This window comes from Schistocerca cancellata, chromosome 1 (assembly GCF_023864275.1).
Source record: "Schistocerca cancellata isolate TAMUIC-IGC-003103 chromosome 1, iqSchCanc2.1, whole genome shotgun sequence".
Taxonomy (NCBI): Eukaryota; Metazoa; Arthropoda; class Insecta; order Orthoptera; family Acrididae; genus Schistocerca; species Schistocerca cancellata.
The window spans coordinates 78,638,316-78,926,673 of NC_064626.1; the positions used below are offsets into that span (position 1 = coordinate 78,638,316).

The 288,358-nt window shown below is 39.7% G+C and overlaps 1 protein-coding gene across 16 annotated transcripts; it reads left to right on the top strand.

The window, feature by feature from the left end:
* The first annotated feature begins 11,076 nt into the window (after positions 1-11,076).
* LOC126165466 (uncharacterized) lies at positions 11,077-240,346 on the top strand. Of its 16 annotated transcripts, XM_049920319.1 has the most exons (19): positions 11,077-11,350; positions 40,664-40,898; positions 90,415-90,537; positions 102,382-102,510; positions 122,096-122,143; positions 127,578-127,727; positions 136,012-136,161; positions 147,637-147,786; positions 152,051-152,200; positions 154,495-154,644; positions 168,675-168,824; positions 173,217-173,366; positions 180,296-180,445; positions 187,375-187,524; positions 194,457-194,606; positions 200,445-200,594; positions 206,508-206,657; positions 212,096-212,256; positions 239,782-240,346. In XM_049920319.1, the coding sequence occupies exons 1-18, from the start codon at positions 11,213-11,215 to the stop codon at positions 212,176-212,178; spliced, it is 2,556 nt and encodes an 851-aa protein (XP_049776276.1). In that variant the 5' UTR covers positions 11,077-11,212; the 3' UTR covers positions 212,179-212,256; positions 239,782-240,346. The 16 variants fall into 16 exon arrangements, with proteins under 16 accessions (XP_049776276.1, XP_049776278.1, XP_049776283.1 ...); XM_049920321.1 differs by lacking the exon at positions 187,375-187,524; XM_049920326.1 differs by lacking the exon at positions 187,375-187,524 and having other exon boundaries at positions 194,457-194,501; positions 200,490-200,594.
* The last annotated feature ends 48,012 nt before the right edge of the window (positions 240,347-288,358 follow it).

Consider the following 288,358-nt stretch of genomic DNA (forward strand, 5'->3'; position numbering starts at 1 on the left):
GGAGACCTGCTACACTAACTGAGGATTTTTTATGGTATCGAGTAAGCAGAAAGAGAACATGGAAGAAGATGTAAGTAAAACTGTCCATCTTAAATACCAATGTGACAATAGTGAGAGGAATATAAACATAGGACAAAGTTATGACCCAGGTTTAATGACACAAACTGAAAAAATCACTTCATAGTACCAGAAGCAAAGGGAGCAAGCGATGTGGTTAGTATATTACAGGAAGGGGAACTATTAAATTTAAAGCCAACTGTTAGAATACTTCACCAAAATGTTCAATACATAAACAATAAAACAGAGGAACTAGAAGTAATATTACAGGAATATAGGCCAAACATCAAAGTAGTTACAGAACAGGGGCTACAAGAAAATCACATACGAATGTACAACTTGAAGAATTATGTGAAAGTAGCCAGTTTTTGCAGAACTTCCTATAAAGGGTGGTGGGGTTGCCATTTTTTCTAACTATAAATCAACTGAAGCCATAAATTAACAACATATACTATATAATTGAGCTTTGAAGCTACAGCACTGTAAACTAAAATTGATGGGAAATTTATATTGTGTATTAGGTTTGTATCGATCACCAAACGGTGTAATTAAATCCTTCTTTGAACAGCTGGGAGATATAATTCAACACCTCTCAAAAACATATGCTTATTTGATCATTAGAGGAGATCTGAACATAGACACAAGTAAAAATACAGACAGTACTAAGACCCTACTGGACTTATTGAGCATATACAATCTAGAAATTAAAAAAGATAAACCAACCAGAGTAACAAAGCATAGTGAAACTACAATTGATCATGTAATAACAAATATTCCTACATGCTATTGTGACACACAGGTAATGAACTCCACATTAGCAGACCATTTTGCAGTCATGATACACATAAATATAAAGACTAGTGATTCAGTGCAGAAGATATGGGAGATGAGAAGACAGAACTACCCACATAACACAAATCTGCTAAAAAAGATGTTAGAGACAGAAAACTGGGAAACAATATATGCAGCTAAGGCTGCAAACACCAAATGGAACAGTTTTTTTCTTTATTCAATTATTATTATTATGTTACATGTCCTGTTAGTAAAAGGCTTGTCAAAAAGCAACAAAAAAAAGAAAAACTGGGTGAATGGAGAAGTAATCCATGCCAGAAATAATCTGAGAGTGTATTATGATCTCTCCAAACAAAAAAATACCCTGGCCTACAACACACTGTATAAAATAAGAAAGAAAGAGTACTGTAGTTTTATCAGAGAAACTAAAGCATCATTCATCAGGATGTCTATAGATAAGGGAAAGAACTACTCAAAAGGTTTATGGTCTTTCATTAGTGAAGAGAGAAGAAAAGTAACAAATTGGGCAGAGGAAATCTGCCCACTGGTGAGTGGGAAAAGCAACGCAAGCCTTCTAGAAATGACCAGTACTTTTAACAGATATTATATTACTGTATCAGACGAATTAATAAGGCAAAATAAAACAAATGCAGTAAGTAAATCGTTAAACCCCCCAACTTACAAATCATACTATGGTTTTCATACCTACAACAGATACAAAACAACTTAAATTAAACATTCATCTGGTTTGGATGGTGTCACATCACATCTCATAAAGGAATGCAGAGTATGTATATTAAAACCGTCGACACACATGCTGAATGCTGCGATAGAAGAAGGTATATTTCCAGATTCACTGAAAGTAAGTAAAGTATTTAAGAAAGGGAACAGGGATAAATTAGGAAATTACAGGCCAATATCATTGATCTCAACATTTCCAAAAATATATAAAATGATAATAGAGAATAGAATTGTAAGTGTTATAACAAAGTACAGTATACTGCATCCATCACAACATGGCTTCAGAGAAGGGAAGTCAACAAAAGCAGCACCAACAGATATAATTGAGCACATTATTAATTTACTTGACAGGCAACAAAAGACTTGTGGAATTTTTATGGACCTATCTAAGGCATTTGATTGTGTGAACCACTCAAAATTAATGATGAAATTATATCAGTATGGAATTAGAGGAAAATGCTATGACATACTTAAATCATACATTACAAATAGGAAACAATGCACAGAAATCAGACATACCAGTGAGGGAAACATAACAAACTACAGAATAGAATTGCAAACAGTTAAACACGGTGTGCCGCAAGGGTTAGTGCTTGGGCCAATACTACTTATACTCTACGTAAATGACTTCCCTAATTATATAAATCAGAAACTTAAAATGTATGTTGATGACACAACAGTCATTTGCACAGCTGACACAAAGGAGGAGCTTGAGAAGGAAGCACTCCTGAATATCGAAAATGCAAATAAATATTTAACACAAAACAACCTGTTCATGAATCAGGCTAAAACAATGAATGTAGTATTTCAGACCTAGCATAGTGAAAATTATAATATAAATGTTAATATAAATGGAAAGAACATTAAAGAAGTAACCAGCACAAACTTTCTAGGAACTATAATAGACACACATTTGGCATGGGGGGAGCACATAGATGCACTGTGTAAAAAGATAAACTAACAGATCTTCAACATGCATAAAACAGCTAAGACTGTGGATGATAAAGTCTTCAGATCAATGTATTATGGACTTGTCTTCCCACATTTGTCTTATTCAGTTCATATATGGGGAAGTGCACAAACTGGCTACTTACAAAGAATATTCACAATCTAGAAAATGGCAGTGAGATGCATTGCAAAAATACCACCGAGACAGACCTGTAGGTAAGATTTGTACACTATAATATTATAATGTAACATACACTCCTGGAAATGGAAAAAAGAACACATTGACACCGGTGTGTCAGACCCACCATACTTGCTCCGGACACTGCGAGAGGGCTGTACAAGCAATGATCACACGCACGGCACAGCGGACACACCAGGAACCGCGGTGTTGGCCGTCGAATGGCGCTAGCTGTGAAGCATTTGTGCACCGCCGCCGTCAGTGTCAGCCAGTTTGCCGTGGCATACGGAGCTCCATCGCAGTCTTTATCACTGGTAGCATGCCGCGACAGCGTGGACGTGAACCGTATGTGCAGTTGACAGACTTTGAGCGAGGGCGTATAGTGGGCATGCGGGAGGCCGGGTGGACGTACCGCCGAATTGCTCAACACGTGGGGCGTGAGGTCTCCACAGTACATCGATGTTGTCGCCAGTGATCGGCGGAAGGTGCACGTGCCCGTCGACCTGGGACCGGACCGCAGCGACGCACGGTTGCACGCCAAGACCGTAGGATCCTACGCAGTGCCGTAGGGGACCGCACCGCCACTTCCCAGCAAATTAGGGACACTGTTGCTCCTGGGGTATCAGCGAGGACCATTCGCAACCGTCTCCATGAAGCTGGGCTACGGTCCCACACACCGTTAGGCCGTCTTCCGCTCACGCCCCAACATCGTGCAGCCCGCCTCCAGTGGTGTCGTGACAGGCGTGAATGGAGGGACGAATGGAGACGTGTCATCTTCAGCGATGAGAGTCGCTTCTGCCTTGGTGCCAATGATGGTCGTATGCGTGTTTGGCGCCGTGCAGGTGAGCGCCACAATCAGGACTGCATACGACCGAGGCACACAGGGCCAACACCCGGCATCATGGTGTGGGGAGCGATCTCCTACACTGGCCGTACACCACTGGTGATCGTCGAGGGGACACTGAATAGTGCACGGTACATCCAAACCATCATCGAACCCATCGTTCTACCATTCCTAGATATGCAAGGGAACTTGCTGTTCCAACAGGACAATGCACGCCCGCATGTATCCCGTGCCACCCAACGTGCTCTAGAAGGTGTAAGTCAACTACCCTGGCCAGCAAGATCTCCGGATCTGTCCCCCATTGAGCATGTTTGGGACTGGATGAAGCGTCGTCTCACGCGGTCTGCACGTCCAGCACGAACGCTGGTCAACTGAGGCGCCAGGTGGAAATGGCATGGCAAGCCGTTCCACAGGACTACATCCAGCATCTCTACGATCGTCTCCATGGGAGAATAGCAGCCTGCATTGCTGCGAAAGGTGGATATACACTGTACTAGTACCGACATTGTGCATGCTCTGTTGCCTGTGTCTATGTGCCTGTGATTCTGTCAGTGTGATCATGTGATGTATCTGACCCCAGGAATGTGTCAATAAAGTTTCCCCTTCCTGGGACAATGAATTCACGGTGTTCTTATTTCAATTTCCAGGAGTGTATACCAAAGCATAATGGCGGTAAGGTCAAGCGATAAACACCTACTGAATAAAGACTGAAGTGGGGATATGTGGTATCACTGCTTATGGTCATCAACATGCGGTGAACCGACCTTATTGCCGTGCCCACACACTATGTTCAAGGGAGAGCCTTGGTGACGGAATGAGTAGAGCAGTTTTAACGTGACACATTTATTCTTTGGAAGACTTACACTACATTACAAAAGCAATGCATCATTATCGTTCGTCCGTACAGGCTTGTTGCCCTAGTGGTACGGCTCAATCACATGGAGGGTATACACTCCAGCGATGAGCCATGGCGCGACCGCGTGGACCGAGCGAGATAAAGGCCGTGTCGCCGAATGTCCAGCTCCTGGCGCTGCGAAAGAGCCGCAATGTCTGCGGAAGGGAGGAAAGCACTGTCAAATGGAAGGGTGCACTCTGCGAAACGAGCGACTGCGTTTCAGACTGCGCGGTTGCCAAAATTCGGCGTTGCGGTATAGCTGCACTCGTGAATGCCGGGCATCGCAGAAGCACAAGCTGGTATGTTTTTGGTTTAAAAAAGGTAGGAATATAATCATAATGAGATTCTATTGGTAGGTACAATGAACTGCACTTTTCACTTAGACTTTCCTCACAACTCTAATGCCCACATTGTTATTTCACAATAACAGCACAAAGCTCAAAGTATATAGCTTGATGTGAACTGTAATAGATAATTGTAAATTGTTGCAATTTAAAAATTATCATATGGCCATTGTGCAGCACATTGCAGGAAAGTAAAATGAGATGGAAAGTAATTGTGTATGTTCGTTGCTGATTTCTTGAAATACTTTTTAGTGAATATTTAGAAGCGGTATCAGCAAATCCAATGCCATCTTTAGAAAGTAAAAAATTGTGTTTTTACAAACATCTCTTCTCCCAAACATGGATACTCGAGAGTCCACAGGAAACTGCCTCTGTGTGGGAAGGTGATTGTGAAGAAGATAATGGAGATACTAATGTATCACTTTGAAGCAACATGCCTGAAGGAAAATGCAAATAAACAATCCCATGAGGAAAATGAGCTGACAAAAAATAAATAGACTGAGCTTTTCTGAAAATAAAAAAAAAGTGAAGACTATTACAAGGAAAAATTTTGCTCTGTCACTGATGTCATGGTTAAAAGCAGTTCCAGGAGATAATATATTCGAAGTATAAATCAGGCCTTTTTTAAAAAAATCACAACATTAAAAAACGAAACTATGAAAGAATAAAACATTCCTTATACCTCTCTCAACAAACAAGTCCATCCGAAGAAGGTCAGTTTGATCACAGGTCAAGTGCACAACGAAATTATTCTCCCAGCTATAAACCAATATTCTCAGATCAAACCCAAGTATTTTGTCTCCCTTCAGGATGAGTCCCCAAAATCGAGCACTGTTTTATTATTCTCATTTGGCATCTCCTAATGACTCCTCAGCAACATCGAATAATATTCACTCCTATGTCTTACAATTTTCTGTTGACTCAAATCAAGATTGCCAGGCCTACAATACCAGTACAGAAAATACTTGAAAGTATTTACGATTTCGTTTCATAAAAAACAGTAGATAGGTATACTTATGGTTATTTTATTAAATTTTCTTTATTATTTGATCTTAAATATAATTTTATTATAATTAACTCATCTGGCTACTGGAAACAGTGAGTAGTAATTTAATATGTGATATGTGTTATGTAATTAATTCATATCATTATATACAATTTTCAAATCATTTATTTGATGTACAGGAGACATGTCAAGGTTTACAAAAATAAACTTTTTTCTATTTTGAGTGGGAAATACAAAAGTTTACATTATATTTTACATTTATAAGCTAGAGCTACACATTTACATAAAATAATACATGTAATACAATTCCTGTGTTCAGACTGTGAAGTTGTCCTGGGTGAATTCTTCGACAGAATAATAATAGCACTTTTCCACCAGAAGAGTAAAGAACAATCTTTTCAGTGAACCAAGCTCCATCTCAAATATATTACTGCCTTTTATTTTATAGAAAATGTTTAACCTCATATACTCTCGTGTTTGGGCATAAAGTTTTAAACAATGTGTTGGAAGTTTGAAATTATCTCTGTGGCGAGTGCTGTAGTTGTGGTCAAAACGGAAAAGTCTATTGTATGTTGATTTTTATATAAGAACACAACCACCTCATATATGTAAAGTGAGGGGATATACACTACTTTTAAACTTTTTAACAGTGATCGACAGGATTCCCGTTTTTTTGCAACACACATGTTTCTAATTACTTTCTTTTGTAATACTTGGAGCCTAGTGACATTTGCTGAATTTCCCCAGAAGATTATGCCATAATGAATACCTGACTCAAAGTAGCAGTGATAAACTATCTTTCTGGTATCTATGTTAGTGGCACCTGACAAAATACACATTGCAAATGCCAAGCGGTTCAGTTTAATCATTGCAAGTAATCTTTATTTCAGTCCTTTCTACTGATTTAGCTTCAAATTGCATCATTTTGGTTTTAGTTACATTTAGTTTTAGTCCGTTTTGATGGAACCAAGAATCGAGTTTTTCTAAAGTATTTTTTGGCTTTTTCTGGAATACTTTCAGATACCTCATTTTCAATTAAAATTGATGTATCATCAGCAAATAAGACTGAATAAACATCAATAGCAAGTGGTAGGTCATTTATGTAAGAAAGAAACAGATAGGAGCCCAATATCCAACCTTGTGCTACTCCTTGGGGAACTGTTTCCCAGTCTGTGGAATAATTGGTTCCATTTGAAGTTAAAATTACTCTTTGTTTCCTATCTGACAAGCAAGAGTTAAACCATTTTAAGGCAGCGACCCTAGTTCCATACGTCTACAATTTGTGGGGGAGTAATGCATGGTTCACTGAATCGAAAGCTTTAGATAGATCACAGAATATTCCTGTGACCTTTCTACTCTTATCTAACATGGACCATTTTTTGGATAAACTCATTTATAGCATTCACAGAGCTTTTACCCTGTTGGAATCCAAACAGTTTTTGTTAAATTATATAATTTACAGTAAGATGTTTATTAATTTGTTTTGTTGCAAACTTTTCAAACACTTTAGAGAAGACCAGCAAAAGAGAGGTAGGGAGGTAATTCCCTATATCTTCTTTCGATCCTTTTTTGACCCAGCATATTTCAATACATTTGGAAAGCATCCCTGTTCAAAAGATTGATTTATAATAATTGACAGTGGTTGAGAGATAATATCGTACACACACTTGATTACAGATGTGGTTAATTCATCCCACCCATGTGAGGTTTTGGTTTTTAGAGACAATATTTCCGTTTCCACATCCCTTTGGGTGATTTTTTCAAATTTTTTAAAGGATGTGTTCTGGCCATTTTCCAAATTTGTGATGCCTTGATAAAATGTTATATCCACATCTGATCTTACTACATTTAGGAAGAATTCATTGAAACAGCTTGATATCTGAACAGGGTTTACTATAATTTCATTTTCATGTCTAATTTTCAAAACCTCATGAATTTTTATTTTGGCTCCTAATTTAGACTGAACAACTGACCACACAGCTTTTGTCTTATTTCTGTGTTCTTGTATGAATTTATTATCTGCCATTTTTATTAGCTGCCACTACAACTTCCCTAAAGACAGCTTTATATGCTTTGACATAAACAACAAAATCTGGATTCCTGTTTGATTTTAACTCACTGTGGAGTTCTCTCTTTCTGGGAGAAATTTTTATTCCTGTTGTAAACCATTTGAGTTTACCATTTACTTTCTTTTTCTTAAATCTACAAGGAAATGATTCATTAACTACCCCTAAGAAACAATTTAAGAATTTGTCATAGTTTATCAAGCTTGAACTGTTGTGGCCTACAGGCCAGCTTATTATACTTAATTTACTGCAGAATAAATCGATTTTACTTTTACTGAGATACCTTTCCATATACACTTCTGGGGGCTTTAGGTTATTTGCTTTTGGGAGCTCAATAAACAGAGCTGAGTGATCTGAAATACCCAAGTCTAAGCAATATTTGTACTTATTTCCATAACCAAATTTGTAGTTGGTAATAATATTATCAGGAAAGTTTAGCTTGAAACCAGATTTCTGAATTAAGTCACGAAATTTTGTGGAATCATTGCTTTCAGTTAAGACATTTAAGTTGATGTCTGCTGTTATAACAACTTTTTTCTTACTTTCTTTTTGGAAGATTTTTAGGAGGCATTCGAATTTGGCTAAGAACACTTTTGTTACCACGCATCCAGGAAATCTTTATATTACTATACCCAGTGTGTATAGGTCACTTAGTTCTACAGAGCAAAAACTCTCTCTTCATTTAAATAATTAAAACTGCCTCTTGCTTTATAACTTACAGAAGAATTGGTGCTAGTGTGCATCACCACTGCTACCATCACTTACGCGCTGTGCTGATTTGTAAATCTGCAACTGATTTGTTATTAAAAGAAATTAAAACAATTGAAATATTTTCATTTATATACATAGAGTAAATATCTCTGGAGTGAGCATTCACATGCGCAGAACAGATTTTGTGTTGTCAACATACATTGCCGGCCTGGTCACCTGTTCTCGGGACGTCGTGTTTTTGTCCGTATAGCGCCCTGTATATTTCGAATGTCACTTCATCCCTAATACAGACGGATTCTTTTCGTACGTGTCGTGGGTTATTTATATATGTTGCGCAGACATTTTAACAGTATCCATTTGATACCGGGTATAAACTAGATACGTAACTTTTAAGGGCAAGTGATATTGCATTCTGCTTCTTTGTGATAGGTGTCACAGTTAAGATGCACTCGAGTTTTGGTAGTTTTCGGTTTGATACGGCGCTTTATAGTATTACATAGCCTGGTGTACATTTTTGCAGTGATAGTCTTGCAAAACGACTTGGCAGTACGCTAGTACTTTTGCAAGTGTCAGAAAAACACGGAATTTGCCACACATTAGCGATTATATCCCGGCTAATTCGTCCTTTTTTTCTGCTATTTCTGCGTATTTATTTTATCGTTTTTGCGACCTAAAGCACAATTTTTCTTACTGGTGACACATTGAAGTGTTTGTTTAACGCATTTTACGTACTTGCTCCCAGTTTATTAAATAAATAGTAGACTGAGTAAGAATGGGGAAAAAAGGCGATCGGAGAATAAATGTACTGTGAAGCAAATACAGTTGGTCATGTAACAGTCAACCCATATAACACCATTACGGGAAGTGGAAAGTGACACAAATGAAAGAGTTTGAGGACATGTGTACTAATATTTAACGCTTCTTAATCAAATGGTGAAGAAAATAAATTGAAGGCAAAAAACACCAAAGAAGATGAATGTGTACTTTGATTAGCTACACTATTGTGTTTTTTATTTGATTTTTGCAGCAAATGTACTTAAACTGAATGCAGAAATTGTTGGTAGATGCTTTGGAAAATTAAAAATAGTATAGCATCTACCTTCAGCCACACACGTCCAAATTTTTCTCTTTCTAAACATTCCTCTTCAAAGTGTTTTGAACATACTTTGGAATATTTTGTGGGGACAAAATTACTCCTCCTTATTTTCTGGAGCCACATCTTTGCTCGTTCGGAAAACTAAAATATAAATCACACATAATCATTCTCCATATCCTAGACACACTTAATATGGTCTCCTACTGTTACTTTATATTAAACAAAAACGTTTGGACACACATATTATATGAAGACAATTACAGACTCCCACTCTATTGAATTTATTTGTCTCCCGTCTTTCAAATCTATATACATAATCGACAAGTCACTGATAAATGCATGGAGGATAGTATTTGCTGAAACAACTAACCATTCCCTTTCCTGTTCCACTGGCAAATTACAAGAGGAAGCGATTATTTGTAAGCTTTTGTACGAGCCGTAATATCTATTATATAGTCATAAAATTGTAGAAAAATAGGTCCATAGAATCAAGCCTTAATTATAATGCGTCTCGAAATTTTTAAAGTAGTACCCATGAAAAGTTACTATCCCTCTTTTCACATATTTTTCTTTGCATCCGTAGCAACAACAGGAATTCACCATCGCTGTTACACTATCAACAAACGGTGAAAACTCAACAAAAACTCTTGATATTACAAACTTCAAACTCTGCGGCAAGCACAGACGCACAGTGAAGTCCCGAAAACACGTGACAATCCTGGTTTAATGTTGACAACATGCGCAGAACGCAATGCTTACTCCAGAGATATTTACTCTATGTTTATATACCTTGAAATTGCAGCGAGTCATTCATCAGCTGGGACAGAGAATCTCATGTTCGTATTTGTGTATGTTGCGTAGTAATTCATGAAACGTTTCATCACTCGTTCAAAAATATTGAGAAAAATATTTGTATATTATCGATGTTTGTGAAACATTGTGTAAAACTTTCCATTTATTAGCCGGTTACTCCAAAGTGGGTGTCCACAGTATTCTTTTTTACGATATTTTATTTTACGTCTGGTGAGTTTGGAATGACCGCGTTTTCAGAAACCATACAAGCGAACAACTTGTGGATTAAAAAAAAAAAGTTTAGTGACTGTCATCCTTCGATAGCGCACTCCACTTTGATGACGTATCCTGACAGTGACGGGAACTTTGTCGTGGTGACAAAAGTAACCCGAGGGTTTTTTGGAATTCTTGAGAAGCAATGCACTGTAGCTATGCCACCAGTAGAGAAAAACGTCGGCTGCACTGCAAATAATATAGTTAGACAATCGTTTTTATTGAACTAAAAAACATACCTGTTATCTATAGTGGGATTGAAACAGCAATTAAAAAATAGGTAACAATCGATACTGCAGCATTCGATAATCCAATTATCGAAGGTAACGATCTGTTTATATTTATGTTTTAAAGTTTTGACGGCGGGAATACTAGTAAATGTATTTGTTATGTACGTAAATTTATCCTATACCCAGTTATTTTTCTATTATTGGTATACGTTGTTACATAACTTGGTTTTGCAAGTCAAATGGCACACCGGCAGAAAGACTCAGACAGAGAATCGTCGTGGGACAAATTTTTCAGTAAATGGAGTAAACGACGCCGGAAGAAAAACTCGGACAGAGAATTGGCGTGGTCCAAATTTTTCAATAGATGGACTAAACGGGTAAGAGAGAGAAATACTGCCCAAAGGTTGGATGTACGTTGTTTCACAATGTTCACTTTAGTAGGAAGACTACAGAGCGCAGAATATAGGCACTGCTACAAATAAAATACGAGTAAATACTTTTCGTGGAGCAGACAGTAAATTTAAATCTGTGCAACATATTCGAGCACAAAGAAAACAAATCAACATCATATTAATAACATTTCTGCAGTTTGCTTTTGTTGCAAGACCAAAAGTTACGACGTAAAAAAAATGTTGTTATTAAATCCAGGTGTTATTAAATGCAGTATTGATTAGCGTGATAGGAACGGATCAGTTAATTGTTTTTGGCACTAGTTATAATAGTGACAGCTACCATCTACTAAAGGGTTAGGTCGGAAGAATGGCTGTTTCTGTCGAAATTAGTCATAATTATAGCAAATACATATACTATTTTCTCTTGATAGGTTTGCAGGCCAGGGTCACTGTTTTTTCTTCCCAGTGCAGCGCTTCCTTTTCTTGTTAACTTTGTTCCATAGCAGTTTGTAAGTTCATTATGCTGGGATAATGTGTATGGGAATGGTGTACCTCTCGGCCATCCCTACATATTTTGCCTCGCATGAAAGAGAACCATCACTGCTCTGTAAGTAGTGTATCTTGCTTTTGTAATGGGAGGAATACCTGGTAGATCTGTTAGTTACTTGTGTTAATTTCCGTCTGGAAAGAATTCCAAATTTACGAATGGTTATTTGTGGGGAATAATTATTCCTCTGCTGCTGAAATGAAGCTTACTTCACTAGGGCTACAACTATTACTGCCACTACTACTTATATTTTTGATGACAGTTTTGAATTCCACTGCTGGGTAAAGACCTCTTTCAGACTTCTCTATGCTTTTTAGTTTTCAGCTATGTGCAACATGTTGCTTCTGCATGTTTTTTTTTTTCTCATATGTGCGTCATCCATTAGGTTTTTATTTATTTTACTTAATGGTATGGCTAGGGCCTCCCCCCTCCCCGTTGGGCAGACCATTCGCCGGGTGCCGATCTTTCAATTTGACGCAGCTTCGGCGGCCTGCAGTTGATGAGGCTGATGATGAGGACATCGCAACACCTAGACACTGGGCAGAGAAAATTCCTCGACGCAGCCGGGAATCGAACCCGGGCCCAGAGGACTGACAATCTGTCACACTGACCATTCAGCTACCGGGGCGGACATCCATTAGGTCATAGCTTCAGTCTTTTCTTGGAGTCCAGTATTTTACTTAGTCCATCAACCATCTATTTAGGCTCTCTGGATAAACTTGTTATTTAATTGAATCTGGTACATCCTTATGGTAAATAAATTTTGCATGCACAGTTTTCTGGCAAATGAATTTGTGTGTTTGTGGCTTTTTGTCTGTTTTCACTCTGATTCTTAGTTGTGGTAACAGACTGACAAGTAACATAATTTGAGGTCATGTACTTTTTCACCTATGCTGGCTCCAAACTTAATGCATATGATTATGAGAGTATGCAAATCCTACTTTCTGATTTTTTGAACAAGTACTAATTTCAGATAGAACGTGTCTTTGCCAAAATTCACTGTTACGTATTTAATACATTTTGCCTCTTACAGTTTCTTCAGTCTTCAGAATGGTTCAATATCACCTACCATGACCTCCTTTCTTGTGTTAACTTCTTCGTTTCAGAGTAGCACATACACCCAATATACTGGATTATTTGTTAGTGTAATCTCCATCTCCTAGAGTTTTTGCCCTCTTCAGCTCTCTCTAGTGCCATGAAAGTTAATCTCTGGTGCTCTAAACTCATGTCCTATCATCCTGACTGCTGTTATAGCCTCTGTCTGCAGTATATTCCTGTACCAGTACTCCTTGGTTAGTCTTGAAGTCATAGCTGCTTTAAATTCAACGAAGTACAGTTTTTATTATGTAAACCAGCATTTTACAAGTTTTCAGGTGAACACCTAACTTTAACAGTTATTTATACTGGCAGATGTAACCGTGAGCATACTGTCGGCTGCTCTGTAGTTTCTTCTGACTATGTCTTTAGGATTAGACTTCCAGAAAAATATTAAGTTTTTGACACATAACTGTAAACAATCCTAAAAGCAGTAGGGTAGATGAAATGCAATCAACAGTGGACTGATTCCATACAGATCAATCAGCAGATCTACACAGCCACGTAAGTGGTTCAGAATGTACAAAACATGCTCCACGTACTGCAACGTCACAGGGGGGAATTATCCATTTGCTGGGTGACAGACCATATAGAAATCCTTGGAAATAAACAAGCAAGTTATGCATATGAGGAAAGTAATGTACTACCCTACACTGTTCCATTGAATGCTGTTATCTTTCTGTTGAGGATAAATTATGTGTCAGTAACTGAATGTGAAGCTGGAGGCACAAAATAACAAGTTAAGGTCAGTGAAACCAACAGTTCTACTGTGGTGAATGTTGTATGTCACACGGAAGAAGGAAGGAAGTATCCATCTGCTGGGTGCTAGACCATGTGGGAATGGCTCGGAAGCATGAGATGCATGCAAAGAAAGTCATGTAGTGTGCCGTACTGTTCCACTGAATGCTATTATCCCTTTGTTGAGGGGAAGAGTTCTGTGTCAGTGGGAGAATATTTGGCTGGAGATACAAAATAATGAATTAAGGTTGGTAAAGCCAACAATTTTGCCATTGTGAACGTTGTTTCAGTTATACAGATGGGAAAAAAGTGGCATTACCATCATGGAATTAGGCTCTGCTCTCTAACGCATGGGAACCACTAGCGGGAGGACCTGCCTGAGAGTGTTATTTGTGGCATCATACAAGTGTCAGCAGGTCCCATTTTACTTGATTGCCATTATTGTTCTAACAGAAGGGCAGGAATTTCTCTTGATAATTTTTCCTCTATCTTGTGTATAATAATCAGATGAGCATGGAAAAGGCTTCAAGGTATAGTGTGTTATCTGGATTCCTTTCCAGATTATTGGGTCATCAAGCCAACCATGATTATCTGAATCATAATATTCAAGTTTTAATAGAATGTCTTCAAGAAAATTATTAAGTGGTTTTCTGCAAATGGGAATCTGTTGCTAAGGCAGAATATTCAAAATTTCTGGGTTTGTGCATTGATGAGAAATTGAATGGAAAGAAACACATTGATGATCTGCTGAAATGGTTAGTTCAGCTACTTATGCTATTAGGGTATTGCAAATTTTTGTGATAAACATATCACTAAATTAGGCTACTACGCTTATTTTCATTCACTGCTTTCATATGGCATCATATTTTGGGGTAATTCATCATTGAGAGAAAAAGTTTCATTGCACAAAAACGTGTAATCAGAATAATAGCTGGAACCCACCCAAGATCACTTTGCGGACATTTGTTTAAGGAACTCGGAATATTCAGAGTACCTTCACAATAGATATAAAATTTGTTATTAACAAACCCATCCCATTTCAAAAATAATAGCAATGTTCATAGCTACAACACTAGAAGAAAGGAGGGTCTTCACTGTTCGGCACAGAAAGGGGTGAATTATGATGTCACAAAAATCTTTGGTCATTTGCCAAATAGCATTAAAAGTCTGAAAGATAGCCAACCATAATTTAAAAATGAATTAAAAGAATGTCTGAATAACAACTCCTACTACTCAATAGATGAATTTTTAAATATGAGGTAGTAACTGTGTGTGTGTGTGTGTGTGTGTGTGTGTGTGTGTGTGTGTGTGTGTGTGTGTGTGTGTGTGTGTGTGTTATATGTAGTGTTTTCTTTTAACATATATTTTTAAACTAGACTCCGGTGTTTGTTTAAGCACTTTTAACATCTATTTATAGGCCTACTGTATAGCTATTAACTAACATTTACTTGTTCTCGCAGTAGCTGACTCTTTCCCTTTTTTTATTAGTGGTTAGTGTATCAGTGAATAACTATCTACTTTCTTCACATAATTCTCATTTTATGTAGTATGTGTCTCACCATTGTATTATACTTTCACTTAAGCATGTGATAAGGGTGCGAATGTGTGCTCATACACACACACACATTCTCATGTGTGATTTGATCATCAGTTTTAAATTACTGATAAACAACCAATGTCCGTGTTGTCATTGCCAGACAGTCTTTGAAGTCACCAAAATTTTCCATTGTTCCAAGAAAATTGCTTACAAAGAAAGACTTTATTCCCACTAAGTATTTAGTTAATATCCTGCATGGACACTGATAACCATGCCCTTGTGTGCCCTCAAACCAACATCATTGTCATAATTTTTTATCTTCTTAGGCAACTAAATTTTCAGGACACTTCTGTAATATTATGTCTCAGATTCTGAGTTTCCTTTAGCAACTTTCCCATTGTTCATGATTCACTTTCATAAAATACTGGGCTCCAACATCTACAGTTTCATAAATTACTTACTGAGATAAAAACTTATGTTGATACTATTAGACATATTTTAGTGATGAATGTCATCTCTGTGCTGATTTTTTTGTATCCTCTTTGCTTCACCTCTCGTGCATTGTTTTGCTTATAACGTAACAGAATTCCGTCGCTTTGTGTAATATGTGGTCTCCAATTTTGATGTTAAATTTATCACCAATGTAATTTCTAATAGTCGTCATTACTGTTGTCTTTCTTTGTTTACTCTCCATCTATATTGTATGCTCATTAAACTGTTCATTCTGCTCAACAAGATCTGTAATTCTTGATTTGATTTTTTATTGGTCCAGTTTTATCATAGAGTACAAATTGTACAATTGATATTGGACAAGTCAAAGATAAGTTACAATAACACACAATAATGCATAGTATTAGTATTCCACACACTCAGGATAGCAGAATCATCAGCAAATCCTACCATTGGTATCCTATCACCCTGAATCACAATGTCACTGCTAAACTTTTCTTTTTATTTATATAACTGATTCTTCTGTGTACAATTTCAACAGTAGAGGTTAAAGACTGCATTACCATCTTTTTAATCTGAGCACTTTTCTCTTGGTCTTCTATTCTTATTGTTTCCTCCTGGTTCTTGAACACAGTGTATATTACCTGTTGTTCCTTTCCTAGTGCCTAACTGATAGTCATCTGACAGTTCCTTAGCTTTCCCCACAGTCTTATGTATAATTCTCGCAGCAACCTGGATGTATGAACTGGTAAATTGATTTTATGATAGTTCTTGCATTTATCTGCCTGTGCTATCTTTGATATTGTGTGGATGATATTCTTCTAAAAGTCTCATGGCATGTCTCCATCTCAAGGATTCTACATACTAAATTGAATAATTGTTTAGATGCTGCTTCCAACAATCGTCATCATCATCAGCAGACCTTCAAGCAAACTGGGTAATTAATACACTCCTGGAAACTGAAATAAGAACACCGTGAATTCATTGTCCCAGGAAGGGGAAACTTTATTGACACATTCCTGGGGTCAGATACATCACATGATCACACTGACAGAACCACAGGCACATAGACACAGGCAACAGAGCATGCACAATGTCGGCACTAGTACAGTGTATATCCACCTTTCGCAGCAATGCAGGCTGCTATTCTCCCATGGAGACGATCGTAGAGATGCTGGATGTAGTCCTGTGGAACGGCTTGCCATGCCATTTCCACCTGGCGCCTCAGTTGGACCAGCGTTCGTGCTGGACGTGCAGACCGCGTGAGACGACGCTTCATCCAGTCCCAAACATGCTCAATGGGGGACAGATCCGGAGATCTTGCTGGCCAGGGTAGTTGACTTACACCTTCTAGAGCACGTTGGGTGGCACGGGATACATGCGGGCGTGCATTGTCCTGTTGGAACAGCAAGTTCCCTTGCCGGTCTAGGAATGGTAGAACGATGGGTTCGATGACGGTTTGGATGTACCGTGCACTATTCAGTGTCCCCTCGACGATCACCAGTGGTGTACGGCCAGTGTAGGAGATCGGTCCCCACACCATGATGCCGGGTGTTGGCCCTGTGTGCCTCGGTCGTATGCAGTCCTGATTGTGGCGCTCACCTGCACGGCGCCAAACACGCATACGACCATCATTGGCACCAAGGCAGAAGTGACTCTCATCGCTGAAGACGACACGTCTCCATTCGTCCCTCCATTCACGCCTGTCGCGACACCACTGGAGGCTGGCTGCACGATGTTGGGGCGTGAGCGGAAGACGGCCTAACGGTGTGCGGGACCGTAGCCCAGCTTCATGGAGACGGTTGCGAATGGTCCTCGCCGATACCCCAGGAGCAACAGTGTCCCTAATTTGCTGGGAAGTGGCGGTGCGGTCCCCTACGGCACTGCGTAGGATCCTATGGTCTTGGCGTGCATCCGTGCGTCGCTGCGGTCCGGTCCCAGGTCTACTTGCACGTGCACCTTCCGCCGACCACTGGCGACAACATCGATGTACTGTGGAGACCTCACGCCCCACGTGTTGAGCAATTCGGCGGTACGTCCACTCGGCCTCCCGCATGCCCACTATATGCCCTCGCTCAAAGTCTGTCAGCTGCACATACGGTTCACGTCCACACTGTCGCGGCATGCTACCAGTGTTAAAGACTGCGATGGAGCTCCGTATGCCACGGCAAACTGGCTGACACTGACGGCGGCGGTGCACAAATGCTTCACAGCTAGCGCCATTCGACGGCCAACACCGCGGTTCCTGGTGTATCCGCTGTGCCGTGCGTGTGATCATTGCTTGTACAGCCCTCTCGCAGTGTCCGGAGCAAGTATGGTGGGTCTGACACACCGGTGTCAATGTGTTCTTTTTTCCATTTCCAGGAGTGTATGTTCAAGTAGTTTGCATCCTTGTGTTTCTGTGTTGGTGGATTTCATCTTTCACCATGGTACCCCATGCCTCTTCTTTTCTTTCAAGGTCTTCTTTATTTGTTCTACCCACCTCTTCATTGGACTCCCAACTGACTTTGTCTCGAAATGTTGCTTTCCAAGTACTGATGGGGAATTCTGTTAGGTTGCAAATGTTTCACATGAACAAACCATTTCAGTATTGCTGTAAGCATTTCCTCCATGGCCACTTCCACTTGAAAGGCTTCTTTATGCTCTCATTTCTGATATTGTCTCTCCACATCTTTTGTAGGGTAGACTTAATCTTTCGGTTGTGACACAGCTCTACAATGGTTTTAGAAATTTTGAAGAAATGTTATACATTACTTTGTTATCAAGCCCTTCTACCTTGTTTGATTGCAGGTTTTCCAAAGATCTATTAAAATCTGACTCTAATGCTGGAGCCCCTATGTATTTCAAATTAACATCTATTTCATCTTCTGTTGCATCAGCAGACAGTTTCTGTATCTTTTGGAGTCACTCATTGTAATCTTCTCTGCTATCCATTCTTCTCTTTTTTCTTTGATGCATTTGCTTTCAATTTCACTGAAGGATAAGTAGGATTTTGATATGCTGAAACAGTTTTTCTGATGACCATTTCCATTTTGATTTTTCGTGTCAGCATTACACTTTTGGTTCTCTGCAATTCGTATTAATTTCATTCTTAAATGATTACAGTTGGTGCAGTCCTTTCGTTTCCCGAACATTTTTGTGTTTCCATCTTGTAACAATAAATTGAAGTATTTTTCTGCAACAATCTCATTAAGAAGACTGCCTAAATTATACTTGTCCATCCTATGCAAGAGTACTGTAAGCGATATGGGATGCTTTCCAGATAGGATTGACAGAGGACATCGAAAAAGTTCAAAGAAGAGTAGCTTGTTTTGTATTATCATGAAATACACGAGAGAGTGTCATGGATATGATACTCGAGTCAGAGTGGCAATCATTAAAACAAGGGTATTTTACGCTGCAGCGAGATCTTTCCACAAAATTTCAGTCACCAACTTTTTCCTCTGAATACAAAAATATTTTGTTGAAGCCCACCTACATAGGGAGAAGTGATCATCATAATAAAATAAGAGAAATCAGAGCTCACACGGAACAGTTTAAGTATTTATTTTTCCTGCACACTGTTTGAGAGCAGAATGATAGAGAAATAGTGAAAGGGGTTTGATGAACTCTGTTCTAGGCACTTAAGCGTGAATTGCAGAGTTTTCATGTAGCTGTAGGTTCTTTCAGCTAAATAATTTAGGAATAAAGGAAACACTCATTGTTTTGTGTCTGTGCATATCACTGACTCAACATTCTGCTTTTTGGTGAGAGGGCCATTTACTCCTAAAAGTATTTACACCCAAACAAAAGTACAAAATTCTTTTACCTTTGGTTTCTCTACAGTTGCCTTGTACTTACATTTGTTTATCCAACTTCTGTGACTACCCTTTTTAGAGATGTTCATCTCTCATCAATGGAGCTGTTTATGGTAACCTGAAAGAACTTCAAATGCACTGCATCATTCCATAGTAATTCAATATCCTACTGCTTAACACATTGATTCTTCCTGACAGTTTTGTTAAACTTCAACCAACTCTTCAACACTATTAATTTGTGACCTGAGTCTTATATCTGCACTTGACTACACCATAGAATCCAATATCTGATATCAGAATATTTGTCTCACCATGATGTAATCCAGCAGTTATTGACCGGTGTTTCCATGACTTCTCATATATACTTCCTGTCCTTGTAACTTTTGAAAAGTGTGTTTGCCGTTATTAGTTGAAATTTATTGCAGATGTCAAGAAGTCTCTCTCATTTCTTGTTCATGTACCCTAGCCAAACCTACATTCTTCGATATCTGTGCCTTCTATTTCTTCCCTTATTATAGTGTAACAATCCTCCCCATGTATAATTGATTTTCATGTCTATGTACGTAATGAGTTACCCATTTAACTCCTTCATATACTGTCTCTGTCTCACCATCCTCTGCTTGGGACATTGGCATATATTCCTGAACTATAGTTATTTGCATTGATTGAATTTTGATTCTTATATTCTTTCACTAAACTGTTCATAGTTATTCAGTCTTTGCCCTATCTTCCTATTCATAACAAATCAGACAGTGGAAACTCCAGTATGGAATGTAACAATATTATGGCTTCAGCTGCCAGGTGTGTGTGTGTGTGTGTGTGTGTGTGTGTGTGTGTGTGTGTGTGTGTGTGTGTGTGTGTGAGTTTTGCCTATTTCTGCCAAAGGCCTTGTTGGCTGAAAGCTTATTTTGTGACAGTCTTTTTGTTGGGGCTATCAGCGACTCAGCATCTCCGCTATGTGGTGACTAGCAACTATCCTTTTCATAATATTATTCATAATGAATCCTATTGCTGTTAGACTGTTTTGTGCTGCTGTTGATGTTACTCTGTAGTCATTTGACAAGAATTCTTCCTATTTCTATTGTAATTTCATGGACCCCCACTGTATCTAGATTGAGACTTTGCATTTCCTTTTACAGGTTTTGTAGCTTTCCTGTCACTTCTCAGACTTCTTTGCCCACAGTATTTGTTTTATTTGTGTAATGTATCAATTTGTTGGAGTGAAGAATCAAGAATTTAGGTAGTTGTAGAAAATCAAAGTATGTGCTGTCATGGCTTTACAATTTTTGTGAATTATTTAAATCTGCCTATTATATTTAATTTAAGTGCGGGCAGTTTTTGTCCCCCTTAGACATCGGTGAGACTACTTTTCTCATTAAAATATTTCTCAATATGGCAGAAAGAAATGCAGTTTCTGACTGTTGGTACTGCTGTATTGTGTTGCCAATGCTGTTTTGAAATAAATCTCCTTTGTTGTTCGAGCAGTTGTACATTACTCGCAGTTCTAATGAAATGTCTTGTCAGTATCAGAGGTTTCTCATAAATGAAGAGGTGTCAGCTATAACAAATGAAGCAAGTGAAGGTAATGAAAGTAATTCAGAAGAGGATGATACAGTTCTGACATATGATAGCGACAGAGCAGTTGAAACTGAGCAAGGTGACACAGTGGTTAGCACACTGGACTCGCATTCAGGAGGATGACGGTTCAATCCCGCGTCCAACCATCCTGATTTAGGTTTTCCATGATTTCCTTAAATCACTACAGGCAAATGCCCAGGATGGTTCCTTTGAAAGGGTGTGGCCGACATCCTTCCCTAATCCAATGAGACCGATGACCTCACTGTCTGGTCTCCTCACCCAAACACCCCCTCTCCCTCCCCCCCTCAATTGAAAATGAGTCAAGTTCATGGAGTTCATCCCCTGATGAGCAGTATGCAGTTGCTTCCAGCATCATTGTTACAGCAAAAAGTGATAGGGAATATATTACTGCGCCTCCAAGGCAAGTACGCAGGTCAGTAGAAAATATAGTGAATTTTTGTGAAGGCTTGACCTCTAGTGTGTCAGAATCGTTCAAAAAGTTTATAACTCCTGAAATAATGAAGATTATCATGGACTAAACAAACCAAAAAGCTCATAATGAGAACTTAAAACTTAAACCGTAGAAGAAATGTACACCTTCATTGGTATTTTGATACTCATGGGCACAAATAATGACACTAGACTGCCGCTTGAGGACTTATGGAGGAAAGTAACGGGAATGAATATCTTCATAGCTACAATGAGTTGCATTCAATGTGGAGAACTTCTGTCCCTGATTAGATTTGATGATAAAGAAACAAGAACCGAAAGACGAAAGCAGGATAAGTTTTGCCCCCTTTGTGAAGTTTTCGACAAAATTGATGAAATGTTTGTGAAATACTACATACCATATGCAGATGTAACGATCGATGAAATGCTCTCCCTATTTCGAGGAAGATGTCCCTGAAGGTCTTTATGAAAGACAAGCCCGGGAGGTATGGCATATTGATGAGGATGGTATCAGATACTCACACCCGGTATGTTCTAAAAATGGAGGTGTGCGCAGGGATGGATGAACGACCTGCCGAGGAACGGAGTGCAAAGGCAGTTGTTAGACACCTAGTGAATCTGCTGGCAGGAAGTGGAAGAAATATAACTACAGATAGTTATTATACATCCATAGACCTAGTCGAGGAGCTTTACAATGATGAGAAGTTAACTTTAGTGGGAACATTGAAGAGTAACAGAAAGCACATATCAGAACAGCTAAAGAAGACACAGGGTCGAGACCTACATATATTCCTCTAAGTTCTTATTCACAGATCCGAAAACAGGCAATGCACCAGTTACCTTGGTTTCATACATCTCAAAACTGAAGCAGGGTGCACCCATCTGCAGGAGGTCGCTCATGTCGGCACCAATGATGTGTGTTGCTATGGATCGGAGGAAATCCTCTCTGGCTTCCGGCGGCTATCTGATTTGGTGAAGACTGCCAGTCTCGCTAGAGGGATGAAAGCAGAGCTCACCATCTGCAGCATCGTCGACAGGACTGACTGCGGACCTTTGGTACAGAGCCGAGTGGAGGGTCTGAATCAGAGGCTGAGACGGTTCTGCGACCATGTGGGCTGCAGATTCTTCGACTTGCGCCATAGGGTGGTGGGGTTTCGGGTTCCGCTGGATAGGTCAGGAGTCCACTACACGCAACAAGCGGCTACACGGGTAGCAGGGGTTGTGTGGCGTGGGCTGGGCGGTTTTTTAGGTCAGATGGCCTTGGGCAAGTACAGAAAGGGCAACAGCCTCAACGGGTGCGGGGCAAAGTCAGGACATGCGGGGACCAAGCAGCAATTGGTATTGTAATAGTAAACTGTCGAAGCTGCGTTGGTAAAGTACCGGAACTTCAAGCGCTGATAGAAAGCACCGAAGCTGAAATCGTTATAGGTACAGAAAGCTGGCTGAAGCCAGAGATAAATTCTGCCGAAATTTTTACAAAGGTACAAACGGTGTTTAGAAAGGATAGATTGCATGCAACCGGTGGTGGAGTGTTCGTCGCTGTTAGTAGTAGTTTATCCTGTAGTGAAGTAGAAGTGGATAGTTCCTGTGAATTATTATGGGTGGAGGTTACACTCAACAACCGAGCTAGGTTAATAATTGGCTCCTTTTACCGACCTCCCGACTCAGCAGCATTAGTGGCAGAACAACTGAGAGAAAATTTGGAATACATTTCACATAAATTTTCTCAGCATGTTATAGTCTCAGGTGGAGATTTCCATGTACCAGATACAGACTGGGACACTCAGATGTTTAGGACGGGTGATAGGGACAGAGCATCGAGTGACATTATACTGAGCGCACTATCCGAAAATTACCTCAAGCAATTAAACAGAGAACCAACTCGTGGAGATAACATCTTGGACCTACTGATAACAAACAGACCCGAACTTTTCGACTCTGTATGTGCAGAACAGGGAATCAGTGATCATAAGGCCATTGCAGCATCCCTGAATATGGAAATTAATAGGAATATAAAAAAAGGGAGGAAGGTTTATCTGTTTAGCAAGAGTAATAGAAGGCAGATTTCCGACTACCTAACAGATCAAAACGAAAATTTCTGTTCCGACACTGACAATGTTGAGTGTTTATGGAAAAAGTGCAAGGCAATCGTAAAATGCGTTTTAGACAGGTACGTGCCGAGTAAAACTGTGAGGGACGGGAAAAACCCACCATGGTACAACAACAAAGTTAGGAAACTACTGCGAAAGCAAAGAGAGCTTCACTCAAAGTTTAAACGCAGCCAAAACCTCTCAGACAAACAGAAGCTAAACGATGTCAAAGTTAGCGTAAGGAGGGCTATGCGTGAAGCGTTTAGTGAATTCGAAAGTAAAATTCTATGTACTGACTTGACAGAAAATCCTAGGAAGTTCTGGTCTTATGTTAAATCAGTAAGTGGATCGAAACAGCATATCCAGACACTCCGGGATGATGAAGGCATTGAAACAGAGGATGACATGCGTAAAGCTGAAATACTAAACACCTTTTTCCAAAGCTGTTTCACAGAGGAAGACCGCACTGCAGTTCCTTCTCTAAATCCTCGCACAAACGGAAAAATGGCTGACATCGAAATAAGTGTCCAAGGAATAGAAAAGCAACTGGAATCACTCAACAGAGGAAAGTCCACTAGACCTGACGGGATACCAATTCGATTCTACACAGAGTACGCAAAAGAACTTGCCCCCCTTCTAACAGCCGTGTACCGCAAGTCTCTAGAGGAATGGAAGGTTCCAAATGATTGGAAAAGAGCACAGGTAGTCCCAGTCTTCAAGAAGGGTCGTCGAGCAGATGCGCAAAACTATAGACCTATATCTCTGACGTCGATCTGTTGTAGAGTTTTAGAACATGTTTTCTGCTCGAGTATCATGTCGTTTTTGGAAACCCAGAATCTACTATGTAGGAATCAACATGGATTCCGGAAACAGCGATCTTGTGAGACCCAACTCGCTTTATTTGTTCATGAGACCCAGAAAATATTAGATACAGGCTCCCAGGTAGATGCTATTTTCCTTGACTTCCGGAAGGCGTTCGATACAGTTCCGCACTGTCGCCTGATAAACAAAGTAAGAGCCTACGGAATATCAGACCAGCTGTGTGGCTGGATTGAAGAGTTTTTAGCAAACAGAACACAGCATATTGTCATCAATGGAGAGACGTCTACAGACGTTAAAGTAACCTCTGGCGTGCCACAGGGGAGTGTTATGGGACCATTGCTTTTCACAATATATATAAATGACCTAGTAGATAGTGTCGGAAGTTCCATGCGGCTTTTCGCGGATGATGCTGTAGTATACAGGGAAGTTGCAGCATTAGAAAATTGTAGCGAAATGCAGGAAGATCTGCAGCGGATAGGCACTTGGTGCAGGGAGTGGCAACTGACCCTTAACATGGACAAATGTAATGTATTGCGAACACATAGAAAGAAGAATCCTTTATTGTATGATTATATGATAGTGGAACAAACACTGGTAGCAGTTACTTCTGTAAAATATCTGGGAGTATGCGTGCGGAACGATTTGAAGTGGAATGATCATATAAAATTAATTGTTGGTAAGGCGGGTACCAGGTTGAGATTCATTGGGAGAGTCCTTAGAAAATGTAGTCCATCAACAAAGGAGGTGGCTTACAAAACACTCGTTCGACCTATACTTGAGTATTGCGCATCAGTGTGGGATCCATACTATATCGGGTTGACGGAGGAGATAGAGAAGATCCAAAGAAGAGCGGCGCGTTTCGTCACAGGGTTATTTGGTAACCGTGATAGCGTTACGGAGATGTTTAACAAACTCAAGTGGCAGACTCTGCAAGAGAGGCGCTCTGCATCGCGGTGTAGCTTGCTCGCCAGGTTTCGAGAGGGTACGTTTCTGGATGAGGTATCGAATATATTGCTTCCCCCTACTTATACCTCTCGAGGAGATCACGAATGTAAAATTAGAGAGATACGAGGGCGCATGGAGGCTTTCAGACAGTCGTTCTTCCCGCGAACCATACGCGACTGGAACAGGAAAGGGAGGTAATGACAGTGGCACGTAAAGTGCCCTCCGCCACACACCGTTGGGTGGCTTGCGGAGTATAAATGTAGATGTAGATGTAGAAGCCTACTAAGACTCTCCCACTTCTTTCCACACAACACAATGATAACAAGGTGGATAAGTCAACAGAGAAAAAAAAGACAAACATCAATGTCTACTATAATGAAACCATAGGGGGCATAAGCGACATTGATCAAATGATGCGACATCATACAGTAAAATGAGGGACGAGAAGGTGGCTGTTATCTCTATTTTTCACCTTGATAAATATTGCTTGTCTGAATGCTGGAACAATTTTTATGATAAACAACCCAAACCGGAATAAAAAGCAGCATAATAGAAGGCTGTATCTGCTAGAATTAGGTCAACAGCTTGTTTGGGGCAGCTGTGGAAGAGATAGCAAAGAATATCATGGGTTTACAAAAGCCTATCATCTCTGCAATGGAAAGTGTTCTACGGAAAACGCTGCCCAGCATTACTGCAGCTGTGCAATCTGTTGAATTTTATTCAAGAGGAGGATGTCACATCTGTTTGAAGAGTAAAAACTATAAAAAGGAAAAAGACAAGATGACAAAAGCGTCTATAGTTTGTTGCAGGTGTTCCAAGTATGTGTGTTCCATTCATTCTGCAAAAACAATCATATGCAAAGGTTGTGGAATTGAAAGTGAAAGTGAGTAGGAAGGAAAAACTCAGTTGTAATTTATGACTTTGATTTTCTGTTTTCTTATTTGTGGTTTGCTATTGTACATTCTTTTATGATTTCTTAATATAAGCCTGATGTATATGAAAGTGTTAGTTTCATGATAAAAATGGAATAATTTTTTTCATATTCATTACTTTATTTATTCTGTATGTGTTATAATATTCCTGATAACTGTGGAAAGTGTTTTGCAACCTAGTAAAGAAATTCCTAATTCATTAAATAATGAAAACAAAACAAACAAACAAACAAACCCGACATTCATGTGACAGAGCCGAATGTAGTGGTGCTAGGGTTAATGTGTTAATTTGGTTCACCTGTAGAAAATACAAAATTCAGCAAGTAATACTTTTCTCACCACTTAACATTTACGAAGACCTTCAACTTCTATGACTTCTTGCATCATGCAGAGAAGGTAGTGCAAATCTATGTCCAAAAGACCACAGAGCTCACTTCTACTTAATGCTTTATTTTGAATTTTATTATAGTACAGGTAGGGGATGTGGTTGCTGTGTGCAGACACAGGAGGATTTAGCCACAGTTCGTGAATAACTGAAAATGCTATTGGCTACAGTCTGCCACCTGCAAAACTGCTGCTTCGGGCTGTAGCTGCAATGGAGAAACTGGCACATTGCATGGGGCACCTTAAATGTCGCTTGTTTCTCCCATGAGCTTTGCTGCTGATGCTCCTTCCAGCATACCTGATATGTGCATGGAAGATTGTAACCTGTTTGTGTCATTCGAGTTAAGGGTCACTGTGGGGGATGGCCATCTGAATTTGCCATTCACCCTACGAGTGGTCAAATGGCTTCTCCTTCAGCAGAGTCCAAGCAGGCACAAGGGGCAGGGGTTATCAGTTATTGACAGCTCCAGTGTGAGGTGCTTTATGGAGCTGCTTGGGGAAACATGACTCAAGACTAGAAAAAACTCTTAATGTGCACTTGGTATGTTCATCTGAGATGTGGAAGAGGTCTTACCTGCGGCTATTGTGGGTGCAAGGTGCAGTCATTTGCAAATTGTGGGTCATGTTGGCACCATTGACTCCTGTCACTTGGGTTCTGAGACTATCCCCAGTTCCTGCAGGCATCTAGTGGAAATGGTAAAGACTGTCGCCCCTACTCGCAGGTTGCAGAGCATACAATATGCAGTATTGTACCTAGAGTTGATTGAGATCTGTAGGTTCAACAAGTGGCTCAATTGATGTTGCAATGTTCTTAGCTCCAGATATAGAACCTACATTACAAGATGAAGGGTTGCAGGATTCCCTTAGATGATCAGGATGCACTATACCAAAGAATCGGTTACTCAGGTAGCAGAGTAGAGAGTGGACATGGAGTACACTTGGTTCTTTATTCTATTTTTTAATTATTTATTTATTTTTTTAATGCTAAGCAATTATTTGGGATTTTTTGATGAATTCTTGCTGACCAAAAACCTCAGAGCGAAATTAAATTGTGTGCAAAGTAAAGACAACTCGAATATCAAGATTTACACACACACACACACACACACACACACACACACACACACACATATATATATATATATATATATATATATATATATATATAATAGAGGGAAACATTCCACGTGGGAAAAATATATTTAAAAAGAAAGATGATGAGACTTACCAAACAAAAGCGCTGGCAGGTCGATAGACACACAAACAAACACAAACATACACACAAAATCTAGCTTTCGCAACCAACGGTTGCCTCGTCAGGAAAGAGGGAAGGAGAAGGAAAGACAAAAGGATATGGGTTTTAAGGGAGAGGGTAAGGAGTCATTCCAATCCCGGGAGCGGAAAGACTTACCTTAGGGGGAAAAAAGGACAGGTATACACTCGCACACACACACATATCCATCCACACATACAAGACACAAGCAGACATTTGTAAAGGCAAAGAGTTTGAGCAGAGATGTCAGTCGGGACGGAAGTACAGAGGCAAAGATGATGTTGAAAGACAGGTGAGGTATGAGCGGCGGCAGATTGAAATTAGGAATTAGCGGAGATTGAGGCCTGGCGGATAGCGAGAAGAGAGGATATGCTGAAGGGCAAGTTCCCATCTCCGGAGTTCTGACAGGTTGGTGTTAGTGGGAAGTATCCAGATAACCCGGACGGTGTAACACTGTGCCAAGATGTGCTGGCCGTGCACCAAGGCATGTTTAGCCACAGGGTGTTCCTCATTACCAACAAACACTGTCTGCCTGTGTCCATTCATGCGAATGGACAGTTTGTTGCTGGTCATTCCCACATAGAACGCTTCACAGTGTAGGCAGGTCAGTTGGTAAATCACGTGGGTGCTTTCACACGTGGCTCTGCCTTTGATCGTGTACACCTTCTGGGTTACAGGACTGGAATAGGTGGTGGTGGGAGGGTGCATGGGACAGGTTTTACACCGGGGACGGTTACAGGGGTAGGAGCCAGAGGGTAGGGAAGGTGGTTTGGGGATTTCATAGGGATGAACTAAGAGGTTACGAAGGTTGGGTGGACGGCGGAAAGACACTCTTGGTGGAGTGGGGAGGATTTCATGAAGGATGGATCTCATTTCAGGGCAGGATTTGAGGAAGTCGTATCCCTGCTGGAGAGCCACATTCAGAATCTGATCCAGTCCCGGAAAGTATCCTGTCACAAGTGGGGCACTTTTGGGGTTCTTCTGTGGAGGGTTCCGGGTTTGAGGAGATGAGGAAGCAAATAACCATAACCAGAGCCGCTTCCTCATCTCCTCTCCTCATCTCCTCTCTTCTCGCTATCCGCCAGGCCTCAATCTCCGCTAATTCCTAATTTCAATCTGCCGCTGCTCATACCTCACCTGTCTTTCAACATCATCTTTGCCTCTGTACTTCCGTCCCGACTGACATCTCTGCTCAAACTCTTTGCCTTTACAAATGTCTGCTTGTGTCTTGTATGTGTGGATGGATATGTGTGTGTGTGCGAGTGTATACCTGTCCTTTTTTCCCCCTAAGGTAAGTCTTTCCGCTCCCGGGATTGGAATGACTCCTTACCCTCTCCCTTAAAACCCATATCCTTTTGTCTTTCCTTCTCCTTCCCTCTTTCCTGACGAGGCAACCGTTGGTTGCGAAAGCTAGATTTTGTGTGTATGTTTGTGTTTGTTTGTGTGTCTATCGACCTGCCAGCGCTTTTGTTTGGTAAGTCTCATCATCTTTCTTTTTAAATATATATATATATATATTCACATTCATATACACACATACTCACATTCACATGTGTACTACTCAAGCACCCATGCCAATGTCTTCTCAGGACGCTGGTGGTGCCACTGTGGTCAGTAGCAATCTTGGCTGGGGTGGAGTGTAGTGGTGCAGAATAGGCTTGAGCAGGTAGGGTAGCAGGGTGGAATTGGGAGAGGATGCTGCTGTGCTGCCTTTAGAAGTATACAATGATATGGCAGAGACAAGATGGTGAGTTGCTAGGTTCAGTTTTGGGAGTGCTGTGCTGGGAAGTGGTTGGGGGGGGGGGGGGGGGGGGGGCAGGGAGAAGCAGAGAGAGGGGAAGGAGGAAGTAGGTAAGCTGAGTGGGGGAACAGATGGTGGGAGTGTGATCAGCAAGGCAGGGAAGGGGCTACTATAGGCAGATGGGGAACAGGAAGTAGCAAAGGTTGAGGCCCGGGGGTTACAGGAATGAATTATGCTTAGCAGGGAGAGCCCCCAAGTTGTCAACAGGCAAATGTTAGCAGAAATTTGTGTGTTTATAAAGAGAACAATGTGCAAAGCACACAACAACTTGCTTCTTCATACATTAATGAAATGTCTAGACTACTGTGGTCCTATGTAAAAGCACTAAGCAAGCCGAAGGCTTTTTTTCAGACTCTGTAGTTTTAAATTTCGAGTTTAAAAAATCATTCATACGGGATGATCTTATGGACATACTATTGTTTGACCCTCACGCAAACTCTCATGTGGAGAACATTAGAAACCTGCATCCCTGTCATGTTGTTGTTGTTGTGATCTTCAGTCCTGAGACTGGTTTGATGCAGCTCTCCATGCTAATCTATCCTGTGCAAGCTCCTTCATCTCCCAGTACCTACTGCAACCTACATCCTCCTGAATCTGCTTAGTGTATTCATCTCTTGGTCTCCCTCTACGATTTTTACCCTCCATGCTGCCCTCCAATGCTAAATTTGTGATCCCTTGATGCCTCCCTGTCATTCAAAAGCATTGAATTGAGAACAAATAAGTTGCCAGGTCCAAATGGAATCCTGAATTGGTTTTTTAGAGAGCACTCTTTGACACTGTGTCATTATGTAGCTCACATTTATTGTGGATCTCTCGCCAAGCCCCAAGTGACAGGAGAGGGGAAACAGGTGACTCCCATGTAGAATGAGGGTAAAAAACAGATGGACAGAAGTTACAAATCAACATCCATAATGTCAGTTTATATTGTATTGTATAGAACTGGGGACTTAGAAACAACGGAGAGGCTTCTTTCCCGCTGTAGCCCTCAGTGATTCACAACCCCACAGCAGGCTACAGCAGCCCACTCAACCCACCGCCGCCCCACACCGAACTCAGGGTTATTGTGCAGTTCGGCCTCCAGTGGACATCCCCGGGAACATCTCACACCAAACAAGTGTAACACCAATGTTTGCATGGTAGAATAATTATGGTGTACGCATATGTGGAGAAAGTGTTTTCCCAGCAATCGCCGACATAGTGTAACTGAGGTGGAATAAGGGGAACCAGCCCGCATTTGCCGAGGCAGATGGAAAACTGCGTTAAATTCCGTCCACAGACTGGCTGGCACATCGGACATCGACACTAATCCGCCGGGTGGATTTGTGCCGGGGACCGGCATGACTTTCTGCCCTGAAAGCAGTGCATTAGACTGCACAGCTAACTGGGTGGGCTAATGTCAGTTTAGTGCAGAATTCTTGAGCATACACTGGGTTCACATATAATAAATTTCTTTGAGAGAGAAATGCTTCTATCCGCAAATCAGCATGGATTTAGGGAGTGTCACTGTGTGATCCTTGGCTTGCCCTTTTGTTGCATGGTACCTGAGAACCATGGTTGAAAGGCAGCAAGCAGATTCCATAATCATAGATTTTAGGAAAGTGTTCGACACAGTGCTGCACTACAGGTTGTTAACAAAGGTCCGAACATACAGAATAATTATTCAGATGTGTGAGTGGCTCAAAGACACTGTAAGTAATGGAACCTGTAGTACATTACCTAGATGGTGTTTGTTCGTGAGAGACAAAGGTATCATCAGGATGCACCAGGGAAATTTGGTTGGACTGCTCTTGTTTTATATGCATAAATGTTCTGAAGGGTAGGGTGAGCAGCAATCTGTCACTGTTTGTTGCGGATGCTGTAATGTACCGGAAAGTGTCATCGTTGAGTAATTGTAAGAGGACACAATATGACATGGATAGAATTACTATTTGTTGTGGTGAATGTTAGCTTGCTCGAAATGTGGAGAAATGTAAGTTAATAGTGATGAGTAAGAGAAACAATCCAATGTCCGAATACAGTGGTAGAGGTGCGCTACTTGACACAGTCATGTTAGTTAAATACCCAGGCATAATGTTGCGAAGTGACATATAGTAGAACAGGCATTTGAGTTTGGTTGTAGGGAAGGTGAGTTGTCACCGTAGGTTTGCTGGGAGAGCTTTAGGAAAGTGTGGCTCATCTTTAAAGGTCATAGCATATAGAAAACCTGTGTTGCCCATTCTTGAATACTGCTTAGATGTTCAGGATCTCCAGCAGGTTTATATTAAAGGAAGACACTGAAGCAGTTACAGAGAAATGCTGCTATATCTGTTACTGATAGGTTTGATCAACAAGCAAGCATTACAAAAATACTCTATGAGATCAAATGGAAATCCTTAAAGCGGAGATGACATTCTTTTTGCAAAGTACTGTTGAAAAGTTTAAAGAACTGGCATTTGTGACAGACTGCAGAATGCTCCTACTGCCACCAACACACATCTTGCTTAATGACCATGAAGACAAGATAAGAGAAATCCGGGCTCATACAGACGCATATCGACAATTGTTTTCTGTGAGTGGAACAGGAAAGAGAATGATCAGCAACGGTATGAGGTACCCTCTGCCCTGCATCATATTTTAGCTTGTGGACTATGTATGTCGACATGTGATGTGGGTAATACTGCACTCATTTTTGCTATCTCCTCCTGACTTGACATTTTGGAGGTCATTTGTGGTGTCAAATCAGGCTAGTTTTCACACATTGTCTGTTTCTTCTCCATGTATGTTTTCAATGAGACTGAGGGAAGAAACAGGTTAGTTAATAGAAGTAATCTCCGTCTCTTCTTCATACATGCTTACGCCACAACTGGTGTGTATATTGGAGAGTAGTCCTCCTAGAAACAGCTATAGAATCACATAAGCTTTCTCAGTATTTTAACTGATGATATTCTTGTCAGATGTGCAGCCCTGTCATAGTCATATCAACACAATATTTCAGCAGGTCAACAGGTCACCATCTTCAGATGAGAGCGCTGTTCACTAGATCTTCTGGGAACTGATTCCTATCATAACAATGCCTCTTTTATATGTCACAGAAAAAAGCAACAGTGTGTGCATCTAAACCATTGCTGCTGACCTGTAACACAAAGTGAACCTGCAGTGCCCCATTAGTGAAAGCTGGCAGGACTGTGAATATGCAGAACATGCAAGTCAACACATTCTGCTGAACAAAGATGCTTGTTTTTTTTTTTTAATTTTTTAATTGTTTATTTTTTTAAATCTGACACACACATGAAGCAGAGTGTATGTCTGGCATCTCCTCATAAACTCCTGGATCGATACTGACTAAATTTGGCACAGAAATAGCAGGCCTCTTGAGTATCTGCACTGTGGGGGTTATAACCTCCTAGCTCTAATATGGGCAGAAATGTGTGTTTTTTTTCAGCCCATGGCTTGTGTTGTGGGAGTAGTCTTGGCCTGCTTTATTGAACTGTATTGCAGGGGCTACACATGCTGATGAGCATGGCTGGTCCAGATTGAGATGTATAGAGGAGGAGATGGACAGAGTGACGGGAGGGGAAAATGGACAGAGTGAGGGGAGGAAGGGGAAATGTATAAGGCAGGTGGAAGGTGTAGAGGGGTGACAGGCAGGTGGAAAAGCAAGAGGGGCAGATGGAGATGGAAAGAGAGAGGGAGAGGAGGATACAGTCAGAAAGAGCAAGGAGGAAGATATGGTCAGAGAGAGAGAGAGAGAGAGAGAGAGGGGTGGGGGAAGGGGGTTAGGTGGAGGAAATGGACAAAGAGAGGGAGAAGAGGAGGTGAAGAAACAAAGAGAGTTGTGAGGAAGACATAGACAGTTCGAGGTAAGAGGATAAGGAGCACAGGTGTAGGGAGGAAGAGGTGAACACAGAGAAGGGGGGGAGGAGGAGGAGAAGATGTGTTATGTGTTCAATATATGTGTCAAACATATATGTAGGTGAGGCCGTGTCAGACAAAACGGGATTCCACATTTTGCTTAAAGGATAGCTCGTCTCTATTTATGTTATCATCTGCCAGTTTGATTTCGTTCGATTACTTCAGGGGACAGTTCCAGGAGTGGATGCAGGAGCAGCTGCCTGTGTTTCATCAGAATGACGGATGATCACTGAATAAAATAAATTGTATGAATTTTCTCATAATTTTGCAAACTGCATTTGTTACTGGAAAGTGTCAAATGCATGTATATCCACACAGGTACATTAATTAGAACATCCAATGCAAAATTAAAATATTATGCAAGGACAGTGCAGGATGTCATTATTCTTATGCTTCTTGTGGAAATATTTTCTGATCTGATGAAGTCTTGATTTACATATGCAAGGACATGTGTTGAATTGCATTCTGATTAACTGCATTCTCATACCATGCACAAGGTTTAATATTTTTGTTTGATGTACAGATTCTCATTTTGTGAATAATGTTTTACTGAAAACATTGAGAATTAAAACTACTTTCATGGTTTTCTTCAATAACTTCAGGTAAATGCTTGAATGATCCTTTTGAGAAGGACAATGGCTGACCCCTTCCTCAGTCCAATTGCAGTACGATCTTGTGTTCTGTCTCTGATATCCCTGTCAGTGGTACATTAATTCCAATTTTCCTTTCTTTTTTGAAAGATAACTTCCATTGGTATTCACAGTGTCTTTAGTTACATGATTGCTAGCCTTAGAAACTTTATGGAAATTATGTAATACATAGAGTGCGGACTAGATACCTGTGCAGACTTGAGATCTGGGCAAAGACGTAAGGTGGAGTCACAATTTGGGCAGCAAAGCTAAAATGTAAGGGCACATATCACATCTGTGCAGATAAATTGTATATAGTCCAGGAATTACTTCAAATCCGGCATATGACATGAATGTAAAGTACAATAATCAAGGTGAGAAAGTAGCAGCGTATAATACTTTAATAGAGAAAATAAGAGCAGTTGACTCTGCAACAAGCAAGGAAATTATTTTAAAAAATTGTGGACTGTCTACCACACGGTGGTAAGCAAATTAATGAAATTTATTTGATCGGCACTATGGCTGTGAAGTGCCCACCCGGTTGACCGTGCGGTCTAATGCACAGCTTTCCGGGCGGGAAGGAGTGCCTGGTCCCCGGCACGAATCTGCCCGGCGGACTTGCGTCGAGGTCCGATGAGCCGGCCAGTCTGTGGATGGTTTTTAGGCAGTTTTCCATCTGCCACGGCGGATGCGGGCTGGTTCCCCTTATTCTGCCTCAGCTACACTATGTCGGCGAATGCTGTGCAAACAAGGTCTCCACATTCGCGTACACCACCATTACTCTCCCACACAAACATAGGGGTTACACTCGTCTGGTGTGAGACATTCCTGGGAGGGGGGGGGGGGGGGGGGAGCACCGGAGCCCGAACCGCACAGTAACCGTGGGTTCGGTGTGGGGCGGCGGAGGGGTGAAGTGGACTGCGGTAGTCGTCGTGGGGTTGTGGACCACTGCGGCGGGGCGGAGCCTTTCCGTCGTTTCTAGGCCCCTGGTTAACATACAATACAATATGTACAATGGCTATGAAAGCTTGTCAGCCATTTGTGCTGCTGTGCTTTCTGGGTGATCATGAAATATGCAGACACATCAGGAATATCAGTTACTAGATGCTCATATGAGAAATGATATATTTCCACTTTTTGAAGGTGACTATTTCAGGAAAGCTACAGTTTTTAATTCTCTAGGCACAAAAAGTCTGCTTTCGTCCTCACAACAGGTTGATACGTCTCATCCTGAGGTCTGTGTCACTTGCCCTTCTTTTCTAATCTTTTCTAATGCTCCAGTATTTGTGCTGTCATGAACTAAAATTTCTTTCTTGAGTATTATGGTATAAAAAAGAACAACATGACCAGTTTGAGAACCAGATGATTATAGATTCAGACTGAACGTTATTGGAGGAGATAGCTCAAACCCGGATTGTAGCCTTCCACAGACACTGCTTTTACTGACATTTGTTTTTGGGAGGCAATTTACTCAAGGGTTCTCACCTGCCTATGTAGCAACTAAATAATTAGTCATTCACCATTTGAATTTCAAATATTAATGTTTTATGACATATGTTGGTTAGCACATGGCTGGTTTAAATCCTATTTAAGAAACAGAATGCGAAAAGTTACACTGTGATGTCATCTGCATGGGCAGTCTGCGTTGTCTGATCATGCACCCACTGCTAGCCTAGGTCTGTGTTAATGTCTACCATTTTATTTGAATTGGGAGGCAGAATTAATCCTTTTTACAAGTCGTACAATTATTGATGTCAAGTTGGGCAAAGAAGCATCAACTAAGAAAATAGTGAATGAGAATTATGTTAAAGTAATCATCTGGTTTTCTTCAAATGACTTACTTTTAAAATGCAGCTCATCCTGTTTCTCAGAAATGCCCTATATCCTTTCAGTGTAATGTAGCAGTAAAAAATAATAAACAGGGTAGACATTTCTAAGCTCGTAGGTGGACATACTGATGTAAAATGGAAAAACCATATAGTAGACCCGCTGATACATTTAAGCTCAGCTACGTTTGCCATAAGAATACAACTTTTAGACACAGAAATCAGTAAGTTAACATATTTTGCATATTTTACTCAGCAATATGCAATGGAATAATATTCTGAGGTAACTCGTCACTTTCCATAACATATTGCATGAGGGAAAATAATGAAAATTGCGTGTTGATTTCAGACTCTTACATCTTGCAAAGATCTATTTATGTAGTTGGGAATATTAACCATGGCCTCACAGATCATTTATTCCCTAATGAATTTTCTTGTCAATAATGCAATGCAGTTTGAGAGTAATATGTATATTCACAACTACCGTAATAATAAGAAAAAACAATCTGCACTTCCCTCAAGTAAATTTAAATTTGAAATTTGGCATGGAAAGGAGTGAAATACACAGCTGTATAACTCTTTTAAAAGTTTTCCTCAGAAATAGTATTTGACAGACTGCATAATTTATCCAAATTAAAGTTGTTTCTCCTTCTACACTATAAAGGAAACACTGAATAAAACTAGTCAGCTACAATACTGTAAATGGCTAATTACAGTCTTACACATCATAACATTTATTCTGAATATCATCTGTGAATCTGTCTATCTATCTATCTATCTATCTATCTATCTATCCATGTCCATGACCCAGCCCAAAACCCAATTTTCCAAACTCCACAGACTCTCTTATGTGTAGTGTGCTGAAATGAGATTGCCGTGCGACTCCTCAACTCCGTAACTACAATATGTCCCACAAAGGGATTTACACTGTTTGAACTTTAATAATTCAAACAAAAATAACAAAAACTATGAATTTTTAAGTTATGTAGGTAGTCACAACATTACTGATGATGACACTGTTTCACTGTTGTTCAAAATGTCCTCCATGGGCTGCAATACAGCATCTCCATCGCTGCAGAACAGATCAATACACATGTTACGATTACCTTTGGAATGGATTCACAATCAGTCACAACTGCCTCACTCATGTCATCCAGCATAGACAGTGTCCTTCAGACTTCCCCACAGAAAGAAGTAATGGCATTAAATTGTGAGATGTGAGTGGAAACTCAACACTTCCTCATTGGCCTGTCAAACTCTTTAACAAATGTTTCATCCAGGAATTGCCACATGTCATGATGGCAATGTGATGATGTTCTGTCTTCTTCTTCTTCTTCTTTTCCGTGATCAGAACCAGTGGACCACATGTTTCTACACGTTTCCTCCTCCATTGTATTCTGTCCGTTGCTGCTACCCACTATCCGTCCATATCTATTGATGCTTGGTTTAAATCTTCATGGAGGCCATCCAATGCTTCTTGGGTCTCCCTGGGCACTGGTTTCTGTCTTCCCTTCAAAAAAGAATGGCCTTACAAGTCCTCTGACAGGTATACCACACCACACTGATAACACAGGTAGATTAACAGCTCATTCTTCCATAACGTGTCGATTATTTCTTGCCCAGAACATGCCTATATGACAATTGATGGTTCCATTGTATTTAAAAGTAGCCTCTTCAGACCAAACAATAATATCGGTTAGCTGTTCATTATTTGAAATCCACTGACAAAATTTGAGGCACATATCCGGACTATCTTTATTCATCACGTAAAGCAACTTGGGAATGTAGGGTTTCCAATTTACTTGCTCTAAAATGCAGTGAACACTTGCTTTGCTTACACCTGCTTTACACACAGCTTGCTGTTTGTACTTCTTTAGCGACTTTGTGAAAGCGTATACTAGAGCATCCATCCCTCCTTCATTCGCTGCTGATTTTTTCCTGCGACACCACCCCTTATTCATATCACGCAGTTCCTTCTGCCTCACATTTGTTGCATAACTTCATTATTGTTACACTTGATGGCTGTGTATGTCATACTCTGCTCACCATTGTCTCTGCACTTCTTCCATGTTTTCATCGTTTCAGGAACACTTTAAAATCCACTTCCTTTGGTCCAAGGCCAAGTGTCCAGCTTTCCTGTTATTTACATTTAGTTACTGGCAACTGAATAGAAACAAAAGCAATGTCTGTACACCTTAGTTCTGAGAGTACCATATAATCGCAATTGGATCGTGTTATCAATATTACGCTGTCAGTTATTATAGTTGAAACACTGTAAACCCTTTGAGGGACACCCTGTATATAATGAGTGATTACCTTTACTCCTTCCACTAGTGTAATTAAAATGTCACTTATTGGAGTCATGATATACCGGGGACACAATTTTTCATGCTATTCACTGCCTTCCAGTGCCCAGTTTTACTCTGGTACTAAGAGCTATAGGTCTACACCATATTCTGCACGGTTTTGGTGTCTGTTTAAAGCAGTGGGTGACAGGTACTTTACTGCAATTCTCTGTGCTTTATTAACAGTCAGAATGCATGGTTACGTAGTTTGTAAAGGCATTTGTGTAGACATGCTATCTGGTAATACACAAGTCACTGTTGTAATTATAATAAGTTTAAGAAAAATGCCCATTGCTATAGCCACTGTTTATTTTGCATGTCTCATAATATTGCAGTCAAGAAATAGCTATCAGTGGCATGTGGTTTCTCGACAAATGGAACTGGTCTCTGTAAGGGTAAATGTAGTAACTATTTTTGCGAGCTGAATGATAACAAGTGTCTTCTGTGAGTAGTTTCATTACAGTGTTGAAAGGGTCTTTGATGGAAATGCAACTCAGCTCAGTACAGCCGACAGATACACAAAACAGAACAGGAAATTTACATTCCTAGCTTTCGGAACTTTGTTCCTTCATCAGGGAGGAGAGAGGGGGGGGGGGGGGGGGGGGGGGAAGGGAGGAAGGGAAACTAGATTCAGTTACTCACAACCCAGGTTATGAAGCAACAGGGAAAGGTAAACAGGGATGGTAGTAAGGATGGAGGCATGGTCGTCAGACCCCTATCTCCTCCCTGATGAAGGAACAAAGTTCCGAAAGCTAGGAATGTAAATTTCCTGTTCTGTTTTGTGTATCTGTCGGCTGTATTGAGCTGAGGTTAAGTACTGGCCAGTCCCTCTATCTCTTTGTTAGTATTTGTTTCACATCTTTATATGAGATTTTCCATTAATCATTTATTATCATGCTTTATCAGTCTAATTCGTAGTGACAGACATCGATAAACCAAACTAGATAGTCTGCAAACACAAGAAGCAATCAAACCAATTAGTTCATAGGCAGCCTCTGAAGTAAAGATGAAGAAATTGAGTGACATTTTGCTTGTTTGCAGGTAACCAAGTCTATAACAAAATAAAAAGTAAAACCATTAGTTGTCATTTATTCTATTTATTGGGTGGAAGAGGTGATATTGAAACTTGTGGATGATGCATATTTTTTATTACATAGACTTTGCGGTTACATGTCTACAACTTTCTCTAGATGCAGAGTTGCAAGAACACAGATTAATTAACATATGATTTTGTCTGTACAAATACTTACAGTTACTGTTTGATATGGGCTGTGTTCCAGCTATATTTCAGCAGTATATGCTGTAACTCCAACACAAAATTCTGGCATGCATCAAGGTCATAGACATCGTCAATGTAACATGCGTAACCCAACAGCAGCACATAGATAATTTGTGCATTTTGGTTTGAGCAATTCAAGAAATCAGTGTAAGAAGAGCAGATTTTTAAAAAAAGAATTAGAGTACTATGATTGTGTTCAACTGATGACCACATCAAGATTATGAAGCCTTCCAACGATACACATCTGCAATTGTTCTTGGAAAAAGTTATCTGTTACACTAAGTTTATTACAAGGTTACCAATTAATGCAAAATCATTCAACTAACTATGGAGGGAAGAGATTCCTTTTAAGTTGTTATCAGCTTGCAAACAAGTATATTTTGCACTTCAGAAGCAAAGCAGTTATCCTGCCCACCAACATGTGGTGGTATAATGTTTTAATGTTCTTAGAAACATGAATATGTGATGTTAGTATTGAAATTTTTTGTTAAAGTTTTTGAGGAATTTACTAAAATCGAGAGAAAAAGCAGTGAATAACATTACTGTGCTTGCTGCATGTAATGGTCGAACATGGCATGGAGGACCACATGGTACTGCTTACAATGCAAATCTCAGTTTTGTTATATTCATAGATACTTTAGCATTATATCAATGTAGTCATCTTTCCAAGAGTTTTCGAGTGTCATTAAAAACTAAATCATTCCATAAACGAAACCAGACATGTTTAAGTATCAAAGTTGTTACAAGAGAAAAAATAGCACTGACACAATTTTAGAGGATGTCTGAGTAGTAATTGTGGAGGTAATGGAAACCATCACTAATATTTTATATTCAGAATAAATGTTACAAATAATGTTTATCATAGGTGATTTTTTTCTTTTTTCCTCAGAGTGCAAAATCAGTGAATGAAGATATTCCTTATAAATATCTTACCGGGCAGACTGCATCTCTTGACAAGAGAAAATTGCGTCCAGTTAGAGGCAGTCAACTTTTTAAAAAATACAAATATGGAAAGATTAACAAATATACGGAAGTCCAGAGAAAAGTTCCGAGAAGGAAACGCCCAAATGTGGCCACTAATGACGTTAATACAGTGGGTGAGAAATCACTGCAGCAATTTCAAGGTATTTTTTTTTATTTATTGACAAAACTGTGCCCTAAACCACTTGGTAATTTCAAGCAGAATATATGTTTCACTTCTTCATTTATAGAAATAGTGGATCATCTTTGGTCATTCATTGAGTGATTGTAACTAGAGCATGCAGTTTTAATATCTTTGCAAGAAATCGTGTTGTACACAACCTCTCACATGAAAAATAAGTTGTACAGTTATAGTAGCTTGCAGAATTGAGCAGATTTTACATGATTTCAGCTGTGTATAAGTGCTGTCTTGCAAGTTTTTACAAAAACAATGAAAAAAATTTTTTTTGGTGCATACCATTTGATTTTTCTTATAATTTTCTGTTTTATAGTGTGTACACTTTTGCATATGTTCAAACCATTTCTGGAAACATTTTTTCCACACTGATGTTGTACTTGTAAAATTATGGTTTTGGATAGATTTAACAGCTTCTTGAGGTGACGAAAACTGCTGGCTGTGCATTTTATGTTTGACTTGAGGGAGTAAAAAGAGCTTGTTAAGCAATAAATCCAGTGAATAGAGGCAAGGAGACATTGTATTAATGTTTTTCTCTGTCAAATGATAAACTATTTGATTTGTTGTGTGACAGCTGATGTTAGAATGAAAAATGAGGTGACATTTATGGTAGTTTTCCTCGATATCGCCAATGACTTGTGGCAAATAAATTATTGTATACCACTCAGAATTAACTGTTCTTTGATCCTCCAACACTGGTTGTGTCATATTCAACATAACTGATTATTCAGTTATTAATTTACTAAAATCGAGAGACAAAGCAGTGAATAACATTACTGTGCTTGCTGCATGCAATGGCGGAACATGGCATGGAGGTCCACTTGGAAGTCTTCACTAATGAACTATTTTAAATACTTTCATATCCAAGATTCACCTCCTGTTACAACATTGTGTATGGGTTTTTGCATTTTTTTCAGTTGAATTTTTTGAGTGTTTCCATACACCAATCAAACTGAGCCTGTTTCTGAGCTCTGATTGAATTGTCTGGAACATATCTTTTTCACAGCTAAATTTTCAAATGTGTAGCAGTCTTTGAAAGACCTAAGGAAACCTCTGTATCACAGTAAGTCACATGCCAATCTCTTCAGTTGTGTTGCACACAGCATTGATGTTTTTTTGGAACAGTGAGCTACGTTGGCTGAATTTAACAAAACTTATCACTAACAGAAGTGCAACCTGTGGGAAATTCTGCAAATCTGCTGTAAACAGTCTCTTCTGAAGGTGGACATTGAGAAATAAGTCATTAGTCAACCTGTGTTAACACAGTGAGAACATATACCTAAATTATACAACATCCATTAGACTTCTTGGGTTCTATGGTACAAGGAGCCAGGATAGGAGATGCCATGTCATTAATCTCAACAATCCTAGAGAAAATTTAAAAGCTGTTTAAAGTGAAAAAATGAATATATATGAATAGAGCAAACGTGAACCACCTTTGTTTTGCTGAAGACATTCTACAGTTTGCATCAAGTGTGGATAAACTATAACAACAAATGAGAAAATAGGGAAATGTAATATTGCAAATTATAAAGTTGACTTGAAAATCAATTACAATAAGACTAAAATAGTAAATAAACAGCGGAATGGAAAAAAGTAAGAATTAACAATGAAGCAATAGAACACATTTTATATTTAGGCTAGACAAAGTCTAGGTGGACAAGGAAAAAGATAAACAGAAGAGCAAAAATGACCTGGAGTGCTTTTGGTAACCTAAGCAGGTTAATCTAGACTAATCTTCAGATGTATCTGAAACAGAAAATTTATGATCAGTGCAAGGGATGTTCACTGGTCAGCAGTGAGATGTGTATTGAGAATTACTAGGTGCGGCAGGAAAACAAACGAATTAAAGAACAGGCAGAAGTGGATGTCATAACCATGCACTTAATGGAAATGAAATGGGTGTGGTTGGGGCATGTAACCAGTTGAGTAGATGAAACAAAGCAGTCCTTTTCTACATTCCATGTGATAAGAAAAGTCCAAGATGAGAAGATAGCACTGGAAGACATGCTATGGTGAAATGGATGCATATAGCTAAATAAAATGGGTGGAAAAGTGTAGAGTGAGCCTTCATCCTGCAATAGATGTCAAAAGGCTGATGATTAGGACTGGAATCACTATCGAGTTCTCTAACTTGTTGCCACCTTGACTCCAGTTTAGTTGCAGATACTACCATTGTTGACGAGTGTAACCATAACACTCTCTACTAAGGAGAGGAAGGGTGTACCACTTCCAATAAGAGCATGCTAAGTAAGACACTAGCATTCAGACCAATCCTTGGGTTCTTGACTATTTTAATTTAAGTTATACACAGCATGACTCATTCACAGTATTACTTTTATCTTACCAGACTCTTCACATCCATTAATACAATCTTCTTTGTAGCTTGCTGATATAAACATTACTTTCATTAAGTGATTCAAACTGTACCCTGTATTTTATACCCAGATGCATGAATTTACAAGATGATAAATAAACTTTTCTTTCATATTGCAGAAAATCATTTCAGCATAGGTACTTCCCATACAGTGGCAACAGTCTATCTGCCAAGAGTGCAGTATTCCTGAAATAGCATAATTTGTCAACTGTACATATGCTTCCAAGCAAGTATATCATGGGTGAATAACTGTAGTGGAAACTTTATATCTCAGTGCTCCATTAATGTCCTCACACTGATGATTCCAAAAGGGTTTGGATGGCAAAGAGTATTCTTCTTGAAATCATTTGATCCTCTTTCATTCTCATCAAATGGCCTTTCTATTGAAGTCTTCTGGAATTTATTATGCATGTGATTGTTGCTTGTTGTGGTAGCAAGTGGATTTTTGTTTTGTGTCTTCTGTTCGACCTTTTTGGTTCATTATCATAGTATGGAGCAGAGACTTTCCTGTAAACTTTGATTTCCACTAGGTGTAACTGGTGTTATCCATTTTAGTTAAACTCCATGTTTTTGCTTCGTATTCTAGAACTGGTCTGATGATTGCATGTATGTAGCTTCATTTTAATTTTCCTTATCAGTAGTTTAGAGCCTAGAAGTTTTTTGTGGAGTAGTAGACTCTATTAGGAAGTTTCATCCTCATTTTCACTTCTACTTGCCTCTGATTTCATTTATCTAACTTTGCACCCAGAAATTTGAACTGTTCATTGTATTTGAATTTATGTTTCTCAATTATTAGATACAATTGGTCATCTTGTTCATCTCTGTATCTTTGAAGTATCATGTATTTTATTTCATCATATAATTTTAGGCTAAGTATGGATGCATCTTCTATGAGATCCAGAAATAACTGTCTAATTTCTGTTAAACTTTTTCCATTCAGCACTATATCATCTGCATACACTAAAACCTTAACTTTATTTCTTTGGAGTATCTCAACAGGTAATAGTTTGAGTTTTCATGCAACTCTCTCCAAGGCTGCATTAAAAAGGAGACAAGACAGAGTGTCTCCCTCTCTTAGTCCAGTTTTATTTGTAAAATGGACAGATTTTACTCAGTTTAGCAAAACCTTGCATATGTTATCATCCAAGCACATTTAATAAAGATTTGTAAATTTAATTGGAAATCTCAAGCCCATTGTTACATTCCACATGCTTTGCCTATGAAAAGAGTCAAAAACTTTCATAAAATCAATGAACAAGTATTATATTTTTTGTTTACAGTTCCATACTTTTTCATTTATTGTTCTGATTGCAAATATATTGTCAGATTTCTTCGTCATCATCATCTTACTGTCAGTAGTGGATCTGTTTGTGTGAAAACCAGTTTGATAACCCCAAATTATATTTTCTACATATAAACAAGGTAAAATCTTATTGGTGTTTTAACTAGTGATATTCCCTTGTAGTTTCTGAAGTCTTCCCTGTCTCCTTTTTATGTGTTAGGGATATTAATGATTCTTTCAGTTCTGTTGGTATGGTCTCAATTTTCCAGATTACCTGCATCAAGTGATACAAACAGCTATGCAGTTCTTTTCCATATTTTAGTATCTTAGAAATGTATTAAATGCTTCATAAGGGATTGTTCCTCCAATTGAAGTCAATTCTTAATATTCTAATGGTAATCCTTTTTAAAATGATTTTCAATGACTACGTGTTTACACCAATTAAAATTACTTTGCGAACTGAAGTAATTTTAATTGGACTGTGGCAATGGATATTTATTGTATGCTTGGATACAAATGTACATCGTGTACATACTAAGCTCTGACTGACTTCAGACTTTACAAGACTTTCAACATCAACATTGTTGACATTATTATCTTGAATATTTATTGATTACTCTTGTAGAAGAGTATTCCAGGGCCTTCCTAGGCAATCCGTGTACTGTTGGTAGCTCCATACAGCACCTGCTGTGACACAGGGACATCTGCTGATGAATTCCAACTGCCGTACATCAAACAAGAAGTACCTCAAACAAGTAATAAAATTAAACTTCCTGGCAGATTAAAACTGTGTGCCCGACTGAGACTCGAACTTGGGACCTTTGCCTTTCGCGGGCAAGTGCTCTACCATCTGAGCTACCGAAGCACGACTCACGTCCGTTACTCACAGCTTTACTTCTGCCAGTATCTCGTGTCCTACCTTCCAAACTTTACAGAAGCTCTCCTGCGAAACTTGCAGAACTAGCACTCCTGAAAGAAAGGATATTGCGGAGATATGGCTGAGCCACAGCCTGGGGGATGTTTCCAGAATGAAATTTTCACTCTGCAGCGGAGTGTGCGCTGATATGAAACTGGAAACATCCCCCAGGCTGTGGCTAAGCCATGTCTCCGCAATATCCTTTCTTTCAGGAGTGCTAGTTCTGCAAGTTTCACAGGAGAGCTTCTGTAAAGTTTGGAAGGTAGGAGACGAGATACTGGCAGAAGTAAAGCTATGAGTACGGGACGTGAGTCGTGCTTCGGTAGCTCAGATGGTAGAGCACTTGCCCGCGAAAGGCAAAGGTCCCGAGTTCGAGTCTCAGTCGGGCACACAGTTTTAATCTGCCAGGAAGTTTCATATCAGCGCACACTCCGCTGCAGAGTGAAAATTTCATTCTGAAATAATAAAATGTAAAACAAATATATGAATTAATACAGAATACCATATATACAGAAATGACAGTTTTCTGTGATATTTAAACATCATAATCTTTATAATAAAATTAGTTTTAGACCGGCTTGCTAATTTATAGATGATGAGGCTACAGAGATGTTTACACCTCCATTGCATATGAGAAAAATTCTGATTGTGATTCAGCTAAATTCTGTACACTTAAATTTTGCCTTTTTGTGAATGTACATTTCACATTTTATTGGGACAGTGATGAAGAGGCGGCTTTGTACTTCCTCAGTATTGATTGAGTGAAAATGACTGGTGAGTTAGTTGTTGAATGTATGCTATGTATTCAATAATTGTAACTGGTAGCCCATTTAGAACTTATTGATTGTGCCTATATGAGGGGATACCCAAAAGAAACTGAACTGATTTTTTGGTGGGCAGAGCTTTTGTGGTACCCTGTTTTGCCGCTAGGAGCACATAGAGTGAACGTTCGAGAGTCAGTAAGCTGAGTGCCATCGCTGAAGCAGGTCAGGACTAGTTTCAGCAGAGTGTACAGTGACAACTGTTTTGTGTGATTGTCATTTTTGCAATGGCTGATTTTCGTGAGCAATGTGTGGCAGTGAAATTCTGCTTTTTGTTCAGTAAAAGTGGAATAGAGACTCTTGAAATGTTAAAAACCGTGTACAAGGACAATGACGTGGGGAAAGCTCAATTGTTTGTGAATGGTTTTACTGCTTCAAAAATAGTGAAATGTCAGTTGATTACAATACTATTCTGGCCCTCTTCCACAACCTGGAGACATGAAAATGTTGAAAACAGTTGTGCAGTCATCAACGAACATCAATAACCGGCCGTGGGAGAAATTGTGGAACTGTCGGGAATGATTTGGAGTCGAGTGCAGCGACTTGTGAAAGAATATTTGGGAATGAAATGGACTGACTGCCAAATTCGTGCCATGACAGCTGACTGCTGAACAAACATTAGATCACATGGAAACATGCTGTGCTTAAGTGTCCCAAAATGATCCAAATTGTTTTTCAAAAATTATCACAGATGACAAAACTTGGTGTTATGCTTACAATCCTGTATCAAAGCAACAATCCAGCCGCTGGAGGACTTCAAGCTCGCCTCATCCCATGAAAGCTTGTCAGGTGAAACCAATTATTAAGACAATGCTGATAGGTTTTTTCAATGTGAGAGGAGTCATCCATTCTGACTTTGTTCTGCAGAGCCAGACAGTTCGCCAGGCTTTCTACTAGGAAGTTTGGAAAAGATTGTGCAACAGCATGTGGGGAAGTGGCCTGATTTGTGGCCGTCAGGTAATTGGTTATTCCATTGTGACAATGTCTCTGCTCATACAGCCCTGTCTGCACGACAATTCTTGACCAAAACTGGTATGGCCCCTGTTCCTCAGCCCTCATACCCACCCAAACTTGCCCTATGTGGTGCTTTTTGTTTTCTAGAATGAAAAGAGACATGAAAGGAAAGCACTTTGCTGATGTTGCTGTGCTGAAGAAAAAAGCCATGGAGGTGTGTGAAGCATCACAAAAGATGAATTTAAAATTTTTTAAAAATTGGAATAAAAGATTAGACAAGTGCATTAGTGCATGTGGAGAGTACTTCATGAATGTAACTGAACATTTGTGCCTAAAATGTGAATAGATAAATTAAAAAACAAAAAAGTTCAGTTCCTTTTGGGTACCCCCCCCCCCCTCCTTTATATATGTAACAGTGGCAGTTTTTAGAAATATGTATCTGTATCCACATACATACTCTGCAAATAACTGTGAAGTGCATGCTAGAGAGTACATCACATTGTACCAGCTATAGGGATTCAATTCACACGAGGAGCACAGGAAGAGTAATTGCTTAAATGCCTCTGTACATGCTGTGATTAGTCTAATCTTGTCAAGATTCTAAAGAGAGTGATACTTAAAGGGTTGTAGTATATTCATGGATTCATCACTTAAAGTTTGTTCTTAAAATTTTGTAAGCAAGCTTTCGTAGAATAATTTTTCTCTATCTTCAGGCTTTTGCCAATTTAGTTTTTTCATGATCTCTGTGAGGCTCTCCCATGGGTCATACAAACCTGTGACCATTCATGCTTGCCCTTCCGTTATACATTCAGTATCCCCTTTTAGTCCCGTTTGGTATGGGTTCCATACACCTGAATAGTACTTTTTTATGGGTTGTGAGAGTGCTTTGTAAGAAGTCTCCTTTATAGACTAATTGCATCTCTCTAGTATTCAGTAATTTTTGAGAACGTTTCTCCTGTAAAAACACCACTCTGACTAAAAGTACTTTAAAAATGGATTATAAACAGTCTCAACTGCAAAAACATTTATTTCAGTGGTAACCAGCTTCGGTCAGTATTTGGCCATCCAAAAGACCTTCATATTGAAATACTGAATACTGATTTGGAGGGACACTTGATAATAGTAGTAACATAAAAAATACGTCATATATGACAAATATTAAAAGAAGAAATTATACACATGACATTAGGCAGTGGTGATGAATGGAGTGGGTGATGTGACTCCACAAACATCAAGTGCTAAGGAGAGTAACACAGTTGTTGCTTAAACACATGATGCTCCACTCTCACTGCATGCCAAATTATGTCAACAATATCCAATCAGTCATACAGCTTACAAAACAGTTGTTACAATAATATTATGAAAAGGATAGGTGCTACACACCATATAGCGGAGGGTGGGGGGGGGGGGGGGGGGAGGGGAGATAGCGGAAAAGGAGAGAAGTACAAAGACTGGGTGTGTTGGTGGAACAGGGCTGTGTAGTGCTGGAATGGGAAGAGGCTAGATGGATAAGGACAATAACTAATGAAGTTGAGGCCAGGAGGATTATGGGAAAGTAGGCTATATTGGAGCGAGAATTCCCACCTGCGCAATTCAGGAAAGCTGGTGTTGGTGGGAAGGATCCAGATGGCACAGAATGTGAAGCAGTCATTGAAATGAAGAATGTCATGTTGGACAGTGTGCTCAGCAATAGGGTGGTCCAGTTATTTCTTGACCACAGTTTGTTGGTGTCCATTCATGTGAACAGACAGCTTGTTGGTTGTCATGCCCAGGTAGAGTGCAGGACAGTGGTTGCAGCTGAGTTAGTAGATGACATGATTGGTTTCACAGGAAGACATACCTTTAAGGGATAGGTGATGTTTGTGACCAGATTAGAGTAGTTGGTGATGGGAGGATTTATGGGACAGGTCTTGCATCTACATCTATTACAGGAATATGAACCCTGAGGCAAAGGGTTGGGAGCAGCAGTTGTGTAGGGATGGATGAGGATATTGTGTAGATTCCCTGGATGGCGGAATACCACTGTCGGATGGGCAGGAAGGATAGTAGGTAGGACATTTCTCATTCCAGGGTATGATGAAACTCTGGCAGAGAATGTAATTCAGTTGCTCCAGTCCTGAGTGGTACAGAATCATGAGGGGAGTGCTCCTCTCTGGCTGGACAGCGGGACTTTGGAAAGTGGTGGGTGACTGGAAAGATAAGGCACAGGAGATCTGATTTTGTATGAGGTAGGGAGGGTAATTATTTTACAATAAGGTGTGTGTGTGTGTGTGTGTGTGTGTGTGTGTGTGTGTGTGTGTGTGTGTGTGTAGAAATAATCCATTATAATTGGTTGTGAGAACACACAGCAACCTGTGGGATTTATCACAAACTCATAGATTGTATGCCAGCAAAGATAGTGGTTAAGTGATGCCAGTGGTTCCTACAGAGACAGTATTGTCATATTGATACGTGCCATCCATCAGAAGATGAATTCAGAGTTGCGACCGTGACTGGACGTTAAACATGTTCTGGCATACAGGCCAACACAAATAGGTGCAAAAAATTGCATATAGATTGCAAGTAATACGACTGTCATAATATGTATCTGATCCCCCAAATTACATTGACTTAGCAACAACAAGGTAACAATTAAAGTAGGTTACATAATACCTAAAGTATGGAAAAATAAGTTACATAGTATTCTGACAGTGAATAAAAATCTGCCACCCACGTGACCTTCATGTCCCTAAAAATTGTTACATTCAGGTATTTGTAGAGTTTACCAATTCCAATTGTGAGTCATTGATATTTTAGTTATAGGATAGTATTTTTTTGTCTGTAAGATAGTATGTTTTTGTCTTACACAACTATTATCTTTGTCTGCCAATTCAATAACATACAACGTGTTGGGGCTGGTGGTCTAGCGGTAAAGCACATACCTGTAAACTGAGAACTCACGGGATGGAATCCTGGATGAGCCACAAAAAACTTCAGCCTACCTTTAATCCAGCCGTCACATCTCATTGAAGTGAGGAAGTAACCATTAATGACACCTGGTTGGGATACCATGTCAAACTGTAAGTCCCCTTTCCCTGGTTGGATAACTACGATAGCTACGGACAAGCAAATTGCCAAAGTGGCATCCATTTGAAAGACTTGCACATGACCAGTAAGTCACAAAAAAATATAGATTTATAATGTACAACATGTACAGAAACACATTTCCCTGAGGAACACCTGAAGTTATTCTACATCTAGCTGTGATTCTCCATCCTGCTTAACACACTGTTTCCTCCCTATCAAGACATTCTCAGTCCAGTCTCAAATATTTTTTTGATTCCTTGCATGATCATAATCTCACTAAGCATTGATGTGGTACTGAGCCAGATGGGTCACTGCTGCTATTCTCCTTGTAGACAAGTATGACCTGTATTTTCTCTCAACTGTTGGGTACAGTTATTTATTTGAGGGATGTACAGTATATTATGGTTAAAAGAGGGGCTAATGCAGCTACAGATTCTGTGTAGAATTTGATAGGGGTTCCTTCAAGCCTGCTGTAGCTTTATTCAGTTTCAACATTATCAGTTGGTTTTCAATAATGGTGACACTAATATCTATATCAACAATATTATGAAAAAAATAGATTGCTACTCACCAAATAGCGGAGATGTTAAGTCCCAGATAGGCACAACAAAAATACTGTAAAATAGGTAAGCTTTCAGCCAAAAGGCCTTCTTCCGAATTAGAAAACACACACACACACACACACACATTTATGCAAACGTAACTCATACACATGTGATCACCGTCTCTGGCTGCTGAGCCAGACTTTGCAAATCAACATCTTCGCCTTATGGTGAGTAGCAATCGTATCCTTTTCATAATATTGTCATTATTCCATCCTGGATTTTCTGTTGTTTAATATTTAGATTACTCATCTTTGCAGTGATGTGAGAATTAAGCTTAGGCAGTACCCATAGATTTTCCTTTGTAATTGACATTGTAGTGCCTCGAGAATTTTGGGGTAAATTGTAGAGACACTCATATTTCCTCCGTCTTGAACATGCGTTATTTTAAAGATGAGTGTGTGAAAGTGGAACTATGTCTACTGCGCAACGATTATGTGTGTGCAGGACTGGCATGTATCAGATGGTTGATGGGCGCGGGCAGGTAGTCGCAGCACTTGCCTCAGAAGTTATACATCCTGCACAAGGAGCAAACGCGACGTACTCCGTGACGGTGCTACATCAGTCATTATTGAGAACAGCTGAATGTTGTTAAAGAAAAGAAAAGACACTTTTTTATTCACTTATTTTTGTGAGGTCCGGATGGTGGACTTGCTAGAGCCTTCTAGATTGTATTTGTTATAAAGTCTGTAAGAGTATCTGTTGGACCAGTAATTGTTGGGCTTACAAAAATGAATCATGGTGTATTGTTTGTGGAGGTGAAAATATAGTGAGATTGGTTTAAAAGTATCCTGAGTGTACGGAGTTCTTTTAAAAGTATAAATAGTCCCTCCAAAACAGCATCTTATTTTCAGAGAAGAAGTTGGGCAGACAATCACAGCCAGCTATCCTGAAAACAAGATTGGTGAAACAACTCCACGTAAGATCAATAATAAAGTGGGAGTGGGAGTCTGGCATACCAGCACCACATTGCTCTCTCTAGTCACCTAGTCACCAGAAACTGCCAGAACGTATACATCATTTCAATTTCCCATTAGCCTATCTTTTGATATACTCTTCGATTTACGTCCAAAATTTCCAAAGTTTCAGGTTTTAGTCGGGTAGTATTATGTGAGGTTCACCACTTTTTATGAGTGGCGTTTGAAAAGTCCGTGCAAAGTCCGGGAGATGGCACCACCGGCGCGTATCTAGGTCATGTTTAGTTAGTAGGATCTTTGGAAAGAATACACACCAAGTAAAGAATACACACCAAGTTTCAGCCATATTGGTCTATTTCTTTGTGTTTGTCATTCGTGTGGATCAAGGAAGTCGAGTGAGTGTCAAAAAACGGATGAAAAAGAATTTTGTGTAGTGATTAAACATTACTTTATGAAAGGCAAAATTACTCAGGAGACTAAGAGAAGTTTGATAAACATTGAGGTGACTGCTCCTTTGATTAGAACAGCTTATAAGTGGTTTCAAAATTTTCATAGTGGCCATATGGGCACAAGTGATGCTGAACGTTCTGAATGCCCTGTGGAGGTTACGGCTCCAGAAATCATTGATAAAATCCATGATATGGTAATGGTTGACAAAAGAGTTAAGGTTCGTGAAATTGATAGTGTTGTGGGCATCTCGAATGAATGGGTACATAATACTTTGCATAAACATTTGGACATGAGAAACCTATCCGCAAGATGGGTTCCGTGATTGCTCATGCTTGACCAAAAATGGAATCGTGTGAAATGTTGCAAGGATTGTTTGCAGCTGTTCAGGAAGAATCCGCAGTACTTTAAGCATCGTTTTGTCGCTGTGAATGAAACATGAATATATTCCTTCGGCTGGAAAGGTTATGGCGACTGTCTTTTGGGATTCGCAAGGGATAATCCTCATTGACTATCTGGAAAAGGGTAAAACTATTACAGGTGAATATTATTCATCTATATTGGACCATTTGATAACCATGCTGCAAGAAAAACGCCAACAATTGGACCGCAGAAAAGTACTTTTCCATCACGAAAATGCACCAGTACACACCTTAGCAGCTGTGGTCGCAAAATTAATGGAAATAGGATTCCAACTCGTTTCACATCACCCTCCCCCCCCCCCCCCGCCCCTCCCTCCCCCTATTCTCCAGATTTGGCTCCCTCAGACTACTATTTGTTCCCCAATTTGAAGAAATGACTGGCAGGACAAAGATTTTATTCAAATGAGGAGGTGATTGCAGCAACTAATAGCTATTTTGCAGACTTGGACAATTTCTATTATTCGGAAGGGATCAACGAGGACGAAGTGTTTAAGTCTAAAAGAAGACTATGTTGAAAAATAAAAAAAAGTTTACTCCAAACATGTAAGTGGTTTATATTTTTGCACAGACTTTTCAAACACCCCTCGTAGAAGTGCTTCAAATTGTGGGTCTCCATTGTAAATGCTTTAGTAGTTGATCATTGAAATTTTAATAGAGTCATCTGTACAGGATGGAGAGTCGCCTAATCTAAAGAACCCTTATGTGTACCCCACATGTGGTCAGCTATCTGGGTTGTAGCTTTTATGTGTTGCACCTGTGACTCATTTAGTGAGACCCTTCATTTGTCAACCGTATGGCACAAATCTAGGAAATTGCTGCCTAGCTTGTTACAGAAAATTTTTTGTCTCGGGTTCAAGCTTTCTGCTTGACCCAGAACTGGGGCTCCATGTTCAGTTCTGGGGACAACGCTGCAGATTTTGAAGTTCATTGAAATTCTTTGAACAAGGTTGGTCTTGTCAATCTTTTATTTCAGTGGGTGAACAGATCCATGTATTGAGTCAGAGGCCTGCTGACAAGCAGTGTGTTCCACAGTATATAGTTGGCTGCACCCTGTTCCTTCAGTGGTTTTAATACTGTGTTGAAACACCATTGCAGTCAGAAAAGAAGTACCATTTCCCAGGAATATAATTATTTTTGTAATCCATTTATTGATTGTATTTTTGAAACTCATGTCTGTGAGTGGTGTAAACATTATCAGCTGAAGTAAACTTAATACATATTATCTTCACTTGATACAGATTACAAAAAGAGTTTATTTTTATTAAATTTTCATAAAAACTATCTGTTTTGGTATCTTTTCTGTGCGGTCTATTCGTAAGTAAAGGTACGTTTACACTGGGATACATGTATCGCGACATGTATGAGCGACATGTCAATTTGACATGTTGCGATACATCACCTCATACAAAAATTCACGGAACTTGTATGCGGACCCTCGAGCTCATACATGTCGCGTATCCATTTTGTATATCGCTTTTTGGCTATATACGCGACATGTATGAGCGACATTTTAAGAACTCGTGCATGCGCAGTACTATCATTTCCTGTCGTCTTGTCGCCTGCCGCTTATTTTGACGATTAGCGCATGCGTAGTACCAGGCTCTTTGGCGGCTGTTTGAGTTTTGGAGGTGCCGACTGTCATTTGTTGTGTAGTTATTTGTGTATTGTGTCGTGTGTTGTGCCCGCGTGTAATACTTTAAAATTTGCCATGACTTCTTGGTCAAAACAAAATACACTGCATTTTATAGAGGCAGTGCGCAGGCATCCCTGTATATGGGATGTGAAACTAGGAGACAATAACACTCAGAAAATGTACGACGAGTGGGAGGAAATTGCCAAGGCATTTCACGTGTCAAGGAAGGAATGTGAGGACAAGTGGCATAATTTAAAAAGCCAATATAGTCACGAGTTAGCGAAAAGGAAGAGCAGCAAAGGAACTGGAAGTGCTACAAGCAATGTGTACCACTCTTCATGGTATGCTTTTGAAAGTATGCAGTTCATAAGAGACAATTACAAACCACTCTCTCATAGGAGCACACATGAAGTAGTACCAGTAAGTAAAATTGTTATATTATTTTATTAATCATATATTTGGCAACATTTTTTCATGCTAATGCTTTACATAATGTGAATATTTACAATTTCACTGAAAAACATGATTCTCCATACTGCTATGGTTTGAAGTCCTGAATACTGCAGAAGAATAGAGCATATTACTTTATGTCATCATTTAACAATGATGTGGAACTTATTTTCCATACTGCCACGGGATGCAGCCCTGAATACTGCAAAAGTATTCAGCATATTCTCTTCTGTTGTCATTCAGCAATGAAGTTCTTCGGCCAGTTCTGGGCAGTGGCTCCAGCACCGTAGGGGTGTCCCTCCAGGACCCAGGTATTACGTTGCCATCATCTCCCTCTCTGTCGTATGTTCCTGCTGGACAATAACTTTGAGATTTTCTGTTTTGAAGAAAATTATGTAAATAAACACAGGCTAGCGCCACCACTGTAGCCTTTTCCGGACTGAGAAGCATTTGCTTCCTCAGCACTCTGTAAACAGCACTTATAATCCCAAATACATTTTCTATTACTCTTCTTGCCCTGCATGCTCTATAGTTAAAAATACGTCGCCAACTATTTTTTTCATGCAGACCTAGAAATGGTTTCACAATATTTTCCTCTAGGCCAAAGGCTTCGTCAGCGACGAAAACATACGGAACAGGCTTGCTCCTACCAGGAAGAGGAGTTGATGGTGGTATATTTAGAGTTTTGGTTTCTAACATTTTGTAAAATGTCGTGTCTTTAAGGACACCACCATCTGAAATCCTCCCCTGGGTGCCAACATCAGCGTAAATTATTCTATAATTAGCATCAGCAATTGGTAGCAAAACAATGCTGAAGCGCTCTTTATAATTAAAATAAACTGTTCCACTGTTGGGTGGTGCCACAATGTCAATGTGCCTCCCATCTATAGCTCCCAAACATCTGGGGAAATTCCATTTTTCTTCATATTCTTTGGCAATTTTCAGCCATTCCTCTGCAGTAGCAGGAAGCTGGAAAGAAAGTTGTTACTCTTTTAATTTAATTTACGCATGGACACTCAAAAAAATTCTAAATACATTAAGATACTTTGATTATAATGTATGTATAACATATAGCTCACTTTGCCTTAGAAATGTGTTATGTATTTTAAAGGTCATGGAAGCCCCAGCCACAGAAGGAGATGGTGAAGGAGAAGGAGAAGGAAGCATTAGTTTCCCTTTCGATGTAACAGAAATGGAGGAGGTGACATTTGCCACGTCCCCACAAGACATTGTGGAAGTGGAAACCACTCCAGTCATCTCTGTGCCTCCGCATGAAAGTGGATGTGCAACCGTGTCACCCTGTACCACTCCAAGTCCGAGTGGAAGTGGTAGATCAAGTGCACTGAAGAGAGCCAGGAGAGACCTGGATGAAGACCGAGAAGGTCTTTTACAGACCTTAAGAAAAGTTGGCGACAATTTAGCAGGCAGAAAAAGAGACCAGTTTACCCACTTGGGTGACTTGGTCGCCAATAAGCTCAGATTTCTTTATGAAAATGGCCATACTAGAATTATGGCAAGACTTGAGAATGGAATATACAGATGTTTGCAGGAGGCAAACGATGAACTAATAGATGCAAATGCATCATAATTTATGGATTCTTTAAAAACATGTATAAATGTTGAAATATGCATGTAATGTGCTGTCAGGTACTACTTAATAAAACTAAATACAAATTAATGTTGTTGGATATCTTTACTGTGAAGAAAGTGTCCTCAGAAATTGTGATATTGTATTACTGAGTGGAGCATGTCAGTCGATCCAAAGAACTAAAAGCTAACCCATTTCAGCAAAATTTGAGAAATTTATGCTGCAAAATGTATGTGCCGTTAAAATTTTAGTTCGTATTCCAGCATCCTCACGTGGTTATGTTGGCAACATCAACGGCGCGGTAGAAAATTTGTGCTGCTGTTCCTGGTTGACAGTTACTTGTATGTACCCTCGTTCGCTCGTTAAAAGTAATTGCCCTCGTAAAACGAAGATTTCATGACAAAACATTTGCATTGTCGCGCGATTGCTAATGCCAACGTCTCACACACGATTGTCGGCATTAGCATCCGCTGTCAACATTATCACGCGAGGCCGCTGGAATAATAGCAAAAAACTGATATACGTGCCAGATGCATGAAAAAATTATATAATGTATTACATACTCTGATATATATATATATATATATATATATATATAAAACTTTTACCTTCACTTCTTGGGATAAAACTTGCACAATGGCCTCGCAAACACGAAGAATAATGTTGCATATGGCACTTTTTGATATTCTATGCAGATACATTAACGTCGAAAAGGAATCCCCAGTGGCCAAAAAACGGAGTGTTACTGCCAACTGATCCTCTGGTGGAATCGCTTCCCGAAAGTTTGTGTTGGTTTTGGACACAAGAGGAGCAACAAGAGATAGCAAACCGTGGAAATCCTCCATACTCATCCTAACATAATTTCTAAAATATGCGCCATCCTCTAGAGTTAATTCCTGAACGAGCATTGCGTAAGTTCCATGAGTAGCGCGTTTGCGAAGAAACTCCCTGCTGCCATCTACGCTTCCTCCGCCTTTTCTTCCTATCACCTTCCAAAAGAGCAAGTGTACCAGCACATAAAAATGTGAAATCTTCCAAATCGTCATCAGAAGCCATCGCACAGTGATACAAATCAGTGTAAACGCACGCTCATACATGTATGAAATTGATACTTGTCAACTCATACAAGTCGCGATACATGTCGCAAAGTCGCATATACATGTATCTCATACATGTGCCGATACAAATCGCAGTGTAAACGCACCTTAATATCTAAACTCTGTGAGTCATTTATTATGTTTCCTCTCGGTCCTAGAGGCTTTTTTGTGCGTAGATTCTCTGGCACAGCAGTACTAATAAAGTTGAACTGTATGCAGATAGTCAAGGGTAAAGTATAGCACTGAGTAAAAGCAGACTTTAACTTGCATAAAACACCAGGCATGAAATTTAAAGTTGGGAAAAGGTTTCCTTGTTGCTAAGCTAGATCAGATGAATGGAATTGGCTGCTACACTCCGGAATGTGAGTCCATTGTTTTAACCACCTGCAGTTATAATTTTTTGCCAATTGGTTATGTTTCAACGTGGGACAAGGTCCATGGATAGATGGATCATGTTAGTAGCATGAGTCAGTACCCAACTGAGATATCAGTATTAAATTCTTCCAGACAGCTGTGAAGGCTGCTTGTCTCTGGTGGGATCATGAGTATTGTTATGCTATTAGAAACAGATATGCGGCTCAGTAGATATTCAAGTATATCTGGTGAGAAACTCACAGCCTTTCAGGTGCTGAGATCAGAATTCTGCATATAATTAAGGAGAACAAAATGAATTTGTGAAACAGTTATCACTTGTTTCCATGACTTACAAAATATAGAATCAAAGCATCTTCAGCTGTCTAAATTTCCAGTTGTTATTTTAAGCAGCCAGTTTCGGTGCTACATTACACCATCTTCAGGTCCCCTGACTGACACATATGAAGAATCCCACCTCTGGCCCAGTTAAAATAGGGGCCTGCATTCAGTGACTGTTATTCAAACAAGTCGGCAAGTAATGATCAAAGGGATCACTGTGTCAAAAGTCTACAGATACCAGTCACTGATCCTCCTGCAGGTCTGGGGGTTAGAATAGGCCTGAGGTATCCCTGCTTGTTGCAAGAGGTGACTAAAAGGAGTCTTTCACTTTTCACAGGTCACATTTTATGGATTGACCTTCCACTTTCCAAATTCTACAGAAGTTTGGGCCATATGGGGAAGGACACCTTACATGGTGCATGAGTTATCCATAGTGCCCGTAGACTCAATCTCCTGAACCTCTTGTCATAGCTTTGCATTTCTACCTGCAGTTCAACTATTTGGGCAAGGACACTTTCCAGGGTATGTCTTCTTCTTCCGTTGTCTCCTGTCCTCTTTCGCCCCCATGACAGTATTGGATTTCTCTGTGCCCAATATCCAGCATGGTAGCCAGTCCGTTGTGGTGGGGCCGTCATGTACCCATTTGGTGGGAGCCCCCTGACAACACAGGAATTGCACTGCTGTAAACTCCCCACCTATGCCAAGGAGTAGATGCCTGTCTTCCTGGGGCATCAGGACTGGTGGCAGTGGCCATAATGCCAGGTGGCCTTTGCTGTGGCTGGGTGGCGCACATGGGGAGAGCCCCTGATCGGAGTGGGTAGCATCTGGGCAGATGGTCTCACCTTCTCTGTATGCAGATGACTTCTGCATTTCATACTGCTCCTCCAGTGCTGGTGTTGCCAAGCGGCACCTACAGGGAGCCAGGGAGCTATCCACAAGGTGCAGTCATGGGCTCTAGCCCACGGCTTCCAGTTTTCAGCTGCAAAGTCGTGTGTCATGCACTTCTGTCGGCGTCGTACCATTCATCCGGAACCAGAACTTTACCTTAATGATGATCCACTCACTGTAGTGGAGACATATCGATTCTTGGTACTGGTTTTCAAAGCCCGATTTGCATGGCTTGCTCATTTTCGTCAGCTGAAGCACAAATGCTGGCAGCACCTCTATGCCCTCCGCTGCCTGAGCAACACCAACTGGGGTGCAGATCGCTCTACGCTGCTGCATCTCTACAGAGCCCTTGTTCAATCCCGCCTTGACTGCGTGTGTCTGGTCTATGGTTCGGTGACAGCCTCAGCATTGCATTTACTCGACCCAGTGCACCACCGTGTCGTTCGACTGGTAACATGAGCTTTTAGGATGAGTCCAATGACCAGCATCCTGGTGGAGGCCAGAGTCCCTCCATTGAAGGTTAGACGTGCACAACTGCTCGTCAATTACGTTGCACACATTCATCCGAATTACCACCTCCTTTTCCCATCAACAGCGGTTCATCTCCCACATCGGAGGCCCAGGTCAGGGCTTAAGATTGCGGTTTGTGTCCAATCTCTTCTGTCTGAAGTGGAGTCCTTGCCTTTACCACCTATACTCGAGGTCCATTCGCGTACACCTCCATGGTGTACACCTAGGCCGAAGCTTCGCGTGGACCTTTCCCATGGTCCTAAGGACTCAGTTAACCCCGCAGCTCTCTGCTGTCACTTCCTCTCGATTCTTGACATGTACTGGGACCATGAAGTGGTTTACACTGATGGCTCGTTGACCTCATGTATGTACATGGAGGACATGTTGAACAGCACTCCTTGCCAAATGGCTGTAGTGTTTTCACTGCAGAGCTGGTGGCCATTTCTTGTGCTCTCGAGCACATCCACTCGTGCCCTGGCGAGTCGTTTCTTCTCTGTGCTGACTACTTGAGCAGCCAACAATCTATTGACCAGTGCTACCCCCGCCATTCTATGGTAGTGACCATACAGGAGTCCATCTGTGCCCTGGAACGGTCCAGTTGTTCCATGGTGTTTGTGTGGACCCCAGGCCACGTCGGAATCCCAGGAAATCGACTTGCCGACAGGCTACACAGAAACCACTTCTGGAGATCAGCACCCCTGTAACTGATGTGTAATCTTTATTACGCCACAAGGTTTTTCAACTTTGGGAGACGGAATGGCATAACCTCAGTACACACAACAAACTGCATGCCCTTAAGGAGACTACAAATGTGTGGAAGACGTCCATGTGGGCCTCTCGCAGGGACTCTGTGGTTCTCTGCTGGCATTGCATTGGCCATACGTGGCTAACACATGGCTACCTCCTCCGTTGCGAGGACCCACCTTGGTGTCACTGTGGCTCACATGACTGTTGTCCGCATCTTGCTGGACTGCCCACTTTTAGCCACTCTGCGGCAGACTTTTAACCTTCCCAGCACCCTACCTTCGGTGTTGGGCGGCAATGCCTCAACAGCAGATTTAGTTTTATGTTTTATTCAAGAGGGGGATTTTTATTGTTCTATCTAAGGGTGGAAATTTAGCCTTCTCTTTGAGGTCGCTAACCTCCCTCCATTTTATCTCTGTCGCACTTTCTTTGCATTTGTTTGTCTTGGTGGTCGTTTTTTACGCATTCGGAAGAGAAAGTTGGTGATTGAAATTTCGTAAATAGAGCTCCCCGCAAAGAAAACCGCCTTTGTTTCAGTGACTGCCATCCCAACTTGTGTGTCATATCAGTGACACTCTCATCCCTATTGCACGATAACACAAAACAAGCTGCCTTTCTTTGCACTTTTTCGATGTCCTCCGTCAACATTACATACATTTTGAAATGATGCTAATATATTGTTACACTTGTCTTCAATATAAAATTTTAATTTGTGGGTCAACTGCCGAAATTGATCATCCTGCTTTTGGTTAAAGTCCATAAACATTTGATTTATTTGTACAGTTAAAGAATTACTTAATTCATTCTTGAAATCTACTCGTAAATTTTCCACATTATCATTTAACACCTCGAATTTAGAATTTATAGCTTTACCCTGTGCCTCTAATTTTTCACTTAAAGTTGTACTTATTTCATTTCTCAAGGAGTCAATTTGAGCAGTTGCAGCTACATTTTGTCCCTCTATTTTTTCCCTTACTGAAGCATTTTGAGAATTTAGTTCTTGTCTTAAAGAAGCTGAATCTCCGTCTAGTTTTTCACTTAAAGAGGAAATTTGAGCAGTTATTAAATTTGCTAATTTAGTCCAATCTGGGATCTCTCTACTAATTCTTATGGCCATACCCAGTTCGGAAGTTTCTGTAGGTTGTTGTTCTTGCTCCATATTTTTATTGTTTTCTTGACCTTGTGATCATGAAAAAAAAATCACCTCTGTGAATAATGACCACACTACTTTACATTCTAATAGTTATTGTCTTTAGCTCATCCAGCATAGAGTTCTAAGCTGCGTTGGTGAGTTGTAGAATCAGCACTGGTGAATAGCATGGGTGCCAGCAGCGTCCAACATTGGTCACGGTGTCGCTGTCAGCGGGCACAAAGTCTGCAACTCAAACGGCAACCAGCAACGTTGGCTGGCTACTGCGTCGGCGGCGGCTGGTTGCTGCGTGTGTGAGGATTGCTTCCTTCCCACACCCAAATCTTCTTAATCAAATCCTACAAACCAATCTCTCCATCTTGTTATTAAGGGTTGCTATGGCAACTCTCAACTTCTTCTTGTCTCAATTTACTCCAAAAATTCCTCCTTTTCGAGTCCTGATCACTTTGGTCACCACATTCTGGCAATTTCCGGTGACTAGAGGGAGCAGTGTGGTGCTGGTGTGCCAGACTCCCACTCCCACTTTATTATTGAGCTTACATGGAGTTGTTTTACCGATCTTCTTTTCAGGATAGCCAGGTGCAATTGTCTGCCCAACTTCTTCTCTGAAGATAAGATACTGTCTTGGAGGAACTTTTTATACTCTTAAAATAACTCCATACACTCAGGATACTTTTAAACCAATCTCAGTATATTTTCACTTCCACAACCAATACACCATATAAATGATTCATTTTTGTAAGCCCAACAATTACCGCACCGACAGAGACTCTTGCATACTTTATAACAAATACAATCTAGAAGACTCTAGCAAGTCTTCCATCCGGACCTCATGAAAGTAAGTGGATAAGTAACTGTCTTTTCTTTTCTTTAACAACATTGAACTGTTCTCAATAATGACTGACGTAGCACCATCATGGAGTTTATCGCTTTTGCTCCTTGTGCTGGGCGTGTAACTTCTGAGGCGAGCGCTGCGTCTACCTTCCCATGCCGATCAACTGTCTGATGCACACCAGTCCTGCACACACATAATCGTGGTGCAGTAGACACAGTTTCACTTTCACACACTCATCCTTAAAATAATGTGTGTTTGAGATGGTAGAAATACAAGTGTGTCTTGAATTTACCCCGAAATTCTCGAGGCACTACAACCTTATCTGGATTCTATAAACCAGGCAGCTCCATAGTTATTTTCAGTGTGGGTTCAAGAGGTATCAGTCCACTGTTGATAACTTGACACTGCTGGAGGGGACTACATCACACATGCTTTCCTTCATAAGCAACATTTAAAAGATTTGTTTAATATATATTTAGATGGCCTTGATACTATTTGGAAGCATAATTTCCTATGGTATGTGTGTGGATATCTTCATGTTTTGTCTGTCCTACTTCTTCCCACACTATGTTGGATATTGACCTAGAGAAGTTCTATTAATTTTTTTACGTAAGCGAACAACATCCCTCAAGGCAGAGTCATTTGAAGTTGACCTTGTTTTTAATACCTATTGATAGTATTTCATCTGTAGTGAAGGTCTAAGACTAGTGCTTTGTGGATAACTAGTGAATTTTTAATAAATTTTCCAGTTTCACTGAAAGTGCATGTTAGTGACAGATAACTGTAAAGAGGCTAGAGGAATGAGCATTAAAAACTGGTTTTAAGTTCCCAGCTTCATTAGGTGTGCATGGTGTACGAGTCAGCCGGACTATCCTACCTCAAGGTACTGAATATAATCCACTGTTAGATTCACCACAGGGATGTTTTGAGCAATTCCATTCCTGGCCTGTGGAACTACCCTTTCACATTAGGCAGCAGCTATTCATGATATGGTATTTATTCCCTGTTGTCTCCAGGCACCTACATATCGTCGATGAAGAAACAATACCACGTAACTGACAAATTGCCGATTTTTCGTTTTTCAGTCAGATGATGTCGTTGACCATACGCACATCTGCTCTTAACGCCACAATGCCAAATTTTAAATTATTTACCATGAAAAAATTATCTAAAACAATACCGCGTATGTGACACAGCAAATAAATAGGTGGCAAAACCGCGGAACTGTAGAGAATTAAATACCGCATTATACAATCTATGGATAGTGTAAACAATACCGTGCAAATACAAAAGTGCGTGCAGCCACAGCACACTGTTACTGCCTTATTACGTATTTAACATTGCTCGAAAGTGGTTCCATGTTTGTAGCTTCATTCGTGATAGTGGACAGTGATATAGATGACAATCTTTTTACAAAGAAGAAATTGTTTCTCAACTGAAATCAGCTTATGAAAATGGAGAATCGTTCCTGAGAGTGACTGACAGTGGTAAGAAAATTGCTTTATTATTCACCTTTGAAAATTAGTAGCATTGCAAGTGTCTTATTGTGATATAAATCAGAACGCCCCCACTTCACTCGTTCTGCGCTTTATTCATTTTTGCCAAAGATTTCTAGACTGTCCACTTTCTTGTAGGATCTCCCATAAATACAGAGCAAACAACAGGTGAGAAAAGTCATAACGCTGAAGTTACATTTACTGAAGAAGAATTAATTTCTTATATGGGGGTTCTTGGTTACTGTTCCTGCAACATCTAATGATGCAGGTCAATTTTCTAGGATTATTGTTAATAGTATTACTGATGTCATCAGTCTCATAAATACATGAATTTGAGCCTTATCTTTGTCTGCTTAAATTACTTGATAAATATTTTTCCATCTAGAAACTTCAATGGCTGTATCCAACAATGCTCAAAATGAAACCACAGTCACAGTTCCCACTAGAGACGACAGTACTTAATACTCATTGCTATGCGATGGTGCTCATTGTTTGCCAAACACAATGGATAAATTATCGGAAGATCACGGGAGCAGTAATGATGCTGACAGTGAAGGCCAAGAATTTTATGGTAATGTAAGCAGTGACAGGGAAAGGAAGTCTAAACCACATCCTGAAGATTGGAAGAAAAATACCAATAAAATTCTGAGAATGCGTGAACAGGTGTATTTTGGATACAAAAGAAGTCGAATTGGTAAAATCACTCATGATACTCCAAGAGAGGCATGAAAATTAGGTCCAACATATACTTTGAAGATATACCAGAAATCTGTTCAAAGGAAGTGTCATCAGTTTTCTGCTGATGATAGTCAGGCAGTATTTAACACATTTTGGGGAACGGTGTCGTGGGATCAGGGGAAGGTTTATATTATCAACCTTGTGGATGTAACTCCAACCAAACGTCCAGGGAAGAACACTGGCGAATCCAGGAGAAAATGGACGCTCATGTATCATTTGAAAAATGAGCTGGGGAAACATAAAATATGCAAAATGATATTTCTCAATACTCTTGGGATTAAAGAATGGGCTGTCTGATATTGGCTGGATAATTCCACACATGGGATAAGTCTTGAGACAGAATCGTCATGACCTCGAATCAAACAGATGAAGAAGAAAGGTGAGAGAACCTTCATGAAAGAATTCTTGGACTCTCTTCCGAATCTTTCATCGCATTACTGCAGGAAATCCTCCTCAGAGTTGTACCTTGAGCCTGTTCTAAAATACAGACAACAGCTGTGTGGACTGTATGTGGTAAACTGTCATGCGGAGAAGGTTTCACCATTAAGTCGGACTACCTTTAACTTGAGTTTAGAAGATGGTAATATTAGCTTATTTTCCCCCAAGAAAGACCAGTGCAACTTGTTGTAATTACAGGCTTGGTAACTTGAGTGAAGACGTGTAGAAGCAACACGCAGAACAGGAAGAGCAGGCAAGGATGCAAAAAGATGCTGACAAGAGAGAAGCCCAGCAGAAGCTCTGCTCAGTGTACACCATGGACTTACAGGCTGTGAAAGTAGCTCCATTTTTAAGTGCAAGTGCAGTTTATTATTAAACAAAGTTGGCTGTTCATAACTTTAAAATGTATAATTTAGAAAGTCATGATGCAGTTTGTTACTGGTTCAATGAAACGCAAGGTGATTTGGCTGCATCATGTTTTGCCTCGTGCATCGTGGACACCCTATTCAGAACGATTAAGGAAAATCCCGTTCAAGTCATTCTGTATTCTGATGGCTGCACATATCAGAACAGAAATGTGATATTATCAAATCTCTTTTAAGATTAGCAATTGATACTGGAGTATTGATTACACAAAAGTTTTTGGGGAAAGGCCATATTCAGATGGAGTGCGACTCAGTTCACAGTTCCATTGAGTGCAAGCTTAAAGGATGTGAAGTTACGTTTCCTAGCCAATACACTATATCTAAAGAAGCCAGAAAAAAGCCACAGCCATATGAAGTCCATTACCTAGATTACTCCATTTTTCATCAATTCCGCAGAGAAAAGTTTCTGGCTGTACGACTCAATTAGGCCTGGAAGAGCTGTAAAAAATGAGCCTATAGTTACCAATCCGAGGCGCTACAGTACCGCCCAAATGGTATTATTTACTACAAGTGCTCCTTCAACGAGGTGTGGCAAGAAATACCGAGGTGTCCGAGGAAAATTCTTCGAGATGTTTGCTTCCCGAAACTATACAAGGAAAGACTGAAAATCAAGAAATCCAAATGGGATCATTTACAACAACTTAAATCTGTTCTTCCTAAAGATTTTCATAGTTATTATGACAACATACCTTATGAATGAAACAATTGTGGAGGTAACTGTGTGACAAGTATCAGTGTAGGGTACTTCTCTGTTGCTGCTTTGAGTGACGTTTAGGATTTTTCTTGAAGAAATGTGCAGGCATTATCGGAACAGTATATTTATTTAAAATGTTTCTATGACATCTTTCAGTAAAAAATGATTAATGCTACGGTACGTGTTCTTACTAGCTTTTTCAGCACCAAATACCAATGTAAATGTGTCAAGTCATGACGGGAGACTGACAAACAAATACCGCTTAAGTAACAGATCATGGCATAAATACTAAGAGAATTCCACGTATGTGCCATAATTAAGCTTCCTAAAGCAAATTTTTTTTGTTTCGCATTTTTATTTGATCCAATATTTCCTTGTAGTGCTACGATGCAAATTTAGCACCGCTGTGAAATGTATTAGGCATTTTAGACAGATTTTTGTCTCTTGTGTAAAATTCTTATTTTGCTACGTACACGGTATTGTTTCTTCACCAATGATATGACACCGTTGCTAGCTCACCTGTGTGTGACTTTTGAGTGACTTTGTGAATAATGATAGACTTTGGGACCTGTGCAAAGAGCCATCTTTCGGAATTGCATGTGGGAAATATCAATCTTTTATGGTTTCTCAGAAGGTGCGTAATGATTTTAAATTGGACTTATTTTAAAACAGAAAGCTCTGAAAATCTGATTGTGAAAGCATTCTGTGGTAACATTTTATAAATAAGTATCACAATTTTAACATTATTTATACAGATGGATAAAAACATTCAGCAACCACTAGCTTCTCAGCAGTTTTCCCTGGTCATGATACTTAACATTATGCAGGGTGTGACAACAGTTTATCACACGATTTCCCAGAGTTCCAGAATTTTCTTCAGAAAATTTCACAAAATCCTTTTCAGTGTTGTGACATAATTTTGTATCTTGCTAAATGTATCAAGAATACACTATGTGATCAAAAGTATCTGGACACCCCCAAAAACATATGTTTTTCATATTAGGTGCCTTGTGCTGCCACCTACTGCCAGGTACTCCATATCAGCGACCTCAGTAGTCAGTAGACATCATGAGAGAGCAGAATGGGGCACTCCGTGGAACTCACAGACTTTGAATGTGGTCAGGTGATTGGGTGTCACTTGTGTCGTATGTCTGTACGCGAGATTTCCACACTCCTAAACGTCCCTAGGTCCACTGTTTCCAATGTGATAGTGAAGTGCAAATGTGAAGGGACACATGCAGCACAAAAGTGTACTGGCCGACCTCGTCTGTTGACTGACAGAGACTGCCGACAGTTGAAGTAATATGTAATAGGCAGACATCTATCCAGACCATCACACAGGAATTCCAAACTGCATCAGCATTCGCTGCAAGTACTATAACAGTTAAGCAGGAGATGAGAAAACTTGGATTTCATGGTCGAGCGGCTGCTCAGAAGCAACACATCACGCCGGTAAATGCCAAACGACGCCTCGCCCGGTGTAAGGAGTGTAAACATTGGATGATTGAACAGTGGAAAAACGTTGTGTGGAGTGATGAATCACGGTACACAATCTGGTGATCCGATGGCAGGGTTTGGGTATGGCGAATGCCCGGTGAACATCTGCCAGCGTGTATAGTGGCAACAGTAAAATTCGGAGGTGGTGGTGTTATGCTGTGGTCGTGCTTTTCACTGAGGGGGGGCTTGCACCCCTTGTTGTTTTTCATGGCACTATCACAGCACAGTCCGCCACTCGTGGTCTCACGGTAGCGTTATCACTTCCTGAGCATCGGGTCCCGGGTCCAATTGCCGGCGGGGTCAGGTGCCCCGAGATGACTGGGTGTTGTTGTGTCATCTTCTTCTTCATCATTCATCCCCATTACGGTCAGAGGAAGGCAACAGCAAACCACCTCCATTAGGACTTTGCCTAGTACAGCAGTGTGGCTCTTCCGCATTGTTCGCCTATGCTCTGTCAAGAACCATGGGACTTCATTTCCATCACAGCGCAGGCTTACATTGATTTTTTAAGCATCTTCTTGCTTCCCACTGTTGAAGAGCAGTCCGGGGATTGCGATTGCATCTTTCAATACGATCGAGCACCTGTTCATAATGCACGGAATGGTTGCCTGACAATAACTGTAATGGACTGGCCTGCACAGAGTCCTGACCTGAATCCTATAGAACACCTTTAGGATGTTTTGGAACGCCGACTTCATGCCAGGTCTCACTGACTGACATCGATACCTCCCCTCAGCACAGCACTCATTGAAGAATGGGTTGCCATTCTCCAGGAAACCTTCTAGCACATGATTGAACATATACATGCAGGGGTGGAAGCTGCCGCCATCAAGGATAAGGGTGGGCCAACACCATATTGAATTCCAGCGTTACAGATAGAGGGCGCCAATAACTTGTAAGTCATTTTCAGCCAGGTGTCTGGATACTTTTGAACATATAGTATATGTCTGTCAGTATTGTATTGAAGTGTGGTGATTATTGGCCTCAGTGTTTCCAGTATATTCCATGCAGATTAAGGGATCCAACTTCAGCAGACAGAAACTCAATCCAGGGCCTGACAATGAAACCCTGTTACCAAACACAACAAAATTTAAAATGGGAACTGAATATGGGGAACCAATGACAGTAGTTGGTCATATAGTGCTCACTGATAAGAACAAATCTAAAGGTTGTGCCAAACACAACAAAATTTAAAATGGGAAATGAATATGGGGAACCAATGACAGTAGTTGGTCATATAGTGCTCACTGATAAGAACAAATCTAAAGGTTGTGCATGAACAGAAATACTCAGGTTGGAACACTGTGGTCACGTATATTTATGTTTTTCTGCTCAAATTTTATCATAACCATTGCACTGAGTGACAGGATGTTTGTCATACATGGGAACCATGTACCATATTCCCACTAGCCTGTATTTCACCAGCAGAAACAATTACATCTAATGCAATCTGGAAGCAGGCTTCATACACTAGATTGAGATAAAAATAGAATATATTCTTAGCTTTCGATACACACAGTTCTGTTGAGTATTGGCATTTTTTCTATTTTCCCGAAAGTAAATTCAGAATGAGAAAGTCCAATGAGTTGACAGGAAATGGGAAGAAAATGTGACTACATACATTTTGTTAAAAAGATTGAGGGTAGAACTAATTAAGAATAACTTATGTATGATGTTGTTGTTGTACGAATTCCAAATACAAGGTAACTGATTTGCACAGAATTTATCCAGCCCAAATGACATTTGCTGTTGATTGTATTCTTCCAACATTAGATGAGAAAGCTATTTTGTTTTTGGATATCATCTACCATATGTCTGTCTCATACTCTTTCATTTCTTGTCAAACAGATCTCTGAAACCTTAGATAACCTTATGATGGTCAATACATTTTGAAAGAGTAGTTACATTTTCTGCCACAGTTATCACAAAGTAGTGATTTTTGGTTATCCTATATGTTTATTTTAGATTTTTGATTCTTATAGAACTTGGGTCCAAAGATGGGGATTCATTACCAATTGCAGATGACCCTGTATCCAGCAAATGCCACAAAGAGTCTATAGTGGACATCAATGAGGAACTAAATACTACCGCAAGTGTTTTTTTTTGGGGGGGGGGGGGGGAGCAGGAGCTGAAGCCCTGTAGTAATTCAGCGTTCCTGTCACTACACAATTTTAGAAGAATGACAGATCTTGTGTAGAACGGAGAGGCTCTTGATAAATGGTGCATGGATTCCCATTAGTGATGTACATGTGCTGCACAAAACCACACTAATAACAGCTGAGGATATGCCTTCAGATAATCTGTGGTACTTGTCATGTCATGGGTGAAGTTTACACTTATTATAATTTATCTCCTCCAAGTTCTTTGGACACAACATAACAGTTCAACCAGCATAGAAAATGTATCACAGTTCTGTGTTTCGTACTTTGTACCCAAATTATTCATTGCCTTATTATATTAATTTCCATTTTTAGATTGCAAGTTCAGCTTTCTACAGCACGAGAAGGAAGAGATTTTAAGATATGTAGAGCAGGGATAAGACTGACTAACTTCCTATTTATCTGTCATCATACTTTAATTAAATTGCCACTTATAACTAGTGTTGTTGTTGTTGTCTTCAGTTCAAAGACTGGTTTGATGCAGCTCTCCATGCTGCTGTATCCTGTGCAAGCCTCTTCATCTCTGAGTAACTACTGTGACCTACACCCTTCTGAATCTGCTTGCTGTATTCATGTCTTAGTCACTCTCTATGATTTTTACTCTCCCAAACTTCCGTCCAATACGAAACTGGTGATCTCTTGATGTCTCAGAATCTCTCCTAATGTCTCAGAATGTTTCCTACCACATGATCCTTTCTTCTAGTCAGTTTGAGCCACAACTTTCTTTGCTTCCAAATTCTATTCAGTACATCCTCATTAGTTAGGTGATCTGCCTATCTAATCTTTAGCATTCTTCTGAAGCACCACATTTCAGAAGATTCTATTCTCTTCTTGTCTAAACTGCATATCATCCATGTTTCACTTCCGTATATTCTCACATTCCACACAAATACTTTAAGAAAAGACTTCCTGACACTTAAATCTATACTTGACGTTAACAAATTTCTGTTCTTCAGAATGCATTTCTTGCCGTTGCATCTACATTTTATATAATCTCTATTTCACCAGTTATTTTGCTGGCCAAATAATGGAGCTCATCTACTACTTTAAGTGTCTCGTTTCCTAATCCAATTCTCTCAGCATCATCTGATTTACCCTGAAACCTCCCTTTCAAGACATTGTCCATTCCATTCAACTGCTCTTCCACATCCTTTGCTGTCTCTGACAGAATTACATCATCAGCAAACCTCACAGTTTTTACTCTTCTCCCTGAACTTAAATTCCTACTCCAAATATTTTTTGTTTCCGTTATTGTTCACTGAATGTACAGATTGAATGACATAGGGGATAGGCTGCAACCCTTTCTCAGACCCTTCTCAACCACTGCTTCCCTTTCATGCCCCTTGAGTTGTACAACTGCCATCTGGTTTCTATACAAGTTGTTAATAGCCTTTCGCTCCCTGTATTTTACCGCTGCTACTCTCAGAATTTCAAGGACAATATTCCAGTCAACATTGTCAAAAGCTTTCTCTGAGTCTACAGATGTTATAAATGTAGGTTTGCCTTTCCTTAACCTAGCTTCTAAGAGACGTCATAAGGTCAGTATTAGCTCACATGTTCCTACATTTCTCCAGAATCCAAACTAGTCTTCCCCAAAGTCAATGTCTACCAGTTTTTCCATTCTTCTGTGAAGAATTTGTGCTAGTATTTTGCAACCATGACTTACTAAACTGATAGCTTGATAATATTTGCACCTGTTGGCAGCTGCTTTCTTTGGAATTGGAATTATTGTATTCTTCCTGAAGTCTGAGGGTATTTTGGGTGTCTCATACATATTGCATGTCAGATGGAGGAGTTTTGTCATGGCTGGCTCTCTCAAGGCTCTCAGTAGTTCTAACAAAATGTTGTCTACTCCTGGAGTCTTGTTTTGACTTAATCTTTCTGTGCTCTATCAAATTCTTCTTGCAGTATCATACCTCCCATCTCATCTTCATCTATGTCCTCTTCCATTTGTATAATATTGACCTCAAGTTCATCTTCCTTGTATAGCCACCATTCAGCTTTTCTTTCTTTGCTTAAGACTGGTTTTTAATCTGAGCTCTTGATATTTGTACAGGTTCTTCTCCTTTCTCAGAAGGCCTCTTTAATTTTCCGGTAGCCAGTATCTATCTTCCCCCAGCAATACATGCTTCTAAATGCCTACATTTATCCTCTAGCCATTCCTGCTTACCCATTTTGCACTTCCTGCCAGTCTAATTTTTTAGACATTTGTATTTCCTTTGCCTGCTTCATTTACTGCATTTTATATTTTTTCCTTTCATCAGTTACATTCAATATCTCTTGTGTTACCCAAGGATTTCTACTAGACCTCATCTTTTTACCTATTTGATCTTCCACTGCTTTCACTGTTTCATCTCTTGAAGCTACCCATTCTTCTTCTATGGTATTTCTTTCCCCTGTTCTTGTCAGTTGTTCCCTAATGCTTCTTCTGAAACTCGTTAATAACCTCTGGCTCTTTCAGTTTAATTTTCTACCTTTTTGCTATTTCAGTTTTAATCTACAATTCAAAACCAATAAATTAAGCTTGAAGTCAACATCTATCCCTGGAAATGTCTTACAATTTAAAATATGGTTCCGAAACCCATGTCTTACCATTATATAATCACTCTGAAATCTTCCGATGCCGCCAGGTGTCTTCCATGTATACAGCATTCTTTCAGAATACTTAAAACAAATATTAGCAAAGATTAAATTATGCTCTGTGCAAAGTTCTATCAGATGGTTTCCTCTTTCATTCATTTCCTCAAGTCCATATTCACCTACTGTTTTTCATTTTCTTGCTTTTCCTACTATCGAATTCCAATCTCCCATGACTATTACATGTTTGTCTTCCTTAACTATCTGAATAATATCTTTTATTTCATCATATATTTCTTCATTTTCTGCGGAGCTAATGGGCATATGAACTTTTACCACTGCGGTGGATGTGAGCTTCATGTCTATCTTGGCTACAGTAGTGCATTCATAGTAATTTCCTATTTTCTTATTCATTATTAAACCTACTCCTGTATCACCCCTATCTGATTTTGTGTTTGTAACCCTGTGTTCACCTGACAGTAAGTCCTGTTCCTCCTGCCACCGAAATTCACTAATTCGTACTGTACCTAACTTCAATCTACCTGTTTCCCTTTTTAAATTTTCTAACCTAGCTGCCATAATTAAGGGTTATGGCGTTCCATGCTCTGATCCATAGAATGCCAGTTTTGTTTCTCCTGATAAGACATCCTCCTGAGTATGACCCCTCCTGGACTGTTTTACCTCTGGAATGTTTACCCAAAAGTATGCCATCATCATTTAACATACAATAGAGCTGCATGCCCTCAGGAAAAGTTACTGCTGTAGTTTCCCCTTTCTTTCAGCTGTTTGCACTACCAGCAGAGCATGGTCATTCTGGTTGATACTACAATGCCAGATAACTCAATCATCCAAACTGTTTCCCCTGCAACTACTGAAAAAGCTGCTGCGTCTCTTCAAGAATCACATGTTTGTCTAGCCTCTCAACAGATACTCCTCCATTGTGGTTGTGCCTACAGTATGGCTACCTGTGCCACTGTGGCCCACAAGCCTCCCCATCAATGGCAAGGTCTGTGGTTCAGAACTAATATATAAGGTTAAAACAAGTTCTTCTCTCTTAAAATTGTCTTGCCTAAATAATTCACCAACCTTTCGTTGTACAGCTCAGGCATTCCCTCCAGGCTTCAGCATATAATATAATTTGAAATGTATTTTTCAGATAAATTTAATCTCCGTCTCTCCCACATAATTCAAAACATGCAAAACAAGAGCAACTACTTCATTATCGTCCAGTCTTCAATGAGAATTTGTTGTTGTTACAGTCTTTGCATATTTGAACAAACAAGCCAGTCTGGTAAAATAAGACTGCACACAAAACCAACTCCATTAACATAAAGTTACAAATTGTCAATAACAATCACGTGGAGAAAACAGGGACAATATGTAATCATTGCTCTGAAGGACAGTTCCCTTTGGCATGTTACAGCTTGTGACCTGATATATGACAGCATGTCCTCTCTTCAAAGGCATCACACATCCTTTTCATTATCAGCCATTATATGAAAAGAGAGAAATAAAATTTCTGTAGCCACACAATAAACAAATATTTTAACATGCAGCAATACAACTGTTAAAACATCTTGTACATACAATGAGTCAGCAATTGCAGGTAGCGATTTTTTTTCACATTTTCTGCTACCTTATCGTACAGTAATGATATTTGATCTCCTATATCTTCATTTTTAATTCTAATTCTTACAGAACTTGAGTCCAAATTCAGTATCAATTGCAGATGACCATGTATCCAGCAAGTGCCAGAAAGAGTCTCCAGTGGATGCCAGTGAGAAACCAAATACTACCATTTTTACTCGGTCTCGTCTGCATGCAACTCAATCACAACAGAACCATCAAGAAGGTAATTATGAAATAAACAAGTGTGTGTGTGTGTGTGTGTTTGTGTGTGTGTGTGTGTGTGTGTGTCTCCTGTTGCTACAAACTTGCACGAGAATGACGGACTTTGTATAGAAAGAAGAGATTCAAGACAGATGGTACATGTATTTTCACGTATTTCTGTTAATTATGTAGATCTGCTGCAAGATACAAGCAGGAAAACATACTAGTAACAGTCAAGGAAACATCTCCAGATAAATATGTTGTACTGGATGTAACCTCTAAGGTATCAATTACAGTTGCCACATGCAGTGGATGGATGAAGAGTTTAATAATATCTCATCATCACGGTGGTCTTTGGAGATGTGGCCAAGGATTCGTATTGAGAGAATCGTTCTGAATGGCAGTTAAAAGTTTTGTGTCCTGTTGACACACACCGTAGTTATTATATACTACCTATTTGATCAAGAGAAGGAAATAAATTCCTCTGTGATTTTCTTAAAGAAACTATATTGGCATTTGCCTGACCTAATGTGTGAAAATTATGAGAAATATTAATCGTGGTAGTCAGGTTTGTCAAACACTGTGTCCCAACAATTTATTTCATGATGGAATGGTCCTTGGGATATCAGAAGGTCTGCAAAAGATGTGGGCTCTGCATATGTTCACAGCAGACCAACAGCAGTGGTTAACTCATTTTTGTGAATTTTTTTCCTGTTGTTAAAGCAAATGAATAAAAATAAATGATGGACTGTAAGAGGGACAAACTTTGAAGTAAATATAATACAGAACAAAAATAAAAGAGTAGGCAAGGAGTGAAGACAAAAGAGCTGACAGAGGCTTCTTTGGAAATAAAGGCAGGGAGTTACTATATAGAATGCAAATAAAAAAGGCAAGTTAGGAGAGATTTTCTTACACTATAAGCCATGAAGTAATACCATTTATTTGTATTGAAGGAGCATCTTGCTTTGATTGAGCCACAATAGCCTGAAAGATTTGCTTTCATTCGAGATTATTTTACTGTGCACGGGCAATCACAGGATTGTTGGTATACTTATTGAGGTAGTCCTTCACAAGAGAGGTCCATTTACCACAATATTAAAGGCTGCAAGATAGAGAAAGCCTAAGCTGTTGGCACATGGACCATGCTTTAATACATTGAGCATTTTAGCACCATGGCATGGAATAGCATGTTGGGCAGTCTTTCTAAACACACAGAACAATATTATTCTGAACGTGTATATGAAGCTTGCCCACTGAGATGGCCACCCATGTCACATGCATGCCATATCCATGTAGTAGAGTGTCGCGAGGCGATTTATTGGCTTTCAATTGAAACCCATATGTATATATGCCATTTCTGAGCACCAGAAAATTGAGCATCTCTCCAAAACCCATAGTTAATTGTATGATTTGTTGTAATAAAATGACAAGAAATGTCATATGCTATTTGAAGGCAACATCACATTGAGGATCCATGAATAATCCATAGTTCTTGGTACATTTTGTCATAATTAAATTTCAGTTAGTAACGTAGCTATGATTAAAACTTTCAGGAGATCTAAGATGCTAAAGATTAGTCATCTAGGTCTTGTGGTCAGTTTAGCGCAGTGAGTAGTGTTACTGATTCATAAGGAAAAATATGATGTGTAGGTGGTTCGTGTCCCACTGCATCTAAAATAATTTTTTTTTTTACAACACTTCTCATTTTTAATAGATTCTGATACTCTCTTATTAGTTTAATATAGGTATATACTATAATATTCAATGTTATGTGAATATAAGTCACTCTTTGTGAGAAGTGGATTTGTTCGATTGGCTTAACCTACAGGACAGCTTGCAATATTTTCAGTAAGATATTTTGCCCTTTCTTCTTTTAAGTTTTGTGTTTCATATGTTGTAAAGATTCTGCTAGTGAATAGGAAAAGTTATCAAGTAAGAATGACCATAGGTTTTTACTAAAAAGTGAGAATGAAGAAATAATTTTAAGCCCATGTGGAGAACTATTGTAAAGTTGTATTAAACTGTCAGCAATGGAACTTTTATAAGGCAGTGTCCGTACTGACTGGACATGGTACTTTCTTTTTTGCCTTATAAAAAATTCATGGAATTGAAGTTTTTATTTATGTGTACTACAGAAAGAACAGCCTGACTAACATTTGGACAAGGGAGGAAATGTGTGTTGTAATTGAGCTGATGTAGTAATTTTATGCCCATCCATTTTTAAATAGTGTTATTTAAAAGCTAAATACAGCTGGCAACTGCAGCTGGAGAATGTTGTGATCACATATATAATGTTGGGACCCATGTACCATATGCACAAGTTGCATTGTTTCTGAGTGTTCAGCAGCACATTGAACTCGGCACACTCAGCGTTGACATTCAAAAGCACAGTCTGTTTGCCAAGGCTTTAATGTGGAATGGTGTCAAAACAACGAGACTGTTGCTTGTTGGCAAGGTTAATAGGAACACAATGTGCTGATCATCAGTTAAATCAGTTTAAAAAGTTGAGAGAAGTAGCTTGGGATTTGTGAAGTGATCACGTGGGTTTAATTTATACAGATGGAAAAGGTGTCCAGCATTCTGGAAAAACAGGAAAACTCATGGTTCCCCCCCCCCCTCCCCCCCCCCTGGAAAACGCGGGTAACTTCTGTAGTTTACAAAGCCTGTTTATATAGACTGCTGATGCACCACTGACAGTCTCAATACCATATTGTCAATGAAAATGTATCAGTCTGAAATATATTTGGCTTAAGGTATCATGGTCCAGGAAGGCTGAGATCTGCGTCAGTAAATACATATTTGTACCGACTTTCTTACAAATATTACCTACATAATCTTCCCAAGACAGGTGTTAATCTACAATAACACCCAAAAATTTATGTTTTTTTTGTATAGTGAAGTGCCAGTGGCGATCTAAATGGAATTAACATATTTGTATTTAGATTATAACTAAGCAAGAAATACACTGTCACTGTCTTCTCTTTATTTCCAAGTAGTTTATTTGCTGTACAGGTAGTTAATTTGAGTCAACTTTTTTCATGTAATCTGTAATCCTCCCCTGGCCTGGGGTTGTGGGCAACTTTTCCTAACTCTACCCATTTCCTAAATCTAGTCAGTCCTTTTTCTTCATTCCACTTTCTTCCCCTTCAACCATTCTGCTAGAAGAAGGAGCACTGGCTCCGAAAGCTTTCACATTTCTTTAATCTTTATACGTGTTTCTTGTGCCACCGCTCAGTGAGTAGGTTTCTGTCCATATTATATTTTCAAAAATTGATTATTTTTGTTTCTTTGCACTAAAGTGAGTTGGTAGTATATCATAATTGATTTCCGAACAAGTCTGTTAGCATTCCTTCCACAATTGTTTTGTTCAAATTGTATTTGTTTTTATGTTTTACTTCCTTTGCAAGCTTTCTCATTCTGGTTTTCCTGTAATTTTTGTTCATGTTACTTTTGGCACTCAACTCTAATGTCAGATCCTAGTATGTTTATTTCTTGTTTAAAACAAACCATGTTCGTTTCATGTTACTCAGAGAAAAGCCTCCATTATGTTCCAATATGCTGACCAAATTTATAGATTTTATCATAAAATGGACCAAAATTGGTTAGGGAGTAAGCACAATATGACACTGGAAAACTTTTAAAATTGACTTGGAGAACTCAGGGAAATTCTTTTGCTGGATACCCAGATATTGCAATTTCAGAAAACTGAATGCTTCCATTTTGTTATGAATCCCAACAGCAAATATGTCATCTTTAAATATGAATCATATTGGATCTGACTGTATTAACACATTGTGAAAGCCTACACTAATAACAAATTCACACATGAGGGACTCGTTCTGGCCCCAACAGCTGGACACGGAACTTTGACCTTCAGAATTGAAAAATTGTTTTTCAAAATGAAGTTGATCAAAAGGATATGTAGTATTACCTGTTCTCACTTCCAGTCACTGAAAACGAATGCATTCAGCAACAAATACCAGTCCAGAATTGAAAGTTTGTTCTGTAATGGTGCGAATGAAATGCAACACATCAGTTTTTACGTTTACACTGAGGATATGCGGGAGAGGGAACATTACTTAAAAAAATGATATTTTGTCTAATAATAGCATGGGAGAACCATGACTGTTATAAAAATTTGATCATGTAACACCTTAAGCAGCTGCTCAATTCTTTTTGTACAACTGGTTTTGGTCAGAGACCATTGTCCAGCACAGATTTTTGGTAACAGCAAGAGTGTCATGTGTGCATAAAAAACATAATGTAAAAATACATCTATCTCTGCTTCACTAAACATATAACTATTATATTTTTGACATTATATTTTTGTATGTAACTCTTGCTGTTAGGAAAAATCTGTGCTGGAAAATGAACTTTGATTGAAACAGATTGTATAATGAAAAATCAGTTGAATAGAGGTTAAGGTGTTGCGTGATATTATTTCTCCAATTTATAAAAAAATTTACAAACATGTCATGATGAAACAATGGAAACTCTGGGTTTGAATATCAACATAGTAGGAAAAGACACATTGCTACTTACCTTAAAGATGACACGTTAAATTGCAGACAGGCACAATTAAAAGACACTTACACATAGACTTTCAGCCACAGCCTTCATCAGAAAAAGAAAGAGAAACACACTCCATTCATTCACACAATCAAACACACCTCATACACACATGACCACCAATTCCGGCAGCTTGGGGTTGCCAGAGTTGGTGATCATGTGTGTATGAGGTGCACTTGTGTGTGTGAATGAGTGGTGTGTGTTTCTCTCTCTCTTTCTGATGAAGGCTATGGCCGAAAGAGTATGTGTAAGTGTCTTTTAATTGTGCCTGTCTGCATCTTAATATGTCAACCTGAAAATATCATGACTGTGATGTATACAGAATGTTTATTATGTACAGCAGGAAACAACCACAATTTGGTTTTGAATCACTTCACTGAGAAACTCCATTACGAGTTTTGAATTTTGCAAATTTATCATTATACAGCTTGGGTGTTAGGTCAACACATATGATATGTTCCCTAGGGCTACTAACCTGTAAATATAGGTCCCATGTGTTTTTGTAAAAGCATTAGGGGCATCTGATGAATTTGTAAATTAGAAACAAGCACCACTGATTCTTAAATAAAGTGAAGGTTGCTGGTGTGTGTTCTACGCATTCTGTTACATCAAATAACATATGAAACTGGTATTGTCAGCATTCTACTCCTGTCAAGGAATTTACAAATATTTGTATGCAATTGGAATATGCTGTTATCATCTCTAGTTATAGTGATGGTTAAATACAAAATGTTCCATTGGTGGTCTTCATAAATCAAGATCAGAGTCCAAACTTTCTGTGGGGAGGGTGCAAGATTGAACTCTATGTCAGGATATGCCATTTTTCCATACCCCTCCTGTAACAGACAAGTTCTTCCAGCATAACAACTGTATGGCTATGATGCCCTCCACTGTACTACATGAAATACATAACTCATTTGTGATCATGTGTGGTTAATTTCCCAAAGTAGATGCAACAAATGTAAATCAATGAGGATCACTTCTGGTGGCAACTTGTTTTATCACCCCACCCATATTGCTTGGCAAAATAGTAATGCTACTAATAATAATTCGAATAGAGAAATGACAGTATGATACAAAATGATTGAAGGAAATAGACACAAATGTCAGACAATAGAACCCTAGAGACTTCTACAAAGTTTTCAAATAAGAAATATCGAGGAAACAAGCTGGTGAATGTTCACTTTGAATAGTAATGTGGTAATGGAAATGGATTAATAATTGCTTGAATAATTGGAAAAATTGCTTGGAAAGAATAGTTGAAAGAAGTTTGAAGGTAATTTGTGATACCAGTATCAACAGACCTTTGATATCAATACATTCAAGGTCAATAAATGTAATTTGCATTACGCACTGCTTCTCATTAATTTCATTGTGTTTAGCCTTGATTGTGACAATGTCGATGCAGGAACACTTCTCTGGATACCGCATAAATTATTCTTGTCTGCGCCTTGATGCAGGATCACGACAGTGAGTGAAATGGTAAACAGATAGGAGTTGACCTCTTAACTGTGCAAGTAAATATTGCTTTTCTAATAACTTATTATAACACTTTTTAATGAAGGGTTGAAATACACATTTTTAATAATGCTGGTACAACAGATCCAAGCATATGTCCGTACGCTACCACTTATCAAAACAAAAGAGTGAAGATGCAGGAATTAATAAATTGAAGAGCATATTTCTTACTTTGTTTCATACAGATATTTAACAATGTATCAAAACTTATCCTTGCCACAAAATATCTCACTAATTTACCTTTGGTGGTGTCTATAACTCATTCAGTTTACATATAGCATATGTATAAGAAAAGAAAAGAACAAAAAAATAATGATTCAATACAACTTCAAAGATTCAACAGGCAAACTGATTACAGGTAACAAAGACAACTGTGAGTTAGTAGCAAAATGCTTTAAGAATTTTCTAAATGGTAAGGAACCAACAAATGACTAATTTTCTGTCTCAAAGGGAAAACTCACCTTCAGAACCACCGTCACTGCATCATATTAAATAATACTTTGGTCAGCTGAGAAACAACAGAGTGCCAGATGAAGATGGTATAGTACCTGAGGTGTGGAAACAGGGAGGGAAGCAGGCAGCTGAAACCATTTATGAGATTATTAAAGTTTGTTGGGAGAAAGAAAGAATACCGGACAACTATAGTCCTTCTGCTGCATAAGAAGGGAGATGACACAGAAATCAAAAATAACCAAGGCATATCTCTGCTTCTAGTCACCTACAAAATTATATCTAAAGCTCTACTGAATGAGGTAGAAGACTAAGCAAAACACACAGTAGGAAAGTACCGGGTGGGGTTCAGAAAAAGTATATCATATGTGGAGCAAATTTTTAATTTTAAAACAATCCTCAGGATCAAAGAGACCTCACATTCATTAGTTTAAAAAAAAAAGCCTATGATTCTATAGAGAGACAGACAGTATTTCTAATGATGAAAGAAGCAACTATCGACAAAACCACCAGACAGTTTGCCAAACAGATGCTTACAGACACAACTTCAGAAGTTAAATTCCTAGGAAAAATTTCTGAACCCTTCAGAATCAAACCAGAAGGTCGGCAGGGCGGTGGGCCCTCACCAATTTTCTTCAATCTGGTCTTAGACAAGATCATGAGAGAGTAGGATAAAGAACTACAAGAGAAATACATCGGAGGATTCCATATAGGATAAGGAAGAGTAAGACTCAGTGTGAAATTTTCCGCTTTTGCTGACGATATTGTAATAATTTCTAAGCACAAAACATGCAAACATAATAATAGAAACAGTTCACAAAATTGCAGCTGAAACTGGACTAAAAGTATCATATGAGAAAATGGAATACATTGAACATAAACACAACAGAAGAACAAAGACAGGAACTGGACAAAGGGCAGAAATGAAGGTAAGAAAAGAAAAGAGTGAAAAAACAATATGATTCAATACAACTTCAACTTCTTACTTTGTTTCATACAGATATTTAACGTTGTATCAAAACTTATCCTTGCCACAAAATAACTCACTAATTTCCCTTTGGCGGTGTCTATAACTCATTCAGTTTACATATTGCTTATGAAGGAAAGAAAAGAATGAAGAAATAGTATTATTCAATACAACTTCAAAGATTTGATCCCAAAATTTTTCCTTTCTTTCTTTCCCAGTTCTTCTTGTTCATCTGTTTTACTCAGTGTTAGGCATTCAGATCTGCATAGTGTTTCCAGTTTAATTACTGTCACATACTTCGTAATCGTTGCCTGGAATGATACTGAGCTTTTATTTTACCAGTTTTGGCTACGTTCGTATGCTAATTCGAATTTCTTTGCTCTTTGTTTACTTGTAATTTTATCTAATCCATTTGATTGCATACTCCCAAAACTCAAATATTGGAAAGTCCTGGTTGGGATGTCAACAATATTATGAAACTTAAAACATTCAACAGCCAAGGTTACATAAATATTTCTTTGTTTAAAACAAGTGGTTTTGACAGACTTTGCTGTCATCTTCAGGCCTTAAAGAATCTTTTTGTTATGAAATGTGTTCATTGTATGCTGGTCCTTATGTAATTTGATGATTTTTATTGGCATGACAACTTTGTGTGAGGTCCAATGTAAAATGAGCAATTTTCATAACAAAAAGGTTTTTTAAGACATGAAGATGACTACAGGGTCTGTTGAAACTGGTTGTTTTAAATAAAGAAATATTTTTGTGATCTTGACTGTTATTTGTTTTTAGCAAGTGAAACAGATTACTCCTCCAGTCTCCTCAAAATGAGGAAGTTCAGTCAAATAGTATGAAAAGAATAGATTTGCTACTCACTGTAAAGATGACACAAAGGACACACACACACACACACACACATATATTCGCACAAGCAAGCGCACCTCACACACACATGATTGCTGACTGTATGTATGTAGCCTTCTTTCTTATTCCGCAACTGGTTTTGGCTTTTTAAGCCATTTTCTATTGTTTAACTGTATATAAAAGGACACAATAGAACTGCCACAAAATGCAGCATTAATTTAATAAATTTATGACTGTAGTGTCCATTGTGGAGAAGAAAGGAAGGGTAGTGATTTTTCTGGAAAACCTGGGATTCTCAGGGGATTATATTTCACCTGGAGAAATCAGGAAAATCTCAGGGAATTTTAGGAATTTCGTAAAATCTCAGGAAATTCTGCGTTTTAACCTAGCATTGAAATTTAATTTTATTGAGTTTAATAAATCACAAATTTTAAAATACTTAATATTTCAAAGTGAATATTATTCTGTATAAATTATTGATGTTTAAAAAAGGTATAGTTAAACTGTTGCTTGTAGCTGGTATATAGCTCAGCTGAGAGGGGAAAAAGGAAAAAAGCCATTATTGTGGCATGCTGCCCCCCCCCCCCTCCCCCTCTTGCTGCTCACCATTAATTGATACCATCTTCCTCCTCACACTTGTAATTCTCAGCGAATTTCATTTCCAAGTTTGAGTAGCCACCCTGAAAGGATCACACTTGGTCACTGCAAATATTGAAATGGACATCATGGTTCATGTTCACTGTAACCCAGAGTCATTTCACACAGTTACCTCCAGCATGAAGTACAGCCCCCCCCTCCCCCCCCCCTCCCCCCCCCCCCCCACTCACACTGCACATTAAACACCTCAATGAGCAATTATCACACCTGATTCCTAGCCTAATTTGAAGAGAGGGAAAATCATATCTCGTCGAAATATGTCACGTGCCTCCTGTCAGCTCCTGTCCAGTTTCTGTGTTTTTTGACACATTGTAGATGTGCAACTTTTTGTGTGACAGTGTGAGCAGTGGCCTTTTTTTTTGAGATGCCTAACTCCAAATGTCCACTGTGCATTTTTCCCTTTGCAATATTCAGATGGAAACTGGTTGAGATGGAGCTGCATTCACTGGTAACAGCAAATCCTTTCAGGTTTGAAACCGAAAGTCACATTACTTCACTGCCATGACTTACATAAGCAGTTCAGAATAACATTACAACCTGGTACCATTTCAATGCCATATACAGCACTAGAAAGTGACTGGTGAGTGTGGCTGATATTTTGTCTAGTGAACTTATCTTCTCGTTAGATCTGATGAAGATTTTGACTCTGAGGGAGACTTTGTCACTTTGGACAAGCAATTTAAATATAAAATTTGATAAACAACTGAGTTGTGCAAAGGACAAATAATGTCAGATTCATCATGGACAGAAGTCTAAACTATGCGAAAATATCTGATAGAGCAATACATAGGAAATGACACTCGAAAAGAACAGAAGGAAGAAGAAGAATAAAAGGAGGAAAAGAAGTCACAAATACCAGGCACTGACAGACAGCCGTTCGTATGACACTGAAGGAGACAGGGAACAGTATGTGCCATGAATCATGTACCCAAATATAAATTTTAGTTTTTTTTTGTCTGATGATATAGCTGTAGTCTCTCCATTTAATCAACTACTTCTGTCATAACAACACAATAGCAAGTCAGTAAAGCCACAGACAGGGTGATTCTGGAGGAATGTCACATAACTTGTGATGTGAATCTACACATGAAAATTAATCAGAAAAGTCTAGGAACACGTATCCAGACCATCACACAGGAATTCCAAACTGCATCAGCATTCGCTGCAAGTACTATAACAGTTAAGCAGGAGATGAGAAAACTTGGATTTCATGGTCGAGCGGCTGCTCAGAAGCCACACATCACGCCGGTAAATGCCAAACGACGGCTCGCCCGGTGTAAGGAGTGTAAACATTGGATGATTGAACAGTGGAAAAACGTTGTGTGGAGTGATGAATCACGGTACACAATGTGGTGATCCGATGGCAGGGTTTGGGTATGGCGAATGCCCGGTGAACATCTGCCAGCGTGTATAGTGGCAACAGTAAAATTTGGAGGCGGTGGTGTTATGCTGTGGTCGTGCTTTTCACTGAGGGGGGGCTTGCACCCCTTGTTGTTTTTCATGGCACTATCACAGCACAGTCCGCCACTCGTGGTCTCACGGTAGCGTTATCACTTCCTGAGCATCGGGTCCCGGGTCCAATTGCCGGCGGCGTCAGGTGCCCCGAGATGACTGGGTGTTGTTGTGTCATCTTCTTCTTCATCATTCATCCCCATTACGGTCAGAGGAAGGCAACAGCAAACCACCTCCATTAGGACTTTGCCTAGTACAGCAGTGTGGCTCTTCCGCATTGTTCGCCTATGCTCTGTCAAGAACCATGGGACTTCATTTCCATCACAGTGCAGGCTTACATTGATTTTTTAAGCATTTTCTTGCTTCCCACTGTTGAAGAGCAGTTCGGGAATTGCGATTGCATCTTTCAATACGATCGAGCACCTGTTCATAATGCACGGAATGGTTGCCTGACAATGACTGTAATGGACTGGCCTGCACAGAGTCATGACCTGAATCCTATAGAACACCTTTAGGATGTTTTGGAACGCCGACTTCATGCCAGGTCTCACTGACTGACATCGATACCTCCCCTCAGCACAGCACTCATTGAAGAATGGGTTGCCATTCTCCAGGAAACCTTCTAGCACATGATTGAACATATACATGCAAGGGTGGAAGCTGCCGCCATCAAGGATAAGGGTGGGCCAACACCATATTGAATTCCAGCGTTACAGATGGAGGGCGCCAATAACTTGTAAGTCATTTTCAGCCAGGTGTCTGGATACTTTTGAACATATAGTATATGTCTGTCAGTATTGTATTGAAGTGTGGTGATTATTGGCCTCAGTGTTTCCAGTATATTCCATGCAGATTAAGGGATCCAACTTCAGCAGACAGAAACTCAATCCAGGGCCTGACAATGAAACCCTGTTACCAAACACAACAAAATTTAAAATGGGAAATGAATATGGGGAACCAATGACAGTAGTTGGTCATATAGTGCTCACTGATAAGAACAAATCTAAAGGTTGTGCATGAACAGAAATACTCAGGTTGGAACACTGTGGTCACGTATATTAATGTTTTTCTGCTCAAATTTTATCATAACCATTGCACTGAGTGACAGGATGTTTGTCATACATGGGAACCATGTACCATATTCCCACTAGCCTGTATTTCACCAGCAGAAACAATTACATCTAATGCAATCTGGAAGCAGGCTTCATACACTAGATTGAAATAAAAATAGAATATATTCTTAGCTTTCGATACACACAGTTCTGTTGAGTATTGGCATTTTTTCTATTTTCCCGAAAGTAAATTCAGAATGAGAAAGTCCAATGAGTTGACAGGAAATGGGAAGAAAATGTGACTACCTACATTTTGTTAAAAAGATTGAGGGTAGAACTAATTAAGAATAACTTATGTATGATGTTGTTGTTGTACGAATTCCAAATACAAGGTAACTGATTTGCACAGAATTTATCCAGCCCAAATGACATTTGCTGTTGATTGTATTCTTCCAACATTAGATGAGAAAGCTATTTTGTTTTTGGATATCATCTACCATATGTCTGTCTCATACTCTTTCCATTTCTTGTCAAACAGATCTCTGAAACCTTAGATAACCTTATGATGGTCAATACATTTTGAAAGAGTAGTTACATTTTCTGCCACAGTTATCACAAAGTAGTGATTTTTGGTTATCCTATATGTTTATTTTAGATTTTTGATTCTTATAGAACTTGGGTCCAAAGATGGGGATTCATTACCAATTGCAGATGACCCTGTATCCAGCAAATGCCACAAAGAGTCTATAGTGGACATCAATGAGGAACTAAATACTACCGCAAGTGTTTTTTTTTTTTTTTTGGGGGGGGGGGGGGGGGAGCAGGAGCTGAAGCCCTGTTGTAATTCAGAGTTCCTGTCACTACACAATTTTAGAAGAATGACAGATCTTGTGTAGAACGGAGAGGCTCTTGATAAATGGTGCATGGATTCCCATTAGTGATGTACATGTGCTGCACAAAACCACACTAATAACAGCTGAGGATATGCCTTCAGATAATCTGTGGTACTTGTCATGTCATGGGTGAAGTTTACACTTATTATAATTTATCCCCTCCAAGTTCTTTGAACACAACATAACAGTTCAACCAGCATAGAAAATGTATCACAGTTCTGTGTTTCGTACTTTGTACCCAAATTATTCATTGCCTTATTATATTAATTTCCATTTTTAGATTGCAAGTTCAGCTTTCTACAGCATGAGAAGGAAGAGATGTTAAGATATGTAGAGCAGGGATAAGACTGACTAACTTCCTATTTATCTGTCATCATACTTTAATTAAATTGCCACTTATAACTAGTGTTGTTGTTGTTGTCTTCAGTTCAAAGACTGGTTTGATGCAGCTCTCCATGCTGCTGTATCCTGTGCAAGCCTCTTCATCTCTGAGTAACTACTGTGACCTACACCCTTCTGAATCTGCTTGCTATATTCATGTCTTAGTCACTCTCTATGATTTTTACTCTCCCAAACTTCCGTCCAATATGAAACTGGTGATCTCTTGATGTCTCAGAATCTCTCCTAATGTCTCAGAATGTGTCCTACCACATGATCCTTTCTTCTAGTCAGTTTGAGCCACAAATTTCTTTGCTTCCAAATTCTATTCAGTACATCCTCATTAGTTAGGTGATCTGCCTATCTAATCTTTAGCATTCTTCTGAAGCACCACATTTCAGAAGATTCTATTCTCTTCTTGTCTAAACTGCATATCATCCATGTTTCACTTCCGTATATTCTCACACTCCACACAAATACTTTAAGAAAAGACTTCCTGACACTTAAATCTATACTTGACGTTAACAAATTTCTGTTCTTCAGAATGCATTTCTTGCCGTTGCATCTACATTTTATATAATCTCTATTTCACCAGTTATTTTGCTGGCCAAATAATGGAGCTCATCTACTACTTTAAGTGTCTCGTTTCCTAATCCAATTCTCTCAGCATCATCTGATTTACCCTGAGACCTCCCTTTCAGGACATTGTCCATTCCATTCAACTGCTCTTCCACATCCTTTGCTGTCTCTGACAGAATTACATCATCAGCAAACCTCACAGTTTTTACTCTTCTCCCTGAACTTAAATTCCTACTCCAAATATTTTTTGTTTCCGTTATTGTTCACTGAATGTACAGATTGAATGACATAGGGGATAGGCTGCAACCCTTTCTCAGACCCTTCTCAACCACTGCTTCCCTTTCATGCCCCTTGAGTTGTACAACTGCCATCTGGTTTCTATACAAGTTGTTAATAGCCTTTCGCTCCCTGTATTTTACCGCTGCTACTCTCAGAATTTCAAGGACAATATTCCAGTCAACATTGTCAAAAGCTTTCTCTGAGTCTACAGATGTTATAAATGTAGGTTTGCCTTTCCTTAACCTAGCTTCTAAGAGACATCATAAGGTCAGTATTAGCTCACGTGTTCCTACATTTCTCCAGAATCCAAACTAGTCTTCCCCAAAGTCAATGTCTACCAGTTTTTCCATTCTTCTGTGAAGAATTTGTGCTAGTATTTTGCAACCATGACTTACTAAACTGATAGCTTGATAATATTTGCACCTGTTGGCAGCTGCTTTCTTTGGAATTGGAATTATTGTATTCTTCCTGAAGTCTGAGGGTATTTTGGGTGTCTCATACATATTGCATGTCAGATGGAGGAGTTTTGTCATGGCTGGCTCTCTCAAGGCTCTCAGTAGTTCTAACAAAATGTTGTCTACTCCTGGAGTCTTGTTTTGACTTAATCTTTCTGTGCTCTATCAAATTCTTCTTGCAGTATCATACCTACCATCTCACCTTCATCTATGTCCTCTTCCATTTGTATAATATTGACCTCAAGTTCATCTTCCTTGTATAGCCACCTTTCAGCTTTTCTTTCTTTGCTTAAGACTGGTTTTTAATCTGAGCTCTTGATATTTGTACAGGTTCTTCTCCTTTCTCAGAAGGCCTCTTTAATTTTCCGGTAGCCAGTATCTATCTTCCCCCAGCAATACATGCTTCTAAATGCCTACATTTATCCTCTAGCCATTCCTGCTTACCCATTTTGCACTTCCTGCCAGTCTAATTTTTTAGACATTTGTATTTCCTTTGCCTGCTTCATTTACTGCATTTTATATTTTTTCCTTTCATCAGTTACATTCAATATCTCTTGTGTTACCCAAGGATTTCTACTAGACCTCATCTTTTTACCTATTTGATCTTCCACTGCTTTCACTGTTTCATCTCTTGAAGCTACCGATTCTTCTTCTATGGTATTTCTTTCCCCTGTTCTTGTCAGTTGTTCCCTAATGCTTCTTCTGAAACTCGTTAATAACCTCTGGCTCTTTCAGTTTAATTTTCTACCTTTTTGCTATTTCAGTTTTAATCTACAATTCAAAACCAATAAATTGAGCTTGAAGTCAACATCTATCCCTGGAAATGTCTTACAATTTAAAATATGGTTCCGAAACCCATGTCTTACCATTATATAATCACTCTGAAATCTTCCGATGCCGCCAGGTGTCTTCCATGTATACAGCATTCTTTCAGAATTCTTAAAACAAATATTAGCAAAGATTAAATTATGCTCTGTGCAAAGTTCTATCAGATGGTTTCCTCTTTCATTCATTTCCTCAAGTCCATATTCACCTACTGTTTTTCATTTTCTTGCTTTTCCTACTATCGAATTCCAATCTCCCATGACTATTACATGTTTGTCTTCCTTAACTATCTGAATAATATCTTTTATTTCATCATATATTTCTTCATTTTCTGCGGAGCTAATGGGCATATGAACTTTTACCACTGCGGTGGATGTGAGCTTCATGTCTATCTTGGCTACAGTAGTGCATTCATAGTAATTTCCTATTTTCTTATTCATTATTAAACCTACTCCTGTATCACCCCTATCTGATTTTGTGTTTGTAACCCTGTGTTCACCTGACAATAAGTCCTGTTCCTCCTGCCACCGAAATTCACTAATTCGTTCTGTACCTAACTTCAACCTACCTGTTTCCCTTTTTAAATTTTCTAACCTAGCTGCCATAATTAAGGGTTATGGCGTTCCATGCTCTGATCCATAGAATGCCAGTTTTGTTTCTCCTGATAAGACATCCTCCTGAGTATGACCCCTCCTGGACTGTTTTACCTCTGGAATGTTTACCCAAAAGTATGCCATCATCATTTAACATACAATAGAGCTGCATGCCCTCAGGAAAAGTTACTGCTGTAGTTTCCCCTTGCTTTCAGCTGTTTGCACTACCAGCAGAGCATGGTCATTTTGGTTGATACTACAATGCCAGATAACTCAATCATCCAAACTGTTTCCCCTGCAACTACTGAAAAAGCTGCTGCGTCTCTTCAAGAATCACATGTTTGTCTAGCCTCTCAACAGATACTCCTCCATTGTGGTTCTGCCTACAGTATGGCTACCTGTGCCACTGTGGCACACAAGCCTCCCCATCAATGGCAAGGTCTGTGGTTCAGAACTAATATATAAGGTTAAAACAAGTTCTTCTCTCTTAAAATTGTCTTGCCTAAATAATTCACCAACCTTTTGTTGTACATGCAGCAATACAACTGTTAAAACATCTTGTACATACAATGAGTCAGCAATTGCAGGTAGCGATTTTTTTTCACGTTTTCTGCTACCTTATCGTACAGTAATGATATTTGATCTCCTATATCTTCATTTTTAATTCTAACTCTTACAGAACTTGAGTCCAAATTCAGTATCAATTACAGATGACCATGTATCCAGCAAGTGCCAGAAAGAGTCTCCAGTGGATGCCAGTGAGAAACCAAATACTACCATTTTTACTCGGTCTCGTCTGCATGCAACTCAATCACAACAGAACCATCAAGAAGGTAATTATGAAATAAACAAGCGTGTGTGTGTGTGTGTGTGTGTGTGTGTGTGTGTGTGTGTGTGTGTGTGTGTGTGTGTGTGTGTGTGTGTGTGTCTCCTGTTGCTACAAACTTGCACGAGAATGACGGACTTTGTATAGAAAGAAGAGATTCAAGACAGATGGTACATGTATTTTCACATATTTCTGTTAATTATGTAGATCTGCTGCAAGATACAAGCAGGAAAACATACCAGTAACAGTCAAGGAAACATCTCCAGATAAATATGTTGTACTGGATGTAACCTCTAAGGTATCAATTACAGTTGCCACATGCAGTGGATGGATGAAGAGTTTAATAATATCTCATGATCACGGTGGTCTTTGGAGATGTGGCCAAGGATTCATATTGAGAGAATCGTTCTGAATGGCAGTTAAAAGTTTTGTGTCCTGTTGACACACACCGTAGTTATTATATACTACCTATTTGATCAAGAGAAGGAAATAAATTCCTCTGTGATTTTCTTAAAGAAACTATATTGGCATTTGCCTGACCTAATGTATGAAAATTATGAGAAATATTAATCGTGGTAGTCAGGTTTGTCAAATACTGTGTCCCAACAATTTATTTCATGATGGAATGGTCCTTGGGATATCAGAAGGTCTGCACAAGATATGGGCTCTGCATATGTTCACAGCAGACCAACAGCAGTGGTTAACTCATTTTTGTGAATTTTTTTCCTGTTGTTAAAGCAAATGAATAAAAATAAATGATGGACTGTAAGAGGGACAAACTTTGAAGTAAATATAATACAGAACAAAAATAAAAGAGTAGGCAAGGAGTGAAGACAAAAGAGCTGACAGAGGCTTCTTTGGAAATAAAGGCAGGGAGTTACTATATAGAATGCAAATAAAAAAGGCAAGTTAGGAGAGATTTTCTTACACTATAAACCATGAAGTAATACCATTTATTTGTATTGAAGGAGCATCTTGCTTTGATTGAGCCACAATAGCCTAAAAGATTTGCTTTCATTCGAGATTATTTTACTGTGCACGGGCAATCACAGGATTGTTGGTATACTTATTGAGGTAGTCCTTCACAAGAGAGGTCCATTTACCACAATATTAAAGGCTGCAAGATAGAGAAAGCCTAAGCTGTTGGCACATGGACCATGCTTTAATACATTGAGCATTTTAGCACCATGGCATGGAATAGCATGTTGGGCAGTCTTTCTAAACACACAAAACAATATTATTCTGAACGTGTATATGAAGCTTGCCCACTGAGATGGCCACCCATGTCACATGCATGCCATATCCATGTAGTAGAGTGTCGTGAGGCGATTTATTGGCTTTCAATTAAAACCCATATGTATATATGCCATTTCTGAGCACCAGAAAATTGAGCATCTCTCCAAAACCCATAGTTAATTGTATGATTTGTTGTAATAAAATGACAAGAAATGTCATATGCTATTTGAAGGCAACATCACATTGAGGATCCATGAATAATCCATAGTTCTTGGTACATTTTGTCATAATTAAATTTCAGTTAGTAACGTAGCTATGATTAAAACTTTCAGGAGATCTAAGATGCTAAAGATTAGTCATCTAGGTCTTGTGGTCAGTTTAGCGCAGTGAGTAGTGTTACTGATTCATAAGGAAAAATATGATGTGTAGGTGGTTCGTGTCCCAGTGCATCTAAAATAATTTTTTTTTTTACAACACTTCTCATTTTTAATAGATTCTGATACTCTCTTATTAGTTTAATATAGGTATATACTATAATATTCAATGTTATGTGAATATAAGTCACTCTTTGTGAGAAGTGGATTTGTTCGATTGGCTTAACCTACAGGACAGCTTGCAATATTTTCAGTAAGATATTTTGCCCTTTCTTCTTTTAAGTTTTGTGTTTCATATGTTGTAAAGATTCTGCTAGTGAATAGGAAAAGTTATCAAGTAAGAATGACCATAGGTTTTTACTAAAAAGTGAGAATGAAGAAATAATTTTAAGCCCATGTGGAGAACTATTGTAAAGTTGTATTAAACTGTCAGCAATGGAACTTTTATAAGGCAGTGTCCGTACTGACTGGACATGGTACTTTCTTTTTTGCCTTATAAAAAATTCATGGAATTGAAGTTTTTATTTATGTGTACTACAGAAAGAACAGCCTGACTAACATTTGGACAAGGGAGGAAATGTGTGTTGTAATTGAGCTGATGTAGTAATTTTATGCCCATCCATTTTTAAATAGTGTTATTTAAAAGCTAAATACAGCTGGCAACTGCAGCTGGAGAATGTTGTGATCACATATATAATGTTGGGACCCATGTACCATATGCACAAGTTGCATTGTTTCTGAGTGTTCAGCAGCACATTGAACTCGGCACACTCAGCGTTGACATTCAAAAGCACAGTCTGTTTGCCAAGGCTTTAATGTGGAATGGTGTCAAAACAACGAGACTGTTGCTTGTTGGCAAGGTTAATAGGAACACAATGTGCTGATCATCAGTTAAATCAGTTTAAAAAGTTGAGAGAAGTACCTTGGGATTTGTGAAGTGATCACGTGGGTTTAATTTATACAGATGGAAAAGGTGTCCAGCATTCTGGAAAAACAGGAAAACTCATGGTTCCCCCCCCCCCCCTCCCCCCCCCCTGGAAAACGCGGGTAACTTCTGTAGTTTACAAAGCCTGTTTATATAGACTGCTGATGCACCACTGACAGTCTCAATACCATATTGTCAATGAAAATGTATCAGTCTGAAATATATTTGGCTTAAGGTATCATGGTCCAGGAAAGCTGAGATCTGCGTCAGTAAATACATATTTGTACCGACTTTCTTACAAATATTACCTACATAATCTTCCCAAGACAGGTGTTAATCTACAATAACACCCAAAAATTTATGTTTTTTTTGTATAGTGAAGTGCCAGTGGCGATCTAAATGGAATTAACATATTTGTATTTAGATTATAACTAAGCAAGAAATACACTGTCACTGTCTTCTCTTTATTTCCAAGTAGTTTATTTGCTGTACAGGTAGTTAATTTGAGTCAACTCTTTTCATGTAATCTGTAATCCTCCCCTGGCCTGGGGTTGTGGGCAACTTTTCCTAACTCTACCCATTTCCTAAACCTAGTCAGTCCTTTTTCTTAATTCCACTTTCTTCCCCTTCAACCATTCTGCTAGAAGAAGGAGCACTGGCTCCGAAAGCTTTCACATTTCTTTAATCTTTACACATGTTTCTTGTGCCACCGCTCAGTGAGTAGGTTTCTGTCCATATTATATTTTCAAAAATTGATTATTTTTGTTTCTTTGCACTAAAGTGAGTTGGTAGTATATCATAATTGATTTCCGAACAAGTCTGTTAGCATTCCTTCCACAATTGTTTTGTTCAAATTGTATTTGTTTTTATGTTTTACTTCCTTTGCAAGCTTTCTCATTCTGGTTTTCCTGTAATTTTTGTTCATGTTACTTTTGGCACTCAACTCTAATGTCAGATCCTAGTATGTTTATTTCTTGTTTAAAACAAACCATGTTCGTTTCATGTTACTCAGAGAAAAGCCTCCATTATGTTCCAATATGCTGACCAAATTTATAGATTTTATCATAAAATGGACCAAAATTGGTTAGGGAGTAAGCACAATATGACACTGGAAAACTTTTAAAATTGACTTGGAGACCTCAGGGAAATTCTTTTGCTGGATACCCAGATATTGCAATTTCAGAAAACTGAATGCTTCCATTTTGTTATGAATCCCAACAGCAAATATGTCATCTTTAAATATGAATCATATTGGATCTGACTGTATTAACACATTGTGAAAGCCTACACTAATAACAAATTCACACATGAGGGACTCGTTCTGGCCCCAACAGCTGGACACGGAACTTTGACCTTCAGAATTGAAAAATTGTTTTTCAAAATGAAGTTGGTCAAAAGGATATGTAGTATTACCTGTTCTCACTTCCAGTCACTGAAAACAAATGCATTCAGCAACAAATACCAGTCCAGAATTGAAAGTTTGTTCTGTAATGGTGCGAATGAAATGCAACACATCAGTTTTTACGTTTACACTGAGGATATGCGGGAGAGGGAACATTACTTAAAAAAATGATATTTTGTCTAATAATAGCATGGGAGAACCATGACTGTTATAAAAATTTGATCATGTAACACCTTAAGCAGCTGCTCAATTCTTTTTGTACAACTGGTTTTGGTCAGAGACCATTGTCCAGCACAGATTTTTGGTAACAGCAAGAGTGTCATGTGTGCATAAAAAACATAATGTAAAAATACATCTATCTCTGCTTCACTAAACATATAACTATTATATTTTTGACATTATATTTTTGTATGTAACTCTTGCTGTTAGGAAAAATCTGTGCTGGAAAATGAACTTTGATTGAAACAGATTGTATAATGAAAAATCAGTTGAATAGAGGTTAAGGTGTTGCGTGATATTATTTCTCCAATTTATAAAAAAATTTACAAAAATGTCATGATGAAACAATGGAAACTCTGGGTTTGAATATCAACATAGTAGGAAAAGACAGATTGCTACTTACCTTAAAGATGACACGTTAAATTGCAGACAGGCACAATTAAAAGACACTTACACATAGACTTTCAGCCACAGCCTTCATCAGAAAAAGAAAGAGAAACACACTCCATTCATTCACACAATCAAACACACCTCATACACACATGACCACCAATTCCGGCAGCTTGGGGTTGCCAGAGTTGGTGATCATGTGTGTGTGAGGTGCACTTGTGTGTGTGAATGAGTGGTGTGTGTTTCTCTCTCTCTTTCTGATGAAGGCTATGGCCGAAAGAGTATGTGTAAGTGTCTTTTAATTGTGCCTGTCTGCATCTTAATATGTCAACCTGAAAATATCATGACTGTGATGTATACAGAATGTTTATTATGTACAGCAGGAAACAGCCACAATTTGGTTTTGAATCACTTCACTGAGAAACTCCATTACGAGTTTTGAATTTTGCAAATTTATCATTATACAGCTTGGGTGTTAGGTCAACACGTATGATATGTTCCCTAGGGCTACTAACCTGTAAATATAGGTCCCATGTGTTTTTGTAAAAGCATTAGGGGCATCTGATGAATTTGTAAATTAGAAACAAGCACCACTGATTCTTAAATAAAGTGAAGGTTGCTGGTGTGTGTTCTACGCATTCTGTTACATCAAATAACATATGAAACTGGTATTGTCAGCATTCTACTCCTGTCAAGGAATTTACAAATATTTGTATGCAATTGGAATATGCTGTTATCATCTCTAGTTATAGTGATGGTTAAATACAAAATGTTCCATTGGTGGTCTTCATAAATCAAGATCAGAGTCCAAACTTTCTGTGGGGAGGGTGCAAGATTGAACTCTATGTCAGGATATGCCATTTTTCCATACCCCTCCTGTAACAGACAAGTTCTTCCAGCATAACAACTGTATGGCTATGATGCCCTCCACTGTACTACATGAAATACATAACTCATTTGTGATCATGTGTGGTTAATTTCCCAAAGTAGATGCAACAAATGTAAATCAATGAGGATCACTTCTGGTGGCAACTTGTTTTATCACCCCACCCATATTGCTTGGCAAAATAGTAATGCTACTAATAATAATTCGAATAGAGAAATGACAGTATGATACAAAATGATTGAAGGAAATAGACACAAATGTCAGACAATAGAACCCTAGAGACTTCTACAAAGTTTTCAAATAAGAAATATCGAGGAAACAAGCTGGTGAATGTTCACTTTGAATAGTAATGTGGTAATGGAAATGGATTAATAATTGCTTGAATAATTGGAAAAATTGCTTGGAAAGAATAGTTGAAAGAAGTTTGAAGGTAATTTGTGATACCAGTATCAACAGACCTTTGATATCAATACATTCAAGGTCAATAAATGTAATTTGCATTACGCACTGCTTCTCATTAATTTCATTGTGTTTAGCCTTGATTGTGACAATGTCGATGCAGGAACACTTCTCTGGATACCGCATAAATTATTCTTGTCTGCGCCTTGATGCAGGATCACGACAGTGAGTGAAATGGTAAACAGATAGGAGTTGACCTCTTAACTGTGCAAGTAAATATTGCTTTTCTAATAACTTATTATAACACTTTTTAATGAAGGGTTGAAATACACATTTTTAATAATGCTGGTACAACAGATCCAAGCATATGTCCGTACGCTACCACTTATCAAAACAAAAGAGTGAAGATGCAGGAATTAATAAATTGAAGAGCATATTTCTTACTTTGTTTCATACAGATATTTAACAATGTATCAAAACTTATCCTTGCCACAAAATATCTCACTAATTTACCTTTGGTGGTGTCTATAACTCATTCAGTTTACATATAGCATATGTATAAGAAAAGAAAAGAACAAAAAAATAATGATTCAATACAACTTCAAAGATTCAACAGGCAAACTGATTACAGGTAACAAAGACAACTGTGAGTTAGTAGCAAAATGCTTTAAGAATTTTCTAAATGGTAAGGAACCAACAAATGACTAATTTTCTGTCTCAAAGGGAAAACTCACCTTCAGAACCACCGTCACTGCATCATATTAAATAATACTTTGGTCAGCTGAGAAACAACAGAGTGCCAGATGAAGATGGTATAGTACCTGAGGTGTGGAAACAGGGAGGGAAGCAGGCAGCTGAAACCATTTATGAGATTATTAAAGTTTGTTGGGAGAAAGAAAGAATACCGGACAACTATAGTCCTTCTGCTGCATAAGAAGGGAGATGACACAGAAATCAAAAATAACCAAGGCATATCTCTGCTTCTAGTCACCTACAAAATTATATCTAAAGCTCTACTGAATGAGGTAGAAGACTAAGCAAAACACACAGTAGGAAAGTACCGGGTGGGGTTCAGAAAAAGTAGATCATATGTGGAGCAAATTTTTAATTTTAAAACAATCCTCAGGATCAAAGAGTCCTCACATTCATTAGTTTTAAAAAAAAAAAAGCCTATGATTCTATAGAGAGACAGACAGTATTTCTAATGATGAAAGAAGCAACTATCGACAAAACCACCAGACAGTTTGCCAAACAGATGCTTACAGACACAACTTCAGAAGTTAAATTCCTAGGAAAAATTTCTGAACCCTTCAGAATCAAACCAGGAGGTCGGCAGGGCGGTGGGCCCTCACCAATTTTCTTCAATCTGGTCTTAGACAAGATCATGAGAGAGTAGGATAAAGAACTACAAGAGAAATACATCGGAGGATTCCATATAGGATAAGGAAGAGTAAGATTCAGTGTGAAATTTTCCGCTTTTGCTGATGATATTGTAATAATTTCTAAGCACAAAACATGCAAACATAATAATAGAAACAGTTCACAAAATTGCAGCTGAAACTGGACTAAAAGTATCATATGAGAAAATGGAATACATTGAACATAAACACAACAGAAGAACAAAGACAGGAACTGGACAAAGGGCAGAAATGAAGGTAAGAAAAGAAAAGAGTGAAAAAACAATATGATTCAATACAACTTCAACTTCTTACTTTGTTTCATACAGATATTTAACGTTGTATCAAAACTTATCCTTGCCACAAAATAACTCACTAATTTCCCTTTGGCGGTGTCTATAACTCATTCAGTTTACATATTGCTTATGAAGGAAAGAAAAGAATGAAGAAATAGTATTATTCAATACAACTTCAAAGATTTGATCCCAAAATTTTTCCTTTCTTTCTTTCCCAGTTCTTCTTGTTCATCTGTTTTACTCAGTGTTAGGCATTCAGATCTACATAGTGTTTCCAGTTTAATTACTGTCACATACTTCGTAATCGTTGCCTGGAATGATACTGAGCTTTTATTTTACCAGTTTTGGCTATGTTCGTATGCTAATTCCAATTTCTTTGCTCTTTGTTTACTTGTAATTTTATCTAATCCATTTGATTGCATACTCCCAAAACTCAAATATTGGAAAGTCCTGGTTGGGATGTCAACAATATTATGAAACTAAAAACATTCAACAGCCAAGGTTACATAAATATTTCTTTATTTAAAACAAGTGGTTTTGACAGACTTTGCTGTCATCTTCAGGCCTTAAAGAATCTTTTTGTTATGAAATGTGTTCATTGTATGCTGGTCCTTTTGTAATTTGATGATTTTTATTGGCATGACAACTTTGTGTGAGGTCCAATGTAAAATGAGCAATTTTCATAACAAAAAGGTTTTTTAAGACATGAAGATGACTACAGAGTCTGTTGAAACTGGTTGTTTTAAATAAAGAAATATTTTTGTGATCTTGACTGTTATTTGTTTTTAGCAAGTGAAACAGATTACTCCTCCAGTCTCCTCAAAATGAGGAAGTTCAGTCAAATAGTATGAAAAGAATAGATTTGCTACTCACTGTAAAGATGACACAAAGGACACACACACACACACACACACACACACACACACACACACACACACACATATTCGCCCAAGCAAGCGCACCTCACACACCCATGATTGCTGACTGTATGTATGTAGCCTTCTTTCTTATTCCGCAACTGGTTTTGGCTTTTTAAGCCATTTTCTATTGTTTAACTGTATATAAAAGGACACAATAGAACTGCCACAAAATGCTGCATTAATTTAATAAATTTATGACTGTAGTGTCCATTGTGGAGAAGAAAGGAAGGGTAGTGATTTTTCTGGAAAACCTGGGATTCTCAGGGGATTATATTTCACCTGGAGAAATCAGGAAAATCTCAGGGAATTTTAGGAATTTCGTAAAATCTCAGGAAATTCTGCGTTTTAACCTAGCATTGAAATTTAATTTTATTGAGTTTAATAAATCACAAATTTTAAAATACTTAATATTTCAAAGTGAATATTATTCTGTATAAATTATTGATGTTTAAAAAAGGTATAGGTAAACTGTTGCTTGTAGCTGGTATATAGCTCAGCTGAGAGGGGAAAAAGGAAAAAAGCCATTATTGTGGCATGCTGCCCCCCCCCCTCCCCCTCTTGCTGCTCACCATTAATTGATACCATCTTCCTCCTCACACTTGTAATTCTCAGCGAATTTCATTTCCAAGTTTGAGTAGCCACCCTGAAAGGATCACACTTGGTCACTGCAAATATTGAAATGGACATCATGGTTCATGTTCACTGTAACCCGGAGTCATTTCACACAGTTACCTCCAGCATGAAGTACAGCCCCCCCCCTCCCCCCCCCTCCCCCCCTCCCCTCCCCCCACTCACACTGCACATTAAACACCTCAATGAGCAATTATCACACCTGATTCCTAGCCTAATTTGAAGAGAGGGAAAATCATATCTCGTCGAAATATGTCACGTGCCTCCTGTCAGCTCCTGTCCAGTTTCTGTGTTTTTTGACACATTGTAGATGTGCAACTTTTTGTGTGACAGTGTGAGCAGTGGCCTTTTTTTTTGAGATGCCTAACTCCAAATGTCCACTGTGCATTTTTCCCTTTGCAATATTCAGATGGAAACTGGTTGAGATGGAGCTGCATTCACTGGTAACAGCAAATCCTTTCAGGTTTGAAACCGAAAGTCACATTACTTCACTGCCATGACTTACATAAGCAGTTCAGAATAACATTACAACCTGGTACCATTTCAATGCCATATACAGCACTAGAAAGTGACTGGTGAGTGTGGCTGATATTTTGTCTAGTGAACTTATCTTCTCGTTAGATCTGATGAAGATTTTGACTCTGAGGGAGACTTTGTCACTTTGGACAAGCAATTTAAATATAAAATTTGATAAACAACTGAGTTGTGCAAAGGACAAATAATGTCAGATTCATCATGGACAGAAGTCTAAACTATGCGAAAATATCTGATAGAGCAATACATAGGAAATGACACTCGAAAAGAACAGAAGGAAGAAGAAGAATAAAAGGAGGAAAAGAAGTCACAAATACCAGGCACTGACAGACAGCCGTTCGTATGACACTGAAGGAGACAGGGAACAGTATGTGCCATGAATCATGTACCCAAATATAAATTTTAGTTTTTTTTTGTCTGATGATATAGCTGTAGTCTCTCCATTTAATCAACTACTTCTGTCATAACAACACAATAGCAAGTCAGTAAAGCCACAGACAGGGTGATTCTGGAGGAATATCACATAACTTGTGATGTGATTCTACACATGAAAATTAATCAGAAAAGTCTAGGAACACGTGCCCAATTTTTGATCATTAATGAACTGGAGTGGGTTGAACCCTACCGACATCTGCATATGAATATGAAGACAAATATGAATATTACTTACCAACATGCTGTGTAGGCACTGTGTGGTGGACAGAATAATGGTGGGACATATGACTGATCCATTCTGCAAGAGGTATTTGGAAAGTTCCCCACCTGTCTTAATGCACTTGCCAACGCATTGGAGGGTGTGTTGTATTGTATGTTGAACATCATATGGTGGACTGTAATGTGGGCAACAGCATTGATGACATGAGTGACAAATACGTTTGTAGCATACAAATCCTACTTTAACCAGCCCCATAAACATAAGTGTAATAGGGTTAGGTCGGGTGATCTGGCAGGTCAGTTAATGGGTCCGTCAAAGCCCATTCCCCATTGAGGGAATGTATTATTCAGATACTAGGATACTTGTCAGGTACAGTGAATAGGTGAGCCATCAAGATACAAGTACCTTTTTCATTGCTGCTCTAATGTCATGTCTTCCAAAAATGCAGGTGGGTCTCCTGCCAGGAAATGTCTTATGCTGTGGCTGTCATGCAATTTGGCAGGAAAACGGTCCTGTCACCAGGTCATCAGTCATGCCACACAAAGTGTTCACTGAGAACCTAACTTGGTATCTTGTTTCCCTAATATCATGTGGGTTCCCCATTGTTCATGTATGAGAATTGTTGGTGTTCATGATACCATTGCATGTAAATGTAGCCTCATCTTTAAATGGAGTGTACTGCACAGCATCTCTGTGTACAGCCAACCATTCGCAGAATTGTTGTCTGCTTACTGAGTCACGTGGATGCAGATGTTGCATGGGTTGTACATGGAGTGGGTACAAGCCCTTGGAATGTAATGTACACCACACTTGTATTTGTAGAATATCAAACTGATAGCTAATGCGTTATGTACTGATGATGGACTCCAGTGTACCATTGCAATAATGTCTTCCCTTTCTTCAGTTGACTGGATGGCCTCATGTTCTGATGTTACATGTACACTGGGTAGTGTTCTAGATTCATGTAATGTTTGAAAAATCCTGGTAAATACCCTGACACAGGGGTTCGTCGATCAGGCAAACGTCTCTAGTAGTCTGTCACAGCCTCATGGGCACTACCATTAAAGTACCTGTACACAATGGACTTTGCTCAATTAAATGCCACCCAAGCAAAACATGCACACGGCCTCATGGCTGCTCACTGATCCAGCCCACAATTGCACACTGGGTAAGCTTGCAGCTGTAGCCTCAGTGTGACGTCACAGTGCTGCCATCTGTTGTAGGGCCTCCACACCTTTTGTAGGATGGATCAGTTATCTGTCTCACCATGATTCTGTCTGCCACAGCACCTACACAGCATTTTGGTAAGTAATATTCACGCTTTTCTTTATAATCATCCATGGATATTGTACTCTTCAATCCACTCCAGTTGAGTAATGATTGAAAACTGGACACATCTTCATAGGACTTTTGTGGTTTATTTTCACATATAGAATCACCTCACAAATTATGTGACATTCTTCCTGAACCACCCTGTATAGTACATACAAAATGTTGTGTGTGGCAGTGTTTATTCTAATTAGCTATAGAGTTATACATTTGGGCAGTTAAAAATGTTTCAAATTGCATTTAGAATCTTTCTTCTCAGGGTATAAATATGAAGAAGATGAGTTATCCCCTATTTTCAAAAAGCCCAGACTGCTTGCTCAATGTATAAGGAAATTCGAAACAGATACTGGTGATCAGGATGTTGACACGCCAGTGAAGAGGAAGAAAGGTAATAATATGAAATGATAGAAGGTAATGTATGTAGACTCTCTATTCAGTATCCAATTGTTATGTTACATACTATAATTGGTTATTTTATCTACGGGCACACATGCTAGTTATGAGGTAATGTAGGCACTGGGTCCACAAGGAACAGAAATGTGCAAATAACAAGTAAATAATTTTTACCAATGGATTCCCAACTACAGGTTTCAATAATACACATATTGTGCCAACCCACCATCACTCTGTTTGTCACCTTGTCCCACATAGTTACAGACTTATCAAGAGTCATCAGTGTGAATCAAGAAAGACTGACAGTTTACTGTGTGCAGGCAGCCAGCGACATAGGTGTTGAGACATTCTGCATTCAGTATTCCCAAGAAGGTGGCTGCTACGGGTTTCCACACAAGTTACTGCATGTATGTCTTTAACCCATACAGTACCATATTCATCAGCTGCTGTAAATGCTGCAGAACGACAGATACCCAAACATGTAGTAGCCTTACTTTCAAACTTGCTTTATTAAATTGTTCCATTTGTTGTTGAAGTTTATCTGTACCAGAGGCAAACAATACAATATCACCAGTGAAATGAAGATGTTTCACATATGTTCCATGAGGTATTCTTTCTTTGTTTTCTCAGTGTGAGGATCCAAAAATTTCCACGTGGTCTACTGAGAGCTGGTGTGCTAATAGGATATATTCCTGCCTGACTCTTCTTTCACTTCTGAATTTTTCACTGCCTCGATGAAGTCTAGAGGAAGCTGAAGCATTGACATGAATATTCTTTAGTACAGTTACATCTGTTGTATCAGTGCCTTTTTTCTCAAGAGCTCGTAGTACTGATTTTGTTGAAACTAAGTCAGAAGTTTTCTTAAAATCTATGAGTCCCAGATAGAATGGTAATTAATAATCATTGCTCAGTACCATAATTTTGTACAATTTTTGCAGGTTGCCCAGTATGCTGTATCTGCCTCTAAAGCCAGTTTGTTCCTTTGTCTGATCAACACCTAATATTTTTTCTATGTGGTTCCTTGTAATATTTTTTTACTTGATGGGTTTTTGTTGTAGATAGAGGATTCGCTGTTTGTATAAAACATACTAGGACATCTTGCCGTGCCATTTCAGGGTAAAACCTCGAGCCTTAGCTGATTGCCTCCATCATCTTTGTCAGGAGCAACTGACTGTTTAGGCTGTTGCTGTGGTGGCCTTGCATAGCCCATTGACAGCGTCTGATTGATCGGTAGCTATGTAATGCTGTCACAGATGGTGTCAGTTTCTGTTCTGGTGGTGCCACTGCTTCCATAGTAGAGTAAACATTGTGACAAACATCTCTGCTTCTTCTCTGCACCGAGATCTCACTTACATGCACTGCTGAAATTATACCCACTGTCACGATTAAAGTTTTCTTGCACAGTCTTACTTCTACAGCCTTCCTTGATTACACAATCCCAGTATGCATAAGTTTCCTCAAATGATATTTTGTTTGCAAGGCTGTGTTCAGCAACTGCAGATTTCTCCGGTTCTTGATTTTTAGTATGCCGCTGATGTTCTGCACAGCATTCGGAAACGGTACAGATGCACTGGCCAGTGTAATTGCTTCTGTACTCACAAAGGATGTTATAAATCCCAGGGCTCCTGAGGCCGCAACTGCCCTTAACAAGGCATAGCCTCACCTTTATCTTCTTAGAAGGTCAGAAAATAGGTCTTGTGCCTACTCTTCCCAGGTCTCTGCATGTTTTGCTGGATGCAATATCACAGAAAGAAAGCAATACAGTTGATGGATCATCCTGTGAATGTTCAACACTTTCAAGTTTCCTTTCCTTGGACAATGCTGACTTAAAATCACATGAACCACCGCCATTCTTTCATCACATGTATTTCAGATGATTAATTTCAAAATCCAAATGGTCCTTGTCAGAAACAGTGTTTGGTTTGTGAACTAGTTTAGTGAAAACTGCTCTCTGCTGGACTGTTTGACAAAAACTCAGTGTGCTATGATACAAATTGGTTTGTGTTAGATTGCAGTACACAGAGTGGCTGAGACGTCCACCCGACATTAATTGTCTTTCTCTTTCTTGCCAGCGAACTTGATGTTTGAGTACATGCTGTTCATGCCTTCAAGGAAGTTCTCGGGAGCTTCTGTGCCATGTGGCCAGACCATAATTCAGTCATCAACATAAAGACAAAATTAAGATGGATGAAGAGGAGCCAAATTTAATGCACATTGCTCAAAATGTTCCATAAAAAAAGTCGGCCACTGCTGGAGACATTTCATAAAATTTACTGCCACACAAAAAGTAGTTGGTCATCATAACATGTCAGAACAACTTTACTGTTTCAGGAAGAAAATGCTCTGTCAGCAGTTTCAGTGCATTCCTCACAAGAATTTTTACAATTAGTGAGATCGTGTCCAAGCTGACTAAAATGTCATTTGGTCCAACTCCAATATATCTAATTTTCTCAGTGAACATCTGCAAGTTTTTGATGTGATGTTCACAGCAGGCTACTATGAGAGTCATTAACTTATTTAGATATTTGGCTAGCCTGTAGGTAGGAGAACCAATAATGCTAGTAGCTGATCTGAATGGAATACCTTCGTTGTGGACTTTAGGTAATTCATAAAGCTTGGGAGGTCTATAAGTTCGAGCTCTTAAGATTTTTTATGAGATCTTCTAGTAGACTAGAATAATTCAGAAGCTCATCTACATCTATGTGATTACACTGCTATTCACAATAAAGTGCCTGGCAGAGGGTTCAGTGAACCACCTTCAAGTTTTCTCTCTACCATTCCACTCTCGAACGACGCAGGGGAAAAACGAGCACTTAAATTTTTCTGTGCGAGCCCAGATTTCTCTTATTTTATTGTGATGATCATTTCTCCCAATGTAAGTGGGTGCCAACAGAATGTTTTCGCAATTGGAGGAGAAAACTGGTGATTGAAATTGCATGAGAAGATCCCGTCGCAACGAAAAACGACTTTGTTCTAATGATTGCCACTCCAATTCATATATCATGTCTGTGGCAATATCTCCCCTACTTTGTGATAATATGAAACGAGCTGCCCTTCTTTGTACTTTTTCGATGTCATCCGTCAGCCCCATCTGATGCGGATCCCACACCACACTACAATACTCCGGAATAGGGCGGACAAGTATGGTGTAAGCAGTGTCTTAAGTAGATCTGTTGTACCTACTAAGTCTTCTGCCAATGAATCGTGGTCTTCGGTTGGCTCTACCCACAACATTATCTATGTGATCATTCCAATTTAGGATATTTGTAATTGTAATCCCTAAGTGTTTAGTTGAATTTACAGCCTTCAGATTTGTGTGAATTATCGCAAAATCGAACATTAGCGGATTTCTTTTCGTATTCATGTGAATAACTTCACAATTTTCTTTATTCATGGTCAATTGCCGCTTTTCACACCATACAGAGATATTATCTAAATCATCTTACAATTCGTTTTGGTCATCAGATGACTTTACAAGATGGTAAATACAAGACGGTAAATGACAGCATCATCTGCAAACAATCTAAGACGGCTACTGAGATTGTCTCGTAAGTCGTTAATATCGATCAGGAACAATAGAAGGCCTATAACACTTCCTTGGGGAACACCGGATATTATTTCTGTTTTACTCGATGACTTTCCATCTATTACTACGAACTGTGACCTTTCTGCCAGTAAATCACGAATCCAGTCACACAACTGAGGCGATATTCCATAGGCACGCTGTTTTTCAGCTGTATGACAGAGTTGAGTTCCATTTTAGGCAATTGTACATGCTATCCTTCAACAACAAAGCCATTTTGCTGACCATGGAAATGCCGCAGTTGTTCTTAAAGCTACTGAACATCACAGCAAAGTGGCATCATTGTTCGAAGATAGCACATACAAATGCCTAAAATGGGATGAAACTCTGTCACATGTCAGAAAAATGGTTGAGCTTCTGAAGAATTCTGTTCTACCAGAGGATATCTTGAAAAATCTTTAGAGTTCGAGTTCCTAGAGCTCCCAGGTTATATGGATTGGGATGGAATGGATTGCTTGATTGAGCTATGTGTCATTTACTTTAGTGTGAGCACTGCTTAGTCAGGAGGAACAGTGGTATTCTGTGACTGAGTATGAAAGAGCTAGAGCTGATGATCCGAGGACTGTTCTAGTGGTACCCTAGGCGGTTCCTGTTAACTTCTGGATTATGCTGTTCCATGTTTTGATTTTAGTTGTCCCATTCCAAATGTGCATTTTGTATATCAAAGACCTGTCTAGGGTCAGATCTAGATGTTTTGGAGTGTTGCACTGTTGGTGAGTCTGATCTCTAAATGTGATGGTGGATTTGTAGTTTGCTCATTTATTCTGTAGGAGGATTTTGTTGGAGAGAGTTCTGTTTGAAGTATTCATCCAGCATCTTCAGGTCTGATATTAGTGTTGCTTCAGCTTCCCTAAACCTTTGATCCTGAGTGATCAGAGCAATGTTATCAGAGTAAATGAATTCCCTGGACTTTGTTTCTGGAAGGTCGTATGTTTATAAATTAAAAGAAGTGGGGCAAAATAGAAGCTTATGGAATACCATCATTTATTATGTGATCTCTGCTGTTGAAGTTTGGTGAGAACACCTGGAAGTAGCTGTTGTTCACTATGTTTCCAGTTAGCGTGGTTAGTTTCTGGCACGGAGTGACACTGATGAATTTGAGCTAGTGTGTGTCACACTAGATGGTATCATAGGCTGCAGTTACTTACTTACTCACTTCCTTACTAAGAAGACCTCATATTTGCCTTCTGCTTCTCAAAACCATTTTTGATATGAGTTGCTTTTGCTGGCACCTGTTTTTCACATCCTCTTCCTGGTCAAAACCCAACTTACTCTATGGGGATGTGTTTGTTGATGGCTGACAAAATTCTGTTATGAATGAGCCTCTCCAGGAACTTAAATGTGACATTAAAGAGGTCAGTGGGTGATCGTTTTCAACTTTTGGTGGATCTTTATTTGGTTTTAGTACAGCAGTGATCTTAGTTTTCTTCTGAGTCTAAGATGTGTGACAGAAGGTGTTCATCCTCTTGACACTAGCAGGACCACAATATAATAGAAACTCAGGGCAAATACTATCAACATCTGCTGCCTTTGAGGTTTCATGTGCTTTATGGATTCTATTTTCATGTCCAGTTGAAATGGGATGGAAAATTCAGATGTTTGTGAACCAAAATGATCTTTACTTTTAAGAGATGTCTAACTTCTCTTTGGATATGTTTATCTCTTGTTGACTTAGAGGCGGAGATCATGTAATTGGGCACATCATCCAGATGTATGTTACACTTTTGTCGGGTGTTGTTGCCTGCTGTATCCAGCTTTTTGATTAAGGACAAGACTGTCCTGCTGGAATATAGTCCAAGGAAGCTAAGGTTTCTTTCCATCTGTTTTGTATGCTCTCATTTAGTGATTGTAGAAAGTTGGAGGCAGTAGCAGGATCACCACTGTCATTGAGGTCCTGGAGAAGCCCTTGCCTGTCTTCATTCCAGCCAGGAATGCATTCTTTGCAGTCATGCCTTGGTATGCTTTGTTTTGCTGCACCTTTCAGCACACCAGTGAATCTGTGTTGGTTGTTAAAGATGGGTTTTTCCGTCATATGTGTGGAGTCTGTTTGGAAAATTCAGACTAGTGAGCTTTCTTAAAGTTCCATCCTGATTTTGGGTAGGAGTGGATGATGGCTATGAGCAATCCTGTATGGAGCATTATTGGATTATTCTGAATGGGGGGACAGGACTCTGTGGCACACCTAGTTGGGCATGTTTGGAGACCGTATGATAAGCATATGTTAGGTGTGTGTGCCTTTGTTCCATCGGCCAGAGAAGAAGGTTGCCTAGCCTATGGGATTGTATATAAGTTTTAGGTTTTCTGCTTTCATCCAGTCGACAGGTTTTTGTTCAATTTTGTCACATTCTTGATGTCCCCAGAGCATATGATAGCTGTTGAGGTCATCAACGATGATGCTTGAATGTTGTGGTGAGGGCAGAGTTGGAGAAGGCCAGTTGCATTATGATACTTCATACATGTTGACTATCAAGTTCCCCACTTTAACTGTAGCTGTGAAGTTGATGATAGGACTTGTTAGTTATTAGTATTGTTTTGTGCATCAGTTGCCAATCGATATTTTAGTTACCAGATTAAAGCCTGAAAATGTCGTCCTGCTGTGAAGTTGTATATCATCTTCTAATTGGGTTTCTTGGAGTAAGTTGATATCAATTTGATGTTCTTTCAGGGTCCTGGATAAACATTCACTCTTTGCTTTGCTTATGTTTTCTATGTTTAGTTGCTAAATTGATATTGAAGTCCAATCTAACAAACTTGAGGGTCCTGAGAAGAGCCTGTTCGAATGTATTTCCTCAGAGACTCTGGGTGAGAGGACATTTAAGAGTGTTCAGTCTCGTCTTAATAGTTGTTTCTCGCTTAGCACCACCCTGGGAGCATGTGCAGGATAGTAGAGAGGTAATACCTGCAGATGTGAGCAACAGTGGTCAACTGAGATATGAAATGCAATGATCACATTGACTCAATAGTGGACAAAACAGGTGGCTGTGATTCATTGGTAGCATAATAGGAAAATGGAATCAGTCGACAGAGGAGATAACTTACAATTCACCTGTGTTACTCTTTCTATGATGTTGCTGAAGTATGGGGGCCTGTAGTATAGGATTAACAGGATTTTGAATGCATGTGAAGAGGAGCATTACATGCATTGAAAGCTTAGTTGACTCAAGGGAGAACATCACAGAGATACTGAAAAACCTGAAGTGGCAGACACTTGGAGATGGAGAGTATGTTGCATAAGCCTGCATACAAAGTTTCAATAACTAGCACTAAATAAGCAATCTTGGAATATACGACATCTTATATATTGATACCTTAGGATCTGTGAAGACAAGATTAGTACAATTACAGTGCACAGAGAAATGTTCAAGCATTTGTTTGTCTAACTGCTTATTGTCTGCATTTCACTTCCGTACAAGACTACAGTCCAGACAAATACCTTCAGGAAAGACTTCCTAAACCACAGATTCATATTAGATGTTAACAAATTCCCCTTTTCAGAAATGCTTTCGTTCTATTGCTTGTCTGCATTTTACACTCTCTTCACCTCATCCAGAATCTGTTACTTCACTGCCCAAACAGCAGAACTCATCTACTATTTTTAGTTTCACATTTTCTAATATAATTCCCTCATGACCACCTGATTGAATTTGAGTACACTCAACATCCATCGTTTTACTTTTGTTGATGTTCATCTAATATTCTGTTTTCAGGACACTATCTATTCCAAGCAACTTTTCTTCCAATTTCTTTGCTGTCTCTAACAGAATTGCACTGAAGCGCCAAAGAAACTGGTATAGGCACGCATATTCAAATATGGAGATACGCAAACAGGCAGAATATGGTGCTGCAGTTGGCAATGCCTATATAAGACGAAAAGTGTCTGGCACAGTTGTTAGATAAGTTACTGCTGCTACAATGGCAGCTTATCAGGATATAAGTGAGTTTGAATGAGGTCTTATTGTTGGTGCATGAGTGATGTGAGACACCATCTCTGAGACAGTGATGAAGCGGGAATTTTCCCATACGACCATTTCACGAGTGTGCCATGAATATCAGGAATCTGATAAAACACCAAATCTCCAACATTGCAGTGGCCAAAAAAAGATCCTGCAAGAACGGGACCAACAACAACAGAAGAGAATCGTTCAACGTGACAGAAGTACAACTCTTCCTCAAATTACTGCAGATTTCAATGCTGGGCTATCAGCAACTGTCAGTGTACAAATCATTCAATGAAAAATCATTGATATGGGCTTTCGGAGCCGAAGGCCCACTCATGTACCCTTGATGACTGCATGACACAAAGCTTCACTCCTCGTCTGGGCCCATCAACACCGACATTTGAGTGTTGATGACTGGAAACATGTTGCCTGGTCAGAAAAGTCTTGTTTCAGATTTTATCGAGCAGATGGACATGTATGGGTATGGAGACAACCTCGTGAATCCATGGACCCTGCATACCAGCAGGGGACTGTTCAAGCTGGTGGAGGTTCTGTAATTGTGTGGAGCATGTGCAGTTGGAGTGATGTGGGACCCCTGGTACATGTAGATATGACTATGACAGATGACATGTTCATAAACATAATTGAGCATATCTGGGATGCCTTACAACATTTTATTCAGAAGAGATCTCCACTCCTCATACTCTAATGGATTTATGGAAAATGAAGGATTCGTGCCCTGCAGAATTCATGGTGTCTATTCCCTCCAGTACTACTTCAGACATTAGTCGAGCCCATGCCACATTGTGTTGCGGCTCTTCTGCATTCTCCTGGGGGCCATACACGATATTAGGGAGGTGTACCAGTTTCTTTGGCTCCTCACTGTGTAATGTAATGGGCAAACCTTAAAGTTTTTATTTCTTCTCCTTTAACTATAATTCCTTTTCCAAATTTCTCCTAGATTTCCTTTACTGCTTGAGTAATGTAGAGATTCAATAACAGTGGGGATAGGCTACATTTCTCTGGAAGCAAAACTGTTCTTCCCCGAAGTTGTCTTCTACCAGAGTTTCCATTCTTATGTAAATTGTTGTTTAAATATTTGGCTCCATGACTTAAAATCACTAAGTGGGTTGATGACTTCTGTCTAGTCACTTGTTGACCAGTCTGGTGGGAGTAGAAGACAGCAAATGGAAAGCTGGAGTTTTAAATTTCACATTTAAGAAACAATTCACTCAGGATGATCATACAAACATACTGTCATTTGACTGACACACAGAATCCCACATGGAGGAAATAGGCATCTGTGGCATAGAGAAGCAGCTGAAAGAGTTCAGAGCAAATAAGTCTTCAGGTCCACATGGAATCCAAATCTGGTTTTGCAGAGAGTACACTGCAGCATTGGCCCCTTACTTGGCTCGCATTTATCGCAACTCTCTCACCCACCACATAATCCCAAGCGTCTGGAAAAAAGTGCAGATGATTCCTGGATAGACGTACGGATCCCCATAATTACAGACCAATATCCTCGACATCTGTTTGGTGCAGAATTCTTAAACACATTCTGAGTTGAAATGTAATAAATTTCCGTGAGACAGAAAAACTACTGTCCGCAAATGAGCAGTAACTTAGGAAACATCTCTTGTGCGAAACTCAGCTTGCTTCTATTCTCACATGATATCCTGCAAACCATGGATGAAGGGCAGCAGGCAGATTTCATATTTCCAGATTTTCGAAAAGCATTTGAAATGGTGCCCTGCAGACTGTCAACGAAGGTACAGGCATACATAGATTCCTAGATAGGTGAGTCGCTTGAAGGCTTCTTAAGGAACAGGACCCAGTACATTGTTGTTGACAGAGAGTGTTCAACGGAGACAAGGGTGTCATCAGGAGTGCCCCAGGTAAGTGTGATAGGACTACTCTAACATGTATGGGGAAGTTTCGTCATTGTGTGACTGTAGGAGTATACAGGATGGCTTAGACAGAATTTCTAGTTGGTATAATGAATGGCAGATTGCTCTAAATATACATAAATATAAGTTAAACAACAGAAATCCTAAGTTGGATATTGTGAAGGATAGATTGCTGTTCACCATGTTGCAGACAGGCACAACAAAAAGAATGTCTCACACATAGAAACCTTTTGCCAAACCCTTCTTCAGCAGAGCAGACACTCACACAAGCAAGCACACCTCACACAAACATGACCAGTACCACTAGCAGCTCCAACTGGATCCATATACGTGTGAACTTTTGAATACAACATTAGTAGGATGCTACTTGACACAGCCACATCAGTTAAATATCTTGGCATAACATTGCAAAGCAATATGGAATGGAATGAGCATGTCACATTGATAATAGGGAAGGTGAATGCTCAATTTCTATATAGTGGGAGAATTTTGGGAAAGTGTTGCTCATCTATAATGGAGACAGCATATGGAGTGCTAGTGTGACACATTGATGAGTACTGTTAGAGTGTTTGGGATTCTCATTAAATGGGTCTAAAGGAAGACAAAGCAGATTAGAGGTGGGCTGCTAGATTTGTTACCAGTAGGTTCGATAATCGCATAAGTATTATGGAGATACTTCTGGAACTCAAATGGGAATCCCTTGAGGAAAGACAATGCTTTTTTCATGAGGCACCATTGTGGAAATTTAGAGAACTGGCATTTGAGGACAACTGCAGAATGACTGTACTGGTGTCAACTTACATTTTACATAAGGCCCACAAAAATAAGTGAGAAACTGGGACTTGTACAGAGGCTTTTAGACAGTCATTCTTCCCTCGTTCTATTTGCAAGTGGGACATGAAAGAAAATACTTGTAGTAGCATATGGCACCCTCCACTGTGCACAATATGGTTTCTTGTGGAGTATGTATGTAGATGTATTAAACTGATGATTTGATAGTATTCACAACTGCGAGTACCTCTCTTCTCTGGAACTGGAATTACTGTATTCTTCCTGATGTTGAGGATATTTTGCCTGTCTCATATCTCTTGCACACCAGGTAGATGGAATAATTTTGTCATGGTTGGCTCTCCAAAGGCTCTCCCATTTCATCTTCATCTACTTCCTCTTCTCTTTCTTCAAAATTATCCTTAAGTTTGTTTCCATTAGGTAGATTCTCTGTATATTCCTGCCACCTTTCAGCTTTCCCTTCTTTGCTTAGTTCAGGCTTGCCAACTGCATTCTTGATATTCATGCAGTTACTTGTCTTTCTTGAAAGGTCTCTATAATTTTCCTATTGGCAGCATCTATCTTTCCTCTAGCTATGCATGCCTCAGCGTTCTTGCATTTGTCCTCGGACTGTTCCTGTTTAGCCACTCCGCACTTTCTCTCTCTCTCATATTTTAGTCATCTGTATTCACTTTTGGTTGCTACATTTGCTACATTTTTTTACTTTCTTCTTTTGCCAATTAAATTCAGTATCTCCCCTGTTATTCAGCATTTGTACTAAGTCGTGCCTTTTTACCGATGTGATCCTCTGCAGCCTTCACTATTTAATTTCTCAAAGCTACCCATTTATCTTCTGTTGTATTTGTTTCAACCTTTTCATTCCAACATTGCCTGATATTCCCTCTAAAACTTTCAATGTTCAGCTTTGAACAGTAAATTAATGCCCAAGTTCACATCTGTCCCTGGAAATGGCTTATAGTTTAAAATCTAGCTTCTGAATCTCTGTCTAACCATTTTATGATCAATCTGAAACTTTTCCCTTGAGGTCTCTTCTTTGTATACAGTCTTCTTTTGTGATTTTTGAACCAAGCGTTAGCAGTGGTTGAGTTATGCTCTGTGCAGAATTGTATCAGGTGGCTTTCTCATTCATGCTTTTCTCCTTTCCTTTCTCCTACTATTTTTATTTTCTTCCTTTTCCTACTATGAAATTCTCATCACTCATCACAAATTTTTGTCTCCCTTAACTATCTGAATAATTTCCTTTATCTCATCACACATTGTTTCTGTCTCATCACTGTCTGTGGTGCTAGTTGGCATATAAACTAGTACTACTGTGTTATATAATATTAATAGAATATTACATCATACTTCTTAACAATACAGGCAGTGCAATAGTATATTTATCCACCGATATCAGGCAGCAACTTTCGATGAAAATGTGTCGTCCACCTCCCCCAATACTAGAATTACATAATGTGTACGAGTACAGGTTTGACACATGAATGACGACATAAGGAATTTTGCGTCTGGCTATGGTTCGTGCACAGATAGCCAAAGGTTTTAGGATGACCACTTGTGTAAAGCGTGAAATCCGGGTTTGAGTCCAGCACAAATTTTCATTATTGTCAGTCCATTGTACAGCTGATGATTGTTCATATTCGCAGCTGTGAATACATTTCATGTATTCCCAATGGCTGTAGTTGCCTCAGTACCTGTTCCTTCAGACATACCTGCATGTCCGAAGGGACAGTGCATCATACTTCTTAACAACATAGACACTGAAATAATGTGTTGTCCCTATGCCCAACAGATTTAAAGAGATCTCTAGAAGAGGCTGTAGAGTAAATACCACATTTTATCCACATTACACTCTTCTGTGCAACAGACGCTTTATATTCAGTAATGAGTTACCCAGAAAATGATAACATGAGACATTAATGAATGAAAATAGGAAAAGTAAGTCAACTTTTAGATATTTTCATTGCCAAAATCTGATATTAACCACAAAGCAAAAGTTACAGATGTTAGATGTTTAAGAACATTTATAACATTTCACTTTCATTTCAGGTTCAAATCAATGCAAACACCTAAGAATTTATATTATTGTGTTTCATTTTTTGATTTATTCTCATGTATTATTTCTAATGACATGCTCAGGCCTCATGCAGTACAGAATTGAATGTATTGTGTTTCATCAAAGTTTAGTGACATTCCATACGCAGTTAACTAGTTATTAATTTTTGAGAAAATTTTATTTATATTTGCAGATGTTGAAGTTTCTCCATCAGGCTCTATCATAATACTTGCACTATCAGCAGAGAGAAGTATTTCTGTTTATTGAGTACATGATGACAGGTCATTTATATTTAATAAGAACAACGGCAGGCCCGATATTGCTCATTGCGGTCAACCTGTAGTGAATACTGCATTCACCATTATGAAGATACTGTTCTGTTGTTTAAACTTGCTGGGTTTCTTAATGTGACACTCTGCAGCCATTCAGTTGGATAGGATGAAAACCAGTTACAAGCGAGATCTCTGATACCATAATATTTGAGCTTTCAAACTGCACAGCCAAATACTGAAAATAGAGGAACAAAAAAAGAAAATGGTCTCCCAAAAGCAGATCCAATAAACTTCGTAGACTAGTTTTGCCAAGTCATATGTTAGAGGACAATGAAAATCATTAGGTCAGAACCAACTCAGCTAAAGTATATTAAAATCTTGTGTTGACTTGGTAGCGCAACCTTTGAGGTACCTTGATAATCAGTCAACGAGTCAAGTTTAATTTCCTTAAATACTGAAGTATACACTGTTATAAAGAAATGGCAACAAGAAACTGAGTTCCAATTATAGATTGATCTCCCTCCTTCCTGTGTCCTCAAACATTTTGAGAAGCAATGTTTAACAGAATACTGAGCCTTCTTTCTTATAATAGCCTGTTAACAGTTCAGTTTAGTTTCTGTAAAGGTTTATGTATGAAAAGGACATATGTTATCTCACAAACTCATTTCTAACAGAACTAAACAATAAAAATGACCTGGTTGGCAATTTCTGTGATCTTCCTAAGGCTCAGAAATGTGTAGCTCAATAAATTCTGCTGTTGTACCTAAAATGATAGGGCATAAAAAGTCTTCCCCTTGCATAAATGGAATTATATTGTAACAGTAGAAAACAAAGGATCACATTAGAAAATATGACAGGAATAAGGTTAGAATCTGAGTGGGGAAACATTATGATGTACTACAAGGTTTGATGTTTGGTCCACTTCTGTTCTTGGTCCTCATAAACAGTTTACCTGGGTCATTAGAGGACTCTTCAGGGAAGCCACACCATCAAGTCATATTAATGTGACCACTGCCTATATTTGATGCCAACATGCAATAACCAGTCACAGACGGCAGGTGACTGCACTAGCAGTGGAGGGTATATAATGCATGTTGAGAGATGCGAAAAACAATGCAGTCATTGTTGTGGAAAGAGAGCGATTTATCTGACATCCAAAAGGGCATGATCATTGGCTTTCAGGCCAAGGGTGGAAGCATTTCTGAAATTCCTATTTTTCTAAACTGTTCATGTGCTGCTGTGGTTAGAGTGTACCGTGCATATCGAAATTGCACAATCCGAAACTGGCAACAAGGCAACTGTAGGCCACCAGGGGTGAACACTGGCTTAAGAAATGTGTACAGGTGAATGGACATGAAACAGTTGAGCTACTGACTGTCCAGATGAACCAAGGGCTTACCAACAATGTCTCCTCAATGACTGTTCAGCAAATGGTGCTGCACAGCAGGCACCTGGTTCATGGATCCAGGATGACTGCTATTCATCTGCGATGAAAGCTCGAATTTACATGCCAATAGGGCAACTTAATGTCCACAGAGGGACGACAGGTGGCCTTTTTGGAGGAATCGTGTTTTATGCTGAGTTGGACAGATGGCTGTTGGCATGTATTGCCCAGCAACAATTGTTGGAAGGGTCAAGTCTGGAGGGGGAGTGCTGTGGCCTGGGAAACGTTTTCATGGCATTTCCTGGGTGATCTTGTCACTCTGAAAGGCACAGTGGATCAACACAAGTGTGCATCTATCCTTTGGGACAATGTCCACCCCTAGATGCAGTTTGTTTTTCCTCACCTTGATGGTGTCTACCAGCAGGACAAAAGCAACATGTTAGACAGATTGTGTGGCTCAAAGAGTACCAGTATGTGTTTAACATACTCCTCTGGCCATCAAACCCACTGGATGTAAACCCAGTTGAGAATCCGTTGGACCAGCGTGATTGGGTTGTTCGTGCTGTGGGTCCTCATCAGGGAATTCTAGCACAACTGGCCAGGCACTGGAGTTGGCACAGCTCTACATCCCTGCCGGTACCTTCCAGAATATCACAGATGCTCTTCCTGCACACCCTCATTGCAAAAGGTGGTTATTAAGGCTTTCGACAGGTGCTCACATTAATGTGACTGGACCAGTATAACATCTGCTTATAGTACATGTATATTGATAAAGGGCCAAATCACTGCCATACCAGACATAGCTAGGAGAATAATGGAACATGCTTCCAGCTGCTTCACAGCCAACTGCTTAATCTTTATTTGTTAAAGAAAACCTCATATTATACAATAAAATGACTTACAGGTATCAGAAGCAGAAAACAATCATCATAAATTTCATAAGGCTCCACATGTGATATTCCTCGGCGTTGGGTGGATAATAAACTGAGGTGACACCAGTATATAAATAAACTAGCGAAAAGCTCAGTTCTGCTTTCTTTGCACTAAGAATATCTCTCAGTGCGTTGACCTGCAAACAGGATTGCTATAGTGCTCAATTTTGTTCCATGACATGACCTTCTGGGGCTTTCTAGCTACAGAATTGAGCAATAAGGATATTGTGTAATGTTGATAACCAAAAAATCTTGTGGAATGCTCATCAGGAATTTGGAGATTCTTACACTTCAATACCAACAAATTCACTTCCTAATGTTATTGGTTGTTAATGAAAAGAGTAAAATTAGGATGAACTCAGCAATTCACAACAAGAATACTAGAAATAGAAATAATATACTGTTATGCTATGCATCTGCATCAACATCTGCATTTACATACATACATACATACATACATACTCAGCAAGCCACCGTACAGTGCATGGTGGAGGATACGTTTTACCACTGCTGGTCATTTCCCTTCCTGTTCCACTCGCAAGTAGAGTGAGGGAAAAACAACCATCTGTATGCTTCTGTACAAGCGCAAACATCTCTAATCTTATGTTCACAGTCCTAACGTGAAATATCATTAGCAGCTGTAGGATTGTTCTGCAGTCAGCTTCAAATGCCAGTTCTCTAAATTTTCTAAATAGCATTCCTTGAAAAGAATGTTGCTTTCCATCCGGGGATTCCCATTTTGGTTCCAGAATCATCTCCGTAACACTTGCTCATCTATCAGACTTACCGGTAACAAATCTAGCAACACACCTCTGAACTGCTCACTGTCTTCCTTTAATTCCATCTGGTGGGAATCCTAAATACTCGAGCAGTACTCAACAATGGGTCGCACTAGTGTTCTGTATGCTCTCTCCTTTACAGATGAACCACATTTTCCTAAAATTCTCCCTATAAATCTAAGTCAACAATTCACCTTTCCCACTAAATCCTTACACGCTCATTCCATTTCATATTGCTTTTCAAAATTATGCCTAGATATTCTGCAGTCATGATTGTGTCAAGCAGTGAGCTGCTAATGCTGAATTTGAACATTACAGGTTTGCTTTTCCTACTCAATTGTGTTAACTTACTTTTTTCTGCATTTAGACAGCATTTAGACTAGCACCTACTAGGAATTTTGTCATAAGTCATCCTGTATCCTCCTACAGTCACTCAATGACATCACCTTCGTGTACACCACAGCATCATCAGCAAACAGTTGCAAAATTCTGCTTATTCTGTCCAATAGATCACTTATGTATATTGAAAACAATATTGGCCCTATCACGCTTCCCTCGGGCACTCTTGACAACCCCATTGTCTCTAATGACATTGCCATTGACAACAACATACTGGATCCCATTACTTAAGAAGCCTTCATTAAGAGCCTGCAGGGGCACTGTGTCAAATGCTTTCTGAAAATCTAGGAATATAGAATCTGCCTGTTGCCCTTTATCTGTAGTTTGCAAGATATCGTCTGAGCTTTAGGGCAAGCTGAGTTTTGTATAAGTGATGCTTTCTAAAACTGTGTTGATTTGTGGACAGAAGCTTTTCTTTCTCTAGGAGCTTTATTATGTTTGAACAGAGAATATGTTCAAGAATTATTCAGCAAACCGAGGTTAAGTATATTGGTCTGTAATTTTCTGGGTATGATCCGTTACCCTTCTTATATACAGGAGTCACCTGTGCTTCTTTGCAATCGATTTCGAGTCTGCACTGGTCAAGAGATTCATGATAAATGGAAGCTAAGTAAGGGCCATTGCTGTGGAGTACTCTTTGTAAAGCTGAATTGGGATATCATATAGACCTGACAACTTATTTGTTTTCAACTCTTTTAGCTGCTTCTGTACACCAGGGTGGCCTATTACTACGTGTTCCATACAGGAGTCTGTGGACCATTCAAGTGATGGTATGCTTGTATGTTCCTCCCGCGTGAATGATTTCTTAAATGCAAAATTTAAAACTTAAGCTTTCGTTTTGCTATCTTCATTTGCCGCACCAGATTGGTCAGTGAGTGGCTAGATAGAGGCCTTCGACCCACTTAGTGGTTTTTTATGTAGGACCAGAATTTTCTCGGGTTGTTGGCTAGATCCTTTGCTAAGATGCAGGGAGGGACAAAATGATCTGACGGTTTTCGCCACCGTGCGGTTGAGCGAGTAGGTGGTGAGGGGTAATGGGAATAGGTGGATTTCAGAGCCTACACATGGACTTTTTTAGTAGCCATGGAGCAGTGGTCGGTTGAGCATCACACGTTTGTTGTTGAGGCATTTTTTAAAAGTGGCGATTCCTGTGTTGCTGTGCAGCAGTATTCCCATAGGCATTTTAATTTAGGTCCACGAGGAAAAGTTCTGACATGCAGCATGATTATGCTGTGGGTGAGTAACTTTAGAGCTACCAGTTCAGTGTTGAAAAGGCAGTCAACAGGCCATCCAAGGTCAGCTCGGACACCGGAGATATCGAAAGAGTACGAGAAGCTGTGGAAGCCAGTCCTCGGCGGCCAACCCATAAACAAGCTGCTGCTTTGCCAACGTCTGACCACTTAGTAATTTTGCGGTTCGATCTGCATTTCCATCCATACAGAATGGCTATTGTTTAGCAACTAAAGCCCAATGACTATGCAAAGTGAAAAGCATTTTCAGAGCAAATGTTTGATTTGATGACAAACGAAAAAATTTTCGTGATGAGCGAGGTGCATTTTCATCTGGATGGTTATGTAAATAAACAGAACTTTTGTTATTGATCAGCTACAAATCCTGAAGAACTGCGTGAATTTCCTCTGCATATTCCTAAGGTCACTGTGTGGTGTGGTGTAACAAAAACTTGTGTCACTGGAGCATACTTCTTTGAAGAGGGTGGTGAAATTGTTACGGCCAATTCGCAACATTATCTGTTGATGTTACAAAACTTCTTGATCCCTGAACTTCAGAGAAAATGCTTAGTGCACAATAGAATGTGGTTCCAGTAGAATGGGGCAACTGCCCATACAGCCGATGAGGTGATGGACTTTTTGAAAAGCAAGTTCCGTGGCCAAGTAATCATACATTTCGGGGATATTGCATGGCCAGCATGCTACCCTGATCTAAGCATTTGTGATTTTTTCTTGTGGGGCTTCTTGAAATCAATAGTCTGCACAAAAAGTTCCGCACATTGAGCGAACTTAAGGTGGCCATAACTCAAGAAATCTCTAACCTGTCTCCTGCAATGTTAGGGAAGGTGTTCGACAGTATTGGTGTGAGACTGGAAGAGTGCTTCATCACAGAAGTGCACGATTTGAAGGACGTCATCTTCAATCTTTTTTGTCACTCTTAATATTTGGGTTATTTGTACTTCGAAAACATCAGATCTTTTTGCCACTCCCTGTATGATGGTGCTGGTTACTGTACGCTTTACGCATTGATATTTTTACAGATACATGGATCTCATCTTTAGCCTGTTGTCATTTGCTTGTGATCTTTTGAACTGAGAGTGCAACAGCCTTTGCTTCCTCAGCATTTTCCAAATTTCATTTTAAACCTTGGTGTTTCTTTTCCATCCTTAATCCACTTAGTTAGCACATACTACCCCAGAGTGTGACTTGCACATTTTTAAGCTTTGTACATACTTCCTTTACTTCCACTATAGCTGAACTGAATTATGCCCATTCATTAGTGAGATGCTAGCAACTGCTTATCTGCTCTTTCTTGCAAAAATACTATCCTAGCCTTCTTGATTGATTTGTTAACTTTGGTGACCATCGTTGCTATGATATCATGATCACTTATCCCTGTCTCTTTACTTATGCCTCCGATAAGGTCAGGCCAGTTGTAGCTACCCGGTCTGAAGTATTTCCATTGCGTGTGGGATCCCAAACTAGCTGCTGAAGGCAGTTTTTGGAAAACTTATATAGATCCTAACTTTGTCAGTGTATGGGTAGCTGATAGTCTTTGTAAAGTTTTATAGGTCCTTTGTTTCAAGTGTTGGGTGAAAACAGCAGCTGAGTAATACTGGAGGAAGAGCAGCAGTTTTTTCAGAGCAGCTTTTTTCCTCCTGATATACGTATGTGGAATAGTCTAGAAGTAATTACCATTGCTGTGGGCCAGTCTGGCTTCAGCAGCCAGAGACTGGTCATGTGTGTGTGTGTGTGTGTGCATGGGGTTGCATTTATGTGAGTGTGTGTGTGTATGTTGCCTGTTTCTGATGAAGTCCTTGTTGGCCAAAAGCTTACTTTCTGACAGTCTTTTTGTTGTTCCTGTCTGCAACTCAGCATCTCCGCTATATGGTGAGTAGCAACTGTTGTTATTTGTTGTTGTAGCAACTATCCTTTTCGTAATGTTGTCACATTCCATCCTGGATTTTCCATTATTTAATTACCATAATTATTAGTTTGAGTAGATTAGTACTAATTATTATTTGTTGTTAGTATGTTTTACTGAAGTATCTGCTTATTAATGTACAGTTTGACTTGCTCCACATCCATTCATAATGGGATTTACTAAACTTCATATACAAATGAATGAACATGTCACAGAGAATACTAGTTTTCAATATTTTGTCATTTAAATTTTGTCTAATCTGATTCATGAATTGAACAACAGAATGTTCTTTGTAGGAACTGTTTTAAAATCCAAATTGAGGCTAACTAAGCATTGTATTTTGAGAGAGGTGTGTTATGTTTTGAGCATACATGATGTTTTTTTTCAGAACCTTCTAAGAGGAGGAGGAAGAGGAGGAGGGTAACGAGTGAGACAGGTTGGTAATCTTTAATACCAGTTTTCCTACCTTTCTTGTAAAGCATTCTGACAATTATATTGTTCAGTATGTCTGGAAGTATCCATTGTGAAAGTGATGTACTGTATTGTGACTGAATACATTGCATATATGTGGAGAATAAGATTTTAGAAAAGGCCAGGCTGGCTGCATTCCTTCCATACTGTGGGGCAAAGACTAGGAAAATGCACGTGCTGCAGAGACATGGACTGAGACCAGTGCTCCGGTCCATCTCCAAGATAAGAGATATGTTACGTGTCTTTAAAGACAACATACGTTTTCGAGTTCCTGGCACGTATGATGTCCCCTATGAACGCGATAGCATGTACATAGGTCAGACTATTCGCAATGTTGCTGAGCACTCACAGCATATTAAACAAAGGGAATTAGAGAAGTCAGCCATAGCTGAACATTGCCTGGAAAATGGACACTAGATACAATTTGAAAAGAAAGAGTCTTGGCTCATGCATCACCATATTGGGATAGCATTATAAAGGAACCAGCCAAGATTAGGATAAACCACAACAGTTAGGGCATGGGGCCAATCTTCTAATAGTGAAATCGGAAATGCTTGACACTTATAAAGTGGTGAAAGTTCAGATGGGGCGCCAGCCCTTCACACCACCTGACGTCACTGGTTCCACAGCTAGCTGGAGATGCTATGATGTGCCCAATTCACCATGCCACACAAGCATAACTTTGGCCTTCTCTTGGCATTTCCAGACATGGTTATCACATCTATGTAAGTGGAACCCTGGCAGTCAGTGGTTTTTTACTCCTGATGATGATGATGGAGATAGCTATCAAGAGCTTGAGTGATTTAGTCAAAGTCACACGAATTGTTATCATCTCCATGATAATTTTTGCTTTGTAAGGAATTAATTACATTCTTAATTTCTTTGGCAGAGCAAGGAAAAAATGTTATTTGCTTTCATCTGTGTGACTTTGTTTCTTGCTTGTATTTTATCTCTGTGTCCCTTGAATAGTCTATGCCAATCTCCTGATCTCCTTACTCTGAGTGATTATGTATTACATTGGCCACCTGAATACTATCATTTATTATTTGTCTGTTTTCTTTAACAATGAAGTCCTCACTTGCCCAGTTTCTCTTTTTACTGTTGATGTATAGCTTTAATTTTGTATCGTAGGTATTAATTTCATACATCACACAGAGATTTTCTGTTTTTGTTAATCACTTTCCATAAGCACAGTATTTCTTGTAAAGTTAAATCAGTCCTGCTTCTCTGTTTTTCTTAACCATTACAAACAATTCCCTTTTACTTGTGCATGGATATTTTGATTCCTTTTGAAATCCAGTACTTTTTGATGTCTTATTAGTGTCATATTTTATTGTTTTCTTGGAAAAACAGTTATTAACAAGTGGTAGAAACCCATCTTAAGTTGTTAACAAGTGGTAGAAACCCATCTTAAATACATGAAATTAGAATTGGCATCTATAATATTATACACATCCTCCCATTCAGCTTTCCACTGGCTTGAAACATTGTGCTGTCTGTTCATTAATTACTCTTAATTGTTTCCCATTACACCATTTTCTCATGACCAGGTAAGTTATTTAGTGTGACTACTTGTGCATCATGATCATAGAGACCATTCACTGTTGGATAAACATTCATAACATTGATGAAGTGTTGATATGTTTTCTGTTGGTGTATGGCTCTCCTCTAAATGTAATTCTGCTGGGTACATTAACAGCAGAACTTGGTATTTCATGAGGTTTCAGGATTGCAGCCAGATGATGTTGACAGCTTATAATGATATTTCATCTGACAACCAGGCACCCATCTACGGTGAATTTTACACTCGAGATTGCTGATGAATATTGACACAGTGGTGCATGTGGATGTATTACCACTGTAAGACTGCCCTCTGTCAAGTTTAAAGCCCTCTGTTGAATATTACTCCATATGATGCATGCGGTCACATGCTTAATGGTGATGTTGAAGTGTGGGCACACAGAGTTAAAAATTATTGCTTAAAATAATAAAATCAATTGTCCTGTAGCACATGATCTATGCATGCGTGAGCGACTTGTCCATCCTTGCTCCCACCAGAAGGTCACAACAGTGTGATTGTGTAAGCTGTGGCCCAGCTGACCGACTGCCTGTGTAACAGATGGTTGGCCAGCCCTGTGCAATGCTGCCTGCAGACATCCAGCTCCCTTGCAGGCAGACACTTGATCTGGAACAGCCTGTCCTGGGTCATGTAAAGACATAAGAGGTTCATTTACTTTATTTACATTCTGATGCATCACAATAATCTCATTCTTTTATCTGAAACACTTATTTATCTAAACCTCTTTTAAAGCAGCCTGTTTGAATGAGATATAGCTGTAATAAGGCTTACCTCTCACACATGTAGTCATAGGAGTTGTATCATCCCACCATTGTTTCAGCTGCCAGTTCTGCTGATATAACTTCCCCCTCCTATTAAAGTGTGGGCCATATCTTATGTATCCACGCTCACAATAGCAGCAAGTGGCATAGCTCACATGTGAGCCCCACTGAAGCCAGCAGCAACCCAATCAGTTCTTGGTCAATTTGCCCGATAACTTTGTTCATCCAGGGTTGATAGTACTGCCACAGTTCCTCACAAAGCCCTCATCTGTACGTGAGATTGCTATAAACAGGTAACAGGTTCTATCTGTTCTTGAGCTCAATGGGAACCAAGTTATTCAAACTACTCACTCTCTGCCAACTTCCTGTTTCCTTTCCCTCATCACAATTTCATTTTCCCCCTCTCAAATCCTCAAATTCAGTTTTCACTACTCCAGTCTTTCCCTGAAGATCATAAAACTTCACCTCTTGTTTTGTGTTTTCCTGCCTTTCACACACAACCTGCACATCCACAGGAGATGGAGTCACTTCTGTCCCACTGCAGTAGTGCTACTATAACCACAATACACAATAAACACACAAGAATCCAAAATCATCACCAATAAGGTATATGTTTGACAATTAGCTGTGGAACTGTGAGTGGTGAATACCATAGAGACTTATAGCTTAACACCTATTATTTCCTTTGCTAGATCAATATTCTGGAAAGGGGGATACACACCCACTACAGTCTCTTACTAATATTACACCATGTTTACAATGTTCATTAATTGGAGTTAGAGTGAAAATATTTTATTCATGGCACGTTCAGTTGGTGTCATTATCTACTAATAAAACACTCGGTGGAGTCTTTAAACCAAATGGAGGAGTATATTGAATATAGTTTGAATTACATGTGGAAATATACAACCTGTATAACAGAACCATCTAATATTCTGTTTGTCGAAGAATATCATTGTACTACAGCTCTAAAACCAACAAAGGATGTGAAGTATCACAGTGCTCATTGAAGTAAATTTCCCTCATGATTTCCCTGAAGTAAATTTCTCTCATGATTTCCCATACTTTGAGACTCAGTAGTGACTTGCAGATACCTAACTATACTTCATGATGATATAACTTTGGTTCACTACACTACATCACTCAATTTTAGTTATAAATTGATTGGAATAATAACAAATGTCTTCAAACTGAAGGTTAGTTTGAACATCAGAATTCTCTACCAGGAACAGACTAGCTGGATAGTATATCCATTTTCCTGCCAATGACCCTTAAATTAACTTCTCCAGCCAGTTATTGGGGAACGTACTATTCATTGTGGGCTGTGAACGATGCTAGAGCTTGGCATTTTTCACATACATAAATCATTGCCACAGGTTAATTGAGCAACAATCAACTGAAAAAATCAACTAGAATCAATCCCTGAACATTCCGATTTGTAGTCAGACACTTTATCCTAATGACACATAGGTACTGATTGTATATGTTTGTATTATATAACACAGTATTCCGAGAGCTTGAAGATTTCACTGCAATGTTGATCGTCCTTACTTCAGCTAATAGTTGTTTCTTTCCTGAAGTTCTCCCATCCTGTATCACAGGTAACTCGTAATGAACCACAACCTGTATGGAAATGTATAACTGTTAAAGAATGGCAGTAAGTGCGGATGGGGCACGTCATTGTAGCTGATGTAGTGAATTTTAGGTTGTTTGTTTCCTTGCCACATGATAACTGTATGAGTTTCTGTACAATATATACCATGTTAAAAACAATAGCATGAACATGTTTCATCACGTTAATCCTTCTGCTGCATAGTTACTAAAAGTGTGCTGGTTACCTATGGTTTACAAAATGAAATGGGTGCAAATTATCATGTTGCAATTGTTTTATCTGTGTGCTTGGGTATCCTTGCCAAACTATTATTTTTGGGTTCGTATTCTGTTCGATGCTAGCTCCATTTTCCAAAGTGCATCTTATGTTTAATGACTTCCTTTTTGCATATTTTCTATGTCCGTGACTTTGGGTTATTGAATAAATTGTATGTAATAATAGAAATAGTTTTGTGAACATTTCTATATTCGGATCAGTTATCAGTGGCTTCTCTAAATCAGTTGAAACTAATTTCAGCATGCCTCCTTTGAAAAGAACACAGTCTGCTGCTATCCTCATCATTGTCCTATGTGTTGTAGTTGCCCATTAAACACTGATTATATCTTTGTGTTACACATCTAATTTCTCAAGTATTTCATGTAAAACCAGAAGATATCTTGGCATGGTTTTCTTGTACGTCATTTTAAAAAAAAAATCACTCTCTTTATCATTTATCTGCAAATTTGCTCGATTTTATTACATTCAAATGGTTGTATGCATAACCTGTATTTTGAACGCTTTTTATAGAGTCAGAATTCACTCTCTTTTGTGTTTTAGAAAACTATTATGCCTTTCAATGGTGTTTCTGTTAATGGCACATTATCCCCTGTTTCTTACTTCCAGAGTTCTTCAACTTGAGATAAAGTGTCCAAACATAGTGAATACGATTTTGTTTCAGGTGATATGAGATGCACGTTATTTGTGTTTGTTTTACAACTCGTACGTAACAATTCTCTGTTACTTCACAATTGCCATGTAAAAAGCAATCAATTGAGCAGTAAGGGTAAAAATAACACAAAGCTGTGACTTTCTGTACATTTTTCAACTGCATTCTGTCAAGGTAATCAGCAAGCATTGAGGTTACACTGACATGAGTGTATATAGTGAGTGATTTTTACACGTTTCATATGACAAACGTTCCATGCCAAGCACTTGACTAAAGTGGGAATATATTCTCTTATGAAATAGCTATTTCAATTAGAATGAAATTCTAATCGATTCTATGCATTATGTAATTGCAATCAAGCACTTATGTATTTCTAGTGATATCCGAGTTCAGTTGTTCCTTTACTCACATTAGCCATGTGATTGTTCTTTATATTTTGTTTTTATTTTCTGTTATGTTAATTGCTATGCTATATTGCTTGTGATCAGCTCTACGTATTGTGTAGTTAACTTCTCTTTGCAGTTTGCAAACATGAAGATGGAGACACAGCATCTTTCTCCAAGCCACGAAAATGCATGGTTGATGAACTGGCCACTGTGAATTGCAGTTTGAAAAAAAAAGTGTCAGTAAGTGTTTCTGGCCCAGAAGCAACCAAATTATCGAAACCTCAAGGTAATGACTAACACATAAAATGTATGCATGAATTCATATATTTCGTTGAAGACAAATATAAGCTTTAGAGGTTGATACTTATGCACCAAGAATTACAGGTGCATATTGTGTGGTAAATTTCAGTTGAATTTATGTAGATAAGATGTGACAGCAAAACTCTGTTAATTTCTTTAATATACCTGGAATGAGGTCATTCCTTTCTAAGATTGTTTCTAATTTAGGATTTATGTACAGAACAAGTCAAATAAACTGAGAAGATTAACAGAAAAAGAAGGTATTCATGACAGTGGATGCAACACTTGGGATTCAAAAAGGAATACCAGAAAGCTCCCTTTACTTGTTTTGCTGAAATCATTATTTATAGCTGAGTCTAGAAAGAAATTTTGAAGCTAACACAATTATATGACCATCGAGAAGTCCATGAAATAGCCCCTAAGCAAATTATTCCCAAATATCGTATCAACTCTAGTGTTACTAAGTTGGTAATCTACCACTATTCTTTTCATTTCAGAAGACAGAAATTAATAACTTACTTTCACGAAGATATTTTCAGCTTCAAAAAGCTGTATTTGTAAATGCAGCAACTGCTCCTCTGTTAAAAGCAAGAAGGAAAGATGTAAGCTTTGTCCTCACTAAGCATGGACATCAGTCCTTAAAACATCTCCTTGCCAATGAGATATAAATTGATTTGAAACTTTGTGGGTTGTTGTAAGTATATGTACAAAGAAGAATGTTGTATTCACACTGGATGATGGAATGGAATCTAGGAATAAACATTTTGTACAATTGTTAATGATGAGATGTTGCAGTCAGTTTAGGAATTATGAAGAGAACTATTTTTCAAATAAAACCAACTGTTGCACTATGGTCATTAGTGCAAACAATTTGTTGTCAGTTTACTGGCCAAGAATAGTAAAGTAATTGGCAGTGGCAATTGTGGTAATAATGATGATGAAGTGACACAGAATTTACGGGCATGGGTAATCAATAGGAGGAACACATGCACAAATGGAATGCACTACTTCAGACCAGTAATTTGATGCTCTAATGTTTGTGAAATCAATAGTAACTGGAGCTAACAGCCTCCTTACTGCATGTCACTCATGTCGTGCAGCTGTTGTTCTGAAGTTCAACTGGAGTATCAACCTAAGCTTCGTTTGCGAATGAAGGTTAATTCTGTTTGTGGCAGAGACCAAATTTCTGTCCCAATAAAACGAATTTTACAGAAAATAGGGTAATCACATGTCCATCACAATTGAAATTAATACAGGGTAAATAATTTCAGGTCGAAGTTACTAATATTTGTGTTATCTGAAAATTTGAAATTAGGTGATTGAATTAGGCATTAAATTCAAACTCAATCCACTTCAGTGACCTTGAAAATGCCAGTAAATTAGGTGATTGAATTAGGCATTAAATTCAAACTCAATCCACTTCAGTGACCTTGAAAATGCCAGTACAGGATGTGAAGAAGAATCTGCTGGATGCCTGCATCGACACCATTGTGTGAATGTGAAGTACATTAAAGGCAGCTTCCTCACAGAAACAGCGCAATCGGAACAAACAAGATACAAAATGGATCCTCTCAAATAAATACTTTGTTTGCATTCCACCAGTGAATTTTAATTGCAATACTCTAAATTTAATTTGTCATATTCTTTTGCAATTAGTTTCCAGTGTAGTATATGTTAAGTTTTATTTTGTACAATTAGCTCTTAGCCCAAGGTTATGCTTTTGCTCCTTTGCAGATCATAGGGACCAATGTGAAGATAACTTATTGGCCTCCATGCCAGGAGTATGCATGCTTGATGGACTGGATAGACCAAAGTACAGTTTGAGATTTGGTCTAACTTCAGATAGTTCTCCCTCACTATCCTCTAAAACAGCAAATCTTCAACATAATAGCTAGCTGTTTGGAACTTACCAAACAACATTAACTACCATGCTAAATAACTACACTTCTTGGAGTTTTGAGAAAAGTGAAGTTAAAGTTAACAACATTTGAAAATTGTCTTTAGATTGCTAAATGAAATTTCAATTTTTTTTAGACTTAAAAATAGTTTTGTAACATTTTCTGCTTGCAAGTCAGAATAACTGGTTAATGTAAATGTTCAGTTTTTAGCACAGTTTGTAAAAGTCTGCATGCACTCGTATCCTTTTGCTTCCAGAATATTGTGAATTAAGAAGAATGTGGAATATGTTTTCTCCATAGTACTTTATTGGTGGTTGTTATCAATTGAGTTATCATAAGATTGCCAAACAAATAATTAGGGAATGCTACAGGAACATCATGCTTTTTGTGGTTCATAATAATGAAACAAAATCAGAAAGAATACTGTTTTATTCATTATCCCATTGTTGAAAATACACCCAGGCGACAGTCATGGGATACCTGCTAATATTGTGTCCAAACTCCTTTTCCCCACCATAGTGCAACAACTGAATGTGGCATGGACTCAACAAATCTGCAGAAATATTGAGAATGCTGCCTGGATAGCCCTCTACAAATGCAAAAAAACGTAGCTGGTGCAGAATGTGCGCAAACTGATCTCTCGATTATGTCTCATAAATGTTTGATGGGATTAGTGTCTGGCAATCTCGCTAGCCATGTGACACTTCCCAGTTATCCAGAATATTCTTCTAACTAATCGTGAACCATTGTGGCCTGGTGACATGATGTGGTTGTTTGTGAACATGAAATTCAGGAATGGCTTCAAATATTCCTAGCACAGTGCCTTGTGGACAGCTTGGGTCCATAGCTTTGTGGGGTCTGCACCACACTCAAACTCTACCATCCATGCTTACACACTGAAATTGAGACTCGTCTGAGCAGGCCAAGGTTTTCCAGTTGTCTTGGGTGCAACTGAGATGATCACGTAGCCAGGAGAGCCCAAGAGATGCTCTGCAGGTGATACTGTGCTGTTAGCAAAGGCACTCGTGTTGGTCATCTGCTCACACAGACCATTAACATCAAATATCACAACACCATCGTAAAGGGTACATTTGTCCTACACCCCACATTGGTTTCTCTGGTTATTTCATGCAGTGTTGCTTGTCTATTTCCAGTGACAATACTATGCAAACACTGCTGCACCTGGTTGTTAAGTGAAGGCTGTCAGCATCTGCATTGCCCATGGTAAAGAGCTAATGCCTGAAAGTTGGTCTTCTCGGGACACACTTTACAGTGTGGATCTTGGAATGTTGATTTCTCTAATAATAACCTAAATGCTATGTCCCATGTGTTTATCTTGTACTACTATTTCATGTTCAAAGTCTGTTTGTTCCTGTTGTGCAACCATAGTCATGTTGGAAACCTTTCCACATGAACCACCTGAGTACAAATGGCAGCTCCAGCAATGCAGTGTCCTCTTATACCTGGTGTACATATATACGTCCGTATGTGTGCATATTGCTATTCAGTGAGTTTTGTCACCCTAGTGTATTTGTACCAACTGGATCACTTCCCTCTTCTCACATACCATAGGAAGGTTATTTAAATAACATACAACATAAAACATCAGTACATTGCTGCATCAACATAATGCAAATTTTTGATTAATCATTTAAAATAGTGCTACAAAATGAGAAAGAGTTCATAACCTGGTTCGTGAAGGTGTTTCTGATCATCTGATCTGGTTCAAGTCCCTTAAGCAGATCATTGCCAGTTGTTGTTTCGGTTGTCTTTCTTTATGTGCAAGCGAGTAGAACAATTCATGATGGGTAGGCAACATAAATGGAATCAAGTCCAGAAGCTTTACTATGTTCTAGACACTATTATCTCATTTTTCTGGGAAATATCACTTGAATCCCTTTGCTTCTGACTCACTCAATTACAATTTGTGGGTGAATTACAAACAATGTATTTATTTGATAAGGCACGAGTTGTATCTTGTCTGTACGGACTGAACTGCCTTTATAAGGAAGATACTATTCGTGTACTTCACATATTACTCATGATGTAAGCATCTGGAGATTCTTCAATGTGTGCTGTAGTGATATTTCTGGTGCAGTAGCAGTTTTATAGTGCAGGTTTTCCTTCATTTGTGTACATTTTTATTTCCAAGCATAATGTTGCAGAGATGATCAGTTGTTTAGAAAACAGATATCAGACATGTGATGAATGTAATGTTAAAACATTGTTTTTCATGCATGTGTTTTAATTTTACTTCTGGCAGATAAACTTTATTAATCAAGTCATTACTGTAGCCCTGTCTGAGTGGTCATCTTAGACAGATTGCATGGAACAGCTCAGAGGTGTAATAACATGTGGCATAGGCAATAACAATTAGGATGCTGTAAGGTTCCTTTTGCTACTGCTCAGTGACTCAATAGCCTACAGTGCACATTGCCACGCTGTTGGGAAGTGCCATCTGTCGTCTATGTGTGTGATTACTGGTTGCTGGCATAGTCCTAGTTTGCAGATCATTTAGTTACCACATGACCATGAAAATTAATAGTCATTTACCCTACCCAATAGAGATGTAGTTTTATAGAACCTTTCAGAATAACAATCATTAGTTGTTGTATGAGTTTCAGTTCCAAACTCAAAAGAATTTTGGTGATATATAAAATTACCTAACACCTAGAATCTGGGTCTTCCCATTGAAAAGAGAATTCTGATATGTTAATATGTTTTTCTAAGTACATCAGATGATGGCTTAAAGTCAATACTTTGTCAATAAAATGAAGCTCAAGAGTTTTTTGTTTATAACAATGAAGGTTCATAGTTTTTTATTTTGCTCATGGTATTACTATTCTTAGCTGTCTGACTTCAATCATTACATATATTACCGAGCGAGGTGGCGCAGTGGTTAGCACACTGGACTCGCATTCGGGAGGACGACGGTTCAATCCCGTCTCCGGCCATCCTGATTTAGGTTTTCCGTGATTTCCCTAAATCGCTTCAGGCAAATGCCGGGATGGTTCCTTTGAAAGGGCACGGCCGATTTCCTTCCCCATCCTTCCCTCACCCGAGCTTGCGCTCCGTCTCTAATGACCTCGTTGTCGACGGGACGTTAAACACTAATCTCCTCCTCCTCCATTACATATATTGTACTCTGAAGAGTGAGTGAGGGGGTGAATTCTACACATAGTTGATTTATGTATCTGGAAATGTGTTAGTAATTAATGAGGTACTATAGTGTGAATCATATTGTGTAATTGAGTGGTGAATCACATACATGGTACAATGTGTTTAAAAAGAACACTGTAAAATATTGCTCGAACAGTATACACATGTGGAAGACAAGGTACAATGGAATTATCAATACACAGAGGACAGTGGAGTGAGTGAGAATCGAACGCTACACATACATGATGTATGAATCTTGAAATCAGTTAATAATTAATTATGAATGTGAGTCTGAATTACAGTATATGTGTAATTGAGCAATGAGTCATATACATGGTATGATGTGCTCGAAGTAAAGTAGACATGTGAAAATGAGATTTTTTCAGTGTATTTGCTTTCTGGAAATTACTAAATTTGGGAAATGTTTCATTTGTATCTTCACCCAGAAAACTATTGTCAGTATTGTACATTTTATCAACTGCATGCTAAATTATGTCATCATTAAGCAGTAGTCTAAAAAATTGAGCAATGATTCTTGTTTTGTTAGCGGATGAGACACCGTTCATGTAGATAATTAAACCAAGCCTCACTTTATTAACTTCTCCCAGCAGGAGTTCTTCATCATGATAGAGTTGCTTACCACAATGTCTGCGTCTTCACATTCTGCAGCTTTGTCACGTTTCCGCAGTCTCAAAATTCCACCTATCGTCCTTTGATTCATTGTCTTCATACTCAAAATTGCTGTGTTATTGTAATATGTGTATTAATTGATCATTAGGGTGTGTTTCGTTGTGCCGAGAAGATCCTGGCATTGTTAGGTTATTTGCCATTTCGATCAGTGAACAGCACAGACATTTAAGCACAAGAAAACAAAATGTTACATAGAAAAAACAGTTTATGCAGGCTTTGTTGTTCGTACAAACATCTTTTCACAGGTGCAAAACTAGAATCTATTATTCTACATTGGCTTTTCAGAAAGTAGGGAACATTTTGGCATTAAAAAAAAATTAAGTACAAGAAATACATTTTATTATATACATCTGAAAGAGCGGCTGATATACTACGATTCGACATAGTTACCAAACCCATTGAGGCACTTATCATAGCGGTGGACAAGCTTTCAAAGACCTTCGCCGTAAATTTCTGCCGCCTGAGTGTTCAGCCAGTGAGTAATGGCCGCCTGGAGTTCCACATCGTCATCAAAGCGCTTAGTTGCAAGCCAGTTCTCCATCGTGGGAGCCAAGTAGAAGTCTCTTGGTGCCAGATCAGGGCTGTAGGGCGGATGAGGGAAAATTTCCCATTTGAATGAGTTAAGGAGTTCTTTAGTGCGGTTTGCCGTGTGAGGTAGGGCATTGTCGTGCAAAAAAACAAAATTTTTGGATGCCAGCTTTCATCAGCGTTCGTTTTGAACTGCTCCTCTAAGGCTGTGCAAAGTTTCACAGTACCGGGCAGAATTTATGGTTGCTCCACTTTTGAGAAAATTGTTTCATCAACACTAGCGACAAGATCGTCAGTCACAATGCTCGGGCATCCTCTCTTCTCTTCATCATGAACGTTGGTTCAGACATTTTTAAACCGAATGTACCATTTCCAGATGAAACATTCACTCATTACATTGTTTCTGTACACTTTGCACAGTTCACGATAAATTTTTATAGGTTTTAGGTTTTTTTGCCAACAAAGACCATATCACAGACCGCATCTCACGACTGGCGGGATTTTCTATTGCAGAGCACATTTCAATTTAGAATATCGAAAATATCAGATGCGCAGAGATGTTCTCACTTTCATGGATGGATGCCGAATGAGCTGCTGAACATGCACATACCAAAATATACACAGAAACGTTCCCTACATTCTGATTGGCCCTTGTATGGCGTGTCACATTTGTTTGTTTGTCACAAGAAAGCTTATAAGTGTCAGCAACACTGCGCTACTGGCATGAATTGAAACATATAAGTAGCAACTAGTTGACTACCTATGGCTTACAAGGTGAAATGGGTGCAAATTATTATGGTGCAATTGTTTTCTCTGTGTGCTTGGGTATCCTTGCCAAACTATTATCTTTGGGTTCGTACTCTGTTCCATGCTAGCTCCATTTTACAAAGTGCATCCTGTGTGTAATGGAGTACCTTTTTGCATATTTTCTAGGTCCATGACTGTAGATTATTGAATACAATGTATGTAATAATAGAAATAGTTTTGTGAACATTTCTATATTCGGATCAGTTATCAGTGGCTTCCCTAAATCAGTTGCAACTAATTTCAGCATGTCTCCTTTGAAAAGAACACAGTCTGCTTCTATCCTCATCATTGTCCTATGTGTTGTAGTTGCCCATTAAACACTGATTATATTTTGACTTTATATCTTTGTGTTACACATCTAATTTCTCAAGTATTTCATGTAAAACCAGAAGATATATTGGCATGGTTTTCTTGTATGTCATTTTAAAAAAAAAATCACTCTCTTTATCATTTATCTGCAAATTTGCTCGATTTTATTACATTCAAATGGTTGTATGCATAACCTGTATTTTGAATGCTTTTTATAGAGTCAGAATTCACTCTCTTTTGTGTTTTAGAAAACTATTATGCCTTTCAATGGTGTTTCTGTTAATGGCACATTATCCCCTGTTTCTTACTTCCAGAGTTCTTCAACTTGAGATAAAGTGTCCAAACATAGTGAATACGATTTTGTTTCAGGTGATATGAGATGCACGTTATTTGTGTTTGTTTTACAACACATACATAACAGTTCTCTGTTACTTCACAATTGCCATGTAAAAAGCAATCAATTGAGCAGTAAGGGTAAAAATGACACAAAGCTGTGACTTTCTGTACATTTTTCAACTGCATTCTGTCAAGGTAATCAGCAAGCATTGAGGTTACACTGACATGAGTGTATATAGTGAGTGATTTTTACACGTTTCATATGACAAACATTCCATGCCAAGCACTTGACTAAAGTGGGAATATATTCTCTTATGAAATAGCTATTTCAATTAGAATGAAATTCTAATCGATTCTATGCATCATGTAATTGCAATCAAGCACTTATATATTTCTAGTGATATCCGAGTTCAGTTGTTCCTTTACTCACATTAGCCATGTGATTGTTCTTTATATTTTGTTTTTATTTTCTGTTATGTTAATTGCTATGCTATATTGCTTGTGATCAGCTCTATGTATTGTTTAGTTAACTTCTCTTTGCAGTTTGCAAACATGAAGATGAAGACACAGCATCTTTCTCCAAGCCACGAAAATGCATGGTTGATGAACTGGCCACTGTGAATTGCAGTTTGAAAAAGAATGTGTCAGTAAGTGTTTCTGGCCCAGAAGCAACCAAATTATCGAAACCTCAAGGTAATGACTAACACATAAAATGTATGCATGAATTCATATATTTCGTTGAAGACAAAAATAAACTTTAGAGGTTGATACTTATGCACCAAGAATTACAGGTGCATATTGTGTGGTAAATTTCAGTTGAATTTATGTAGATAAGATGTGACAGCAAAACTCTGTTAATTTCTTTAATATACCTGGAATGAGGTCATTCCTTTCTAAGATTGTTTCTAATTTAGGATTTATGTACAGAACAAGTCAAATAAACTGAGAAGATTAACAGAAAAAGAAGGTATTCATGACAGTGGATGCAACACTTGGGATTCAAAAAGGAATACCAGAAAGCTCCCTTTACTTGTTTTGCTGAAATCATTATTTATAGCTGAGTCTAGAAAGAAATTTTGTAGCTAACACAATTATATGACCATCGAGAAGTCCATGAAATAGCCCCTAAGCAAATTATTCCCAAATATCGTATCAACTCTAGTGTTACTAAATTGGTAATCTACCACTATTCTTTTCATTTCAGAAGACAGAAATTAATAACTTACTTTCACGAAGATATTTTCAGCTTCAAAAAGCTGTATTTGTAAATGCAGCAACTGCTCCTCTGTTAAAAGCAAGAAGGAAAGATGTAAGCTTTGTCCTCACTAAGCATGGACATCAGTCCTTAAAACATCTCCTTGCCAATGAGATATAAATTGATTTGAAACTTTGTGGGTTGTTGTAAGTATATGTACAAAGAAGAATGTTGTATTCACACTGGATGATGGAATGGAATCTAGGAATAAACATTTTGTACAATTGTTAATGATGAGATGTTGCAGTCAGTTTAGGAATTATGAAGAGAACTATTTTTCAAATAAAACCAACTGTTGCACTATGGTCATTAGTGCAAACAATTTGTTGTCAGTTTACTGGCCAAGAATAGTAAAGTAATTGGCAGTGGCAATTATGGTAATAATGATGATGAAGTGACACAAAACAGAATTTACGGGCATGGGTAATCAATAGGAGAAACACATGCACAAAAAATGAATGCACTACTTCAGACCAGTAATTTGATGCTCTAATGTTTGTGAAATCAATAGTAACTGGAGCTAACAGCCTCCTTACTGCATGTCACTAATGTCGTGCAGCTGTTTTTCTGAAGTTCAACTGGAGTATCATCCTAAGCTTCGTTTGCGAATGCAGGTTAATTCTGTTTGTGGCAGAGACCAAATTTCTGTCCCAATAAAACGAATTTTACAGAAAATAGGGTAATCACATGTCCATCACAATTGAAATTAATACAGGGTAAATAATTTCAGGTCGAAGTTACTAATATTTGTGTTATCTGAAAATTTGAAATTAGGTGATTGAATTAGGCATTAAATTCAAACTCAATCCACTTCAGTGACCTTGAAAATGCCAGTACAGGATGTGAAGAAGAATCTGCTGGATGCCTGCATCAACACCATTGTGTGAATGTGAAGTACATTAAAGGCAGCTTCCTCACAGAAACAGCACAATCGGAACGAACAAGATACAAAATGGATCCTCTCAAATAAATACTTTGTTTGCATTCCACCAGTGAATTTTAATTGCAATACTCTAAATTTAATTTGTCATATTCTTTTGCAATTAGTTTCCAGTGTAGTATATGTTAAGTTTTATTTTGTACAATTAGCTCTTAGCCCAAGGTTATGCTTTTGCTCCTTTGCAGATCATAGGGACCAATGTGAAGATAACTTATTGGCCTCCATGCCAGGAGTATGCATGCTTGATGGACTGGATAGACCAAAGTACAGTTTGAGATTTGGTCTAACTTCAGATAGTTCTCCCTCACTATCCTCTAAAACAGCAAATCTTCAACATAATAGCTAGCTGTTTGGTACTTACCAAACAACATGTATAATACAAGTTTTTTTTTATTCATATCATATGCTAAATGGTAAATTAACTACCATGGTAAATAACTGCACTTCTTGGAGTTTTGAGAAAAGTGAAGTTAAAGTTAACAACATTTGAAAATTGTCTTTAGATTGCTAAATGAAATTTCAATTTTTTTTAGACTTAAAAAAAGTTTTGTAACATTTTCTGCTTGCAAGTCAGAATAACTGGTTAATGTAAATGTTCAGTTTTTAGCACAGTTTGTAAAAGTCTGCATGCACTCGTATCCTTTTGCTTCCAGAATATTGTGAATTAAGAAGAATGTGGAATATGTTTTCTCCATAGTACTTTATTGGTGGTTGTTATCAATTGAGTTATCATAAGATTGCCAAACAAATAATTAGGGAATGCTACAGGAACATCATGCTTTTTGTGGTTTATAATAATGAAACAAAATCAGAAAGAATACTGTTTTATTCATTATCCCATTGTTGAAAATACACCCAGGCGACAGTCATGGGATACCTGCTAATATTGTGCCCAAACTCCTTTTCCCAACCATAGTGCAATAACTGAATGTGGCATGGACTCAACAAATCTGCAGAAATATTGAGAATGCTGCCTGGATAGCCCTCTACAAATGCAAAAAAGTAGCTGGTGCAGGATGTGCGCAAACTGACCTCTCGATTATGTCTCATAAATGTTTGATGGGATTAGTGTCTGGCAATCTCGCTAGCCGTGTGACACTTCCCAGTTATCCAGAATATTCTGCTAACTAATCGTGAACCATTGTGGCCTGGTGACATGATGTGGTTGTTTGTGAACATGAAATTCAGGAATGGTTTCAAATATTCCTAGCACAGTGCCTTGTGGACAGCTTGGGTCCATAGCTTTGTGGGGTCTGCACCACACTCAAACTCTACCATCCATGCTTACACACTGAAATTGAGACTCGTCTGAGCAGGCCAAGGTTTTCCAGTTGTCTTGGGTGCAACTGAGATGATCACGTAGCCAGGAGAGCCCAAGAGATGCTCTGCAGGTGATACTGTGCTGTTAGCAAAGGCACTCGTGTTGGTCGTCTGCTGACACAGACCATTAACATCAAATATCACAACACCATCATAAAGGGTACATTTGTCCTACACCCCACATTGGTTTCTCTGGTTATTTCATGCAGTGTTGCTTGTCTATTTCCAGTGACAATACTATGCAAACACTGCTGCACCTGGTTGTTAAGTGAAGGCTGTCAGCATCTGCATTGCCCATGGTAAAGAGCTAATGCCTGAAAGTTGGTATTCTCGGGACACACTTTACAGTGTGGATCTTGGAATGTTGATTTCTCTAATGATAAACTAAATGCTATGTTCCATGTGTTTATCTCGTACTACCATTTCATGTTCAAAGTCTGTTTGTTCCTGTTGTGCAACCATAGTCATGTTGGAAACCTTTCCACATGAACCACCTGAGTACAAATGGCAGCTCCAGCAATGCAGTGTCCTCTTATACCTGGTGTACATATGTTGTTGTTGTTGTGGTCTTCAGTCCTGAGACTGGCTTGATGCAGCTCTCCATGCTACTCTATCCTGTGCAAGCTTCTTCATCTCCCAGTACCTACTGCAACCCACATCTTTCTGAATCTGCTTAGTGTATTCATCTCTTGGTCTCCCCCTACGATTTTTACCCACCACGCTGCCCTCCAATACTAAATTGGTGATCCCTTGATGCCTCAGAACATGTCCTACCAACCGATCCCTTCTTCTGGTCAAGTTGTGCCACAAACTTCTCTTCTCCCCAATCCTATTCAATACTTCCTCATTAGTTATGTTATCTACCCATCTAATCTTAAGCATTCTTCTGTAGCACCACATTTCGAAATCTTCTATTCTCTTCTTGTCCAAACTATTTACCGTCCATGTTTCACTTCCATACATGGCTACACTCCATACAAATACTTTCAGAAATGACTTCCTGACACTTAAATCTATACTCGATGTTAACAAATTTCTCTTCTTGAGAAACGCTTTCCTTGCCATTGCCAGTCTGCATTTTATATCCTCTCTACTTCGACCATCATCAGTTATTTTGCTCCCCAAATAGCAAAACTCCTTTACTACTTTAAGTGTCTCATTTCCTAATCTAATACCCTCAACATCACCAGACTTAATTCGACTACATTCCATTATCCTCGTTTTGCTTTTATTGATGTTCATCTTATATCCTCCCTTCAAGACACTATCCATTCCGTTCAACTGCTCTTCCAAGTCCTTTGCTGTCTCTGACAGAATTACAATGTCATCGGCGAACCTCAACGTTTTTATTTCTTCTCCATGGATTTTAATACCTACTCTGAATTTTTCTTTTGTTTCCTTTACTGCTTGCTCAATACACAGATTGAATAGCATCGGGGAGGGGCTACATCCCTGTCTTACTCCCTTCCCAACCACTGCTTCTCTTTCATGCCCCTCGACTCTTATAACTGCCATCTGGTTTCCATACAAATTGTAAATAGCCTTTCTCTCCCTGTATTTTACCCCTGCCACCTTTAGAATTTGAAAGAGAATATTCCAGTTAACATTGTCAAACGCTTTCTCTAAGTCTACAAATGCTAGGAATGTAGGTTTGCTTTCCTTAATCTTTCTTCTAAGATAAGTCGTAAGGTCAGTATTGCCTCACGTGTTCCAGTATTTCTATGGAATCCAAACTGAACTTCCCCGAGGTCGGCTTCTACTAGTTTTTCCATCCGTCTGTAAAGAATTCGTGTTAGTATTTTGCAGATGTGGCTTATTAAACTGATTGTTCGGTAATTTTCACATCTGTCAACACCTGCTTTCTGTGGGATTGGAATTATTATATTCTTCTTGAAGTCTGAGGGTATTTCGCCTGTTTCATACATCTTGCTCACCAGATGGTAGAGTTTTGTCAGGACTGGCTCTCCCAAGGCCGTCAGTAGTTCCAATGGAATGTTGTCTACTCCGGGGGACTTGTTTCGACTCAGATCTTTCAGTGCTCTGTCAAACTCTTCACGCAGTATCGTATCTCCCATTTCATCTTCATCTACATCCTCTTCCATTTCCATAATACTGTCCTCAAGTGCATCGCCCTTGTATAGATCCTCTATATACTCCTTCCACCTTTCTGCTTTCCCTTCTTTGCTTAGAACTGGGTTTCCATCTGAGCTCTTGATGTTCATACAAGTGGTTCTCTTATCTCCAAAGGTCTCTTTAATTTTCCTGTAGGCAGTATCTATCTTACCCCTAGTGAGATAAGCCTCCACATCCTTACATTTGTCCTCTAGCCATGCCTGCTTAGCCATTTTGCACTTCCTGTCGATCTCATTTTTGAGACGTTTGTATTCCTTTTTGCCTGCTTCGTTTACTGCATTTTTATATTTTCTCCTTTCATCAATTAAATTCAATATTTCTTCTGTTACCCAAGGATTTCTACTAGCCCTCTTCTTTTTACCTACTTGATCCTCTGCTGCCTTCACTACTTCATCCCTCAAAGCTGCCCATTCTTCTTCTACTGTATTTCTTTCCCCCATTCCTGTCAATTGTTCCCTTATGCTCTCTCTGAAACTCTCTACAACCTCTGGTTCTTTCAGTTTATCCAGGTCCCATCTCCTTAAATTCCCACCTTTTTGCGGTTTCTTCAGTTTTAATCTACAGGTCATAACCAATAAATTGTGGTCAGAGTCCACATCTGCCCCTGGAAATGTCTTGCAATTTAAAACCTGGTTCCTAAATCTCTGTCTTACCATTATATAATCTATCTGATACCTTTTAGTATCTCCAGGGTTCTTCCATGTATACAATCTTCTATCATGATTCTTAAACCAAGTGTTAGCTATGATTAAGTTGTGGTCTGTGCAAAATTCTACCAGGCGGCTTCCTCTTTCATTTCTTAGCCCCAATCCATATTCACCTACTACGTTTCCTTCTCTCCCTTTTCCTACACTCGAATTCCAGTCACCCATGACTATTAAATTTTCGTCTCCCTTCACTGTCTGAATAATTTCTTTTATTTCATCATACATTTCTTCAATTTCTTCGTCATCTGCAGAGCTAGTTGGCATATAAACTTGTACTACTGTAGTAGGTGTGGGCTTCGTATCTATCTTGACCACAATAATGCGTTCACTATGCTGTTTGTAGTAGCTTACCCGCATTCCTATTTTCCTATTCATTATTAAACCTACTCCTGCATTACCCCTATTTGACTTTGTGTTTATAACCCTGTAGTCACCTGACCAGAAGTCTTGTTCCTCCTGCCACCGAACTTCACTAATTCCCACTGTATCTAACTTTAACCTATCCATTTCCCTTTTTAAATTTTCTAACCTACCTGCCCGATTAAGGGATCTGACATTCCACACTCCGATCCGTAGAACGCCAGTTTTCTTACTCCTGATAACGACATCCTCTTGTACATATATACGTCCGTATGTGTGCATATTACTATTCCATGAGTTTTGTCACCCTAGTGTATTTGTACCAGCTGGATCACTTCCCTCTTCTCACATACCATTGGCAGGTTATTTAGATAACATACAAATGACAACCTAAATGCTATGTCCCATGTGTTTATCTCGTACTACCATTTCATGTTCAAAGTCTGTTCGTTCCTGTTGTGCAACCATAGTCATGTTGGAAACCTTTCCACATGAACCACCTGAGTACAAATGGCAGCTCCACCAATGCAGTGTCCTCTTATACCTGGTGTACATATATACGTCTGTATGTGTGCATATTGCTATTCCATGAGTTTTGTCACCCTAGTGTATTTGTACCAACTGGATCACTTCCCTCTTCTCACATACCATAGGAAGGTTATTTAGATAACATACAACATAAAACATCAGTACATTGCTGCATCAACATAATGCAAATTTTTGATTAATCATTTAAAATGGTGCTACAAAATGAGAAAGAGTTCATAACCTGGTTCGTGAAGGTGTTTCTGATCATCTGATCTGGTTCAAGTCCCTTAAGCAGATCATTGCCAGTTGTTGTTTCGGTTGTCTTTCTTTATGTGCAAGCGAGTAGAACAATTCATGATGGGTAGGCAACATAAATGGAATCAAGTCCAGAAGCTTTACTATGTTCTAGACACTATTATCTCATTTTTCTGGGAAATATCACTTGAATCCCTTTGCTTCTGACTCACTCAATTACAATTTGTGGGTGAATTACAAACAATGTATTTATTTGATAAGGCACGAGTTGTATCTTGTCTGTACGGACTGAACTGCCTTTATAAGGAAGATACTATTCGTGTACTTCACATATTACTCATGATGTAAGCATCTGGAGATTCTTCAATGTGTGCTGTAGTGATATTTCTGGTGCAGTAGCAGTTTTATAGTGCAGGTTTTCTTTCATTTGTGTACATTTTTATTTCCAAGCATAATGTTGCAGAGATGATCAGTTGTTTAGAAAACAGATATCAGACATGTGATGAATGTAATGTTAAAACATTGTTTTTCATGCATGTGTTTTAATTTTACTCTGGCAGATAAACTTTATTAATCAAGTCATTACTGTAGCCCTGTCTGAGTGGTCATCTTAGACAGATTGCATGGAACAGCTCAGAGGTGTAATAACATGTGGCATAGGCAATAACAATTAGGATGCTGTAAGGTTCCTTTTGCTACTGCTCAGTGACTCAATAGCCTACAGTGCACATTGTCACACTGTTGGGAAGTGCCATCTGTCGTCTATGTGTGTGATTACTGGTTGCTGGCATAGTCCTAGTTTGCAGATCATTTAGTTACCACATGACCATGAAAATTAATAGTCATTTACCCTACCTAATAGAGATGTAGTTTTATAGAACCTTTCAGAATAACAATCATTAGTTGTTGTATGAGTTTCAGTTCCAAACTCAAAAGAATTTTGGTGATATATAAAATTACCTAACACCTAGAATCTGGGTCTTCCCATTGAAAAGAGAATTCTGATATGTTAATATGTTTTTCTAAGTACATCAGATGATGGCTTAAAGTCAATACTTTGTCAATAAAATGAAGCTCAAGAGTTTTTTGTTTATAACAATGAAGGTTCATAGTTTTTTATTTTGCTCATGGTATTACTATTCTTAGCTGTCTGACTTCAGTCATTACATATATTACCGAGCGAGGTGGCGCAGTGGTTAGCACACTGGACTCGCATTCGGGAGGACGACGGTTCAATCCCGTCTCCGGCCATCCTGATTTAGGTTTTCCGTGATTTCCCTAAATCGCTTCAGGCAAATGCCGGGATGGTTCCTTTGAAAGGGCACGGCCGATTTCCTTCCCCATCCTTCCCTCACCCGAGCTTGCGCTCCGTCTCTAATGACCTCGTTGTCGACGGGACGTTAAACACTAATCTCCTCCTCCTCCATTACATATATTGTACTCTGAAGAGTGAGTGAGGGGGTGAATTCTACACATAGTTGATTTATGTATCTGGAAATGTGTTAGTAATTAATGAGGTATTATAGTGTGAATCATATTGTGTAATTGAATAGTGAATCACATACATGGTACGATGTGTTTAAAAAGAACACTGTAAAATATTGCTCGAACAGTATACACATGTGGAAGACTAGGTACAATGGAATTATCAATACACAGAGGACAGTGGAGTGAGTGAGAACCGAACGCTACACGTACATGATGTATGAATCTTGAAATCAGTTAATAATTAATTATGAATGTGCGTCTGAATTACAGTATATGTGTAATTGAGCAATGAGTCATATACATGGTATGATGTGCTTGAAGTAGAGTAGACATGTGAAAATGAGGTTTTTTCAGTGTATTTGCTTTCTGGAAATTACTAAATTTGGGAAATGTTTCATTTGTATCTTCACCCAGAAAACTATTGTCAGCGTTGTTCATTTTATCAACTGCATGCTGAATTATGTCATCATTAAGCAGTAGCCTAAAAAATTGAGCAATGATTCTTGTTTTGTTAGTGGATGAGACACCATTCATGTAGATAATTAAACCAAGTCTCACTTACTTTATTAACTTCTCCCAGCAGGAGTTCTTCATCATGATAGAGTTGATTACCACAATGTCTGCGTCTTCACATTCTGCAGCTTTGTCACGTTTCCGCAGTCTCAAGATTCCACCTATCGTCCTTTGATTCATTGTCTTCATACTCAAAATTGCTGTGTTATTGTAATATGTGTATTAATTGATCATTAGGGTGTGTTTCGTTGTGCCGAGAAGATCCTGGCATTGTTAGGTTATTTGCCATTTCGATCAGTGAACAGCACAGACATTTAAGCACAAGAAAACAAAATGTTACATAGAAAAAACAGTTTATGGAGGCTTTGTTGTTCGTACAAACATCTTTTCACAGGTGCAAAACTAGAATCTATTATTCTACATTGGCTTTTCAGAAAGTAGGGAACATTTTGGCATTAAAAAAAAATTAAGTACAAGAAATACATTTTATTATATACATCTGAAAGAGCGGCTGATATACTACGATTCGACATAGTCACCAAACTCATTGAGGCACTTATCATAGCGGTGGACAAGCTTTCAAAGACCTTCGCCGTAAATTTCTGCCGCCTGAGTGTTCAGCCAGTGAGTAATGGCCGCCTGGAGTTCCACATCGTCATCAAAGCGCTTAGTTGCAAGCCAGTTCTCCATCTTGGGAGCCAAGTAGAAGTCACTTGGTGCCAGATCAGGGCTGTAGGGCGGATGAGGGATAATTTCCCATTTGAATGAGTTAAGGAGTTCTTAGTGCGGTCTGCCGTGTGAAGTAGGGCATTGTCGTGCAAAAAAACAAAATTTCTGGACGCCAGCTTTCCTCAGCGTTCGTTTTGAACTGCTCCTCTAAGGCTGTGCAAAGTTTCACAGTACCGGGCAGACTTTATGGTTGCTCCACTTTTGAGAAAATTGTTTCATCAACACCAGCGACAAGATCATCAGTCATAATGCTCGGGCATCCTCTCTTCTCTTCATCATGAACGTTGGTTCAGACATTTTTAAACCGAATGTACCATTTCCAGATGAAACATTCACTCATTACGTTGTTTCTGTACACTTTGCACAGTTCACAATAAATTTTTATAGGTTTTAGGTTTTTTTGCCAACAAAGACCATATCACAGACCGCATCTCACGACTGGCGGGATTTTCTATTGCAGAGCACATTTCAATTTAGAATATCGAAAATATCAGATGCGCAGAGATGTTCTCACTGTCATGGACGGATGCCGAATGAACTGCTGAACATGCACATACCAAAATATACACAGAAACGTTCCCTACATTCTGATTGGCCCTTTTATGGCGTGTCACATTTGTTTGTTTGTCACAAGAAAGCTTATAAGTGTCAGCAACACTGCGCTACTGGCATGAATTGAAACATATAAGTAGCAACTAGTTGACTACCTATGGCTTACAAGGTGAAATGGGTGCAAATTATTATGGTGCAATTGTTTTCTCTGTGTGCTTGGGTATCCTTGCCAAATTATTATCTTTGGGTTCGTACTCTGTTCCATGCTAGCTCCATTTTACAAAGTGCATCCTGTGTGTAATGGAGTACCTTTTTGCATATTTTCTAGGTCCATGACTATAGATTATTGAATACAATGTATGTAATAATAGAAATAGTTTTGTGAACATTTCTATATTCGGATCAGTTATCAGTGGCTTCTCTAAACCAGTTGCAACTAATTTCAGCATGCTTCCTTTGAAAACAACACAGTCTGCTTCTATCCTCATCATTGTCCTATGTGTTGTAGTTGCCCATTAAACACTGATTATATTTTGACTTTATATCTTTGTGTTACACATCTAATTTCTCAAGTATTTCATGTAAAACCAGAAGATATCTTGGCATGGTTTTCTTGTACGTCATTTTTAAAAAAAATCACTCTCTTTATCATTTATCTGCAAATTTGCTCGATTTTATTACATTCAAATGGTGTATGCATAAGCTGTATTTTGAACGCTTTTTATAGAGTCAGAATACACTCCCTTTTGTGTTTTAGAAAACTATTATGCCTTTCAATGGTGTTTCTGTTAATGGCACATTATTCCCTGTTTCTTACTTCCAGAGTTCTTCAACTTGAGATAAAGTGTCCAAACATAGTGAATACGATTTTGTTTCAGGTGATTTGAGATGCACGCTATTTGTGTTTGTTTTACAACTCGTACGTAACAATTCTCTGTTACTTCACAATTGCCATGTAAAAAGCAATCAATTGAGCAGTAAGGGTAAAAATGACACAAAGCTGTGACTTTCTGTACATTTTTCAACTGCATTCTGTCAAGGTAATCAGCAAGCATTGAGGATAGACTGACATGAGTGTATATAGTGAGTGATTTTTACACGTTTCAGATGGCAAACATTCCATGCTAAGCACTTGACCAAAGTGGGAATATGTTCTCTTATGAAATAGCTATTTCAATTAGAATGAAATTCTAATTGATTCTATGCATTATGTAATTGCAATCAAGCACTTATATATTTCTAGTGATATCCAAGTTCAGTTGTTCCTTTACTCGCATTAGCCATGTGATTGTTCTTTATATTTTGTTTTTATTTTCTGTTATGTTAATTGCTATGCTATATTGCTTGTGATCAGCTCTATGTGTTGTTTAGTTAACTCCTCTTTGCAGTTTGCAAACATGAAGATGAAGACACAGCATCTTTCTCCAAGCCACGAAAATGCATGGTTGATGAACTGGCCACTGTGAATTGCAGTTTGAAAAAGAATGTGTCAGTAAGTGTTTCTGGCCCAGAAGCAACCAAATTATCGAAACCTCAAGGTAATGCCTAACACATAAAATGTATGCATGAATTCATATATTTCGTTGAAGACAAAAATAAACTTTAGAGGTTGATACTTATGCACCAAGAATTACAGGTGCATATTGTGTGGTAAATTTCAGTTGAATTTATGTAGATAAGATGTGACAGCAAAACTCTGTTAACTTCTTTAATATACCTGGAATGAGCTCATTCCTTTCTAAGATTGTTTCTAATTTAGGATTTATGTACAGAACAAGTCAAATAAACTGAGAAGATTAACAGAAAAAGAAGGTATTCATGAAACTGGATGCAACACTTGTGATTCAATAAGGAATACCAGAAAGCTCCCTTTACTTGTTTTGCTGAAATCATTATTTATAGCTGAGTCTAGAAAGAAATTTTGTAGCTAACACAATTATATGACCATCGAGAAGTCCATGAAATAGCCCCTAAGCAAATTATTCCCAAATATCGTATCAACTCTAGTGTTACTAAGTTGGTAATCTACCACTATTCTTTTCATTTCAGAAGACAGAAATTAATAACTTACTTTCACGAAGATATTTTCAGCTTCAAAAAGCTGTATTTGTAAATGCAGCAACTGCTCCTCTGTTAAAAGCAAGAAGGAAAGATGTAAGCTTTGTCCTCACTAAGCATGGACATCAGTCCTTAAAACATCTCCTTGCCAATGAGATATAAATTGATTTGAAACTTTGTGGGTTGTTGTAAGTATATGTACAAAGAAGAATGTTGTATTCACACTGGATGATGGAATGGAATCTAGGAATAAACATTTTGTACAATTGTTAATGATGAGATGTTGCAGTCAGTTTAGGAATTATGAAGAGAACTATTTTTCAAATAAAACCAACTGTTGCACTATGGTCATTAGTGCAAACAATTTGTTGTCAGTTTACTGGCCAAGAATAGTAAAGTAATTGGCAGTGGCAATTGTGGTAATAATGATGATGAAGTGACACAGAATTTACGGGCATGGGTAATCAATAGGAGGAACACATGCACAAATGGAATGCACTACTTCAGACCAGTAATTTGATGCTCTAATGTTTGTGAAATCAATAGTAACTGGAGCTAACAACCTCCTTACTGCATGTCACTCATGTCGTGTAGCTGTTGTTCTGAAGTTCAACTGGAGTATCCTCCTAAGCTTCGTTTGCGAATGCAGGTTAATTCTGTTTGTGGCAGAGACCAAATTTCTGTCCCAATAAAACTAATTTTACAGAAAATAGGGTAATCACATGTCCATCACAATTGACATTAATACAGGGTAAATAATTTCAGGTCGAAGTTACTAATATTTGTGTTATCTGAAAATTTGAAATTAGGTGATTGAATTAGGCATTAAATTCAAACTCAATCCACTTCAGTGACCTTGAAAATGCCAGTACAGGATGTGAAGAAGAATCTGCTGGATGCCTGCATCGACACCATTGTGTGAATGTGAAGGACATTAAAGGCAGCTTCCTCACAGAAACAGCGCAATCGGAACAAACAAGATACAAAATGGATCCTCTCAAATAAATACTTTGTTTGCATTCCACCAGTGAATTTTAATTGCAATACTCTAAATTTAATTTGTCATATTCTTTTGCAATTAGTTTCCAGTGTAGTATATGTTAAGTTTTATTTTGTACAATTAGCTCTTAGCCCAAGGTTATGCTTTTGCTCCTTTGCAGATCATAGGGACCAATGTGAAGATAACTTATTGGCCTCCATGCCAGGAGTATGCATGCTTGATGGACTGGATAGACCAAAGTACAGTTTGAGATTTGGTCTAACTTCAGATAGTTCTCCCTCACTATCCTCTAAAACAGCAAATCTTCAACATAATAGCTAGCTGTTTGGTACTTACCAAACAACATGTATAATACAAGTTTTTTTTTATTCATATCATATGCTAAATGGTAAATTAACTACCATGGTAAATAACTGCACTTCTTGGAGTTTTGAGAAAAGTGAAGTTAAAGTTAACAACATTTGAAAATTGTCTTTAGATTGATAAATGAAATTTCAATTTTTTTTAGACTTAAAAAAATTTTTGTAACATTTTCTGCTTGCAAGTCAGAATAACTGGTTAATGTAAATGTTCAGTTTTTAGCAAAGTTTGTAAAAGTCTGCATGCACTCGTATCCTTTTGCTTCCAGAATATTGTGAATTAAGAAGAATGTGGAATATGTTTTCTCCATAGTACTTTATTGGTGGTTGTTATCAATTGAGTTATCATAAGATTGCCAAACAAATAATTAGGGAATGCTACAGGAACATCATGCTTTTTGTGGTTTATAATAATGAAACAAAATCAGAAAGAATACTGTTTTATTCATTATCCCATTGTTGAAAATACACCCAGGCGACAGTCATGGGATACCTGCTAATATTGTGCCCAAACTCCTTTTCCCAACCATAGTGCAATAACTGAATGTGGCATGGACTCAACAAATCTGCAGAAATATTGAGAATGCTGCCTGGATTGCCCTCTACAAATGCAAAAAAGTAGCTGGTGCAGGATGTGCGCAAACTGACCTCTCGATTATGTCTCATAAATGTTTGATGGGATTAGTGTCTGGCAATCTCGCTAGCCGTGTGACACTTCCCAGTTATCCAGAATATTCTGCTAACTAATCGTGAACCATTGTGGCCTGGTGACATGATGTGGTTGTTTGTGAACATGAAATTCAGGAATGGTTTCAAATATTCCTAGCACAGTGCCTTGTGGACAGCTTGGGTCCATAGCTTTGTGGGGTCTGCACCACACTCAAACTCTACCATCCATGCTTACACACTGAAATTGAGACTCGTCTGAGCAGGCCAAGGTTTTCCAGTTGTCTTGGGTGCAACTGAGATGATCACGTAGCCAGGAGAGCCCAAGAGATGCTCTGCAGGTGATACTGTGCTGTTAGCAAAGGCACTCGTGTTGGTCGTCTGCTGACACAGACCATTAACATCAAATATCACAACACCATCATAAAGGGTACATTTGTCCTACACCCCACATTGGTTTCTCTGGTTATTTCATGCAGTGTTGCTTGTCTATTTCCAGTGACAATACTATGCAAACACTGCTGCACCTGGTTGTTAAGTGAAGGCTGTCAGCATCTGCATTGCCCATGGTAAAGAGCTAATGCCTGAAAGTTGGTATTCTCGGGACACACTTTACAGTGTGGATCTTGGAATGTTTATTTCTCTAATGATAACCTAAATGCTATGTCCCATGTGTTTATCTTGTACTACTATTTCATGTTCAAAGTCTGTTTGTTCCTGTTGTGCAACCATAGTCATGTTGGAAACCTTTCCACATGAACCACCTGAGTACAAATGGCAGCTCCAGCAATGCAGTGTCCTCTTATACCTGGTGTACATATATATGTCCGTATGTGTGCATATTGCTATTCCATGAGTTTTGTCACCCTAGTGTATTTGTACCAACTGGATCACTTCCCTCTTCTCACATACCATAGGAAGGTTATTTAGCTAACATACAACATAAAACATCAGTACATTGCTGCATCAACATAATGCAAATTTTTGATTAATCATTTAAAATAGTGCTCCAAGATGAGAAAGAGTTCATAACCTGGTTCGTGAAGGTGTTTCTGATCATCTGATCTGGTTCAAGTCCCTTAAGCAGATCATTGCCAGTTGTTGTTTCGGTTGTCTTTCTTTATGTGCAAGCGAGTAGAACAATTCATGATGGGTAGGCAACATAAATGGAATCAAGTCCAGAAGCTTTACTATGTTCTAGACACTATTATCTCATTTTTCTGGGAAATATCACTTGAATCCCTTTGCTTCTGACTCACTCAATTACAATCTGTGGGTGAATTACAAACAATGTATTTATTTGATAAGGCACGAGTTGTATCTTGTCTGTACGGACTGAACTGCTTTTATAAGGAAGATACTATTCGTGTACTTCACATATTACTCATGATGTAAGCATCTGGAGATTCTTCAATGTGTGCTGTAGTGATATTTCTGGTGCAGTAGCAGTTTTATAGTGCAGGTTTTCCTTCATTTGTGTACATTTTTATTTCCAAGCATAATGTTGCAGAGATGATCAGTTGTTTAGAAAACAGATATCAGACATGTGATGAATGTAATGTTAAAACATTGTTTTTCATGCATGTGTTTTAATTTTACTTCTGGCATTAGCCATGTGATTGTTCTTTATATTTTGTTTTTATTTTCTGTTATGTTAATTGCTAGGCTATATTGCTTGTGATCAGCTCTATGTATTGTTTAGTTAACTCCTCTTTGCAGTTTGCAAACATGAAGATGAAGACACAGCATCTTTCTCCAAGCTACGAAAATGCATGGTTGATGAACTGGCCACTATGAATTGCAGTTTGAAAAAGAATGTGTCAGTAATTGTTTCTGGCCCAGAAGCTTCCAAATTATCGAAACCTCAAGGTAATGACTAACACATAAAATGTATGCATGAATTCATATATTTCGTTGAAGACAAAAATAAATTTTAGAGGTTGATACTTAATCACCAAAAATTACAGATGCATATTATGTGGTAATCTTCAGTTGAATTTACGAAGATAAGATGTGACAGCAAAACTCTGTAAAGTTGTGAATTTTAAAATTCTGCAATGTTGAAGGGTGTCCAGAACGAGCTTGGTCTTCAACACGCATCTCACCAAGTTTAATGTGCCCAAACCACTTGAAAACCTGTGTGCAGTTCATAGCGTCCTCCTGGAAAGCTTCCTGAAGCATTTGCTGTGTCTCCGTCGCAGTTTTTTTAAGCAGGAAACAAAATTTCACACACACACTTTTTATTCTTTTAAAGTTGCCATAACAACTTCGCAGAGGTAACCCGCCAACAGTCAGAGAAACACAATACCACACTTGCACGTTCAGCTCTACACTGACACCGTCTGCACAGCTGTTTCATGAAGGTCTCTACTAACACCATCTAGCGTGAGAACCCTGCACTACGTCTATGAGTTGCAGTGCCCTCGGAGTCTGGTTTTGTTTGTGTCTCCCCTCATATCTCATTCAGTTATCATGCTGCCAGTTGGTCTGAGCAGATTTGTGGCAGTTAACAGCATTATCTACCATCCCATGAGACAGGATGCATGTGCATTGAGCCGAAATCTTACACATACAAAATATAGAAGTTCTGTATCTATGTGATACTGACAGCAAATTTCATGTCTGCACATGAAAGGGTGCTAGATGTCAAAACACATATAAGTGCCAGTGAGAGATGGATCATGTGATAAAGCTTGCATACTGTGCTTTGTCCTTCAGGGACAAAGTTTCTTGATGGGTGTCCCTCTTGTTCAACTGTACTGTCCCTGTGCTATGTGTTTTCAGATGGAACAGGGTTTTAGCTACTACAAAGCTATTGAAAAAACTGTCCATTCAAGTATGATTGCCAACATGTAGCTTCTCCTCCAGTAAATTCAGAATGGCCTTTTCAGCATGGGATTGTGGACCCACATTGTCAAATATCCTATTGTACACAGGGCACTTATTTATAAAACGGTCCACATTGTTCAGCATGTAAATTTTTATATCAAATTTATGCCTTCTGTTTCGAATATATTGTCTAAAGGACAACTTCTCCTGTCAAAGATTCATTGTTCATCTGAAGATAGTTCTCTTCCTGTGTAATACCCTGGACACTATGTTGTGAAAATAATTTAGTGTGGGTCATATTTGGCACAGTTAGTCATTTTGTTTTGACTGTACTGGCTGTAGATATTTAGAAAAAAGTAACAAGTGTAAGATGATCACATGTATATACCTGTGGTCCTACTTATTGCTTTTGTTATGTTTTGAAACAGAAGATCTTTTTTTTTTCAGTAGTCTTGTAGTCTGACAGTTAGTTGTATGTAATAAAATACACAACTAGTCAAATATTTCGTCAATACAAAGATGTCCATGTTACAAATCATAGATGCAACATTTCTATCTTCTCTCAGAAAACTAGTCCCACTGTTGTCGTTCAATTCATCAGCTACACACTGAAGTATGTCATCAGTAAATAGAAGCCTAAAGAAATCTATTAGTGTGTAGTTAGTAATATAAATAAGCAAACATTCTTGTTTCTGCTCAGTAAACTATTCCCACTGTTTTCATTCGTTTTATCAACTATACACTGACACGGTGTAGTAAGTAGTAGCCTAACGAAATCCATTGCTTTATTGATATAGGATAAATAAGCAAATGTTCTTATTTTGTTAACAGATGATATCACAGTCATTTGGATCACAATGCCAGGTCTCATCTGCTTTATTAACTTCCTTTAGTGTGAGTTCATCACCACCATCCCCAAAATAATCATAGAATTCACCACCACATTATCCACACTTTACAATTTTCCAGTATCACAAAGCATATTTCCAAGTTATGGTTCCACACTGTTGTCATTATGTTAACTTTCCACATACTCAATATTCCACCAACCTTCCTTTGGTTCGTTGTCTTCATACTCAAAACTGCTATTTTCTAATATGTTCAGTGTCAATAAACGTTTCATTATTCCTATTCTTTTTAGTGGTAGTAGGTCCTGGTGTTGGTTGGTTATCTGGCATTTCAGTCAGTGTTATCACAGATAATGAAGCACAAGAAAACAAAACTGTAGGCATGAAAAACTGTTCTTCTGTAATTACTTTCTATTATTGTATTTGTTTAGCTTCAGTTTGTACAAGAAGCTCTTAGTAAAATGCTGTGTTTATGCTTCTTTACAGATTACAAAAATGGATGTGAAGATAATTTATTGGCCTCTGTGCAAGGGGAATTCATACTTAACGAACTGGATAGACAAAAATACAGTTTGAGACCTGATGTAACTTCAGATAGTTCTCACTCACAAGCCTATAGAACAGCAAATTTTCAAGGTAATAACTGTCTTTTTAAACTTAACAAAAGTGTGTATAATACAGTTTTATATTCATAGCATATGGTAAAATAAATTTGAGAATTAAAATTTGTAGGTGGATTGCAGAGAATGTATTTATTTGAGAATGTATATGTTGTATCTTGGGGGTTGTGATTGAACTGCATTAATAAGGAAGGTGCCATTCATTTAACACACATTATTGATGTTGCAAGCACCTGGGATGTTCTTCTACACATGGTTTACTGACATTTCAGGTTCAGCAATAGTTTGGGTCATGAGCTGGTCTCAGGTATACACTCGCACACACACACATATCCATCCGCATATACACAGACACAAGCAGACATTTGTAAAGGCAAAGAGTTTGGGCAGAGATGTCAGTCGGGGTGGAAGTACAGAGGCAAAGATGTTGTTGAAAGACAGGTGAGGTATGAGCGGCGGCAAATTGAAATTAGAAATTAGCGGAGATTGAGGCCTGGCGGATAGCGAGAAGAGAGGATATGCTGAAGGGCAAGTTCCCATCCCCGGAGTTCTGACAGGTTAGTGTTAGTGGGAAGTATCCAGATAACCCGGACGGTGTAAAACTGTGCCACGATGTGCTGGCCGTGCACCAAGGCATGTTTAGCCACAGGGTGATCCTCATTACCAACAAACACTGTCTGCCTGTGTCCATTCATGCGAATGGACAGTTTGTTGCTGGTCATTCCAACATAGAACGCTTCACAGTGTAGGCAGGTCAGTTGGTAAATCACGTGGGTGCTTTCACATGTGGCTCTGCCTTTGATCGTGTACACCTTCCGGGTTACAGGACTGGAATAAGTGATGATGGTGGGAGGGTGCATGGGACAGGTTTTACACCGGGGGCGGTTACAGGGGTAGGAGCCAGAGGGTAGGGAAGGTGGTTTGGGGATTTCATAGGGATGAACTAAGAGGTTACGAAGGTTTGGTGGACGGCGGAAAGACACTCTTGGTGGAGTGGGGAGGATTTCATGAAGGATGGATCTCATTTCAGGGCAGGATTTGAGGAAGTCGTATCCCTGCTGGAGAGCCACATTCAGAATCTGATCCAGTCCCGGAAAGTATCCTGTCACAAGTGGGGCACTTTTGGGGTTCTTCTGTGGAAGGTTCCGGGTTTGAGGAGATGAGGAAGTGGCTCTGGTTATTTGATTCTGTACCAGGTTGGGAGGGTAGTTACGGGATGCAAAAGCTGTTTTCAGGTTGTTGGTGTAATGGTTCAAGGATTCTGGACTGGAGCATATTTGTTTGCCACGAAGACCTAGGCTGTAGAGAAGGGACCGTTTGATGTGGAATGGGTGGCAGCTGTCATAATGGAGGTACTGTTGCTTGTTGGTGCATTTGATGTGGACGGACGTGTGAAGCTGGCCATTGGACAGGTGGAGGTCAACGTCAAGGAAAGTGGCATGGGATTTAGAGTAGGACCAGGTGAATCTGATGGAACCAAAGGAGTTGAGGTTGGAGAGGAAATTCTGGAGTTGTTCTTAACTGTGAGTCCAGATCATGAAAATGTCATCAATAAATCTGTACCAAACTTTGGGTTGGCAGGCCTGGGTAACCAAGAAGGCTTCCTCTAAGCGACCCATGAATAGGTTGGCGTACGAGGGGCCATCCTGGTACCCATGGCTGTTCCCTTTAATTGTTGGTATGTCTGGCCTTCGAAAGTGAAGAAGTTGTGGGTCAGGATGAAGCTGGCTAAGGTAATGAGGGAAGAGGTTTTAGGTAGGGTGGCAGGTGATTGCCGTGAAAGGAACTGCTTCATCGCAGCGAGGCCCTGGACATGCGGAATATTTGTGTATAAGGAAGTGGCATCAATGGTTACAAGGATGGTTTCCGGGGGTAACAGACTGGGTAGGGATTCCAGGCGTTCGAGAAAGTGGTGGGTGTCTTTGATGAAGGATGGGAGACTGCATGTAATGGGTTGAAGGTGTTGATCTACGTAGGCAGAGATGCGTTCTGTGGGGGCTTGGTAACCAGCTACAATGGGGCGGCCGGGATGATTGGGTTTGTGAATTTTAGGAAGAAGGTAGAAGGTAGGGGTGCGGGGTGTCGGTGGGGTCAGGAGGTTGATGGAGTCAGGTGAAAGGTTTTGTAGGGGGCCTAAGGTTCTGAGGATTCCTTGAAGCTCTGCCTGGACATCAGGAATCTGATTACCTTGGCAAACTTTGTATGTGGTGTTGTCTGAAAGCTGACGCAGTCCCTCAGCCACATACTCCCGACGATCCAGTACCACGGTCGTGGAACCCTTGTCCGCCGGAAGAATGACGATGTACCGGTCAGCCTTCAGATCACGGATAGCCTGGGCTTCAGCAGTGGTGATGTTGGGAGTAGGATTAAGGTTTTTTAGGAAGGATTGAGAGGCAAGGCTGGAAGTCAGAAATTCCTGGAAGGTTTGGAGAGGGTGATTTTGAGGAAGAGGAGGTGGGTCCCACTGTGACGGAGGACGGAACTGTTCCAGGCAGGGTTCAATTTGGATAGTGTCTTGGGGAGTTGGATCATTAGGGGTAGGATTAGGATCATTTTTCTTCGTGGCAAAGTGATATTTCCAGCAGAGAGTACGAGTGTAGGACAGTAAATCTTTGACGAGGGCTGTTTGGTTGAATCTGGGAGTGGGGCTGAAGGTGAGGCCTTTGGATAGGACAGGGGTTTCGGATTGGGAGAGAGGTTTGGAGGAAAGGTTAACTACTGAATTAGGGTGTTGTGGTACCAGATTGTGTTGATTGGAATTTTGTGGTTTTGGAGGGAATGGAGCTGGAAGTGGGAGATTGAGTAGATGGGAGAGACTGGGTTTGTGTGCAATGAGAGGTGGTTGAGGTTTGCTGGAAAGGTTGTGAAGGGTGAGTGAGTTGCCTTTCCGGAGGTGGGAAACCAGGAGATTGGTTAGTTTTTTGAGGTGAAGGGTGGCATGCTGTTCCAATTGGCGGTTGGCCTGTAGGAGGATGCTCTGAATAGCCGGTGTGGATGTGGGAGAGGAAAGATTGAGGACTTTTATTAAGGATAGGAGTTGACGGGTGTGTTCATTGGGTGAGTTGATGTGTAGGTGAAGGATTAGGTGGGTGAGGGCAATGGATTGTTCAGTTTGGAACTGGTATAGGGACTGATGGAAAGAAGGGTTGCAGCCAGAGATGGGAACTTTAAGTGTGAGGCCTTTGGGGGTTATGCCAAATGTCAGACAAGCCTGAGAAAATAAAATATGTGAGCGTAATCTGGCTAGGGTGAAGGCATGTTTGCGGAGGGAATGTAAATAAAACTTAACGGGGTCGTTGTGGGGGTGTTGTGAGGGTGACATGGTATTGGGTGGAAAGTTTAACATGAGGTTGAAATGAAAAAGAAAGATAGAAATACATGGGGAGAGATAAAGGTGAACTAGAAAGCAACTGGAGATCTGGTATGAAAAAAGGCGAAAAAGTGTTGGTTAAGTTGATCCTGTGGTGAACTTGGGTTGGTAGACAGCGATGTGCATAAAGGTTAGGTGGTTGTGTTGCCGCTAAATCACGTTAAAGGACGGAGAAATTCGGGAAAATTTCAAAAAAACATATTAAAATGAGTGGTGTTGTGGTGAAAGATTACGAAAATGGGGCTAACAATTGTAGAAATAATGACGTTAAAACCTTTGGGGAGCGGCTAAAATGATCAGTGATGTGCGAAAAACGGAAGTGGAAATAAAGTGAAAGTTATTAGAACTAGCCAAAATGGTTGTTTAATACGTGAAAGCAGCTGTTATTGAACTAGAAACGGTGGATTTTGTAGCAGCGGTAGTGTAGAAGCGAAAATAAAGTTTTTTTTTTTTGGTTATGGTTTGGAAGTGGGTTACGTATTATTTAGCATATATAGGCGGGATAAAATTGTATAGGCCTGGTGGATAACGGGAAGAGAGGATATACTGAAGAGCAAGTTCCCATCTCTGGAGTTCGGATAGGTTGGTGTTACTAACAGGCCTCAATCTCCGCTAATTTAAAGTTGCCGCCACTCATACCTCACCTGTCATTCAACAACATCTTTGCCTCTGCACTTCTGCCTCGACTGACATCTCTGCCCAAACTCTTTGTCTTTAAATATGTCTGCTTGTGTCTGTATATGTGTGGATGGATATGTGCGTGTGTGCGAGTGTATACCCGTCCTTTTTTCCCCCTAAGGTAAGTCTTTCCGCTCCCGGGACTGGAATGACTCCTTACCCTCTCCCTTAAAACCCACATCCTTTCATCTTTCCCTCTCCTTCCCTTTTTCCTGATGAGGCAACAGTTTGTTGCGAAAGCTGGAATTTTGTGTGTATGATTGTGTTCGTTTGTGTGTTGTCGACCTGCCAGCACTTTCATTTGGTAAGTCACATCATCTTTGTTTTTAGGTATATTTTTCCTACGTGGAATGTTTCCTTCTATTATAACTATGTGTGTGTATATATATATATATATATATATATAGGGAAACATTCCACGTGGGAAAAACACATCTGAAAAGAAAGATGATGAGACATACCAAACAAAAGCGCTGGCAGGTCGTCAGACACACAAACAAACACAAACACACACACATTAAATTCAAGCCTTCACAACCAATGGCCGCCCCATCAGGGAAGAGGGAAGGAGAGGGAAAGACGAAAGGATTCGGGCCCCAAGGGAGAGGGCAAGGAGCCACTCCAATCCCGGGAGCAGAAAGACCCACCCCAGGGGGAAAAAAGGACAGGTACACACCCACGCACACACACACACACACATCCATCCGCATATACACAGACACAAGCAGACACCCGTAAAGGCAAAGAGTTTGGGCAGAGATGTCAGTCGAGGTGGAAGTACAGAGGCAAAGATGTTGTTGAAAGACAGGTGAGGTATGAGCGGCGGCAAATTGAAATTAGAAATTAGCGGAGATTGAGGCCTGGCGGATAGCGAGAAGAGAGGATATGCTGAAGGGCAAGTTCCCATCCCCGGAGTTCTGACAGGTTAGTGTTAGTGGGAAGTATCCAGATAACCCGGACGGTGTAAAACTGTGCCACGATGTGCTGGCCGTGCACCAAGGCATGTTTAGCCACAGGGTGATCCTCATTACCAACAAACACTGTCTGCCTGTGTCCATTCATGCGAATGGACAGTTTGTTGCTGGTCATTCCAACATAGAACGCTTCACAGTGTAGGCAGGTCAGTTGGTAAATCACGTGGGTGCTTTCACATGTGGCTCTGCCTTTGATCGTGTACACCTTCCGGGTTACAGGACTGGAATAGGTGATGATGGTGGGAGGGTGCATGGGACAGGTTTTACACCGGGGGCGGTTACAGGGGTAGGAGCCAGAGGGTAGGGAAGGTGGTTTGGGGATTTCATAGGGATGAACTAAGAGGTTACGAAGGTTTGGTGGACGGCTGAAAGACACTCTTGGTGGAGTGGGGAGGATTTCATGAAGGATGGATCTCATTTCAGGGCAGGATTTGAGGAAGTCGTATCCCTGCTGGAGAGCCACATTCAGAATCTGATCCAGTCCCGGAAAGTATCCTGTCACAAGTGGGGCACTTTTGGGGTTCTTCTGTGGAAGGTTCCGGGTTTGAGGAGATGAGGAAGTGGCTCTGGTTATTTGCTTCTGTACCAGGTTGGGAGGGTAGTTACGGGATGCAAAAGCTGTTTTCAGGTTGTTGGTGTAATGGTTCAAGGATTCTGGACTGGAGCATATTTGTTTGCCACGAAGACCTAGGCTGTAGGGAAGGGACCGTTTGATGTGGAATGGGTGGCAGCTGTCATAATGGAGGTACTGTTGCTTGTTGGTGCGTTTGATGTGGACGGACGTGTGAAGCTGGCCATTGGACATGTGGAGGTCAACGTCAAGGAAAGTGGCATGGGATTTAGAGTAGGACCAGGTGAATCTGATGGAACCAAAGGAGTTGAGGTTGGAGAGGAAATTCTGGAGTTGTTCTTCACTGTGAGTCCAGATCATGAAAATGTCATCAATAAATCTGTACCAAACTTTGGGTTGGCAGGCCTGGGTAACCAAGAAGGCTTCCTCTAAGCGACCCATGAATAGGTTGGCGTACGAGGGGCCATCCTGGTACCCATGGCTGTTCCCTTTAATTGTTGGTATGTCTGGCCTTCGAAAGTGAAGAAGTTGTGGGTCAGGATGAAGCTGGCTAAGGTAATGAGGGAAGAGGTTTTAGGTAGGGTGGCAGGTGATTGCCGTGAAAGGAACTGCTCCATCGCAGCGAAGCCCTGGACATGCGGAATATTTGTGTATAAGGAAGTGGCATCAATGGTTACAAGGATGGTTTCCGGGGGTAACAGACTGGGTAGGGATTCCAGGCGTTCGAGAAAGTGGTGGGTGTCTTTGATGAAGGATGGGAGACTGCATGTAATGGGTTGAAGGTGTTGATCTACGTAGGCAGAGATGCGTTCTGTGGGGGCTTGGTAACCAGCTACAATGGGACGGCCGGGATGATTGGGTTTGTGAATTTTGGGAAGAAGGTAGAAGATAGGGGTGCGGGGTGTTGGTGGGGTCAGGAGGTTGATGGAGTCAGGTGAAAGGTTTTGTAGGGGGCCTAAGGTTCTGAGGATTCCTTGAAGCTCCGCCTGGACATCAGGAATCTGATTACCTTGGCAAACTTTGTAAGTAGTGTTGTCTGAAAGCTGACACAGTCCCTCAGCCATATACTCCTGACGATCAAGTACCACAGTCGTGGAACCCTTGTCCGCCGGATCACCTGCCACCCTACCTAAAACGTCTTTCCTCATTACCTTAGCCAGCTTCATCCTGACCCACAACTTCTTCACTTTCGAAGTCAGACATACCAGCAATTAAAGGGAACAGCCATGGGTACCAGGAAGGCCCCCTAGTATGCCAACCTTTTCATGGGTCACTTAGAGGAAGCCTTCTTGGTTACCCAGGCCTGCCAACCCAAAGTTTGGTACAGATTTATTGATGACATTTTCATGATCTGGACTCACAGTGAAGAACAACTCCAGAATTTCCTCTCCAACCTCAACTCCTTTGGTTCCATCAGATTCACCTGGTCCTACTCTAAATCCCATGCCACTTTCCTTGACGTTGACCTCCACCTGTCCAATGGCCAGCTTCACGCGTCCATCCACATCAAATGCACCAACAAGCAACAGTACCTCCATTATGACAGCTGCCACCCATTCCACATCAAACGGTCCCTTCCCTACAGCCTAGGTCTTCGTGGCAGACGCATCTGCTCCAGTCCGGAATTCTTGAACCATTACACCAACAACCTGAAAACAGCTTTTGCATCCCGTAACTACCCTCCCGACCTGGTACAGAAGCAAATAACCAGAGCCACTTCCTCATCTCCCCAAACCCAGAACCTTCCACAGAAGAACCCCAAAAGTGCCCCACTTGTGACAGGATACTTTCTGGGACTGGATCAGATTCTGAATGTGGCTCTCCAGCAGGGATACGACTTCCTCAAATCCTGCCCTGAAATGAGATCCATCCTTCGTGAAATCCTCCCCACTCCACCAAGAGTGTCTTTCCACCGTCCACCTAACCTTCGTAACCTCTTAGTTCATCCCTATGAAATCCCCAAACCACCTTCCCTACCCTCTGGCTCCTACCCCTGTAACCGCCCCCGGTGTAAAACCTGTCCCATGCACCCTCCCACCATCATCACCTATTCCAGTCCTGTAACCCGGAAGGTGTACACGATCAAAGGCAGAGCCACATGTGAAAGCACCCACGTGATTTACCAACTGACCTGCCTACACTGTGAAGCGTTCTATGTTGGAATGACCAGCAACAAACTGTCCATTCGCATGAATGAACACAGGCAGACAGTGTTTGTTGGTAATGAGGATCACCCTGTGGCTAAACATGCCTTGGTGCACGGCCAGCACATCGTGGCACAGTTTTACACCGTCCGGGTTATCTGGATACTTCCCACTAACACTAACCTGTCAGAACTCCGGGGATGGGAACTTGCCCTTCAGCATATCCTCTCTTCTCGCTATCCGCCAGGCCTCAATCTCCGCTAATTTCTAATTTCAATTTGCCGCCGCTCATACCTCACCTGTCTTTCAACAACATCTTTGCCTCTGTACTTCCACCTCGACTGACATCTCTGCCCAAACTCTTTGCCTTTACGGGTGTCTGCTTGTGTCTGTGTATATGCGGATGGATGTGTATGTGTGTGTGTGTGTGCGCGCGGGTGTGTACCTGTCCTTTGTTCCCCCTGGGGTGGGTCTTTTCGCTCCCAGGATTGGAGTGGCTCCTTGCCCTCTCCCTTGGGGCCCGAATCCTTTCGTCTTTCCCTCTCCTTCCCTCTTTCCTGATGGGGCGGCCGTTGGTTGCGAAGGCTTGAATTTTGTGTGTGTGTTTGTGTTTGTTTGTGTGTCTGTCGACCTGCCAGCGCTTTTGTTTGGTAAGTCTCATCATCTTTCTTTTTAGATGTGTTTTTTCCACGTGGAAATATATATATGTGCCAGTACCATGATTCTTGACATTTGTGGATACTTCTAGAATGTGCTCAAACCGAATATAGAAATTAAAATTGATTGTGAGTTTTGAACTCACAACCCTCAATGTGACAGTTTAGTATCAAACCACTACACCACAGAGCTACTAAGCTTCTTCCATGACATTGCTCCCTCTTTAAGAGAACAGCATCTCGGTGTTACGTCTTCCTAGTCTGGGAATCAGTTATCGGTACTGCATACTCCGACTCCTGATGACTGATTCTCGGGCTGGCGGTGATCTTTTAGAACTTCTTTTACCGCTATGCTCTTTGTCACCTTTCTGCTTGTTGCCTTTTGCAGGACCTTTGAATTTACCCTAGGTTGCAGAATCCTTATAGGGCTTCATTCGAAGGACTTAGACTGTATCTCTGATCTTTCGTCATCTCCTGTCAGGGTTGAAATCGTCAACTTCATAAGTAACATCAGACAACTGTCTTACAACCTTATAAGGTCCAGAGTAACGCCTGAAGAGCTTCTCAGAGACCAACCTTCCAAACAGGTGTGGAGATCCAGATGAAGTCACCAGGCTGGTATACAACTGGGTGGTGACTCGCGTCATACCTTCAGTGATTGTTTTCTTGAGCCTGCAGCGTGCATAGTCGAGCTAACTGCCGAGCTTCCTCATCTCTGGTTTACACCTGGTCAATGTAGTCATCATTGACATCATCAGGATGTGCTGGAAACACAGTGTCCATTGTCGTTGTTGCCTCGCCCATGCACCAGGAAAAATGGCGTAAATTCTGTAGTGTCTTGTTTGGCGGTGTTGTAGGCAAACATCACGAAAGGTAGCACCTCATCCCAGTTGCTCTGCTGAACACTGATGGACATTGTAGCATGTCGGCCGAGGTCTTATTAAGGCGTTCAGTAAGCTCGTTAATTTGCGGATGGTAGGCAGTTGTCATGTGATGAGTAATGTTGCACCGACAGTTTATCTCTGTTATAAGATTCGATTAAAAAACTTTTCCTCGATCCGTAATTAATGACCTTGGAGCACCGTGTTTTAATAGAATGTCCTCCGTGATGACTTTGGCTACATCGGATGCTTCGGCTGTTTTCACAGCTTTTGTAATGGCATAGCATGTCAGATAATCAGTGCAAACAATAATCCATCTATTACCACTAGCAGACGTTGGAAATCGTCCGATGAGGTCAATCTCAACACGCTGGAAAGGCGTTTTGGCTGGTGGAATTGGTATGAGTCGGCCAGGTGGTTTCTGAGGATCTGCCTTTCTCCTCTGGCACTCTCGATAGTGCGACACATAGTGACGAATACTCCCAAATAAACCTGGCCAGAAAATTCTGTTGCGGATTCTATCGTGTGTCTTAATAAATCCTAAATGTGTGGCCTCAGGTGTGTCATGGAATTTCTGTAGAACATCTAAGTGCATGTGTTTAGGATCCTAATGGATCAAAGTTTTTCTTACAAAGTAACCACCTTAAATTGTCCTTTCACATCCTCTGACCGATTTAAGGCAAGCATAATTTGAAATATCTTGGCGTCCTTCTGCTGCTCAGCAGAGAGATCCTGGAGTGCAACGAGACAGTCACTATCTTCATCAAAGTCTTGATGGTCTTGCACAGGGTTTCTTGAGAGACAGTCGGCATCTTGGTGTTTTCTTCCGCTTTTGTACACTATGGTAATGTCATACTCTTGAAGATGTAGTGCCCACCTGTGGGATCCATAATACCTGTTAACCAACAAAGTTAATATGGTCTGTAACAACTATGAATGGCCTTACATAGAGATAATGTTGAAATTTGCACATGACCCAGATCATAGCAAGACATTCGAGTAGTTTCTCTCGGCTTTTGTAAGTGTCCTATAGGCTTAGGCTATAACCTTCTCTTTTCCATCCGAAATTTGCAACAGAACAGCACCAATCCCATACTTGCTGGCATCTGTGTGTAGTTCTGTAGATGCTCTCTCATCACACAGACCAAGTACAGGGTCAGTCGGCAGAGCGTTTCACAGCACATTGAAAGAATCTTGTTGAGCACACGCCAGATAAATTTAGCATCAGCTTTTAACAACTCCTGGAGTGGCCTGGCTTTGATACAGAAGTCTTTGATAAAACGACAGTAATAAGAACATAATCTGAGGAAGCTTCTCACATCTCTAATACTTTTAGGAATAGGATATTCCATTATAAATCTCACCTTTTCTGGGTCTGGCCACACACCTTCATTTGACACAAAGTGTCCACGTATTTTGATTTCTTTTGCTCCAAAGAGACACTTTCTTGGTTTAATTTTCAGTCCTCCTTGTTGGAGACACTTAAGAACAGCCCTCAGTCTTTTTATATGTTCATCAAATGTCTCTGAGAACACTATAATATCATCTAAATAACAAAGCCACTTCAGCTGCCTTAGAAGATTATCCATCATTCGTTCAAAAGTTGCTGGTGCATTACACAAACCAAACAGCATTAACTTAATCTAATACAGGCCCTCAGGGGTGATGAATGCAGTTTTCTCATGATCAGCCTCATTTACTTCAATTTGCTAGTATCCCAAGTACGTATCCGTGGTTGAGAAAAACTTAGCCCCCTTCAGACAGTCTAGTGTATCATCAATTTGTGAAAGAAGATAAATGTCCTTTTTAGCTATCTTATTAAGCTTCCTGTAATCAACACAAAAGCGCCAACTGCCATCCTTCTTCCTGACGAGGACCACTGGTGACAACCATGGGCTCTGCGAAGGCTCAGTGATGACATTATTCATCATTTTATGTACCTCATCGCGAATTATTCAATGTTCCATTGCTGACACACGGTGTGCTCTCTGGCTTATTGGCTGATGGTCTCCAGTGCTAATCCGGTGCTTCACAGCCAATTTGTCTAATTTGCTCTTCACATGTGGATTGAAGCATTCAGAGAACTCTTGAAGAATGGCAAGTAGCTTCTTCTGTTGTTCCTTAGTGAGATCTGGTGATAGTCGAGCTAGATCGTCTTGTCTCATAGTGGTAGTGCTAATTTCGCGCACTGATTCGGCATGGGAGGTTTCTATGATGCTCATCTGTTCTTCAATTAACGACTCAGCGTTCGCTATGCACATGCGTCTTGGAAGGATCTGCGGTACTCGGTGATAGTTAATTATCCACAATTCAACAAATCCGTTCTTAAATGAGATGACAGAGGCTGGGATGACGAAGTTATTCTTCAGTGGTATGCTTCTCTTACATTCCACTACAAGATCCATGGGTTGATGCAAGGCATGACACGTAACTGTTACCTTTCTAGCACTGACTGCAGGAATGATCACTTCATCCAGCACACATAGTCTCCACACACTCAGATGCACATCTTCCTGTCCACAGTATCTCATCTAGTATAATCTCCGAGCAACAACAATCTATAATTGCCTGAGAAGCTTTCAAAAAGTCTCGGAAGTCCCATCCGAGAATGGCATCATGACTACACTCTTGTAAGACGATGAATTCTAAGGGCTGTTTATTTCCACTTATATCCACATGAATGGTACATCTTCCTGTAGGTTTTACATATTTCCCATTAGCCACCTTCAGGAGAGATGTTTTGCTGTTGATGAATACAGTTTTCAGCAACTGGTGATGGTACTTCTCCGAAATGACTGAATATGATGCTCCAGAGTCCGCAAGAGCTTGGGCAGGTCGGCCATCCATGAGAATATCGACATAGTTTCCTATCATTTTTGGAGTAATCGACGGCGGAGGATTTTTCTCTTCGGTGGCCTCACCTCCAAGGAATGGTGCACCCTTTAGTTTTCCAGGTTGCAACGGCTAGGTGATCGGCTGGAGCTTCTAAACGGTGATGAAGACCTTTGATCAGAGTGTTGGGGAGCATCCTCTCCAGCGGCTAGCTTGTGGCGATGGTGACCTATGTCGTCCTGCACCCATATCTTCTTGTTCATCTTTGTCATCCCGGAGTTGGTGTCTGCTAAGATCGGTCTGCTGTCTTCTGCTGCGGGCATCATCAAATATCCGCTGCCTTTCTCAACAATAGTGCACCACATGTCCCAGTCATCCACAGTGGAAACATACTGGGTGGTTATCCTGGGCCCTCCAGATGTCAGTCTTCCTTGGTTCCCAAACAGGTTCCTCATGCGGCATTGTAGGAATGTAACTCCGCCGGGGTCTTGACGTTGAAATGAAGGACGAGAGATTGGGTTCAATGTCGTTCCACTTCCTCTCTTATGACCTCTTGAAGCATCTCTGTTTTTTGCTCACCGTGCAATCCAAGTGCCTTCTGAATTTCCTCTCTCACTCTCTGACAAAGAACACTTGTGAAATCAGTTGCTTAGTCCATCACAGACATCGATATTACGTTTGGAAGCCGTTCAAACTTCTTGCATGTAATTCTTCTTCTATGCATTGTTTCAATATACTGGCACCATTTTATGAAGTCATCTGCACCGGCCAAAACACAAACAGTATATATACAGCTACAGAGCATTCCAGTCCAGTGATTCTTCACCGTTATGGATACTTCTAGAATGTAATCGAACCGAATATAGAAATTAAAATTGTACAGTCCAGGTGAGATCTGAACTCGTGACCCTCCATGCAACAGTTTAGTATCATAACCACTACACTATGGTGTTACTCAGTTTCTTCTGTGACAATGTGATGTGGACATTTCCCAGCCTAAAGGTCTTTAGCAAGTGTGCCAGTTGGGACAATTGGGGTGTAAAGCCAACCCTCTTTTTGAATGTCTGGAACTCATTCAAGTCTTAGTAAAACCTATGCTCTCTGTTGTAGCTTTTTAACAACTGCATCTCACAAGCCAGATTCTTTTGAACTGCCATATCTTCATCTCAAAAATTCTTGGTGCAATCAGTATCATTCTTTGAATCTATTTAAATCTAAATAAGTGAACAGCTGATCAGTTGTGTAAGTGCCTACATTGTTAGTAAAGACCGGGAACCTGCACTTAATCTGTTTAAGAAGAGGAAGCAGATATCATACAACAAATATGACTCAGGGAGAGAAACAGTGGAGATGCCACCAGTGAAAGTCTCCAGCTTCTAATCGATCAGTTCATCAACACGCTACATGACATCGACGTGGTTGCTTGGCAAAAAATGTTGTGCCCATTGTCCACTCATGTCTGCTTGTTTGCCTGTGGACTATTTTATGATGAATTACGCAGGGAGACATTGAAGAATCACATTTCTGAAGGTATTTGACTAGAATATAGTTTTAAATCTGACAGTATAGAAGGATGCTGAAGGTTAGATAGGTAAAATGAGTAAGTAATGGAGAGGAACTTAATCAAATTGGGGGGGGGGGGGGGGGGAAATAATTTGTGAATATCTTTACTAAAAGATGTGATCAGTTAAAAGAACCTCATCAATTTGCTTATAGAGAAAAGTGTAAGGGGTAAAAATTGTAGAGGTAGAACAAGGCTTGACTCTAGAAATGAGGTTCACATAGATTTAGGTTAAAGAAGCTAAGGAGAAATGGTTGGACTTACGCAGGATAGCATAGTGTAACAACAAAAACACCAACAAGAACAGTTGTTACATTTGTTTAGTTTCCTTATGTTTGATATGATCTTACTAAAAGATTTTGTTCATACTTCTTTGCAGGTAATAGAAATGGATGTGAAGATAAGATACCACCCTCAGTGCCACGAGAGTGCATGCATAATGGATTGGATGGACCAAATTCCAGCATGAAAACTAATGTACCTACAAATAAATCTGATTCAAAAAGCTATAAGCTTTCAAAGGCCCAGGGTAATAACTGACACTTTAAACTTCACAAAAATTGTTTGATAAGGATTTTCATGTTTCATTACACATAGAGTTTGGAAAGTGTGGTATTTATGCATCATAAATTGGTAAATGTACCTCAGGTCTCTGCCTTTATTAGGATGAATTAAATTTGAGTATCACTATTAAAATTCCTGGTTAGATTACAAATTATGGATGTAGTTGAGAGAATACATTGATGTCTCACGTGTTCTAAGTGTATTGCCTTCCTGAGTATGATGCCTCTTGTGTACAGGCACGTTCATGTTGTTGCAAGCATCCAGCAGATTCTTCTTCTAACATTTGAAGTTCAGCAGCAATGTTTTCTGTATTAGTGTCTGTTTCATTTGATGATGCATTTACTTTTAAGCTTAAGTTGAAGAGGAGATACAGTGCTTGGAAAACAGTGATTGAAGTATGGCCCTTATGTAAAGTTGTATAACACAGCAGATATTGAATTAAACTGACTAAAGGAGAAAATTTTTAAAAAATGCAGCCAAGGGAGCTGAAAGACGTGATTATAGAGCCCTAAAAAATTAGGTACAAAGGCACTACAAAACAGCAAAGTGACAATGGCTAAACGAGCTATGAGGCTGTAGAGGCCTGCATAACTGGGGGAAAAAGAGTGTCTGCGTATAGGAAAATCAGAGGTTTCTTTGGAGAAAAGTTATGCAGCTTTGTGAATATAAAGTACTCCTGTGAAAAGGCAATACTAAGCAAAGAAGTAAAAGAACAAATAAAAACTCTGAGGTTTGGCAGTGAGAATATAATTCTGTCATAGACAGCAAAAGGACTTTGAAGAGATGTTGAATGGTATGGATATTGTCTTGAGAAAAGGTTGCAAAAGCACAAGGGGTGTTCAGTAAGTAATGCAACACATATTTTTTCTGAGTCTGTATCGGTAGAAAATATGTGGAATTTTGTTGTGGGACATCATAGAATATTCCCCTTTCTGCGCCTATAGTTTGATGAAGTTCAAATAAGTGGCAGTGCTGTATGTAGTTTTCAAAATGGCATCTGTAACAGAGGTATGTTCCAAGTAGAGAACTATCATTCAGTTTCTTTTGGCAGCAAACCAGAACATTGCAGATATTCATAGGTGCCTGCAGAATGTGTACGGAGACTTGTCAGTTAAAAATGCATGGCGAGTCATCGGGTGAGGCGTATGTTGTAATTGCTACAAGGTCATGCATACATATCTGATATCTCGCTTTCCGGCCTCTCAGGTGTGCGCTCCCTTGGTTCCTTGCCACCTACCAGAAGACCTTAAAGAGCAATGAAGGACCGTCTATGCAATGAAGGATGCACTCTGCAAGAAGCAGTGTGTGGATGATGAGGAGGTTATTGAGCAGCAAAGTTTTGGCTTCAGTGTCAACAAGGAAAGTGGTACCATGCAGGCATACAGGCCCTCCCAGTGAGGTGGCATAAGGCTGCCAAATGAACGAGGATTATGTTACTAACTAGGGTTTCTGTCCAAAAGAGTGGGGAATAATATGGTCAATTAGAATCCCGAATAAAATCATTCGTGGGGGAAAGAATGTGTTGCAGTACTTATTGAATTCCCCTTATCAAACAAGTGTGATGGAATGTAGTTGGATTAAATCAGGTGTTACTGATGGAATTAGATTATGTAATGAAATACTAAAAGTAGTTTATGAAGTTTGGGCAGAAAAATAACCAGTGATGACCAAAGTAGAGAGGACATAAAAGGCAACCTGGCCCTAGAACAAAAAACACTTCTGAAAAAAGCGATGTCTGAATAACTAATGTAGTTCGCGGCAAGGCAGTGTATATCGGGCACAATATTTCAGCAAATAACCTCGTTGCCATTATGAGGTGTGCTGATGAACTGACTGCCTTCAAGCTACACAGGCCTTCACCCCCCTTCCCTCTTAGCTCGCTTTTTCCGTGGTTTGCACACAAGGGGTATGTTTTGGAAGCATCTCCACTGTTGATCCACCTGTTTTTGAAATCAGTTTGTTGTGGGATATCTCCTTCCCTTTCTTAACCAGATTGTGTACAGGTTCCCAGCCTTACTAAGAATGTAGGCACATCAATATTGGTCATCTGTTGTCTGATTTGACTCTTGATAGTTTCTATAATTACACAGTTCCAGAAGTTAAACCTTAGACGGTCATAATCCATTCCATTTAATTCCAATAATCAGTCTTCTGCAAGTGCCGACATGTTAGGCTCTTGCACCCTGGTATGCCGTTGGTCAAAATAGTGATCTAAGACAATATACACTGTCTGACCTTTGTTCATTGTGCCACACTGGCATGGGACTTTTATAGTTCCTGGATTTTTTGTGTCCGTCATTCCTTCACACTACCAAGCGTTGACCGTGGTTTATCTGGCAGGTGAAAAACGGTCTTCACTTGATGTTTGTGTAGATTTCATCCTATATTTGTAGATAATATTCTACAGAATGGAATAAACAGAGTGGCTGCATCCTCCTGAGGGTCTTCTTTGTTTCCACAGACTGCACCTTCAGTGTAGGACATAGGATTCTTCTAATTTCCCTCTCTGCGTAGCCTTTCCACCGAACACTGTCCACTGGTGTATTATTTATTGGTTGAAACTCTCATTGTTGGAGAGGATGCAAGCCATATGCAAAAATGTTTTGAAGACCCTGTTCTCCCATGCCCATTGGTGCCAGCTGTCTGTGTGTAAGCAAAGGTGGTTTGTGTTTTCTTAAGGTATGCACTGTGTTGCAAAGTACCTATTGCTCTTATTTTTACGAATACGTCCAGAAAGTGGAACACCTTGACTTCCATGATAAAATTGGTGTATGGAATTGAGATGTATGAGGAAAGCATTCAGCTTATGTCTTCCTTGTGGCCGTATGGTGAGTGTAACATCAAAATACTGGTAAGAAATTTGATGGTTTTCATTGGGCTGATGCCAGAGCTTGCTTCTCTAAATGTTCCATATACACTTTGGCAACAATCGGTAAGAGTGGACTCCCGATGGCTACTCCTTCTGTCTGTTTGTAGTAACCGCTGTCGAAAAGAAAGTCTTTCAACCTTAAGCCATACCCGAAGGTTTTTTAAATGTCATTGTCATGATTTCAGAGGTTATATTTTTTTATTGCAAATTCTGGATTAAGCCATTTTAAAGCATAAAATTTTTACAAAACTTTTTTTTTTAAACATGTCAAAATCTTATGCTTGAAAATGGCTTAATGCGGAAACTGTAATCATCAAATAACATTCTAACAACCAAAAACAGGATGATGACATTTAAAAAATTTGTATAAGCTGTGGACCCATATTACGAAAAAGTAAATGGCTGTACATTGGTAATCTGTATGTCAAATCTGTGCCCAATAAGTTCCAGGGATTCTTATAGAAGCAGTCTGTTGAAAAGAGCATCAACATCAAAGCTCACAAGTATGTCAAAATCCCTAAGCTTCAAGTTGTTAAGGCATCCAACAAAATTCACAAAGTTGCAAATATAATGTGGATTTTTCCCAGCCTAAGTGTGTCAGTTTTGACATCAATGTGGCTCACAATTGGGTCTTAAAGCCATCCCTCTTTTTGAATGTTTGGAAGTCATTCAAGTCTCAGTAAAAACTACATTCTTCATTGTAGCTTTCTAACAACTGCATCACACAAGCCAGTTTTTTTTAGAACTGCTATGTGTACATCTCTCGCCTCTCGGTGCAATCAGCGAAATTTTTTGAATCTATTGAAATATGTGTAAGTGAACAGCTGATCAGTTGTGTAAGTGGCTACATTGTTAGTAAAGACCGGGAACCTGCACTTGGTCTGTTTAAGAAGAGGAAGCAGATAGCAAACAACAAATATAACGATCGGGAGAGAAACAGTGGAGGTGTCACCAGTGCTAGTCTGCAGCTTTTAGTCTGTCAGTTCATCAACACGCTACACGACAGCAACCTGATTGCTTGGTAAAATGTTGTTCTCATTGTCCACTCATAACTGCTTGTTTGTCTGTGAACTATTTTATGATGAATTACGAAGGGAAACATTGAAGAATCACATTTTGTAAGGTATTTGACTAGAATGTAGTTGAAATCTGGTAGTACAGAAGAATGCTGAAGATTAGTTGGGTAACATGAGTAAGTAATCGAGAGGAACATAATCAAATTTGGGGGAAAAATAATTTGTGAATATCTTTAGTAAAAGATGTGATCAGTTAAAAGAACAACATCAATTTGATTATAGAGGAAAGTGTAAGGGGTAAAAATTGTAGAGGTAGAACAATGCTTGACTCTAGAAATGAGTTTCACCTGGGTGTAGGTTGCAGTAGCAAAGGAGAAATGGAGAGGCTTGCACAAGAACAGTTATTACATTTGTTTAGTTTCGTATTGTTTGATATGCTCTTACTAAAAGATTTTGTTCATGCCGCTTTCAGATTATAGAAATGGATGTGAAGATAAGGTACTGCCCTTAGTGCCAGGTGAATGTATGCGTAATGGATTGGATGGACCAAATTCCAGAGTGAAAACTAATGTAGCTACAAATAAATCTTATTCGAAAAGCTGTATGCTTTTAAAGCCACAGGGTAATAACTGACACTTTAAACTTCACATAAATTATGTTTGATAAGGGTTTTTATGTTTCATGTCACATAGAATTTTGAAAGCCTAGTATTTATGCATTGCAAATTTGCAAATGTATCTCAGGTCTCTACCTTTAATATGATCAATTGAATTTATCACAATGAAAATTCCTGTTAGATTACAAATTACAGATGTAGTTGAGAGAAAGCATTGATGTCTCATGTGTTCTGACTTAATAACCTTCCTGAGTATGATGCCTTTCTGTACAGCCACATTCATGTTGTAAGCATCCACCAGATTCTTGTACTAACATTTGAAGTTTAGCAGCAATGTTTTCTTTATTATTGTCTGTTTCATTCAATGATATATTTACTTTCAAGCTTAAGATGCAGAGGAGAACCATTGCTTCAATAACAGTGATTCATGAAGGGCCCATATGTAAGGTTGTATAACACAGTAGACATCGAATTAAATTGACTAAAGTAGAAAATTTTAAAAAATGCAACTGAGGAAGCTGTAAAATGGGGTTATAGACCCCTGAAAAAGGAGGTAGACAGGCAGTGAAAAATAGCAAAGTGACATTGGCTAGACGAGCCATGTAAGGCTGTAGAGGCATGTGTAACTGGGGGAAAATGAGAGTCTGCATATAGGAAAAGTAGAGGCATCTTTGGAGAAAAGTGATCCAGCTTTGTGAATATCAAGAACTCCCGTGGCAAGGCAGTACTAAGCAAAGAAGTGAAAGAACAAATAAAAACTATGAAGTTTGGCAGTGACAATATAATTCTGTCATAGACAGCAAAAGGATTTTGAAGAGATGTTGAATGTAATGGATATTGTCTTGAGAAGAGGTCACAAAAGTGCTAGGGGTCTTCAGTAAGAAATGCAACACACATTTTTTCTGAGTCTGTATCGGTTGAAAATACGCAGAATTTGGTTTTGGGTCATCGTAGAATATTCCCGCTACCACCCCTATAGTTTGTTGAAGTCCCAATAGGTGGCAGCGCTATATGTTGTTTCAAAATGTTGTCTGTAACAGAGGTGCATTCAAAGCAGTGAGTTATCATTGAGTTTCATTTGGCAGAAAGCCAGAACATTGCAGCCATTCATAGGTGCCTGCAGAATATCTACAGAGACCCATCAGTTAACAAATGCATGAAGAGTCATTGGGTGAGGTGTCTGTCATCATTGCTACAAGGCCATGCTTACCTACACTATGTGATCAAAAGTATCCGGACACCTGGCAGGAAATGACTTTCAAGTTCGTGGCACCCTCCATTGGTAATGCTGGAATTCAATACAGTGTTGGCCCACCTTTGGCCTTGATAACGGCTTCCACTTTTGCAGGCATACGTTCTTTAGGGTTGGCAGCCCAGTCTTCATTGAGTGCTGCGCTGAGAGAAGTATCAGTGTCACCCTGCGAGGCCTTTCACGAAGTCAGTGTTCCAAAATATCAAAAAGGTGTTCTATAGGATTCAGGTCAGGACTCTGTGCAGGCCGTTCCATAACAGGGATGTTATTGTCATGTAACCACTTCGCCACATGCCGTGGTTTATAAACAGGTGCTCGATCATGTTCAAAGATGCAGTTGCCAAACTGCTCTTCAACATGGGAAGCAAGAAGGTGCTTCAAACATCAATGTAGGCCTGTTCTGTGACAGTGCCATGCAAAACAACAAGGGGTGCAAGCCATCTCCATGAAAAGCATTACCACACTGTAACACCACCGCCTCCAAATTTTACTTTTGGCTCTAAATACGCTTGCAAATGACATTCACCGGGCAATCGCCATACTCACACTGTGCCATCTGTTCGCCACATTGTGTACCGTGATTCGCCACTCCACACAATGTTTTTCCACTGCTCAATCGTCCAGTGTTTACGCTCCTTACACCAAGCGAGGCGTCGTTTGGCATTTAATGGCTCGATGTGTGGCTTTTGATCAGCCGCACAACCGTGAAATAAAAGTTTTCTCACCTACTGCCTAAATGTCATAGTACTTGCAGTGGATACTGATGCAGTCTGGAATTCCTGTGTGATGGTCTGGATAGATGTCTGCCTATTACACATTACGAGCCTCTTCAACTGTCAGCGGTCTCTGTCAGTCAACACACTAGGTTGGCCTGTACGCTTTTGTGATGTACGTGTCCCTTCATGTTTCCACTTCACTATCACATTGGAAACAGTGGACCTGTGGATGTTCACGAGTGTGGAAATCTTGTGTACGGACGTACAACATGAGTGACACCGTATCACCTGACAACGTTAGAAGTCCGTGAGTTTCGCAGAGTCCCCCATTGGGCTCTCTCACGATGTCTAATGACTACTGAGGTCACTGATATGGAGTACCTGGCAGTAGGTGGCAGCACAATGCACCTAATATGAAAAACGTATGTGTGTGGGGGGTGTCCGGATACTTTTGATCACATAATGTATCTGATATCACGCTTTCCAGCCTGCTGCACACAGCTGTGACTCCAACAATGTATGAATGCGCAGACACAGTCATTCGAGGCGATTAAAAGATCACAATCAAACATCGCACTGCTTAAGTGCATGTTGTAATGGTCGCCTGGTCGTAGATATTGCTAATTGCTATAATCGCACTATTTCACTCCCATTTACGGAGCTTGTTAGCACTTGATGTTAGGTTGGTGCCATTAAAATGCATTGTAGTAATCACTGCTGCTTGCTGGATCGCTGCTGTGTCTCGATGTTGATGCTGTCTCTAAATCTGGTTGTCTAGGGTTAAAAACATGAGGTCCCGTGTTTTTTATGTGCTTTTGATGATAAAGAATGAGCGAAACCAACAAATATGTAAACTTCAAATATTTATTACTCTGGTGTCCATCTTAATTCCACTGTCCACCAAAGACCATGACTCAACACAAAGTAGTACTTTCTTTACATGTTCTTTGCATTGTTTATCCACCTCAAACAATAACACACAAACACACTTCACCAAAGTGACATTCCGACTGCCCCTCGACCCTTCTTGCTGCTCGTATTTATAACATTGTCAAAGAACTACTAAAAAGAGATATAGTTTGTAAGTCACATGTACATCTGTTATCATAATTTGTGCAGAAAAGTTATTAATTTGCATCGAGTGACATAATTTAACATGTTATTAAAATGACAGACAGATTTGTTGACTTGACAGAATAATTCTTTGTTACAAAAAGGCCGTTTTTTAGAAGTTTGTCAATTGACTTCTTTAATTTGCATAAATAAGTAAATAACATGAATTATTAAGAATGACATTGGTTTTCGTCTAAAATAGGATTGATTTCGTGAATACTGAGTGAAAACACTCCTAGTGAACAAATAGGTTTACTGGGTGATTTTTATTTAAGGAGATCCAAAATACCTAAGTTGTCCACTATTTTTCGTACTTCATATTAATTATTTAAGATGAACTCAGTGTTTTTACATGATGACATTTGCTGTATCAGTGATCAAGTGGTATTAACTTTTGTGTGGGTCAGTTATTCAGTGTAATTTAATGGGTTGACTGTTTATGGAGACATGTTATGGAATCATTATTAACATACACAATACCTTTGCTATAATCATAAATACTCGTTAGACTGGTTGAATTTGGAGGGTATCGCATACTTCGGTACAGTAAAGCCTTTAATATGTTCCGTTACAATGTCTCTCTTGGTAGTGCTGACACACTTGTCCACCAGTTGTGGTACGTAAAGGTGTGTGGTCGCTGGGTTCCTTGCCAACTAGCAGAAGACCTTATAGAGCAATGAAGAACCGTCTGTGCATCTAAGGATGCACTCTGCAGGAAGCAGTATGTGGATAATGAGGAGGTTATTAATGCAGCAAAACTTTGGCTCCAATGTTTACAAGTAGGGTGGTACCATGCAGGCATACAGGCCCTCCCAGTAAGGTGGCATAAGGCTGTCACACTGAACGGGGATTACGTTACAAAATAGGGTTTCTATCCAAAAGAGTGGGGAGTAAAATGGCGAATTGGAATCCCAAATAAAACCATTCAGGGGGGAAAAAAATGTGTTACACTACTTATTGAACGCCACTTGTAAAACGAGGGTAATGCAATTTAGTTGAATTAAATCATGTGTTACTGATGGGATTTGCTTATGTAATGAGATACTAAAAGTTGTTGATGAATTGTGCTACTTGGCCAGCAGAATAATCAGTGATGGCCAAAGTAAAGGGGATATAAAAGACAATCTGGCCCTAGAACAAAAAGTACGTCTGAAAAAGAGGGATTTCTTAATATCTAATATAGTTCACAGGTGAATGACGAGAAGTCAGTGTACAGCAGGCACAATATTTCAGCAAGTAACCTCGTTGCCATTGAGGTGTGCTGATGAACTGACTGCCTTCAAGCTGGCACAGGTCTTCATCCCCCCCATTCCCGCCTCATCCTCCAACTTCTCGACATACTTAGTAATCTCCTCATCCTGTTCCCTCTTACCACACTTTTTCCATGGTTTGCACACAAGGGGTATGTTTTGGAAGCATCTCCACTGTTGATCCACCTGTTTTTGAAATCAGTTTGTTGTGGGATATCTCCTTCCCTTTCTTAACCAGATTGTGTACAGGTTCCCAGCCTTACTAAGAATGTAGGCACATCAATATTGGTCATCTGTTGTCTGATTTGACTCTTGATAGTTTCTATAATTACACAGTTCCAGAAGTTAAACCTTAGACGGTCATAATCCATTCCATTTAATTCCAATAATCAGTCTTCTGCAAGTGCCGACATGTTAGGCTCTTGCACTCTGGTATGCCGTTGGTCAAAATAGTGATCTAAGACAATATACACTGTCTGACCTTTGTTCATTGTGCCACACTGGCATGGGACTTTTATAGTTCCTGGATTTTTTGTGTCCGTCATTCCTTCACACTACCAAGCGTTGACCGTGGTTTATCTGGCAGGTGAAAAACGGTCTTCACTTGATGTTTGTGTAGATTTCATCCTATATTTGTAGATAATATTCTACAGAATGGAATAAACAGAGTGGCTGCATCCTCCTGAGGGTCTTCTTTGTTTCCACAGACTGCACCTTCAGTGTAGGACATAGGATTCTTCTAATTTCCCTCTCTGCGTAGCTTTTCCACCGAACACTGTCCACTGGTGTATTATTTATTGGTTGAAACTCTCATTGTTGGAGAGGATGCAAGCCATATGCAAAAATGTTTTGAAGACCCTGTTCTCCCATGCCCATTGGTGCCAGCTGTCTGTGTGTAAGCAAAGGTGGTTTGTGTTTTCTTAAGGTATGCACTGTGTTGCAAAGTACCTATTGCTCTTATTTTTACGAATACGTCCAGAAAGTGGAACACCTTGACTTCCATGATAAAATTGGCGTATGGAATTGAGATGTATGAGGAAAGCATTCAGCTTATGTCTTCCTTGTGGCCGTATGGTGAGTGTAACATCAAAATACTGGTAAGAAATTTGATGGTTTTCATTGGGCTGATGCCAGAGCTTGCTTCTCTAAATGTTCCATATACACTTTGGCAACAATCGGTAAGAGTGGACTCCCGATGGCTACTCCTTCTGTCTGTTTGTAGTAACCGCTGTCGAAAAGAAAGTCTTTCAACCTTAAGCCATACCCGAAGGTTTTTTAAATGTCATTGTCATGATTTCAGAGGTTATATTTTTTTATTGCAAATTCTGGATTAAGCCATTTTAAAGCATAAAATTTTTACAAAACTTTTTTTTTTTAAACATGTCAAAATCTTATGCTTGAAAATGGCTTAATGCGGAAACTGTAATCATCAAATAACATTCTAACAACCAAAAACAGGATGATGACATTTAAAAAATTTGTATAAGCTGTGGACCCATATTACGAAAAAGTAAATGGCTGTACATTGGTAATCTGTATGTCAAATCTGTGCCCAATAAGTTCCAGGGATTCTTATAGAAGCAGTCTGTTGAAAAGAGCATCAACATCAAAGCTCACAAGTATGTCAAAATCCCTAAGCTTCAAGTTGTTAAGGCATCCAACAAAATTCACAAAGTTGCAAATATAATGTGGATTTTTCCCAGCCTAAGTGTGTCAGTTTTGACATCAATGTGGCTCACAATTGGGTCTTAAAGCCATCCCTCTTTTTGAATGTTTGGAAGTCATTCAAGTCTCAGTAAAAACTACATTCTTCATTGTAGCTTTCTAACAACTGCATCACACAAGCCAGTTTTTTTTAGAACTGCTATGTGTACATCTCTCGCCTCTCGGTGCAATCAGCGAAATTTTTTGAATCTATTGAAATATGTGTAAGTGAACAGCTGATCAGTTGTGTAAGTGGCTACATTGTTAGTAAAGACCGGGAACCTGCACTTGGTCTGTTTAAGAAGAGGAAGCAGATAGCAAACAACAAATATAACGATCGGGAGAGAAACAGTGGAGGTGTCACCAGTGCTAGTCTGCAGCTTTTAGTCTGTCAGTTCATCAACACGCTACACGACAGCAACCTGATTGCTTGGTAAAATGTTGTTCTCATTGTCCACTCATAACTGCTTGTTTGTCTGTGAACTATTTTATGATGAATTACGAAGGGAAACATTGAAGAATCACATTTTGTAAGGTATTTGACTAGAATGTAGTTGAAATCTGGTAGTACAGAAGAATGCTGAAGATTAGTTGGGTAACATGAGTAAGTAATCGAGAGGAACATAATCAAATTTGGGGGAAAAATAATTTGTGAATATCTTTAGTAAAAGATGTGATCAGTTAAAAGAACAACATCAATTTGATTATAGAGGAAAGTGTAAGGGGTAAAAATTGTAGAGGTAGAACAATGCTTGACTCTAGAAATGAGTTTCACCTGGGTGTAGGTTGCAGTAGCAAAGGAGAAATGGAGAGGCTTGCACAAGAACAGTTATTACATTTGTTTAGTTTCGTATTGTTTGATATGCTCTTACTAAAAGATTTTGTTCATGCCGCTTTCAGATTATAGAAATGGATGTGAAGATAAGGTACTGCCCTTAGTGCCAGGTGAATGTATGCGTAATGGATTGGATGGACCAAATTCCAGAGTGAAAACTAATGTAGCTACAAATAAATCTTATTCGAAAAGCTGTATGCTTTTAAAGCCACAGGGTAATAACTGACACTTTAAACTTCACATAAATTATGTTTGATAAGGGTTTTTATGTTTCATGTCACATAGAATTTTGAAAGCCTAGTATTTATGCATTGCAAATTTGCAAATGTATCTCAGGTCTCTACCTTTAATATGATCAATTGAATTTATCACAATGAAAATTCCTGTTAGATTACAAATTACAGATGTAGTTGAGAGAAAGCATTGATGTCTCATGTGTTCTGACTTAATAACCTTCCTGAGTATGATGCCTTTCTGTACAGCCACATTCATGTTGTAAGCATCCACCAGATTCTTGTACTAACATTTGAAGTTCAGCAGCAATGTTTTCTTTATTATTGTCTGTTTCATTCAATGATATATTTACTTTCAAGCTTAAGATGCAGAGGAGAACCATTGCTTCAATAACAGTGATTCATGAATGGCCCATATGTAAGGTTGTATAACACAGTAGACATCGAATTAAATTGACTAAAGTAGAAAATTTTAAAAAATGCAACTGAGGGAGCTGTAAAATGGGGTTATAGACCCCTGAAAAAGGAGGTAGACAGGCAGTGAAAAATAGCAAAGTGACATTGGCTAGACGAGCCATGTAAGGCTGTAGAGGCATGTGTAACTGGGGGAAAATGAGAGTCTGCATATAGGAAAAGTAGAGGCATCTTTGGAGAAAAGTGATCCAGCTTTGTGAATATCAAGAACTCCCGTGGCAAGGCAGTACTAAGCAAAGAAGTGAAAGAACAAATAAAAACTATGAAGTTTGGCAGTGACAATATAATTCTGTCATAGACAGCAAAAGGATTTTGAAGAGATGTTGAATGTAATGGATATTGTCTTGAGAAGAGGTCACAAAAGTGCTAGGGGTCTTCAGTAAGAAATGCAACACACATTTTTTCTGAGTCTGTATCGGTTGAAAATACGCAGAATTTGGTTTTGGGTCATCGTAGAATATTCCCGCTACCACCCCTATAGTTTGTTGAAGTCCCAATAGGTGGCAGCGCTATATGTTGTCTCAAAATGTTGTCTGTAACAGAGGTGCATTCAAAGCAGTGAGTTATCATTGAGTTTCATTTGGCAGAAAGCCAGAACATTGCAGCCATTCATAGGTGCCTGCAGAATATCTACAGAGACCCATCAGTTAACAAATGCATGAAGAGTCATTGGGTGAGGTGTCTGTCATCATTGCTACAAGGCCATGCTTACCTACACTATGTGATCAAAAGTATCCGGACACCTGGCAGGAAATGACTTTCAAGTTCGTGGCACCCTCCATTGGTAATGCTGGAATTCAATACAGTGTTGGCCCACCTTTGGCCTTGATAACGGCTTCCACTTTTGCAGGCATACGTTCTTTAGGGTTGGCAGCCCAGTCTTCATTGAGTGCTGCGCTGAGAGAAGTATCAGTGTCACCCTGCGAGGCCTTTCACGAAGTCAGTGTTCCAAAATATCAAAAAGGTGTTCTATAGGATTCAGGTCAGGACTCTGTGCAGGCCGTTCCATAACAGGGATGTTATTGTCATGTAACCACTTCGCCACATGCCGTGGTTTATAAACAGGTGCTCGATCATGTTCAAAGATGCAGTTGCCAAACTGCTCTTCAACATGGGAAGCAAGAAGGTGCTTCAAACATCAATGTAGGCCTGTTCTGTGACAGTGCCATGCAAAACAACAAGGGGTGCAAGCCATCTCCATGAAAAGCATTACCACACTGTAACACCACCGCCTCCAAATTTTACTTTTGGCTCTAAATACGCTTGCAAATGACATTCACCGGGCAATCGCCATACTCACACTGTGCCATCTGTTCGCCACATTGTGTACCGTGATTCGCCACTCCACACAATGTTTTTCCACTGCTCAATCGTCCAGTGTTTACGCTCCTTACACCAAGCGAGGCGTCGTTTGGCATTTAATGGCTCGATGTGTGGCTTTTGATCAGCCGCACAACCGTGAAATAAAAGTTTTCTCACCTACTGCCTAAATGTCATAGTACTTGCAGTGGATACTGATGCAGTCTGGAATTCCTGTGTGATGGTCTGGATAGATGTCTGCCTATTACACATTACGAGCCTCTTCAACTGTCAGCGGTCTCTGTCAGTCAACACACTAGGTTGGCCTGTACGCTTTTGTGATGTACGTGTCCCTTCATGTTTCCACTTCACTATCACATTGGAAACAGTGGACCTGTGGATGTTCACGAGTGTGGAAATCTTGTGTACGGACGTACAACATGAGTGACACCGTATCACCTGACAACGTTAGAAGTCCGTGAGTTTCGCAGAGTCCCCCATTGGGCTCTCTCACGATGTCTAATGACTACTGAGGTCACTGATATGGAGTACCTGGCAGTAGGTGGCAGCACAATGCACCTAATATGAAAAACGTATGTGTGTGGGGGGTGTCCGGATACTTTTGATCACATAATGTATCTGATATCACGCTTTCCAGCCTGCTGCACACAGCTGTGACTCCAACAATGTATGAATGCGCAGACACAGTCATTCGAGGCGATTAAAAGATCACAATCAAACATCGCACTGCTTAAGTGCATGTTGTAATGGTCGCCTGGTCGTAGATATTGCTAATTGCTATAATCGCACTATTTCACTCCCATTTACGGAGCTTGTTAGCACTTGATGTTAGGTTGGTGCCATTAAAATGCATTGTAGTAATCACTGCTGCTTGCTGGATCGCTGCTGTGTCTCGATGTTGATGCTGTCTCTAAATCTGGTTGTCTAGGGTTAAAAACATGAGGTCCCGTGTTTTTTATGTGCTTTTGATGATAAAGAATGAGCGAAACCAACAAATATGTAAACTTCAAATATTTATTACTCTGGTGTCCATCTTAATTCCACTGTCCACCAAAGACCATGACTCAACACAAAGTAGTACTTTCTTTACATGTTCTTTGCATTGTTTATCCACCTCAAACAATAACACACAAACACACTTCACCAAAGTGACATTCCGACTGCCCCTCGACCCTTCTTGCTGCTCGTATTTATAACATTGTCAAAGAACTACTAAAAAGAGATATAGTTTGTAAGTCACATGTACATCTGTTATCATAATTTGTGCAGAAAAGTTATTAATTTGCATCGAGTGACATAATTTAACATGTTATTAAAATGACAGACAGATTTGTTGACTTGACAGAATAATTCTTTGTTACAAAAAGGCCGTTTTTTAGAAGTTTGTCAATTGACTTCTTTAATTTGCATAAATAAGTAAATAACATGAATTATTAAGAATGACATTGGTTTTCGTCTAAAATAGGATTGATTTCGTGAATACTGAGTGAAAACACTCCTAGTGAACAAATAGGTTTACTGGGTGATTTTTATTTAAGGAGATCCAAAATACCTAAGTTGTCCACTATTTTTCGTACTTCATATTAATTATTTAAGATGAACTCAGTGTTTTTACATGATGACATTTGCTGTATCAGTGATCAAGTGGTATTAACTTTTGTGTGGGTCAGTTATTCAGTGTAATTTAATGGGTTGACTGTTTATGGAGACATGTTATGGAATCATTATTAACATACACAATACCTTTGCTATAATCATAAATACTCGTTAGACTGGTTGAATTTGGAGGGTATCGCATACTTCGGTACAGTAAAGCCTTTAATATGTTCCGTTACAATGTCTCTCTTGGTAGTGCTGACACACTTGTCCACCAGTTGTGGTACGTAAAGGTGTGTGGTCGCTGGGTTCCTTGCCAACTAGCAGAAGACCTTATAGAGCAATGAAGAACCGTCTGTGCATCTAAGGATGCACTCTGCAGGAAGCAGTATGTGGATAATGAGGAGGTTATTAATGCAGCAAAACTTTGGCTCCAATGTTTACAAGTAGGGTGGTACCATGCAGGCATACAGGCCCTCCCAGTAAGGTGGCATAAGGCTGTCACACTGAACGGGGATTACGTTACAAAATAGGGTTTCTATCCAAAAGAGTGGGGAGTAAAATGGCGAATTGGAATCCCAAATAAAACCATTCAGGGGGGAAAAAAATGTGTTACACTACTTATTGAACGCCACTTGTAAAACGAGGGTAATGCAATTTAGTTGAATTAAATCATGTGTTACTGATGGGATTTGCTTATGTAATGAGATACTAAAAGTTGTTGATGAATTGTGCTACTTGGCCAGCAGAATAATCAGTGATGGCCAAAGTAAAGGGGATATAAAAGACAATCTGGCCCTAGAACAAAAAGTACGTCTGAAAAAGAGGGATTTCTTAATATCTAATATAGTTCACAGGTGAATGACGAGAAGTCAGTGTACAGCAGGCACAATATTTCAGCAAGTAACCTCGTTGCCATTGAGGTGTGCTGATGAACTGACTGCCTTCAAGCTGGCACAGGTCTTCATCCCCCCCATTCCCGCCTCATCCTCCAACTTCTCGACATACTTAGTAATCTCCTCATCCTGTTCCCTCTTACCACACTTTTTCCATGGTTTGCACACAAGGGGTATGTTTTGGAAGCATCTCCACTGTTGATCCACCTGTTTTTGAAATCAGTTTGTTGTGGGATATCTCCTTCCCTTTCTTAACCAGATTGTGTACAGGTTCCCAGCCTTACTAAGAATGTAGGCACATCAATATTGGTCATCTGTTGTCTGATTTGACTCTTGATAGTTTCTATAATTACACAGTTCCAGAAGTTAAACCTTAGACGGTCATAATCCATTCCATTTAATTCCAATAATCAGTCTTCTGCAAGTGCCGACATGTTAGGCTCTTGCACTCTGGTATGCCGTTGGTCAAAATAGTGATCTAAGACAATATACACTGTCTGACCTTTGTTCATTGTGCCACACTGGCATGGGACTTTTATAGTTCCTGGATTTTTTGTGTCCGTCATTCCTTCACACTACCAAGCGTTGACCGTGGTTTATCTGGCAGGTGAAAAACGGTCTTCACTTGATGTTTGTGTAGATTTCATCCTATATTTGTAGATAATATTCTACAGAATGGAATAAACAGAGTGGCTGCATCCTCCTGAGGGTCTTCTTTGTTTCCACAGACTGCACCTTCAGTGTAGGACATAGGATTCTTCTAATTTCCCTCTCTGCGTAGCTTTTCCACCGAACACTGTCCACTGGTGTATTATTTATTGGTTGAAACTCTCATTGTTGGAGAGGATGCAAGCCATATGCAAAAATGTTTTGAAGACCCTGTTCTCCCATGCCCATTGGTGCCAGCTGTCTGTGTGTAAGCAAAGGTGGTTTGTGTTTTCTTAAGGTATGCACTGTGTTGCAAAGTACCTATTGCTCTTATTTTTACGAATACGTCCAGAAAGTGGAACACCTTGACTTCCATGATAAAATTGGCGTATGGAATTGAGATGTATGAGGAAAGCATTCAGCTTATGTCTTCCTTGTGGCCGTATGGTGAGTGTAACATCAAAATACTGGTAAGAAATTTGATGGTTTTCATTGGGCTGATGCCAGAGCTTGCTTCTCTAAATGTTCCATATACACTTTGGCAACAATCGGTAAGAGTGGACTCCCGATGGCTACTCCTTCTGTCTGTTTGTAGTAACCGCTGTCGAAAAGAAAGTCTTTCAACCTTAAGCCATACCCGAAGGTTTTTTAAATGTCATTGTCATGATTTCAGAGGTTATATTTTTTTATTGCAAATTCTGGATTAAGCCATTTTAAAGCATAAAATTTTTACAAAACTTTTTTTTTTTAAACATGTCAAAATCTTATGCTTGAAAATGGCTTAATGCGGAAACTGTAATCATCAAATAACATTCTAACAACCAAAAACAGGATGATGACATTTAAAAAATTTGTATAAGCTGTGGACCCATATTACGAAAAAGTAAATGGCTGTACATTGGTAATCTGTATGTCAAATCTGTGCCCAATAAGTTCCAGGGATTCTTATAGAAGCAGTCTGTTGAAAAGAGCATCAACATCAAAGCTCACAAGTATGTCAAAATCCCTAAGCTTCAAGTTGTTAAGGCATCCAACAAAATTCACAAAGTTGCAAATATAATGTGGATTTTTCCCAGCCTAAGTGTGTCAGTTTTGACATCAATGTGGCTCACAATTGGGTCTTAAAGCCATCCCTCTTTTTGAATGTTTGGAAGTCATTCAAGTCTCAGTAAAAACTACATTCTTCATTGTAGCTTTCTAACAACTGCATCACACAAGCCAGTTTTTTTTAGAACTGCTATGTGTACATCTCTCGCCTCTCGGTGCAATCAGCGAAATTTTTTGAATCTATTGAAATATGTGTAAGTGAACAGCTGATCAGTTGTGTAAGTGGCTACATTGTTAGTAAAGACCGGGAACCTGCACTTGGTCTGTTTAAGAAGAGGAAGCAGATAGCAAACAACAAATATAACGATCGGGAGAGAAACAGTGGAGGTGTCACCAGTGCTAGTCTGCAGCTTTTAGTCTGTCAGTTCATCAACACGCTACACGACAGCAACCTGATTGCTTGGTAAAATGTTGTTCTCATTGTCCACTCATAACTGCTTGTTTGTCTGTGAACTATTTTATGATGAATTACGAAGGGAAACATTGAAGAATCACATTTTGTAAGGTATTTGACTAGAATGTAGTTGAAATCTGGTAGTACAGAAGAATGCTGAAGATTAGTTGGGTAACATGAGTAAGTAATCGAGAGGAACATAATCAAATTTGGGGGAAAAATAATTTGTGAATATCTTTAGTAAAAGATGTGATCAGTTAAAAGAACAACATCAATTTGATTATAGAGGAAAGTGTAAGGGGTAAAAATTGTAGAGGTAGAACAATGCTTGACTCTAGAAATGAGTTTCACCTGGGTGTAGGTTGCAGTAGCAAAGGAGAAATGGAGAGGCTTGCACAAGAACAGTTATTACATTTGTTTAGTTTCGTATTGTTTGATATGCTCTTACTAAAAGATTTTGTTCATGCCGCTTTCAGATTATAGAAATGGATGTGAAGATAAGGTACTGCCCTTAGTGCCAGGTGAATGTATGCGTAATGGATTGGATGGACCAAATTCCAGAGTGAAAACTAATGTAGCTACAAATAAATCTTATTCGAAAAGCTGTATGCTTTTAAAGCCACAGGGTAATAACTGACACTTTAAACTTCACATAAATTATGTTTGATAAGGGTTTTTATGTTTCATGTCACATAGAATTTTGAAAGCCTAGTATTTATGCATTGCAAATTTGCAAATGTATCTCAGGTCTCTACCTTTAATATGATCAATTGAATTTATCACAATGAAAATTCCTGTTAGATTACAAATTACAGATGTAGTTGAGAGAAAGCATTGATGTCTCATGTGTTCTGACTTAATAACCTTCCTGAGTATGATGCCTTTCTGTACAGCCACATTCATGTTGTAAGCATCCACCAGATTCTTGTACTAACATTTGAAGTTCAGCAGCAATGTTTTCTTTATTATTGTCTGTTTCATTCAATGATATATTTACTTTCAAGCTTAAGATGCAGAGGAGAACCATTGCTTCAATAACAGTGATTCATGAATGGCCCATATGTAAGGTTGTATAACACAGTAGACATCGAATTAAATTGACTAAAGTAGAAAATTTTAAAAAATGCAACTGAGGGAGCTGTAAAATGGGGTTATAGACCCCTGAAAAAGGAGGTAGACAGGCAGTGAAAAATAGCAAAGTGACATTGGCTAGACGAGCCATGTAAGGCTGTAGAGGCATGTGTAACTGGGGGAAAATGAGAGTCTGCATATAGGAAAAGTAGAGGCATCTTTGGAGAAAAGTGATCCAGCTTTGTGAATATCAAGAACTCCCGTGGCAAGGCAGTACTAAGCAAAGAAGTGAAAGAACAAATAAAAACTATGAAGTTTGGCAGTGACAATATAATTCTGTCATAGACAGCAAAAGGATTTTGAAGAGATGTTGAATGTAATGGATATTGTCTTGAGAAGAGGTCACAAAAGTGCTAGGGGTCTTCAGTAAGAAATGCAACACACATTTTTTCTGAGTCTGTATCGGTTGAAAATACGCAGAATTTGGTTTTGGGTCATCGTAGAATATTCCCGCTACCACCCCTATAGTTTGTTGAAGTCCCAATAGGTGGCAGCGCTATATGTTGTCTCAAAATGTTGTCTGTAACAGAGGTGCATTCAAAGCAGTGAGTTATCATTGAGTTTCATTTGGCAGAAAGCCAGAACATTGCAGCCATTCATAGGTGCCTGCAGAATATCTACAGAGACCCATCAGTTAACAAATGCATGAAGAGTCATTGGGTGAGGTGTCTGTCATCATTGCTACAAGGCCATGCTTACCTACACTATGTGATCAAAAGTATCCGGACACCTGGCAGGAAATGACTTTCAAGTTCGTGGCACCCTCCATTGGTAATGCTGGAATTCAATACAGTGTTGGCCCACCTTTGGCCTTGATAACGGCTTCCACTTTTGCAGGCATACGTTCTTTAGGGTTGGCAGCCCAGTCTTCATTGAGTGCTGCGCTGAGAGAAGTATCAGTGTCACCCTGCGAGGCCTTTCACGAAGTCAGTGTTCCAAAATATCAAAAAGGTGTTCTATAGGATTCAGGTCAGGACTCTGTGCAGGCCGTTCCATAACAGGGATGTTATTGTCATGTAACCACTTCGCCACATGCCGTGGTTTATAAACAGGTGCTCGATCATGTTCAAAGATGCAGTTGCCAAACTGCTCTTCAACATGGGAAGCAAGAAGGTGCTTCAAACATCAATGTAGGCCTGTTCTGTGACAGTGCCATGCAAAACAACAAGGGGTGCAAGCCATCTCCATGAAAAGCATTACCACACTGTAACACCACCGCCTCCAAATTTTACTTTTGGCTCTAAATACGCTTGCAAATGACATTCACCGGGCAATCGCCATACTCACACTGTGCCATCTGTTCGCCACATTGTGTACCGTGATTCGCCACTCCACACAATGTTTTTCCACTGCTCAATCGTCCAGTGTTTACGCTCCTTACACCAAGCGAGGCGTCGTTTGGCATTTAATGGCTCGATGTGTGGCTTTTGATCAGCCGCACAACCGTGAAATAAAAGTTTTCTCACCTACTGCCTAAATGTCATAGTACTTGCAGTGGATACTGATGCAGTCTGGAATTCCTGTGTGATGGTCTGGATAGATGTCTGCCTATTACACATTACGAGCCTCTTCAACTGTCAGCGGTCTCTGTCAGTCAACACACTAGGTTGGCCTGTACGCTTTTGTGATGTACGTGTCCCTTCATGTTTCCACTTCACTATCACATTGGAAACAGTGGACCTGTGGATGTTCACGAGTGTGGAAATCTTGTGTACGGACGTACAACATGAGTGACACCGTATCACCTGACAACATTAGAAGTCCGTGCGTTTCGCAGAGTCCCCCATTGGGCTCTCTCACGATGTCTAATGACTACTGAGGTCACTGATATGGAGTACCTGGCAGTAGGTGGCAGCACAATGCACCTAATATGAAAAACGTATGTGTGTGGGGGGTGTCCGGATACTTTTGATCACATAATGTATCTGATATCACGCTTTCCAGCCTGCTGCACACAGCTGTGACTCCAACAATGTATGAATGCGCAGACACAGTCATTCGAGGCGATTAAAAGATCACAATCAAACATCGCACTGCTTAACTGCATGTTGTAATGGTCGCCTGGTCGTAGATATTGCTAATTGCTATAATCGCACTATTTCACTCCCATTTACAGAGCTTGTTAGCACTTGATGTTAGGTTGGTGCCATTAAAATGCATTGTAGTAATCACTGCTGCTTGCTGTCTCGATGTTGATGCTGTCTCTAAATCTGGTTGTCTAGGGTTAAAAACATGAGGTCCCGTGTTTTTTATGTGCTTTTGATGATAAAGAATGAGTGAAACCAACAAATATGTAAACTTCAAATATTTATTACTCTGGTGTCCATCTTAATTCCACTGTCCACCAAAGACCATGACTCAACACAAAGTAGTACTTTCTTTACATGTTTTTTGCATTGTTTATCCGCCTCAAACAATAACACACAAACACACTTTACCAAAGTGACATTCCGACTGCCCCTCGACCCTTCTTATTGCTCGTATTTATAACATTGTCAAAGAACTACTAAAAAGTGATATAGTTTATAAGTCACATGTACATCTGTTATCTTAATTTGTGCAGAAAAGTTATTAATTTGCATCGAGTGACATAATTTAACATGTTATTAAAATGACAGACAGATTTGTTGACTTGACAGAATAATTCTTTGTTACAAAAAGGCCGTTTTTTAGAAGTTTGTCAATTGATACCTTTAATTTGCATAAATAAGTAAATAACATGAATTATTAAGAATGACATTGGTTTTCGTCTAAAATAGGATTGATTTCGTGAATACTGAGTGAAAATGCTCCTAGTGAACAAATATGTTTACTGGGTGATTTTTATTTAAGGAGATCCAAAATACCTAAGTTGTCCACTATTTTTCGTAATTCATATTAATTATTTAAGATGAACTCAGTGTTTTTACATGATGACATTTGCTGTATCAGTGATCAAGTGGTATTAACTTTTGTGTGGGTCAGTTATTCAGTGTAATTTAATGGGTTGACTGTTTATGGAGACATGTTATGGAATCATTATTAACATACACAATACCTTTGCTATAATCATAAATACTCGTTAGACTGGTTGAATTTGGAGGGTATCGCATACTTCGGTGCAGTAAAGCCTTTAATATGTTCCATTACAATGTCTCTCTTGGTAGTACTGACACACTTGTCCACCAGTTGTGGTACGTAAAGGTGTGTGGTCGCTGGGTTCCTTGCCAACTAGCAGAAGACCTTATAGAGCAATGAAGAACCGTCTGTGCATCTAAGGATGCACTCTGCAGGAAGCAGTATGTGGATAATGAGGAGGTTATTAATGCAGCAAAACTTTGGCCCCAATGTTTACAAGTAGGGTGGTACCATCCAGGCATACAGGCCCTCCCAGTAAGGTGGCATAAGGCTGTCACACTGAACGGGGATTACGTTACAAAATAGGGTTTCCATCCAAAAGAGTGGGGAGTAAAATGGCGAATTGGAATGCCAAATAAAACCATTCAGGGGGGAAAAACGTGTTACACTACTTATTGAATGCCACTTGTAAAACGAGGGTAATGCAATGTAGTTGAATTAAATCATGTGTTACTGATGGAATTTGCTTATGTAATGAGATACTAAAAGTTGTTGATGAATTGTGCTACTTGGCCAGCAAAATAATCAGTGATGGCCAAAGTAAAGGGGATATAAAAGACAATCTGACCCTAGAACAAAAAGCACGTCTGAAAAAGAGGGATTTCTTAATATCTAATATAGTTCACAGGTGAATGACGAGAAGTCAGTGTACAGCAGGCACAATATTTCAGCAAGTAACCTCGTTGCCATTGAGGTGTGCTGATGAACTGACTGCCTTCAAGCTGGCACAGGTCTTCATCCCCCCCATACCCGCCTCATCCTCCAACTTCTCGACATAATTAGTAATCTCCTCATCCCGTTCCCTCTTACCACACTTTTTCCGTGGTTTGCACACAGGGGTATGTTTTGGAAGCATCTCCACTGTTGATCCACCTGTTTTTGAAATCAGTTTGTTGTGGGACATCTCCTTCCCTTTCTTAACCAGATTGTGTACAGGTTCCCAGCCTTGCTAAGAATGTAGGCACTATCAATATTGGTCATCTGTTGTCTGATTCGACTCTTGATAGTTTCTATAATTACACAGTTCCAGAAGTTAAACCTTAGATGGTCATAATCCATTCCATTTAATTCCAATAATCAGTCTTCTGCAAGTGCCGACATGTTAGGCTCTTGCACCCTGGTATGCCGTTGGTCAAAATAGTGATCTAAGACAATATACACTGTCTGACCTTTGTTCATTGTGCCACACTGGCATGGGACTTTTATAGTTCCTGGATTTTTTGTGTCCGTCATTCCTTCACACTACCAAGCGTTGACCGTGGTTTATCTGGCAGGTGAAAAACGGTCTTCACTTGATGTTTGTGTAGATTTCATCCTATATTTGTAGATAATATTCTACAGAATGGAATAAACAGAGTGGCTGCATCCTCCTGAGGGTCTTCTTTGTTTCCACAGACTGCACCTTCAGTGTAGGACATAGGATTCTTCTAATTTCCCTCTCTGCGTAGCCTTTCCACCGAACACTGTCCACTGGTGTATTATTTATTGGTTGAAACTCTCATTGTTGGAGAGGATGCAAGCCATATGCAAAAATGTTTTGAAGACCCTGTTCTCCCATGCCAATTGGTGCCAGCTGTCTGTGTGCAAGCAAAGGTGGTTTGTGTTTTCTTAAGGTACACACTGTAATGCAAAGTACCTATTGCTCTTATTTTTACGAATACGTCCAGAAAGTGGAACACCTTGACTTCCATGATAAAATTGGTGTATGGAATTGAGATGTATGAGGAAAGCATTCAGCTTATGTCTTCCTTGTGGCCGTATGGTGAGTGTGACATCAAAATACTGGTAAGAAATTTGATGGTTTTCATTGGGCTGATGCCAGAGCTTGCTTATCTAAATGTTCCATATACACTTTGGCAACAATCGGTAAGAGTGGACTCCCGATGGCTACTCCTTCTGTCTGTTTGTAGTAACCGCTGTCGAAAAGAAAGTCTTTCAACCTTAAGCCATACCCGAAGGTTTTTTAAATGTCATTGTCATGATTTCAGAGGTTATATTTTTTTTTATTGCAAATTCTGGATTAAGCCATTTTAAAGCATAAGATTTTTACAAAACTTTTTTTTTTTTTAAACATGTCAAAATCGTATGCTTGAAAATGGTTTAATGCGGAAACTGTAATCATCAAATAACATTCTAACAACCAAAAACAGGATGATGACATTTAAAAAATTTGTATAAGCTGTGGACCCATATTACGAAAAAGTAAATGGCTGTACATTGGTAATCTGTATGTCAAATCTGTGCCCAAGAAGTTCCAGGGATTCTTACAGAAGCAGTCTGTTGAAAAGAGCATCAACATCAAAGCTCACAAGTATGGCAAAATCCCTAAGCTTCAAGTTGTTAAGGCATCCAACAAAATTCACAAAGTTGCAAATATAATGTGGATTTTTCCCAGCCTAAGGGTATTCAACCAGTGGGTCAGTTTTGACATCAATGTGGCTCACAATTGGGTCTTAAAGCCATCCCTCTTTTTGAATGTTTGGAAGTCATTCAAGTCTCAGTAAAAACTACGTTCTCCATCGTAACTTTCTAACAACTGCATCTCACAAGCCAGTTTTTTTTTAGAACTGCTATGTGTACATCTCTCGCCTCTTGGTGCAATCAGCGAAATTCTTTGAATCTATTGAAATATGTGTAAGTGAACAGCTGATCAGTTGTGTAAGTGACTACATTGTTAGTAAAGACCGGGAACCTGCACTTGGTCTGTTTAAGAAGAGGAAGCAGATAGCAAACAACAAATATAACGATCGGGAGAGAAACAGTGGAGGTGTCACCAGTGCTAGTCCCCAGCTTTTAGTTTGTCAGTTTATCAACATGCTACACGACAGCAACCTGATTGCTTGGTAAAATGTTGTGCCCATTGTCCACTCATAACTGCTTGTTTGTCTGTGAACTATTTTATGATGAATTACGAAGGGAAACATTGAAGAATCACATTTTGTAAGGTATTTGACTAGAATGTAGTTGAAATCTGGTAGTACAGAAGAATGCTGAAGATTAGTTGGGTAACATGAGTAAGTAATCGAGAGGAACATAATCAAATTTGGGGGAAAAATAATTTGTGAATATCTTTAGTAAAAGATGTGATCAGTTAAAAGAACAACATCAATTTGATTATAGAGGAAAGTGTAAGGGGTAAAAATTGTAGAGGTAGAACAATGCTTGACTCTAGAAATGTGTTTCACCTGGGTGTAGGTTGCAGTAGCGAAGGAGAAATGGAGAGGCTTGCACAACAACAGTTATTACATTTGTTTAGTTTCATATTGTTTGATATGCTCTTACTAAAAGATTTTGTTCATGCCTCTTTCAGATCATAGAAATGGATGTGAAGATAAGGTACTGCCCTTAGTGCCAGGTGAATGTATGCGTAATGGATTGGATGGACCAAATTCCAGAATGAAAACTAATGTAGCTACAAATAAATCTGATTCAAAAAGCTGTATGCTTTCAAAGCCACAGGGTAATAATAACTAACACTTTAAACTTCACATAAATTATGTTTGATAAGGGTTTTTATGTTTCATGTCACATAGAATTTCGAAAGCCTAGTATTTATGCATTGCAAATTTGTAAATGTATCTCAGGTCTCTACCTTTAATATGATCAATTGAATTTATCACAATGAAAATTCCTGTTAGATTACAAATTACAGATGTAGTTGAGAGAAAGCATTGATGTCTCATGTGTTCTGACTTAATAACCTTCCTGAGTATGATGCCTTTCTGTACAGCCACATTCATGTTGTAAGCATCCACCAGATTCTTGTACTAACATTTGAAGTTCAGCAGCAATGTTTTCTTTATTATTGTCTGTTTCATTCATTGATATATTTACTTTCAAGCTTAAGATGCAGAGGAGAACCATTGCTTCAATAACAATGATTCATGAATGGCCCATATGTAAGGTTGTATAACACAGTAGACATCGAATTAAATTGACTAAAGGAGAAAATTTTAAAAAATGCAACCTAGGGAGCTGTAAAATGGGGTTATAGACCCCTGAAAAAGGAGGTAGACAGGCAGTGAAAAATAGCAAAGTGACAATGGCTAGACGAGCCATGTAAGGCTGTAGAGGCATGTGTAACTGGGGGAAAATGAGAGTCTGCATATAGGAGAAAAGTGATCCAGCTTTGTGAATATCAAGAACTCCCGTGGCAAGGCAGTACTAAGCAAAGAAGTGAAAGAACAAATAAAAACTATGAAGTTTGGCAGTGGCAATATAATTCTGTCGTAGACAGCAAAAGGATTTTGAAGAGATGTTGAATGTAATGGATATTGTCTTGAGAAGAGGTCACAAAAGTGCTAGGGGTCTTCAGTAAGAAATGCAACACACATTTTTTCTGAGTCTGTATCGGTTGAAAATACGCAGAATTTGGTTTTGGGTCATCGTAGAATATTCCCGCTACCACCCCTATAGTTTGTTGAAGTCCCAATAGGTGGCAGCGCTATATGTTGTCTCAAAATGGTGTCTGTAACAGAGGTGCATTCAAAGCAGTGGGTTATCATTGAGTTTCATTTGGCAGAAAGCCAGAACATTGCAGACATTCATAGGTGCCTGCAGAATATCTACAGAGACCCATCAGTTAACAAATGCATGAAGAGTCATTGGGTGAGGTGTCTGTCATCATTGCTACAAGGCCATGCTTACCTACACTGTGTGACCAAAAGTATCCGGACACCTGGCAGGAAATGACTTTCAAGTTCGTGGCACCCTCCATTGGTAATACTGGAATTCAATACAGTGTTGGCCCACCTTTGGCCTTGATAACGGCTTCCACTTTTGCAGGCATACGTTCTTTAGGGTTGGCAGCCCAGTCTTCATTGAGTGCTGCGCTGAGAGAAGTATCAATGTCACCCTGCGAGGCCTTTCACGAAGTCAGTGTTCCAAAACATCAAAAAGGTGTTCTATAGGATTCAGGTCAGGACTCTGTGCAGGCCGGTCCATACCAGGGATGTTATTGTCATGTAACCACTTCGCCACATGCCGTGATTTATAAACAGGTGCTCGATCATGTTCAAAGATGCAGTTGCCAAACTGCTCTTCAACATGGGAAGCAAGAAGGTGCTTCAAACATCAATGTAGGCCTGTTCTGTGACAGTGCCATGCAAAACAACAAGGGGTTCAAGCCATCTCCATGAAAAGTATTACCACACTGTAACACCACCGCCTCCAAATTTTACTTTTGGCTCTAAATACGCTGGCAAATGACATTCACCGGGCAATCACCATACTCACACTGTGCCATCTGATCGCCACATTGTGTACCGTGATTCGCCACTCCACACAATGTTTTTCCACTGCTCAATCGTCCAGTGTTTACACTCCTTACACCAAGCGAGGTGTCGTTTGGCATGTAATGGCTTGATGTGTGGCTTTTGAGCAGCCGCACGACCGTGAAATAAAAGTTTTCTCACCTCCTGCCTAAATGTCATAGTACTTGCAGTGGATACTGATGCAGTCTGGAATTCCTGTGTGATGGTCTGGATAGATGTCTGCCTATTACACATTACGAGCCTCTTCAACTGCCAGCGGTCTCTGTCAGTCAACACACTAGGTTGGCCTGTACGCTTTTGTGATGTACGTGTCCCTTCATGTTTCCACTTCACTATCACATTGGAAACAGTGGACCTGTGGATGTTCACGAGTGTGGAAATCTTGTGTACGGACGTACAACACGAGTGACACCGTATCACCTGACAACGTTAGAAGTCCGTGAGTTTCGCAGAGTCCCCCATTGGGCTCTCTCACGATGTCTAATGACTACTGAGGTCACTGATATGGAGTACCTGGCAGTAGGCGGCAGCACAATGCACCTAATATGAAAAACGTATGTGTGTGGAGGGTGTCCGGATACTTTTGATCACATAATGTATCTGATATCACGCTTTCCAGCCGGCTGCACACAGCTGTGACTCCAACAATGTATGAATGCGCAGACACAGTCATTCGAGGTGATTAACAGATCACAATCAAACATCGCGCTGCTTAACTGCATGTCTCTCTTGGGAGTGCTGTCACACTTGTCCACCAGTTGTGGTACGTAAAGGTGTGTGGTCGCTGGGTTCCTTGCCAACTAGCAGAAGACCTTATAGAGCATTGAAGAACAGTCTGTGCATCTAAGGATGCACTCTGCAGGAAGCAGTATGTGGATAATGAGGAGGTTATTAATGCGGCAAAACTTTGGCCCCAATGTTTACAAGTAGGGTGGTACCATGCAGGCATACAGCCCCTCCCAGTAAGGTGGCATAAGGCTGTCACAGTGAACGGGGATTACGTTACAAAATAGGGTTTCTATCCAAAAGAGTGGGGAGTAAAATGGCGAATTGGAATCCCAAATAAAACCATTCAGGGGGGAAAAAATGTGTTACACTACTTATTGAATGCCCCTTGTAAAACGAGGGTAATGCAATGTAGTTGAATAAAATCATGTGTTACTGATGGAATTTGAATATGTAATGAGATACTAAAAGTTGTTGATGAATTGTGCTACTTGGCCAGCAAAATAATCAGTGATGGCCAAAGTAAAGGGGATATAAAAGACAATCTGACCCTAGAACAAAAAGCACGTCTGAAAAAGAGGGATTTCTTAATATCTAATATAGTTCACAGGTGAATGACGAGAAGTCAGTGTACAGCAGGCACAATATTTCAGCAAGTAACCTCGTTGCTATTGAGGTGTACTGATGAACTGACTGCCTTCAAGCTGGCACAGGTCTTCATCCCCCCCATACCCGCCTCATCCTCCAACTTCTCGACATAATTAGTAATCTCCTCATCCCGTTCCCTCTTACCACACTTTTTCCGTGGTTTGCACACAGGGGTATGTTTTGGAAGCATCTCCACTGTTGATCCACCTGTTTTTGAAATCAGTTTGTTGTGGGACATCTCCTTCCCTTTCTTAACCAGATTGTGTACAGGTTCCCAGCCTTGCTAAGAATGTAGGCACTATCAATATTGGTCATCTGTTGTCTGATTCGACTCTTGATAGTTTCTATAATTACATAGTTCCAGAAGTTAAACCTTAGATGGTCATAATCCATTCCATTTAATTCCAATAATCAGTCTTCTGCAAGTGCCGACATGTTAGGCTCTTGCACCCTGGTATGCCGTTGGTCAAAATAGTGATCTAAGACAATATACACTGTCTGACCTTTGTTCATTGTGCCACACTGGCATGGGACTTTTATAGTTCCTGGATTTTTTGTGTCCGTCATTCCTTCACACTACCAAGCGTTGACCGTGGTTTATCTGGCAGGTGAAAAACGGTCTTCACTTGATGTTTGTGTAGATTTCATCCTATATTTGTAGATAATATTCTACAGAATGGAATAAACAGAGTGGCTGCATCCTCCTGAGGGTCTTCTTTGTTTCCACAGACTGCACCTTCAGTGTAGGACATAGGATTCTTCTAATTTCCCTCTCTGCGTAGCCTTTCCACCGAACACTGTCCACTGGTGTATTATTTATTGGTTGAAACTCTCATTGTTGAAGAGGATGCAAGCCATATGCAAAAATGTTTTGAAGACCCTGTTCTCCCATGCCCATTGGTGCCAGCTGTCTGTGTGTAAGCAAAGGTGGTTTGTGTTTTCTTAAGGTACACACTGTGATGCAAAGTACCTATTGCTCTTGTTTTTACGAATACGTCCAGAAAGTGGAACACCTTGACTTCCATGATAAAAATGGTGTATGGAATTGAGATGTATGAGGAAAGCATTCAGCTTATGTCTTCCTTGTGGCCGTATGGTGAGTGTAACATCAAAATACTGGTAAGAAATTTGATGGTTTTCATTGGGCTGATGCCAGAGCTTGCTTCTCTAAATGTTCCATATACACTTTGGCAACAATCGGTAAGAGTGTACTCCCGATGGCTACTCCTGTCTGTTTGTAGTAACCGCTGTCGAAAAGAAAGTCTTTCAACCTTAAGCCATACCCGAAGGTTTTTTAAATGTCATTGTCATGATTTCAGAGGTTATATTTTTTTATTGCAAATTCTGGATTAAGCCATTTTAAAGCATAAGATTTTTACCAAACTATTTTTTTTTTTTTTTTTTTTTTTTTAACATGTCAAAATCTTATGCTTGAAAATGGCTTAATGCGGAAACTGTAATCATCAAATAACATTCTAACAACCAAAAACAGGATGATGACATTTAAAAAATTTGTATAAGCTGTGGACCCATATTACGAAAAAGTAAATGGCTGTACATTGGTAATCTGTATGTCAAATCTGTGCCCAATAAGTTCCAGGGATTCTTATAGAAGCAGTCTGTTGAAAAGAGCATCAACATCAAAGCTCACAAGTATGTCAAAATCCCTAAGCTTCAAGCTGTTAAGGCATCCAACAAGATTCATAAAGTTGCAAATATAATGTGGATTTTTCCCAGCCTAAGGGTATTCAACCAGTGTGTCAGTTTTGACATCAATGTGGCTCACAATTGGGTCTTAAAGCCATCCCTCTTTTTGAATGTTTGGAAGTCATTCAAGTCTCAGTATAAACTACGTTCTCCATCATAGCTTTCTAACAACTGCATCTCACAAGCCAGTTTTTTTTAGAACTGCTATGTGTACATCTCTCGCCTCTTGGTGCAATCAGTGAAATTCTTTGAATCTTTTGAAATATGTGTAAGTGAACAGCTGATCAGTTGTGTAAGTGGCTACATTGCTAGTAAAGACCGGGAACCTGCACTTGATCTGTTTAAGAAGAGGAAGCAGATAGCAAACAACAAATATAACGATCGGGAGAGAAACAGTGGAGGTGTCACCAGTGCTAGTCCGCAGCTTTTAGTCTGTCAGTTCATCAACACGCTACACGACAGCAACCTGATTGCTTGGTAAAATGTTGTGCTTATTGTCCACTCATGACTGCTTGTTTGTCTGTGAACTATTTTATGATGAATTACGAAGGGAAACATTGAAGAATCACATTTTGTAACGTATTTGACTAGAATGTAGTTGAAATCTGGTAGTACAGAAGAATGCTGAAGATTAGTTGGGTAAAATGAGTAAGTAATTGAGAGGAACGTAATCAAATTTGGGGGAAAAATAATTTGTGAATATCTTTAGTAAAAGATGTGATCAGTTGAAAGAACAGCATCAATTTGATTATAGAGGAAAGTGTAAGGGGTAAAAATTGTAGAGGTAGAACAATGCTTGACTCTAGAAATGAGTTTCACCTGGGTGTAGGTTGCAGTAGCAAAGGAGAAATGGAGAGGCTTGCACAAGAACAGCTATTACATTTGTTTAGTTTCGTATTGTTTGATATGCTCTTACTAAAAGATTTTGTTCGTGCCTCTTTCAGATTATAGAAATGGATGTGAAGATAAGGTACTGCCCTTAGCGCCAGGTGAATGCATGCGTAATGGATTGGATGGACCAAATTCCAGAGTGAAAACTAATGTAGCTACAAATAAATCTTATTCAAAAAGCTGTATGCTTTTAAAGCCACAGGGTAATAACTGACACTTTAAACTTCACATAAATTATGTTTGATAAGGGTTTTCATGTTTCATGTCACATAGAATTTCGAAAGCCTAGTATTTATGCATTGCAAATTTGTAAATGTATCTCAGGTCTCTACCTTTAATATGATCAATTGAATTTATCACAATGAAAATTCCTGTTAGATTACAAATTACAGATGTAGTTGAGAGAAAGCATTGATGTCTCATGTGTTCTGACTTAATAACCTTCCTGAGTATGATGCCTTTCTGTACAGCCACATTCATGTTGTAAGCATCCACCAGATTCTTGTACTAACATTTGAAGTTCAGCAGCAATGTTTTCTTTATTATTGTCCGTTTCATTCAATGATACATTTACTTTTAAGCTTAAGTTGCAGAGGAGACACATTGCTTCGATAACAGTGATTCAAGTATGGCCTATATGTTAGGTTGTATAACACAGTAGACATTGAATTAAATTGACTAGAGGAGAAAATTTGTAAAAAAATGCAGCTGAGGGAGTTGAATGATGTTATTATAGACCTCTAAAAAATGAGATAGACAGGAAATGAAAAATAGCAAAGTTGGATTGGTTTGACGAGTAATGTAAGGCTGTAGAGGCGTGCATAACTGGGGGGAAAAGAGAGTTTGTGTATAGGAAAACAAGAGGCATCTTTGGAGAAAAGTGATCCAGCTTTGCGAATGTCAAGAACTCCTGTGACAAGGCAGTACTAAGCAAAGAAATGAAAGAACAAATAAAAACTTTGAATTTTAGCAGTGACAATATAATTCTGTCATAGACAGCAAAAGGATTTTGATGAGATGTTGAATGGAATGGATATTGTCTTGTGAAGAGGTGACAAAAGTGCTAGGCATGTGCAGTAAGTAATGCAACACATATTTTTCCTCAATCTATATCGGTTGAAAATACGCGGAATGTATGTCAGTTAGAACATCAGTGTGGCTCTCAGTTGGCGTGTAAAGCCATCCCTCTTTGTTAATGTGTGGAAGTCATTCAAGTGTTAGTAAAATCTATGCTCTCTGTTGTAGCTTTTTAACAACTGCATCTCACAAGCCAGATTCTTTGAGATCTGCCATGTCTTCATCTTCTGTCTTTTGCTGCAATCAGTGTAGGTCTTTGAATCTATTGAAATTTGAATAAGTGAACAGCTGATCAATTGTGGCTACATTCATAGTAATGGCTAGGAACCTGCACTTAGTCTGATTAAGAAGAAGAAGAAGAAGAAGAAGGATATATCACACCACAAATATGACTCTTAGGGCTGTTGCAGCAACAGTGAAGATGAAGATGCCACTAGTTGTAGTCCCCGGGTGCTGATGGCAGACTGAGTGTGGTGGTGGGGTTGGGGGCAAATACTTGGTTACTTGCTGTGCACCTACTCCGGGGTGTGAATTATGATGTAGTGGCAGGTTGGAGGGATGAGGAGGAGATAAAAGCCGTGAAACGCCTTCCAGGCAGTCAGTTCATCAGCACAGTAGATGATGACAACATGGTTGCTTGGCTATATATCACACCCATTGTCCACTAATGTCTGGCTGTTTGCCTGTGAAATATTTTACGTTAAGTTACACATCGAGAAGTTCAAGAACCTTTACTCCGAAGGTATATGTCTAGAATGTTGTTTGAAATCTGGTACTACGGAAGAACACTGAAGATTAGATGGGCAGATCAAGTTACCTAACAGGGAGGTTGTGTATCACATTGGAAAAAAAAACAAATATGTGACAAAAATTCACTAAAACAAGTGATTGATTAATAGAACTCATTCTAAGGCACAAGCAGTCTCAGTTTGGCTATGGGGGGAGGAAAGTGTAGTACTTACTGTAGAAGGAGTCCAAGGCTTCACTTTAGAAACCAGGGTCAAATGGATAACGGTTGTAGTAGCTATGGATAGATGAGGCTTACACAGGATACAGTAGTGTAACAACAACAACAACAACAACAACAACTGTTGTTTTATTTGTTTGGTTACATTTCTTACAATATGCTAATAATGAAATATTTTGTTCATGCTTCTTTACAGATCACAGAAATGGATGTGAATATAAGGTACTGCACATAGTGCCAGGAGAGTGCATGCGTAGTAGACTAGTTGGACCAAATTCTAGTGTGAAAACTGATGTGGCTGCAAATAAATCTCATTCACAAAGCTCAAAGCTGTCAAAGCATCGGACTAAAAATTGACACTTTGAATTAAACAAAAATTGTATATGATAACAAGTGTTTATGATTCATGACAGACACTGAACAGCCTGGTACCAAGTGGCTATAATTAATGTGCAGCTACTCACAGATGTCTAGTGTGGGCTGTAATTATCGTATAGCAGCAAAACTCGGTACATATGCTAATACATTATTGCAGAACTGATTACAGTGGTAAGAAACATTAGTTCCAGTTGTGGCCACCAGGTCGAAATCTGGTGCTGTACAGTTTGCATCACAGTGTGACATCTGCACTGTCATTTGACAAATCGTAACGTGGGTGAAGAGAACGGCTATCATGTAGAGAGACCGTGCGCTGTTAGTGGAACTGTTTCATGTGAATGCCAGTGATTACAGGGCTTCATTGAGAGAGCATTTCTGACTGAAAGATCAGAGGAGATGGCTGATTTCATTAAAAGAATATGATAATGAAATTGAGAAACACAGGTGACCTTCATGTAGCCTGTGGAAGAGGAAAGCGTCCTATACCAGTGGAAGTTATTGACTTTTGCTGTTGTTTCAACTGACTAAGTAACATGTGCTTGGATAGTGTTATTGCTGGTGCAGTGTCATGAGAATTGTCGATCCCATGGTCAACAGTATGGAAAATTTTATGGTCTGTTTTACAATAGTACCCATACAAGATCGATGGTGCAGCATCTGAAACTTTATGATCCACTGCAATGTTCCGAATTTGTTCTCGGATGCCTGGCATGGATCAAGGTTGATGAAATGTGGCTGGGCAATATTCTATGGAGTGGCGAGGCACATTTTACATAAGGGAATGCTGTGATATGCAGAACTGCCAAATTTCAGGTACTGTTATTCCTCATGCTGTGCTGGAAGAGCAATTGCGCTCACTGTTTGTGACTATGTGGTGTGGATTCACAAACACCTTTATTATCGGTTCTTTCTTCTTTGAAAAGAGTACACCCAGAGGGCCTGTCAGATGTAGTACTGCGACATCTGCACGTAATCAAGACCTCCTTGTACAGCATGTGATTCCTGCTTTGGAAGAGCACAGCTGTGTGAAACCACTGTTTTTATGCAATATGGGGCAACATCTCATGTTGTTTACCCAGTGAAAGATCTGTTTAATACAACCTTCTATGAATGTGTTACCTCTAGAGGTTTTCCAGATGCATGGCCTGCAAGATCACATGATGTAAACCCATGTGAATTTTGGCTCTGAGGATATGTAACAGAACCTGTTTACCAGGGACATGTTCGGTCTCTAACTGATCTGAAGGCCAGTATATAGGAATATGCTGCTCAGATTCCTCTCTGACTGCTGCAATCAACTGTTGAACATGTTATTTTACAGATGCAGCATCTCGTCAGTGTCTCTGTGCTCATATTTCTCATATTGAACAAATTGTGTAAGCAACAGTGAGTAATAAAATACCAATATTATGCCTTTCTCACTTATTTTCTGCCCACTTCCTGTTCCTAATCCATTTCATGTGGGAACATATGGGAACGTATCTGTATGTCTTTCTTGCATTCACAGTGCCAGATTTGCACCTGGTGGCCAAAATTTTCCCATTGTAAATTGGTTTTGCCGTAACGCATTACAGTATATACCAAGTTCCACTGCCATATGATAATTACACCCCACACTGGACCTCTGTGAGTAGCTGCATTTTAATTATAACCACCCAGTATTTACGCAAGTTAAACTTGTAAATGTGAAGGTTCTATCTCAAGTGCTTTGCCTTTAATATGATAAATTAAATTTGAGTATCACAATTAAATTTCCTGGTTGGAAGACAAACAGTGGATATAGTTGAGAGAAAACATCTGCATTGCTTTACTGAGTATGATGCCTTTTATATACTGGTGTTTGAAGTTCAGCAGCAGTGTTTTCATTATTAGTGTCTGATTCAATCGAAGATACATTTACTTTCAAGCTTAAGATGCATAGGAGATCCATTGTTTGAAAAACAGTGATTCAAGTATGACCTATATGCAAGGATGTGTAACGCAGTAGATACTGCACTTAAATCCAGCAGAGGAATCGGGCATAAAAGCAATACAGACTTCTAAAAAATTACAGTAACATAAAGTTCAAAATAGCAAAGCAGGAATGGCTAGATGAGAAATGTATGGATATACAAGCATGCATAACTATGAAAAAAAATATTCTGCCTATAGGAAAATTAGAGGCACCTTTGGAGAAAAGTGATCCAACTGTGTGAATATCAAGAGCTCACATGGCAACTGGTATTCGGCAAAGAAATGATATCTGAAAGGTGTAAGGAGCATGTAGAAGGGCTCAAAAAGATAAATTAAATTGAAGGCAGTATTATAGAAAGGAAGGAGGAAATAGATGAAGATAGGGTTTGGAGATACAATAGTGTGAGAAAACTTTGAAAGAGAATTGACGGACCTAAGCAGGAGCGAGACCCCTGGAGTAGACAACTTCCCTCAACATTATTGAGACCCTTGGAAGACCCAGATGAATAATTCCATCTGGTCTACAAGACATATGAGGCAGGTGAAATGCCCTTGGACGTCAAGAAAATTTAACAATTCCAAATCCAAAGAAGGTGCTGACAGGTGTGTGTGTTACCAAAACATCAGTTTAATAAGTTATGCTTGTAAAATACTGAAATTTACAGAAGAATGGAAAAACTGGTAGAAGCTGAGCTCAGGAAAGATCAGTTTGGGTTCCGGAAAACTATAGGAACACGTGAGTCAACATGAGTTATCGTAGAATGTAGGTTAAAGAAAGGCAAACCTATGCCTATAGCATTTTTAAATTTAGAGAAAACTTTTGATTGTGTTGAATGGAATACACTCTTTGAAATTCTGAAGACAACCGGGATAAGACACAGGGAGTGAAATGTTATCTATAACTTGTACAGAAACCAGATCATAATTATAAGAGTCAAAAGACATTAAAGAGAAGCAGTAGTTGAGAAGGGAGTGAAACACAGTTGTATCTTATCTTTGATGTTATTCAGTCTATGCAAATGGAATGTGTTGTACCTTGAGAAGAGATTATAAGAAAAATATTAACAAAAATAAAACAGCTATAATGGAATGGAATGGAGTTGAATTAAATTAGATGAAGCTGAACTAATTAGATTAGGAAATCGGGCACTAAAATTAGTTGATGTATTTTGCCATTTGGGCAGCAAGTAACTGTTAATGGCCAAAGCAGAAAGGATATAAGATGGATGCTCGGTCTGGTATGAAAAGCAAATCTGGAAAAGAGAAATTTGTTAGCAACTAATATAAATTTAGGTGTTCAGAAGTTATATATATAATATATGTTTGAAATTTTGCCGTGCATGAAAGTGAAAATGGACGATGAGCAGTTCAGACAAGAAGAGAAAAGCTTTTGTAATGTGGTGCCACAGAAGAAAGCTGAAGATTAGATCAGCAGAACAAATAACTAATGGGGAGGTTTTGAATCACATTGGGGGAAAAAAATGTGGCACAACTTGGCAAAAAGAAGGCATAAAGGAATCATCAGTTTGCTTATGGAGGAAAGTGCAGGGAGTAAAAAGTTGTAGACGGAGATCAAGGCTTGTCTTTAGGAACTAGGTTCAGATGGATGCAGGTTGCAGTAGCTGTCAGGGTTGAAGAGGAAGATATAGTAGTGTAATAACAAGAGCAGCAGCTGTTACACAGTATTTGTTTAGTTTCATTTGGTACGATTTGTTTTTACTAAAAGCATGCTTCTTCACAGGTCACAGAAATGGATGTGAAGATAAGGTATTGCACTCAGTGCCACGAGACTGCATACATAATGGACTGGATGGACCAAATTCCAGTTTGAAAAATGATACAGTTGCAAATAGTTCTCACTCACAACACTCTAAACTGTTAATGTCTCAAGGTAATAACTTTCACTTTAAACTTTAAAAAAATTGTGTCTAATAATAAGTATCTTTGATTCATGACACTTAGAAATGAGGAAGCCTGGTATTTACACTCTGTAAATGTGTAAATGCGAAGTTTCCATTCAAGTGCCCTTCTGCAATAAACTTGTGTATCAGAATTAAATTCCTGTAATATACACTCCTGGAAATGGAAAAAAGAACACATTGACACCGGTGTGTCAGACCCACCATACTTGCTCTGGACACTGCGAGAGGGCTGTACAAGCAATGATCACACGCACGGCACAGCGGACACACCAGGAACCGCGGTGTTGGCCGTCGAATGGCGCTAGCTGCGCAGCATTTGTGCACCGCCGCCGTCAGTGTCAGCCAGTTTGCCGTGGCATACGGAGCTCCATCGCAGTCTTTAACATTGGTAGCATGCCGCGACAGCGTGGACGTGAACCGTATGTGCAGTTGACGGACTTTGAGTGAGGGCGTATAGTGGGCATGCGGGAGGCCGGGTGGACGTACCGCCGAATTGCTCAACACGTGGGGCGTGAGGTCTCCACAGTACATCGATGTTGTCGCCAGTGGTCGGCAGAAGGTGCACGTGCCCGTCGACCTGGGACCGGACCGCAGCGACGCACGGATGCACGCCAAGACCGTAGGATCCTACACAGTGCCGTAGGGGACCGCACCGCCATTTCCCAGCAAATTAGGGACACTGTTGCTCCTGGGGTATTGGCGAGGACCATTCGCAACCGTCTCCATGAAGCTGGGCTACGGTCCCGCACACCGTTAGGCCGTCTTCCGCTCACGCCCCAACATCGTGCAGCCCGCCTCCAGTGGTGTCGCGACAAGCGTGAATGGAGGGACGAATGGAGACGTGTCGTCTTCAGCGATGAGAGTCGCTTCTGCCTTGATGCCAATGATGGTCGTATGCGTGTTTGGCGCCATGCAGGTGAGCGCCACAATCAGGACTGCATACGACCGAGGCACACAGGGCCAACACCCGGCATCATGGTGTGGGGAGCGATCTCCTACACTGGCCGTACACCACTGGTGATCGTCGAGGGGACACTGAATAGTGCACGGTACATCCAAACCGTCATCGAACCCATCGTTCTACCATTCCTAGACCGGCAAGGGAACTTGCTGTTCCAACAGGACAATGCACGTCCGCATGTATCCCGTGCCACCCAACGTGCTCTAGAAGGTGTAAGTCAACTACCCTGGCCAGCAAGATCTCCGGATCTGTCCCCCATTGAGCATGTTTGGGGACTGGATGAAGCGTCGTCTCACGCGGTCTGCACGTCCAGCACGAACGCTGGTCCAACTGGGGCGCCAGGTGGAAATGGCATGGCAAGCCGTTCCACAGGACTACATCCAGCATCTCTACGATCGTCTCCATGGGAGAATAGCAGCCTGCATTGCTGCGAAAGGTGGATATACACTGTACTAGTGCCGACATTGTGCATGCTCTGTTGCCTGTGTCTATGTGCCTGTGGTTCTGTCAGTGTGATCATGTGATGTATCTGACCCCAGGAATGTGTCAATAAAGTTTGCCCTTCCTGGGACAATGAATTCACGGTGTTCTTATTTCAATTTCCAGGAGTGTACAAGGATGGTTTGATGGCTCTGGTAAATTTCCATGAAAGAATGGAACATTTTTGTTGCACCTTCGTGGTTCGTAAGCTTGATTATTCCAAGGATCATATAAAGGATTTCAACAATTTACAGCATAGAATTCATTGTTGACAGCCATCTGAATTGGTCAATGTGTCAACTGCAAATGAAAATGGAGAAAACAAAGTTTCGTACTATTATTAAACCTTTTTGTGTCAATGACTGGACTGCCACACAAGTCAAGACAGAATTGGATGAAGTTCATGTGGACTCAGTATCATCATTGAAGACCATTTGTTCCTCAGTGTCTGCTTTCAATATTTAATATATTTACTTTCAATCTCAGAGCTGCTTCCCTTACCTAAAATTTTGAGAACTTTAAGTGCACTGCAACGAAATCCTGTTAATTGACTTCATACATCATAATGGTTGGATTAAGCTAAGCAGCATTCAGGTCTTGTACACTGAACAAATATAGATAGCCTGCAGTTGAAGGCTCACATTTGATCACTTCTCTCACTTAAAGACTGCTATTTATCTTACACATCCTTTCACAGAAAGAAAAACAACTTCCTTCCACTGAATCTTCCTTTTAAAATACTATGATCACCAACTCTCCAGCATGAAAAGTTACGTCCATTTGCATTCTTTTAAATCTTTTCCCAAGTGTACCTCTTTCAGACATCCAACTGTATAATTTTTCTTTCTTTGACAATTGAAATTTTGCAGTTTCAGTTCTTCACTGACTTATCTCCTTTGCAAATCTACAATTTCACTCTCCTGCCCAAATTACATATTTCCTGACTTGTTACTTGGAGGTGTTCCATTGGATGTTGCATGGTTTAATGCAGTTTCTTTATTACTTCTATGTATTCTTGGCTGTGATCTTATGAAAGACTTGCCAGACTCCTCCTCCAACTGTAGTGTTATTGCTATTAAGAAATGCATTACCACAATTCTAACTTCTTATAAATAAGATATTAATAAACCATATACTGACATTAAACAAGTACAACATTAAACTAATCACATCAATAGCTTCTTACAGTCATAATTCTGGATTCTCAACACAGAATGAATATTAAAAGGACATATCATTTATCTCTTTGTACCACATAGTAACTGATGTCACAATTATTTATGTACCTTTTTTTGGACTTCTGTGCCCCGTCAAAGTAGGATAGTGATCCCAGAAACTTCTGTATTTGTGTCCAAACAGTACTTAATTTCGTGAAGTTACTGCAATTGCCATCCCATCCTGAAGACATGGCTCTTCTCTCAGTATGTCTCATCACAAATAAAAAATAAAAAAAAAAAAATTCTGAACAATATCTGTACTGTTACCTGCGATACCTTATTTTGCAGTTTCCATTTACAAGTATTATTCATTGACAAGAAGACATAGGTATACACATCACTCCTCTTAAATGGTATTTATCACAACTTTTACTTTGATTACCTAATCTCCTCTAGCACAACATGATAACTAGTTAGCCAATAAAATTGAATCAAAGTAGGTACTTTTAAAGTAGGTGGGGGCAAGCATTGCATGGCTACTTTCTGTCCTTTTACTTTAGAAAGAAAATAGTAAAATGAGACTGTTCAATTTTACTGACAATGGTAGCATGTTCTCTCTAACTGTTTCACCAAATTTATTTCTGATACAATTTGTTTCTAATCCCACTTCACTTGTTAATTACAGCAAATGTGCTGTTGAAACAATGTTACAGTGTATGGAAATACACATATGTTGTAAATGATCACGGAACCTGTATGCTTGTATCCACACTACATTGATGTTTCAAACTCAGCAACATTTTTTCTTCACCTGCATCTACAACATTCTTCAGTTTATTTACTTTCAAGCAGGCAAGATCCAGTGTTCATTAAACAATTATTCAAAAGCACAAATGTCTGCATTAAAATATTATTTTTAAATATTAACTGATTCTTTTCACTTAAGAAGTATTTAATTTCCCCACAGACAAAATTTGCAAATTGAGTTATGGCAATCTCTGGAAGGTGGGAAGAAGGAATTGACAGTCCATCTCAAAGTGCAGAGAGCATTATAAATATGTATTATGAACAAGGGTAGACAAAGATGGGAGGCATCAGTGAGAGTAGTAGCTAAAATTAAACGAGGCTGCAGGATTCAGTGGTATCCCTGTCTTATTCTGAACCAAATTTGTAGTTGAGTCAACTTCGATTTTAACCTTTACATAAGGTACTGTAGATTCCTTGAATAAAAACCTGCGCCAAGAGATTAGAAAAAAATGGACACATTCTTCTACAAGAATGGTAACAGGAGTGATTTACAAAACTAATGTCCAGTTTCAGTGGCATCTCACTTGTAGAATCCTAGAATGTCTCTGAACTGAAGCATAATGATGTGTCTCAAACAGGGTGATCGACATCCTAAAGCCATGGATCAAGGTAATCAGGTGGGTACAGTATTTCTTGACTTCTGGAAAGGCATTTAACTCAGTACTTCACCTACATTTATTAACTTAAGTATGAACATATGAGGTTTCAAATGAAATTTGTGACTAGACTGAGGATTTCCTAGCTTTTTGCAGACAGTGCCATTGTCTACAAGAAGTACAATGTAAAACAAAAACTGCACAAATAATTGGGCAAAACTTGATAATATTTCAAAGTGGTATGAAGATTGGCTTCTTGCTTCAAATGTTCTAAAATTTAAAATTCTGCAGTTGGCAAAATGCAGCAAGTCACCATTGTAACCAGCCAACTCATATAAATACCTGAGTGTAACAATTTGCAGTGATATGAAGCGGATTTATCTTGTAGGCTGTGTCATGGGTGAGGCAGTTGTCATAGTTCAGTTTATTGGTAGTGTACTGGTCAGGTACTGTGAATCTACAAAGAGGACTCCTTACAAATCACTTGTGCATCCCACCCTTAAAATATTGCTCAAGTGTGTGGGATCTACACCAAATAGGACTCACAGGGGAAATTGAATGATACAAAGAAGGGCTTCACGAATAGTGGCAAGTCTGTTTGACTCGCAGGATTGTGTCACAGAAATGCTAAAAACCGTGAATTGTCAGATGCTCAAAGATATTAACTACCTCATGAAAGTTTATTTACAGAGTTTCAAGTACGAATATTAATTGAATGTTCTGGATATATTTTTCATCCCCATATATATCACTCATACAGCAGTCATGAAGACAATTTTATGCTAATTACAGCATCTGCTGACACTTTTAAAGTCATTCTTTCCACACTCCATGCATGAATGGAACAAGAAGAAACCCTAAAATGTGGTATAGTGCTAAGTACCTGAACCCACACACTTCACAGTTGTTTGCATCTTATGTATGTAGATGTAGAATTTACTGTAAATAAGACACGTTAAGTTGCGGAAAGGCACAATTAAAATGGTTGGTAGCAATCCGTGTTTTCCACATTGTTTATATTCCCACCTGGAGTTTCCATTGTTAGATGTCGAATTTGGTAGGTACTACATTGGTAACCACTTTACCAGCTTCAATATAGAGATGATAAGTGCAGAGTGAGAAGTAACAAAGACTTCCCTCCCATCAGCATACAAAACACAGGACATTAAATCATGGTGTACTGTGATTGTGATGCTCCAAACACTGCATTCCAGTGGGCCTTCATGCCACAAGAGATAAGCATGTGTCATTGAATACATACTCCCTCTGTCCCTCCTTCCTTCTTGCCACCCGACAATTCCTTCATGATTTCCTTCTGAAATTTTTATTCATTTATTTTATTTTTTAACATGAATTCAGGTTAAATTTACTGTTGAAAATAAAATTCATATTTCTACCATTTTCAGATTATACATACTATCGAAAAAGAACTAAGAAGAAACCTTGGCCGTATATTATAGTGGAAAGTGACACCGATGAAGATGAATAATAATTCAACAAAATTTATGGTGATATTCAACTGCTGCTGCCATTGAAGAATTGTTATTTCCATCCAGTAATACAAAAGGCTAGTGAGAAGGCCATGTTACATTTTCTAATTAAATTTAGAATTATCTACATCATTTTCACAGTGACTTTATTTCAATGCATTCTGTACGCTGAACTCTGGGATTGTGATTACATAGTGGATAATTTGTGTGAGGCCTGCAACCAATTACTTTTTAATGTTTTTTTGAAGTTGCTATTCACCATGTAGCAGAGATAGGCACAGCAAAAATACTTTCACAATTAAAGCTTTCGGCCATTAAGGCCTTCGTCACACACACACACACACACACACACACACACACACACACACACATGACTGCAGTCTCAGGCAACTGAAACCACACTGGTTTCAGTTGCTTGAGACTGCAGTCCTGTGTGTGACGATTATGTTGTCAAGATAATTAAAATAAGAAGGCACTGTGGACATTACTTGTTCGAGAAATTTTTGAAACAACGCAGGCATGGAAGTACTTCCGAAAGGTAGGTGTTGATATTGAAACAAGCCGAAATGAGAATTCACAACAAAAACTTTCTTTATCTCTCTTCCAGTGGTAATTGAAGATAGGCTTCCGCAAGGTCAGTTTTTGAGAAGAACTGTCCTCCTGTTAGGCAATCCAAAATTTCCTCTATACATGGGAGCGGGTAGGAATCAATGACTGACTGTGAATTTACCATGTGTTTGAAATCCACACAAAGAGGGGCCCATTTGGCTTAAGAATGAAACCACGTTGTCGTGTAATACATGCGCCACAAAGCATGTGCAGCAAAATTTGGATTGCGAATTAGCTTTCAGTGTAATGTGAGCATGAAAATCTTTTGGATATTCTAGAGTACTATTGGACAAATTTTGATAATTGTCACAACTTGGGAAACTTTTGTGTCAGTGGCATGCATATTGTCCTGTATGTCTCTTTCGAAGGAATCAATCACATCCGTCCTGAAAATAATTGGACTCATGCATGAGCGGACTACAATGAAAGGGACTTTCTTAGTCATGTGTTTGTATTTTGCAGGTAAGCGACACATTCCAAGCACTGAAATGTTGTCAGTGAGATGTAGACTTTATGTTTGCAAAGGTGGTTGGCCTTGGCCCCCCCCCCCCCCCCCCCCCGCCCCCTCCCCCATATGTCTTTGTAAGCAATGTGACAGAAGCTCCAGTATCCAGTTAAAAAGGTGCTGGCTGGTTACAAATTTGCAAAGTAATCCACAGTTTCTGGTGTGTTCTCTGAATACAGATGGAAAACAGTTCTCTGTTTCCACTTGTGCACTAGAGCACTTTCTTGATGTTCAAGATTGGGAGGGCCTTTTGGAAGCGTGTGTGTTTTCTGCATCTTCACTTGTCTGATTTTTGAGCAGGATGAGGCACAGAATCTGAATAAGAAATGACATTGATTACCATCCATTCCTGCTTTGCATTATTCCTGTGTGAAAGAGAGGCAGACTGGTTTTGTATATCCCGTGCAATGACAAAAATTGTATATCCAACTGTCTGAAGAAGCTTTGTGTGGAGCTGGGGCAGTGCAATTAGCATTGTGCCAGCATGGTGAATGTTGTATGTAGTTTGTCTGGCCTTGTTTATGCGATACTGACTGGCGAGTGCTAGGGTCGGAGCTGTAGCTCAGGCACAGTTTGTTTGTCTCAAAGTGAAGTGATAACTTGTAGACAGAAATCTTGCTCAGCTAAATCTTGAACTTGACGTGCATCAATAAATTTAAGCACTTCATTGAGGCTGGGGTTGCAATGCTTTAGAATTTCGGTCTCCAATCTCTGATCTGATACATTCTGAATAATAGCATTGTGAAGCATTTCATCCTGATAAGTTGCGCCACAGACACCACTGAATTTAAAGTCAGTATATGCCCTGCAATTGCGTAATCCATTCTTTTTAGGACTGTCACTAAGATGCTGCTTGCATAAAAATTTATACCACGTAGTGGTAGTATGTGTTTGACTCCCAAAAAATTAGTCTAGTTTTGCAATTATGACCTTGTAGGGCTGGTTTGGGGCTCAGTAAAAATAATATATAACTTTTTTGCTGAAGTTGCAATGTCAGTTTCTAACAGTAGATTTGAATGTAGAGGTATATAATCATACAAAAGATTTATAAATCTGTCACTCTTCAGTATATTGTCTGCTCAGAAGATGTTAAGCATGACCACTATGAAAGTTTGTAAATGTTTTTCAAATGGCAAACGCACAAAATTTGACCAATGTATGAATGTTCGAACTTAGATGTACCTGCTGCTGTAGCTCCAGAGAGGGATGCTTGTATCTCATTGACAGCAGCATAATCGTTCGTGGTAGCACCCTCTAGCTGCTGTGGTGGCTGCAGGACATGCAGCTGTGTCAATGTAATTGGCGGCGCGCGTAAGTGAAGGCGCGCCATCCTGATATTAGTCAATGCCACAGCTCTCTTTGGAATTGTGAGCATGATGTTTTCCCAAAAGTCTGATGGTATGTTACCAGTCTCATATATTCTACACACCAACATGAATACCCATTTTGTTGTCACATCTCCCCAGTGGTTTTAGAATTTCTGCGTTACTTGATCTTGAGTCATCCAAAGCTCTTTTAAATTCCGACTCTAATACTGGATCCCCTATCTCTTGCCTGTCTACTCCTGTTTTTCTAGACAAGTTCTCCCCCTTACAGAGGCCTTTGGTTTACTCTTTGCACCTATCTAACCACTCCTCTGAATTTAATAGTGGAATTCCCATGTTACCCTTGATGCTACTGCCCTTGCTTTTTAATTTCACTGAAACATTGTTTTTACCTTTTTCTGTATGTTGAGTCAGTTCGTTTGACAATCATTTCTTTTTTGGTTTGTTCAGATTTTGCCTTGGCTTATCTATAATTCCTATTTATTTCGTTCCTAAGTGACGTATTTCTGTATTCCTGAATTTCCCTGAACATTTTTGTACTCCCTTCTTTCATTCAACAACTGAAGAATTTCTTCTGTTACTCATGGTTTCTTCACAGGTACCTTCCTTGAACATATGTTGTTCTTTCCAATCTCTGTGTGATTGCTGTTTTTAGACATGTTTCTTCCTCTTCAGCTGAACTGTGTTCATTATCACCGTATTGTCTAGACCCTCAGAAAACTTCAAGCATACCTTTTCATTCCTTAGTACTTCTGTATCACATTTCTTTGTGCATTGATTCTTCCTGGCTAGTCTCTCAAACTTCAGCCTACTCTTCATCATTAATAAATTGTGATTGGAATTATATCTGCTCCTGGGTATACCTTACAGTCCAATTTCTGGTTTCGGAATCTCTGACTGACCATGATGTAATATAACTGGAATCTTCCTGTATCTCCTGGCCTTTTCCAAGTATACCTCCTTCTCTTGTGGTTCTTGAACAGACTGTTCACTATTGCTAGCTGAAATTCATTGGACAACTCAATTAGTCTTTCTTCTCTCTCATTCCTATTATGAAGCCTATATTCTCCCGTAACCCTTTCTTCTACTCCTTCCCCTACAACCACATTTCAGACTCCTGTGACTATTAGATTTTTACCTACTGAATTACCTGTTCAGTATCCTCATATACTTTCTCTCTCCCTTCATCTTCTGTTTGCGACATCAGCATGTATGCTGGAACTCTTTTTGTCTGTATTGGTTTGCTGTTGATTCTGATGAGAACAACCCTATCACTCAACTGTTCTTAGTAACTCATTCTCTATTCCACCTTTGTATTCATAACAAATCCTACTCCTGTTTTACAATTTTTTGCTGCTTTTGATATTGACCTATCCTCGTCTTACTAGAACTCCTTCCCTTCTTTCTATTTCTCTTCGATGACCCCCATTATATCTGGATTGAGCCTTAGCATTTTTCTTTTCAGAGTTTCTAGCTTCTGACATTCCACACTCCAATTCATAGAAGGTTACCCTTTTGTCAGTTGTTCAATCTTTTTCTCATGGTCATCTCCTCCTTGGTAGTCTCCTCACAGAGATCTGAATGGGGAACTAGTGCGGAATCTTTTACTAGTGGTGTCATCATCATGACACTTTTTCAGTTACAGGCCACAAGTCCTGTGGCTACATATTATGTGTCTGTAATGCATGGGTTCCCATTGTCTTCTACATCTTCATGGCATAGATCATTGCTGATTCATCTGCCTTTTGGTGACAGTTTCCCATCCCAAGGACAAGAGAGTGCTCTGAACCTCTGTCCGCTCCTCTGTTGTGTTTGATAAGGCCATTAGCAGACCGTGGGTGACTTCTTATGACGGAAATCTTCAGCCACCATTGCTGATCATTTTTATTCAAAATTTAAGCGGTGGTGAAGTTCCAACCCAGGGACCCGGACATTTTCATTACTACTCAGAGATGCTAACTATAAACCATGGGTAAATATTTCACCCATACAGGCCCCAAATATTGGTTCTGACACCTTGGTATTGATGTCAGTGGAGAGGGTAGCAACACAACTCAGTAATAATCTTTACCTTTGTAAATACCACATTCAAATCAAACCAATTCCATGGATTAAAGTACCCTAATCTCTCATAGAGAACTCTTCTAAACCAAACCACATTACTTATCATATCCAATAAAATTTTTAAAACATAGAGATTCCTGTAGAAGGAGTATGTGACACACTACAAAACTTACAGAGCTATACTGGGATACTGCCTTGTGTAGCTGTTACAGAGAACACCACATCATTGTTATGAGGCCAGTATGCTTATCAAACACCGTTAGCATTGACAAATTAGGACTGAACTAGAGGAGTTACATGTTTTGGCATTCTATTATCAGTTGCCTATCTTTTCGATCCTGAAGGATAGCACTCAAAACTCAGACGCTTGTCTTGTTACTATGTCATCTTTAAATCAGCACATGGAGCAGATTAACAAACTCAGGTAAATCCATCTACTTTGCTACTTTGAAGAAATCTCAAAACACAACCAACTTATATAGTAGCCATCAAGATACGCCTCTTTCTGCAGAAAGATTATTGTTAAACAATCTTTTAATTTCACAGTTTAATTTCTTTCAGTTTTTCTCAGCGATAGCGCTCCTATTTACGTATTCTGTTGTAGGAAAGTTCTTGCAGAATGTAAATGCTATTTAATTTTATCCATATTTTGCAGCATCAAACATGACTATATTCAATAGACGGAAGGTATGAATTAAAAAATGTCTTCAGTCACAACTTTTCGTGTATTATTAAATACACAATGCATTTTTGACACTGTGGGTCCATCTTCAGGTTTAACTTGTCTTAATACATTTTATTTCCTGTCACAAAAAGGTTTAATGTTAGGTTATGAATTCCGTAAGTGGAACACAGAAAACATGTGCAAAACAGTAGAAAAGATAAACAATATGTGACTGTAGGCATTCCCGGCATAAACTGTCGAAGGTTTCTCGGGTCTCCAACTGGGTGGTAGTGTTGATAACTCGCAACGTTTCAGGAAGTGTCATACTACCTACCTTCTGGCGAAGTGTCGAGATTCGTGGAGAGTGGGCTATTTATACGCGCGGTCACCCCCCTCCATTAGACCTACGGTGGCTGCAGTGGACCGGCGGAGTGCGCGTGGTGGTGGTGGGAATAGCAATTGCCCCAGTGGCTGCGTTCGATTCTCGGTGTAAGCTCCCGATGGATTGCCACTATCACAGGGTTCCGTGCTGCGCTGAGTTGGTATCCCTCATCTCTGTTAACCAGATTGTTGTGAATCCTTATTTCTATGGATTCTTTGATAATGCTTTCCCAGAAGCCAGATGCTCAGCACAGTACTTTTATGTTTTCGAAGTTGAAGGTGTGTTCTTCATTTACACTGTGTTCTGCTACGGCTGATTTTTCTGTGTGACCTAGTCGCACACATCTGATATGTTCTTCACAGCGTGTAGATATACAGCGCTGTGTTTACCCAACGTATTGTTTACCGCATTCCTCCCGGTTATGAATTCCGTAAGTGGAACGCGGAAAACATGTGCAAAACAGTGGAAAAGATGAGCAATATGTGACTGTAGGCTTAAGGTTCAGTGTGTCTTTGGCAGAACCTAGGAGCTCCCTTGTCTTTGGTGGTGGTCAGATAACAGTTTTGATATTGTATTTGCCCAGAAGTTGTGCAGTTTTGGCCGAGAGCGGACCCACGTACGGAAGGAAAGCGAGTTGTTTGTCTTCTTCTTCTTCTTCATCATCTTCTTCTCCTTCTTCTTCTTCTTCTTCTTCTGAGGTTCTCACTACTTCCTTCTTCCTTTTAAGCACCCTGTTGATCCGCATTTCACTGTAGCCATTTTGGTGGAAGACTTCCCTCAAGTGTTTTGCCCCCATCCCCAGAATGATCCTGAAATGAGACATTACCAGCGGTGTGGAAGAAGCATTACAAGGGTTTCCAAAGGAGGAAGCAGAGGAAGTCAGACAGGAGACTTGCAGAATAATCAACAGATCTCAATTGCCTAAAAATAACATATCTGTGGAAGAACGAGGAGCTCTCCGGTCCCTTAGAGATGACTGTGATATAATGATCCTACCAGCAGACAAAGGGAACGCTACAGTGCTATTAAGCACTGCCGAGTACCGGCAGATAATAAACGTGCTGTTACAAGACGAGGCCTACGAGAGGCTGAAGAAAGATCCAACCCTGACGATGAGTAAAAAGACGATAGCTCTGCTGAAGAAATCTGACTTACCTGAGCCGATGAATAAGCAGCTGTACCCCAGAGTGGCAGCAATACCACACCTCTATGGACTCCCCAAGATCTGTAAGGAAGGAGTACCTCTGAGACAGATTGTGGACTCCATCAACTCTCACAGTTACGGTCTTGCTAAATACCTAACGACACTGCTCTAACCCCTCATGGGACACTGCAGCCACCGTGTGAGAAACTCGGCCAAATTATAAAAATACTCATCGACATGCGACTACAAAGGGAGGACCTACTCGTGAGCTTCGACACGATGTTGCCTTTGACGAAAGTGCCCCTTCGAGACTCCTTGGCACTTTTAGCCCAGCACTTTGAACCACAAACAGTCAGCCTCTTCGAACACACAGTAACAACCAGCTACTTTCCGTGCAATGGGGAATTCTTCCAGCAGATCGACGGTGTGGCCGTGAGCTCCCCACTTGCTCCTGTGCGTGCAAACCTCTATATGGAACATTTCGAGGAGGTGGCCCTTCGAACTGCCAGCAGAAACCGTAGCACTTCTTCCACTATGTCGACAAAACTATTGTTGTGTGGGGACACGGCAAAAAGGTGCTAGATGAGTTTCTGGAACACCTCGACAGCATCCATCCGAACATCAAATTTATAATGGAAGTGGAGGAAAATGGATGCCTCCCCTTCCTTGATATTTTAATTAAGAGGAAGGCAGAAGGTTCACTAGGCCATGCAGTACTTAGGAAGAAGACACACACAGACCTATACCTTCATGCAACAAGCTGCCACCATCCAGCACAAAGACAAGCAGTACTGACCACCCTGGTACATAGGGCACGCGCCATCTGCGACAAAGGCAGCCTACCACCCGAGTTGCAACACCTGAGGGAAGTTTTCCACCAAAATGGCTGCAGTGAAATGCAGATCAACAGGGCGCTTAAAAGGAAGAAGGAAGTAGTGAGAACCCCAGAAGAAGATAATGAAGAAGAAGAAGAAGAAGACGAATGAGTCGCGTTCCTTCCGTATGCAGGTCCACTCTCGGCCAAAACTGCACGACTTCTGGGCAAATACAATATCAAAACCGTTATCTGACCACCACCGAAGACAAGGGAGCTCCTCGGTAGACACGCTGAACCTTAACACACCAGGAGTATACAGCATACAGTGCGAATGCGGTAAACAATACATTGGGCAAACACAGCACTGTGTATCTAAACGCTGTGAAGAACATATCAGATGTGTGCAATTAAATCACACAAAAAAATCAGCCGTAGCAGAACACAACATAAATGAAAAACACACCTTCAACTTTAAAAACACGAAGGTACTGTGCCGAGCATCTGGCTTCTGGAAAAGTGTTATTGAAGAATCCATAGAAATAAGGATTCACGACAATCTGGTCAACAGAGATGAAGGATACCAACTCAGTGCAGCATAGAATCCTGCGATAGCGGCAATCTTTCGGGATCGCGCCCGTCATCGTCCTCCACTGTGGACGCAGACAGAGTGCTTACATCGAGAACCAAATGTGGCCACTGGGGGCAACTGCTATCCCCGCCACCACTGCGCGCACACCGCCAGTCCACCGCAGCCACCCGAGGTCTAGTGGAGGGGGGTGACCGCGCATATAAATAGCCCGCTCTCCGCAAATCTCTACACTTCGCCAGAAGACAGGTAGTATGACACTTCCCGAAACGTCGCAAGATATCAACAATACCACCCGGCTGGAGACCCGAGAAACCTTCATCAACAAGATGAACATTGTAAACTTACCACAAAATCCAAGAAAACCATTTTTAATGTTTTAGCACCAGCAAACATTGTGACTCTTCAAGCTTTCCCAGCAGATGTGTTGTAAATAGTCTTCATGAGTTTGCCACCGGATCACGTTGTGCAAATTCCACAATATTTCCTCGGAGCAACTGTCTGACATCTTCAGGTGGTTCAATCTTGCTGCTGGTTAGGTATGACTGACGGTGTCTGCACATCGATGCCCCATTTCTAGAACATGCGCGAAGAATGCGCAGGTGTGGAAATCGCACATGCGCAATGATTTGCGGACATATGGCGCCGTATTCAAACTCCCTCTTTCAGAAATTGCAGAGCGGCTCTACTGCACGTGCGCTGTATGCTGCGTTTGCCAACAGTGCGGTCAGGCGTTACTCACCAATGACCATACTAGACCAGTGTTACAATGGGTCTGTTATAGAAGGATCTTGATTTTCGCGTTGTGATTTAATAGCAGCCAATGCAGGGTTCCAGGCTGTGCCCCGTTGAAATCCCGCATCCTCGTTGATGAGATTATCGGCTGTACAAATATATATTGCTTCCTTAATGATGCAATCCCAGAAAGATGATGCTGGGATAAAACTTCCATCTTTTCATAAATCATCCGATATCCTGTATTCCTGTTCCTTCAGCATCTGAGTTCAGTCCATCCGAATATAAACTTCACAATGGAAGTGGAAAAAGATGGTACTTTACCTTTTCTTGATGTTTTGGTACGAAGGAAAGTAGATGGAACCTTGGGCCGCAGCATCTACCGCAAGCCAACGCATACAGATCTATATCTGCAGGTCACAAGCTGCCATCATCCTGCACAATGCGGTTGTGCATTATGTACATTAGTTCATAGGGCACATGTGGTATCTGATCCTGAAAGCCTATCGAGTGAATTACAACATTTGAAGACAGTGTTCCGACCTACAAAACGGTTATTCTGAGTGACAGATACGTAATGCATTCAGGCCCAGGTGAGTTCAGTCTATGGAGCGCCCACCACTTTGGCCTTTTTGCCATATTTCGGTGCCATATCGTCAAGGATCGGAAGAGTCCTTGGAAGACATGGAATTAAATGTGTTTTTCAACCATCTGCAAAACTGAGAAATCTCTTGGGTTCACTTAAGGATGACTTTGGCCTGAGGAAATGTGGTGTGTACAGGATTCCTAGTCAATGTGAGGCAGCATATATAGGCCAGACATGTCGCACAGTACAAGAATGCTCTGATGAACATCAGCGTCATACGTGCCCTCGTCAACCAGTAGTTGCAGAACACTGTTTGAATACATGACAATGGATTATTTATGAAAAGACGGAAATTTTATCCCCAGCATCATTTTTCTGTGATTGTGTCATTAAGGAAGCAATACATATCCATACAGCCGATAATCTCATCAACAAGGATGCAGCATTTCAGCTGAGCACAGCCTGGAACCCTGCATTGTCAGCTGTTAAATCATGATGCAAAAATCAAGATTCTTTGATAACAGACCCATCATAACATTGTGAAACAAATACTAACAAAGAGATAGAGTGGCTGGCCAGTACTTACCTCAGCTCAGTACAGCCGAAAGATACACATAAAACAGAACCGAAAATTACATTCCTAGCTTTCGGAACAAATGTTCCTTCATCAGGGAGGAGAGAGGGGAAAGAAAGGGAAGAAGGGAAAGGGGATTCAGTTACTCACAACCCAGGCTATGAAGCAACAGGGAAAGGAAAATAGGGAGGGTAGCAAGGATGGAGGCATGGTTGTCAGAGGGAAGCCAAATCTTTGGCTTCCCTCTGACAACCATGCCTCCATCCTTGCTACCCTCCCTATTTTCCTTTCCCTGTTGCTTCATAGCCTGGGTTGTGAGTAACTGAATCCCCTTTCCCTTCTTCCCTTTCTTTCCCCTCTCTCCTCCCTGATGAAGGAACATTTGTTCCGAAAGCTAGGAATGTAATTTTCGGTTCTGTTTTATGTATATCTATCGGCTGTACTGAGCTGAGGTAAGTACTGGCCAGCCACTCTATCTCTTTGTTAGTATTTGTTTCACATCTTTATATGAGATTTTCCATTAATCATTTCCATCATAACATTGGTCTAGTACGGCCATTGGTGAGTGACATCTGGCTGCCCTGTTGGCAAACGCAGTGTACAGCGCACGTGCAGGACACGAAATCGTACAAAGTCAGAGTCAGCACCACAAGTGGTTTCTACTGAAGAAGCTATTCAGAGCTTAGTTAATCAGATAGCACAGCTTAAAGATGATAACAATGCATTATTTAAACAGTTGAGTGAGGTTAGGCAAACCAGTTCAATCCCTCCCACCCTAGATTCCTCAGCAGCAGCCTTGGTAACTCCTTTTTCAGGTAAACCTGGCGAAGACATAACAGCCTTTTTTGATGCTTTAGTAGCAGCTGCAAAGTTAGGATCATGGTCAGATGAACAGCTCTTACAAATGACAAAGTTAAGATTGATAGGAGAGGCTAAAGCACACGTATTATACCATGAAGAAGTACGGAATGCTCCAACATGTGAGGAATTGAAGAAAGGATTACTTAAACATTTTCAAAAACAGAACAGCTGTAGATTTTATAGGGAACAGTTGAACACTATCACTCAGAGGCAAAACGAGTCGTTAGAAAGTTTTGTAGATAGGATTAGAAAAGTTAATATTAACACCTATCAGTTGACAACTAGTGATGAAGCAAATAAAGTTATCTTACAAGAGGCAGAAGATAGAGCTCTGGATACATTTTTACGTGGGCTACCTCCTGAAACATCCCGTCGTGTCAGGGCAGAGTTTCCTAAAAATTTAGCGGAAGCTGTATCTGTGGCGACGGCTTTTGAAGAAATTGACATTGCCACCAGATACAAGGAGAAGCGAAATGTATTTTCAGCAGGAGTATGATGTTTTAGGTGCGATCGACAGGGACATATAGCAAAAAACTGCAGACAACCTCAATGCACTAACTGTCAAAGAATAGGTCACACATTCAAGGAATGCAGGTCTAAGAAAGTTTTTGGAAATAGAAATCAGTTAAACTCAAACGGGAATGTCGGAGCCACCGCCAGGCGTTCCCAATAAAATTTCATGCCATTAAGGTGAATGTGAAGGCGGAATGCTGGTTATCTGCTACCATACAGGATAAAGAGGCAAGGATACTGGTGGATACAGGCGCAAACGTATCAATAGTGAGTAATGAATGCATTGGAGAAAAGAAATATGACCCTCCAAGGTATAGATTGAGTGGGGTAGGAGGAGGTACAGTGAAGTCATTAGGATGTACATCATTGATTTTCTCTATTCACGGTGTACAATTTCAAGAAGATGTAGAAGTGGTAACAAAGGTAACTGACAGGTACGACGCGATCCTAGGGTTGGATTTCCTGAATAAACATCACGCTAAAATCGACCTCAGACAGCAAACTGTAGAACTTAGCGGAATAGTGTTTCAGCTAGGTGACACCGCTGCAAAGGGCCCACTGCTGCAAGATTTCCCCAACCGGAAGGCGAAATCAACTACACTGCGTGCAACGTCCTTGAAGGTTGATTCACGGGATAAGATACCATCTGGCTCAGGAAAACTTTTCTGGATGACCGTTGACCCCGATGTACCTACAGATACAGTGTGTCTAATAGAGCCACTAGAGGAAAATGAGGAATTAGATGTATCACATTGTTTTGTACGTAGAAGTGTTGTACGGGTTCAAGACGTTGAGGGAGTAAGAAAAGTACCGGTACATATTGACAATTTCGGAGTGGAGGACAAAGAGTTGCATAAGGGAATATTAGTAGCTACAGTCAGTACTTTTGAAGAAGATTTCATTTGGTCAGATATTTGATGATGGTCAGAAACCAGACGCCTATAAAACCGCATTATGCCAGAAGTTTGAGCATTTGAAAGGAAATGATAGAGACACGATAGAAGCAGTTTTAGTTGAGTTCCAAGATTTATTTAATGCAGAAGGTCCATTGCCAGCAACAGATATCACACAGCATAGGATCCCAACAGGAAATAGCCCCCCAGTTTATAGGAAGCCTTATAGAGTACCGCATCACTTACAGCCAGTACTGGATGAATTTTTAGAACAGCATCTAAAAGATGGAATTATAGAATATTCTGATTTGCCTTATAATTCAAATATCATAATTATTCCAAAGAAGTCTCCCGACGGTATGAAATGATATAGATTTTGTTGTGACTACAGGCACCTTAACAAACAAATTATCTCAGATGTTTATCCTCTTCCAAACATTACAGATATCATTGACAGTTTGGGTAACAGTAAATACTTTTCAACAATTGATCTACGTAGTGGATATCATCAATTGGAAGTTGCACCTGAAGATAGGCATAAAACAGCATTTTCTACCCCTGGAGGCCACTGGCAATTTAAAAGAATGCCTTTCGGTTTGAAAAATGCACCAGCAACTTTTCAAAGACTACTTGATGGAGTATTGCGAGGACTCAAAACTCAGCAATGTTGTGTATATCTAGACGATATTATTGTATTCTCCAAAGACATTAATCAACATGCTGTGCATCTTCGTAATGTTTTTCAGAGACTTAGAAAAGCTAAATTAACATTAAATATGGAAAAATGTTGTTTTGCATTGACAGCGGTTACATACTTAGGGCATGTCATTAGTGAAAAAGGAATTAGAACAGATCCTCGATTAATTTTGGCAGTCAAGGACTTCCCAACACCACAACGCGTTAAGGAAGTACAAAGTTTCATTGGTCTCGCATCATATTACCGAAAATATGTTCAAAATTTTGCTGAAATTGCCTGACCCTTAACCCAATTATTGAAAAAGGGTGCAAAATTTCATTGGTCAGAAGATTGTGAATCAGCATTTCAAACCCTTAAAGATAAATTAACACACAGTCCAGTATTAGCCTACCCTGATTATAATAAAGAATTTATTTTATCCTGTGACGCAAGTGGTCATTCAGGGAGTTGATTTGAGTCAGAATATTAATGGCGCGGAACACCCCATAGCTCACGCTTCTAGACAACTAACAACAGCAGAAAGAAATTATTCCACAATGGAGAAAGAATTGTTAAGTGTTATTTATGGCATCAAATACTTTAAATGCTACTTGTATGGTAGGAAATTCAAGGTTATTACAGACCACACAGCTTTAAGATCGTTTCTTGGGTTAAAGGATCCATCTAGTCTTCTGACCCGTTGGGCCCTATGTCTTTCCAAAATGGATTTCGAAGTTATCCATAAACCAGGCAAAAAACACACGAATGCAGATTGTCTAAGTCGGAAAATAGCACTTTTGGAAGCAACAGGCCGAGATGCTGAGGACTGGAGAAAGGCACAAGATTAGGATACAGAATGCAAAAAATATGCATCTCAAAAACAATTTTGCTTTGAAGATGGTGTATTATGCCGTAAAACAAAACTTGGACTGCGAATTGTTGTTCCCCAACACCTTAGACAAGAAATAATGACAGAGGCCCATGGTCATATCCTTGCAGGACATGGTGGACACGGACAACCGAAAGACGTGTAGCAGTGCGATTTTGGTGGCAAACCAGAAAGCAGGATGTTGCGCAGTACATTCGTAATTGCATTGCGTGCGCACAACGAGCTGAACTTTCTCGTTCAAAAATACTCTTACAGAGGCTCCCCCGAGGCTTCATGTCCATTTCAGATCTGTGGACTGGATCTCTACGGGCCATTTCATAAATCACCTGCTGGTAATAAGTATGTTCTTACAATTATAGACCACTTTTCACGCTATCTAGCTATGGTGAGTCTCCCAGATCAGCAAGCAAATACAGTTGCCCAAGCTTTAGTTAACAACTGGATACTTAAATTTGGCGTACCTGAAGCTATTATCACAGATCAGGGATCTAATTTTATGTCTGAATTAATGAAACAGCTATGCCACTTACTAAAAATATGTAAATTACGCACAACTCCATTACACCCTCAGTGCAACGGGCGCACAGAAAGAGTTCATCGGACAATTGGCAAGATGCTTAATTATTATATTAACGAACAACATTCTAATTGGGATATGTATTTACCAATAATCATGTCGGTATACAACGCCAAAACGCATGAAGCAACTGGCATGTCACCTTATGAAGTGGTCCATGGGAGAAAAATGCCGTCCCCTTTTGATGTAATCAGGCAGAAAAACGGAAAAGTCGGAGAAACAGTAAAAGATTTCGGTCGAATGATGAAGGATGTATGGAAAAAGGTTCACAAATCTAATACAAAGGTTTTGGAACGACAGGAAAGATTAGGTAATACCCAAGTTAAATATCCAAATCACAAAATCGGTCCGTGGGTGATGCTGTCAACCCCATATATTGCGAAAGGAAAAACGAAGAAATTTGTAACAAACTACAGAGGTCCTTATCAAATTATTGAGATCACGTCACCAGTCAACGTTAAACTGCAACTGCCCACCCGAACTACTATTATCCATGCAAGTCGTTTAAAACCTTTTAAGGGCGCTCCAGATGTAATTCCTTCAACAATAGTCTCTGCTTTTCCGAAGGGTGGAGGAAGTACCCGAAAAGAAAAAATAGTGGCCACGCCAGCACAACATACAGACATGGCACCATACAATCTTCGACCAAGAGTGCGAATGTCCTAGTTGAATCTTAGTAGACTGTGGATAATATACAAATGTAAATAATTAATAAATGATAATGGTTTTTTTTTTTTTTTTAAGAAAACAAGTGAACATAGAAACAGGTAGATCTTGTAGTTAACAATGTATTCCTTCTTTTCTTTGTTTTTGTTTCTACTAGGTTGGTAGGGTCATAACCATGTTGTTTGCTCCTTTCAGAAAACGCCATGCAAAGCATTTCCTACACAAAACCTATCCTACCTCAATGACTCCCTTGACTGACAGTTCCCTTCTGAAGTCATTAGATATGTTCATAAACTCGCACAGCAAGGCAAAATTGATGCCATTGTTATGATGCAACATGTCTTAAAATTAAAAAGTGAACACAAAACTAAAATTATAATGCTAGGAACGAGTATATCTGGAACCTTTGTGTTGGTGTTTCTGCTTTGTACAGTTTTCTTTTATTGAAGACGAAAAAATAAGCCAAATATTAATATACCACTTTATCAAATCCCTGTTACCTGGATATGTTGTTGTTGTTGTGGTCTTCAGTCCTGAGACTGGTTTGATGCAGCTCTCCATGCTACTCTATCCTGTGCAAGCTTCTTCATCTCCCAGTATCTACTGCAACCTACATCCTTCTGAATCTGCTTAGTGTATTCATCTCTTGGTCTCCCTCTACGATTTTTACCCTCCACACTGCCCTCCAATGCTAAATTTGTGATCCCTTGATGCCTCAAAACATGTCCTACCAACCGATCCCTTCTTCTAGTCAAGTTGTGCCACAAACTTCTCTTCTCCCCAATCCTATTCAGTACCTCCTCATTAGTTACGTGATCTACCCACCTTATCTTCAGCATTCTTCTGTAGCACCACATTTCGAAAGCTTCTATTCTCTTCTTGTCCAAACTAGTTATCGTCCATGTTTCACTTCCATACAGGGCTACACTCCATACAAATACTTTCAGAAACGACTTCCTGACACTTAAATCTATACTCGATGTTAACAAATTCCTCTTCTTGAGAAACGCTTTCCTTGCCATTGCCAGTCTACATTTTATATCCTCTCTACTTCGACCATCATCGGTTATTTTACTCCCTAAATAGCAAAACTCCTTTACTACTTTAAGTGTCTCATTTCCTAATCTAATTCCCTCAGCATCACCCGACTTAATTTGACTACATTCCATTATCCTCGTTTTGCTTTTGTTGATGTTCATCTTATATCCTCCTTTCAAGACACTGTCCATTCCGTTCAACTGCTCTTCCAAGTCCTTTGCTGTCTCTGACAGAATTACAATGTCATCAGCGAACCTCAAAGTTTTTACTTCTTCTCCATGAATTTTAATACCTACTCCGAATTTTTCTTTTGTTTCCTTTACTGCTTGCTCAATATACAGATTGAATAACACTGGGGAGAGGCTACAACCCTGTCTTACTCCTTTCCCAACCACTGCTTCCCTTTCATGCCCCTCGACTCTTATAACTGCCATCTGGTTTCTGTACAAACTGTAAATAGCCTTTCGCTCCCTGTATTTTACCCCTGCCACCTTTAGAATTTGAAAGAGAGTATTCCAGTTAACATTGTCAAAAGCTTTCTCTAAGTCTACAAATGCTAGAAACGTAGGTTTGCCTTTTCTTAATCTTTCTTCTAAGATAAGTCGTAAGGTCAGTATTGCCTCACGTGTTCCAACATTTCTACGGAATCCAAACTGATCTTCCCCGAGGTCTGCTTCTACCAGTTTTTCCATTCGTCTGTAAAGAATTCGTGTTAGTATTTTGCAGCTGTGACTTATTAAACTGATAGTTCGGTAATTTTCACATCTGTCAACACCTGCTTTCTTTGGGATTGGAATTATTTTATTCTTCTTGAAGTCTGAGGGTATTTCGCCTGTCTCATACATAGTGCCTGGATACCACACCCTTAACTGGTGTACTTCAGTGGTTACTTTTGAGCATTAGTGTATTAATTTTGTTTATGTACTTCAGTCTTTATTAAACAGTCTCATGTTAAAATAGACAATACTGTAGAATAGATATTCTTGCATGAGTATAGGGTAGATTAAACAGGTGTTGCTATGTAACTTTCTAAGTGAATAATCTATTTTTGTTTATTCATTGTCATCAAGATTTGTTACGCTTATTATAACCATTTATGTGTGAACTATGTGATTCATGAGCATACAGTGCTTTTTTAAAGTGATACAGTATTTTCAACATACTTAATGTGAAGTGTGTGTAATCTTCTAAGTCGAGAGTTTTCATTGCTTGTGTTAGTGCTTTTGCCGTGTGAAGAGTGGAGGAATGTTGAGTGGTAAATTCGAGGGAGAATTTCTCCAAAGGGTGTAGGAATGTTGAGTGGTGCTTAAGTAAATCAATTAGTGAAATCAAAGTGAAGTAGAAATTAGAATATAAATGAAAAACTTGGTTTAGTTTAGAGAGTTACATACTGGCAAACAGCGGGCAGAACAGCAGAGCAGAAGAGACAATGACTGTGAAGTCAGCAAGTTCCACATAAATAGACGCTGTTGATTCAGCCGTCAGGGCATCGCCCGACCGGCTCACGTGTTTCTCAGTTGTCACATGTGAGCAAAGGCCCTCGCCTACATTCCAAGAGCCAATGACCGACGTTAAGAAGATTCTTTGAGAAGCTTTTCAACGTGACAGAAGAGGCAATGACCGTGAAGTCGTTCACCTCCAGTAAACTGAAGTGAATAAATACATGAGACGCAGTGGGCACGTCAGACGAGAGACGAAGAAGACAAAGGAAGAAGAGAACAGTAGCGGCAGTTTTCAGTCAGTTTTGGTGCTGAAGACCAGCATGCAAGAAGATACTACATTATGCACAGACGCACCAAGTCCGCCGCTGTAATGGAATAGCAAGCAGCAGCCGCGGCGCCAGAAGACAGAAGTTAAAAAGGTATTTGAAGTCTGATTTTTACGTACCCGGGTGACTCGTGAGGACGGGAAGGGACGGCCTCACAGCAGCAGTCACCTGTGAGCTGGGATGAAGATCTGACAGCCGAAGATTGGCAAGCGGGAGTCCGTTGTTCGAGTCCGGGACACTGGCCTTCCCCCGCCGCGCCGCTCCGCTGGCCTACGCACAACACATGCGGCCGCTTAGAGAAGAGAAACACTGGGACTCCACATCCAAGTATCACCATCCGATGCACGACTTCGCTCACAATAATTAAACGGGCCAACTCGCGCTGCGCGTCTCCAGTCAGCTGGGCGAGACGACGACACGAGATACACACCGCTACGCGTAATCAGACGCGTCCGGCACCGCCGCTGCCACAGCAGAAGGCTTCACAAACGACACAGCTGCCACTCTCCGAGCCAGTACAATCCAGTAAGAAAACCGTTGTATGAAACTTGCAATAAAAGTTATCTTATGTAAAAATGCTGTTTCGTTCTACCTCATACCCGAGCCAGAGAAGAACCCACCCTGCCCACACGTTGTTAAGAGAGAAAAGTAAATTTGTTTAGTATTTTCACCTTCACGTAATGCTTTAGAATCAAATGCCCTTTGCAGTAATACTCATCCTGACAATTGACTAGCATCAAAAGAGAAAACCCAGTTACATTTAGTATCAGAACTGTTACAGAGGTAAACCTGCAGTTGTTCCAACAGATGTAGGGTCTTACCATTGGCTTCGTTATGTAGTGCTACCAAATAGTTTTCTAGACTGTTGATGACATGTTTCATTTCCAACATATGTTGTGCAGTGACTGATTATTCGAAATGGTTGAGCCTAAATGCATTTACGTGTTGTTGAAAACGGGTTTTGAAGTTTCTGCCTTTTCTCCCTACATAGTAGGCATGACAACTGGGGCACGATACTTTGTACACTCCACTGTTGTATGTTTGTGTATTTGATTTTACATTATGGACAAGTAACTTTCCTAACTTATTATTAGTTGAGAGTGCAACTGTTACATTTGTTTTTCTGAAAAGGTAGCGATTTTTTGTGATATGGGGCCCAGGTATAGGATACTGGTGAATATTTTCTCCTTATTCACAGAGTGTCCATTCATTGTCTCACTTTGTATATTATTCTGCTTAAATTGTCAGTTGTCTTGGCTGTGTAGCTGTTGCTTATGGCAATGCTCTTTATTCTGTCTATCTCATTCTTGACAGGGTTTTCTTCTAAATCAAGGGAGTGTACTCTGTGTAGCATGCACCTAAATGCAGCATGTTTTGTTGTGTGGTGGGATGGCATGATGAGTTGTCCAGTGTTATGTCTGTGTATGTGTGTTTTCTGTGTTTGCTGAACTTGTGTTTTTGTTGGTGCTTGGTGATTTTAAGGTCCAGGAAATTTAAGCTTTTGTTGTCCTCATGTTCTATTGTGAATTTTTTTATGTTTTTGTGGAAAGAATTGAATTTTGTTCCATCAAGTAGCAGCAAGGTGTCATTAACATATCTCCAGTAATATATGATTTTACTTTTGTGTCTATTGTCTTCATTTAAGAACTTACTTTCCAGATGATTGAGAAACATGTCTGCCAGGAAACTTGATATCCTACTACCCAAGGCAAGACCCTCATTCTGTTGGTAAACTTTCCCATTAAATGTAAAGTAATTGTGAGACAATATTAGCTGTAACATGTCCTTGACTTCTGGTATTTCTGCAACTGACAATTTTGTATGTTTTATTAAGTTTTCGGAGATTATGTCTATTGTTTCTCCAGTTGGTGCATTTGTAAATACACTCCTGGAAATTGAAATAAGAACACCGTGAATTCATTGTCCCAGGAAGGGGAAACTTTATTGACACATTCCTGGGGTCAGATACATCACATGATCACACTGACAGAACCACAGGCACATAGACACAGGCAACAGAGCATGCACAATGTCGGCACTAGTACAGTGTATATCCACCTTTCGCAGCAATGCAGGCTGCTATTCTCCCATGGAGACGATCGTAGAGATGCTGGATGTAGTCCTGTGGAACGGCTTGCCATGCCATTTCCACCTGGCGCCTCAGTTGGACCAGCGTTCGTGCTGGACGTGCAGACCGCGTGAGACGACGCTTCATCCAGTCCCAAACATGCTTAATGGGGGACAGATCCGGAGATCTTGCTGGCCAGGGTAGTTGACTTACACCTTCTAGAGCACGTTGGGTGGCACGGGATACATGCGGACGTGCATTGTCCTGTTGGAACAGCAAGTTCCCTTGCCGGTATAGGAATGGTAGAACGATGGGTTCGATGACGGTTTGGATGTACCGTGCACTATTCAGTGTCCCCTCGACGATCACCAGTGGTGTACGGCCAGTGTAGGAGATCGCTCCCCACACCATGATGCCGGGTGTTGGCCCTGTGTGCCTCGGTCGTATGCAGTCCTGATTGTGGCGCTCACCTGCACGGCGCCAAACACGCATACGACCATCATTGGCACCAAGGCAGAAGCGACTCTCATCGCTGAAGACGACACATCTCCATTCGTCCCTCCATTCACGCCTGTCGCGACACCACTGGAGGCGGGCTGCACGATGTTGGGGCGTGAGCGGAAGACGGCCTAACGGTGTGCGGGACCGTAGCCCAGCTTCATGGAGACGGTTGCGAATGGTCCTCGCCGATACCCCAGGAGCAACAGTGTCCCTAATTTGCTGGGAAGTGGCGGTGCGGTCCCCTACGGCACTGCGTAGGATCCTACGGTCTTGGCGTGCATCCGTGCGTCGCTGCGGTCCGGTCCCAGGTCGACGGGCACGTGCACCTTCCGCCGACCACTGGCGACAACATCGATGTACTGTGGAGACCTCACGCCCCACGTGTTGAGCAATTCGGCGGTACGTCCACCCGGCCTCCCGCATGCCCACTATACGCCCTCGCTCAAAGTCCGTCAACTGCACATACGGTTCACGTCCACGCTGTCGCGGCATGCTACCAGTGTTAAAGACTGCGATGGAGCTCCGTATGCCACGGCAAACTGGCTGACACTGACGGCGGCGGTGCACAAATGCTGCGCAGCTAGCGCCATTCGACGGCCAACACCGCGGTTCCTGGTGTGTCCGCTGTGCCGTGCGTGTGATCATTGCTTGTACAGCCCTCTCGCAGTGTCCGGAGCAAGTATGGTGGGTCTGACACACCGGTGTCAATGTGTTCTTTTTTCCATTTCCAGGAGTGTAGGTTAGTTACAGCAAAAGAGGCAAACCTGGCACCTGCAGGAATATTTATATCTTTAGTTTTAGTTGCTAATTCATTTGTGTTCTTAACTGAGTACGATGTATCTCAAACGTATAGTACTGTTTCAGAATTTGATTCAGTAGTAGGGAGACTTTGGAGGCAGGTGTATTTTTAGAATTAACAATGGCCCTCAATGGAACATGGAGTTTATGGGTCTTAGGTTGAGCTTTTAGTCTTGGGGCTGTGGGGTTCATTAAAATGCATGTTTTTCCTTGTTTTTCTGTAGGACCATGCACACCTGCAGAGAGAGAGAGAGAGAGAGAGAGAGAGAGGGGGGGGGGGGTGTTTTTTACTCTAGCTCTTCAAAGGATAACTCCTACAGCTAGCAAGTTTCTTTCTTTCGTGTCTGTGTGCCAACAACTCAATGTATCTGCTTCTGCTTCTCGTTTAATTCACAAGTATTCTCCTTTTCCTCTCTGGTATAGGTCATCCTTTTCTTCTCCAAAGAATCATAGTTATGCTGGCGTGTGTAATGAATGATTATATAGGGGTCAAGGGTGGATGATGTCTGGTGGGTGGTGGAGCCAAACATCTAGTGAACAGGATGGCATTCAGCTCTCCATCCCTGGATGTGGTTCCAGCAAGGCAATGTGTACTGGTTGGATGCTGCCTTCCAATAAATCAAGAACATAGGACTGGCATACGTTTTTTCTTAAGTTTACAGCAATAATGATGTTGCGACCAAAGTTGGGCATCTGGTGAGTTTCAAAATTGCTGATCTCAGCGAGCAGTGTATGGATGGCCCTGGCAAAAGCAGGTCATAGTTGCAGCGTGCCCCATCAGCTGTGTGGTCACAAGGCACTGGCAAGTCAGGGCTCCCGCATTGGCAGTGTACAGCTATGGCGGTCTCCAGGAGGACATCCTTGCTGTACATGTAAGTGCACGTCTCAGTGCAGGGTGTGCCAAGGTGGTAAAGTCTTAACTGTGGACCCCAGTGCAGGCAGCTGAGGAGTGTTGATCAGCACCAGCAGCCTTTGTGTACACAGGGTGACGATGGTTTGGTAGCTAGGTGGCCCAGGTGAACTGCTTACCCCCCAAAGAGGTAGATTGCAATGGATGAAATTCAGTCGACACATGGTCCTCCAGCTAGAACCCAAGTCAGGATCATTCAGACTTAGGTCAGCTGGTCGGCCCACAGGTAATGAAGATTGCGTCAAATGGTGACAGCTTGATAACATATTTCAGAATGATGACCAGTGTAAACTTCCCCTTGGACCTGGCTGCTGACAATGCTTGCTTAAAATGGACAGTATTTATACAAGCTCTGTCCTCCATTGTTTCTGAAATGGCAGCACTTTCCCTAACTTAAGTCACAGCAGAATCAAGGTGCAGGGCATGATTGTTGGGCAGTCATAACATCATTCTCTTGGTGTCCTTGTCTTCCCACTTTGTCATTGTATCACAGCCCTGGCCATGCAGAACACAAATTCACTTTTCAGCAGACCCGGGTGATGACTTCCTTTATGTCAGTGTAGTCTGGATATGGCTTCTTTTGCTGGAACACCTAACTGGTACCTCCCACTGAGGTTTCTTGTGCCACTCTGCCATGATGCTTTATTTTGCTATGTCAGTCATGGGACTCTTCTGCTATGCCTTGAATGTAAATTAACTCAAGACAGAAATGCTCATACGCTCCAAGGAATAGGAAGCAGCAAACATTAAAAGTAGAAGAAACAAAATAAAACAAACAGTATCGTACAAATATTTAAGAAATAAGATAACTGAAGATTGAAGAAGGAAAGAAAACATAAAACAAAGAATTGAAAAGCAAAACCAGTGTTCACGAATGAAAGAAAAAAATGTGTTGTTCAAACAACATAGATACTGATTCGAGGAAAAAGGCAGTTAAGAGCAATATTTGAAGTGTAGCACTTTATGTCTGTGAAATGTAGATGAAAGGGAAAAATGAAATGAAACATCTTGAAACATTTGAGGTAGGATGCTGGAAACATCTGTTGAAGATAAGGTGAACAGATAAAACCACCAGCCAGGCAGTCCTGCAAAGATATGATGAAGGAATGTCATTTAGGAAAACAATAGGACAAATAAGACATTAGTGAATTGGTCACATGATATGACACAGCCAGTTCCCTGCAAATGTCCTGGAAAGGACATTACAAACAGAGATAGCTTGAGTAAGACTGCAGCTGAATTTTTTTTTTTATTTATTTACTAAGTGTCCGTTTTCTCAAATAATGGGTACAGGAATCGTGTTACTTTATACATTAATACACAGGTTTAAATATGTGGTATATTACAGTAAAATTAATTCAATACAATAACTAATTTAAGCACATAATACAGTGCAATATAAAACATTAAAATTATAGTATAATCAACATATAGCACAGTCAATACCAAAGCAGTTAATTATGCAGTAATGAAAAAAAAAGTAGCTTCTAATAGAACCAGATGGAGAGCTACCAACCAACCAAAAAACTGCTGATGTTGCAGTTGATTTGACGCTTGTTACCTTTGTAAGTGCAGGGTGTCCAGCAGAGGAGTCCCCAATTTCAAAAGTAATTGTTTTAAAAACTAAGATCACTAGATGAGTGCTACAGATGGTATGTTTATTGCGAAAGCTTTAAGAATTATATACAGAAGTTTTGCAATAGTTCAAAAAGCTGCTAACAGGTGGCATGTACACTATGCAACTCAGACAGTATTAGTGTGTATATTATACTTGTCCTCTCCAAGTAGTCTGTGCTATCACATCACAGCCAGTACGAAATTTCCACCACTCACAGTATAGAGAGGGCACAAACAAACAATGAAATTTGCCAGAATGAGATTTTCACTCTGCAGCAGAGTGTGCGCTGATATGAAACTCCCTGGCAGATTAAAACTGTGTGCCGGAAATGAAATTTGCCGTCACATCCTGTAGTGCCTCAGTGGCAGTGGATTCAGATGCTACACAGGCCGCCAATTCGAGTTTGTCTAACATACTAGGATCCTTTTGATAGACAGTGTCTTTCAATGTGCCTCGAAAAAAATAGTCACAAGAAAATGATTTCTTTCCCAAAGTATTCATCAATAAAGTGAAGCACCTGTTTGATGTGACCTAGTCTGGCCCATCAGGCATGAACCACTTGGTGTCTGGTTGATCCTCCAACACTAACTGTGTGGTGACAAATTGTTCCAACATTACAACATGACAATCACTATTGACCATATCGTGCATGGAAAAAGGGCTATAATTCCTGTGCTGCATACTGCTGCTCAACCAGTAACTATAGGAGGACAAATTGGTTTTGATTCAGACAAACAGGGATTCTGGAAACTCCAAAATTGCCAGTTTTGTTTGAGCATTCCATTCAGGTGGAAATGTGCTTCATCTGAGGCCCAGATGCAGCTAACATCAAATCCTTCATTATCAATCATTGAAAAAATCTATGTTGATGGTGTTAGGACAGCAACCAGCCACAAATTTACTTTTAGTTCCTTTATTCAAAGGGTACCGTTACCGATTTTGAATCGTTGTGATTCATCCTCAGATGGTTTACACGCTTTCTTTATGACATGTGGTGTGTTTTTTACAGATTAATTGTCCTAAAATATAAATAATGCATAATTATAAACACGCCACACACAGATGGTTGCATTACAGATTTTTGTTGCATGTGACTTACAGAAAAGGTCGGTTTGGAGTGTTTGTTTTCATAACATTCGTCCAACAGATGTAAATGCTTTTTGATGATACAAGTAATGAAATAGATACATTAGCAGCAGATTTAAGCAAATTGCAAAAAAATATTAAATTCACAGTTGAACATGAAACTAATAAAAGTATTAACTTTCTTGACCTGAAAATTTGCAATTGTAACAATAAACATCAATTTAGTATTTACAGAAAACCTACCACCACAAATGTCAGTATTGGCAACTCATCTTGCCACCCCTGCCAACAAAAAATGACATATTTCAGAACGATGCTACACCGAATTAAATAAGTACCAATGAGTGACACAGACCAACAAAATGAAATCAGTATAATTAAAACAGTTGCTTATAATAATGGATATAAACCCACAATAATAGAAAAACTCCACAACAAAATGCAGATAAAAACCACAGATCCACTTCACAGCGATCCACACAACATGCACTCCAAGCCAAATCAGTATGCCACAGAGAGTCCCTATCGTAAATCAGGAATATACAAACTCAAATGTGATACATGCCCAAAATTCTACATTGGACAGACAGGCAGTAGTTTTGAAATTAGGTACAAAGAACATATTGATGCTTTACGACTTGGTAACTTGAAAAAATCAGCATTTGCAGCCCATATTGCTGAAGAAAACCATTCAGTGGGAAACACTGAGGACAACTTAAAAATTTTGCATCTAGCAGAAAAAGGAGCCACTATGAATATATTAGAAGAATTAGAAATACACACACACAAAAACAGCACCCCAGACTATATCCTTAACAAACAAACAGAGTTAGTTAACACCCCTTTCCTGAAAAATTTCCAAAAATTACTTTCCAGCCTCCAAAACAAATAATATTAGTACACCTATCTGCAGATCAAGTATCAAATTTATATGTTACTATAATTCTCATGATGCTAAATGTAATTAAATAATATACTATTTTACCTATACAGTTCTATATGTATATATATATACTTTATAATTAATTTAACAATATCAACTCAAAAAATTCAGTGTCCTGTAGTGTAAAAAATATTACAGTTGCGTAAATGAATATATGATCCTTTCCAAGCATAGGACATCATCGTCAAATGCTACAATATATCATAGCATCTGTGATACTCATATGTTTGTAAGCTCTTTGTATGTATCAAAACATGTGGTGCGTGGTAGAAATCTTCTCAGTGACAAATCTTAAGTGTTCAGTGAGAACAATTTACGTGTGCAACAATAAGAATACAGTGGGAATGCATTTACATCTGTTGGGCGAATGTTATGAAAACAAACACTCCAAAGCGACCTTTCATGTAAGTCACACGCAACGAAAATCTGTAACGCAACCATCTGTATGTGGCATGTTAATAATTATGTATTATTTATATTTTAGAACAATTAATCTGTGAAAAACACACCACATGTCATACAGAAAGCGTGTAAACCGTCTGAGGATGAATCACAATGATTCGAAACCGGTAACGGTACCCTTTGAATAAAGGAACTGAAAGTAAATTTGTGACTGGTTGCTGTCCTAACACCATCAACATTTGTCTTCAAACAACAGCCACGGTCCCCATCATGTCATCATATGACAAAATTGCAATGAAAAAATCTATTTTGCAAAATCAGACTTATGTCACACTGCTCATACAAGTATATATGTTGAATGAAAACATGTGTAGACTCTGTCTCAGTAGTTTCTGCTTACTGGAATGCTTCAAACCAGTCTCTGCTATAATTCTTTGGTCGGATTTCCTTGGATTTTGGTGAGTAATTCCGGAAACCGTGGTGACATTTTCTGAAGTACTGCATTTGCCTGAGGCCGGCATTTCCTGCTAGATCAGCAGCAGTATTCCAAAAAAAGAGTCCTGATGAACGTTTTAACATTCTGGATATTTACTTTTGTAATTGGGATTCTATATGCACCATAAATATATTAAAATATCCACCCCAACCATGCTTCTTCCATCTTGGCAGCAGAGAGTGCAGACAACCAAGGCTTAAAATGTAGGCCTGACAACAGACATCATAAGAGAGCAGAGATATGCTGCTAGGGTTGCGACAAATCAATTTAGCTTTTATCAAAGTGTAACAAAGATACTCAGCAAACTTAAGTGAGAATTGTTGAAAGAAAGGTGACATCTTTGTAGAACACTGTTACATAAATTTTAAAATGTTGTATTTGAGGTAGTCTGCACAATAGTTCTGCTGCCTACATTCTTTATCTTGCTTATGAATCAGAGATTAAGACAAAAAAGATATTCACTGTCTATGTTTACAATATTCCTTGCACAAAGTTGGTTGGAAGCTATTTACACATTATACTTGAGAACTGAACAATAAAAGAGCAGACAAATATGGGTGTGAATTGAAAGCAGTTTTAAATTTGATACAGAATATTTTCCATATTTTAAAATTATGCTCTCTGCCGTTCTGTGGAGTATGTTTTTCAGTTTGTCACCTGAACTCCACTGACCTGTCATGTAATGTCTTCTTTATGTACATATTTTCAAAAATATTACATAAAAATTAATTTCTGGACACAGTATTAATTCTCAGTAATTTGACACAGTCATAACAAAAATATGTTTGCTATTCACTCACTATGTAATTTTGTAGTTGCAGTGAAGTACGTCTTGTTCTTTGATTTTAAAGTAAATGATTTTTGTTAAAGTAGTGTTTCTGAATACAGTGAATTTTATTTGTCTGCAGATGGATGTGTATGCCTTTGTGATAGTTCCAAGACTAAAAAGACTGCAAGAGCTGTGAAAGAGATTGACATCAGTTTTTAAATGTGGTTTCTCGTGAAGATCATTACAAGAAATCTGTCAAACATTTCTACCTGCTTTGTGATACCCACAGAAAAAGGGCGTAATGAATAATGACACTAGGAACTTCAACTTGAACTTTCTGCTGTTTAAAAATGATAATATATTGGAGAATAAAACCTCATGTTTATTTTATGGTTGTATATTGACTTGACACAGTAATGTTTTTAAACATTACCATTGAATGACTTTTAATTGAAAAGTAACATCTCAGTTATATAAAAGAATAGTCCTTTAAGTTAACAGTTGGCATTCCGTTCACTTAAATAATATGACAGCATCTGATTTTGCTTATCAGTACTTGACATATTCAGATTATATTTGATTGTGTGATAATCACAAGAAAATCAAACTGTTGACTCAAAAACCTGTTCCCTGTGACTTTGTTGCTTGTACTAACATGTGTTCACTGCTGCGAAACTAGACTTCATAATAGGCTTGTGAACATGCACACTGGTTTGTTGGTTGTGGAAGTGGTTACAAGAGTGAACTATTCTGGACTAGTGGACTTGTTTTTGGACTTGTGTTGACATTTATAAGTACCAGCTGCAACGAATGCTCTAAAATGTTCATCTAGACATGATGAATCGTCCGTCCACAATTTTTTACTTAATTCGGAAATATTATATGTGTATAGTACTTAATTTTTGAAGCTTTTTACCATCAATATTAGGCTCATCAAGGCATGTATAGTTTATAAACTTATAATTTTTCAGGTACAAAACAGCAACATATGCCAGTGACATCTGCTTATCATTGCAGATATCTTATTTTATAAAAGCTTTACACATGCATTAACATTTCTCCATGTGGTGTAATTTTTATGTATTTCCAATATGTACAAAGTGGAATTTTGTATTAATAAAACCCTTTTATTACATAATTGCAAGAAGTTTTATTTTACTTGTAGTTTCTTAGTTTAAAGTATAACAAGTAAATAATAAATTGCTTGAAAGGCAGTTATTTATCTTTTGTATTCATTATAATCATCATTATGGAGTGTTCCAGAAAGCCGGGTAGAATATTTTTGAATGATTTGCTCCATTTCTTTTTGTCTTAGCCGATTTTCTTCCCCACCGCAACATTCTGTGCCTCTCCTTTCCTTTCAAGGTCTTTTTTAATTTGGTCCAGCCACTTCCTACTAAGCAGACAACTGATTGGTACATTCCTTTCCAAGTACTGGCCCTAGTTCCCGAGAGCTCAAAAGTACTAGGACATCCTCTCTCCACGTGTCTCAAATATGAATAGACCAAGCTCAGACATATGAGTGAAGACCCCATTGACATCTACAGCAGAGATGGAGATCATTGGTATGAAACAGTTGGCAGATCTGAGAGTGAACACACAAAGGAATGAACAATGTGGCAATGAGAGATCTTCAAAGGCTAAGGGAGTCATCCCTAAACAGAAAGTCCTTGTATGTATTAAGCTTAGCAATCCAGCTGAAGAGGAACAGTTTGTGTCACTTTTGTATTTATCACCATAAAGGGTTAGATATGACACTTATTTTTCAGGGTTTGCATGTCCCTGTGACAGTCCATGTTAACACCAAGGCTAGCGTAAATACTTTACATAGTGATTGTATATCCATATTATGATGATTCAGAATTTGACACAGGAAGAGTAACAATTTTGTACAACTTATTGTTATACTTTCATCTACACACATCTGTGAGCAATTGAAGTAGACAACCCACCTAGTAGAAAGTAGCCAGGTGCAAATCCAAGGAACAGTTATGGAGGTCATGACCCATTTCCCCCAAAAAAGAAATAAAGCAATGCCTACCTACTGCTACTAACTACTAATATAAACATATCATAATGATTATATTAAAACATTTTGAATATTTTATTTTTATTATTATTAAAATCCTAGGTGTCTGTTGCTCGTTTAATGTGAATGTGACAGCTAGTAATACATGGGGTGAGTAAAAGAATGTGACCCCTAGAACTGAGCCCTGAATGCGTCCCTGGTTGTAGCATCTCCTTTCAACCAAAAGATGGCAATGATGTATCATAACTTGAAGTACTTGAGATACTGAAAACACTGTGGAACAAAACTTTTCCAAGACCAGTCAGCCCCTAATTACAACTCATAGAGATTGATCAGAGTGGGCTCGAAGGCACAGACTGGTCAGAGTTGGCTTGAAGGCACACATACCTCATTTAAAGGTGTTTTAGGTGAGCTCTATAGTATTGATATCAGGGATCTGAGGAGCCAAACAAGCATCCTTATATCAATGGAATGTTCCTGAACCATTGACACAGTTTGGTAGTGAAGCTTTTCGCTAAAACTGCAGGTCGCCTATGGGTGCTGTAGATGATTAAATGGGTGCAAATGATATGACAGTAAATTACTAAATTGTTCATGTGTGATGGGTGAGGGCAGACCTATCAAGGCCCCTATTTCTTCCCACTTAAATATCTACCACGGGGGAATACCTTCCCCACTTATCTGAAGGGTGCTCTGTTGACAATCAGGATGCATCACCACCTATGGGTTTTGATTTACTCGTGTTTACTGCTCTGGGACCTTCCTATATGCTATTAGAATCCAAAGTCCAGTGTTTACACAACCGCACACCCGACATCCAAATTTTGACTGTGATCAAATGCGCCAGTATTGTGCCTCTTGGCCATCGTGTGCTTGAGTGTCACCCCCATGAGCAGAGCAGAGTCTTGTGACATTACCAGTCACATGACAGTGCTGAACTAGTCCATTCACTGTGGTGACTACTGTCTTTTCCTTCCAAACAGCAGAAATCTTATGCTCACATACCTGCCAGCCTCTTCCAGTTGAGGCTGGAGACTGCTGATTTTTCACTTTTTCTCATGCTTCCCAATTATTCCATTATTTATCCCAATTTTTAGCTACTTAACTTCAAGCCTTGTGCATTTGCTTTGAAAACCTGCCATTTCAGTTTTTTTGTCAATGGTCGAAAATCATTCGCTCTTTGGTTGTTTTTAATCAGTGTGTGTAGCAAAGTTTATAGAAATCAGGAAGTCACATGCAATCTGTATATAAACTGTTGTTTTTCAATATTATGAAAAGGAGAGTTGCCACTCACTATACAGCGGAGATGCTGAGTCGACTGAGTTGACTGTTGTTTTTCCCCATTCCTACGCATTGCGTAGAATGTACACTCACATTGCTCAGTACTGGTCTCCACTTAGAGTTGTGTTTGTGCGTTGTCATTGTGCTCAAGTGAAGCTGCTTGTTATTTAGCATTTTTATAATCGGTATAAATCTTTAGAGTATTGTTTTCTTACCTGGATCCCTGAAAGGTTTTATTTTTGTTTAAGTACTATTTCCCTGTATCTCTCTTTGCTTCACAGTGATGATAGTATAGTATTAAAGAAGTTGAAAATAAGAATGTGAAAACTTATGGGCAAAGTGTTGTGAACTGCTTTCTATTACATGTTTCTGTGCAACACACACCAGTCCACTATAGGTATGCCTTTATCTTATTTTATGACTCAACTTTTTGGTGCCTTCATTTGCATTTTTATACCTGTTATAAACTTTGTGATGTCAGAGGGCAGGGCTGGTCAGCAAAGTCAGTTGGTAGTGCAAAGCTGAAAAAGGTAAACAGAGTGATAGGTGAGAGCAACTGATAGAGCATGGGCTGTGTAGGCTGCCAGTCCCAGCCATCAACAGATGTAGACGTGGCAGAAGCAGCAAGCAGCTCTAACAGCAGACCCTCAGCACCACTTTCTTTTAATGCTGCATGGGATGATCTATATATTTTTACTGAAATGTTTAGCATGTCACAAAGTAGGAAAAAATGTAAACAAATTCAATTTAAAATGTCATTATGCAGTAAATCACACAACACAGCATGACATATGTCAATGACAAACGAAAAGCAATAATGCTTTAACTGAAAGCCAGCTTTTCAGACAAAAGTACGTTACCAATTAATAATAAGTTTTGTTTATAGTATGGGGGCAGTGGAAGAAATAAGACAAAATGGTGTTGCATTTTCTTTGTCCTCGCATGACTTTCTTGACTTGTCAGACACAGCACAGATGAGATGTTAGATCTCATCCTATTGAAGGACACGACAGCTCAAGACATTTTTGATGCACTTGAAATGGCTGTGAAGTTTGGTCTGCCATGGGAATTGCTGACTTCCGTAGCAACAGATGGCGCTCCAGCTATGATTGGCAAAATTAGTGGCTTAGTGGGGTGTGTCCAATGAAAAATGAAGAATCATAATCTCCTGGTCATCCCTATGTATTTCCTGATTCATCAACATCATTTGTGTTCCAAAAGCGTAAAACTGAATAGTGTAATGAGCTGTTATTGAAAATCACTAATTCTATTTGAGCAAAAGGACTCAGTCATCACTTGTTCAAAGCATTTCTGGGCGATGCCGGCTGTGAATATGGAGTGTGAGTTTTGCCAGCTCAGTCGTGCTAAAGTTCTGGATCACTTCATGGAACTGCACCAAGAACTATCATTATTAATGGAAATGAAGGGAAAAAGTATTCCTGAATTGTCAGATGATAGATGGATTTGTGATTTAATCTTTTTAACTGGTGTGACAGGGCAACTTGTGTGTATCACTTCAAGAATAGGAAGGATATTCTCATCATCCACTTCTTTGACGCTTTGGGAGAGACAGCTGGAGACTAGAAATGTCTCTTACTTTCTGAAACTGTCAGCATTAACAGACATTGCTATTGATGCAGATTTTGGAGAGCATACAATTCCTTCAACAAAATTGCATACTGAATTTGAAACAAGATTCACAGATATTTCGCACTTGGAAATAGATTTAGGAGTTTTTGCTACGCTGCACACTGTGGACTTCGGTTCTGCAAGGCAACCTCTCCAAATGGAAATCATAGATCTGAAGTGCAATTCAGAATTGAAAGATAGATATCAGAGAAGAAATATTTGAAGTGACTATAAATAGCTGTCACAGAAGGATTACTTGACATTTTGTAGATAAGCAGCACAGAGCTTAGTCTGTTTGGATCAACATACATTTGTGAGCACTTTTTTATGCCTAATGAAAATGTGTGTGACACGACTGAGATGCTCCATATCAGATTATAATCTGAAATGTGTTTGAGACTGAGCTGAGCTGAATCAGTCATTCCGAATGTTGAAGCTTGTACACAAAGAAAAGTAAGTAAATGTAGAAAGCAGCAATAGGAAACTGAAGTGGATTAATTTCATAGACTTGCAGTTTGCTATCCATTAACTTTCATTTTTAGTACCTATTTACATTCATTTTGTCTTTCTTTATTCACTGGCAATGTCTTCATGAATTCCAAAATCTGTTTGGCATTAAAATTGTTTTAAAATTGTTGTGATAAGCATCTTCATTAAATGCTCAACATCTTTATCAGAATTTTGGTTCCCTTTTATGGTTCTTGTAGTATACATATCCCCAATTGCTCACCAGAGAGTTTATTTAAGGTGACTAAACAATTTCAAATGCTTTCTTCTATTTATGAAACCACAGTCTTCTCCAAAAGGAGATTAAGCCAGTTTTGCATAGTGCTGCTTGGCTGTCACTGTCAAGTGAACGGCAAGTGCTCCACACTCCCGCTGGCAGAGTTTCGTCAAAGCCAGGGCAATGAGCAGAATCATGCTGCTCCAAACAATGGTATCTTGAAAAGTCTGTCATAGAAAAAGACTCACACCTGTTGTCTCGAGATTATACTGAAAATGAGCCTTGATTTCTTACCATTTGTACCTCTCGATTTTTGGTTTTTGGAAGTTGGTGGGCATGTGCCCATGAGTGGCATTTGGCTGGTGGGTTAAGAGAAACAACAGAATCAGTCATTAATGTCATAAAACTATCCTAGGTTTTGGAACTGTTTGTTCTGGCCTAATTGACAAAAGGAGGATTGGTTGGAGAAGGTTAGAAAGAGGGGGAGGTCATTTAAAGCTTTGGTTGAGAGAGAGCCATCTTCTGTGATGACAAGGGGAGACAAAGGTGATAGCAATCTTTTAATTATCACTAATTAGAGGTAAACTGCTGTACCCATCAGACAATGGCTCTTGTCCTCCTCTTGCAAACATCTGCTCATGCTAAGGATTTTATTTCTACATGTGCCATTATATTCCACAATTTTTTACGTATCTGTGTTATGTCCCTTATGAATCATCCCACATATTGGGTTTTCAGCTTCCTTCATCACTTGGCAACAACTATACTGCCATTTTGTGTTCAATTTTGATCTTTTCTCCTTCACCACTTGCCTGTTAGATTTTTGTCTTTAATTTCCCCCTCCACCATCTTGGTTATCATTGGAGTGGCAGTTTAGGTAGTAGGTGCCATATGCACTACGTTTGTGTGCGACACATCTTTCGAAAGACAAAAACCGAAATTTGGAAACTGTTTCTCGGTGTTGTGTTTACATGTTAAGGTCTGAAGTGGAGTTGCTGTTCCAGTTAAATATGGCATCTAGAAAACAGCTGTTCCAGTATCCGATTTAGTCAGCACAATTGATATTTCTGTTTACTTGAATGTTAGAGGTAGACAGTTTCATGGTCAGTCTAATATTTCTGCTTCTCATTCACCGCACAATAAGTCACCCTTTCCATATTAGTCAAATATTTTGAAAACAAGATGTAACCTGAAAATCCAAGCACACCACAAAACCTGTCATGCGTTCTCATGGGAATGAATATTGATTGTAGGAGTGGAAAATCGGCAGCTAGAAACATATTTCCAGAATTGATTTTGAAGTGTTTACATGCCGAAACAGAAATGATATTGTGAAATCAGTTTATGAAATCTGGTTTTGGGTGCCTCATGCAAACATAGTGATGGATACTGTTTCCACTACTTGTAATGTTAATTAAGCCACACAAGCTGTGGACAGATTAGTGTTACTAGAGCTGAAACTTTCATAAATTAGTAAGCACTACTGCTGTGGTGTTGGATTCTGAAGGTAAAAGATGCAGCCATTTTTATTTAAATATGGGGAAGTCATAAATCTGTTGAAGTATTTGCCAGCAGTGTCAAAAGCATGCACTTACAAAGTTAATTGGTGCTGAAGCTAGACATTCACTAATGTATAGTGCAAAGTCACCTGGCAAACATCTGCTGTAGTTGGCATATTCAGCCTCTTTATGGCAGGCCTTTGTTTTCCTTTGTTTGTTGGATGAGTTTGGTTCCTACTTATAATGTGTTAAAGATGCAGGTGGCTAAATCACTTGCAAGTTTAATCAAGAAACTAGTCCTCCAGATTGGATCATAGGTAAAATTAAGAGATTAACAGCAAAAAGAGTGAATTTTATGGGGAAGGGAACCTTTGTACAAGTGCTTCCTATATATTTAGAAACCATGAGAATGCATAGCAAATGATCTCAAAAGTTTGTAAAATCTTTACAGAACATTTTTTAAAAAACAGATGGTTTCTGATATTCTGTGACTACCATATTGCAAACAGTTTCAACAATCATGTTAGGATGTAATGGCAACTGAAATCTAAATTGTAAGAAGAAGAAAAATGTGAATGTTACAAACAATAAAAGAAATGAAACTCATCTCCAAAAAATTGGCCTCATTTACCTTAATCTTTAACTCAGTTGTGTTGCCTAGTTCATATAAAAAGTCTGGCATACATTGATGAGGTCCAAAGAAATTTATCCAGTGTGGTAGTGGACAAGATTCACAATATTGATACCACAAATGACTGATAATTATCACTCAGTATTGACATGAAACCACCTCTCTGTTGCTTGCTTGAACTGTCTTGTGTAACAAAATATAGCCACATTTGAATCACTATTAATTACAAGACTAATGATGCATAAACATTGGTGAAGCCCACAATGAACAGAACATGTCTGTATGTGCAGATACGATAGACAATAAATATAATGCTTTCCGACACATTTCTCATCCTCTTTGAAAGTTGCTTTCCATCAGAACATTTAGAGCAGTGTTCTGACTTCAACAGGAAACGTGGATGGCTGATTAATGGGATAAGGATAAGTAGAACAAGGTAAGAATTGTATCAAAATAGGAATAGTAACGATCGAGCTGCAGTAGACCATTACTAACATTACTGCAAGGTGCTCAAAAATGCTATTAGGAAGGCAAAAAGCAAGTATAATATCTAAATCCAGGATAAAATTAAAGCCGTATGATCAGTCATGAAGGAAGCATCTGGCTTAAATTATGGGGTTGAGGACATAAAGTCAGTACATAGTAGAAATATTTTTCTTGCTGATGACTAAGATATTTGTACAATATTTCTCAATAGTTGGTGAATATAGTAAGTGAACTAAATAAGAACTTATTTCTGTGCAGAACCATATAACTCTTGGAAAATGGTTGTCAAAGACACTTTTGTGACAAGGGGGAAATTGAGTCAATAATTAAACTGCTGAAGAATAAGAACTCTCATGGATACGATGGGGTATTTTGCAGATTATAAAAGCACTGTGCTGCCTGTCATTAGCCCAGTACTTATCCACATTTGCAATTTTTCCTTTAAGAATAGTCAGTTTCCTGAATGTTTAAAGCATTCAATAGTGAAACTTTATAAAAAAAAGGAGAAAGTGATGATGTATAAAATTTTAGGCCTCTTTTATGCTATTATTGTTTGCAAAAGTCATTGAAAAGGCTGTACATATAAAGGTAATTGATCATTTCAGTTCATATAATTTTCTATAAACTGCACAGCTTGGTTTCAGAAGAGGTGTAGCAACTGAAAACACTATAATGTCCTTTCACTGGATGGGTTAAACAAATATCTGCAAACACTAGACATTTTAATTTAATTACGGTGTTTGATTGTGTTGCTCACAAAATGTTACTGCAGAAGCTGGCCCATTATGGAATAAGAGGAGTAGCTGACAGTTGGTTCCTCCAACACTTTAAGAGCATGTAGCAAAAGATCATTCTTCCCAGTAATAAGACTGACTATGAGGTGATTCTAAAATATGGCTGTTTGGTGATGACTGTTTGGTGATGACACTAGTCTGGTAGTGAAAGGTGTTGACTACAATGTAGGCAATGTATCAAATAGTGCAGTTCAAGACGTAAGTTCATGGCTTGTAGACAATAAATTGGTGCTAAAACACAATAAGACTCAGTTTTTCAATACACAATTTAGTTAACACTGACATTTTGATTTCACACAAGGGGCTTATGACCAGTGAATGCGAGCCTTTCAAATTCCTAGGTATTCAGATAGATTGTTAGCTCTCATGGAAAGCTTTTTTTGATTTTATCCTGATTTTTTGTGAAAAATCTATGGGACAGACCCAAACTGTATACACAGAATTATTATTTTTTTCCAAGAAGTTTACTATATATAAACACGCTATTAATATATAAGTATGCTAAGTATAATATCAATCATAAATCACAGTACCATACCAAAGTGGGCAATGGACATCAATACCACAGACATTTGCGATGACTTCAGCGGAAACAGCCAACATTATTGGTTAGCCCTAAAGAGTTATTCAAGTCCCAGACAGAAATGTACTTTTGTAAATGTTGAACATTGTGTTTCAAGAGGAGTTGTAATTGTATTCATCAAGGGATGCTTTAGTAGTCAATGACAGCTGTAAATATTCAAGCACTCCTGTAGCAAAGTATTGCATCAAGTTAAGTAATTTTTTTATTCTATAAAGTAATGAAGTGAACTAATACTTCATATGTTATTGTTCCAATGAGCCATATCACAGAGAGATCAAAGAATCCACAGTTCTGGCTGGACAACTGTAGTTTTGTCTGGTCACAACACTAAGCATGTCATGTCACATTTTAAAAAGACCTGAAATTAAATCTGGAGATCATTAAACCCAGAAAGTATGTAACAAAATAATCCAAAAGTTGGAAATAAGGGGAGAAAATATTCGTAGAGGATGTTTTAATTCATATACAAATAGTTTTAGGTTGGCAATGAACATTTAAAACTTGAACAAGTGAGATAATTGTGATGGACTTCAATAAAAATAACAGTGTCATTAACTAACACTACTGGAGTAACAGCAGATAAATTTAAAAAAGTTAGTGAAGTAATGAAGCCATCTACTGAGTGCTTCAGAAATATTTTTCCAAATTTGGGGGGAGGGGGATTATTTTTCACTCCAAAACAAGTAGAAAAGTCAATGTGTGTTCAATGCAACAACTGAAGTTTGTAACAAATGCTTAAAATTCATATTGACAGGAGTCAATGATGCACTCAGTGATGATGTGTTATTGACACAGGTACATATTTAACATTTGTGTACATCTGAGAGTAATTTTCTTGAAAGTTTACATGTGTAGTGACAGCTAGTAAACTGACAAGTGTTCTGATTAACCATGGCACTGTGTTCATTTCATGAGCAGTTTGATGGGACATTTTTGTTGTGACTACACATTTGGTAATTGACAACCATTTCTAGAAACGCATAAGAATTCTGAAAATAGTAATAAGTCTGTACTTCAGATTCCATATCCCCTACCCACTTGCAGATGCCAATAGTTCTGGTAGAGTACGGAATGTGGTGACTGTAGTACCAAATTTAATTAAAATCAGGAAAAAATATGTTTCAGTCTAGAGTCACAATGTTTTTATTTTGTCTACTTGGTACCCATTTTGGTTCATGCTACTCAGGTCACTCCCATCTCGGAGTCATCACATTCACTTCTCCAATAGTTTAATCGTGTGTTTTATAGTTGTAAGTGTAAATTCAGGCAGTCTGTAGTGCATTATTAGCTCATTTGTTTTGTTCTGAAGACCAGAGTCCGTTCATTTCAGCCTAGTAAGCCAGTCAGTCAGGCCTCAGCTGTTGCCTGTTACACATCTCCAGAGTGCCAAGTTAGTATTTAGCTTTTATTGCATTTTCCTTGTTTGTAAATTCCTTAAATCTCGTGCACATTTAGTTATTTAAGAGGTTTAATCTCATATTTCATAACTCAACATGTAAATTCAGGAAGTTTCCATTTCGTTCGAATGTTAGCTACACCCAGCTCATTAATGCATCAGCATCTATTGGTGACACATCAGGAAGGTAGCACATAGCATATCTGTTTTGCTGTAGTGATGTGTACAGGCTCTGTGTGGATGTAAGAGGAGCTAGCCAGTTCACTAAAAGCTTATCTCTTGTCTTCATTGGTTTTATGTATCCTATATTTAATTTTATATCACACAAAACAGCAAGTTATTAGCTAATAGGCAATAAAGAGTGCAAATTTTCTGAAGAGTTCTTGTTCTCCCGATTACAAATAATCCCATCCGCTATTAATAGCGAGATTTTTTTTTTAAAGAGGGGCAGGCTGTCAAATCGGCCGACTGGGAGCGGGAGAGGCACCTCAGGACATTTCAATTTCCACTGTCCAGAATATAGTTTCATCGCATCCATTACAAAATATACACGTTTCAATTCCACAGAGTGAAATACAGTGACGTGCAGTAGAAGAATGCTTTATGAAGAGGCTTGGCACTGCACTTTGGCACACTTAAGACCAAATAATGTCTTAACATTCGCTCGAACACATATGTGTTATGTTTCAGAAAGATTTGCGTTACAAGATGAACATCTTTTTGAAAATTCAATTTTTTTAGTATTGACCCGGTTCACAAATATCGTAGATCCGGGGCTGATGCTCAGAACAGTCTGAGTTATAGTGGGTAGTCTCCACGTGGCCCGTGTTTACATTTAGTGATTCTGCTGTTTACCCCTCGTTTACTCTCACGTCAAAGGAAAACAAAACGGATATCTGTGGCCGGGTGCTATCAAGTGAATTAAAACGCATTCACATAATTACGGAAGGCTAAAATATGTCATTAGTTACAGATTTTATTTTATTTCCACTTTTTTGACAATCAAGCATTAATCGCCTTGTGGAACAATGAAGTTATTTTTTGAAGTTATTTTTGTCTGCTTGCTAAAGAAATTTGTCTTTTATAAACTTTTTCCGAGGAGGCAGTCAATGAAATGTACTGGCTAGTTCCAACTGTTCGCTGCATTTCAAGTGCAGGTTTTCATATTCTAGCACATACGTCATTTTGCCATAATAAAGAAACAAACATGTATAATACAGTACTGGTGCTCCAAGAAAATTTACATCCCGGAAAGCACACTGAAAAGCTTAATATCAGGTTGAGGTCTACTTCATTGGGAATCTGGACATAGGAATGCGCACTTTAAGTATGCACTTTAAATGTGCACATTTTAGTATGGTTCACGAAATTCCGATGCTCTTGGAGCATCTTCTGATGTCTTGTTTCTTTTATGATCTTTTAATATTTTACACGTGCATATATACGAGCTTCCTACGTCATGATAGCTGCACAAGCGCGGTGTCGCCTGTTATTTGCGCGCTCTGGCAACTGCTGAAACGAACCCATTTCTAAAAGGTCGCGGGAAAATATTGCGAATGGTGGTTTGAAAAGCGTTACTTTCAAAATAAATATCCTTTTACTTAAGTTGAACTATGTGCGAGAATGTACGATGAATTTATTAAATCACAGAGCGTTTGACTCTCATTTAAAAATCAATTCTTTGATGACGAGCAATTTACAAGAATTTCTTACCCTGAACATCAGACATTTTACTGGTACATTCGTGTGATATATCCTAACAAGGGAACCTCCCCATCGCACCCCCCACAGATTTAGTTATAAGTTGGCAGAGTGGATAGGCCTTGAAAAACTGAACTCAGATCAATCGAGAAAACAAGAAGAAGTTATGTGGAACTATGAAAAAAATAAGCAAAATACACAAACTGAGTAGTCCATGTGACATAAGCAATATCAAGGAGAATGTTTACGTAGGGGCGCCGTGGCCCTGTGGTTAGCGTCAGCAGCTGTGGAGTGAGAGGTCCTTGGTTCAAGTCTTCCCTCGACTGGAAATTTTAATTTTTTGTTTTCAGACAATTATATCTGTCCGTCCGATGCGATCACTTTTTTGGGAGTGATAATCACATCCACAAGAAAACCTAAATCGGGCAAGGTAGAAGAATCTTTTTACCCATTCGCCAAGTGTACAAGTTAGGTGGGTCGACAACATATTACTGTCATATGACGCACATGCCGTCGCCAGTATCGTATAGAATATATCAGACGTGTTTTCCTGTGGAGGAATCGGTTGACCTATGACCTTGCGATCAAATGTTTTCGGTTCCCATTGGAGAGGCACGTCTTTTCGTCTACTAATCGCACGGTTTTGCGGTGTGGTCGCAAAACACAGACACTAAACTTATTACAGTGAACAGAGACGCCAATGAACGAACGGACAGATTATAACTTTGCGAAAATAAAGAAAGTAAATTTTTCACTCGAGGGAGGACTTGAACCAAGGACCTCTGGTTCTGCAGCTGCTCACGCTAACCACGGGACCATGGCGCTCCTGAACTTTCGTCGTCCATGTTGTTGCCTATGTTGCACAAGGACTACTCAGTTTGTACATTTTGCTTATTTTTTTCGTAGTTCCACTCAACTTCTTCCTGTTTTCTCGATTGATCTGTGTTCAGTTTTTTAAGGCCTATCCACTGTTCCAACTGATAACTAAATCTGAGGGGGTTGTGATGGGGAGGTTCCCTTGTAAGTGTTACACGCGGAAAAAAAATCAACACTATATGCGAAAGCTTAGAATCTCTTGCAGCTTATTAACCTTAGAGACCAATATTATATGTGAAAGTTTTGCTTTTATTGTATCATTACTATGTATATTAATTTAAACTATTAACTTTCCCTGTTTGTGTGTTCGTGCTACTCAGCAGTGATGTTGCTGTTGGTTGACTACATCACGTGTCCTATGCTGTGAATATCCGCTGCCATCGGCTGGCGAGATGACGTGACATGACCTATGACTGGCTTACAAACGCGCATCGCAATCTCGATTTCAATGCGGTAACATGCGGTATTTGGTGGAATTCCAATGTATACGTTCGTAGTATGAAAATAAGCAGCATAGATGTTGCTGCACATCTAAGATATTTTGAAAACGTGTGTTTTTCCCTGAGTTTCGTTTTCTAAAGTGCCGGGAAATTCTACCCCCATGTATAAAACCGTAACCATTCAAAGGATTGATAACGGAAAATATACTGTCATTTAACACGGGAAACACGTGTTTTCACCCGGGAGAGAGTGTATTTTTAACCGGGAAATCCGGGAATTTTTTTTCCTTGTCCACGTATACACCCTGTTAAAACAAAGGCATTTTTCGCTGCGGCAGAATCTTCTCATGAAATTCCAATCAGCATCTTTCTCCAGCGAATGTGAAAATATTTTGTTGACACTGACCTACATAGGGAGAAATGGTCACCATGATAAAATAAGGGAAATCAGAGCTCGTGCGGAAAGATATAGGTGTTCGTTCTTTCCGTGCACTATACAAGATTGGAATAATAGAGAATTGTGAAGGTGGTTTGATGAACCCTCTGACAGACACTTAAATGTGATTTGCAGAGTATCCATGTAGATGTAGATGAAGTCGCTGTCGGTTGTGGCCATTATATGAATGTTTTCACTTACTGACCAGGTTCAAGTGGTTTCATTCAATGTGAGAGAACCAACTGATTCAAGTCAGTGTTGATGGCAGTTGTTACATGAATGCTTTCACTCAGTATCTGTGTTTGAGTGATTTTTGCTAACATACTTTTTCACCCCTTGGGGTCAATGCAACAGGCACTTGACACTGCCGCTGCAGCCTCTTTCTGCAGCTGGCAGAACCACGGTCGCAGGCATAGTGGCCGGAACGAGCATACCACTGCTGGGAGCTGCACTAGCAGTGACTGACCATCACACTACCTTGTCGTGTTGACTGCGACTCTCGCAGCTGCAGGATGCTGATGTGGAGTGTGCACGACACAGGCGCTATCTCGAATTTTAATTTTATTTATGGACCTCATCTCTTTTCATTGAAACATAATGCAAACAGTTTCAAAAATGTGTCAGTTCTCCTTTCTTCTTCATATACCCCTAATAGAACTCCTATGCTTGCTCAGTATTGTACGAGGGTGGTTTGAAAAGTTCTTGGAATTGCCATGAGAGGTCAGCACTAGAGCAATAAGTCGTTCACGTGATATTCATTGGACTGTTGCCCTTAAGCACGTGCCACACCAGTGCTCTTGGAAGAGAGCTGTGGCAGTGACGTAGCTCCGTTTTTGTTCCTGCATAGTGATTTGCGAAAATGGAAAAAATCGAGACTCGAGCAGTGATTAAGTACTTGATAAAGAAAGGTATGAAAGCTAAGGACATTCATGCAAATTTCCAGAATACACTAGGAGACTCTGCTCCTTCGTATTCAACTGTTGCCAAGTGGACAAATGAATTTAAATTTGGTCAGGAGAGCTTAGATGATGATCCGCGCAGTGGTCGTCCAAGACGTGTACTACTCCAGAAATCATTGCAAAAGTGCACAAAATGGTCATGGAGGATCGCCAATTGAAAGTGCGTGAAATTGTTCATGCTTGCCAGATGTCATCTGAAAGGGTATATCACATTTTAACTGAAGAATTAGAAATGAAAAAATTATCTGCAAGGTGGGTGCTGTGACAAGACAGTGTGCGCTCGTACACATATGCCATCACCATGGCAAAATTACACAAACTAAGGTATGAATTGTTGCCACACCTGCCTTATTCACCTGACATGGCTCCATCAGACTTCCATCTCTTCCCAAAACTAAAACTTTTCCTTAGTGGATGAAGATTCACTTCAAACAAAGAATTGATAACTGGGGTTTGGTTCAAATGGCTCTGAGCACTACGGGACTCAACATCTTAGGTCATAAGTCCCCTAGAACGTAGAACTACTTAAACCTAACTAACCTAAGGACATCACACACACCCATGCCCGAGGCAGGATTCGAACATGCGACCGTAGCAGTCCCGCGGTTCCGGACTGCAGCGCCAGAACCGCACGGCCACCGCGGCCGGCAACTGGGGTTTACAACTGTTTTGCAGGCCTGTAGGAAACTCATTTTTGAGATGGGATCAATACACTGGAACATCGTTGGAGCAAGTGCATTAATCTACAAGGAGACTACATTGAAAAATAAAAAAAAGTTTCAGTGATGTAAGTACTTTTTTTCTATTTCGTTCCGAGAAATTTTTCAAACCACCCTCGTATTAACAAGAAAGCTTTATTAGTTATATGCTAATTGCACCTAGAAAAATTTAATGCACGCAATCTATTTATTGTTTTTAAATTGTGAAAAGCAGAGTTATTCTTTCAGCACATAATGAAACAAATGTGTTTATTGCTTGTCTTCACATACACATGAAGGTATGTGCATCCTGGTTTGTGTTGTATACGACAGCTTTACTTCACCTAATGAAGTACTAAAGACTAGTTTCAGTCAGAAGAATAACTGGATAACTCAGTCAGCTAAACCACTAAACAGTGCTTTCAATTGAAGGAACAAATGAATACAAGCTTCAACCGACAGAAAAATGAAAGAATGAATAATTCAGTAAGTAGTGCGCAAAATACCACTGGACTGCATCAACTTTTTTCATTCTGTTGCTCTCTCAGACTGGTTTCATGCAAAAGAAATGAATGAACAAAAACCCCACCAATACGTAAAACTACAACCGACTGATTCGATTGTTTCCAATTGGTTGCTTACATAGACTGTTTTCACACAAAAGAATGAATGAATAATTCAACAGATATGTATAGCTACAACCGAATGAGTCCATTGTTTTCCAACAACCAACTGAATCAGTTGTTTTTATTCAGTTGTTCTCATCACTAGGTGAAGGTTAGTAGAGATTTGTGTATCTGTAAACAGATCTATGCATGAAGCATCATACCTTAGCAAAAGATCTGGGGCCAAGTACACCTATGTTGATTAAATAGTAAGATAACTGACACTCCTGTGATCATAGTTAAAGCTTAATTGTGATTAAGGTGTCTCTGCGCTGCACCAACATTAAATGCCAGTTAGCTAAAAGTGTTCAGTTAAACAGGAACTTGATTGAGGTTAATTCGATGAGTTACAAATGAAAGCGCCCATCATACATGAAAAAATAATGATAACTGCTGTCTGAGGTATTTGCCTCTAGCCTCTTTGGTACTTAAGCTCACATTTCAATTTAATGTTATAACAAGAGTGTTGTTACTTCTCTACGAATGGCAAGAAAAGGATGCCAAATTTCTCAAAATGTGAGACTGAAATCCTTTCAGAGCTGGTCAGCCGTAATACAAAAATTTTAGAATGCAAAAAAGTGGATAGGTGTAGTGAGTGCTAGGGAGAAACTGGAAGTGTCATCAAATATAACAACAGAATTTTATTCCATTCCAGGCCCTCAAGTAAAGATGTCCCATATTATTAAACTGTGGACACTGACAATTTGGCAGTTAAATGAAGAATGTGATTTTCTATTGTAGAAAACGTCTGCATTATATCCCCCAAGAGACTGAATCCTTGAGTACAAACCATTGACCAATGACTCAAGGAAATCCATCCAGTACACTGAAACCATTCATCCTGGAGTGTAATTCTGCTTAAGGAAGAAACTTATGTATTGTGGTAACACTGCTGTTGTGATGCCCAACACATCACTTGCTATTTTTTGTGCTGTTGTACCATAATCTAAGTTCTACTATGTACATTAGCTCTGTCACCAATAACTATATTAAATGCAGCAGTTGGATATACCCTTAATGTCATTAGAAGTCTGGTCATGGGTAGACAGGGTTTTTCCAATAAGTAGGAAATTCCAATATCTTGTTGATTTGACCTAATAACCACCACCATTTTTCTTTTGAAACATGAAAGCTCTCTTCAGACTTCCTGTCCTTGCAATCTTGGAAAGTATTTCCACTTTCCAGACGTACCACAGTACATTTGTGGCAACAATTTACACGGTCAAGATATAACATTTTTTCATCTTCTGTGCCACCTAAAACATCAAAACACACAGTATGTGTTTACTTCATTTTAACTGTGATCAGTTCAAGATTTCGGTCAACATTAACAACAACTAATTCCTTGGTTTAACTTTAAACAAGGTTGGTGCAGTTGAATCTTGCATTGACGAGGGTTAAATGCAGACTTAACTGTGGTTAACTTTTAATCAACATTGATGCACTTAGCCCCTGGCCGAGAAATCGAGAAAATTCTGGTACTATGTAAAATCGTTAAGTGGGTCTTAGCCTTCCATCCAGTCACTCGTTGACCAGTCTCGTGTGGTAGTGGAACATAGCAAAAGGAAAGCTACAGTTTTAAATTTCACATTTAAGAAATTCACACAGGATAATCATACAAATGTACTGTCATTTGACTATCACATGGACTCCTGAATGGATGACATAGTAATGGATATCCCTGTTGTAGAAAAGCAACTGGAAAGAATTGAAAACTATTACGTCATCAGGTCTGTATGGAATCCCAATTTGATTTTGCAAATGGTACCTTATGGGATTGGCACCTTAGTTAGCTTGTATTTATCGTAAATCTCTCACCCAGCGCAAAGTCCTAAGTCCCTGGAAAAAAATTACAGGTGACTCCTGTGTGTAAGAATGGTAAGAGAATGGACACGGAAAATTACAGACCAATATCCTTAACATCAGTTTGCTACACAATTCTTGAATGTATTCTGAGTTCAAATATAATAAATTTCCTTGAGATCAAAAAGCTTATCTCCAAATATCAGCATGGTTTTAGAAAGTGTCGCTCATGCGGAATTCGGTGTGCCCTTTTCTCACATGATATCCTGTGAACTATGGATGAAGGGCAACAGGCAGATTCTTTATTTCTAGATTGCCAAAAACTGTTTGACACAGTGCTTCACAGCAGACTATTAACAAAAAGTTACAGGCATGTGGAATAGGTTCCCAGATATGTGAGTAACTCAAAAAATTCTTCAGCAATAGAACCCAGTGTATTGTCCTCAACAGCGAGTGTTCATCAGAGACAAGGGTATCATCAGAAATGTCACAGCAAAGTGTGATAGGTGTGCTATTAATTTGTATATACATAAAAGATATAGCAAACAAGGCAGACAGCAGTCTGCATTTGTTTGCTGATGGTACTGTGGTGAACAAGAAGGTGTCATTGTTGAGTGACTGTAGGAGGATACAGGATGACTAAGACATTATTTCTAGTTCGTGTGATGAATGACAGCTAGCCCTAAATGTACGAGCGTTGCTCCAAAAGAAATGCACACTTTTTTTTTTTTTAAATCCATCTTTTATTCTACATGTTTGAAAGTTTTACAGTGTGCAGATACATCTTTTAGGAACAATATTTTCATTTCTCCACATAATTTCCATCCCTTTCAACTGCCTTACACCATCTTGGAACCAGCACCTGTATACCCACACGGTAAAATTCTGGACAAACCTGTTGGAGCCAGTGTTTGGCAGCATGCACAAGGGAGTCATCATCTTCAAACCTTGTTCCACGAAGAGTGTCTTTCAGTTTCCCAAAGAGATGATAGTCACATGGAGCCAGGTCAGGACTGTAAGGCGGGTGTTTCAGTGTTGTACATCAGAGTTTTGTGATGGCTTCCATGGTTTTTTGACTCGCATGTGGCTGTGCATTGTCATACAACAGCAAAACATCCTGCTTTTGCCGATGTGGTCAAACACAACTGGGTCAAGCTTGAAGTTTCTTCAGTGTCGTCACATATGCATCAGAATTTGTGGTGGTTCCACTTGGCATGATGTTCACAAGCAAGAGTCCTTCGGAATCGAAAAGCACCATAGCCATAACTTTTCCAGCAGAAGGTGCAGTTTTGAATTTTTTTTCTTGGGTAAATTTGCATGATGACACTCCATTGCTTGCCTCTTCATCTCTGGTGAAAAATGATGGAGCCATGTTTCATCACCTGTCACAATTCTTCCAAGAAATTTATCTCCACCATTCTTGTACTGTTCCAAAAGTTTGCTGCATACCGTTTTTCTTGTTTCTTTGTGAGCCACTGTCAATATCCTGGGAACCCACCTGGCACAAACCTTTTTTAACGCCATCACTTTCAGTATTCTGCAAACCGTTCCTTCCCTTATCCCAACGTAGCGTGACATTTCGTTCACTGTGATGCGTCTGTCAGCAGTCACCAATTCATTAACTCTCTGCACATTGTCTGGAGCGTGTGCAGTACGAGGCCTGCTGCTGTGAGGACAATCCTCAATATTGCCATGCCCACTTTCATCATGTAACCTGCTTGCCCACCAACTAACTGTACTGCGATCGACAGCAGCACCTTCATACATCTTTTTCAACTTCTTGTGGATGTTCCCCACTGTCTCCTTTTCACAGCACAGGAATTCTATGACAGCTCATTGCTTCTGATGAACGTCAATTGTAGCAGCCATCTTGAAGACATGCTGTGACGGCGCCACTCACGGGAACAGGTTTGAAAACAAGCGGGGATGATGTATCTACACACTCTAAAACCTTCACACATGCAGAATGAAAACTGTATTTTTACAAATATAGTGTGCATTTCTTTTGGAGTGGCCCTCATAGAAAAACACAAGGTAATGCAGATGAGAAGGAAAAACAAACCTGTAATTTTCTATTTATTGGTAGAATTTCTGGAAAGTGTCATTCATCTGTAAAGGAGAACACACATAAGACACTAGTGTGACCTATTTTTGAGTACAGCTTGATTTTTTGAGACCCACACCAGGTCACATTAAAGAAAGACATTGAATTATTTCAGGATGGGTTGCTAGATTTGTTACCGTTAAGTTTGGGCAACATGCAAGATGCTTCAGGAACTGAAATGGGGCTCTCTGGAGGAACTCTGATATTCCTTTCGAAAAGCACTTTTGAGAAAATTTAGAAAATTAGCACTTGAAGCTGAGAGCAGTACGAATCTACTGCCGCCAGCATACATTTCAGGTATGGGCCACGAAGATAAGATACAAGAAATTAGAGGTCATACAGAGGCATATTTGCTAGTGGAGGCACATTTGCTAGTGGAACAGGTAAGGAATGACAAGTGGTACAGGGTACCCTGTGCCACACACCAGAAGATGGCTTTTGGAGTATGAATGTAGCAATAGATGTTGGTTTGTGCTTCACTCAGTTCCTGCATACCACACTTAATTTCACATGTTTAATAGAAAACTTAGAGAGTAGCAACACTGCTTGAATTTTTGCATCTCATGGAGATGCTGTTGAAAAACAACATTATCAGTACAATTACTTTACAGGAAATACCTCATATTGAGTCTCAAATTGAGATATCTCCAAAAAAAAATTAAAGTCATTAGAAATCTTGGAATGAGAGTAAATTGGTGAAACTCGATGTAGAAGAGAAATCTGTTCAATTATGAAAAGTTAAATGTATGTATTTTTCATATCATAAATTGCTTGTAGATCATCAACACAATAAAGTGGCATCATGAAAAAGTAGCTGCCCATGGTCATTGTCAAATACAAACCATCTGTTGTAGGCTCAAAATCAGTCACTAAAGATGCACGATTAGCAGCAGCATGTCTATCTTACTGGGTTAAAATAATGAAGTAGTATGAAGTGTAGATTAAAAGAACCAATATCACTGCACCACTTGTTACCTGACAACACAAACTGAAGCCTTTCCCCAATAGCAACATTACTGTGTTCATATAATAAAGAGAAAGGTGGAAATCCAGTAGTGTAGGATTTTTACCAATTGGGTGCTGCTGCTGCTGCTGCTGATGATGATGATGATTGGTTTGTGGGGCACTCAACTGTTCTGTTTTCAGCACCCGTACAAATTCCCAACCTTTGCTCAGTCCAAACTTGCCACTTTCATGAATGATGATGAAATGAAGAAGACAACACAAACACCCAGTCATCTCAAGGCAGGTGAAAATCCCTGACCCCACCAGGAAGAGCTGCGGACAAATTGGGTGCTATCATAAACTAAAATCTCAGTACCAATTAGATATTGTCCAGCACTTTTTGATCATGATATTTCTCATAAAATTTCTTACTGTAAACAAGCGTCACAGTATGTGGACCAATCTCCACTACTGACCATTTGAATTGTTTAATTTTTCATAAAAAATTAAATCTCCCTTGTGTTGTTCTCATATGATTTTTCATACAGTACTGAAAGTTGTGAGCAAGAAACAAGTGATAGAGGCAGTAAAGGTAATCACTGACTCGGTAGTTGAGATATTAAACGCAACGTGTGTGTGTGTGTGTGTGTGTGTGTATGTGTGTGTGTGTGTGTGTACCCTGACTCCAGGTTGGGGGGAGGCTCCCTTTTGTTTGTCCTGCCTTTAGTTACAAGCACCTATGCACACATTCCAATTAGCTTAGTGTGTTTGAATTACCACTGTCACATCACACCAAGTGAAAGGTCAGGCTACATGAAGAAGAAGCAGGAAGCCTACACTTAAAGCAAGATGTTACATGTCAGTTAAACTGACAAAAGTGGCTTGAAGTTAAGAAAACCACTCTCTCTGATAACTTTTGTTCTCCGTGTAAATTTTGACAGTTGTCATAGATAATATTAATATATTCTTCTCTCTATGCCCCCCCCCCCCCATTGTTAACCTTGATTTCACTTGAGGTCAACTCACTATTTCAATAAATGTCGACTATATTCAAACTTGCACTTTGACAGATGACATCTTTTTCTCATGAAACACATCCATCTCCATCTTCAGTATTTGTGGCAAAAGCTCCTGTTTGGATACTTGCAGCACAAATACAAGACAAGCTCTCCAACAGTCTTGTTCAAAGGGCAGGTATCCTATTTTATTCTCTTCCATAATTAATTATTTCTTTCAAAGACTAAGAAAGAGTTTATCTTTTGTCACACAGTACAATTCTGAGTTGAATACAGCCATAACTTCAGGAAGGCTGCAACTTTCTGAAGTTTTGCCTTGAAATGTGGTTTATCCTACCCACTACTTTCTGCATATTACTAAGAATAGCTTCTCATAGCCCTCCCCATTTTTCAAATGAAGCACTTGCACCTATGCTGTTCAACTACTTACCTTGCCACATTTGATAATACTTTGTCAAAACGAGAGACACCTGTGAGAAGTGCCTCCTGTGAGTTGCCTTTCCAGCCAATCAATGAATGAAGCTGTATTTCCTGAACAACTAATGTATGCAGTAGTAACACTCATCTATAAATGTGAGGATCAGAAAGTTACCTCTACTAATAGACCAATATCTCTCCTTCCAGTGTTCTCATAAATTTTGGAGAAGATAGTTTATAGCATAACACTGAAGCAACAACATTTTAGCAGCAGCTCAATTTAGCTTCCACAAAGGCCTACCAATTGAGAAAGCAATATTTTATATCACGAACTCAGATCTGGTAAAACCAAACAAGAAAAAGTATATCTACATCTATATCTAGATAGATAATCCGGAAGCGACTATATGGTGTGTGGTGGAGGGTATCCTCTACTATTACTAGTCACTTCCTTTCCTGTTCCACTCACGAAGAGAGCAAGGGAAAAATGACTGCCTATGTGCCTCCCTATGAGCCATAATTTCTCGTACCATAACTCTGTGGTTCTTATGCGCTATGTATGCTGGTGCCAGCAGAATTGTTCATCAATCAGCTCCAAATGTCAGTTCTCCAAATTTTCTCAATATTGTTCTTTCAAAATACCATCGCCTTCCCTCCAGGGATATCTCATTTGAGTTCCCGAAGCATCTGCACACTTACATGTTGTTCGAACCTACCGGTAATGAATCGATCAGCTGGCCTCTGAATTGCTTCAATGTCCTCTTTCAAGCAGTCGAGGACAACATACTGGGTTCTATTACTTAAGAAGTCTTTGAGCCACTCACTTATCTGTGAACTTATTCCATATGCTCGTACCATTGTTAACAGCCTGCAGGGAGGCACCATGTCAAGTGCTTTCCGGAAATCTAGAAATTTGGAACCTGAGTTTGCAGGATACCATGTGAGAAAAGGGCAAGCTGAGTTTCGCACATTGGCATGTTACATAATCTTGCCATGGACTTCAATTATGCAGAGCATAAAATTCTGCTAAAATGATATGCTCTTAAAAGCATTACATTTGCATGGATGGAGTTGCATTGTAACATTAGGGAGCAAAGGATTACTTTAACAAATAATATGATAGGAATAAGGTTATATACATAGTTGGAAACATTAAATATGGTATCCCACGAGGTTTTGTGCTTGGCCTACCCCTGTTCTTGGCCTGCATAAATGATTTACCTGGGACGTTAGAGAACTCTTCAAAAAATGCAATATTTGTTGATGACAGCAGTATGCCCAACCACATCCATATCAGCCACAGCAAGGAGAATAATCAAACAGTTTTAGAACTGCTTCACAGCAAACAGTTTAATCCTCACTCTTGCAAAGACTCATATCATGAAGTTGGAAAAATTCAAAGTGGCTTACAGATACAAGAAGTACAATCAGTGGATACACACTGCATCAGGCTCCTTTTGTGAAATTCCTAAGTACCCAGATGGATAGCAAACAAGTATGTGGGCATGTCAACTAGAAAGTTCAGTTCTGCTTGCTTTGCACTTAGAATCTCTCCCACTGTGTGGACCTGCATATAGGTTTGTTCTGTTGTTGTTGTTGTTGTTGTTGTTGTTGTGGTCTTCAGTCCTGAGACTGGTTTGATGCAGCTCTCCATGCTACTCCATCCTGTGCAAGCTTCTTCATCTCCCAGTACATACTGCAACTTACATCCTTCTGAATCTGCTTAGTGTATTCATCTCTTGGTCTCCCTCTATGATTTTTACCCTCCATGCTGCCCTCCAATGCTAAATTTGTGATCCCCTGATGCCCCATAACATGTCCTACCAACCGGTCTCTTCTTCTTGTCAAGTTGTGTCACAAACTCCTCTTCTCCCCAATTCTATTCAATACCTCCTCATTAGTTATGTGATCTACCCATCTAATCTTCAGCATTCTTCTGTAGCACCACATTTCTAAAGCTTCTATTCTCTTCTTGTCCAAACTATTTATCGCCCATGTTTCACTTCCATTCGTGGCTACACTCCATACAAATACTTTCAGAAACAACTTCCTGACACTTAAATCTATACTCGATGTTAACAAATTTCTCTTCTTCAGAAACGCTTTCCTTGCCATTGCCTGTCTACATTTTATATCCTCTCTACTTCGACCATAATCAGTTATTTCTATGGAAGTGAATAATTTGTTTTTAGCATACTAACGGAAGCAGCCTGCAGTATGTGTTTCTGCCTATTGATGTATAATTTGATACGTTCCCCATCTCTGATGGTCATTGCTTCATGATGGGATTTATGAATAAATGATTGAATGATACCAGTGATATGAGGCAATATTGTCAGACCCTCACCCCAGTCTGACCACAGTATGGGGCACTGTTTCAGTATCTCAACTATTCAATGAGTGTGAACAACAATAAAAGTGATCTAATTTTCTATGAAAAGCTAACAAACAAAATTCAAACAGTCAGTAGTAGATATGGATTCAAACACTTATGTCTATAGTAACTTTTTGTTTATTTATTTCATTTTATTTATTTATTTTTGGAGAAATATTGTGATCAAATGTACCAGACAGTCTCTAGCTGTTGCTGGGATTTTACAATATGACAGCACCCAGTTGGTAAAAATACTACAGTGTATACTACTGGATCTCCACCTTTCTCTTTATTAAATATAAATACAGTGATGTTGCTATTTGGGCAGGACTTCAGTTTGTGTTGCCAAGTAACAACTGGTGCAGTGATGTGTTTTTTTTAAATCTTTACTTCATGTTATTTCATTATTTTAACTCAGTGCTGCATCTAGGTGTGAGTCTTAAGAGTATGATTCTGAGCCCACTACAAGTGCTTAACGTAACATAACATATCTACCTGAAGGTTTGGATGAGTCACGCTTTAACACAGAAACTAGCATCAACATGAGCGTTTTATTAATGAGAAATGGTACTTTATTGCAGGTACTAGGTTGGGAGAAGTGAGTGGTTTGATTACATGCTACAGTTTGCACAAGCTGAATACATCATTTCAGACAATGACAGTCAGTTTACCAGTGTTGGAGAAAAGATTAAACAAATTTTAATTTTAAAATTCCAGCCTGAAGTGGATCTATAAGAGTGCATTTTTAGAAAGTTTAATTGTTTAAAGTGATTGTATTATGCAAGGAACTGCAGCAGTTGGTATGTGTGCCTGCATCAGTTTGAAAGTGTAATGAATGATTTGCCACATACTTCCACTAATTATATTTCACAAGAAGTAATGTTTATGAAGGATGAAAGTAGGGAGTGCTGTACAGCATTACCAAGGTACAAATTATTAGCATTTAATAAGTGGGCAAAATAAGAGAAATTATTGTTACACTTTCCATAAAGGCTACTCAAAGCAAGAAATATTTTGATGAGGTAATGCAGGTACAGAGCTGAAAATTGTGTGCTCAAATGCAACAATATGTCAGTGTTGAAGCAGATGAGGAAATGGGGTTTGTTATATACAGGAACTTTTGTTATTATGAGAATTCCACATTTGGGAGCACATCTGTTGTGTTTTCCTGATTCAGGATGAAATAAAGGTTTATATGCAGGTCAAGATTTAATGCACTTCCACAGATAAGGATGTCAAAATGTGTATGGGTTTACATGCAGGGATGTAAGTAGGCTGGTACAACTGGGCACTTGATTATTAGGGGCCCTTGGTGCCGAAAACAAAAATTTCAAAAAGGAGAAATTTAAAGTGAAAAGATTAGAGAACTGTTCAGTCTACTGAAATTGTTACCTATATCAAAGTAATCAAAGTTTATGTAGGAAATCATTCTAATATAAAGAGATGAAAATCATTTAATCAACTTTAGCTAGCCAACGATGTAGTGTCCATCAGAAGTGTGGTATGCAGGCATACACAGAGAGGGTGCCATTTTGTACTCAGATGCCAAAGAGGGCACGCACAGCATGGACTGTGTTAGGCCTTCACCTTACTTCATGCAAATAGTTCCCATGTGGACATACACCAAGGATCACAGATATTAGCAGATGCAAGGCTCTATTCAGAGTGTATTAACAATTAGTTTGACAGTATCAAAAGTGCTTCCAGGCATCATCAGGACTGTCTACAGTTGCTGCCCAGAAGAACGCAAATGGATGTTTATTAGTTATACTAATCATTTACTGGCTTCAGGTTGGACTAGTATTCAAAGAAAGATCAATGTAAGTGAACACTAACTACTTGCTATGCTTCCTCTTCACATTCAAGGGATATAATATATAATTTTTGGATCCATTATTGTTAACTGCTGCTAATCCTTGTCACTTGCAGTTTTGTTGTAGTTTGCATAAACCTGTTTGGGCCTGTGATGAATTTGTATTGTTACTGCAGGGAATCATGCAATGCCAATAATAGCAACAACTTTTAGTGGCAGGGTTTCTCTTCCTGCCACATTTATGTTTGATGCCCAGTATATAACTGATGAACGCAAAATGTTCAGTGCATCCCTGTACTTGTAAATGAAAGTAGATGTAGCATGGAGTGTTAAAGGTCTCAGAAATGTTATATGTAACTGAATTTGAAATGATTTATAATTGTTAATACGTTCAATGAAGATACTGTTTGCAGACAATATTGAAAGCTAATATCGGTGGGCTCCAAGAACAAGTGACTATCAGTCCAATGTCACACAGTCTTTTGACTTCTGTTGTAATAGCTATCAGTACTGCCATCAGCCACTGCTCTGAAAGTCTTCTCAGAGTGAATAGCAAGTACTTGTTATGACAGATCAGGGACACACAATGGTGTAACAGGTCACGTACAAATGATACTGCTATAAATTACTTATCATTGAAATGAAACACTGCATAAACAGTGACTGTAGCATCAGGCCCGTTGCAAACAGTATCATTTGATTGCCAAAATTGGAAGTGAGAAGAATCAATATGTTACCATCTCAAATTCTAGTGACTTCTATCAATTCAGTAGTAGGGAGCAGAGAAGTCAAAAAAATGTGGGCGCATTTTACTGGGATTAAGAATACAAACTGCACTGGCACAATGACGAAAGATGACCCACCTGTCTTTAACTATAGTTTAAGCAGCAACAGTAATTTAAAATACCATGTCTCTACAGTGTGTAAACTTTTAGATGGCAGACCTCTCCCTAGTCCTGAAATGGTAGAAGTCGGTAAACGTCGGGAGGCTTCGGTAGGCACGCAGTTGCGACTGCTGCCAACATTACGTAGCTGACTGTGTTGTACAAGGTAGCCATTGTCGTCTGCTTCGTCATTGTTTTGCGCTGTACTGTTCTGCGTGTTTTTATCATCCAGTTGTGCTAAACACTATCAAAATGAATGAAGAGGCAGTTGCTGGTCCATCTCGGGAGTCGCCAACAACCCCTACTGGTAGGGCTACGGTTAGAAGGAAACCAGTATTACGTAGCGATGCTCACAAAATTATATTGTGTGTGACTGAATGCCGCCAAAGGGAAAGGGAGCAGTAAAAATTGCTTCCATTACTCTTTTCGGGCGTTCGGAGAACAACTCACCAAAGTTTCATTGCAATCGGATGAATGGTTTGTGAGTGCATAGAAGACAAACATACATACATTCATTTTTATATATATAGATTTTAATATACATGACGATTTCAGTTTCGTTTACGAACAACATTTAAAGCGAGTTTTACTTCCAAGTCTTTCGTCTAAGCATGACACGCAATTTGTAGTGCCAGCACTGCAACTGGTAGGTGTGCCTGGTCGTCCCCCCCCCCCCCCCCCCCAACGGCTCCTCTCACCTCGCCAGCCAATGCTTGCTTCCTCCTCTCCCCGCACTCCCCTCAAGTTAACACACTGTAATTCGAAGCATAAATTAGTTTTCCAACAAAAATACAGCTTAGTGTATGAAATTAATCTGTGATCATTACAAATTATAATAAAATTAGCTGGTAGGTGTGCCTGGTCGTCCCCCCCCCCCCCCCCCAACGGCTCCTCTCACCTCGCCAGCCAATGCTTGCTTCCTCCTCTCCCCGCACTCCCCTCAAGTTAACACACTGTAATTCGAAGCATAAATTAGTTTTCCAACAAAAATACAGCTTAGTGTATGAAATTAATCTGTGATCATTACAAATTATAATAAAATTAGCTGTTACTCACAGTTGTGCCTGCATATCAGTAGTTTTGTTATGATGAGTTCTCATAAGTTCTCAAGTAAGCTATTGTCATAATCCGTGTCACTTCAGGCAGGGGGGTTACCTTCATAGTCTCAGATGTTATTGAATTTAGCATATGTTAAAATTCAGGAGTAAGTAAGAAACACATTTTTTTTCCTCCAAAAAAATTCCTGTCCTGAGATACAGGTCTCCAAGGATGACACTACGGCCACCATTTTGAAGATGTGAATTTCGGAAAATTTTTTAAAATGCTGTATCTCGGTAACAGTTCTAGATATTTTGTTAGAGTTTTTTATTTGAAAGATAATTGCTTTATGATTAGAATGGTATCCTCCATTTGGACATATCTGTCAAAGTTATTTTACTGCCGCATTTTGAATTTTTTTTTATAATTTTCAGAAAAAATTTTCAAAAATGCCAATCCAGAAAAGTTAGTTTTTTCTGTTGATTAGTACTACATAGTACTATATTCTCTGTAAAGGAGAGCCTCCACCTTTAAGTTGGACAAGTTTTATTTTAAAAAATCTGTTTTCTAACTTTCAAGAGTAATGTATGTCTTCACTGAAGTTGTTTCTTACTAATTTCTTTGTTACAATGTTTATTTCTGTTGTCTTTGTTGCAGTTATTTCTTAGCACTTTTTTTGTTGTAGTTATTTCTTTTCACTTTCACTGTTGCAGATATTTCGTACACTTTGTTGTAGTTTCTTTGTCATGGTTGTTCATTGCAGGTTTCTGTATTGTAGTTGGTCAGTGCTAATTTGTTTACTGAAGAGGCCTTTAAAAAATCTGAGACCATTCAGTGAGTTCTGTGTTTTCATGAGGAATCTGCCAGTTGACACAGTTGCAATGTGTTTTTTGAAAAGGACTGTTTGAAATGTCTTCTGACTGGGGCCACAGGAGAGTGAAGTGTGCTGACTGTTTGCATGTCCATATAATAGTGATATATAAGACAAACAAAAAAATAGACTTTGTTCAGGTTGGGAATAAGTGTCCTCATTTGAAGACTCTGTTTCAAAGTGAAGATGTTTCCAGTGATTACTTTTTGTGTTCTAAATGTTTTGACAGAATAACAACAATGATAGTACCTGAACAAGGTGAAGCCTCCCATGGTGCAGATGATGCAGATTTTGCATCAATAGAGGAAGAATTAAATCCCTGAATTAATCAACTACAGAGGTAGGTGTTGGTCCTGTTAAGAAACTGTGATCAGTGAGGTCGAGTTGTAAGCTCTATGCATCAAGAAAGCACAGAGAAATTACTAAAGCTATGGATGAATACACTACAGCAAAACTGACCACACTCTTCAAAGTAGAAATTCCATTTTCAGAAGAAAATGAACCAAAGCACTCTTGCACCTCTTGCCAGGAATTTTTCACAAATATCAGTTCACCTGTTGAATATTGTGCGTCCTACAGTAAAAAGGTCAAGTTTTAACTATTATTCAAGAGACATTTTCAAAGGAAACACTTTTGAACCACATTCCATCAGCATCAAAATACACTCCTGGAAATTGAAATAAGAACACCATGAATTCATTGTCCCAGGAAGGGGAAACTTTATTGACACATTCCTGGGGTCAGATACATCACATGATCACACTGACAGAACCACAGGCACATAGACACAGGCAACAGAGCATGCACAATGTCGGCACTAGTACAGTGTATATCCACCTTTCGCAGCAATGCAGGCTGCTATTCTCCCATGGAGACGATCGTAGAGATGCTGGATGTAGTCCTGTGGAACGGCTTGCCATGCCATTTCCACCTGGCGCCTCAGTTGGACCAGCATTCATGCTGGACGTGCAGACCGCGTGAGACGACGCTCCATCCAGTCCCAAACATGCTCAATGGGGGACAGATCCGGAGATCTTGCTGGCCAGGGTAGTTGACTTACACCTTCTAGAGCACGTTGGGTGGCACGGGATACATGCGGACGTGCATTGTCCTGTTGGATCAGCAAGTTCCCTTGCCGGTCTAGGAATGGTAGAACGATGGGTTCGATGACGGTTTGGATGTACTGTGCACTATTCAGTGTCCCCTCAACGATCACAAGTGGTGTACGGCCAGTGTAGGAGATCGCTCCCCACACCATGATGCCGGGTGTTGGCCCTGTGTGCCTCGGTCGTATGCAGTCCTGATTGTGGCGCTCACCTGCACGGCGCCAAACACGCATACGACCATCATTGGCACCAAGGCAGAAGCGACTCTCATCGCTGAAGATGACACGTCTCCATTCCTCCCTCCATTCACGCCTGTCGCGACACCACTGGAGGCGGGCTGCACGATGTTGGGGCGTGAGCGGAAGACGGCCTAACGGTGTGCGGGACCGTAGCCCAGCTTCATGGAGACGGTTGCAAATGGTCCTCGCCGATACCCCAGGAGCAACAGTGTCCCTAATTTGCTGGGAAGTGGCGGTGCGGTCCCCTACGGCACTGCGTAGGATCCTACGGTCTTGGCGTGCATCCGTGCGTCGCTGCGGTCCGGTCCCAGGTCGACGGGCACGTGCCCTCCAATACTAAACTGGTGATTCTTTGATGCCTCAGAATATGCCCTACCAACCGATCACTTCTTCTGGTCAAGATGTACCACAAATGTCTCTTCTCTCCAATTCTATTCAGTACCTCCTCATTAGTTATGTGATCTACCCATCTAATCTTCAGCGTTCTTCCTTAGCACCACATTTCAGAAGCTTATATTATTTTCTTATCTAAAGTATTTATCGTCCATGTTTCACTTCCATACGCGGCTACACTCCATACAAATACTTTCAGAAAAGACTTCCTGTCACTTAAATCTATACTCGATGTTAACAAATTTCTCTTGTTCAGTAACTCTTTCCTTGCCATTGCCATCCGGGGTGTATATGGAAAAAATTTTGGAATTTCCTACTCGAGAGCAAGCTACTTTACGACGTGTTTATGTTTTTTATATTGTTTCGTCGGGTCGTAGTGGAATACTTCGTTTGTTACGTTGTACTGTTTACTTGACCTCTTCCACGCTTCTCGTAGGGTGGTATTTTCATGGCTGGCTGGAGTTCGCAGCCGTTTATTCTGAGATTGTGTCGCAAATTCTTGATTATTGAGTCCGTTAGTTTTGTTTTTCTTCGGTTTCTCTGCTTCGCACGGTGCTCATTGTCTTTCCCTGGGAAATTAAAAGCACGTCACGCTCTTCGTCTGATTCGCTTTTTCGTTGTTCTTTTTGTTTTCACCGTTTTTCTTCAGAACTGGCTAGATTTCCTCCTCTTTTACGTTTGCGTATTGTCTAAAACATAAATCAACTTATTATCAAATCAAATCAACTTTTTATTAACAAAAACACTAAGTACACTTTACACACTTTATTTTCGATTTACAGTCACTGTATCACTTTAACTTGTCAGACTCCAGTGTTTGTTTTTATGCATTCACTCAATACTTTTTCGGTTCCTCCATTCGTCGCAGATAAGAAACTGACATTAGATGCCACGGCGGATTTTGCTTTATATACCCCTACCAAAGAGTAGCCCAACCAGTGACGAATTCCAGAACATATCACAAAGGCTTCGAATGGTTCACAATGTACCAGAACATTCCACCACATTCGAGAGTGTTCTGGAATGTTCCACAATGACTTGGGATGTTACGGGATCCTCCCGAGCATTCAGGAATCTTAAAAAATGTTCCAGACTACTCCCCCAACATTCCAGAACATCCCGAATCATTGTGGAACATTCTTGAATGTTGTGGAACGCTCTTGAATGTTCTGGAATGTTCTCGAATACTCTAGATTGTTTTGGAATGTTGTAGAAGTTTCTAGAGGGCGGAAGTTCCCAGCCCTTATATCGTCAAAAGCACGCCGTTCAGATAAAAATCTTCTTCATGATTGGGGACTCGTTTCTTAGTTTTGGCGGCACGCTTATTGTACACTTACTTTTATAAATACACATTGATTGAATAAAACAATTGAAGTATTTTATTGTTATTACTTTTAAAATCCTAGGCTTTTGTAGCACTTTCAAACTGGGGATGACAGCAAGTTGTATTCAGGCGGAGGGGAGGAGGGAGAGATATTACCAAATTGTGACCCGTCTCAAAACCGCTGTGCAACGTTAAGTTATGGTATAATTCTGCGATTGAGGGTGGGTGGTTTGGTACCTCTACAGGGAATTCAAATTATAGGAAAGAATAATAAGGACAACAGCCAATCTTACAAGGGAACCTCCCCATCGCACCCCCTCAGATTTAGTTATAACTTGGCACAGTGGACAGGCCTTGAAAAACTGAACACAGATCGATCGAGAAAACAGGAAGAAGTTGTGTGGAACTATGAAAAAAATATGCAAAATATACAAACTGAGTAGTCCATGCGCAACATACGCAACATCAAGGATAGTGTGAGCTCAGGAGCGTCGTGGTCCCGTGGTTAGCGTGAGCAGCTGCGGAACGAGAAGTCCTTGGTTCAAGTCTTCCCTCGCGTGAAAAGTTTACTTTCTTTATTTTCGCAAAGTTATGATCTGTCCGTTCGTTCATTGACGTCTCTGTTCGCTGTAATAAGTTTAGTGTCTGTGTTTTGCGACCGCACCGCCAAACCGTCCGATTAGTAGACGAAAGGACGTCCCTCTCCAATGGGAACCGAAAACATTTGATCGCAAGGTCATAGGTCAACCGATTCCTCCACAGGAGAACACGTTTGATATACGAGGGCCGTTCAGAAAGTAACCTCCGGTTGATTTAAAAAAATGCACCAAGTTAAATAAAAATATTTTAATATATACATCTTACAACTACATCTTTGCACTATTTTTCTACATAGTCTCCATAGCGATTGAGGCACTTATCGTATCTCTTCACAAGCTTTGAAATTCCTGTGCATAAAAATCACCCGCTTGTGCCTGGAGCCAGCCTGTGACCGCATCTTTGAGCTCTTCGTCGTCATCAAACCGCTGTGACCCGAGCCATTTCTTCAAATGCATGAAGAGGTGATAATCACTTGGCGCCAGGTCTGGGCTGTAAGGTGGGTGGTTGATAACGTCCCACTTGAAGGACTCAAGAAGGGCCGTTGTTCTGCGAGCAGAGTGAGGACGGGCGTTATCGTGCAAAAAAAACGATACCGGAAGTCAGCATACCACGGCGTTTGTTCTGTATACGTGAGACGGACAACTCCTTCACTCATAACTCTTGGTCCGTACACGGCACAAAGCTCACGATGAATAGCTGCTGCAGAATATCCTTTGGCTGTAAAAAACCTTATGACAGCACGCACTTCACATTTGGCGGGTTTTCTATTGCAGCACACATTTCAAACTGTCACAAAAACTAAACTAGCGCAGGTACGACGTTCACTCGACCACGGCTTGATGCCGACTGACCTGTTGAGTGCGTGAACGCACAGATGGCGTCGCTACTCCCCCCACAACCCGCACTGTGACCGGTCGGAGGTTACTTTCTGAACCGCCCTCGTATTCTATACGACACTGGTGACGGCATGTGCGTCACATGACAGGAATATGTTGTCGACCCACCTAACTTGTAAAAAAGTGATGAAAACATAAGAGTTTGTCACATAAACTGAAAATACAAAATCAAACTCTCCACTCGAGGGAAGACTTGAACCAAGGACCTTTTGTTCCGCAACTACTCACGCTAACCACGGGACCACGGCGCTCCTGGGCTCTTATTGTCCTTGATGTTGCTTATCTTGTACATGGATTACTCAGTTTGTATATTTTACTTATTTTTTTCATAGTTTCACACAACTTCTTCCTGTTTTCTCGACTGATCTGTGCTCAGTTTTTCAAGGCCTATCCACTGTGCCAATTATAACTAAATCTGAGGGAGGTGCGATGGGGAGGTTCCCTTGTTAGAAGGAGAGAGAATTATTTATGTCATTAAAGGAACTTACGAAACTAAAGCTGCCCAGCAGATACCTGTGTGAGCTCTTATGCTGGACAGAGTTCACATTGTTCCTTATAAACTGAACATCAAAACACCTCAAGTCAGAACACAGCCAGTCACACTCCTAATTTCAGAGTAGGGATGAGCCGCGCAGTAGCGGCCAGTTTAAGGTTAATCGGAAGAATAATATACTATGTGCTATGAATAGCGCAGTGTAACGATTTCTGTTTGTTACTTATAGTGCTTAATTACATCGGAAGTAGAGGAGCTACAACTACAAGGCTTCTAGAAATTGTCTTGCAGTATCGGTCATTGTCTTTTCTGTGATAATATGGGTTGTTTTGATGCACTGTACCGACAGGTACTAAAAAATAATATAACACGTAAGGATGGGAACTTATTGCTACTATTTCGGTTCAGATCACCAATGTTTAGCTCACGGTTTTGTAGAGATAGTAAATAAAATACAAAATAATTCTCCTGATTCACGCATTCAACATGTGCCCAGCCTCTACACTTGCTACACAGCATTCAGTCTCAGTCTTCTTCAAATGACCCCAAATCCATGATGCACTTTCCAGTCACTTCTTTTGGTCCATTATTTCGGTAAATTGCAGTTTTCTTCGCCCCTTTATGATTGGCTTTCGTCTTACTTTTTCTCATTTTCCACCATGTCGATCTGAAAAGAGGTAAGAAGGAGAAATAAAATTTGGAAATTGAAGGTACTGGCCGTCACTCAACGACAATTAGGTGGCCGGTACTGCACGATAAACACGCAGTAAATGGCTCTGAGCACTATGGGACTTAACATCTGAGGTCATCAGTCCCCTAGAACTTAGAACTACTTAAACCTAAGTAACCTAAGGACATCACACACATCCATGCCCGAGGCAGGATTCGAACCTGCGACCGTAGCGGTCGCGCAGTTCCAGACTGTAGCGCCTAGAACCGCTCGGCCACTCCGGCCGGCGCAAACACGCAGTAAGATCTGTTCCTGTTGTACGTTCTTTTATGGACATTATCATGAAACGTTTGTTAGATGTCATTATGTCACTCCTTAAATAACGTAGATAATTGAGATACAGCAACGAAATGAATCACTTACCTCAAAAAACGGGCACCACAGGTCTCAAAATACATACAAAAAAGGAAATAAACGAGGCATCACAAAGGAATTACCCGAATGGGACGGAAATTAGGTAGATGTGATGTATATGGACAGACAAACAAACGATCTCAATTACAGAAAAACTGGATGCTTTCTTCAAGAGAAAGAGCTTCCCAAATTAAGCAAGTCAATAACGTGTTGGTCCTCCTCTCGCCATTATGCAAGCAGTTATTCGGCTTGGCATTGATTGACAGAGTTGTCTGATGTCCTCCTGATAGGTACCGTACCAAATACTGTCCAATTGGCACGTTAGATCATCAGAATTCCGGGATGGTTGGAGGGCTCTGCCTGGTAACTGTTGTGATTTTTTTTGTGTATATGGGTGTGTAGATTCGTTGTAGCGTCAGTGTGGTGTATTTTACGCGTGTGTGTGCCGTGTGTCTGTGTGTACGACTCACTGAACAATAGGTGTGAGTACACTTGTTCTGTTACTAATACGTCGTAAGAACACACGAGGCTACGTACATTCCATGTACAAGTAATTTTTTCTTTGATATTCTAAAGGTTTTCTGCAATGTTTTTCCGTAAGAGCGTGCAACAGGACAACGAGAAGGCTCCACTGAAAAATTTGAGGTAGGGAATCTGGGGTTGGAGAAGCCAGCTTAAGGGGCTCCGGAACGCCCTATACTTGCAATGTTAAAATAACGCTTATAAATTACATCTTTCCTCACAAAGTATTTGAGGTAGGAAGTTGAACTTTTTACAGATTATTTATTGGAATATGGGCTACAACTTAACACAGGGATTTTACAAAATTTTAGTTCAGTTATTAAAGATGATTTTTTTTTCAATTGTAATGAAAATTCACAACATTTTTTGCAATTTTTTATTTATATATTCAAAAATATACAGTTTTTTTGGAAAAAGGCTGTGTTAAATTATGCAGAAGGTACTGTGTAACATTTACTGAAAGTTTGAAACAAATATGTTTGGAAGATCCTTAGAAAACATGTAATTAGTATGAGAAAATAAAAGTTTTGGGAATCGAGCGACAAAGATTGGATTAACTTTTTAGTGCATTCCAGGTCCATAGGATGGATTATCTTCATCCTCTGCAAACTCCTCCTCCAGCTTCCTCTTGTTCCTCCTCCTGTTTACTCTTGCTTGTATTTCTGGACTCTTTACAGCCCTGTCTGCAGCCCGAAGGCGTTCCTTGTCTAAAGCAAGCATCGCTCGTACCATGTTAGAACCTATCTTCATTCCCATATTTCTAAATACCTTGCACCTTACAATGTTGCCATCATTGAAAGTCGCAACAGCAACTTTACTTTTACTCATTATTATACTTCAACAAAACAGAGACTCAAGAAACAGAATTAATTACGAATATTTTCGAGATAACGACAGAGTTAATAACCATGAAACAATCGACAATCACACCAGCGATATATATTGAACCATCACAGGTTAGCCACAACACATACTTTATCTCACATCACTAAAATGTACCTGATGAAAACGAACGTTAATAATAACACCATTTGACAGCAGTTTAACAGCGCCACAGTGGGTCACGCCCATGTAGAACACATTTCAAAAAAAATTTAAAAATAGTTGTAGTCTTTGGAATTGAATAAATTATATATCTATTAAAAGGTAATAGTCTGCAGATTCAGAAAACGCAAAAAACTAAAAATTGAACTTTTCATGATTTTTGAGCCTTTCCGGAGCCCCTTAAAGAGATGCGGAAGTGAATTTTGCTCTGTCTAGCATTACTGTTTTTCAGCTTACTTACAACTAGCATGCGTACATGTTCTGTGCTGATTATTTACATGTATGTTCTTTATTTCCTGCAAGGCGACAATCTCATTGGACCATGTCTTCTACCTCGCCATCTGGATGGCCACCTGTACTTGGGGTTCGTGCAAAGAATTCTGCCTGAGTTGTTGGAGAACCTACCCTTGGCTATTCGTGAGAGGATATGGATACAACATGACGGTGCAGCGCCTCACTTCAGTGTGGATGTCCGCAACCATCTCGATGTTGTATTTCTGGCCGCTGGATTGGAGGGGGAGGTCCTATACCATGGCCTGCGAAGTCACCTGACCTGAATCCCCTTGAGTATTTACTTCGTGGTTATCTAAAGTCACTTGTGTATGAGACTCCAGTGCATACGGAGATTGAATTAGTTGCCAGAATTGTAGCTGCCTATGATGTGATTCGAAACATACCAGGGATATCTGTCAAGATGCGTCAGAATCTTGTTCGCCGATTTTATGCTTGAATTGAGGTTGGTGGCCGTTAGTTTAAGCTTATTTTGTAAGATACAGTACAAATGGTACGTCATTGTGTCATCAATGGTATTTGCACTTAATAGTAACAAATGTAAATAAAAAAGTATACAGGAATGTGGTTTTATTCCTATTACCTCCTTAAGCTGGTTTCTCCGACCCCAGGTTCCCTACCTCAAATTGTTCAGTGGAGCATCCTCCAGGCCCTGTTAAATTTTTGCATGCCTTTACAGAAACACCTTGTATATTGAAGTGGACGCTAAATAAATCATTTTGGAGTGTCTGTATAGACGTAAAATAAATTACGAACAGATCGCTGTGAAACTCGTTAATCGTTTACATTTTGAAAGATCTCAGGTTTGTAATGGAATGTTTTTTAGCATGAATATAATTTACAGTTTCGTAGCTTCGCATGGAGAAACACCTTTTGCGTGGTACATTTATTATTAATTCAAAATTGAGCACTTTCTTAACTGTGATAAATCTCGTCACTCGAACAAATGATAGCCGTGAAGCGGTAACAACAAGAATCTCTATTTTTTGCAAAATGAATGAAGTTAACTTGATTTTAGTCTGTTTATTCAAGAAATTAATTGTAAACTTCACCTTTTGGCTTTACGCCATGTAATATAAAAGTAATTTAAAAAAGAATCTGCCGTCTTATAAATGGCGGCCAACAACTCGCTGTACCGCGAGTGATTCATGTCTGAAAAATGCACAATTAATTTTTCATACATGTAGTGATGCTAACGCTACTGAAAAGAGTGATTTGGTTATAAATAACAGCATATATTTACCAGAAATACGTCAGAAGATACATACGTCTCCAACCACGTCATTCTCGTGAGAAGATTCAAACCAAAGTAAAAAGATTATGAAGGTATACGAGATTTGTTCAAAAAATTCCGAAACATTCGTAATTTCGCGCCAGTGATGTGATGGAGCGAACTGCGGTTGGCACCCCTGCACACACCTCTGTTTAATGTGCAACTGCCGGAAGTTTCATTGTTGTATGTTTGTTAGTTTCGTTCAGTGCTGTATTGAGTAGAACGGTGTAGAACGAGTAGAACAGTTTGCAAATTTCGTGGTGGCAGAGTTAGACGAGCAACGTGTCTGCATTAAATTTTGCGTGAAACTCAAGAAAACCTTTACAGACACACACCAAATGATGCAGAAAGCCTACGGTGACGAGTGCGTAAGTCGCATTCGGTGTTACGAATGGTTCACGCGGTTTAAAAATGGCTAGACTGAACTTAAAGGTAACCCTCGTTCAGGACACCCTCCGACGTCCACCTACGACGCTCATATCAGGAACGGAATTGTGCATGTCAATCGAAGACAACTCTCCGAGAGATATCAAAAGAACGTAACATTTCAGCTGGATCAGGTCATGAAATCCTGACACAGCAGCTTGGAATGCATCCAGTTGCCGCCAAGTTCGTCCGACGAAATCATGAGTGAAGACCAGAAAGATCTTCGTCTCGCAATCTATGAAGAGCTTTTGGATCGCGCAAATGAGAGACTTGGCCCCTCAGGACTTTTATTTCCATAGTTGAAAACCCAGTTGAAAGGATGAAGATTTGCAACGATAGACGAGATACAAGAAAATTCGGTGACGGTGCTTCGCACGATCCAGCAGGAGGCTTACTAAAGACTGGAAACGGCGCTGGGAATTATGTATCAATTGTGGAGTATTTCGAAGGAGCGAAGGAGACCACGCACAATGAGTAAAAGGTACACGTAGAAAAAGTTTGTGGACAAAGTTCCTGAATTTCTTGAAACATAAACAAACGTTTCTCGTTCCCAGAGGACCAGTACATAATGCTCCAAACGTTCTCTATTGGGGAGCGATCCGGCGACCTTGCTGGCCGAGATAGGGTTTGGCAAGCACGAAGACGAGCAGCAGAAACTCGCGCTGTGTGCGGGCGGGCATTATCTTGCTGAAATATGAGCCCAGGATGTCTTGCCACGAAGAGCAACAAAACGGGGCTTAGAATACCATTGCCGTAACGCGGATGGCAACCAAACGGGTTCTGGCTATGAAAAGAAATGGCACCCCGAACCATCACTCTACATCTACGTACATCTACATCCATACTCCGCAAGCCACCTGACGGTGTGTGGCGGAGGGTACCTTCAGTACCTCTATCGGTTCTCCCTTCTATTCCAGTCTCGTATTGTTCGTGGAAAGAAGGATTGTCGGTATGCCTCTGTGTGGGCTCTAATCTCTCTGATTTTATCCTCATTGTCTCTTCGCGAGATATACGTAGGATTGAGCAATATACTGCTTGACTCTTCGGTGAAGGTATGTTCTCGAAACTTTGACAAAAGCCCGTACCGAGCTACTGAGCGTCTCTCCTGCAGAGTCTTCCACTGGAGTTTATCTATCATCTCCGTAACGCTTTCGCGATTACTAAATGATCCTGTAACGAAGCGCGCTGCTCTCCGTTGGATCTTCTCTATATCTTCTATCAACCCTATCTGGTACGGATCCCACACTGCTGAGCAGTATTCAAGCAGTGGGCGAACAAGCGTACTGTAACCTACTTCCTTTGTTTTCGGATTGCATTTCCTTAGGACTCTTCCAATGAATCTCAGTCTGGCATCTGCTTTACCGACGATCAAAATTATATGATCATTCCATTTTAAATCACTCCTAATGCGTACTCCCAGATAATTTATGGTATTAAACGCTTCCAGTTGCTGACCTGCTATTTTGTAGCTAAATGATAAAGCATCTATCTTTCTGTGTATTCGCAGCACATTACACTTGTCTACATTGAGATTCAACTGCCATTCCCTGCACCATGCGTCAATTCGCTGCAGATCCTCCTGGTCGTCGCGCCGTATGGCGGGCTACAGTCAGCTTGGCATACCATCGCTGTACGGGGCGCCTCCAGACATGTCTTCGGCCTGGAACCTCACTGGAGTTTGTCTTCAGTGATGAGTCTCGCTTCGAATGGAGCCCCGATGACGAGCAAAGACAGTGGTGGGACATGAACCTGTCGCTTTCCGTACGGCTGACAACCAGGACAAGGGTCTACAGTGCCATTTCTTTTCATAGCTGGTGGCATCCTTTGGTTGTGTCCGCAGCTCGTGGTCTCGCGGTCGCCTTCTCGCTTCCCGAGCACGGGTTCCCGGATTCGATTCCCGGCGGTGTCAGGGATTTTCACCTGGCTCGAGATGTCTGGGTGTTTGTGTTGTCCTCATCATTTCATCATCATTCATGCATGTGGAAAGATTGGACTGAGCAAAGGTTGGGCATTTATACGGCCGCTGATAACTGCACAGTTGAGCGCCCCACAAACCAAACATCATCATCATCATCATCCTTTGGTTGTCATCCACAGTACATTTACAGCACAGTGGTACATCGACGGTGTTCTACTCCCCGCTTTGTTGCCCTTTCTGGCAAACCATCCTGGGCTTACATTTCAGCAAGGAAATGCCCGGCCACGCACTGCGAGAGTTTCTGCTGCTTGTTTTCGAGCTTGCCAAATCCTACCTTGACGCCAAGGTCGCCGGATTTTTCCCAGTTGAGAAAGTCTGGTACAGTACCAGACAGTACTCTCAAACCATGCTCCGACGATATAACGCGCCAAACTGGACAGAGTTTGGCACGACATCCCTCAGGAAAACACCAAAAATAACCCGGTCATGAATACCGAGCCGAATAACTGGTTTCATAAGGGACAGAGGTAGTCCAACGCGTTACTGACTTGCTCCTGTTGTGAAGCTCTTTCTATTGAATAAAATTCTCCACTGTTTTTTGGAAATTGTTCAAAAATGGCTTGAGCACTATGGGACTTAACTACTGAGGTCATCAGTCCCCTAGAATTTAGAACTACTTAAACCTAACTAACCTAAGGAAATCACACACATCCATGCCCGAGGCAGGATTCGAACCTGCGACCGTAGCGGTCACGCGGTTCCAAACTGAAGCGCTTAGAACCGCACGGCCACACCGGCCGGCTTTGGAAATTGTAATCACTTGTTTTTCCGCACCCGTACATCGCATCTACCGGTTTCCGTCCCATACGAAAAATTCCTTCGTAGTGCGTCGTTTTATTATTTATTTTTAGAGTGTATCTTGCGTGCAGTAAGAGCTACAGCAACACTATCAAGCACTCAGAGCGCACAAGGTACTGAAGAGAGCAAGATGATATCCGACTTCAGTGTACATGGATACACAAGCTTACACCTGCATATTGCACACTACCTCCACATCCATACTCCGCAAGCCACCTGACCGTGTGTGGCGGAGGGTACCTTGAGTACCTCTATCGGTTCTCCCTTCTATTCCAGTCTCGTATTGTTCGTGGAAACAAAGATCGTCAGTATGCCTCTGCATGGGCTCTAATCTCTCTGATTTTATCCTCATGGTCTCTTCGCGACATATACGTAGGGGGGGGGGGGGGGGCAGAAATATACTGCTTGACTCCTCGGTGAAGGTATGTTCTCGTAACTTCAACAAAAGCCCGTACCGAGCCACCGAGCGTCTCTCATGCAGTCTTCCAATGGAGTTTATCATCTCCGTAACGCTTTCGCGATTACTAAGTGATCCTGTAACGAAGCGCACTGCTCTCCGTTGGATCTTCTCTGTCTCTTCTATCAACCCTATCTCGTACGGATCCCACACCGGAGAGCAGTATTCAAGCAGTGGGCGAACAAGTGTACTGTAACCTCCTTCCTTTGTTTTCGGATTGCATTTCCTTAGGATTCTTCCAATGAATCTCAGTCTGGCATCTACTTTACCGACGATTAATTTTATGTGGTCATTACATTTTAAATCACTCCTAATGCCTACTCGCAGATAATTTATGGAATTAACTGCTTCCAGTTGCTGACCTGCTATATTGTAGCTAAATGATAAAGGATCTTTCTTCCTATGTATTCGAAGCACATTACACTTGTCTACATTGAGATTCAATTGCCATTTCCTGCACCAAGCGTCAATCCGTTTCAGATCCTCCTGCATTTCAGTACAATTTTCCATTGTTACAGCCTCTCGATATACTACAGCATCATCCGCAAAAAGCCTCAGTGAACTTCAGATGTTATCCACAAGGTCATTTATATATATTGCGAGTACCAACGGTTCTACGACGCTACTCTGCGGCACACCTGAAATCACTCTTACGTCGGAAGACTTCTCTCCATTGTGAATGACATGCTGCGTTCTGCCATTTAGAGGCGGAAACGGATATCACGGTAGTGGCCGATACCTAAACTGGCTGAAACTGCAAGACTCTCGCATACTTTAACTGGCTACATCCATAGTTCAGACTGAGGAAGTTCGCGCATTGGCAACACGCTGGACTCACACTCGGGAGGACGCCAGTTCAGATCTCTGCACATCTCTCCGGTTTAGGTTTTACGTGGTTGCTATAAGTCGCTTACATCAAAGGGCGAGTTGGTTTCTTTGAAAAAGCTAGAATTTTTTCTATATTCCCCAACCCGAGTTTGTGCTTCAACTATACCGACCTCATCGTCGACGGGATGTAAAACCCTAAACGTCCCTTCGTCTAGCGGATTAACGTATCGGAAGTAGGCGAAGGCACATCGCGTCTAGAAAAACACCGTGGTGTCCAAAACAACCTAGATACTGACGAATGCTTTACTTTTTCCTTGAATGTTGCGGGGAAATTTGTGCAAATTCCAACACTCTTATCACCATGTTACGCTCTTAATATTTCCTTCTAACATCACAGACGAATACGGAGAAGGAGACACTGAGTTTCCTCGTTGACAGACAGTACGACCCTGTTACTTTTAAGGTCGTATGCGACGACATAAACACAAACACCGCGGCCAGGCAGTCTAAAGTGCTGTGTGTCGCCTGCCAGAAGACCTTGTGATAACAACTGGTACTTCCCCTCAAGCTGCTGCCGGTGACTTAATACCCACGCTTATCGGAATTCGTCTGAACTGCCGTATCGTAGTTCGTGGACCTCGCGAGTGTCGATAGCTGACGCAACAATGGGATCTGTTAACGTGAGGCTATTGCGATTGCATCTGCCCCGACCGGCGTGAAACTGGGGCAAAATTATGCATACCCAACAGGTAACTCAGTTTGTTTTTGAGACGAATGGGATTTTTAACATGTTTTACCTGTACTATATGTACTAATCAGTCAGAAAATTAAGACCACCGATATATCATCGATAGAAACCCGTTCAGGCGATAGCAGCGTCACCTGGGGATGAATGACCGGTAATCAGACAGACGCAAGTTGCATGTAGTATCAGTGAACTTGCTGTCCGTGTGTAGAATGCGAAAGAGGTGCAATCTACGAGGGTCACTCCAAAAGAAATGCACACCATTTTTTTAAAATCCATCTTTTATTCTACATGTTCGAAAGTCTTACAGTGTGTAGATACATCCTTTAGGAACAATATTTTCATTTCTCCACTTAATTTCCGTCCCTCTCAACTGCCTTATGCCATCTTGGAACCAGCGCCTGTACACCTGCAAGGTAAAATTCTGAACGAACCTGTTGGAGCCACTGTTTGGCAACGTGCACAAGGGAGTCATCATCTTCAAACCTTGTTCCACGAAGAGAGTCTTTCAGTTTCCCAAAGAGGTGATAGTCACATGGAGCCAGGTCAGGACCGTAAGGCGGGTGTTTCAGTGTTGTCCATCCGAGGTTTGTGATCTCTTCCATGGTTTTTTGACTGATATGTGGCCGTGCATTGTCGTAAAACAGCAAAACATCCTGCTTTTGCTAATGTGGTCGAACACGACTCAGACGAGCTTGAAGTTTCTTAAGTGTCGTTACATATGCATCAGAATTTGTGGTGGTTCCACTTGGCATGACGTCCACAAGCAAGAGTCGTTCGAAATCGAAAAACACCGTAGCCATAACTTTTCCAGCGGAAGGTGTGGTTTTGAATTTTTTTTTCCTTGGTGAATTTGCATGATGCCACTCCATTGATTTCGTCTCTGGTGAAAAATGATGGAGCCATGATGTTTCATCACCTGTCACAATTCTTCCAACAAATTCATCTCCACCATTCTCGTACTGTTCCAAAGGTTTGCTTCATACCGTTTTTCTTCTTTCTTTGTAAGCCACTGTCAACATCCTGGGATCCCACCTGGTACAAACCTTTTTTAACGCCAACACTTTCAATATTCTGTAAACACTTCCTTCCCCTATCCTAACGTAGCGTGACAATTCGTTCACTGTGATGTGTCGGTCAGCAGTCACCAATTCGTTAACTCTCTGCACATTGTCGGGAGTGTGTGCAGTACGAGGCCTGCCGCTGCGAGGACAATCCTCAATATTGCCGTGCCCGCTTTCATCATGTAACCTGCTTGCCCACCGACTAACTGTGCTGCGATCGACAGCAGCATCTCCATACACCTTTTTCAACATCTTCTGGATGTTTTCCACTGCCTCTGTTTCACAGCACAGGAATTCTATGACAGCACGTTGCTTCTGACGAACGTCAAGTGTAGCAGCCATCTTGAAAACATGCTCTGACGGCGCCACTCACGGGAACAGGTTGAACTAAGCTTGAAAGCAAGCGGGGAGGATGTATCTACACACTGTAAAACTTTCACACATGCAGAATGAAAACTGTATTTTTTTACAAAAATAGTGTGCATTTCTTTTGGAGTGACCCTCGTATGTGAGTTTGACTGAGGGCAGCTTGTGATTGCCTGGAGGCTCGGCACGAACATTTAAGAAACCGCGCGACTTGTCGGGTGTTCGAGGATTTCTGTAGTGATTGTCTTCAACACTTGGCGAAACCAAAGTGAAACCACGTCGAGATGTCGTGTGGTTAGGTGGTCACCCCTCTTCACTTTTGTCGGACGTCGTAGACTGGGTAGAATGATAAAACAGGACAGTAGGCGAACTGCGCCGTAACTAACATCAGACTTTAATGCTGGGTAGAGTACAGGTGTGTCTGAACTCACAGTGCACCGAACACCCCAAAGGCCGGTATTACACTATCAAATTTCTTTGTCCAATATCTTTGTCCAATATCTTTGTCAAAGATATTTGATAGTGTAATAGGGACTTTGTCAAACGTCGTCCAATATTTGTTCAAATCTAGGGCCTCACTGTATATTTGATCAAAGAAACCGCTTGTCTTCTGTTCACTGCAATGTGACATGTTACCACATGGAGCGCTAGCATCGCTGCAGCGTACTGTCGTCTGTAGTGTTTTTATAACCATTACCGGTAAATACAATTGGTGTGTGCCGACAACTACAAAATTAATAGAGATGTCTGAAGCTGATGAGGCGCTTTACAACGTGAGGCACCCCGAATACAAAAATAGATTAAGAAGATTGGAGACCTAACCTGGCCTAACCTAACCTAACATAAACCTCTCCTGTAGCAAGGAATCGGAGTGTTATAGTGAGCCTGTCTTCTGAAGATGTAGCAGTTCTTAAGTGAATATTGTGCTTTGTGATATGAGGATACACTTCATTGAGCACATACAGAAATGTATGCTCATCCATTCTTAAGTAATTGATGTACGACTTGACGTCTTCCACTGTAAGCTCACGTAACAAGTTTTGTTGAATGCTTTTATCGTGTCGTCGTAAAACCCACGGCTTCACCCAGATTAGATTACTTTTTCGTTCCATAGATCCGTGCTGAGGAGAGCCTCGTGGATGTGGAACAAGTCGATTTTTTTAAAGCTGAAATAACAATACTAATAGTATGAATAAATACAATACATCATTTGTTTCTATTAAAAATTTCGCCAATGGAGTAGAAGGAGTTAGCCAGTAGTAAGTCTTTCAGGCTCCTTTTAAACTGATCTTTATTTCTAACTAAATTTTTTATGTTTCCTGGCAAATTATTGAAGATGAGTGTGCCTCAGTAGTGGACCCCTTTTTGAACTAAAGTAAGTGCTTTTAAGTCCTTGTGCAGATCATTTTTGTTCCTTGTATTGTATGTATGAACTGAGTTATTTGTTGGAAAAAGAGATATATTATTTACGACAAATTTCATTAAGAAGTAAATATACTGAGAGGCAGTAGTTAGTATACCCAGTTCTTTGAAGAGGTTTCTGCAGGAGATCCGTGAATTTACTCCACAAATAACACGTATTACACGCTTTTGGACCTTGAAAACTTGTTTGACTTCAAGATTTACCCCAAAATATTATCCCATATGACATTATGGAATGAAAGTATGCAAGCTTTTTCATTTTTATGTTGCCTATGTCTGCTAACACTCGAATTGCAAATACAGATTTGTTAAGGCCTTTCTGCAGTTCTGTGGTGTGCTCCTCCCAACTGAATTTATTATCAAGTTGTAATCCCAGGACTTTTAAGACTGTCAACCTTGTATGTATGGTTCCATTTTTTCCCCCCACTTCTTTTCCGCATGTGCACACAATGTAATTGGAGTACGTAGAACTGCTGCGGTTAATAACAAGTTGTTGTCAGCCATCTTGAACTTTGACGAAAAATTTGATGATAGTGTAATACCCCCTCTAGCGCTACGTCAAAGATCTTTGTCAAATATATTGGACGGAATATTGGATCACATCTTTGATCAAATCTTTGACAAAGAAATTTGATAGTGTAATACCGGCCTAACGACGGGCCTCCGCAACCGACGACCCATGCATGCGCCAATGTTAACACCACGACATCGGCAACTACCACTGAAATAGGCGCATGATCGTCGGCAGTGGACGTTGACGCAGTGGCAGAGCGTTGCATGGTCTGATGAATCCCGATACCTTCTTCATCATGGCTAGGGGAGGGCGCGAATCCGCCCTCTTCGAAGGGAACAGTTCTTTGACACTTGTACTGCGGGACGGAGACACACTAAGAACAGTCCATGACTCCAGTGGACTCATGCAAGGCACCATGACTGCCAAGGAGTCTCGTGCATCGGTAGCAGACCACGTACACACCTCCATGACGATCATGCTTCCCGACGGCAGTGGCGTTTTTCAACAAGATAATGCGCCACGTCACATAGACAGGAGTGTGGTGGTTCGAGGAACACAGTGGCGGGTTTCAGATGATGTGCTGCCTTCCTAATTTGTCAGATCTGAACCCGATCGACCACACCTGGGATGTGATTGTACGTGGCGTCAGGACACATCGCTACCCTCCCAGAAATTTACGGGAGTTATGTAATTTGTGTGTGCAGATGTGGTGTCGACTTCCTTCAGCGACCTACCAAGACCTCACTGCTTCCGTGCCACGA

Coding starts and splice junctions, on each gene's coding strand:
- LOC126165466 (XM_049920319.1), top strand. CDS start 11,213: ATGGCACACCGGCAGAAAGACTCAGACAGAGAATCGTCGTGGGACAAA. Junction 147,787..152,050: donor CAAATTATCGAAACCTCAAG/GTAATGCCTAAC, acceptor TCCTCTTTGCAG/TTTGCAAACATGAAGATGAA. Junction 200,595..206,507: donor TATGCTTTTAAAGCCACAGG/GTAATAACTGAC, acceptor GCTTCTTCACAG/GTCACAGAAATGGATGTGAA.